Below are 271979 nucleotides of genomic sequence, written 5' to 3' on the forward strand. Positions count from 1 at the left end.
AACTTCATGGCTGTGCTTGTGCTATATATACTGTATTACCAAACACAACATCCGGTTTTACCTCATTGGTACACAGACAGCTGTTTCCCATCATTGGTACACAGACAGCTGTTTCCCTTCATTGGTACACAGACAGCTGTTTACCCTCATTGGCGCACAGACCGCTGTTTCCCCTCATTGGCACACAGGCAGCTGTTTCCCCTCATTGGCACACAGGCAGCTGTTTCCCCTCATTGGCACACAGGCAGCTGTTTCCCCTCATTGGAACACAGGCAGCTGTTTCCCCTCATTGGCACACAGGCAGCTGTTTCCCCTCATTGGCAAACAGGCAGCTGTTTCCCCTCATTGGAACACAGGCAACTCTTTGCCCTCATTGGAACACAGGCAGCTGTTCTCCCTTATTGCAACACAGGCAGCCGTTCTCCCTCATTGGAACACAGGCAGCCGTTCTCCCTCATTGGAACACAGGCAGCCGTTCTCCCTCATTGGAACACAGGCAGCCGTTCTCCCTCATTGGAACACAGGCAGCCGTTCTCCCTCATTGGAACACAGGCAGCCGTTCTCCCTCATTGGAACACAGGCAGCCGTTCTCCCTCATTGGAACACAGGCAGCCGTTCTCCCTCATTGGAACACAGGCAGCCGTTCTCCCTCATTGGAACACAGGCAGCCGTTCTCCCTCATTGGAACACAGGCAGCCGTTCTCCCTCATTGGAACACAGGCAGCCGTTCTCCCTCATTGGAACACAGGCAGCTGTTCTCCCTCATTGGAACACAGGCAGCTGTTTGTTTTCCCTCACTGGAACACAGGCAACCGTTTTTCCTCATTGGAATACAGGCAGCTGAGGCTACTTTGGGAAAACTGTTTTCAAGTCCATACAAGTAGTTATGAATATTTGAATGCCAAAGCTTCTGTATTTGATATTTGATTCTGTTACACATGTTCTGTTATTAGCTATTTGTCAATCAGGGATCCTATGATTATAGTAAATGGATAATGAATATAATTGTATTTGTATTTTTTGGGAAAATATAGAAATAGTAAAAGATTTTATAGCTGAAAACAGGGGAATTTACATTTTTCTGCCGTCCATGGAGGTATTTGTGCTTATGGGATTTTATATCTTTCCATGTTTAGTGAACAGAACCTCTTGGATGGGCCATGTGGACAAAGTGCAATACAGCCATTCAGTTTCTATTGATCATTCTAATGGATAATGTTGTTGGGTGGGGTTTAGGCTGCTTACACACTAAGACATTACAGGCGCACGTTAATGCGCCTGTAACGCTCCCCCAACGCACAGCAATGTAACACAAGTGGGCTGTTCACACAGCCCACGTTGCGTTACATGTAACGCTGCACGTTCTCAGGAAGGTGCAGCATGCTACGGCGTTACAGCGGCTATAGCCGCGTTAGACTGTTTGCACATGCGCAGTGGGGGGCGGAGAGGAGGCGGGGAGAGCCAGCTACAGTAGCCGCACACATGGCTACTTAATATTCACTGCACTGGCGGCCGCTGATTGGCCGGCGGGACCACGTGATGCGGAGTGTCTCGCTCCGCATCACGTGGTCCCGCTGGCCAATCAGCGCCACTCTGGGAGACGACATAGGAATCGAGCCGCCTAACGCGGCTCACTCTACCGTCCTCACTTGCAGCACCATACGTTGTGTTAGGTGCACGTTATGCGACCTTAACGTAGCACCCAACGCAACGTCTTGGTGTGCAAGTAGCCTAAGAGAAGACACGTGAATTCAGAAGCAGCCTATTGATCTCAATAGGCTGCAATTCCCCTCCCAAATCCATGTGTGGGGAAATGCTGCAAATAAATTCTAGGGGAAACTAGCCCTTAGTGATGCAGGTTTTACCTCATAGGTGTCTACATTCTGTGGCAATAAGCTTGTACAATGCAACAGTAGCTGCATAATGTCAGTGGCCTAATTTCCGATATCCCGGGCATTGCAATCTACATGTATCATACGTCCAAATCACACATACCCATCCATTGTACCATTTCTTAACTAGTTGACATCGCATTCCTATTGCAAATTTCATACCTTAAATGTACTTTTTAGTGGATCCCTGTATATGGATACAATTTTGTATGTTAAAACAGACTGTCACCTATATCCTCCCTATGCCTATAATCCCACAACCACCCTTTCCCATGATAACACTAATGTTACTAACACTAACTAATTTGCCAATGCTAAATGCATTTGGTTCTGCCAATAATGCTTTTTTTGGATTTAGATGTGTTCAGTCAAAACGTTGTTTCATACCCTGAGCACTATTTTTCTGTCATATACAGCCGTATGAAAAAATCCTGCAGGTCACTTAAGGCTCTTACTGACTTCCCTGCGATCACTCATCACCCCCTCCCTGCTCATGATTGGTGCTGTCTTCTCTCCACCGAGACAGCATGAGTCATCAGAAGGGAGGGATGAGGAGTGATCACATGGGAGTCAGCAAGTTCAGCTGTTATCTTTAGGGTTTTTCATATGGCTGGATAAGATAGAAGAGGTGTTTAGTGTTAGAAACAACCTCTATGCACTTTAGGACACAATAGTGGATTCATATGCAGGGATACACTATAATGGCTCGTTCACATCTAGGGCGTTTTCTGGCTTTTTTTTTTTTGAAACACAGGCAATTTTCAAAATTGCCCACAAAACGCTTTTGCAACGATTCTCTATGGGAAGGTTCATATCCGTGTGTTTCGTCGGCTTTGTACTCCGCAAAGCGGTGCCTGTACCATTTTGGGGCGATTTTGCTCTAATGGAAGGTATAGGAAAAGCGCTAAATGCTCACAAAATCGAATAATGCGGCGATTGAGTTTGCGGTTTTAAGAATAAATGTATTATTTTCCAGGGTGAAAGAGTTCACTTCCTGACTTATGCCAGGAAGTAAAAAAAAAATGGAATCGCTCTGCAAAATCGCTTACAAAAGCGCTTTGGACAAAATTGTACTGCGCAGTGGAGCATCGGGAGGGGAAAAAATAAGAACGTGCAGAAAATCGAAAATCGCTGCCGTCAGATATGAACAAAACCTACGTTCACATTCAATAACCTTGTTTTATCCGTGTTTAATTTTTTCTTAAAACGGACAGAGGGATTGAAAGCAGTCCGTCTTATATCATTTACAAGTATTCTGAGTAACAAAACCTTATTTTAATGTGTCTGTCCAATAGCAGAAACAGGACTGTACTGCTTTTCATGTGGCCAGGCTGAAATTGATTTTTCTATTGCTGCTAGGAATTCTTTTCATTACAGCCTTATAGTTTGATGTGAAATTGTTGTATGAGTGTCCCCATTCCTCCTGTCTGGGCCTGATTTGTGTTCCTGAACCCTCTGAGTCTGAGCAATGCATTTCTAGGATAATCTCTGATTATATCATTTTCTGAACAATTCTATTTATTCATTATCACCTGTGCCTAATACATCCTCAAAGTTGGTTTACATGTACACAAAAACAGAATGGGCAGGAGGGAAAGTGGAGCTTAGAACACTCGATAACGGTCACATCACTTCCACTGTTAGAGCATGCTGGATCTTTAAAAGTGTCCCCCAAGCTCACTTACACTCACTCGATTCTCAGCCAAGATGGACCTGAATGACTGCATCATCTGAGGTCCATCTAGCTGGTGTAGCTTAGCACAGGGCTCCATTCCCTGTATCCCATCTACAGACCTGGCTGCAGTCTCTGAAATGCAGGACCATAGTAAGTAAACACAGGGTGGGTGCCCCTATGGGCTGGCTGATTGTAAAATCACTGGGTATGTAATAAAGAGAATGCATTAGAATGACTTGGGGGAGGGGGGGGTGTACATGTGCATAGTGGTTGACATCCAAAGGAATTGGTACTCTACCCTTTTGGCAACAGTTAGGGGGCGTATGCTGTATATACGCCTCACTCAGCTTTAAGTTTCTGGGGACGATGGCGTGGCACATGATGGAGTAGCTTCAGGCTGGAGGGGTAAGAATGGGAGCAGTGCACACAGGGGCCGCTGTCATTTAAAGATCTAGCATTCCATATCAATAAACAAGCTCTTGGTACATCTGTGTTAAGAAACGTTAAGTTTCTCAACATACTTCATGGTTTCAACAAATCATCCTTTTCATTTGAAGCCTGCCAAAATGTTGGGTGTACTACTTGTGAGTAGGGATGGTCAATAAGATGCAAATAATTCCAAGTTAAAGCAGGATTATGCACATTTGTGCATCTTGAACATGGACTATGATTCGATTGGTCCATTTTTTTTAAGATGCATATATTTGCATAATCCTGCACTCTGAATTATTTGCATCACATTGATCCTCCCCACTGGTGAGTTACCTGTGGGAGGGACTGTACTTAGTTTTGTTCATGGGCTCTCTGAAGTGCAGATTACTTGAACAGCTCTGCTAATAGGCCACATGCTGTGAAAATACTTTTTTTGTGTGTGTCTCTACCAATGAAACCTTTTGTATAACCTCAAATCAAATGTTTCTTAAATAATTTGATTGCTTTGTTTTATTTGGGTTGTATAATATGTGAGTACTACATGAACATCGCCTATACCTCTAAAATGTAAAAATGTGATTTTTTTTTTCTTTTTTATATATGGTATCCATGGAGAAGCCTTTTTAATGACTGTATTGTAATGTATTGATAAGGTTTACCATTAATAAAGCACAACTTCAATGTACAGCCTTGTTTCATTCCTACTAATGTGAAAATAATATTTTGTGTTTGCATCATATTCACTGTAAGAAATGATGTGGTTTTATTATTATTGATTTTAAATCTCCAACATATTCCGTGGTGCTGTACAAAGTAAGAAAAACAAACGTGGTAGATAATAATAATATAGACGTTTTGTACACGTGAATGTGAGGAGGTGATTCTAGAGGAAGACTAAAGCAGCTCCTGTGTAGATCTGAGATTGCGGTTGGGTTGGGTTGGTATCTGGAAACAAGTGAGGAAATGTATAGTGGAGAGAGATTATGGAGAGCTTTGTAGGTTAGGGTGAAGAGTTTAAAAGGGATCCTCTTGCTAATTGGCAGCCCGTGAAGAGCTTGGAAGAGAGGAGCAGCAGGAGAAGACCGAGAAGAGGGATGGATGAGACAAGGTCAGTACAGATTGGAGCAGTATTAGTTGATAGGCCACAAAGTAGTATGTTACAATAGTCCAGATATGTTGGAGTTGGAAATGACAGGAGCTGGTTAGGGAGTGAATGTGAGGAATAAGAGAGAGGAGAATATTACTCCGAAACACTGTGCTTTGGGAACCATAGAGGGTTGTTATTAACATTTATTGTTAGGCAGAGAGGTGGAGAGAGGCGGTGGAAAGATGATTAGTTCTGTTTTACTCACATGAAGTCTTAAGAAACGAGAGGTCATGATAGAGGATAAAGCAGATGGTTTTATTATACATAGTGGTCATTCACTGCAGTCACTAAAAGCTACAATGAAAACCCAACATGAACTGTAACCATAAGAAATGATCAGCTATCATAGCTGGTGACTTCTTTTTGATAAACTGCTGCCCTGAAGTAAAGCTATACCCCCCACTTCCAGGCTGTTACTAATCTTATGCACTGCTGTACAATAAACAGAGTATACAAATGTTAAACCTGCATAAGTAGTAAGTACAAACTAGGACAGGAGTGGAAGAGGAGCTGGGCCAGTCGAGCTTAAAAAATAAGAGTAAATCACTACATGATAAGTTTAATATAGAAGATGTAATTGTGAAATATTAGTAATTAAGACTAGGACAGAGGGTAAGATGTAGGAATGGTCAATGGCAGCATTATGCAAATTTACAGAGAATGGAAATGAACCACTTACATTTTGCAAAGGTTGAAATTCAATTGCTGAATTTTCAATCTGCATAAATGTGCATATATAGGTTTGCATAATCCTACATCAACTCTGAATTCTTTGCACCCCATTGACCTCCCTTAACCACTTGAGGACTGCAGTGTTAACACCCCCCCCCCCCCCCTAAAGACCAGGCCATTTTTTGCTCAATTGGCCAGTGCAGCTTTAAGGTCTAGCTGCAGGGCCGCGCAACATAGCACACTAGTGATTCCCCCCCCCCCTTTCTCCCCACCAACTGAGCTTCCTGTTGGTGGGGTCTGTTTCTCCCCGTGTTTATTTTATTTATATTTTTGTAATTTTTTTTGGGGGGGGGGTAGTAAATTTCCCTATTTATTTCTTTAATTTCTTCACACGGCTGTCCCCAGTACAGCGCTGCTGTAGATCGCAGCACTGTACTATGCTAATAGTTGGCGGTTTAGCCGTCTAACGGTCTCCGAGTGGCGATCACCGCTGGGAAACTGAAGGCTGAGCGGAGCCTACCAAGTGGAGATGCGCACGCGGATGCACGCGCGATCTCCTGTGCGAACGCCAATTGGCGTTTGGCGGTCCTGGGGCTGCCGCCACAGTCATTCCCATTGGCGTGGTCTTTAGGTAGTTAAACAATACCAGTTGCCTAGCAGCCCTGCTGATCTGTTTGGCTGTTTATAGTGTCTGAATCACATCAGAAACAAGCATACAGCTATTCTTGTCAGATTTAACAGAAATGTCAGAAACACCTGATCAGCTGCATGCCTCTTCCAGAAGCGGGAGTGCCCGCGAGATGCATTAGGCGGTTTTCGCTGGGTGTACCTTGATTCTCCTCTCCCTGACAAGCACGTAAGCACTTTCTCTCGTCACTTGACACTTTCTTCTTTGCACCAGCCCTGGGCTTTTGAGTCCAAACACCTTGAATTCAGAATTCTAATGAAGTTTGACTTTATAGGATGGGTCGGTTAACTTACCCAGAAGTCTCCAGGATGTCAGCGTTTCATTAAGCCCCATATATTGCATTACTCATTACCGCACTTCCTCTTTCAAGCGGGAAGGAGGAAGCGTGGTAGTGGGTGGTGGAACGCGGCTTTCATTACGCCTATGAGGTGTAATGGAACGCAGATGTCCTGAATACTTCTGGGTAAGTAAACCCCCCCCCCCATCCCGCGGTCACACCTGAAGTCATTAGACTTCATTAGAATTCCGAATTCGAGTCCGTCTGGACTTGCACAATTGCACTTTTTCAGGCCTTATTGCTACCTTATTTGGCTTGTCATGTATTTACTCATCATACACAATTAATATCTTGGTTTATTACTCTGCATTTTTCGGTCTCCTTTGTGCATACTAATTCTGGTATTCTATATATGGTATACTGTCTTGTTTGTAATTTATCAGTCTTGCCACATTTATTTAAATTATTGAAGTTGGAGGTCCTGTTTATTTATTACCTTACAATTCATTCATTATTACTGTCACACCCTTCACATCACCTTTTGGTGATTTTTTTTTATTATTGTTTTTATTATTAATATATGAATTCTCAATCAAATTATTTGCTTTTTGCTAACATTGATTCAGGTTGGTGCTGTGTTTTGGGTAATTTCTTTAGTTTTTCATATGGGTACTTTGTCTTTGGTTTTTCATATAGTATTATTTACCTATTAGTACATCCTGTCTCACATCAGGCATATACTGTACCTCTCACTTTGAATCTTATGCCTAGATTGATGACTTAATTGACATTTCCTCATCAAATATGGTGCTTGTCTATTATATAGAGTATTTAATACTGCTGCATGCTAGTTCAGGGTCTATGGCTAAAAGTATTATAGGCAGAGGATCAGCAGGATAGCCTGGCAACTAGTATTGCTGAGAAGGAAATAAATATGGAAGACTCCATATACCTCTCGCTTCAGGTTCCCTTTAAAGCAAACGCATTGTTCTGGATACCCACCTTGGGAGGGGGAAGCGTCTGGATCCTAAAGAGGCTTCCCCCATCCTCTTTCCTGCCTGAAAGAGCTAACCAGTAAGGTCCCTGACACACCAAATAGCGTTTTGTGGGTCATTTTCTAAAAATGCCTACATTGACTTACATTAAAATCGCATCAGAATCTTGTTGAAAAATCGCGATTGCTGCATCTTTACCACAATTTTAATGTGACATTTTCTCCCTTGTTTACTATAATAATACTCACTGATAAGGAAGGACAGCTGTAAAACTAATTCCTGAAGAGAAAAGCTTCAGAGTGCAGGGGAAAGATAAAAAATGGCAGTAGTTTGTAGAATGTGGCTTTATTAATAATAATAATAATAATACATATCCAGAGCAGGATGCAGGGAGATATCTTACAAATACAGTTTTTAAGCATAGAAAGAAAACAAATGGCAATTATGTACAAGGAGTCAGCTACCGGCTTGGGTCTGGGTGGCAATATAACTTAAAGAGAATCTGTATAAAAACAAAAATGCCCCTGGGGAGTACTAACTTCGGGAGGGGGAAGCCTCTGGATCCTATCGAGGCTTCCCCCGTCGTCCTCCGTTTTACAGTGGTCTCACTAGAGGTCCACGAACACCGGCCATGTAAATATTTACCATCCCAGCGCAGGCGCAGTTGCAGCTCTCGGCTCGGAAATAGATGGAAATATCCGGTACCAGTCAGGTCTGCTCTACTGCGCAGACGCAAGAAGCGAACCTGACTGGGATCGGCTATTTCTGCCTATTTCCGAGCCGACAGCGCCACCCGCTGGAGCCAGGGAAGGTAAATATTGCACAGCCTGACAAATTGTGAGTACCCCCAGGGGCTCTTTTTTTTTTTTTCATTAAAGGTTTACTTTAACAAGAAAGGAATATGGTTTTATCACATAATTCTAAAGTTAAGTACTCACCTTGCGATGCAGGGAGATGGATCCAGTGAAGTCTCCCTGATGACAAGGGCTCCACCGATCCATCTTCCGGCCGGCAGGTATGCACGATGTTACACGACAGTCATGACAAGACTTCAAGCGAGCGATCCCAGTACTTTGCGTGGGAGTCGTTGGGGATGATCCGATCCGCTGTGGCGGTCGTTATCGCTGCGCAATGCTAAGTGATGTTCGCATAATTGTGCACCTGTACCCACATTGCGAGATTGCGTAAACGACCTCTTGTCGTTCAAATAAATCGCCGGTCATCAGGAACATCCGCGGGAGAATCATGAGGTGAGTACAGGTCTTTAGGCTTTAAAGTGAACCTCCAGACTAAAAATCTACTCAGCAGCACTAAAAGGCTTGGTGTTTTTTTTAACAGTTTCACATCATCAGAACTTTATTTTTTATCCAAGCCTCATTTTTGGCTGCACAGAAGCTAAGCTCCTCCCCATCAAAGAAAACTGCCAGGGCATTTTTCCCATGATACTGTGCAAAGCATGATGGGATTTCTGATGATGTTGTTCTCATTGCCTAGCAACTGGGAGGGGTGATCAGGACACAGAACAGTTGGAACTGTGTTTCATGCTCCCTGTCACCGCCTTTGCCTTTCAACCAAAAACGATGGCTGCCCTCCTGAAATCCCAAACATTTGCATGTACCCACAGGGTGGGTAAGAGATTATATTACCTATCTATTTTAATTAACATAACTAATGTAACTTGATGAGAGTATGTTTGTTTAGGCGGAAGTTCCTCTTTTGGTTCCATACATATGTACATGATTTTGCTGTGTTTTTTTTGTTTTGTTTTGTTTTTTTTTGGCATAGTAGTGATTATGTTGTTAAATGCCCTATAAGGAGGGGTACATGCGCCATGAGTAAAAATGGGCATGAAATAATGGTAAGGGCCCTTTTACACTTAATGCATTTTAATGTGTTTTTTTTTTTTTTTTTGTCCATAGCAGTGCAATGTGAATAAGGAAACATGGACACTGGACTGCACCTCAGTTGCCCTTTCAGTTACAACTGACAGCAACTAATATGGTGTAAAAGGACACTTAGAGAATATTGTTAATTTTACTGATATTCTATTAACGACTATAGTGGAATATCTTTTTTTATATTTACCAATATTCTACTATTGCCCACTGAACCCTGACTCTCACATGAACACTCCACTGTATATGCCTAACCCAAAACACCCCCCAACTACTACTAACCCTAACCACCTCTCACCTACTTCTTATCCGATTCCTAACCCTCCCCTATCTATGCCTAACTGCTAAGCCTAACACTAACCCTCCCATATCTATGCCTAACCCTAACACCCCCACCTACTCCTAACACTAACCTTACCCTATTTACACCTAGCTCTAATGGGCCTGCCATGGTTGCCCATGTAAAATGCTGCTAACAGTGGCCATAGCAATAAATGTGGGTGCCGGAGCCTCCCGAAAATAAAGCGGGTGTCGGGACCATCTACTATTTTTATAGCCACAATTTCTATAGTGGTCCTGTTACCTGTTATTTTATGAATTTACTGTTATAGCTGCTATTAGTAGCTGTGCTGTCACAACAGCCTCCTTTAATGTTATTTAACATTATTTATATTCTTTGTATTAGTATATTCCAGTCCCCCTGCAAGATTTAGTTATTTAGCATTTCCCAACTGTAACTCCCTGCTCAACAGCCTTGTCTAGATGTTTCTGCAACAGTTGAGTTCAGTTAGTGAGGAGATCCTGCTGTGCTTGTAGTCGCATCGTATTTTTACCTATGAATATGCTCTAAAAAACATCTTGGTATGCTTTCAACGCAAGTAAAGATACTACAGATTATACTTGGAGTCATTATTTCATCGAGTAAACTGCCTGTGGAGGTTTCTAAATCAGTGTGGAGTTATACTGCTATACAGACTGGGTCTTCTGGAGTATGCCTCACACATAAAGCGGGAATTCGAAACAGAACAGTAAAAATATGATATCTGCAAGAAGGTAATGGGATTTCCTGTCATCTCATCAGTAAAGGACTGATCTGCAATACGATAAAGGATTACTTAGCTACACCTCAAACACAAATCTACAAAGAGTAAATAGACGTTCAGCAAAAAAGTACAAGAATTGCCTGTCTGCCTTCCTACAGTGAATACAGTGAGTACAGACTGCTTCAGAAATTGTACATTTCTTCTGTTTGGGACTATCGCTATTAAGTTTAAAAAAAAAAAAAAAAAAAATCACCCATAAAAAATCATAAGCATCATATCTGCAACCATAGAGCATGTCTATTTCTATGCATTCTATTAACATGGAAGATGAATTAATGCTCGGTCAAGATGATTCAGATAAACATGTTGTACTACCTGAGAGACCAAGGCGGTCAATACATCTTTCTCTAAAGGCAAGAGAGAGGTATGAAGCAGAAAGTGAAGGAATGTTCCATAGTCTGTCTGAATTGTGGATAAAAACGCTGCAACACATATCTGATATTGAGAAGACTGGCAGTAATGGAGAGCAATTAAACAATGCACTTACAAGACTTAAGAAGACATATGATAATTACAGGAAACTCTCTGAAAAATATTCTTCCTTTCTATCGCAAGTTAGTACAGAACAAGCGTCAAAAGAGTTGGATGACTTTACCACCGCTGATCAACAGAGACATGTTGCGTTTATGGAAGCGAAGTTACAGTTAGAGAATAGGATAGCAAATTTGATCGAAACTACATCCTGTACCTCTATTTCTTCTAGACACTCAAAAAAACTGTCAGTGCAAGCAACCTCTCACAGATTTACTAGATCAAGCAAATCGCTGCAGTCACTCTCCCAGAGGTCAGCATTAAGCATTCAGTTAGTCAAAGCCCGTGCAGAAGCAGAGGCTGCGAAAGCACAATCTTATTGCTTTGAACAAGAATCGACTCTTAAAGCGGACGCAGCACGCAAACAGGCGGAAGCAGCACGCAAACAGGCAGAAGCAACACGTGTGCAGGCAGAAGCACAGGCAGAAGCAACACGTGTGCAGGCAGAAGCACAGGCAGAAGCAACACGTGTGCAGGCAGAAGCACAGGCAGAAGCAACACGTGTGCAGGCAGAAGCAACACGTGTGCAGGCAGAGACAGAGGCCCAGTTAGAACTTCTGCAAAAGAAAAGAGAAGAAGCAGCAGCTCTAGCAAGGTTAAAGGTCTTCGAACAAGCTGTGGAAGAGGAAGAAGGAATTAATTACCCTAGCCTAAAGTCTGCTGACGATCCTGCTAAACGAACTTTGCAATTTGTTCTGAACCAGAACAATGGATATATTCCCCTACTTACAGCTGAAGTCTCTGCACCTACCTGTTCAGCAAGTAAACAGCCAGAATGCATATCGTTAAAACATGAATCTCAGTTTAACACTGTACCTTTGAAGGATTCTGCTATGCTGTCCAACACTACAAGTCCAAGAGAACAAATCTATACACCTTGTCAGACCTCAGCAAGATATAATCACAAAGAAATATCACAACCAATTGGAACAAATCCTATGAATCTCATAACACAGTCTTTTTCAAGCTCCCATGCTCCAAACATCACACAGATCAAACCCTCGCCTGGAGTAAACGCATCTGCATCTCCATTCTCTCCATCACCACTGGAACAGCACAAGCCACATACTGTCTGCAGTGGTGACGCATTTCCACGTACAGAAATAAAATCAGAAAAGTCTGAAATTGAAGAAGTTGGCAAGTATATGATTCGCCGAGAGCTTCTTAACTCTGGACTAACGAAATTTGATGATCAACCAGAAAACTACAGAGGTTGGCGAGCTACATTCAAGACTATAATCCAGAACCTGGAGATTGAACCTATAGGAGAACTTGACCTACTTATCAAATGGTTGGGACCGCAGTCATCAGAACAAGTTAAAAGACTGAAATCTGTTCATTGCGATGATCCAGCAACGGGTCTTAACATAGTTTGGGAGAGATTAGAGAGAGTTTATGGATGTTCTGAAGCTATTGAGCTTGCCTTATTCAAGAGACTTCGAAACTTCCCAAAACTGTCTAACAAGGACAACCACAAGTTTCAAGAATTAAGCGACCTTCTTCTTGAAGTAGAAAGAGCCAAGGCAGACCCACACCTTCCAGGTCTTGTCTACTTGGATACAGCTCATGGTGTAAACCCAATTGTACAGAAGTTGCCACCGAATATTCAGAGTGAATGGGCAAAGAAAGGATCTAAATATAAACAGGACTATAAAGTATCCTTTCCACCTTTTTCTTTTTTCTCCAAATTCATTAGAGACATAGCTACTGTAAAGAATGACCCAAGCTTTTTATTTTTTGATACTACAGTTCTTCCTTCAACACCTTTAAATTGCGATACTCAAGGCAAGTTTAAGGACTCACGGAACTCTATCTGTGTCAAGAATACTGGAATCTTCTCAAGTTCTCAAGACTCTGATTTTAAACCACAGCAAGTCAAGGAAAATGATCCTAGGTATCAATGTTCTATTCATAACAAGCCACACCCTCTTAGAAATTGTCGTGTGTTTAAACAAATGCCCTTTGAAGAGCGCAAATCTTTCCTCAGAGAACACGATATTTGTTATAGATGTTGTGCATCTACAGACCACTTTGCTAAAGACTGTAAAGTTCCTGTCAAATGTTTTGACTGCAACAGTGATAAACACATAACGGCTTATCATCCTAGTTCTCCCAAAGAAGTGCTTCAAACTGCTCAAGCCTCAAAGACCACACCAAGTTATGGCGGGGAGAGTACTGAGGAAATGACAGCATCTGTATCCACAAAATGTATTGAGGTATGTGAAGAAGGATTCCACAGAAAGTCATGCAGTAAAATATGTCTGGTCAAGGTATATCCAGAAGGACGACCACAGAGCGCAGTGAAGATGTATGCTATCCTTGACGACCAGAGCAACCGTTCATTAGCAAGTCCAGAATTCTTCAACGTGTTCAATATTCAAGGAGAAACCTGGCCCTATACTTTACAAACTTGCTCAGGCCTGGTTAAGGTATCTGGAAGAAGAGCACATGGTTTTGTGGTAGCATCTGAGTATGGAAACACAGAATTTCCACTTCCAACACTTATCGAATGTGATCAGTTGCCAAACAATCGAGAAGAGATCCCTACACCAGAAGCGGCTCTTTATCATCCTCATATGAAACACATAGCCAGTTACATTCCACCGCTTGATGATGATGCAAAGATTCTCCTTCTTTTAGGCAGAGATATCCCAAGAGTCCATAAGGTGCGACAACAATGCAATGGACCAAATGATGCCCCTTATGCACAGAAATTAGATTTTGGATGGGTCATAATAGGAGATGTTTGCTTAAATACATTTCAAGAGTCTTATGATGTGTTCTCATGCAAGACCAGCATCAGAGAATCTGAATGCACCTTTCATTCACTTAAACATCCTTTTAACTTTCAAGTTCAGGAGAGTTTCAGTTTAAAGACTTCATGCGATGTACAAAAGAAAATCAGTTGTAAGAACCGTTCTCATCAAGACTTTGGTGACACTATATTCCAAATAACTCGTGATGACAATAAGACAGTTCCTTCCATTTAGGATAAAGAGTTCATAAACATCTTGAATAATGAATTCTTCAAGGATGAAACTAACAGTTGGGTAGCTCCTTTACCGTTTCGTTCGCCAAGAATTAGACTTCCAAATAACAAGAAACAAGTTATTTCTAGGCTAACTTCACTTAAAAAAATTCTGAAGAACAAACCCGATATGAATGATCACTTTATAAAGGCAATCACTAGCGATGATGGAAAGGTTCGCAAGGTGAAAGTGAAGACAGCAAGAAATGGTAGTGTTAAGACTTTGTTTAGACCCATCATGGAGACAGTCTTACTCCTGCCTTCAAATGAAGATGTCTTATCTACTCGATCCAAGGGAACAGCCTGATATGCCTTCGAGTCTACTGAGTTACAGCCTTTCTCCAGTGATGGAAGATTCTTCAAAGATCTGCATTCAAGAATTAATGTTTATGTTTTATGTTTTCTCTCTTATTTTCTAGTCTTAATTATACATATAGTTTTCAATGTTAAATTGTATTATATATAGTGGTATCTACCGATACCAAGCGGGGAGTGTGCTGTCACAACAGCCTCCTTTAATGTTATTTAACATTATTTATATTCTTTGTATTAGTATATTCCAGTCCCCCTGCAAGATTTAGTTATTTAGCATTTCCCAACTGTAACTCCCTGCTCAACAGCCTTGTCTAGATGTTTCTGCAACAGTTGAGTTCAGTTAGTGAGGAGATCCTGCTGTGCTTGTAGTCGCATCGTATTTTTACCTATGAATATGCTCTAAAAAACATCTTGGTATGCTTTCAACGCAAGTAAAGATACTACAGATTATACTTGGAGTCATTATTTCATCGAGTAAACTGCCTGTGGAGGTTTCTAAATCAGTGTGGAGTTATACTGCTATACAGACTGGGTCTTCTGGAGTATGCCTCACACATAAAGCGGGAATTCGAAACAGAACAGTAGCACTTTACATGGGCACCAATGGTGACACTCAAATATGCTCTGCATGCCCCACTTCCAGATTTACGTGACCAATTTCAGAATAAGGACTGGACTGTGCTCAGTTAACTGTATAAGCCCTGAATAAAGCTGAACCTGATGGAAGGGAGCTTTTCTTTTAGTCCAACTTAAATACTGGTTATTTAACTAGCTTCCCTCAAACTGGATCCTGATTATGACAGGATATATAAATATGGCAGAGACATTACATAGTGAGCCCCTCTGAGGGACAGTTAGTGACAAGAAACCACCAGTGTACTATGGAAAGAGCTGTGGAACAATTTATCATTGATGTACATAAATATTAATGCTTTCTGCTAGCTTTAGCTTGTCCATTAGGTGGCAGCCTTTCCTTGAATAACACCTGCAAAGCTTTCATGTAGCCTCCAATAGCTTGGGCGGTTTCTCTTGGTTTTAGAGTTTACAGATATAATACAGGACTAAGCAAGAGTGTATGTGGTGGCAGCTGACTACCAATAGTATTATATTGTTCTGAAGGAGCCCTCCTTTATGCTAGGTACACACCATACAATTTTCTGGCACATTTACCTGCCAGATCGATTATTTCCAACACGTTCAATCTGAATTTCGATCGATTTTCTGATCTTTTTTTTTTTATCGTTTTTCAAACATTTTTCGTTCATTTCAATGAAAATTGATAAAAAACGATCGAAAAATTATTATAGAATGATCAGAAAAATCGATCGAAATTCAGATCGGACATGTTGGAAATAATCGATCTGGCAAGTAAATCTGCCAGAAAATTGTATGGTGTGTACCTAGCATTTTAGAGTATCTTTTTTTCTGTCTGCCTTCTTCTGTTTCTAGGTTGTTAATAGACAACCCTCCCCGACCCCCAACAATTATTGAAAACCTTTTAAAAAACATCCTCGGTTTGCAGCATTTTCACAATTGCCTAAACCATTTGCACAGTACTGCATGGTGACCAGCATCAGTTAAAATTTTTCTTTAATCTTCTGTAAAGTTATGTTCCACTTGAACTGAGAACAGCATCTATTGGTATGACAGTATTGACGACTCCCACTGCACTGCACTGCACTGCTTGTTCCTCATTTCCATGATTGTTGCCATACTCTGTGTAAGGCTCAACACACACCATACAATCTTGGTTGTACAGATTTACCAAATCTATGTAGTATAAGGGCCAACAGATTGAAAATACCTTAAATGATTGATTGGATAAGCTCTTATACTACATGAAAGTGGTAGGATTGAACAACCACGATTGTATGGTGTGTGTTGAGCCTAAGAGGGATATGTCTGTTGCTACTCGCTAGGTAACAGAGTGGCAGTCATGTGGCACATGATGTAAAAGGAAGGGGAGAGCCGCTGAGCAATCACACCTTGACGAATTGTCCATTCAAGACAGGAAACGCATAGGTGGGCGAGGCCAAAGTTCAAATGCATGCACCACGCCACACGCGGACTCTCATGGCCACACTCTTCAGTGACCATATTGGCTACAACCCAGCCACCATATCCCTCACAGTTCAGGTGTTCTTTGAAGAGAGAATATACAATAAATGATTATTCTCAAATTCAGTCACTTAAAACGCTCTAAGAAAGCTGTTTTTCTGTTTCTGTAGTCTAGTATGGGCACTAAAAAGCCAGGAACATTTTTTTACATACTGTATATAGCTTTAAGTCAGGGGTGTCAAACTCAAACACAAAGTGGGCCGCAATTGTACACTGGGACCAAGTCGAGCGCCAACCTCAATGTTTACTGGCCACCTCCCTCCCTTATAAAGATCTCAGGTGTCTAATGGCCTCCCTCCCCTATACAGTTCCCTGGTGTCTAGTGCTTTCCCTTACCTCTCCCATATGGCTGCCCTGGTGTTCTAGGGCTTCATCTCCAATATAGCTTCCCTGGTGGTCTAGAGTGGGCCAAACTTAATGCAAAGTGGGGAGACCACTTGAGGGCCAAATGTAATGGCTCTGAGGGCCAGATTTTGACATATACAGTATGCTTTTAGTGGAGATGCAACATCTCAGGAGTTAAAAAGAAAAATGTAAGAATAATGTAATGTAAGAATAAGAGAGCAGGGAGGTGTCTGACCTATTCGGTGCCCAAAGTAATCAAACTTGTCCCCTATTTTCTGAGAAATATATAAACTGAGTGGTGTAGAGAGGTGAGAGGATGATCAGGAAGCACCTTCAAGAGCATCACATATATTAAATTAGGAGTAGTAGGATAGACACTGATGTGTGTGAATACACTACAGAGAACCCTGGAATACTTCACTTTGACATTAGAAAGCTGGAATACAATGTGACCTGACTGCCTGAAACAAGTTTAATACAGAGGGCACAGTATTGCAACCTGTACACTAGGGGGCACCCTACACCTTTGCCTGGATGGAGTGAACCCATAAACAGCCTTTTAAGAAAATTGCATGGGTCAGCTCTGGTGGCAGGCATAGCTTGTGTATGGAAGTATGTCACTGATTGACCTTGTAAGGGTGAGGGCTCCTCCCTGCCTTATACTAGCAGCTGGATCCAGTACACATCTCCAGTGAGATGGGCCGAACCTCCAATTTTAGGTTCGCGAACCGGGTTCGCGAACTTCCGCGGAAGGTTCGGTTCGCGAAAAAGTTTGCGAACCGCAATAGACTTCAATGGGGAGGCGAACTTTGAAAAATAGAAAAAAATTATGCTGGCCACAAAAGTGATAGAAAAGATGTTTCAAGGGGTCTAACACCTGGAGGGGGGCATGGCGGAGTGGGATACACGCCAAAAGTCCCGGGGAAAAATCTGGAATGAGTGGCTGGATAGTGTAATGGTTAAGGGCTCTGCCTCTGACATGGGAGACCAGGGTTCGAATCTTGGCTCTGCCTGTTCAGTAAGCCAGCATCTATTCAGCAGGAGACCTTAGGCAAGTCTCCCTAACATTGCTACTGCCTATAGAGCGCTCCCTAGTGGCTGCAGCTCTGGCGCTTTGAGTCCGCCAGGAGAAAAGCGCTATATAAGTGTTTGTCTTGTCTTTTTGGATGTGACGCAAAACAGCGGTTTAAGGGCAGAAATCACATTGAATGCTAAATTGCAGGCCTAACGTGCTTTAAAACATCTTGCATGTGTATACATCAATCAGGTAGCGTAATTAGAGTACTGCTTCACACTGACGCACCAAACTAACTGTGTAACGCACCGCAAGTTACAAGCTGTTTGTGTAGTGACGGCCATGCTGGACTACTGCGCAACATGGCGAGATTGCTCTTCCTCACTCAGTGATGTCAGGTAATGTGTGACTGCCTTCTCAACTTTCCATGGCATTGGTAAAAAGCTTACGTTTTGTTTTTAAATTACATTTTCTACTTGCTGTGTACTTGTTCAGTACCGCTACAATGAGAATCCTATGGAGGCGGGCAAGTCTGGCATTGTGACCCCGGGTAATGGCCGGGGAATGAGGGTTTGAATCCGGTGTGGAGCCTGAGCAACGGCTACCACTACACATCCAAGGAGGGCAGCAGGCAGGCATGCACGCCCGCCCCGAGGTAGTGACCAAAAATAACAATACAGGAGGACTATCGAGGGCTTGCTGTATTTGAAATGAATGTGCTTTAAATCCTTTAACGAGAACCAGTTATGGTGGGCAAAGATGACACCACATTCCTTTCACGAGAATCATATGGAGGCGGGCAAGTCTGCCATTTGTGACCCTGGGTAATGGCCGGGGAATGAGGGATGGAATCCAGTGTGGAGCCTGAGCAACGGCTACCACTACACATCCAAGGAGGGCAACAGGCAGGCATGCACGCCCGCCCCGAGGTAGTGACCAAAAATAACAATACAGGACTCAGGAGGACTTTTGAGGCCCTAATTGTAATGAATCAACTTTAAATCCTTTAACGGGAATCCGTTATGGAGGGCAAGTCTGCCATTGTCACCACGGGTAATGGGCGGGGAATGAAGGTTGAATTCCGGCCCGTATTGGGAGCCTGCTGAGACCCATGCTGTAGCAGCCCTGACCGTGCTTTGCAGACCAGGCATCTGTGGTCAGATGGACCCTTGACCCAGCGGAAGACAAACCAAGTCGAAGGCATTTGCCAAGAATGTTTTACGGAGGGCAAGTTTTTTGCCATTTTTTTAAATTGTTTGAAAATGTAGATGGTTGTATTTTTTAATTGTTTGAAAATGTAGATGGTTGTATTTTTTAATTGTTTGAAACTGTAGATGGTTGTAATTTTAAATTGTTTGAAACTGTAGATGGTTGTATTGCGTTCCGGAGTTGGAACCTGAGCAACGGCTACCACCACACATCCAGGCAAGGAGGGCAGCAGGCAGGCATGCACGCCCGCCCCGAGGTAGTGGCCAAAAATAACAATACAGGACTCAGGAGGACCTTTTGAGGCCCTAATTGTAATGAATCAACTTTAAATCCTTTAACGGGAATCCGTTATGGAGGGCAAGTCGACCATCCATTTAAGTGCAAGTTATGCACTGACTGCCAGGTAGAATGTGCAGTCACAGATGCAGTGAAAGGTATGCAGTGACTGCAAACAGCCGTTTGTGTAGTGACGGTCGTGCTGGACTGGTGCGCACCATGACGAGAGTGCAGGTGATGGTGGCTTTTCAGCCCATATGGTCGCCCGGCTGATGTAGCTGAATGACAGAACAGTGACTGTCCAGCTGATCAAATTTGGTCTGACCACAATGAAACAATGACCTTATTATCTTTGGTGTGCCACCCCCACCCGAGACACTCATATAGCCGGCGGTCATTGCTTCATTGTGATACGCAAGCCCCTTCACCGCGGCAAGGTAATGATCATGAAGGGGGATGGGCACATGTACATGCCTTTTGTTTTTTTGTTGCAGCCGCCTGCAGTTCAGCCAGAAAATTAGTATAGCGGCCGCTGCTAGCAGCAGCCTTAAAAATTGTGGAATCCGCCTAGAGTCCTGGATCCTGGTGGTGGTGGCGGAGAAGGCAGTCAAGCGGCCTGCAGGCAGAGATGCTGTGTGTGGGGACTGACTTAGTCTTCGGTCGTGCAATAGCCCTCAGGGATCCATGCCTCATTCATTTTGATAAAGGTCAGGTACTGAACACTGTCATGACTTAGGCGACTTCTCTTCTCAGTGACAATGCCTCCAGCTGCACTGAAGGTCCTTCCTGACAGGACGCTTGCGGCAGGGCAAGAGAGAAGTTGTATGGCAAATTGGGACAGCTCTGGCCACAGGTCAAGCATGCGCAACCAGTAGAGCAAGGGTTCATCCTCGCTGCTCGCAGTCGCAGTGTGTACATCCACACTTAAGGCCAGGTAGTCGGCTACCTGCCAGTCCAGGCGTTGGTGGAGGGTGGATCCCGAAGGGCTACTGCGAGGCGTTGGACTAAAGAATGTCCACATGTCCGACATCACCCCGAGATCGCTGGAGCGTCCTGTCCTTGCCTGCATGGACTGGGGAGGAGGATTACTGCCAGTGGTACCTTTATTGCGTTGTACTATCACATCACCCTTAAATGCATTGTAAAGCATCATTGACAGCTTGTTCTGCAAGTGCTGCATCCTTTCCGCCTTGTGTTGAGTTGGTAACAGGTCTGCCACTTTGTGCCTGTACTGAGGGTCTAGTAGCGTGGCCACCCAGTACAGGTCATTCCCCTTGAGTTTTTTCATACGGGGGTCCCTCAACAGGCTAGACAACATGAAAGGGGACATCTGCACAAAGTCGGATCCAGACGTACTCTCCATCTTCTCTTGCTCTTCCACAGTGACGTCACGCAACTCCTCTTCCTCCCCCCACGTGGAGCAGCAGAAGCCCCCTGTGATGGCTGCTGCGGTTGTTCTTCTGCCACCGCCGCCGCCTCTTCCTCCTCCACAGAAACACCTTCCTCCTAATCGTCATCCGAGTCTGACTCCTCTCCTTCCACACACGACTCCTCTTCTTCCTCCTCCTCCCCCCTCTGTGGTGGCACAGGTGTTGAGGGAACACGTGGTTCGGATGTAAATTGCTCCCATGAATCCTCCTGCCGTAGCTGTTCCTGTTCCCGCTTCTCCACAGCTTCATCCACCACTCTACGCACGGCACGCTCCAGGAAGTAAGCGTAGGGGATCAAGTCGCTGATGGTGCCTTCAGCGCGACTCACCAGGTTGGTCTCCTCCTCAAACGGCCGCATTGGTCCTACATGCATTTCGCATCAGTGTCCAGCTGTTGGGCCACAGCATCCCCATCTTCCCAGATAGTGTCCTTCTACTGTAGTTGTACAGGTACTGGGTGACGGCTTTCTCCTGGTCTAGCAGGTGAGAGAACATGAGCAGGGTGGAATTCCAGCGAGTCGGGCTATCGCATAACAAGCGTCTCACCGGCAAGTTGTTTTTCCGCTGAATGTCTGCAAAGCGTGCCATGGCCGTATAAGACCGCCTGAAATGCCTACACAACTTCCTGGTCTGCTTCAGGACGTCCTCTAAGCCTGGGTACTTTGAGACAAATCTTTGCACGACCAGATTCAGCACATGTGCCATGCAGGGTACATGTGCCAGCTTTCCTAAATTCAAAGCGGAAAGGAGATTGCTGCCGTTGTCACACACCACGTTGCCGATCTCCAGCTGGTGCGGGGTCAGCCATTGCTCCACCTGTTTGTTAAGAGCAGCCAGGAGAGCTGCTCCAGAGTGACTCTCCGCTTTGAGGCAAGACATGTCTAAAATTGCGTGACACCGTCGTACTTGGCATGCAGCGTAGGCTCTGGGGAGATGGGGTTGTGTAGCTGGAGAGGAAGAGGAGATGGCAGCACCGCTACAGTTCAACTGACACTCAGCCAAGGAGGAGGAGGAGGTTGACAGCGAAGAGGATGTAGCTGGAGGAGAAGGAGAGGAGGTGGCAGGAGGCCTGCCTGCAAGCCGTGGAGGTGTGACAAGTCGGTCCGCTGCGCAGCCACGTACTCCCTGCTTGCTGCCATCGGTCACCAGGTTGACCCAATGGGCTGTGTACGTAATGTAGCGGCCCTGCCCGTGCTTGGCAGACCAGGCATCCGTGGTCAGGTGGACCCTTGACCCAACGCTCTTCGCAATAGATGACACCACTTGCCTCTGCACGGTACAGTTTGGGTATGGCCTTTCGTGAAAAATAAGTGCGGCCTGGTATCTTCCACTGCGGTGTCCCAATGGCCACAGCCTCTGACTCCACCAGCTTGTATGATAATAGCTGGCGAGCTAATAGTTCCGCCACACCAGCTGTCAGACGCCGGGCAAGAGGGTGACTGGCCGAAATTGGCTTCTTCCGCTCAAAGACTTCCTTCATGGACACCTGTCTACTGCTGTGGGCAGAGGAGCAGGAACCGCTCAAGGGCAGAGGCGGTGTGAAGGAGGTGGCTGTGAAGGTTCAAGGGAGAAAGCGGATGAAGACGATGCACCTGAAAGAGGAACAGGAGAAGGAGGGTGGCTTGTCTTTTGAGGGGTGCTGCTTTTCCTCAGGTGTTCTTCCCATAGCTGTTTGTGCCTTTTCTCCAGGTGCCTCCGTAAGGCACTTGTCCCTACGTGAGTGTTGGCCTTTCCACGGCTCAATTTTTGGAGGCAGAGAGAACAGATGGCTTTGCTCCTATCTGAGGCACACACCGTAAAATATTTCCAAACCGCTGAGCCCCCCTGGGGTGATGGCACTACGGTGGCATCAACAGCTGACCTTGAAGGGCATGTTGGCTGGCTGGCCATAGCTGGCGATACATGGTGCCAGACACTGCCCCCAGCTGTTTCTGAGGACGAGCTCCCTCTGCTTCTATCATGGAGTCGTCTCCTCCTACTCCTCTCTGGCTCGCCCTCTGACCTGTCCCCCTGGTCATCTCCTCTATTGGGAACATACGTGACATCCGTATAATCGTCATCATAATCATCCTGCCCAGCTTCGCTTTCCTCAGACAACTCCACAACTGCTCCAACTTCAGGTGGTTCATCATGCCCCTCCTCACACATTACGTCCATACTATCGCCACCTAACTCAGACGTATGAGGTGGTGTATCTGCGCCTTCTTCTTGTTGTTGCAGTAGTGGCTGTGAATCAGTGATTTCACCACCAACACCACCAAATAACCCCTGGAAAGTGTCAAATGCAGCGGATGTGGTGCTTGTCATAGCGCTGGTGGCTGTGGGAGATGAGGTGTTCTGTGTTAAATACTCAGGCACGTCCTCACAATTTTGGGAAGTGATGGCATGTGCCTTCTTCTGAGCACTGTACTTTGGTCCAGGTCCGCACAAAATCACAGCAAAACCACCTCGCACAGACCTGCCGGTGCCAGGTGGCCTTCCTCTGGGTCTGCCTCTACCTCTTCCTCTACCTGGTTTGTCCATTTTGTCCATCTCGGGGGGAAGCTAGGTATATGCAGTGAGGTGAGTTCACTCAACCGAAAAGGTAGATATGCAGTGAGGTGAGTTCTCTCAACCCAAAGGTAGTTATATATGCAGTGAGGTGAGTTCACTGAACACAACAGGTAGTTAGATGCAGTCAGCTGAGTTCACTCAACACAAACGTAGTTATATGCAGTGAGGTGAGTTCACTCAACAGAAAAGGTAGATATGCAGTGAGGTGAGTTCACTCAACCCAAAGGTAGTTATATATGCAGTGAGGTGAGTTCAGTGAACACAACAGGTAGTTAGATGCAGTCAGCTGAGTTCACTCAACACAAACGTAGTTATATGCAGTAAGGTGAGTTCACTAAACAGAAAAGGTAGATATGCAGTGAGGTGAGTTCACTCAACCCAAAGGTAGTTATATATGCAGTGAGGTGAGTTCACTCAACAGAAAAGGTAGATATGCAGTGAGGTGAGTTCACTCAACTTAAAAGGTCGTTATATGCAGTGAGGCAAGTTCACTCAACACAAAAGGTAGTTATGTGCAGCGAGGTGGGTTCACTCAACACAAACGTAGGTGTATGCAGTGATGAGGTGGGTTAATTAAACACAACAGGTACTAGTAGTAGGTATATGCAGTACTGGGTAGTACAATGTGCAGCTCCCTGTCACACACACAGGTAGTCACTGAATGTGCTGCTGAATGCTGGTGGGCTGCTGGCAGTGGGACACACACATTATGAATTAGAAATGCTGTCTAAGCAACACAAGTGTCAGTTTCAAACACAGAAAAAAAAATTATCACACGAGCAGGATGAGCTCTGAAAAGAGCTGTTCTGGGGCGCTATTATAGCAATACAATTCAACTAGGAGCAAGCTAAAAAGGCAAGAGCCTGACTAATCTGTCCCTAAGAGAACAAGTCTGCAGCAGCTGTCCCTAGTCTGTCTCTAGCAGGCACACGAGTGAGGCTAATAGCCGCCGGAGCCTGCCTTATATAAGGGGGGGTTGGGGCTCCAGGGCTTAGTACAGCCGGATTGGCTACAATGCACCTGCTGACTGTGATGCAGAGGGTCACAGTTGACCCTCATAGAGCATTATGGGGCAAATCTAACTTCCGGGAAAGTTCGCCTTCGCCGCCGAAGGCGAACCACCCGAAGTTCGCCTGGAACCGTTCAGCCCATCTCTAATCATAATCAGTGGGGAGTTTTTTTCAGTCACTGATGGAAACGTTTTCCAGTAGTGCAATTTTCCTGGCAATTCCAGTTCAAGTAATAGAATGGAAATTAGTCTTCACCTGCATTGCTAAGGATCTGAAAGGATTTCTGAATAATCCTGATAGACATTTTTATGAATTCAATTTTTCATGAATAACTATTAATTCAGAGTGTCAAACTTGGAACACAGACTGCATGGACTGTTCTGAGTGCTTGCTTATTGTGGAGCTTCCTTGCTACATGCCCCCCCCCCCCCCCCCCTTACATGTTCTGAAACTGGCTGATTAGGGGAGAGTGAATGTAAATTGTGTGTGGTGTGGAGTAGGGCTAGGTAGATATGGTGCAATTTTCTGATAGATTTACTGTCAGATCGATTATTTCCAACATGTGTGATCTGATTTTCAATCAATTTTTTAACCTTTTTTTATAGAAGTGAACAGAGGATCGATCAAACATATTGGAAATAATCGATCTGACAGTAAATCTGTCAGAAAATTGCATTGTTGGTACCTAGCATAAGTCTGGCTAGCAAGGGGCATTAGGTGCAATTGTGTGGAAAGGTTGCTTTAGTAAGTAAAGTGTTTCCTTTAACTAAGGCTGATCGTCTTCTGTTCTTTTGATTGATTTTCTGGAGCCTGTTGGTCACAAACACAATTTCATGGTCTTTGGCCCTCCTTTTCTAAGAGCTTCTGAATGAGTCGGTAAGCAGAATACATTAAAGCCTTGTGCCTGTATTATTTGCTTGCATTCGCTCCCCCTGATCCATCCTTTACTTAAGCACCAATGGTAAGGTCGCCAGCTCAAAGAGGAAATCATAGGAAATTTTAGGGGGTCGGGGGGTTACAGCTGCCCAGAATCCTCCCTCAGACCAGGGCACTGCAGAGTCTGGGGACAGACACAAGTTGAGACAGCAAAATGTCTACAGGCATCCTGCCTTTCACGTTCCTTCTCTACCTTTCTCCCACTTTCTTTTATCTTGCTCTCCCATTCTCTTGTCTCTGTCTCATCATCTCTCTCCCACCCTCCTCCCCCTTAAAAAAAAATCAACATTGTCTGATCATAACTACTATTATGTATTTATATAGCACTGGGTACTTTAGGCCGTTTAATAACAGGCTCTCGGTCTGTCACCACCGTCACCCGTCAGCGTGCATATGCCGCCGCGCATGCGCAAAAACCCGCCCAGCCGGCCCCCTTCCTGTCCTGCTCCCGTCCGAACAACAGCAGTTCCTGTGGCACATGCGCAGTAGCGCAAAGAAGGGACACACACACACACACACACACACACACGGACATGGGATGCAGAGACACAGGGGTTTTATTAGGTAGGATAGACGTCATCTGCAGCACTCTATAGAGTACATAGTCATGTCACTGACTGTCCTCAGAGGAGCTCACAATCTAATCCTACCCCAGTCATAGTCTAATGTCCTACTATATTATTATATTGTGTGTGGCTGAGAGAGTTGTTTCAGAAACTCCCCCTTGAAAATCTTGGGTTTGCCCCTGGAAAGGATACTACTTGAAGTTTGAAGGGGAGACGGTGTGCATCTTATAATCTGCTACCAACTCCTTAGCAATTGTATACAATGGTTTAGAAAACATAGCTACAGGTCACATGACCACTACTTTGGGTTAAAGGACAACTGAAGTAAGAAGAATATGGAGGCTGCTATATGTATTTCTTTTTAAATAATGCAGACCGCCTGGCTGTGCTGATCTGTTTGGCTGCAGTAGTGTCTGAATAACAGCAGAAACAAGCATGCAGCTAATCTTGTCAGATCTGACAATAATGTCAGAAACACCTGATCTGCGGCATGCTTGTTCAGGGTCTATGGTTAAAGTATTAGAGGCAGAGGATCAGCAGGATATCCAGGCAATTGGTATTGTTTAAAAGAAAATAAATATGGCAGCCTCCACATACCCCTTCCTACAGCTGTCCTTTAATATACAGTATTTTGTCTTTATTAAAGCTGGCAATTAAGCACTTTCATCTGCAGGTGGCAGGGAAGTAAATGTGCAAATAGCTTTGTAAACTGTCCAAACTTCTAATTAATCACCGCCATTGTATTAAAAAGTGCTGATCTGAAGAATGATTTAAAACTCACAAAGAAAATATTGTTGTAGGAGAGACACTGAAGTGATGATGAATGAAGTAATGATGAATCATGTAATTCTATCCCCACTCCTCACTCCTCTGCAAATATTTCATGGTCGCTGCCCAGTAGTCATCTCCGGACATCGAGCAGCACTAACTACAAGCTCTCACTATTGTAGGGGTAACTCGGGCTTTTATCAAACATTAACATAGCAAATTATGTATAAATGTTCAGTAAAGCTGCAGCTAGAAATGGAAAAGTATTTTCTTAGCTACCCTTGATAACAGTGCATTACAACACTACTCCGTACAGCATCTATTATGTACGATTTATCAGAATTCTCATTCTTTTGCTTCTGTAACTGGCCAACATATTTTATAAATACTCTACAACAATACACTGAATCATACTGAACAGTGGCAAAAGATATCTAACCACCGGTGGCCTAGCTAAGGAGCTCTGGGCCCCAGTTCAAGTTTTACATTGCATCCCCCCCCCCTACCCCCAGCACTCTATACATAACAATTAATAGGGCGCATCAAAACCTGCCAAAGAAAACCACAGTGTTAGAGGTAAAAGAAAGGGATGGGGAACAGTTTGCTAATGATTACTACGAAAAGTATTAAGATGAATTGGGGCCCTAGGCAAGATAGCAGTTTTTGCCCCATCGCTGATGGTCACCTGGCTTTTTTTTAAATAAGATTTGGTGAAGAATAGCATTTGCCGGGCCCCTAAACTCTCTCCAGGCCTTGGGCAACTGCATAGGTTAGCCTTGTGATTGATCTGGCTTGGTTACTACTGTTCAAACCATCTATAGTAGTGAATATTACCAGCACAGGACCAATAAAGAGCTAATACTGTGGTTGAGAGAGGGCTCCTCTGCCCCCTCTGGCCCAAGGGCCCTGGTGCAGTCTCAACCTCTCTCACCTACTGCTATGCCACTGCTAACTACAGAAAAGGCAAAAGCTTGCCCTAATAAACAGTACCACTCTAAATATACCAATTATAATAATATAATATGCGGCATGCCTAGTGCTTTCTGGTTTTCCTTTTAATTATCTTATATTGCTTCTATATGTACCATATGTATGCACTGATGTGTCATTTTTTAGGGCCCTTTTCCACCAGCGCGTTTGCGCTGGCTGAATCGCAAAAACGCAAACCGCTAGCGATTTTACAATCGCTACGGTTTGCTTTTTAACATAGGAATCGCGGTAGGTAATTTCCACTACCGCGATTCGTTTTTTACTTGATCGCGATCGCGCCGCGGAGCGACTTTTGCCGCGATTTTGCTATGCAGTGCATAGCATAGCAAAATCGCGGCCGCGAACGTCGGGGAATCTCCGCTAATTGCGATTCAGCAATCGCTAGCGTTCAGCGTGAACGCTAGCGATTGCTAGTGGAAAAGGGCCCTTTAGGGATATTCATCTATATGTTATCATCTGGGTTTTGTAATTATTTTATGCATAACTCTCATAGGAGCATATAATAACTTTTTAATACTGCAGAGATTTGACTAGCGGAATATATAATGTTTCATTCACTATTCATTTTTAAAATAGATTATTGCACTGTATACTTTATAGTTTAACATTAACAAATAATAGACATGCAGAGCTTTGAACAAATGTCATATTAGTATTTTTAGACATGAATACTCGGCCTAAAAAAGTGTGTTGAGCTCACGAAACGCGTCGCCATTGTCTAATAAACGTGTTCTTACACTACTAGTGTCATCCTTTGACATAAGCCATCTCTTTACTATTGATTTCATTGGTTTTTAACCTATTTTAAAGAGACTCTGTAACAATTGTCAGCCTTATTTCTTCTATCCTATAAGTTCCTATACCTGTTCTAATGTGGTCTGTCTTACTGCAGCCTTTCCTAGTTGCACAGTGGCTGTAATATCTCTGTTATATGATCTAATCTAAGCTTTGTCGGCTCAGGCTGCTCAGTCTGCTCTGCTGTGATAGGATAGAAGTTATACACACCCTCTCCATGCCTCCTGCAGGCTCTGTATGAGTCACAGACTGAGCTTCTCTCAGCCTATCACATGCTGGTTAGCCATGTTTTTAAACACTGCATAAAAATGGCAAGTACAAGCCAGGATTGCAGCAGGGAGTGGCAGAAACAGCACAGAGAAGCCCAGGAGAACATAATGAATAGAATGGTATGCTTTTTATTGTAAGAATTTTAGAGTACAGATTCTCTTTAACTTATACCTAGGCACTTCTGTCTGCATTTCTATTTTATTATTATTATTGATTTATAAAACGGCGACATATTAAGTGGCGCTATCCAAAGTAAGACAACAAACTTTGTATTTATATTTTAAATGTGTAACAGAGTGAAAGCTACAAAATGAATAACAGATTCCAAGACACAAAAGGGTGACATATACAGTATAGGCAAAGTAGCCAATGGCATGTATCATCTCCATCAAACATACAAAAACATTTAAAATACATGAACCTCGTCACCTTAAACAATTCAAATAATAATAGATGCTCCATTGATATTGTAAATAATATATATCAAGTAAGGCTCATTGTAAAGAGGATAAAGTGCAGTGCAAAGAGAATTTATATGTTTGAACAATAAATACAACCACCGTTAATGTAAAAATGAACATTGGAATTAACTAAATAAAGTGCATAGAGTGAATTGTAAACTGCAACAATAAAAGCGACTATTGTGCCAATAGAGATAGATCTAAGTGAAGCAGCATGGGGTTGATTCACTAAGAAAAATAGCACAAGTAAACTACTGTTGCTCGCGCTATTTAACCTTGTGCACCTCAATACACACTATGTGCACTATTGGCAGCATAGCGTGCTTTATTACCTTTAGTCACAGGAGCGCTCGCTATACACAGCACAGCATAGCGAGCACTTAGCCAATAGCGGGCGCTCCATTCATCTTGCCCTGGACCCCTTCGGGTCCAGTAACTTTAAAGGAAGTGATCCCTGCACTTTGAATGGACCTATAGGCTGCCTGTCATTTGCACTAGTAGTTGTGAGTCATCAATCCTATCTTACTCACTAAGTGTGAATTTACACTATGTACATTGCATTCTGCATGTGATCTCCCTGCCCATACAATTATAAGTTATTAAATCTGAGTTGTAGTGGATTGCATTACTCATTGTATGCAGTGATTCCTTGTTAACATGTGAATACTGTATGTGCAAATTGACATATTGACTTTGACCAAGCTTTTAAATAACGTGTCTTATAACGAGCACAGTGTGCATTTCAGTGCACATGCATTATAACAGGTATGTTAGGCAACCCACACATATGTGTGAATCACAATGTATTGGTGGCCATACCAGGTAGCTTTCAGAAATAGGTCGCTGCTACTTGCTGCCTGGATACACATCATCCTGCACGAGTGTCTTTAGGAGCCTGACTCCCTTCATCTCCTGAAATAGGAGCTTTATACGGCTGCAGACAGATTTTCCCTGTGAGAAAATCTTGCCTTGATAAAGGGGCACTATGCGACTCCGAAACGTTGGCCCTATGCTTTTAAATGGAACCAATAAAGATATTACTTTGGATGTGCCTGCTCTCTACCTGTTTTGAAGATTGTAAGAGGGCATCATCCCTCTTTTCTAGCTACAGCACTCCATCCACCGGTTTGATCCTTTCGTTTGTGCGAGACAACATTACAATTCTGTTAGCTTTCAGAATGAAACATGCAGAGAGCTACTGTGCAGTGTAATGAGACAACACTAAAGTAACCACATGTATGTCTATGTTATATAACCTATTAAAGGCCTTTGACTATATAGAGGTCATCTTTGGAAAAGCGGAGACACACTTTAGGGTGTAAGACAATGTGAGACAAGCCTTCCAGGCAAGGCACAAATTGCTCACTTTTCATGCAGCCCTGTAGAAGATGTTGACACGATTTGCATACATCAAATTTGCACAGAGCTGGAATTAATCGGATGAGAAGCAGCAAATGAGATCTTAAAATCCACAAACAATGGAAAGTGTTTTATGTAAATGAATTGCTGTAATGCCATTATAGTAACAGGCTTATTCTGCTATTCCAAACCTACAAAGATTCAGCTGGAGCCCAAACAGAAAGCCTTCCCAATAGCCTCTGTAAATACTAATTATTCTAAAAATGTCACCTACAAGGACAAAGTGCTGAAGTGTATTTCTCATCAAAAACCCACAATGCTCCACTTTAAATCAGCATAGTAAATATTTAAAAGCTATATTACACTGGGAAGTCCAACAAAAGGATATACAGATTCAACTTTGTTTTTGTTTTGATATATTTACGAATATTCTTCATTTAGAAACATTAATAATATGAACCAATTCTGTGCATTGTATTATCAAGTATACAGCTAAAATTGCACTAATACATGGGAAGTACATTCGCATTAGCGTTCCTTATAGATTTCAAATGTACATAAAAAAACCTCATAGGTTCCATAAATTGCCACTTAATTTCATATTAGTATTTCTGATGATCTACAGCTGGAGATGATGTTATGATATAAAAAAGATGTATGATTATACCACTGCCTAAAATCTAAAGCATTTTGATTATACCTGAACATTCCTCCAAGACAAGGCATTTAATTTATACATTTATATATATACATTTTTAATATATATTATTTGTTTGATAAAAAATAATAAAATACTACTGAAAATTATGGCTCTTCTATCAATGTTGAATCATTTTACAGATCAATCATTGACCAGAAAAGATCATAGATGACCATGAGCAGGTACAGGGGGAGAGCTGTAGGCTGATGTATTACACACTGTTTAGACTCACATTACATCAAATGTCTGCTAAAATCTTATGTAATATGGAGTGTGTACACTGCAATGGCATACAGATAATAGTTGACATTCAGACATCAATAATTTAACTGGTCTAAAGGTTCATACACACCTAACAACTACCTGTCCAACTATCTGCCAAGTCTGTTAAGCAGTGGCGTAGCTAAGGAGCTGTGGGCCCCGATGCAAGTTTTACAATGCCCCCCCCCCCCAAGCACTCTATACATAACAATTGATATACACACCAAAACCTGCCAATGGCAACTACAGTGTCAGAGGTGCAAGAAGGGGATGGGGAACAGTTTGTTAATGATTACTACTATTCAAAGTATCTATAGAGTGATTATTAAGAGCACAGGACCAATAGAGAGCTAATACTGTAGTTGAGGGAGGGCCCCTTTGGCCCAAGGGCCACGATGCGGTCGCAACCTCTGCAACCCCTATTATTACGCCCCTGCTGTTAAGCCCCTTTCACACGTTCAACAGCAGTCTTTTATGCAGCACAATTGTCAAACAGCTTTTATTGTGAAACTCAGCTGTTTGAACAATAGAAAAATACTTTTTTTTAGTTGTTACAACTTGTTTTACAACAAACGTTATATGGGGCTTAACAAACAAGTCTGGTAGATAGTTGGACAGATAGCTGGTAGGTGTGTATGAACAGTAAAGAGGAACTGCAGCCTAAACAAACATACTGTCATTAAGTTATATTAGCTATGTTAATTAAAATAGATAGGTAATATAATCTCTTACCCACACTGTTTTAAAAGAACAGGCAAATGTTTGATTTCATGAGGTCAGCCATCTTTTTGGTTGAAAGGAGGTGACAGGCAGCATGAGACACAGTTCCAACTGTCCTGTGTGCTGAACGACACTACCAGTTGCTAGGCAATGTGAATAACAACATAGGAAATCCCATCATGCTTTGCACAGCATCAGGGGAAAAAAAGCCCGGGCAGTTTTCTTTGATGGGTGGAGCTTAGCGAAAAATGCAGCTAAAAATGATGCTTTGGTAAGAAAAACAAAGTTCTGATGCTGTGAAACTGTTAAAGAAACACCAAGCCTTTTCAGTTCTGCTGAGTAGATTTTTAGTCCGGAGGTTCACTTTAAGGTCGCATTAGGCCTGGAATACAGTTAAGAATATGGGAGAACATTAGTAATCCGACATTTGAAGTATCTTCTATTTTATGGCAAAAGTTTGCAGTCCCCAGCTCAATCCTAAAATATTATATTGATTGCTAAAATTAGTAGTAAGAGTGTGTAAAACAAAATGTTTGAGAAGTGAAGAGATTGACTAGGACTAGACATGACTAAGGAAGAGCTTGAATTTTCACCAGTCATTTTCTCACCAAAGTCTGTATTTCCACCCAAAACTTTTTCTTGGAAACTCAAAGAGTCATGGCCAGTATATTGGATAGGCAAACTGCACCGTATTTGACTACTGAGGCCTCAATTCACTAAGCTTTATCAAACACTTTATCAAACGTTTGATCATTTTCCTCATGGGTAAAATCTAATTTTGAATTCACTAAGGCAGTGTTCCTCAAGGCGCACCAACAGTACATGTTTTGCAGCAAACCACAAACATGAGGTAATTAGTGTCTCAGCAGAGCTGATTGACTAGCTCTGTGGATTTCCACAAAATATGCATTGTTGGTGGGCCTTGAGGACAGGGTTGGGGAACACTGCACTAAGGTGTTATATGTTTATTGAATGTTTTATCGATAAAACGTTCAATAAATCTATAACACCTTAGTGAATTCAAAATTAAATTTTACCCATGAGGTAAATTATCAAACGCTTGATAAAGTGTTTGATAAAGCTTAGTGAATTGAGGCCTGAGTGTGCGCAGGTGCCTATTCTTAATTTGTAGCCCAAAATTCATAAACCTCTATTTGATCTCCCTAGTTGACCTGTCAATTCAGGGACTGGGTGAGTACTTTGATGTGGACCGTTGTTACTGAAAAAGCTGTATGCGGTGTAGTGTGAAGAAGTTCCTTAGTGATACTAACAATTTTTTGTGAACTTTTATTTGAAAACATTTTTTATTTTCAGGAAAAAAATAGTAAAAACAAAGCTTATAATTAAGACTGTAAAATTGTAGCACATATTATACATTTTGTATAATATGTACCTGCTCTGACTACTGGACATACATAGTCTCTTCACTTCTATCCCCATGAGGAGGGTACACACTACAGCGTATCAAATCCAAATGTTCACAGAATGCTTTGCCCAACTGGAAATGTAATTTATGATTTAGATTTCCCAATCATTTTCAGCTGCATGGCATGAGTATGGGTTCCCGCTGAACCTCCCTTTGCTAATTTACTTTTGACAGATCTGGAGAGTAGCAAGTTTTTTATTAACCCTTCATATAGGTACAATTTGAATAGCATGCGATTGGGCCATATTTTTGATCAGTTAAAGTAGTTTGTGGTCTATTTCACCCCCTTTCCTTGCTAGGGGAGGTGATAGAGACAACCTGTTAAGACTTGTACGCACTTAGACAAAAGTCATTTGAAACGCCTGATGAACTACAGATTTCACTGTATCCGACGTCCTCGATCCAACTGGCACATCAATTCACATGACCGTTGATCAGATATCGTGGAGTCGGACAAGTGTGTGCAATGTCATTCAAACGGCATTGTTCCAGAGCATGCCCAAAAGTATTGAGAAATGTCACTATTTACGTGTGCAATATTTAGTCAACATTGTCATTGCCCCAGAGCCTGTGGAGGCCCCCCAAGGTGCCCCTCCTCCCCTTCAGCTATGGTGACCCATGACAGTGGGGATGCTGTGTGTTTACTCTGTATAGAAAAAGAAGGACGTGAATTATGGGAACCCCAAAAATGTGATGGACACTTAATGCTATTGTGTGACTGGTGAGGGGGGATTGGATCGGGCCTGGCAGCTGGCTCTGGGGCCCTGGGGGTGATTTGGTTAGAAGGGGGCATCAGGGGGCCCCCAAAGTTGTCTTTGACCCAGGGCTCCCTTATAGCTAGAACCGGCCCTGCCCATAGAAGCATGTGCGAGCCTGTGGTGTGTTGCCTCCATTATGCTGTCATGTGGAATTGTTTTGTAGGAGTGATGTATGTGCGGGATCCAGCTGACTGTCTTTATAACCAGTATGGTGATATATGGGTAAGGACTGAACACAGTCGTCTGCTAGCTATACTCTAATTTGGTAACATGTACAGAAGAGGGGGTAGCAAGGAACTGATAAGCTATCTCAGAGCGTACACTCGAAAAAGGTGCCACAAATGTGGTCACCATATAAAGCGGCTAGTAAAATATTGTAGTTTTAACCATATCCTATTATTGGGCACCGGATAATGCCAATAGTAGAATATTGGTAATTTTATTAATTTCTGATATAACTTTACCTAACCTACCTCTCACTCTAATGCCTTCCCTACCTACTCCTAACACTAACCTACCCTCTACATCCGCCTAACACTAACCCCCTCCCCACCTACACCTATCACCATAATTTGTGGATGTGGATTTTGGTTGACTGGACGCCCAATAACTTAGCCCTGCCGATCTTTGTAGTTCGGCTAGATAGTGAGTGCACCACTTTCTCGCACCCATCAGTCCCCTTTTCTCCTATTGGGAGTTTATTGGCACCACTGCTGCTGTCTACACTGCTATATTGAGTTCAGCCACATAGTAAACGAACTCCATGCACTGCTACAAACTCCGGCACCCAAATGATACACTGGGTGTCACTATAGCCACAATTAATATTGCAGTTAATGCGATGGCCACATTATCAGCTGGTCTCTGGGCACACATTCCTTGTTTGCTCTCAGACACTTAGTAAAGTCACAATTCTACTGCTTCACACTATACTGTGAACTAGGCATAGCCTAATGAGAACAGAAACCAGCAGAAATGTTCTAGTTTCCACCTAGTTAGGCAACATATTAGCCATGCTGTTATGTATGCCACAGCTTTTACAATTTTAATAAAGACCCACTTTAGATTCACTCTTCACAGCTTTTCACAATCAGTTGTTTGCGTAACAAATTTAGACTGGAATGAATCAGCAGCGATCACGAACATATTTATATTATGGTAAATATTTAATTTTCCCTTTTTTATTATATTGTTGAATAATACAATGCAAATATCAGCTGTTTTTGGAATACCCTGTAGAGATGTCAGGAAACCAGAAATCACATTTTACCAGATGAGGTTTCCATCGCAGCCTTCCATGTAGTCAGTCATGTCTGATTTCATCTGGACCAAAAACATATTTTGACTTGCCTCTCCCTTTTTCCAAATGTTAAATGGCTATTTTAAACACAAACACAGCAATTTTCTGAGAATGGTTATAACTAAAGGCTGAGGACCACGCCTAGAGAAGGCATTTTAAGATAATAGCTATACACATAAGAGGAAAACTCCAGAATGTCCACAGCAAGGGCACAATAGTCTCTGGGAATAATGGTAATAAAAAAAAAAAAACAGTGGCATTCGATACATAGCAGTATTGGCAATGAATCACACCAAAGGCCATTATTTTAAAACCTCAGTATAACCAATGTACTTTAAAAGATACAGTATCTTTGCTATTTTGCATAAAAGAGTTCCAAATTTGGATGGGTGTGTACACACCTTTAGTGAGCACTCGGAAAGTCACCCTGGCAGGCATTTAGAGTATCAGGAAGTGTTGGCCAATGAGTCCTTTCAGGTTAAAGAGGAACTCCAGTGAAAATAATGTAGTAAAAAAAGTGCTTCATTTTTTTTACCATAATTATGTATAAATGATTTAGTCAGTGTTTGCTCATTGTAAAATCTTTCCTCTTCCCGATTTACATTCTGACATTTATTACATGGTGACATTGTTACTGTGGGCAGGTTATGTAGCTGCTCCTAGCTGTTTTGGCTGTTAGAGACAGCTGTAAACAGCTAATTCCTGTCTGTGAACATTGTTACATTGTGGCAGTTTGCTCAGAGTACCGCGGTACTCAGAGCTTCTTGTGGGAGGGGTTTCACCACAAAATCAGTCATACAGCGCCCCCTGATAGTCTGTTTGTGAAAAGCATTATATTTCTCATGTAAAAGGGGGTATCAGCTACTGATTGGGATAAAGTTCAATTCTAGGTTGGAGTTTCTCTTTAAGTACTGGTACTGTCTAGCACTTTTTCAAAGCATAATACAAGCAAAGAAAAATCATTACCGTAGTTAAAAGATAAAATGTAAGAACTGATAACTGAAGTAAATGGGTACTATTACTAAGGCCCAGTTCACATCTGCAATCTGAGCCAAAAAGGATCCGGTGAGCGGATCCGGTCTCCGCTTCACCAGATCCGGATGGCTCAGTCCGTGGCCTGGTTCACATAGTGAAAACGGATCTGATCAATGATTGATCGGATCCGTTTTCACTCGGCAATACATACCTTATCTTCCGTAGCAGCCGGCGGTAAAGGCTTCCTTTTCTTCCGCTGTGACTACACAGCGCGTCATGTGACTAGTCACATGACGCGGAAGAAGACGGAATCCTCTACTGCCGGCTGCTACGGAAGATTTGGTATGTATAAACCCTTCCCTCACCCACCTGCACGGCTGCTGCACCCTCCCCTCACCCTCTTGTCGCTAGATTCGCGGTGGCCCATGCCCCCATCCCCCGTGGAAGGGTCCGTTTCTTTACTAGTGTGAAGAAATGTTCCGTTTTCCATTGCCTCAATGCTGCAGCATTTTTGTCCGAATCCGTTCCGCTAAGCAGAACGGTCCACTAAATGAGTGCCTGCAGCAATTTTTAGGTCCGGGGACCGAAACGTACGGAACGTATCCGTACCCACGGACGCCTGTGAATGGATCCATAGGTTAACATTGAATCCTTTCACATCTGTTCCGTTTGTACAGTATACGTTCTGGTTATGTTCTGGGAAAAAACGCTAATGTGAACTGGGCCTTCCGGCTGGTTCACACGGGCTTCTGACAAGCTTTCGCTCTGCGCCACGTTCAAATGCCAGCGTTTAGACGCTAGCTTTTGAAGGCTTTTGGGAAGCCTTCAAGGCTAGCAGTTCGGGTCTCTGCAGTTGTTTCCCGGTGTTTATCGCCTCTAAAAGCAACATGTTGCTTTTCGAAATGAGACACAACTCCGGGATCTACCGCCAGGCTTTCATGAAAGCCTGCAAAAGTCAGCTCTAAATGCTCCCATTCACTTGAATGGGACGATGGTAAATCACAAAAAATGCCGCATTTGAAACACCATGTTAAAACGCCACAAAAACGCCTGTGTGAACCATCCCTTAAAGTGTACCTGAAGAGAAAAAAAGTGTCCCAAACTGATACTTACCCCATCCACCTTGCTGTTCCAGCACTGGGACACCCTGAAACACGTTGACAAGGGCTTGTCGATGGAGCTCACCTGCACTGCACAGGCACAGACTGCATGCGCCTGTACACTATCACGGAGCCAATTGGGCTCGGCTCTTTCTGCTGAGCCTGAGTTGTGGCCCCTTGTTGCTGCGCAGCTGTAAGGCATCCTGCGTCTGCACAGCCACAGCCATGCTCATACATGCAACTGAGCACAGTTGCAAACTTCTGAGCGTCCCAGCACTGTATCAGTGGTCAGGAGAAGGACGTATGACGTTTAGATACTAGGTAAGTATCTAAAGTATACCCCTGTGCATCTCACAGGTTTGCTTTAACTTATTCACTACTTGGGAAAAAAAATAATTATTTCTTTCAGCATATTCTAACTATGACCTACTGTCTCCTTTATTCTGTTTTTCATAATTCACAGCAGCAGTGATACTGAATGGGGTGTGCCTGCACATATGCCTATCACAGTTCAGCATAACAGCTGTAGGCTGACTTACCTACATGGACAAAGCACTCACTGCAGAGGGAAATATGGCTGCAAACAGGAAAGTCTGCTGTAGATATACAAAAACAACAAGCATTTTTATTGCAAGAAGAGTTACACTTTAATTATTGTTACTACTGTAACTTTGCTATATTGATGAGTTAATGTCTTTATTTGACTTAAAGTGGACCCAAATTAAAAATACAAGATTTCAGAAATAAAATCTATTTTCTAAATTATAATAATAAACAGCAGCCGCTTTTCAGCTGCATGATGACAAATATAAAATATTTTACATTTTCTGGAGGAACCCCTCCCTTCCTTTAAAATTGCCGGGATCTTTCCGGCAAACTGGTGAAGTAGATGGTGTCCGGCAATGGAGGAATTGCTAATGGCTGCCCCCTGTATAACCCTAGCTATGAAAAGAGAAGGGTGAAAAGCATGCACTGAAATGATCATAGGTTTGAAGGAGTATTTCTTTATCTTTGTATGTGTCAGAGTGGTGCAACTAAATATTTTTAATTAAAAAAATGTTTGGTTTGGGTCCGCTTTAAGTTTTGAAGGGCTTTTGTACAGTTCTGACAAGAGGATGTTTCCTCCTGGCACTAATCAAGTTTGCACCTTGATGCCACATCAATTAAACTCTAACTATGGTCAAGACATTCAACACAGCCGACCCAGTGTGCCAATGTAATGATGAGAATATCACATGTCACTGCTCTGCTCCTCTGTCCCTGTGCTGGCGACCTGCTGTATGGGAGCAGCTGTGCTGACATTTCAAGTGCCAGCCTTACCCACTGACATCAGTCTTGCTATTTGCAATTGCAGGCGGTGGAAACAATTATAGTCTCTCTAGTGGAATAATATATTTTGCGTCTAGGTCAGCCATGTCAGACTGAAACATTAGTATGGCTCAAATTATCTTGTTAATCCTGAGATGTTCAGACATTATCAGAAATCATCTCTAAGGACAGTCAGGCAGCTACTGGGATAAGTGCTGTAATACTTATAGTGGGGTCAGGACATTGGTTTTTCATTTATTGAATCTGTAACACTAAAACTACAACTGCAAATATTAACTCTTTCGCTAAAAGGGCAGATCCGAGGTAAAACATTTTTTAAAAGAAAATCTACATACCTGGGGCTTCCTCCAGCCCCTGCAACCAATATAGCCCTCACCGTAGCTCTGCTCCCAGCCGATTGGAGATGCTGACCTTGCCAGGTCGGCCCCTTCTGCCCCTGCACAAGCACACGGCCGAGCTGCTCGTGTTCACTTGGCTTGGAGCGTTCTGCACAGGCGCAGAAGTACTCCGCCTCCGCAGAATGCTCCAGACCAAGTGATCATGAGCAGCATGGCCATGCGCTTGTGCAGGCGCAGAAGATGCCGTCCTCACGAGGTCAGGAAGGAACCCTGGGCCACTGGCTGGGAACAGAGCTGCGTTTTTTTTTCTACCCTTTAAGGTAGCACACAAACACACACACACACAGTATCTCACAAAAGTAACTGCACCAAATTTTGGAAATATTTAATATAATTTCACGACACAACACTGGAAATATAACACTTTGTTGCATTGTACAGCTTGTACAACAGTGAAAAATGCCAACATTGTGCACAAAGTGTCAATGTTTTGTGTGCCCACCATTATTTTACAGCACTGTCTTAACTCTTTTGGGCATGGAATTCACAGGAATCCTCTTCCACTCCTCCATGATGACATCATGAAGATGGTGCATATTAAAGTCCTTGCGTCCTTCCACCTTCTATTTGAGGATGCCCCACAGATGCTCAATAGGGTTTAGGTTTGGAGATATGCTGGCCAGTCCGGCACATTTACCCTCAGGCAGTGGTGTCTAACACAATGCAATTATATTGTAATGGTACATTAACATTGGCGTAATCCGTTGGTGTAATGCGATGCATAGTGTCAAGAGACCTCAATGAAATGGCTAGCTACGGGTACCATTTTCAGCAATAGCTAGCCATTTCATTGAGGTCTCTTGTAGTCCACGTGCTTAGTGGTCATTCGGGAGTCCATAGCACCTGGCGTTCCTCTTCTCTTCATGGGGCAAAGGCAGTTCCATCACAAGCCCTATTAATAATGGCGTGTGTGCGGACGAAAGTGGAAAGAGATTTTGCTCTGCTAGGAATCTTGAAACTCATTATTTCACCTGTTGATCACATCTTGTATTTTGCAGTATGAGTTAGCCAGAGGTGGTCCCCAGTATTAGGTGGCCAGAAGTAGCCCCTCCCCATTATAGGTAGCTAGATGTCCCCTTAGTATAAGTTCCCCCAAAGTTTTTTGGCTAGATATTCCCCCACTATAGGTAGCCAGGTACAGTGCAGGAGGGGGAAGCAGTGATAGAGCCACTGAGAGGTGAGTCCCCCTTCTGTGCTCCCCCTATTGCTGAGCTGTAGTGCAGTGGTGGACCCAGGTTACACTGAAAACTTGCCTCTTCCGGTTTCCATGCAATAGAGAAAGTAGATTGAGTGGAGCTGGAGGCAGAGAAGACCAGCAACACATAGAGCTCTGCAGTAGAGGGGGGAGCATAGGAGGGGGGCTGAGGTGAGGGAGGGAGGAGCCGGGCCACACTCCCTGCGGCTCTGTCACAGTGTGTCCGCTGCTCCTCCCTCATGCACTGCACCCCCCTCCTGCACTGCGCCCTGGGCGGACACCCATCTCACCCTCCAATAGAAATGGGACAGTCACGGAGATCTAAGGACCTTCTAAGAAAGACAGAAAAATAACATAGACAATGGGAGTCCCTTATGGTGTAGTATGTAGGGATGAAATCTTGCATCAAAATAAATATATGAGTGGTACTTACAAACAAAGGTTGCAAGACCATAAATCACAGTGTAATCACCAGTGAGGAAAGCCCATCCTCAGTCGGGTTCTTTTATCTTTAGGTAAATCGCCCTCTAATAAAAATTATTAAAGTTCCAAGTTAAAAACATCTTCTTCCCTTGTATATAGTTATATTTTGAAAAGAAAGGGTATGTATAATATTTCATAACTCATGTCTTTGGTATATGTTTCAAAAGTGGCCACCACCACTTTTGAAACATATACCAAAGACATGAGTTATGAAATATTAGGGCTGACAGGGCAACTAGTATTGCTTAAAAGGAAATAAACATGGCAGCCTCCATATACCTCTCTCTTCAGTTCCTCTTTAAAGGCACCTCTCATGGGCATGCCTTTAAGACAGACAACTTCCAACAAAGTCGTGCTATGACCCCTCTGGAGGAGCCTCTTGCAATGGCCATGCGTGTCACTTCCTCTTCCTACTTCATTCAGTAATGCACTTCTCTAACTGAGAAGACAGGGGTGACCCGGAAGTTATAACATAGCCAAGATGGCCACAAATTGAAATTGAACGACAACTATTTGGTGTAGAATGGTGATTCAGGCATCAAATGAAAAAGGAGAACACAAGCTACAGAAAGGTATGCATCTTTAAGTACTTTGCAGTACTGGTCGGAGTCTTAAAAGCATGCCCCATGAGAGGTTCTCGGAGTCCCTTTAATTATGACACTTTCACCCTATATAATAAACCCTCTTGATGTGTGCACCTCAACTCTCTGTATAGAAAGGCAAAGGTCTCTGAAAATTCACCATGAACAGCGCACCCAGAAGCACACAGAGCGTGGCATACAAGCCTTGCAGCCACATCTCCCAGTGCTACCACATCAGCATATGGAAGGGGAACGTGTACAACTGGACCCAAAACCACATTCTGAGGATGGGTAAGACCACATATAGTGGCAATGAATTGTGCACTATTTTGTTGCTGCTCGCCTGTCTGGGGACATACCCAAGAAGTGGGCTATTTCGAGAACTGGGGTACAGTGAAGCTGATTAATGACATTGTTAACACTGTGGGTGGTGTATTTCCAGTGACCCTTGCCTGTCCATACAAAGTTGAAGAGCAGACATCAGGAGGGTTTATTATATAGGGTGGCAATGCCAGGAGTAAGTTTTGGATTGATTGCTGGACCTTTCAATATGTACATTTCCTATAAGAACATGTTCCGTTTAGTAGGTACCAGTTTGAATGTAAATGGCTTTGTATTTTAACAATAAGCCGACAATCAGAGGGTGGAGTGTCTCCCTGCCCCCTCCCATATTGGGTGGGTCAGGGTGGACCCCCTTTTCCTGCCTTTTTAAAGCTCTTATGTGTGTGCTGTAAAATGTGCTATGATTAAGGACTGAGCAAGGTCAGAATCATGTCAGTAGTGTTTTCTGTTTGCTGTTTTTGGATAAGTCCCTAATAAACCTTTGGAGACACTGAAGCGGACCTTCCTTCGTTTTCTTAATGCCAGGAGTAGGTTTTGGATTGATTGATGGATCCCTAGGATTAACTTACTTCTGTCCTATGCATATATCTTACAGAATCTTTTTTTTTTTAATAAGTATATGGCCAAATATGATGATTTTATTTGTTTGCGTAGGTGTCCAACTAGTTTTAGGACTTATAAAAACCAGATAATATTTTAGTTCACATTCATATAAAAAATAGAAAATTCACAAAATATAGGTCTTCTATGGGTGATTGAAAGTTGCCTATACTTTAATAAATCTTACCAAAGACTCTGCTACAAGAGCTGCCTGTTTATAGTATTATAGTACTGTGAAAAAACTTTGTTTTTATTTAAAGGCCATACAGCCATCAACCAATAATATGGTGGTCACACAGTAGCCACTGAAGGGTGGAACCTGCTCACCTCCCAGCTACAGGTTGAGTACTAGGTGTTTAAGTTGTGTCTTTTATGTAATTGAATGCCCTTTTATAATGTTTTTCTTGAAAGATATACACCCCGGGTGAGAGCAGGTAAAAAGGGCACATACGGCAAATGGACCAATTGGGTGCCGCCATAGGCGCTAATGCAAAATAGCAAAGTGGAAATTTGGGTGCCCGATATATAGCGGGCATTGCGGGCGCCCAAATTGCGCTATTCTGTATTGGCTGTATTAGTGGCACCCATAAGTCCACTTGCTGCATATTAACTTTTTTCCTGCTCCGCTACCTCGTGCCTCTCTTCCTTGCCTGGAGCTCCCCTTCCTCCTGCAGAGTTCGGTCTCCGCAGCAGACCTCAGGCAGCCGCCTCCATCCCTCCGTCTCACTGGAGCTGATGTAGATAGACAGGAAGAGGAGGAGAGAGGATGAGACCACTTGTCTGCTGCTGCTGAGCCTGCCCGACAGAGGGACGGATGGAGGCAGCTGCCTGAGCTGTGCTGCGGGTGGAGCTCACTGCATGGGGGATAGGAGGCACCCACACAGGGGGAGAGGCAGGGAGCTGAGAAAGGTTAGGATTGCCTATAGTAAAACATTGTTATTTAATATCGATATTTAACATTTTATAGTAAAATATTGTTATTTCATAACAATATTTTACTAACTACGTTACTGTGCGTCTTTTTTTCTGCAGGCCTTTATTTATCGTACACCTCTGGGTTGGCGCTGATTTATTAACACAGTGCAAACATATCTGCAGCAAAACTGCAGCAACTAAAAAGAACAACCAATCGCAATTTAGCTGATGAGTAACTCTGGACATCTTACCTCCAGTTTTTTTTTTGCTTTGCTCTTGGTGAATCATATATTCTATCTAAAACTGATTTCCAAACAATTGCATTAATTTGCAGCATTGAAATACTGCGTCGGTCTGTTTTTTCTTATTTATGTAGGTTTCAAATACAACCGTAGTGAGAGGGATATGGAGGCCGACATAGTTATTTATTTTTAAACAATACCAGTTGCCTGACAGCCCTGCTGATCTATGTGGCTGCAGTAGTGGCTGCTGCATGCTTGTTCAGGGTCTATGGCTAAAAGTATTAGTGGAAGGGAATCAGCAGGATAGTCAGGCAACTGGTATTTCTTAAAAGTAAATACATATGGCAGCCTCCATATCCCTCTCATTACAGTATGCCTCTTGGGGCTCACTCACAAGATCAAAGTATCACTTTCCCACACCTAGTATTCACAGCAGTGGATTACTTCAGTATAAGAATTGCATCAAAGCTCTGAAGAAGAATTTCCCATGACGTCATCCTGTGGTAACACGTAAGATGTTTCTCATCTACTCTTACTACAAAGAACACATTTCTATACAGAAGGTACAATCTTTTTGCTTCAGTGCTTAGTTGCCAAGAGTTTTTAATTTACCAAGCTTTTATATTAGATGGATGTATGTTAATTATGCTATTTCCTATGTTATATTATGTTATTTTATGTTTTGTGCATCTTAGAATTTCACTTCTGCTGGTATTGAATATAATTGCTTAACTTATAGTATCCACTTCTCCCAATTCTTATGTTCCCAGCTCTATCCTGTTTAGTGTATTTAGCATTATGTCATTGGTAAGACCAAGATGATGACTTTACATTTATTTACATTAATTATGGATATTAGCTAAAAACTGGACCAGTAGTAACCCTTGCAGGACCCCACTGCTAACAGGTTCTGATTTTGACCATGCTCCATTTACTACTCTCTGCCTTCTATCCCCTTATGCTAGGAATACACGGTACATTTTTGAGGCTCGATTATCCCGTCCGATCGATTCCCCACTCGATTCTGACCCGATTCTCTTATCTTCCATTCGTTTTTCTTATTTTATCCCATCGTTCCCCATGCAAAATCGAGCACGGAAACGATTGGGCGCGATATCGGACATGTCGGAAATTATCTATTGAGCCATCTAAATGGCTCAAAATCTAACCGTGTATTCCCAGCATTAGCCAGTTCAACCAGTAGAGTATTGTACCATGTTAGCCATCAATATAAGCAAGAATCAGGTTGATACATGTATTGGCTAAATTCAAAGAAAAGGAGTAAGTTTTCATCTTGTAAGAAGGTATATAAGCCAAAAGCTTACTCTTATTCTTTTAAATTGGACAAAAAATTGTATCATCCTGATTCACAACTTCTTGTTTTTAGCCAGTTGTCTTTCCACATATTCAGGTTTTGTATTATCATCTACAACAGGGTGTTGTGGGGAACATCAGGTGGGTGTTTGATGCTAATGTGCAGGGTAAGACAGAGCATGAATTTATATATATATATATATATATATATATATATATATATATATATATATATATATATATATATATATATATTTTTTTTTTTTTTTGGGATTTTAAAGATTGCAGATGATAGCTCAGGATTCAGAATTTGCTTACATACAGGTACAGAGACATGCTTAAAGGACAGGTCTGGGGTTAAAAAACAAAACAAAAAAACAAACTACTTACCTGGGGCTTCCTCCAGGCCCTGCCAGCCTATGTGTCCCTCGCCGCAGCTCTGGTGTCCCGGGACCCCCTCCACTGCAGATGCTGATCTTGCCAGGTCGACATCTAATGCGCCTGTGTAAACACACGGCCACACCACTCTCGATCACGTGGTCTGTAGCATTCTGCGCAGGCACAGTACTTCTGCACCTGCGCACAACGCTCCAGGCCATGTGAACACAAACTTGCATGGCACAGCCGCGCACAGACACAGAAGATGCCAACCTGGTGAGGTCGGCATCTGCAATGAGGGGATCCCGGGACACCAGCTGGGAGGGACTGATAGGCTGCCAGGGGCTGGAGGAAGCCCTGGGTAAGTAGATTTTGTGATGTTTCTTAACCCCAGACCTATCCTTTATGAATGTGGATCGTAGGATCTCAGCATCTTAGCCGGTTGGGCTTGTGCAGCATTGGGAAACTTCAGCGAGAAATCCAATCCAGTTTCTATAATCCAAGGTTAACCAAGCACTTTGAGATGAAATTATTGCCATAGAAGTATAGATTAAGTATCTCTCTAAATTTGTTTTTTTTTCTCTCTTTTTTCTCACGTGTTTAAAGCTGCACAAATCTGTAAATGAGTGACAGCGTTTTTGGGGTGCAGTCAGGAACCTTAAAACAAACTATTGCATTATGTAAATGTTATTTTTTCCTATTAGTGTGAAAGTGGTATGAGTTAACCACACTCTACTGAATTAGGTAAGAATGGAAGTCTTGACCACAGGAGGATAAAGCAGAATGATGATTTACCAATATATTGCTGCCCTTCAATACCCAGGCTATGTTGTTAAACTAAAGAGGAGAAAAGTGTGTGCAAGTTCAGGACAAACTGGGCGGTTTTTGATGGGCAAGACTATGCTTTTCATTGTCTACTCTTTAGCTTTAATCTATTTTTGGGTATAATTTAGCAGGCTGAGTATCTCTCCTGCAGAAACTAACAAGACAAGAATCAGATGTCTGTAAATGTTAAATATTTTATTGTCATAGCACAGTCTGGTACATATCTCTGAACACTATCCATTTACATTTCATTACATCTTAGCTATTCCATGAAACTTCACAGAGATTCATATGTGCCCAGCTGGCCGACAGTATTTTAAAAATTCATTTCCTGTGTCATCAGTGCAAGAGAAAGAAAAACTAACAATAAAATTACAGTACAGAAATTCACAACAATGTTACAGTAAAACTCTGATTCATTCGTATGAAGGGTGGTTGGCTACAGTACAGGAAAGATATTATGTACATGCACTAAAGTGCCCGTATCATCACCCAAGTGATACCGCTTTGCATACAGTCATCTTGATAAGACATATTTTGCCAGTATTTTCATAGAATACATTATCAGTTCAGTGAACCGAGAGGCTTTGCATTTTTCAATATAGCTTCAGATAATATGAAGCACTTTCACAATCTAACGCATGTAGTAAAAATGTAAAAATAATACCAAAAGACTGAAACAACATACAAGTAATACAAAATAAAAAAAATGATAAAAGCTAAAATGAAGAGGAAGCAGTGCAAAGGAATAAAAAGGCAGTCAGCACTGAGAGAGCATTCCTTTTCGTACTTGGTGGTTTTGCTTTTACATGTATATTTACTTTCTAGAGAAAGTTAGAAATGTGGGAATAGACATAATCATCTCACATAGACAATTAGATGTTCCATTGTAGAAAAACAACAAAATATTTCACAGACTGAACATTTAGCAATTGCACATATCATTCCTTAGGTGGTAGAGGTCTCCTGTCTCCACTGGCAGAGACCGGACTGTGAAATGGAATTACACAGACTGGATTGTATGACTGGTAATTCATGCATGTTGTCATCAGTCTTCCCTTCCTCCTGCTTGTGTTTCCATTATCCCTGGTTCCTCGTGCAGATCACCACTAGAGGGAGCCCGGGAGGCAGTCGGGGAATGTGAAGCCCATCTGGAAGGCAGGCGTCGGTTAGCTGGTCTCTCTGGTCTCGAGAAACTGGATTCTAAGGGTGGAGCTAGTGCTGAACAAGGCAGTTCCTTCACAACAGAAGAGAGCAAAGATTGAATTAATACGACTGAATAAATCAGAAGACACATCTGGTATATTGTTGCCCCATAGCCTTGTATATAAATCAGCCAGAAAAAAGTAACCCAATACAGTGGTTGAGGCTGCATGTAAAATCCACACTGGGGCCCTAAGCTCCTAAGTTATGCCACTGCCAATGGGAACTAACAATTTTAAGACAACATGAACCAGCTTATGAAAGGAAGATGGTGACCATTACTGGTGACTTATTCTTGAAAATATTAGCTTCTTGGCTGTAATGCTATCTGACTGTAAGACTCTCTGGCCCATAGGCCAGGCCAATATTAACTTTTTCGCCCGAGTTTTCTGCTAGGTGATATTTTCAACCTTGTCAATAAAATGCCTTTTAAGCCAACTACAAGCAAACAAATACTCAGAATAATTTTGATAGTACTTTTTCACCTACTTTTTGATACTTTTTCAATTGCAAAGTGCTGAAAAATAATTTTAAAGTGAAGATGAAAAAGTATCACCTAGAAGAAAAGTCAGGAGAAAAAGTGGGTTACATATGGGCCTTTATTGCTATAGGAGAGGGGAACTTTTATTGTTATTATTGACTATTTATCTAACTATTGGATGATTATTTAAGGGCACCAGCATTATCACTTTTTAGTGATTTTTAATTTATTTTAACTTATTGATTACAGTTTGATTGCAATAAAGATTATGCGATTTGCAATTATAAAATTGGTCTGTGTGGTGCTGCCTTAACCTAGGTACACACAATACAATTTTCTGGCAGATGTACCTGCCAGATCAATTATTTCCAACATGTCCGATCTGAATTTTGATTGATTTTTTGATTTTCTGATTTTTTATTTTTTTTTATCAATGTTCATAAAACTGAAAGAAAATCGATTAAACATGATCGGAAAAAAAAACAATCGGAAAATAAAAAAAATTATCTAAATTCAGATCGGACATGTTGGAAATAATCGATCTGGCAGGTAAATCTGCAGGAAAATTGTATGGTGTGTACCTAGCATTAGGGGACTCTTTCTTTTGTTCTGGATACATTGTCATTTAGGCCCTTAGCACACTCTGTACCTGTGATATTTATTATCTTTAAAGGATACCCGAAGTGACATGTGACAGGATGAGATAGACATGGGTATGTACAGTGCCTAGCACACAAATAACTATGCTTTGTTCCTTTTTTTCTTTCTCTGCCTGAAATAGTTAAATATCAGGTATGTAAGTGGCCGAATTAGTCCTGACTCAGACAGGAAGTGACTACAGTGTGACCCTCACTGATAATAAATTCCCTTTTTTACTTCTTTCTTGCTCTCAGAGGCTATTTTTCAGCTAGGAAAGTGTTTTTTTGTGTTGAAATTTCTTATCAGTGAGAGTCACACAGTAGCCACTTCCTGCCTGAGTCAGGACTGAGTCAGCCACTTACATACCTGAAATTTAACTCTTTCAGGCAGAGAAAGAAAAAAAGGTATACAGCATAGTTATTTGTCCTAGGCACTGTACATACCCATGTCTATCTCATCCTGTCACATGTCACTTTGGGTATCTTTTAATTTCCCTTCATATGGTGCTGGTCCAACTTTGAATGATTCACATGCTGCTTGAAAGGGACAGCTAACTGAGCTCCAGATAACTGAGATTCAACTGTACAAAGATGTTCCTTCCTCATCTCCAAGCCTATTTCACGCTCATTGAAGGCTGTATAATTCATCACAGAACACCCCCAGGAAGACTCGTGTAACACTGAGCTATTAAATGTTACTACATCTGCAGAGTCACTGCCCTCTAGATATAAGTAGCAAATTACATACGTGCCAGTCTATTTCAAGTTAACCTATTGTAGAAAGAAAATGTATAATTCTCAGATTAATGCTCTGCAGGCAGCTAGTGACATCTACATACACTTTCAAATCAAAGTCCAACTCCAGCCTTACGCTTTTCAGTTTCAGCTAGACTATGTAAGTGCTATCTACATGTAATCAATGTGGGCTAGTTCACGTATATACTGAATGTTGCACTAAGGCTTGCTATTAGCCACACACAAAAATGACTATGTTGCATGCTGGAAAGGCTTGCCCTTTATTTGATGAATGACAACAAATCTGCTCACCAGAAAGCCGTGTGCTGCACTATTAAGCACAGTGCATGGAACCACAATGGCCATGCATGAAAGGAGCAAAGGCATGGATTGGTTGTGCATATCCACTGCATATCCGCTGCCCCATGTTAAGCCACAGTGCACTGGATGCAGTAAAAAAAAAGATCTTTACAGAAACAGAGGACAATCACAGAGTAGCCTTCAGAGCTACAGAATGCTGAACTATTTAAATCAAGATGTTACTATTACTGTATATAAAGCTTTATTATAAGGACAGATTAGTAGTAATTCTGGCTCGTTAAAGGCCATGCGGTAACAAATACCAGAACATTTCACTGATGAACCAGAAACAAACCTGGAGGCAACTAAGCCAAGGTGAAGACACAGATCACAAGACAATGATATGCAATTAGCAATACCTACTTAGGATCCCGCAGAGAATTATGTATCAAGCTTATAATGGTAAATCCTTATAGCATTAGATCCTATTGGAATTATACATCAAGGTTTTAGTTTACTCAGAACTGATATTTAGGTTTATGGTAGGTTTGGACAAATATATAAAGTCATCATGATAGAAATATGGGTGTTGAAGTGCTTCTTCCTTGGCTGTCATCCTGTGGCTCCCATGCCAGTGACTCACAACAAGCATGAAGAACTTCTCACATCACTGACTCCATGCTTGTTCCAGGCCTGCGACTCAGTTAGAGGAAAAGCTGTGGGATGAATGTTAAAAACCAGGAAGCTGGAAATATCTTGAAGCCCACCAGTGGAAGCTTTCATATTTGTGTGAAGACAAGATCATTTCAATTCATCTGTTTCTTATATCTCTTATGAACTATTGAGAAGAGAGATCTGTGTGTGGATCTCCAAGTCTATACACTTGCTTTGGAAAACCTGAAAGGTAGATTATGCTGTGGGCCTGATTTACTTATGTCAAAAGTAGTGATGGTCATGTCTTGGGAGAACGCATGGAGAAGCATGTGATCAGTTTAGTCAGGTGATAGATATGTAGTATAAGTTTCTGTCTGAGCTGCTAATCTTGCTCCTGTGCTAAAGCAGGATGTGATCACAGCAAATCAGAGCTTTACAAATCTATCAGCTGATCAGACAAATCACATGCTTCTCCATGAGTTATCAGCTAAATGACCGTTTGTACACACGCCCGATTTGATGTCCAAATGACTGGTTGTTTGGAAAAATCCGCTTTGTGTACGCACCTTAGACATGATCATCACTAATCACTAGAGACCATGCAAGCTGTGGCTGGTTTCAGGAAAAAAAAAGTTTATGCTATGTCACACCAGACCATAAAAAGTTGTTGAGAGGTTTTAGTGGTTGTATAACTTCAGTTTTGTGCACACACCCATAGCCAGATCTTCCTTAAGGTGCGTACACATGTCGGATTTTTCTAAACGGTCATTCAGTTGATAACGATGGTTTTGGCGGATCGGTCAAATCCAGACTTATCAGCTGAATGACCGTTGGTACACATGCCCGATTTGACGTCCAAATGACCAGTCGTTCAGATGTCCAAACGACTGGTCGTTTAGAAAAATCTGACGTGTGTATGTACCTCTATAATCAATCTATTACAGCTTTGGATCTTTTGAATGGCACTGCCAAATTCCAGGAACATGTTTCATTGTTGTCTTAAATAGTATGATGAGAGGTTAGAAACTTTTAGGGTTTTCTTTTATTGCTATTTATGTCCCCATTGGGGTAACTTTCTACCACTTCTGGTCTCTGGGTTCCCCACTGAAACATTTAGGCTTTAGTAAGAAAACTAGTGTTGTCCCAGAGACAGGAAAGAACAGAAAACAATAAAAATACTAGTTGGTGATTATAACTCTTCCCCCCTTTACTGAAAAAAGGGGGGAAGAGTTTTATTGCTATTTATGTCCCCATTGGGGTAACTTTCTACCACTTCTGGTCTCTGGGTTCCCCACTGAAACATTTAGGCTTTAGTAAGAAAACTAGTGTTGTCCCAGAGACAGGAAAGAACAGAAAACAATAAAAATACTAGTTGGTGATTATAACTCTTCCCCCCTTTACTGAAAATGTTTTATATGTTACTGTCCCTTTCACTCTTGGCAAGATTTTCACACTTTCTGTCTACATAGAAAGTGATGGAATATGTCAAAGATAGGAACACAGGAAATAAAAAAAATGTATACCTAACCACACTATCCAAAACTAAAAAGGAAACTTCCTGGAATTTGGCTTTAAACTTTCCTCAATCCTTTCTATGGTCTGTTAATGATACCAGAAGGTTGATAACATCTGACACCTAATAACAAACAATCTGAATAAATCCAGACTAGATTTACAGATTTACCTGCATTGGTTCTTTTATTTAATGGAGGAAGTAAGGCTCCAATAAGGGTGGAAAGAAAACGTGGATCTACGATGGAAAGGTTATCACTGTTAGAGTCAAGAGGAGATATAAGACAAAACTGCACTTAGCAGAACCACTTAATTCTATCAAGAAGTGAGAAATCCTATTTAAGTGGTTGATTTGTAAGGTTATGGATACACAAGGGGCGGACACAATAGAGAAACACAGCTGGCCAGTAGATCAAGTTGTTGAGCTCTCAAAACAGAATTTGCCTTCATAAAATGGAAGGTATTTGTGATTATTCCAGTAGAGTGAGCATATGAAGTCTCCCACAGTGCATCATTGCTGAATATGCAAATTATTCCTTTGTTGCCCCTGGAAGCTAAACATACCTCCAGAACCGATGAAATGCAATTATGTTTTATTAAGCTTGTTACCTTGAGGCTAGGAAAGCTACCAAGCAGCACTCTATATCTAGCAGGAGGACTACTCCAATCGGAGAGTTCCATGAATATTGGTAGCAGAACATGGTATGTAGTTGGCTGCACCCATTTTAGGTGCTCTGAATATAGTCCAAAGCAGTAGGAATATGTGAGCTTCCTCAGTGCAGGTCTACTGTGGGTGTTAATAAAATTGTAGTAGAAAAGAACAAATTTGAACAAACCAATTTTAATGTTGAGGGTAAAAACCATGGAATAGCTTGATATATAACTCAGTGGGTGACACAAGTCCAACACATCACTGTTACAAGTGGTGACATCAAGGAGCACACAGTGAACACACAAGAATGCACTTTGTGACTAAAGGAAGGAGAGAAACATTATTATGATGTTAGTTTTGGAGAATGCAGGAGAGTTAGACGGCAGGGCCTGAAACAGCTTGAAGAGTAGTTTAGCTGGAAGATGTGATTTCAAACCAGTTACTGAAAATGATATGTTACCAGTGATGGCTAGGCACAGACAAGAGGGACTGGACATAAGACAATGCTGAATGAAAGATAGTGGGTGAAATGGTTATACATCAGTTAACTGCATGCTTTTAAAATATACACGTGACAGGTCTGATCCTATGTGTGTCCTCAGGGCTCAGTATAACAATACAACAAGACCATTGAGAGGAAACACGTGTGCTGCATATACAGTATGCTATAAGTCATCTACACCAGTGTGCCCCAATCCTCTCCTCCCGGACCCCCTGTCAGGGGGCAGAATTATAGTACTGTGAATCTTCCAAAGTTTCATTATATTAATACCATATAACTGATTTACATAGCAGACTTCATAACATTCACAGAAGAATAGGTGGAAAGCTCCAGCTTATCAGAGGAAAGGAGGATTAACTTCAGGTAACATATAGAGAGCCATATTTTCCAGCACACACCTTTCTTCCTGTCCAGGATTCCAATATAAGAAACCTACTAACTCACTTTCTTGCTTACTTGTGTTTCTAAGTATAGCTTAAACAGGGCAATAGACATTGCTCACAACATGACTCTGATGTAAACCTTTTTATCCTCTGTGAAGATGTGAAGCAGACTTGAGTCCAGCTGTTCTTAGATCATTTTTAAACCACTGGAGTAAAAACTAAGAAATCTTTATGGTGTTGTGGCTGGTGAGCTAATGTTTGTATACAGTACGTGATCTAGGATTGGTGGTAGGTGGCTAGTGAAAAGTTACTTCCAATTGGTTTGCGGTTGCTCCCTGTCCCCATACCTTCACAAACCACAGTGTTTTATTGAGATGGCAGTACATCATGTTTGAGTTTTCTTTGTTATTATCATAAATTATTTCAACAGGATGGGTTCCAGTTAAAAATAAAATCCTGAAGATCCTGAAGGGAATTGCACCAACACATACTGATGGTAAAGTTACATACTGCTTAGCTTTATCACCTAACCTACATTGTGAGGTTCCCCAAATAGCCACATGGAATCCCTGGTCTCTAAAGTCCAGCCTCAATCCAATTCACCCCAACTTCATCCTATACTAGTGTCTACACCAATACAGAGGCCGGGTCATGTTCACATGGGGTGGAAGTGGGCCTACTATCAGGTTTAAGGTCATATTTTCAACCAATTTCAGGAACACAGCCTCTCATTTTTAAAGCGGATCTGAGATGAAAAACTAACTACAACAAGTAACTTGTCTATATATCTTATCTAAAGTTTAGACAGCAAATCTAGCTGAAAACAGCTTTAACAGTTTACGATTATTTATTCCTGTGATACAATGACGGCAGCCATGTTTTGTTTGCCACATTACACAAAAGGCAAGCTGAAAGCATCTCCAGCCCTCAGCCTGTGACAAATTCAGTCCCCTCTCCTCCTCCCCTCTTCCTCGTAACCTCCTCCTCCTGCCCAGACTGAGCTCCCGTAAGCCCTTGCTACAGTGCCAAGGCTCTCTGGAAAAGCTGTGGGTGAGGCTGGTTTAGTTTATAAGGAATAAGAGTATTAAAACAAAACAAAAAAAGTATTTGGCTTGAGGAATGCCTTATAAATTATATGTAAGGAACACAATTATGCAATGAGTAAAAGTTTATCTCGGATTCACTTTAAATATGCAAGTGTGGTAAGGGTGGAAGTGATGTGCAATATGCAGTTTTACCACCAGGTGCACCAAAATTGCCTTAAGTAGGGACTAATTAGGAATGTTGTTGGTATCTTGTTTCACAGAATGTCGTATGTTCACTTAAATTCTTAAAAAAAAAAAAAAAAAGGTGTGTCTGCTTAGGTGTGTAGAAAACATGATCAGCTATGTATTCAGGCAAATTGTTACTGTTTACTGTTAGCTACTGAAAAGCCAAATGTAAGCTTACATCAATTGACTAGCACATGCTATGAATTCTCTACATTCTAGCATTGTTTGTCTACATCTTGGAAATACTGTAAAAGAAACCTGTCTCCATAATGAGAAAGAACCCATAGGTAAATAATATTGCGCATCTGGGAACACATAAATTGCTGCATATAGGGCAGTTTCTGACCCATTTGGTACCCTAAACAATGCAACCAGGGTATCCACCCTCTCACTACACACACACATTGTTTAACTATAAGAATTGAATTTCTAAATTGAATTTCTAAACAATAAAATAAGTGTTAATTGGACCCCAGAATATTTAGAGCACTGCCGCAGTGAAAAGTGGGTGTGACCACAAAATATTGAGGGGTTGGCCACATACTGGCCATACTCAACACATTACTGGGCCACATGAAAGCATCATCGATCCCCTTTCCACAGTGTCATACAACAAGATGTACACTTGTAAAATGTAAATTAAAAAAACAATGAAATACATAGCAAATTACTAAGCAAGCATGATGAGCAAATTTCAATGACAAAGATATTAACAGTAACAGGCAGATACAAATGACATGCAAATATTGCCAATTATGGGCAGTTATTTTTACGCATATATTACCAACAATAGGCACATATCCATAACATGCAGATATTTTAGCAATAGGCACATATCAATGACATGCAGATATTACCAAAGATAGGCAAACATCAATGGCATGCACAAAATACTAACATAAGGCACATATAGATGACAAATAGATATTACCTATGAAAAATAAATTATAAATTACAGGCAAGGAATGTCAGTGACAAGCAGATAGCAGTAGGTAGTTTCTAGTAGCAGGCAGGTAATGATCAGAAGATTCCAGTAGCAGCTGGGTAGTGATCGGTACATAATAGTGGCAAGCTGGTAGTAATGGGTAGATACTAGTGGCAAGTACGGTGGGTAGTGATAATTAGTTTTTTGTGGCAGGCAGGTAGTGATTAGTAGATCCTAGCGGCAGGCTAGTAGTGATCAGTAAGCAGGCAGTAGGTGACAGGTAGACGGTGCCAAGCAATATAACATGACAAGTAGAAGTTGGCAAGCATCAGATGTATATAAGGACCATTAAGATCCAAGTAGCAGTGGATATCAAGTTGCAACAGAGGTCAAGTTGCACTGCATGCTTAGCAGCACAGGGTGCAAAGTAGCATAAGGTGCCAAGTTGTAGTGGGTGTTAAGCAGCATAGGGTGCCAAGTTGCAGTTAAGTATTATAGGGTTTAAAGATGTAGTGGGTGCTAAGCAGCACTGGGTGCCTAGTAGTACAAGAACTGTAAAGGCAAGGACAGCAGACCACAACAGAAGTTGGCCTGATGGTAGCAGTGCCTTCCTTGCTGCTGTTCAAAGCTTTTTACTTAGTTATCCCCAGCCACACTGTTGAAGAGTAGCAACAATACCTCAATGGCTGCTCTTCCCAACTAGCACTGCTGACCTACACACTGCCAATAACCTGAGTAGACTGGCTGGCCTTGTACAGGTGGGCCTGTGTCTGTGGGGGAACCCAGCATACACTTGGTGCTGCACACTGTGAATGCATGGCACTGATCTGATGGATTGGTGGGGGTGTCTTTTTGAAGCCTGAAAGAATACAGGGAGCTGCTACTATCCATGAGAGAGTGAACCATGCCCCTGAGACCAAATGGCACTCTAGACCTTGGCCTGTAATGTCTGTGCTGAAAAAAAAACAACCATGGTTGCAAAGATTCCCATTCAACGGCACAAAGCAACAACCTTCACTGTATGATTAAAGTGAAATTTCAATTTTGTTAAACACATTTCTATCATATGTATCAGTAGTGTATTGACCTTTCAGTAACACCCAAGGAACTCCTGTTTTCCTACATATGTAATTAGCTACACAGAGCAGGAAACACTGCCACTTTAGAGTATTATCACCAGCACTAATTGGAAAACTGACACACCCAATACTCACTATGCTGGCAAGAAGACTGATCTACACAGGTAGCTGCCACTGAAATAATAAATGTTGAGTGGAGGCACCCATACATAGATTAAAACAATTAACAGGAGTGCGACCAGCCAGTTCCTGATTCTAGCTACCTGGGCTTGCCTTTATGGTAGTTGTAGGTCCAGCAACCAACCATTGTGAGTACACTTCACTTATTTGCATCTGGGTATACTAGCAAACTACACTTATTTGGCTTATGGTCTTGCCGTGCATTTATCTGGTTCCTGTAGACATTCTGTGAACATTCAAAAATCACCCTTTTTCAAGCCTCTGATATACTATAATGTTTACAAAATCCCTTGTGATATACAGTGGTGTGAAAAACTATTTGCCCCCTTCCTGATTTCTTATTCTTTTGCATGTTTGTCACACTTAAATGTTTCTGCTCATCAAAAAACGTTAACTATTAGTCAAAGATAACATAATTGAACACAAAATGCAGTTTTAAATGATGGTTTTTATTATTTAGTGAGGAAAAAAACTCAAAACCTACATGGCCCTGTGTGAAAAAGTGATTGCCCTCCTTGTTAAAAAATAACTTAACTGTGGTTTATCACACCTGAGTTCAATTTCTGTAGTCACCCCCAGGCCTGATTACTGCCACACCTGTTTCAATCAAGAAATCACTTAAATAGGAGCTATCTGACACAGAGAAGTAGACCAAAAGCACCTCAAAAGCTAGACATCAAGCCAAGATCCAAAGAAATTCAGGAACAAATGAGAACAAAAGTACTGTAAATGAGATCTATCAGTCTGGTGAAGGTTATAAAGCCATTTCTAAAGCTTTGGGACTCCAGCGAACCACAGTGAGAGCCATTATCCACAAATGGCAAAAACATGGAACAGTGATGAACCTTCCCAGGAGTGGCTGGCCGACCAAAATTACCCCAAGAGCGCAGAGAAAACTCATCCAAGAGGTCACAAAAGACCCCAGGACAACATCTAAAGAACTGCAGGCCTCACATGTCTCAATTAAGGTCAGTGTTCACAACTCTACCATAAGATAGAGACTGGGCAAAAACGGCCTGCATGGCAGATATCCAAGGCGCAAACCACTTTTAAGCAAAAAGAACATTAAGGCTCGTCTCAATTTTGCTAAAAAAAAATCTCAATGATTGCCAAGACTTGTGGGAAAATACCTTGTGGACCGCCGAGACAAAAGTTGAACTTTTTGGAAGGTGCGTGTCCTGTTAAATCTGTTGTAGAAGTAACACAGCATTTAAGCAAAAGAACATCATACCAACAGTAAAATATGGTGGTGGTAGTGTGATGGTCTGGGGTTGTTTTGCTGCTTCAGGACCTGGAAGGCTTGCTGTGATAGATGGAACCATGAATTCTACTGTCTACCAAAAAATCCTGAAGGAGAATGTCCGGCCATCTGTTCGTCAACTCAAGCTTAAGCGATCTTGGGTGCTGCAGCAGGACAATGACCCAAAAGACACCAGCAAATCCACATCTGAATGGCTGAAGAAAAACAAAATGAAGACTTTGGAGTGGCCTAGTCAAAGCCCTGACCTGAATCCTATTGAGATGTTGTGGCATGACCTTAAAAAGCCAGTTCATGCTAGAAAACCCTCAAATAAAGCTGAATTACAACAATTCTGCAAAGATGAGTGGGCCAAAATTCCTCCAGAGCGCTGTAAAAGACTTGTTGCAAGTTATCGCAAATGCTTGATTGCAGTTATTGCTGCTAAGGGTGGCCCAACCAGTTATTAGGTTCAGGGGCAATTTCTTTTTCACACAGGGCCATGTAGGTTTTGAGGTTTTTTTCTCACTAAATAATAAAAACCATCATTTAAAACTGCATTTTGTGTTCAATTATGTTATCTTTAACTAATGGTTAACGGTTTTTGATGAGCAGAAACATTTAAGTGTGACAAACATGCAAAAGAATAAGAAATCAGGAAGGGGGCAAATAGTTTTTCACACCACTGTATAGCTCTGTAGTTAGGGGATTGCTGCTAAGGGTGGCCCAACCAGTTATTAGGTTCAGGGGCAATTTCTTTTTCACACAGGGCCATGTAGGTTTTGAGGTTTTTTTCTCACTAAATAATAAAAACCATCATTTAAAACTGCATTTTGTGTTCAATTATGTTATCTTTAACTAATGGTTAACGGTTTTTGATGAGCAGAAACATTTAAGTGTGACAAACATGCAAAAGAATAAAAAAATCAGGAAGGGGGCAAATAGTTTTTCACACCACTGTATAGCTCTGTAGTTAGGGGATTGCTTTTAATCAACACATGTGGACTATCACTTTTTTTTATGTATTTATTAGGTTTTGTTGCTTTTTTGAAAAAAAAAAATACATAATGATAATATAACAGTGACAATAGCTTCGATTTACAATCATTGAGTGATCTATCACTTTAAATAAGATTTGTCTGGATGAGAGCTGCATAAACTTTAAAACAATGTTGTCATGTGCTTGAGACAATTCATATTTTCAACTTTTAAAATCAAAATACAACTGTGGCATTCCAGGAAAGCCCAATTTAGAATTAGAACTATACTATTAAAAAAAAAAAAATCTGCTTTAACTAAAAGGGAACCCGAGGCGGCATTTTTAAATGTTAATAGGACACAGAGGCATGTTCTGTGCACAATCATATGCCGCTGTGTCCTTGTGCTTCCACCGTCAGCCCCCTCCAGGCTCTATTGTCCCCCCAACAAAATACCGCCAGGCTAGCAACAATCTGCTTGTTGCTAGCCTATTTACCTGGGCTTGTCACTCCATTACAGGCTCCCCCGCCGCTCACCGCCTCCGCTAGCTTCCTTCAATTGGAAGCTAGTCCACGACCCAGCAAGTATTTACAAGCAGTATTTTGCTGGAGGGACAGCAGAGCCTGGGAAGGGGGGGCTAACAGTGGCAGCACAAGGACACAGAGACATGTGGTTGTGCACAGAACATGCTTCTGTGTCCTATTAACATTTAAAAATGCCACCTCGGGCTCTCTTTAACTAAACTGTTAACTAATTGCATAATTAAATTCTCCAGATAGCGAGTTATTGTCATCTCATTTTTTTTTGCAGCAAAATAACCCTCCTATGAAGGTTAAGTTAAAGAGGAACTGTAACCAAGGGTTGAACTTCATCTCAATCTGTAGCTAATACCCCCATTTTCCACTAGAAATCTTGACCTTTTCTCAAACAGATCATCAGGGGGCTCTGTATGGCTGATATTGTGGTGACATCCCTCCCACAGTGTGATGTCAGCACCTAGGTACTGACCTCACCCTGTGGGAGCCTTGGTGCATTGTGGGAAATAACAGCTGTTTCCAACTGCCAAAAAAGCACCTTCCACAGATATCACCTGCCAGCAGTAAAGATGTAAATCCTGGGTTCCCAATAGGTCAATGATGAGTAGATTGCGGTCGCTGCTCTATACATCAGGGAGAAGAGGGAAGAGGCGTGGCTAAAGGGGAGGCATGGCTAGAGGGTAGAGGAGCAAATGAGGAGACAGGTCTCCTCCCCTGCAAGCTACTTGTGAGCCGTGCGTCTCTTCCCCTCCAGGCTGCCTGCGTGTGCAGCGTCTTCTCCCCCCAGGCTGCATGTGAGTTAAAGTAATGTGGGCAAATAGCTTCAGGAGGATTCTGAAGCTATTTGCTATGTTTGTATATCTGAAGAGGGGAGAAGGATTGTAGACTGCCTAACTGCTGGGATAGAGAGGGGGGATTCATTATACTGTGAAGGGGAGAAGGCTAGTGTATGTATTCAGTAGGCTTGGAGTGAGGATGTGGGGAAGAATACCGTGACTGCCTATGTATAAGGGGGTGGGGGGGAAATGTCGTGGACGCAGCGGTTTTAAAAGTAGCTCGCGAGCCGAAAAGTGTGGGCCCCCCTCATGTAAATCAGGGAGAAGAAAGATTTTACAATGGGAAAACACTAACTAAGTCATTTATAAATAATTATTGTAAAAAGTAAGCAGTTTTTTTAGTTACATTATTTTCACTGCAGTTTCCTCTTTAAAACTGTGTCCTGTGGTGCTTGTTGGAAAGCAATATAATTCTTCCCTATACTTATTTTTATTAACTATACCTCAGCAATGATGTCATTCTATTAAGTAATATTGAATACAGCACAAAGGAATCACATTGGTGTGGACAAACATGAATCTTAGGTAGGTAGGTAGGCTGTTTCATAGACATTTAATTTAATAAATATCGTGATCGTATTGATACACAGTGCATCTCTACTTACAGTGGCATGGCCTGTAAATCCCCCCAAGGCTATTGTGACCTCTGCTGGTGAGGGGGAGCAGGCTGGACACAGGGCTGCTCCGGCCACTGGATGTAGTCACTGAAACTTGGACATGTCTGGATAACAGGGACCTGATCCGATGAGCAATTTTAAAGCTGCTGCATTGCAGACATGAAATAGCTGAGCCATAATGCTTGTGCAGTTATCATTTAAATTGTAAAGTGCATTATTTATTTATTAGTGCCAGGAATGAAGGCCTAAGTGCATTAAAAACTGCAAGGGAATCAGGATTTGGTTTTGGTTGGCAGAGTTCTGACAAGGCACATGAATCCTACTTGGCTGAAGGGTTCACAGAGAACCAGGTCTGGCATTTTCCTAAAAATAACATGAGCTAAAATTGTCCTGTACTTTGGTATCTAAAATGTAAAGTATAGTTCTACTTCTGTTAAAATTACAATACTGCCTATACTGCTTATTATAAGTTCAAATGCCCCGGCTTGCTACCTTGGTGAATGTCTGCTGTACACTTTGATGTACAGAACACCTCCAAATCACCATATTCCTGTATGAGTAGTGAAAATCCACCATGCAGAGTGATCACTTCTTAAAGGAAACAATATAAAATGTTGAGTTATTTAAAAAAAAAAAAAAAAGAAACAATCGATAATGTGATCATTCATGATCAATTGGACCCTTCTCTGTTTATATTAAATACATTATGAATAATATCATTAATGGGCACCTTTATGGGCTTAACCTTCTGTAGAGAAAGCTGCATTTTTGTTATGAAAAAATGTATGTTTTTTTTTTAGATTTTGTTGTTGTTGTTTACAGTAATTATAAAATGTTTTGGGGATACCTGCCAGAAATATACTACCTCTGACACATGCAGACATCGGGCTATTAATAAGCAGAAACCCATGCAGTGTGTAGGACTACCTAAGCTGAGAAAGTGCCTTATTGTGGGTGGGGAGGGCAGCAAAGCCTCCATTGTCACAAAGCATTGTGCCCAGTGATGATGGGTTGGTTGATGTGGAATGTTGATGGCCTGGTGTGGTACATTATGGTACTATTGCCCTGATACTGGAGAGCTCAGATAAGCTTCCTTACCCAGGTTAATGAGTACCGGATACTCTGAAAGCACACAATAATGGGAGATAGAAATGAAGGGGTCAAAATAAAGGCTCTATTAGTTTATAGTCCACACAAACGCTTGAACCTGTTTTTTTAGGTTAAAATGGAAACCTTCGGTTTGTACTCAATGCTCAGATGTTAAAGTATAGACAAAGGTAGAATGAAATAAAAAAAAAAATATAGATTTACCTACAAAGAGGGAAGTCTCTGTCTCTTCCTGAGGCTTCCAGTGTCCTCCTCACCCCCACAGTTGTCACATGTGGACCTCCGGAAAATATCCAACAAGAGCTTGTCAGATAGGTTATTGTGGATGTGGCCATAATGCACCTGCATGAGTATGGCCGCACCTGTGCAGTAAGGCGGAGCCACTCTATGTACTGCGCAGGCCTGGCTGTACACAAGTGGGTGCAGCATGGTACTGCTCACTCACAAAGAGAAGCGCTGCTGTGTACTTCCAGATGGTTCCAGGCAGCGGCGCCGGTCTCGAGGAGTTCACCATAAGCCTCTGAAAAACACACTCTTCATAAGTAGCTATCTTTTTTGGTTAGCATCCGCTTCAGATTGGGTGCAGCATCTGTTCAGCTACAGCTCTGGTCTGTGCTTGAGACAGCTCATTTCTATGCCACCATAGGCCATAATGTGAATTACGGCTATAGCGGTGCTCAGTGACTAATTTGGACGTTGGAGTTCAAAGTAGAAAAAAAACAAGGCGATTAGGCTGCCAGCAATATCCGGTGCCCAAATTACAAGTCCCTCTGAGTTGTTAAAACTCGGATGGGGAATAGCAATAACCTCACACCGGACTTTCAGCAGGTGCAGGGTGAGCCGCCTACGGCTTCACTCTGCGCCTAAATTTTGCCACCAAGATTTTGAATGTATGCGCTGTGCTGAGCAGAGTCTACATGGGAGCTGGCAGAAGAAACCCAGCAATTCCTATAGATCAGCACTCCATGCTTCACTGCCTGTGCACTGTTCAGACAGGATAATGGAAGACTAAAAAACCTTGAATGAGCATACCCTTGAAGTATCCCACATATCCAGACAAAATTTAATAGGAGACTAAAAAAACAGTGGGAGAATGATGGGAAAATAAATGGGAATTAAAATGCTTAAAACAAGTGTACCATAGCTTTAGATCAAGGATAATGAGGAACCTGAAAAATAAGTATGCTGGCTGCTAAAATCTCTAGGTTACAGCAATTTAGGCCACAAGAGACTTGCTTTAATATTACGTACCATCAATCCAGTACATTATCTATTGAAAAAAATAGGTATAGTTACGCTAGCTGGCCTATATAATGCACACTCACGCTGACCTACATTTATCTCCACACTAACCATGGAAGTCAGTATTTAACCTAAAGTCCTCCCTCGTAAGCTATGTCTATAAATAACAGCTGTTCAGTTTGTAACTATATTTAAAGTAGTGACTTATAAAGTAATGTCTGTATGCAGCACGGAGGCCGATCCATGGCAGAGATCATTTTGTTAGATAGCTGTACATCTGTGTCCACATCCATTTACGCTGGCAATGATCCAAAACAGTATTCAAAAGTTCTCCAGTGAGACAAAAAGTGCAAACAAGTGATAAACTAGGACTTACAGCTGTGTAGCAGGCATAGTTAGAGTCCCCATGGGGCAGTTAGTAAGACAGTTTGGTTCTAGACAGGATAGACAGAAAGAAAGCAAATAGATTGAAAAAGGAATTAAAGCAAATAGTCAGTATTTGTAGATTTCAGCAGAGGGACATTTCCTACTTTGTACAATGTCTGTCTGCAAGAGTTATCAGGATAGAAGTATTGATTAATGTTAGTACACGGCAAACAAAGTTACACATACAGCAAACATGAAGTCGGAGTTCTGTTGACAGGTGGCCATGTATTTTCGAGGTTGATTATACAGTACATTATAAAAGACTGATGTTGACACAGCTCATGTTACCAGAGTGTTGCTTTCAAAGGATGATAAAAAAAATGATTTAACTGCTAACTTAATTTACTAAGGCAAAGACAATTGTGCCAAGCACAGCATTCCACAGCAACCAATGAGAATATTTTTCATTGCATAATAATTACATCAAACTAGTGGAGACAGGGATCTTTTTCCTATGATTACTGTACATCAACGATTTTCTCAAGATAAGGCATATACAGTATATAAAGAATAACTCCACTACTACCATTCAGTAGCGTATGTGATTTCTCACCTCAGTGCCATATATAACCTATTTATATCATCATCTATTGTTTGGCCATTGGTCAAGATTTTTTACATCTGCTGGACTCTGCGTTTTGAGCTGTACAGACAGAAGTCCAAAACATTTTCTTTAGATGTGTGCTTTACATGCATGCATGTGTTTATGCAAATATATCTACTTTTAATATATATAGAAAGACTGCTGTGCATTTGTATACTGTATGCACTTTTCCATTTTGCTATAGTTTGTGTTACTGTACCAGTGTGACCACACTGATTGTTCTCCCCATGCTGTATAATGGCATTGTGTCCAGACAGGTAATTATATTACATCATTCATATTTTTCAAATAAAGATTGTTGCTATTTTAATAAAACCCATCCTTCTTGGTATATATCACTCACACGGTCTATCCAGTTATAGATGTGGTATTTTTTTGTGTCTGACTTCTCACAAAATATTATTTTTTGTTTTCAAATCAAGTGCACAACTTCGTGTGCATACATTGGTATGTGGTCACACAGCCCATCAGGTTATAAAGAGCTTCTTTATTTTCTTTTGTGCCTGATGTGTCACAAGCTAGTGTTGCAGTTGATAAAATTAAAGGACCACTGCCGCGAAAATCTTAAAATTTAAAATATATGTAAAAACATATAAATAAGAAGTACATTTCTTCCAAAGTAAAATGAGCAATCAATTATTTTTCTCCTATGTTGCTGTCACTTACAGTAAGTAGCAGAAATCTGACATTGCTGACAGGTTTTGGGCTAGTCCATCTCCTCATGGGGGATTCTCAGAGTTTTCATTATTTTCAAAAGCACTTAGTGAAAAGCACTTAGTAAATGGCAGTTGCTCAGTCTAACTGCCAAAAAAATGTGCAGCGATCAGGGTGGCTGTCCAGCATGTTTCTATAAATCCTTTTCAGGGATTGTCTAGGGCTCTAGGTCTCTCTCACCGCCGCATGTCAGCGCACGCGCACTCGCCCGTCACCCTCCCCCCGCACCCTGCCCTCCTCCTGTCAGCTACACATGCACAGTAGCCAAAACACACAGGACAGGAGGATGACGCAGGGACAGTTAGGGTTTCATTACATAGGATAAAGGCAATGCTGGGAATCCCCTATGAAGAGATTGACTAGCCCAAAACCTGTCAGTTCTGTCAGTTTTCTAATACCTACTGTAAGTGGTAGCAACATAGGAAAAAAGTAATGTATGGCTCATTTTACTTTGTATGTGTTTATATGTATTTTAAATGTTACATTTTTTCGCGATAGTGGTCCTTTAAATACGCAAACCTGACATTTTAATTCTCCTTTATGGCATTCAAAACTTATAAATAAAGATATGCTTTTTAAGCATACCTAAAGAAGTGGGCAGCTAGGATAGTAGTGGGTGTGTGGTAGGGGATGAGAGTATGCTCAATCAGTCCCATGACAACAAGTTGTAACATGCTTCACATAGGCCATGCATACCTGCCAGTACTTTGGCAAGGTGGTAAAGTAGTAGAGCGGTTGACCTTTCATGGGTCACTTCAAACCATCTCCTTGTCCTTCCAGCCACAGGCAGTTTATAGTTAGTGATGAACAGCCTCCCTCTACCTCATCCCTTTCCAAAACCTAAACACCCTCTGAAGCTGGTGAAAAAAGTGTAGTCTCCAGTATCGTTTTTAGAATTCTGAGGGTTCTCAACAAACAGGAGAGGACAAAGTCACTGAATGCAGTGATGTCAAATCTGTACCTTCCTCTCAATAAGACAAGGACCAGGCAAAGGAGGAGTAAGATGGGTCAGAATCTGCAGTCAGCTCTCCACAGGTCACAAAAATGGGAAGCAAAGACATGCAGAAACTACGGTTACAGATATGCGCTTAATATGAACTTGATTACAGTCCGAAAAAGGAAGAGGAGGGAGGAGATGAAAAGGTGCTTAGAGGCATGGGCCAGAGGTATGTTGAAGAGGAAGTTGCAAAGCAGTAAAGATACAAGGAGAGAGCAGGTTGCCTAAAAGCTGCAGTATCAGGCAGCAGCACGTCATGCCATTGTACTATAACACCAGGGTTGGACCACTAGTTAGCTTGTATAAAGGGTTTTTGCTGTGTGGGTGTGTTTTAATACTTTAGCCTCTCACATAACTGTTGTCATCTGTAACACCTGTGCTTGGTATGCGCCACCAATTCCAATCCACCACCCAGCTTGGCAGAAGACCTATTTCACCAAGAGAATGGTCCAATAGCTAAAGTCTGAAGAACATACATTTGTGATGCAGGCCCTCTATGCTGCAAGTTGGAAAAGGTGTTCAATGCACTTGGATGGGTGGTGACTGGCACACACACACACCTATTAACTTGTAATATGACAAGCCTTGTATCTCAGATGACTTCCACACCCTCCAGGCAGAAGAGGTGCAGCCTACTGCACATTATTTGTCTATAACAGAGAATATATTTACAAAAATAAGACCACATACTCTTCCCTCAAGGAATACTGGTCCTCTTGTTGTCTACAGCTTATCTGTGATAAATCTGAACTACAAATTAATGCTAGAAGCCACTAATACAATGCTAACATATTCTTGAACAGGGACATCTGAAAATACCAAGTTAGGCCAGAAACCCACTAGGAGCGATTTCTAAGCACTAGTTATTTGAAAATGCTCTTGTTAATGCAATGCTATGGAGGATTTTTATAAAATCACATCGCTCAAGTGGATCACACCCATAGCATAACATTAGCAAGAGTTTTCAAACCGCAAAGCACTCAGAAAATCGCTCCTAGTGGATTTCTGGCCTTAGGCTTGCTGTCAAACAACTAAGATTGGTTGTGCAATTTCTTAATAGCTGCATTGTTTGCTGTGGTATTGCTGTACTTTTTTTTAATGCATATTATGACATCCACTAAAAAATGAAAGCATGCCAAAAACTACTTATCAAGTCACATTCATCTATTTTTTTTTCTATTTGTACAGTGCATACTATTTTTTCATAATAACATGCTACATATCTGACAATCTTTATTTGGTAAAACAACTGCACACAATGTAAATATCTTAAATTTTCAACTCATGTAAGTTAAGCTCACATTAACAGAAATGTTGCCAAATCCAGCAAAATGAAGCAAAAAACTGCTCTCTCTGACCTTATTTGCAAACGTTTTTGCTACAGATGTTACAAATGTTAACACAGAATAAGAGCATTGCATGTTGCTCACAAAGAAAAGTCTTCCTGATCAGTAACATATAGGAAGTTAGTATGCTATTATATTGGAAGTTACTATGCAAAGTTAGCATACAAAATGTCCGTACTACTAAACATGAACAATGTGGATTCTTCAGTTGGAGGAACCTGCTTCTGTGTCCCAGCAAATGAGTCACAGAGAAATTTAGGGTGTCGAGTAATGGTGGCCCAGCAATAAACAACAGACTGAAAAAAGTTTGGCATGCCCACCAAACAATGGATTAGTTCAACATATTGGGTTAGAGGAATAGCATGTGGAATTAAGAATCTCAAAAAATACTTGGTCCTGTTCGTTATGTGTATATAAATATATATATATATATATATATATATATATATATATATATATATATATATATATATATATCGCTCTCAAAAAATACTTGGTCCTGTTTGTTAAGTAGATTATATATATATATATATATATATATATATATATATATATATATATATATATATATATATATATGAAATGTGTTAATAGCATAGTTACCCTTTAATGTGTGGTCTGCTCTCAAAATCAGACATACCTTTTTGAGAGCAGGGGCCATATGCAATTCACTTTTCCTCCTTAGTTTTCTCCAAGTTGACATTTTTAAACTTGTCAATAAAATGCCTTTTAAGCCACCATAAAGCAAGAAAATGCTCAAAATAATTTTGATAGTACTTTTTCAACTTCTTTTGGGTACATTTTTAGTTGAAAAGTGCTAGAAAGTGATTTTAAATTGAAAATGAAAAATTATCTCCTAGGAGAAAACTCAGGTGAAAAAGTGAATTGCATATGGCCCCAGATATCATAAGTGCTGTACTGTATTTTATCCCATGTTTGATGCATGAGTATAACCCTTATTTGAGTTCTGCGAGAGAGTATGAGGGCCTACTTAAAGAAATGTAATAAACTATTATTTCAAAATATACAAATTGGATAATAATTACATAAAATTCACAATTCACAACAGCACATTTGAAGGTTTTCTACTTGCTTTAAACATGTTTGACAAATATAAAAAAAAAAACTGAAGAAGGACCTTACCTCAATATTTCCTTGTTCAATTTTTAATATTTCTGCAGCTGTGTGGTCTCTGTAAGCTCTAGTTGGACTGCTTGGTATTAGTTTTTGATCTTCTAAGATTTTCTTGTTTAATATTCTGGCAGCATTCTCTGGTAGTGAGTAACCAGGTGGAGTAGAAAGGTCTTGTTTAGAGGTGGCATCACCATATTGATCCCTTTGAAGATCTACAATAATATGGACAGGACTTGGAGATCTCCCCCTGACATCTATGTACAATTCAGGCATGGTTACAAAGTCTTGTTTGGCTTCTGCTGATCTAGATCTGCTAATAGGCCTTGGTATTTTTTGCAAATGGTCACAATTTACAGGGGTGTGGTCAATTATATTGAACAAACTTGAAAGACCATCATTAATAGTGGTATGAACAGGGCTTTCTCTGGTTGTAGTTGACCTGGCCCATGCAGATTCATTAAACCCTTTTTGGGGAGTCCCTGATGCGGAACGACTAGCTTGCTGATCTACTTTCAGAAGTGCTTTCTTCTGCAGTTTGGGAGAGCCATATTTTGGAGAGCAACAACTTCGCTCAAACTTTGCCTGAACCTTTTCAATAGCTGGAGATACTTGCCTATTCCTCAGACTGCGTGAAGGTGATGATATAGGAGTTAAACCTCCTCTTGGTGTCAGACACTTATGTGGACTGCTGGTAATGCTTCGTAATGCATCAGTTTGAAGACCAACACTAATGGTTTGAGTTGTTTGTGTTCCTTTGCTATTTAAACCATTGGTCTGACATGCAATGTCTCTAAACTGAGATTCTACTGAATTTGATCGAATTGCATTTCTGACAGAATTAGCTACTTCTTTCATGTCATCACTCATGTTTCTTGACAACTCTATATTGTGCAAAGAAGATGCGAAACTGACTGTAGTGCAAACAGGACGGTCCATAGGGTGTAGGCCACTGTCATTAAAGTCTTTGTGGTGTTTATCAAGATCACAAGGCCATCTCCCAAACACCTCTGAACCACAATTGTCGGTTTCAGACATATTAACCTTGGACTTGGTTGCAGACAAAAGTAAATCTGGGTCTAGCTGTTTGTTTTCTTCGCTGTTTGCAGATTTGTCAAACCTGCGAACCACTGGTGGGCTGTGCAAGACTCTAACCCCTATTCTTTCAGCACCGTGACTTTGAGGAAGCTGCTTCTGGCAGTGGTTTGGGCTTGTCAAAGTGTTTGTTGTCATAGTAACAGTAGTAGTAAGGAACCATGAAGATGATTGGAATGTTTCAGAAACTGTTTCAGATTCAATTTTCCCATTTCCCTGTCTCTCCCCACTTAGTAATTTATCACCCTGGCCTACATTGCTGTATTCCCAATTCTTGTTAAACTCTTCAATATACTTCAAATCATCAGGCGACAAGGGCGGCGTTAACTCATCCTTGTCACCAGAAAGCTCTTCATTCTTGTCCGGAAGAAAAGGGGAGCTCTCCATCAATCGATGAAATTCAGACATGGAAGAAACAGACATGACCCTATAAAACATAAAGGTTATGTAATAATTCAGTAGGGTGGCTCTACCCCGGATCTTCTATGCTATATAGGACAGCTAACATGCATGACTACAAGGTATGCATGCAGGACTTAAGAAATAGATAAACCGGTTAAAGTGAACCTGAGGTGAAAAAAAAACAAAAACAATTGCATCTATCAGCCTACTCAAAAAAAAAATGATTTTTTTAAAATGTCCCATGGTTTTATTTTATGTTTAAACATTTACAAAGTAGATTTAATGTTTTATCATCTCTGCTCAATGACTGTCTAAGTGTCCCAGAGATACAATTCATGAACTATTGACCTATTTTTTATCTATCCCCCTTTCTAAGAAGTTGTTCTCTGCAGGAAAAAAAGTTTAATTGCTGTAATTCCTTATATGTGAGGATTACGCTATAATCAAACAAGGGTCAGTCAAGACATAAATTGTCACTTGCATGCCTTAAGGCTAACTCTTTCAGACAGGAAAAGAAAAGAAGAAACACAGCATAGTTATTTATAGCTTTTGCACTATACATACACATCTTTATATCATTATGTCACATGTCACCTCAGGTACACTCTAGGGGCCTTTCACACGGTGCGATGAGGCATTTTACCGCAGCCTAACCCTAGGGCAATAAAAGTCTATGGGGCATATCATGGTACACACGAAGCAGTGCGGAGGAAGTCTCTAATGTAACGAGAGCGCATACTTATGTTACCATGCAGCTTCTGTGGCAACGTGCGGCAGGCCAGAAGTCATGTAAGTCCATGGCAACGCATGTTTTTTAAAATGACCAGTGCAAGTTTCACGCGTCGTGCATATGCGTAAGCATATTTTAGCAATACACTTCCACGCACGTCATTGATTCAGTCACAGGAGTGAGCGCTAGAGAGCGTCACTTCCTGTATGGCCTGTGGCCGGACAGGGATTACCCCATATTACCGCGGTAAGGTTCCCGGACCGCACCGCTACTGCCAAAACACAGTGTGAAACCGGCCACAGGCTTAGAATTGGATGAGCGCAAGTTGTATAATATCAAGCACTCTAACTTAAAAGGATCACTGGTACATTTCATTTTGGGGGGGAAATAATTACCTTTGCAAACCTCCTTTCTGGATATCATCCTGTAATAACAAGCAAGATGGTTATAGGCTTATGGATCAAAACTGTTTCTGCTATATGTATATTTACATTATTAAACATTTTTTATCATGACAGCACATCACATACTGTAGTTGTAGTTGCACATAACCTGAGCGACTCAAAAGCAAGTAAAATTTAAATATGACAATAACATACTATAGAAGTAATTAATTCCTAAACTAAATTCAAATGTAATGACTATTAAGGTGTCCATTTAACTGGTAATATCAAAGCCATGGCTGTGTGTCAAAATATGATTTTAGACAGAGTGGCCTGAAGAAATGCTCTGCTGAGATATGTGGATTAGCATACAAACTGTATGAAATAGAGTGGCAGAGATACGTTTTGTTATGAAGTCTAAAATGCTAATATTCCAAGTTTCCCATTTATTAAGCATACCTTGAGGATAATGTAACTATGGAACCAATTATTATTTTGTGCCAGTTACATTATACAGGCGATTCATATTTTAAGCTTAGACCATCTTGAAGCATTTAATTTACAAGCCAAAGAAAAACTAAGTGAGATATCAAATTCCAAATCAAAGGTGGCTGCTGGCGTAAGGTGAAATTCCCATATCTCTCACTTTCACATACAGATTCTTGTTTTAATCAGCAGGCTGCACCTTAGTATCACATATACACAGCTGCAGGGTTTCTTCAGCAGGAAGCATATTTGCCATAAACTATAAAATCTGATTCTACAATATTTATTTAGGCTTAAAAGATACATGTGGCAGTTTAAAGTAAATCAGACTTACTTACCTGGGGCTTCCTCCAGCCTCCTCCAGCCCCTAGAATGCTATTTGTCCAGCTAGGTCGGCAACTTCTGGGCATGCACGAGCGCTCCCTGCTATGGGAGCTTGGCAGCACACTCACGCATGTGCAGAATAGGCTAACCTGGCCGGTGGCCACTACGGATAGATGGGCGTACTTGTGTTTTAGCATCAGGAACATGTCCTCTGGTAGACTGGACATGGGATAACAGCTTTGACATAGAAACCCCAATAGCCATAGAGTCTTCCTCCTTTTTGGCTTCTGTTGACTTTGATCTAATTTTTTATTTTTTTACATATTGACCACATTGTGCAGTATCATAAAAAAGTGAACAGTGAAGTTGGGTTTTCTCACACATAATAATGTACTGCAGTGTGTAAGTGGAATGTGCATATGGAATATTGATGTCACTCAAGCATGAAAGACAACTTTGAAGCAAACCTGACAACAGACTCTGCTGTAAGAAGAAATGTATTGACAGATGAAGTTCAGAGGAGAGTCACATGATCAGCTGTACAGCCAAACATGCAAGGATGTAGCTCCTCGCCTTGATAGCAGCCACCTGCATTATGTCCTTTCTACCAGGAACTATCGCTAGTCGATAAGGATGCTCATTCCTCAGTGACTGTGAGCAGAAAAAGTGAGGTAGGCCATATAACACAGTAACCATGGACGATAGAGTAGCTGTAACAATAGCTTGAGACAGTAGTACCGCACAGGCCAAGAACAACTGCTTTGTGGGTTGTGGTTGGACCAGAATTATTTATCCATTGACAGACCCGACAGCTTATATACTCTATATTTCATCTGTATATGGAGATGATTACGCTAAGGCTTATTAAAGTGTGAAGAAGACAAAATTCTGGCACTCCAGCAATGTACACAAATATTTTTTAACATGAACGGGTAATGGAAGATGTTGGTTTACTAAAAGACAGGTACAGTGTGTTTCACTGTATATCATTAAAATACTATTTAAACTATCAAAATAGTTCCTTTGCATCTATTGAATGATTGACTAGAACACAGTGGAAAAAAATATATCACTGCATTCTTCTTACAGTAAATGAGCACGTATTTTGTGAGCCCAAAGCAATATGCAGCCTGTTGTGTTCAGGAATCACGGATGCAGAGTAGCTGGAACTAGGCTCATTTACAGGATTCTGCAGCTCTCTACATTAAATGACAGCTAAAGTGAGAGGTATATGGAGGCTGCCATATTTATTTTGTGTAAGTAATACCCGCTGCCTAGCAGCCCTGCTGGTCTATCTGGCTGCAGTAGTGTCTGAAACAAGCATGCAGCTAATCTTGCCAGGTCTGACAATACTGTCAGAAACACCTGATTTGCGGCATGCTTGTTCATGGCCTATGGCTAAAAGTATTAGAGGCAGAGGCTCAGCAGGACAGCCTGGAAAATAGTATTGCTTAAAAGGAAATAAATATGTCAGCTTTCATATCCCTCTCATTTCAGTTGTCCTGTCCTTTAAGCTTTTCTTTCCTCTGTGTCTCCAGCATGCAGAAACAGGAACCAACAACACACAGTCTGTACAGATCATCTATCAGCAATGGAAATAGAACAGTGCCATCTACTGGTCTATGAACACCACAAAAACCTTACATGGAATCTGGATCTGCAGGCATCATCAGATAAGTAAAAGACCTCACCATATATTGATATGCTTGGAACCCCCAATCTCTGAAATCGATATGACTAGAGCTGGGAGGTGGCAGGAGGAAAATAACCCTAGTGAGGATATTATCAGTCAATGAACAATTATTAGCTTAGGAAATACAACAAGGCCAATCTCAATTTTCTTCTATATTAGGCAAAGATGGGTTCCTTTGTGAAATGGGAGGCTGATTCTGCATTTAATTCAATAACACAATGTAGAATGATGGCTTATTTACTTGTACGCAATACATCTGTAACATAAAACAACTGTAGACTCTTATGGTACTTTATAATTTATATATTCACAATAGAAACAGAATCTTCAAGTTCATTATTCTCTGTAAAGTGCTGTAAAATATTTTAGTGCTATACAGATGTATAATAATAATAATAATAATAATAATAAAGAACATAAAAATATATAGCTTCATGGAATCTCAGCTCATTATCACAGAGGACAGTGCTTTGGTCAGTCACTGAAGGCAGTACGACAGTCTTGTGGTCATGACACAAAGGATGCATTAGATTCAAGCATTAATGCTGTCTTTGATATTTGTCATTCTCCAAGTAACTGCTTATATTTGTTACAATCCCTTTGCTGTAGCATAGGATTCAGAATTATAGAGACCTTGATCAGGGAAGAAGCAGCAAGATAAAAGACGTTTTACCTCATTCGAGAACTTCTCACGCTCCAGTTTGCGGGGCTGAGGTAAATCAGCCTCATCAGCAGAATCCAGAGAAAGTGCATCTAGAAAGAGGTTCTCAGAGCCCGAGCAGCGATCGGATCCTTTCAGCTTAGGCAGTAGCTGCTCCTCAAATTGCATGTCATCGGAGTCAGAAAATGACCTGGCTCCCTGCGGCTGCAGTGCAGCAATACTTGGATATTGGGTGATCTCCCCATCACTTTGGTCAGCAAGGAAGCTATCCGTTCTTCGAGGGCTGGAATCCTTTTGAAGCTGCAACAGTAACATTAAAATTCAAAAACTGAAAACAGATATATGAAACTAACAATCTTGCTTAAAGTAAACCTGACGTGAAAACAAACTTATGAGATGATTTATTGAATCTGTTTTACTAAACTTATATAGAACTGTGCCTCATATTTTTATTTTTAGCTTAAAGAGGAACTTCAGCCTAAACAAACATACTATCATTAAGTTACATTAGTTATGTTAATTAAAATAGATAGCTAATATAATCTCTTACTCACCCTGTTTTAAAAGAACAGGCAAATGTTTGATTTCATGAGGGCAGCCATCTTTTTGGTTGAAAGGAGGTGACAGGGAGCATGAGACACAGTTCCAACTGTCCTGTGTGCTGATCACCCCTCCAAGTTGCTAGGCAACATGAATAACAACATAGGAAATCCCATCATGCTTTGCACAGCATCAGGGAAAAAAAGCCTGGGTAATTTTCTTTGATGGGTGCAGCTTAGCTAAAAATGCAGCTAAAAATTATGCTTTGGTAAGAAAAACAAAGTTCTGATGTTGTGAAATTGTTAAAGAAACACCAAGCCTTTTCAATTCTGCAGAGTAGATTTTTAGTCTGGAGGCTCACTTTAAAGTGTACCTATAGTGAAAAAAATTGCAGCTACAGAGTACTCACCTCGGGGGGGAGAAGGCTTTTGGATGATGGAGAGGCTTAACCAGTCCTTCTCAACTGGCCCGTTCCAGTGCTACGACCACGGAAAAATCACTTGTTGACAGCTTACGCGTGTGCAGTAACATGGACCCGATTGGGCTCTGGCAGAAAATTCTGCGCTCGAGCAGGCCTGTGGTACTGTGCATGAGCCAGCCGTCTGTGTCTGTGCAGTAGCACAGACCTGACTGGGCTCAGCTTTTTCCACAAAACCCAAACTGTTTCATGCTACTGTGCAGGCACAGTTCAGCCATGCTTCGAGGGTCTTGTTGCTTGGTCGGCTTGGCTGAAGAGCAGGGGTGCAGCTAAGGTTTTTGTGGCCCCAAGCGGACTGTAGGAAGTGGCCCTATCCGCGAACAATGGGCGTGGCTATCCCGCATAAGTGGGCGTGGCCATGACATGTGGGTGGAGCTGGAGGGCGGATTGGGGCGGGGCTGTTTGCGGGGAAAATTGATGTGGGGCGATTGAGGATGGATTTGGCCATGACTTAGGCTATCATTCATAAAGCATTTCCGCATGCGGAAATGCTTAAAACAGCTGATTTTACCGACCACTCGGCAAAGTCAGCATTCATAAAACCTCTTTCCGCATGGAAAAATGACACTACCGAGCAGAGTGATAAATCACCGCCTTGTGCGGTGATTATCGGTACAAATGTAGCAAAATGTTCATTCATAAAGATCACCGCAAGCGGTGTGAGGTCGGGAAGTTCCGCTCCCTCTGATCTGGCGATACCAATGTAAGTGAATGGAGACACACAGACCTCCCAGGCAGCTGCAGCAAAGCGGAACACGGAGAAAAGTATCAACTCGGCAGCTTCCGTGTCTCCGCAAGCCTACCGCCTGCCTACCGCCAGCTTAGCTCGGGGAATCTCCGCACTGCTTCCGCACACGGATACATCTTTATGAATGCCCACCCAGAAGTCTAAAAATCCGCCAGCTGTGTTTTCCCGCACTGATTCTCTTTACCGACAGCCTGTTCATGAATGATAGCCATTGTATGGGCGGAGCTTAACCGTAGCACAGCAAATATAGCCAACTATGACCATTAAATAATAAATGCAGCAACAGTTACCCCAGACACCAGAAAATAAAAACGCAATTTGTACAACATTTCAGCAGAAAACAAACGCAATTTGTGCAACATTTCAACAGAAAACAAACAGAATTTGGGCCACATTTCAGCAGAAATCAAACGCAATTTGGGCCACATTTCAGCAGAAATGAAACGCAATTTGGGCCACATTTCAGCAGAAATCAAACGCAATTATGGCACATTTTCAGCAGAAATCAAACGCAATTAGGGCCACATTTCAGCAGAAATCAAACGCAATTTGGGCACATTTTCAGCAGAAATCAAACGCAATTATGGCACATTTTCAGCAGAAATCAAACGCAATTAGGGCCACATTTCAGCAGAAATCAAACGCAATTAGGGCACATTTTCAGCAGAAATCAAACGCAATTATGGCACATTTTCAGCAGAAATCAATCGCAATTAGGGCCACATTTCAGCAGAAATCAAACGCAATTTGGGCACATTTTCAGCAGAAATCAAACGCAATTAGGGCACATTTTCAGCAGAAATCAAACACAATTAGGGCACAGTTCAGCAGAAATCAAACACAATTAGGGCACAGTTCAGCAGAAATCAAACACAATTAGGGCACAGTTCAGCAGAAATCAAACACAATTAGGGCACAGTTCAGCAGAAATCAAACACAATTAGGGCACAGTTCAGCAGAAATCAAACACAATTAGGGCACAGTTCATCAGAAATCAAACACAATTAGGGCACAGTTCAGCAGATATCAAACGCAATTAGGGCACATTTTCAGAGCTGCAAAAAGAAAATAATTTACTCACCTGGCACTGGCAGAAGTCTCCTCTCCTGGCCGGCTCCTCAGGCGCGCAGTTCCCACGGAGCTCCCTCCCTCCTCCAATCTCCCGCGCTGATTGAATCAGGGCTACGGGAAGATGGCCACCCGAAGCCCTGTACTGGAGGCATAGTCTCCAGAGCAGGGCTTCGGCGGCGGCCATCTTTCCGTAGCCCTGCCCTACTCTGCTCTGCCAGCCCCACGGGGCTGCGGGAAAACAGTGACGTCACGCCGACGTCACTGAGCCGCCGAGGCCCCTACGATCTTGAGGCCTCAAGCGACCGCTTGGTTCGATTTATGCCTCGCGGCGCCCCTGCTGAAGAGGATGGGGAAAGGATTCAGGATCCACAGGCTTCCCCCTCCTGTGGTAAATATTTCAAATTGGCAGTGGCAAACCCTACAGGACTCAATCCTAAGAATACATAGTAAACAGCAGCCATGACGAGCCTGCATTACTGAGATGAAAAACATAAATAATGACCCACTGAACTTTCCAGCAATAAAACATCACAAGGCCCTCCTCACATGCAGAAATGGGACATGCAAGGATATAGGCTTTTCGGCGGCTACAGTAAGGAGAGGAGTAAGGACCTGTCGCTCTGCTCACTGGAAGGTTAGATATCCACCTGCACCTCAACACAGGATTGGGCACTCTTACAATCCAAGCCGCCCCGCCCGCAACAGTGGGAATTGTAGGGGCTATTGCGACATCCCTGTTTATAAGATCAAATCTGCTGTGTTGTGTCTAGTTGACCATTAGAATGTAAAATTAATTTGCTATAATGGTTAATATTGTGCACATTTGACATATTTGTATATACTGTTACCATAAAGTTTACCTACAGATTGGTGAGGCTTCACAAAGATTTTTTTTACGCATCTCTTATTGGCTTATTTACTCATCCCTTGTCAAGACTTGAAGTGTGAACACACTCATATAGGAACATTAGGGTATGTTCACACACAGACATTATAAAAATGCCAGGCAGTTTGAGGCTGGTTTCACAGTGGGACGTTAAAGTCCCACGTTACAGCAGCCAGTAACGCAGCCTAACTCACAGCACTGTAAAATCATTTGAGCTGTTCACAGTGCACACGTTGCGTTAGATAGTAACGCAGCACGTTTAAACAAAGTGCTGCATGCTGTACGTTATACTGGGCTAAGCAGCGTTAGACTGCTTGCACATGCTCAGTAATGTTGGAGGAGGAGATCTCCCCTCCTCCTCCGCAGCCAGCCACATGGCTAATTAATATTCACTGCACTGCAGAGACTCATGGTAGGACTGTAGTGTTGTCCGGATCATGAACGAATCGTTCATTTGATCCGGATCTTTTTTGTGAGTCGAATCATCACAATGAAAGATTCGGTTTACAGTGGATGTCTGTCTGGAAGAAACAGGAACATACAGAATGTACAGTGCAGGGAAAGTCCTGTCCTGCTAGTCATTTCACCCAGTCTGCTTCCCTAGTAAAATGATTCAAATGATTCGGTTTAAAGATCCGGATCTTTTCAATGATCCGATTCAAATGATCCGAATCCTTAAAAAGATCCGGACTTCCTATCACTAACCTGGAGCGGCTGCTTTGAGAGCTGCAAAACGCAGCACAATCTGACGTCCAACTTCAACACCACCATACGTTGCGTTAGGGGCACCTTAACCTCCCCTAAAACGCAACGTCTTGGTGTGTAAGTAGCCTAAACGTCAGTTTACAGATAGGCATTTCAAAATGCCTTACACCAATTTGACAAGCATTCCAGGCATTAATTTACATTAACTCCTTTTGGAAATCCCACTGCTCTGGATTATTTAAGATCCCTTCTTAAAGAGAACCCGAGGTGGGTTTGAAGAATATTATTTGCATACAGAGGCTGGATCTGCCTATACAGCCCAGCCTCTGTTGCTATCCCAAACCCCCCTAAGGTCCCCCTGCACTCTGCAATCCCTCATAAATCACAGCCACGCTGCTGACAAACAGCTTGTCAGGGCTGGCTGTGTTTATCTCTATAGTGTCAGTCTGCTGCTCTCCCCGCCTCCTGCAGAACTCCAGTCCCCGCCTGCATCCCTTCCCTCCCTGCTGATTGGAGGGAAGGGACGGGGGCAGGGACCAGAGCTATACAGGAGGAAGGGGAGCAGCGGAGACTGACACTACAGATGTAAACACAGCCTCACAGCGTGGCTGTGATTTATGAGGGGATTGCAGAGTGCAGGGGGACCTTAGTGGGGTTTGGGATAGCAACAGAGGCTGGGCTGTATAGGCAGATCCAGCCTCTGTATGCAGATAACATTCTTTAAACACACCTCGGGTTCTCTTTAAGATCCCTTCTAAGGTGTACTTTAAGCTCTGTAATCGTCAACAGGTGATACCGTAATCCCCAATGGATGTTAAAGGATAACTACACTTGTAAAAAGCAGTTATCAGTAATGCCATACTCAGCCTCCCCTTTCTAGTGTACAGTACATGGTCCTCCACCGGCACCAAGGGCTGAGTGATCCAAACAGCCAGCTGTAGAAAGTAGACCACCTCTCCACTAAATTGAATTGAGAAGCTGTCTACTCTCTATTCAACAGCTAGTGACCAGAGGAAGAAATGGCACTGAATGTAAACAAATGAAGTATCGCTTTTCAGATCATATTACTGCCGGTACCTGCGGATGAGAAGGGAATCTGTGTGTTGGCAGAAGTAAGAGGGAGGGCATAAAGGTCTACTCAGTTTATAATGGAAGTCAACCATTTTTATCTGTTCTCTCAGATAAAGGTGAGGGACTTGGTTTATACAGAACACGATCTATACCAGTGTTTTACAGCTCGTGATAAAAATAGCTATGTATTAACATATGCAAATATGTTATTTTAACCCACTGTTTCTAGCAGTTTGTTTGCTACTTTTTACTTACAAAATTAACTAAGAACGCACACAAATACACTAAATTTGGACAGATTCCTGATTATACCTGTTCTATTTTCCACAGTAATTTATGCCTCTGCGTTTCCCATTCATGTCTTTCTCTATCAAGTCGATCCAGCAGCTCCACCTTCTCTCGACTCCAGTTCTTGTCGCTGTGCTGTAGCTGGCTGCGCAGGTCCATCACCAGCCTGTGGCTCTCAGCCAGCATCTTCTTATGCTCCTCTCGCTCCTGACTGACAGACTCCTTCACCTCATTGGGGCTCAAGTCTCCAGGCATTTTAGGCCTCCTCACTTCATACTGCAAAAGATCGACTGACTTATAATATAGAAAAAGTAAACAGTATAGACCTCACCTCACTACCACGTTGCAGAAGAGTATTGCTATTATTTTGTATTTACAGTAAAAGTGAGTCCACCATGAGACCATATTTTTGTAAATGTGTTAGGGGAGCAGCACCCAGAGAAATCCTATACAAACTTCATGCAGTAGTGTCTTATATTATTATTGAGGCTTTGTAAATCACTGCAGAAGATCTCAGTGCTACATAGACTACAGAGTCATGTCACTGTCTGTCCATCAGAGGAGCTCACATTCTAATTCCTACTATAGTCACTGCCAAGTCTTGTTATCTTTGTCTAATGCCAATTTTGAGGTGATGGGAGTAAAGCAAAGGGAGAAAATCTAACTCTTCATGTTTATGGGATTTATGAGGAAATCAGAGAGCCCATTGGAAATCCATGAAAACATGTTGGGAACATACAAACTTAATGCAGATAGTCTCCTGGCCCTGATGTGAATTTGGGGCAATAGGCAAAATAAGAGTGCTATCCACTACACCACAATGTTGCGTATATTTTGTAAGAAGAACCAACAAAGTTTACAACTACATCAGCAGATACATGAGCTCAGGACTCCAGTGCTGCAAGACAAGAGTTCTACTTAGCCACTGTGCTGAATACCTTAAGTACTGATACAATAAAGGATTCCACATTCCCTCAAGTCAACTGAATGTGACTTAGCAATGGAAGAGATCTGTGTCAGCTGTCACTCAGCATTTCTATGGGTCATGCAGATAATGGCAAAGAACAAACTGCTGCTAATACATGTGTGACCAGGAAGGTACCTTTGCTACATGTAGCATATTGCTCAAATAGCATCATATAGTCACCCTGTATTTCGGCATCCCTCTATACATTCTTCTCAGCTAACACAGTTTCTGCATTATCTGTGAGTGATGCTGCAACTGCCTGAGGCTAGACATCTCTGCTGCAATTCAATATTGCCTGGGTTGGTTCACCATGAGCCTTCTGTATGCTCTGTGTTCATTCTTGTGCTCATTTCTATGGGCAATGTGAACAAAAATATCATGCTAGTCTGACTATGCATTCCATCAAGGAACAGGTTTTTGCCTTATGTGGTCAATGTGCTTACATTACACACTGTATCTTAAGTCCCCTTTCCACTGAAAATTGCTATCAACACCGCAAATTCATAACAAATATGCTGCGCTCGCTATTCTCTCTTTTTACACTGCATGTGTTTCAACATGATTATCATGCGTTTCTGATAATTACACTGCACAATCGTGTTTTTGATTTCTGATGGAAAAAAATAAGATTGACCAAATTGCAAATGCGCAAAAAAATGCTGCTTGTAGTGTGCTTGAGCAAAAATCAAATCACACCAGTGGCAAAAGAGCGGTGATCACCATATTCATTGCAATACCCTCGTGATCTGTAATTTGCACGTTATCCAAAAATCATACTGAAACAGGGTCAGTGGAAAAGGGGTCTTGGTGTTTCTGGGCAAGGCTGTTAAATCCTCACTTTTCTCTACACATTTTAGCTGCACTTACCTTGTCTATCCATGTAAACTGTTTGTATTTACTGCTTGCATCCTCGCTACTGTATAGCACGCTAAAAATAATGGAGTTATATTAAATAATACTAACAAAAAATGCTCCCAATACCAGGATGTCATTAGCTGCTACATCTAACAGGTTTACGGCTACTTGGATTGGCACTAGATTATGTTGGCCTATTTCTCCATATTGACATCCTGAATAATTATGGTATGGTATATTTAGGTAATAAATAATGCTGACAAAGGTATGACATTGGAGAAAATAGTATTTTACAGTGACCATATTTTGTTTTTTGATTTTTTTTGTGTGTGTAAAACAGTAAGGAGTCTTTGGACAAAACTCTCTGGCAGCAGCTCTGGCTCTTTGAGTCTGCCAGGAGAAAGGCTCGATATAAATATTCTGTGTCTTATTCCTGACTACACTGTTTACTATGATCCTATATTGTTGGGTAATCCCCTCAAATCCCATAAAATATACTTCATTAGGAAGTAATATTCCTATCAACTATTAGTGGGGAAGGTATGAGTCTGCTTTTCCTTATCATAGGTTACACACTCCCATACTAACAAAAACGTTATTTGGATATTAAAAAAAAGTCTAGCTCTCACCGCTGCATAGGAAAAGTAAATTAAAAAGGCCATTCTAGGGGTGGAATGCTTTAAGTCTGCAACATTTCAAATGAGTCAGATGCAATCAGGGTTACACCTAATATACCAACCAGATGCAGTGCTTTTTTTTTTCTTGCTTTTTCAGTGTTCAACCCGTTTAAATGGAATAAAGAATAATGACTATAAAGCCACAAGAAAACTAACAAAGCTGAGGTCAAAAATTCACAGGTATGGGATCTGACGGCTAAAAACCACAGCAACAAGAGCTGCAGTTCAAAGCCTGAGGAACAAGATCAGAAGGCAAGTCCCAAAATACAGGATCAGAAGAAAGGAAAAAAGAACACAAAACCACATCTATAATAGCAGAGAGCTAAAAGTATCAAATCAGAATGAAGAAGATCAGCAGAAGATATTCCTGGGTTGCCATACAATTATGACGTGAAACCAATGATTATAATCACCTAAGCAGATGCCTCTACTCTGCTGGGCTAGTGTTTGGGAAGTTATGTAAAAATAATTTTGGAAAGTGGTTGTTATGATTGTTATTACTATGGATTTACTGTGTTTGGCATAAGAAAAAATGTGACTACCTGTAGTACCTGTGTGTGGTCCCACAAATGTAACATCACAGATTTACTGTATGATTGCCGTACTGTGAACATGTAATGCATTACGGTGCCGGGCAGTTCGGTGCAGAGCGAGCCAAACGACCTCTCTCCCTGCTGCCGGCTGCACTCCCCGGCGGCATTAAATACTATTCCCCCTCCGACTTGCATCAATTAGGGGGAGATGTAATTCTGGGTCTGGCAAACGCTGGAGCCCTTAATTACCGTTACGCGCCGCATAGCATTGCTGCTATGACAGCGCCAAAATGAACTTCTCCGCTGTGAGCTACATACCTCAGGTGATGGCTGCAGCGAACGCCAGCAGAAAGCCGATGTTGCTGCGTTATAACCACGTGTTTTGTAAAGTAAAACATAACTCTGTCTCACAAATTATTATTTCAGATTTACGATTTATAGTATTATAATCGTAGCTAAATATTTTTTAGCCCAAATTTTATTTTGTGTGAAAAACAAATGTCTCAAAGCTTCCAGCAGAGATGCAAACCACATGCCAACAGTGTTGTGCAATATGTTAGCATATTATAAGTAAATATAAATACAGTTTAATAATAATTATAATAAAACCAGCATAATGTACAACCATACAAGCTGGTCTTCTGTATGAGAAATAGCCAGCGATCACATGGGGCTCCCCTCCACCCACCAAGCCAACCATTTTCCATGGCTTTTGACATGGGGATTTGGATTTGTAAGTTTTTTTCCACCTTCTGAGAGAGGATGTGCTAGTAACAGAATGGCATGTTGATATGTGCTGCCTTGTCCCCCTTCCACTGATACAATTTATATCCACTATGTGGGCACAAATGTTACCATTGTTTAAGAAATAGACCCCAATGTCATGCCGAGTCCTAAAGGGTAAGCACACATGCAGAGTTGGAGGGACTCACTCATTGCTCCCATGCACTTGTGCATGCTGGCAGGATGACATCCCAGTGCGAAGAGTCTGCATTTCCTCTACCTGGATGTATAGGGAAATCTGTGGCTGTGGCTCAGATTGACATGAGTTTTAAAACCTGACACCAGAAAAAACTGTTTGCTTTTTGCATTCTAAAGTTATTTTTGTTTGAAGTTTGAATTGTGTAAGTTTCTATTTCATTCTAAAGAGTCAAACCTTATATGACCTTTTCACTCTCTCTTACTGCCATTACACAATTATTTCCATAATACAGGAAACCGATTTAACTGGTAATCTCTATAACTGGTTCCAGAAATGTGACACTGATGGCTATGACACATGCCCCTCACTTGAAAAGGAAAAGTGACTTCATGGTGACCACTGCAGATGGTAAAATGTAGGAAATATGAGCTCATCCAAGGCAGACGCAATCTCTCTCTCTGAGAATGCCCAGTGTTAGTTGAATTTATAATCCAAACATCTCATTATAGGTCGGTATCAAGCGTCTATATGAAATGATCATGTTTCCGATAGTACAGTCAGAATGCTAATCTCTTTTCCACAGACACACATGCATAGCTGTCAGAGCCAGTAGAACAATACTTGTGTGGATTGCTGATTAACAAGCCACCTGCTAGAGAGGAAACAAGTCTGATTTACTTCTGCAAAATCTGGAAAGTTCTTTCATATATCATACAATATTTTCATCATTTTACAAACTAATATGCAACCTGCTGTAACAACACCATGCAGGGTCTACCAATTAGCCTACCTAAAACTGCTACAGTATTTCAGTTCCACATGGATACTACGAACATGGTATATGATTGGCCCATTTTGAAGCTGCAAAAATATACACAGTTTCTATAACTCTCCAGCAACTTGGAATTATGCAAATGATGCATATATTTGCATGAACCGTTTGCATAATCCTGCATCATCTTGGAATTATTTGCTTCTCCTTGACCACCCCTAACTCTAAGATACCCTTGAACAAAACATTTTGTTAGTGTTCCTTCTCCTTCCACATTTTCTGTAAAGTAAAATTCATTAAAAATAGGGACTCTGGAGTTTCTCTGTTAAAGTAGTGGCATCACATTACTGCAATACAAGGAATGCATAATGATCTAGAAAATAGGCTCTGCAGATTACATGTAAGAACTGTAGTAGGTCATTCAGTGTACAGAGAATGCATCCACCCTCAACACTCAAGTGTTGACGCAAGTTGTCACTATTGAAAAGCTTCTCCACTTAGCACCTCACATTTTTTAATCATGATGTTGAACTATCGAAACTGAGATGCAATATTAAAAGCAGCCAAGGAAGAGGGGCCCATATGTGTCTTTAAAGATGACAGATTACAACTAATAACATTTATTTATCTCTTTTGTATTTTTTTAACCTTAAAATAGAAACAGTTTACATGTTACCCTGTCAAAAAAACTTTAGTGCTTTGTCCATGCAGAAACTAGTCTAGGACAAGTTGTCGTTGTTAAAGGGTTTTGCTTTAAGGTCTTACTTGATAGGAGGATAACACAGGGTATGTAGTGTAGATATGTTTTCATTCTATACTATTGCAGCCTTATGTGCACCAGTTAACAATCTTGTATACCTAGTGACAACCCAGCAAAACATTTTACATGAATGCTCCATAATTTTGAAATCACACCTTTATAACCCAATAACACCTGTATGGTAAGTGTAAATTGCAAGTTAACCAATCTTTATGTGGGAAGTCTATTAGCTAAACTGGCTTAAAATACACCCCCAATTCCTCCTCACATCCCCTGCCTGCAATTAGCTCAATTTGGATATTCATCTTTCAGGCCTGCTCAGACTCTTCTGACTCCATAGCATTACCATCAGATTCTAAAATCTGCTTATCTGATATCGGCTTATCCAGGCTAATCACAGAACATGCTCCTAGATTTCACTATTGGCATTGATGAAATTACATTTGCTATAGACAGATTCCATAGTAAGAAGACTACTGGGCCTGTAAGAGAAATTTCTTTGACATTTGTAGACAGCATGCCTATTTGTGTTTTGGGCGGCTCTGGAAGAAGGAAAACTATCAGACTCAATAACAACAGTGGTCCTAATAGTAGTTATTATTAAGCCTGGCACGGACATACAAGCCTGCAATTCCTGGAGGCCTAACTCGCTGCAGACAGTAGACGCTCCAATTCTTGCCAACATCCTACCCATCAAATTAAGTCAAGTCATATTAATGTTTATCCATCCAGATCAAACTGGCTTTATGACGCAGCTCTTAGCTTGGGAGATCATTTGAAAATACCCAATGTTGGCATGAAAACAATGATCAATGAGTAATAGTTTCCCTAGATGTGGATAAGGCCTTTGATGCAGGTTTCCATTCAATTTCACAGCCTAAGTTAAAATAGTCAGCTTATATCCCACAAATCGGGTCTCTACAAAAGACAAGTAACTTGGGGAGAATGCTGGCCATTAGCTACTGTACCATTTAATGACTTTGCCGACAACCATGTTCTTGTAGGGTCAACTTTTCAATTGAGAATTACCTCACCTACGTATGTAGCTTTGGTGCACACGTCCTCAGATGGGATATTAAGTCCCAAAGCCCCAGGAACTGGTGCTTATCACCTCCCAATTCATGTAATTACAGCTAGAGATTGAATGTTACAGCATACAAGCATTTACAGGGGATTTATGTAGTCACATAGTACACTTTGGTTTGAAGCAGAGAAATTAGGTTAATCTCTATTGTAATCTCTATTTAATCTTGCTCAGTCTAACTAATCTCTTAGCCTTGGGCACATTTGTACAGTCAGCTACAGCTTCCTTTTAACCAGTGCCATTTTACATTTTAGACTGCAATGCGTTCCTGCCTTGTTTCTTTTATAGCAAACCTTTCACAAACCCAGGCGATATACCAGGGCTTATGCATTTGACTATAGGCTCTTAAAGTCTGTAAACAAGAGCCTGCCCATCACTGAGGCACAAGAAGGTGCAGCAGCAGTCATGTGACAGACACTGTTTTCATCAAAATAAAGATATTCGGGGGCTTTGTCATTTACACTTAGTTTACCAGATTAAATGGAGGGGTAGAGACATTCATAAGAAACTTAGACAAGACGGGGGTTTTAAGAAGTTGCTTATCTCATTTATCCACTTATTTTTTTTAAATCTTGTTTAATGGTTATTTTTCTGTCCAATGGAGATTGCTAAATCCCTGCATTAAAAAGGGGCTTCCTTATTCCCATTACGTTAATGGATGGCTGGAGATTGCTAAACCCCTGCATTAAAAGGGGGCTTCCTTATTCCCATTATGGTGATGGATGGCTAGAAAGGACACTAGTGTTCTCCACTGTGGTTTTTTAAAGCACTGGAATGTCTGGTCAGTTATATATTAGGAAACCTACGAAACAGAAAAGGGGATATGATGAAAACACATACACATGAGAAAACTGCATGCAAAACAACGACCAATGGAAGAAATCTAGAATCCTTAAAGTGACACTGAAGCGAAAAAAAACCCTTATGATATAATGAATTGTATGTGTAGTACGGATAAGGAATAGAACATTAGTAGCAAATAAATGAGTCTCATATTTTTATTTTCAGTTATATATTGCTTTTTTTTATAGCAATGCATCATATTGTCATATTTGCAGTTTTGCAGTGTTATACTTTAAAATACAGAATGTTTTGCAGAGCTAATGAGCCTTTAAACCTCTCTTCTCAATGAACCTTATCTGTCACTGATTCTTTGATGTATAGTGCTCCAAAATTAGCGACCAATTTGGTCGTGGAGCTCAGAGAAGCTCTTTTGCATAGATAATAACTGAAGTTTTTTATAACTCTTCCTGACTGAAAACTATATATGTGACTTGTTTCCTTACTATTAATGTTCTATTTATTAGCTTTACTACACATACAATTTGTTATTTCATACGTTTATTTTCACTTCAGATTTCCTTTAAGTAATATGAAAACTACAACTTTTCTTTTAGTGTTGGGCATATCCTTCCTCACCTTTTCCACTTCTCAAGCCTCTACTGATTTTTTTATGTTTTCACTGATGCATTGGAGCTCAACTCTCTTGGCTTCTACTTGCATCACTAGTTTTTCTACCCCCCCCCCCCCCCCTTTCTCCCCAAATGCAGTAATGCATTTTTTTATGATATGATTAGTTAGTCTTGACTTGGGGTTATAGAAAATAATCTATAAGTAAATCTGCATAGTAACTGACAGCACACTCTTGCATGTACCAGTTATTCTGCAAAAAAAAAAAAAAAACGATTCCCAGCTGGTCGTCAAAGGTCAGAATCAACTGCCTGGTACATCTTACCTTGTGTGACCAAATTCTCCATAGATGCAGAGGCTTGACTATCATGTGAATCCAAGCCAATCATATTAGGGTATTTATTCATTGTCTTAATGAAATGTATTTCATTTGTGACTTCAGGAAACCCTAACTAAATGCAGAATTAAATAGAAGAAACTATTGCTAACTACAGTAAGTTAGATTATTTTGTATGGCACGGACCTGTTCCAGGCGGCATTTCAGTTCAGTCCCTTCCATCTCCCAGGCAGCTTTGTCTTCTGCATAGCGCTGTTGGAACTCATGTCTGCCGGTGGCTTCATCCCGCAGCTCAGACCGGAAATCATCCAACAAGCCCTTAAATGCCGCAAGGAGACGATGATTTTCACTTGCCTATGGGAATAATAAAGGAACCCATATTACTTCTTGTCCCCAGGTTACGGCTTATTGTGTTTACTAGCTGATCTTGCAAGGGTATTTTTTTTTTAAGAAAAGTGTAATAAAAGTAACATCTTTAGTTAAAATCAAAAGCAAGTTGAAAGCATGTGACAATGGTATTCAGAAAGCAAGACGTTAAAAGGCCAATATATGTACCTTATCCATGCACAAATATGTTCATAGGTTTGTGTATGCAGAGCTTGTTTTATATATGTAGAAGGTTCTTAGTTAGGGGATGTTATTTAGGTGTTGAGGTATCTGCTCTGAAGCCCCTGAATCAACCATTTACTACAACACAGGTTTTCTGTGTCATAGGCTGTGATCTATAGCCTTCCCACTGTGGTCCAAAAGCAGTAACAACCCCTCCTGTTGTGTCTTCCAATTCACCTAGTTTTTAAAAAGAAGCTGTCAGCCATACTGTTTCAGAAAAAAACAATATAAGTAGATAAATACTTGCTCTACATAACATATGTATTGCACTGTCCACGTTTTGATTTTAGTGATTGTTCTACAGTAAAACAAAAGAGAAAAACCTTCTTAGCATTTCTCATTTTAACTGTGGCTATTTTTAAGCAATCCTGATGTAATTTCCTCCCTTACTCTCCTCTGCCTGATTGTATATGCATAGCCCGCTCTTCACTATAGAAAGTGTATTTTCTCAGCATGAGAAATATTGGCCAATCAAAGAGGAACAGATGTGTGGGAGGAGAAAATAGGAGGGAAAGAGGCTCCAGCCAATCAAGCTGCATTAGTTAAGTCTGTGGGGAAGTAGAAAAGCAAAAAAAGGACAACCCAGCATGCCCTTTAACTTGCTTTTTGTGTACCAAATGTTGTGTGTACCAAATAAGAGTCCGGTAAACTGGGGAATGATTATTTATCAACAAGAAAAGTAATAGTGATTTTAACTTTTGGATTGCCTGGTTAGCATCCTTATTACCGGTACTTGTTTACGAGATAGAAATAAAGAATTGATTTTTTATTTTATGCCTGACAGTTGCACTTTAAAGAGACTCTTTTGGATAAAAGAGCCAGTTTTAGTAATGCCCTCTACCGCCCACTGCTATAGGAGTAAAACTAAAGTATAAGTAAAATGGAACAAAGCTTCGGAAGGCTTTGTTAGCCCGAGTGCTACTGAAAACTGATGGGTCTATACAGTGCTTGTGAGAGAGTGTGCTCACGGATGTGCAGTACAAGGAGGCCTGTCTTAGGAAGCACATGGGCTCCTGAGGCCTTTCGAAGCATCACAGAGCACTATTCGATCAATGCATTGAATATCTCTAATGGGGGTGACAGCGCTGGAACGAGGTTACCATAAGATGAATGGGAAAGCTTTTTAGGACACTTCCCTCTCCATAGGTGAGTGTCTGTTTGTGGTGAAAAAACAGCATGCTGCAGATTTTCACATATAAAAACACTAAATAGGTAAGAGATCACTTCCAAGCATCTTGCATGTGAATACCTCTAGCCATGGATAGCATGGCTAGAGGGATTCGGGTGCATCTTGCATACTGCTGTGCTGGCATCTTGCAAGACGCATGCCGCCACTGTGTGCGAATGGGCCCTTAGTTTATGATGGACATAGGACTGTGGTAGGGATTAGATTGTGAGCCCATCTTAGGGACAGTTAATGGCAAGACTATACTGTATATACACTCTGTAAAACACTGTGGGAAATGCCAGTGCTGTATATAAACAAAATAAAAATGTTACTGCCAAAACAGGGGGTCAGGACAGTTTAGATACTGCAGGGTCGGTGTGGGTCTGTTCATCTTTTGCTGGGACTGGGATACAATGCGGGTGTACAGGAAACCTGAGACATACTTTGAAGAGTACTTGATAGCTGTAACAATATATCAGAACAACAGGAAAGAATCACCTCACAAATGGGGGTACTGGAGCCTATTTGCTACGTCTACTTTGCAACCACCCAGCTATGACTTCACTCCACACAGCTACAATACCTTTCTGGGGAGAAAGCCTGCATAATTTGGTTGGACATATTTGAATTAAATGGAAGGTCTGGAAGTCTCAGCTTGCTTTGGCCTTTGCAGTGGACTCTGCATTCTTTTAATGATAGCCCAGTAATGACACTAGTGTCACCTATGCCACTTCCTTGGGAGATTTACTGACATTCTTTATACGTCTTTTTATATCTAGTCCCCAGTGAACAGTGGCATCTGCTAGACTATCTGGCACCACTGTCTGACCATTAACAGAGTTAAACTTTCATCTGGGATTAATCTGTATTCATTTTTTATTTATGGTGCTTGAGCTATACTACGCAAGTGCAATACTTTGAAAATCAAGATGATTTCATGCACATCCCCATGGGCTCATACTTGTGGATTTCACAGCCATAAGAGACACAGGCTAATGACTAGCATATTACTGAGATGCTGTGCAGGAACCCTCATTTCCCTCCAGGCCGTCATGCAGTGAACACAGCTTACTTCTGAGTACTACAACTACACAGATGTGCGCCTACCAAAAGTGTTTCCAGGGCTGACTCATGCTATGAGAACTTGTCAGGCATCCTTCACTGTAGAAGGGTATTAGAGCAAACTCTCATCCAGAGTAGCATTGTGCAGAAGTCTAACTAATAATTCACTCTATTATATCTATTTCTTAGAATTTTATTGGTAGCGAAGGCAACTGGCCCAACTCCATATAGTTTATTCATAAATGAAGTAACTGACTCAAACATTTATCATGAATATTGGGCAGGAAGCGTGCTGTAAATCTAAATACACACACCAGATTGAAGTCGCTAAAACCAACAATGAATGCCGTCTCTGTGCTCTTCAAATGACTCATGTACTCAGAGCCCAGAAGACTGCAATCAACGGCTCAAGACAGGATCATGGAATGATAGCAGATGAGCTACAGACTTTCTTTTTTCTGCGCAGCTGCACTTTGGGACACACTAATGTTTATCTCCTGAAGTGATCTGCTGGGTACAATACATAAATTGCCCAAACGGCTAGTAAGTGTTTAATTTGGCATCATTTGTGATTCTTATTTTGAACAATAACTAGGTGACCTGTCATTTAGCTTTCATAAAGACTTCAATCTTGCATGTTTTCACAGCTTACGGATCACTGTTCCCTCTTCTCTGGCACTTTGTGACACTTTGAGGCCACAAATTGGTCTACAAATTGGTCTACACTAAATTATTTCAGAAATTCCAGTGTTATTATTTCTCCAGGGCACCCAATACAATAATTCTATCATAACTGAGTCCATCAAAATACTATGCTCAGTGTACCTGGCTGTCTCTCAGTGATGCAGTGTTATCAATGAACTGGAAGGGATACTCTAGTCTTTTTCACATCCATCAGCATTTCCATGTGCTGAGTAAACCCCAAAGCAGTAAATTGTCGGTCCCGCCAATACTCTGGCTAATGCAATTCCTATTTAATCAGGTAATCAGACACCAGCAAGAAGCATGTCACATTTTAACTGATCTGTCTACTAAAACCTCTCAATTAGCTTTACAGTTTAGATTTTGGTGAGAGAATACATTCAAAATGTATAAAACTCCCTGCAGTCAGATGTAGCTGTAAGCACAAGTGTAAGCATAAAATAGTTTTCTCAGTGTTGTACAATTAGACCTAAAACCGAATATAAAGTAACATTTATATGGAGAGGGATGAGTTAACAGGAAGCATTCTGCTGGCAGAGGCTGTGGGAAAACAGTAATTATGTGGTTTGTGAGTTTTTTGCAGAGAAGATAATTCCCTTGTAACTTCTTTGCTTTAAACAGAAGTTCTAATAGCAGGATAATTCCACTTTCCAGATAGACTTAGGGCCTAAATTACTAAAGCATCTCAACCATCTTCAGAGGGGATATCATAAGTGAGTCTTTCTCCTCCATAACCAGGTACCACCCCAACCACATCCTACATTCTTGCTAACCACCTAATTCTATCCTCCACTAGAAAAAAAAAATCCTTACACTCACCTTTACAGGATTTCTCATTGGCCTCTCCCCTACTCTGGAACTCCCCCCACTGCACATTTATACTCTCCAACACATGTTGTTTAAATGCAACCATAAAACTAACCTTTTCATGCAAGGACATAAATTTACTGAAAGCATACTGTAATGGATTGCGGAGATGCCGCCGAGCGGTCTGGCAGCGGGGTGCTGTCTCCGCGTTCAGACCGGCAGTTTCCGCACAGCAGCATGCGTCTGGTTTGTCTGAGCCTTCTAGTGCACACAGATGGAGAGCTACGCGCGCGTGCTGGGAGGCAGGACCTTTATGCCAGTAGGAAAGGGATCAGCTGATCAGGTTGATCAGCTGATCCCAGCGCAGGCTTTGATTGGCTGAGTAGAGCTGGGTGGCGCTGAGGAGTGCTTCACTATATATAGATCTCGCCGGTCAGTCTCAAGTTGTATGCCGTTGTGAATACATACGTGTGACCACTCAGACCATAGTCAGATCCCACAGTGTGTTAGAACCAGGTGGACCTGGGAATTCACACTCAGCCAGATTACGCTTGTGTTATACTTTAGACCAGTTCCGGGGTGTTGTGACCAAGGACCTCACACCCAAGCTTAGGATTACTGTGTCATTGCTGTGTTATACTTTAGACCAGTTCCGGGGTGCTGTGACCAAGGACCTCACACCCAAGCGTAGGATTACTGTGTGATTGCTGTGTTATACTTTAGACCAGTTCCGGGGTGTTGTGACCAAGGACCTCACACCCAAGCTTAGGATTACTGTGTCATTGCTGTCTTATATGTTAGACTAGTTCCTGGGTGTCGAGACCACGGACCTCACACCCCAGACTAGGACTCTGCTCTATTTCTGTTATGACTATTTGCTCTGTCGACCTCTCTATTGCCTTCTGATTCGGTACCCCTGCATATCTGCCTTCTTGTTGCCAGACCCTGCCTGTACCCGGTTACCGAATCAGCCTTCTGTCCCTGTACCTTATCTGCTCGTGTGTTGCCGACCCGGCCTGCCCGACCTTCCAGGCTGTCACTCACCCCTGGAGTGCTCAGTCTATCTGTACTAGCAGTGACACAATTCCTCCAAGTGTCAGTTGCACTAGGACTCCGGCCTGTTAGCAGCCAGTGGCCTCTTCTCCTGGAGTCCCCTGGATGCAGTACAGTCTATATCTAATCTCCAGATATCCCTGGTTGCCAGGTCCTCTCTATTCCCTCTCTCTAGGGGATAGTTCCTGCACTTCCCAGGGCCACCTGCCCCTCAGGTCAGGGGTGTTTCTATCCATTTTGTCACTCCAGGCAAGAATAGATAGAGGTGGCAATTTTAGGTTTGGCGGGGGTGTATCTGTCTGGAAACTTCTAAACATATTCAGCGAGAGCTTGTCAAATAACTTCTTGCGGCTGCACTCCTGTCTGTGCAAGTGCAGCCCACGCCATTCATGCTCAGCTTTTTGTTTCTGTGCACGATCAGCTCCATGCTACTGTGCAGATGTGGGCTGTACCTGCGCAGTGTGTCCGTGCTCATACACAGATGGGTGTGCAGCAACAAGAACATATATGACAATGTCTAGTCAGAGGTGGACATAGGCCCGTGCTGGCTGTGCAGCCACACAGGGGCCCCATGCTCTCTAGGGCCCATGCAGCTGCACCACAGATAGGGCATCATTATTTTGTAGGTTCCTCTCTGTGTAGTTCTCTCTGAAACACACGTGTTAAATGTGTGCTACATTAACACAGTGCCTACAGTGTTACGTTTATGGCCACTCACATAGGGCCCCTTCATGTATTTTGCACAGAGGCCCACTGCTGGCTTTGTCCGCCACTGGGTCTAGTTGAATATGCTCGGAGGGTCCCATGCTGGATCACTGCAGCCGAGGAGGAGGATGGGGAAATGTGTATATATACATAACATCAGTATATTATTAAGAAGCAGTGTGAGGGTAGTACATGAAAGCCAACATCCAGTCCAGCTATTGCTAGTGTATTTTGCTAGTACAGCTGTGACACACTTGTACTCACTCAGAATGTGCAGTGACATACAATAAATGCATGAAAATGCAAATAATGCACTAGTGAGTCACAGTTGCATTAGCAAAATTCACTAGTAGCAATACCTGGACTGGATGTGAACCATAAGCAGAGACAGAAAAGTGCTGCAGAGGAACCCTGAAAGACCATATGCCAAAGCAGATGAACACAGCTGGACACTTTACAGGGGCACAGACCAGCTATTACCCAGCAACCACCAGTAAAGACAAAGGATCAAGTTAAGCTGGGTACACACGGGGTACACCCAGGGACGTGTGCGCGACAGCTCGGCGACAGCTTGTTGCCAGGTCCCTCTGTGCAGCAGCCATACACACGGCGCACAGAGGGACAGAGATGCGGTGGAAGCTGTCGCCGAAGATTCCTCCCCCCCCCCACCGAAAGCTCCGTCCGTGGTCTATGGGTTGCTGTCGCTAGTCCACGTACACACGCAGTACGCGCGGCGGACTAGCGACAGTTGCGGCGACAGCTGTTGCCGGCAATTGGCCACGCCAATCGCCTGGCGACAGCTCAGACTAGCGACAGTTCGTGGCGCACGCGTCATACACACGGGGGGCCTGTTGCCGCAACATGCGCGTGCCACGTGGTTGCTGCTACAGTTGTAACCCGTGTGTATGAGCCTTACAGAAGAGACAGAGCCTCTTCAAACCTTCTGTAGATCAGCCTAGAGATAGCACACAGCGCACAGCACATCAGAGACAAGGATAGGGAAAGGAGAATGCCAGCACAAGCCTATTTAGTACTGGGAGAGGGAGATGCATGAAGTAGCTGTAGATCTGTATGATGTAGCTCAGGATCCTGACAGCCATCAAAGCACAGGAGCGAGAGGTAGAGGGAGAAGTCATGCTACTTGACCGACAGGAAGTTGGCAAGGAGGGCGGAGTTACTATAGCAGAGACGCACAGAATATTGTTTGGCAGCTTCGGAAACAAAAGCCCCTGCACCTGAGTGCCCACTGCCTGCCATTTGGCTTGTTAGCAAAGCTGCTCCTGCTCTACCCCAGAGCACAGTCTCCTGTCTTGCAGCCAGTGCCCAAATGCCTTGCGTGTCACAATGACAGTGACAGGCGGGGGGCTGAGTTATATGCGGCACCGCACGAGGTAAAAAAAGTACCCGTGCGGCTGCTCGCTGTTATAGACAGGAGAGGGGCGGCCCAGGAGCAAAGGAGGAAGGAAGAACAGTGTGTACTTAGAACGCACACTACTTGCGGCTATTGGCGGGCAGGGGGCGTGCAAAGAGGCGGGGCAACAGCGGTAGATGACACAGCAATGTGAAAATCAGTTGAACTTATGCTACAGACTGTAGCAGCCACTGCGAGCACCCCCTGCATTGCGCCTTCCCCCTCCTTTGGCGCTCCAGGCGACCAACTATACCTGCCTGGTGACAGAGACGCCTCTGCCTCAGGTGGTTCTTGGCTAAGCTGCCTGTATCTCCCGCCTCACAGGAGATAGCCTACAGTTACACCAAACACTTACACATTATTAGGTGTCCAGAGGTTAGTCATACCTGTATTATTGGTGATTCTGCAGATCATCCATAATCAGGTATACATCTGTATTGTTGATGATTCTGCAGATCATCAATAATCAGATTCTCTCTGTGTGCTGACACCGATCGTTACACATACCCTGACCAATATCTATCTCCTCAACAATCTATAAACAGCTAGGTCACTACCCCATCTTGTGTCTCCTTCCCTTCCCCTTTGTTTGTAAGCTTGCAAGGCCAGCACTCCCTGTATTATGGTTTCTTGTGAGTTCTGTTTTTGCACTGTAAAACATTTTGTATCATCATACTTATAAAGTATTTCCTTTGCCTTAGGTACCCTGTCTTGTAATGATAACACATTTCATGAAACCAGTTCAGAAATGATTCTGTGATCTCTAGAAATCCCTCAGTGTGTTAGCCCAAAACATTATACACAACATTTTATGAAGTTGGTGAGCAAGTGCTGGCAAGATTGAAGTGCTGGTATATCAGAAACAAAAATCCCTTTTTATATACATTGGTGTATCGGTCCGGTGATAGTTTACTCACGGACCTATACACCAAACCCACTGATCGGAACTCTGTTTTGGAGTTCCATAGTTTCCTTCCAAAACATGTTAGTAACAATATCCCTTGTGGTCAGTGTGTTGAGTGTGTGGTTTGTAATTGCAAATATGAAAGAATGATGCAATGTTATAAAAAAAAAAAAAAGCTATAGAACTGAAAATAAAAGTATGAGGCTGCTTTAAAGAATTTCTAAGGCAAGAGATTGAATATTACACACGGCAGTGAAAGAGAATGTGTGTATCGTACTGAAAGAAATATTGAATTAATTATTTAGTCATTTCCCTTAGAAGCATTTGAACTCATTGACTTTTATTACATACAGAAATCTCAATCATATGTTTTCCTAGATAATGTCTATTATAGGGATTATTTCGTTAGATCATAGAGTAGCAAAGTCAGTCAACACAAGATAAAGAGCACAAAGAGCTGCCAAGACTTAAATTAAACCTAATCCTTTAGTGACAAAAAAATGACAGAGGGAAATAATCAGGATGTCTTTATGTTAAATCTCTTGTTGCTGTAAATAAAAAATAAGCAAAGTGTCTAATTTACTGTAATAGGGCAAATCTATTTTCTAGGTATAGGATGCAATCCGACCATACCTACCAGAATTCCTTCTGACTGCACCCTGCAATCTGGCACTCCATGTTGAATTGGTGCCATTTTCTGATCCCCCTATTCTAACACTAAATCTCAATCCTAATGCCTAACAGAACCACCCCCTGCTCCCAATGTCTTATATTAACCCCTCTCTTAATGCCTAACACTAACCCACTGGTACCCACATTTTCCGATATAGTAGCTGAAGTATTAACCATTAGGCTAGTGATAGTCATTTGGCTAATATAACATCAAATTGCTAGCATACTACTAGCCGATCGGCTACTAATAGCTGATCAGCTAAGTACTGGGCCCCCGATTTACCATTCGATGGTGTATAACCATCAATATCAACATTAACATTATGGTCTAGTTTATCTAATCCATATGTGATGCATCTGTAGAATGTGTTGCTGCCTAAAAAAATTAGTCTAATAATAATAATCTAACAGACACATGAACCCAATCAGTACCGCAACAGCAAACTGTTTCATGCATCTACAACCTGTACTTCCTTGAATAGAACACTTGGGTTGTAATAAAAGAGACACAATTCTGAGTAAAGGTTATGAAAGTGCAGACAATGCTCTACCCTGAGCCTAGATGACTATGCTAAGCCACCACTGTAACTGTAAAGTGTTCAGGGATGAAAATGCGTACAAAGGATTGTGACCTACAGTGGAACTAAAGCAACCAATTAAACATTCCTAAAAAGGGAACTGCCATATGAGAAAGTGCAAATACAGTACATTTTACTTTCAGCATAGGATCTTTTTTGCAATGTAATAGTTGTGGCTATAGATGGGGCTAGTACCTTGCTGGTTGTGTTTTCACTGCAGTGTGACACAGAGACAGGAACCGCACTGCCAGATACTGTGACTGCGAAGTGACATTGACATTGAATAGAATTTGACAGACCAACAGAGACTGTAAGTAAACTGTGAAACTTACAAAAACTTGGGCTGGATTGTGACTGCACTGTGACACTGATAAAGACTTGGACTGCACTGCCAGAGATTGTAACTGCACTGTGGCAGTGACAGAGATTTGGATGTAACTCTGAAAACTGATAGAAACTGTAATACTACAGTGGCTGGAACCACACTAATATACTTGAGACCTGTCCAGATAGTATACTTCTGCTGACTGAATCTATCATTTGTGATTGCTTTAGTTGTCAGTTTTCTAGCAGCCTGTGGAAGTCCTGCATGTTCAGCTTGGCCAAGCCCTATAAAGAAGAGAGGGCAGAAGAAGCTGGAAGGTCCTTGTACTACCCAAAGGTGCGGTGTAAAGATAGTTAGGGGGTGGAGCTAGCAAAGACAAGATGATTCTTGGAATTGGGCTTTATGGTGACACATCAGCCAAAGTACTGCTTTTCAGATCTGGACTGAATGGGGAAAGTAACATTTTCAGTGAGACTTTCACTGCTGTATGGAAAAGTTCTTCCCAACAACAGAAATAAAGAGACATATTTCAGAAAGAGAGCAACAGAAAGACTGTGAGCATCTGTGGGGTTTTTCTGCTATTTGTGTCCGCTTTGAGACTATTCCCCTGACTTTCTGTCTTAGCAAAAGCAATTAGGAGGAAATCTCTCCGGGGAGGCACAAACAGCAATAAACACCTCACAAACGTTCTCTCGGTTCCACACTCTCATCTGAAATGAAAAAAAGGAACGTTCTGACTAGAGTTCCTTTTCCAGTCTAATCGTGACTAGGGCTTGAGCACATTTACACATCTCTGTGCATTTTTCAGCAACACAAATCAGCCTGTCACATTGATGAGCTGCTGCAAAATGCACAGAAGCACAAAAGTGTGCTCAGGCCTTGCCAAATGCTGGAAGCATGAACTCTTATTACTGATATAAGCAGTGCAGTTTTGATATTTGTTGCCTCTCTATTAAAGAGGTGTGGTTTGCTTGTGCTTGGAAATAACAGGAATCCCCGAATCCCACATACCTGCTTCTGATGCTGGAGCAGCTCAGCTGTCTGTAGCTGGGGGCTAAGTTCTCTGCTATGCTCACTGGCGGAATGTTGGGAATAATCTGTTAAGGCAAATACTCCATCATCCTCATCTTCTTCCCCTTCCTCCAAGTCAAGATCGTTTTCTCTGAAGTCACGGTGGCCAGCAATCTCCGGGAGGGCATTTAACTGATCAATCTGCAAAGAGTTTGGAAATACTTCAGAATAGTTATATGTCAGCAACATTACCAAGTTTTACCTGCTGGTGGCAGTATATGTGTGAGCTGCAGTGGAATTCTGCAGCCCACTAGAAGGTGGCAAGCTCCGTGGACCAATCTCGCAACTCCCTGTGTCTCCTTTAAGTATAATTTGGAGCACTACACACTTGTATCTGTCCACCAGCAGATCCTTCTCATTAGACTGGGATTAATTATGCAGCAGTTGTGGACTCCGCTCTTCCTGCACTAGGCTACTAGCACATTTTCCTGCTCAGTATCACCTAAACTTAACTGCCACGGTCATAAACATAATATGAAGTTGAAAGAAACCTGCAGCTGTAAAATCATCCATTAAGTATTTTAAAATGTAATCAATTTACAAACCTTTCAGTAATGATAATAAGCAATACATTGCTCACACTATCAAACGTCCATCAACTTTCTACAAATTAAAAAAAAACAAAAACAACAGTTTACCTGTAACAATTCATCTCCAACTTCTTCTTCCTCCACCCGTTTGCATTGCCGCCAGTGTGCCAGGAGCCATTTTAGTTTAACATAAAGAACAAAAACACTTTGTTTGAAGTTCCTCAGTTCGTGCTGTAAGAGGTTCTTTTCTTGGCCCCATGTTTTCTCCTCTAGTTTATTCTGCAGAGTAAGACTCTGAACCTCTAAATCTTTCCTCCGAATGTTCTTCAAATGTTCCTCCTCCAGCTGTGGGATGTTAAGCACAAGCTTGTGTTACTACTGTATGACCATTATCTACCATGTGACTCCACAATGTCACATAAAAGCAGCTGATGACTTATCCAATTTCCAACAGGAGAAAATAGGCTAAAAATCTATAGCTGAGGTTGTTGCCTTTAACCATTTGAATGTTACAACCTGACATTAAAGAGACTCCGTAACAAAAATTACATCCTGTTTTTTATCATCCTACAAGTTCCAAAAGCTATTCTAATGTGTTCTGGCTAACTGCAGCACTTTATACTATCATTGTCTTTGTAATAAATCAATGTATCTTTCCCCTGTCAGACTTGTCGGCCTGTGTCTGGAAGGCTGCCAAGTTCTTCAGTGTTGTGGTTCTGCTATGAACTCACCTTTCCAGGCCCCTCTCTGCACACTGCCTGTGTGTTATTTAGGATTAGAGCAGCTTTTCTCTTCTCTCTTATCTTTTACAAGCTGGATAAATCGTCCTCTGAGCTGGCTGGGCTTTCACATACTGAGGAATTACAAACAAGGGCAAAGCTGTTTGCAGGAAGAAAAGAGCAGCCTGAAACTTCAGTGCATGGGGGAAAGAAACACACAAATGATCTCTTGAGATTCAAAAGGAATGCTGTATACAGCCTGCTTGTGTATGGATGTATTTTCTATGTGTGGACATACTGTACATCAACCTACTTCCTGTTTTGGTGGCCATTTTGTTTGTTTACAAACAAACTTTTTAAAACTGTTTTTAACCACTTTTAATGTGGCGAGGAGCGGCGAAATTGTGACAGAGGGTAATAGGAGATGTCCCCTAACGCACTGGTATGTTTACTTTTGAGCGATTTTAACAATACAGATTCTCTTTAAAGTTCAAGGGACGGAAAACAATGCGATAAGATAGCTAACCCTTAAAGAGACACTGAAGCGAGAATAAATCTCGCTTCTTGTCTCATAGTCAGCAGGGGCATGTGTGCCCCTGCTAAAATGCCGCTATCCCGCGGCTAAACGAGGGTCCCTGACCCCCCAACCCCCCTCCCTGCAAAATCAACGACCAACTTGGTCATAGATTTTGCTGCTCTTCAGGCAGGGCTAACAGCTGCAGCCCTGCCTCTCAGCGCCGTCTACCAGCGGCACATCGCCGCCTCTCCCACGCCCCTCTCAGTGAAGGAAGACTGAGAGGGGCAGGGGAGAGGCGGAGATACGCGCTGACAGACGCGCGTGAGGAAGGGCTGCGGCGGTTAGCCCTGCCTTAATCCGGAAGAGGGGATGCACTGCTCGGAGGGGATTTCGGGGGGTAAGGGACCCCTGTTTAGCCGTGGGATATCGGCATTTTAGCAGGGGCACACATGCTCCTGCTGACTATGAGGTCTGAGGCGAGATTTTTATTCTCGGATCCGAGTGGATCCGAGGTGAACTTTTACTCATTGCATAATTGTGTTCATTTCCTATGGTTTGTAGGGCATTCCTCAAGCCAAATACTTTTTTGTTTTTGTTTTAATACTCTAATTCCCTATAAACTAAATAAACCACGCCCACGGGTTTTCAGAGAGCCTTGGCAGTAGCAAAGGCTCATGGGAGCTCAGTCTGGGCAGGAGGAGGTGGTGTTACTAGCCATTGATTTCAGAAGCAGAGGGGAGGAGGGGGATTAGGTTTTTTTTCACAGGCTGAGTGCTCAAGATACAGATAAGCCTGCCTCTGTGTAATGTTTACAAACAACATGGCTGCTGTCATTGTATCACTGGAAGAAATAATTATTTTCTATTAAAGCTGTTTGCAGCTAGATTTGCTGTGTAAACTTTAGATAAGATATATAGACAAGTTACTTGTTATAGTTAGTTTTTCATCTCGGATCTGCTTTAACCCTCCCACTATTGGTACGTAACCCTTAATCCTCCTTCTACCAATACCTAACCCTTAACCCTTCCTCTATCCTCCCCAAATTTCCTTACATTGCTGAAAATCACAGATTTTATAATGAGGAGTATATGGCGGTGCCTTTCTTTGGTGCCCCATATGGTCCTAATGGTAAGCTGGGATGTAGAGGAGTCAGAGAAAGTCACTGGTGGGCTCCTTGACACCCACTAGGCCCCATTCACCTGTCTAGTGCAAGTCACTCTAGTAAGTCACATAATTACTAGTTTCTGGAGGTAATTAGGTAAGTTAACACCTTTTTTAACTAACATTTACAATTCCAGGCAGCCCGGGTAGTGAGGAATTGAACCCCAATGCCATACTTTGAATATGAAACAAGTAAAATTGTCTTCATAGCTGTCACCATTATGTTATGTTAATAACATATTACTAGCTTTAATTCATTGCCTGACATTGACTTGTAGCTAAAGACATGTATTAGTATTACATGTTAGTCGCAGCACCAAATCTGTAGCCTGCTAGGAAAATGAATTGTAATTGCCACCAGAATGTTGTCTGTCTAAATTTGCTTGTAACCTTAATTTCCCTTTCCATGTGTCTATATTGCTGTCATCTCTTGGTTATGATCAGCTTGGATAATTACACCTTCTAACTTTCATCTCTTGATAATCATACAATGCTACTGGTATCCTGTTATGATTCTATCATCAGCTTCCCTTGTCTCAGGACTAGGAGTGCCCAGATTCTCCCACGTAAGCCAGCAGCTTGAGAATATTCCTAGAAAATAGTGGCTGTTGGCCAGGGTGAAATTACTTGTTTTAGTCTACTATTTTAAATAATAAATTAAATAAAGAAAAGCAATAGCAGAATCTAAGTAAATCTAACTACAAACATCATATAATCATTATCCAACCCTCAGGTTTATGGCTGGACTGAATCATAATCAGATGTTTATAAGGAATCCAGACCTTGTTTGGGCTATGTCTGCTAGGGGAAAATCAGTCTGCCTCAGATCAAGATGTGGATCCTGGAGAACAATCCTGAAGTTTTCCAGCAAGATACAACAATATACCCAATTTCAATCATTTATGATAACTACATTAAGGGGCCTCCTGAAAAAACATGTACCGGGGGCTATTTGGTCACCTCCTTATTAAGGTGGTTCCTCACTGCATCATTGTACCTATTTGGGCACCTCATGTTGGAAAAAGGACATTGGCATATGGGTGCTGTGCTAAGGGAATAGGGGCGGAATCTGGTGATTATTTTGCCAAAGTTGAGTTTAATTTGCCTTCTTAAAAGAAAAGGTATTTGCAATAAGTACCAACTTAACCACTTGATGACCCAGCCTTTACCCCCCCTTAAGGACCAGCGCTGATTTCGCTAATCAGTGCTGGGTGGGCTCTACAGCCCCCAGCACAGATCAAACACCAGGCAGAGCGACCAGATCGCCCCTCTTTTTTCCCCACTAGGGGGATGATGTGCTGGGGGGGTCTGATCGCTCCTGCCTGCGTGTGGCTGGCGGGGGGGGGGGGGGGCACCTCAAAGCCCCCTCCATGGCAGGATTCCCCCTCTCCCTCTTCTCCCTCCCTGCCCCGGAGATCGGAGGCTGCACAGGAACGGATCTGTCCTGTGCAGCCTCTAACAGGCTCCTGCCTGTCATGTGACAGCGATCCCTGGCCGCTGATTGGCCGGGGATCGCTGATCTAGTACAAAGCTGCTACTGTTAGCAGCGTTGTACGAATGTTAACAAAGCGGATTATTTCCGCTTGTGTTTACATTTAGCCTGCGAGCCGCGATCGGCGACCCGCAGGCTATTCACGGAGCCCCCCCCCCGCTGTGAATTGACAGGAAGCAGCCGCTCGCGTGGCTCTTTCCTGATCAATTAGCCTGCAGATCTGCATCGCTGGTCCTGCAGCTGCCACTTTGCCGACGCGCGTTATGAGTGCGCGGTCGGCAAGTGGTTAAAGAGACTTTGAAAGAAAAAAACAACCCTCTGGGGGATGCTTACCTCTGGAGGGGGAGGCCTCAGAGTCCCAATGAGACTTCTCCATCCTCTGAAGCTTGGGGGAATGCAGCGCTAGCTCCCCGAAAGTCCCTCGACATAGCCTGACAGGTGTGCACAGGTGCGGGCAATATTAACCTACTGCGATCCTGCACAGGCGCACTAGCGGCTCTTCATTCAGGCTAAGGCGGAAATAGCTGAGCCCGATCAATTCTCTCTAATGGGCAGGAGAAAAGGACCCGCGTCAGCAACAGCGGATACGATCGGGCTCGGCTATTTTAGCCTTAGCCCGAACAAAGAGCCGCTAGTGCACCTGCACAGGATCGCATTAGGTAAATATTTACCTCACCGCTGTTCAGGGGTCCCAGCGCTGGATTGCCCGAACACCAGAGGACGGAGGAAGCCTCGTTAGGATCCAGAGGTTTCCCCCTCCCAAGGAAAGTATCCTCCAGAGGTTTTTTTTTTTGTATCTTACAGATTCTCTTTAAAGTAGAATTAAACTCAGAACTTCTTTTCTGTTAAAGATAAGCCACTACGTGATACGGGGAGAAAAAAATCTTCATTACAATATATAGAACTCCTAACAAAAAACCTGACATGTTAACTGCACATACCTGGGAGCACAGAAAGGGATAAGTGTTTACTTATTATCACAGAGCCATGGCACAGCTCAGAGCCCTGATTCTTACTTGCTGATAACAGCTTACTAGATAGGCTGATATCTCTAAACACACAAAGAACTCACAGCAGCGTATTTCTTAGTAATTACGAAGTTTGGGACTGCTTTCATCTTAAAATCTATGCGGCTTGGAATTGGCCAGGATGCCAAGACCCATGCTCGTGGGCTCAGTCTTCCTAGCCAATTGCTATCTGAAAGGATCAAGGGGTTAATAAGGCATAGGGAAGGGGGTGGGTGTTTGTTTTTATTTAATTAGAATTAATAATTTAAAAAATAACTCCACATTTTTACAAAGTGCACGTGTGCACAGGCATCATAATAAAAAAACAAAATAAAAATGTTGCCCTGTACAGGGGCCGGGGCGGGGCCATCAGTTTGTATGATCACACATGCACAGTTTCCTAATACTTTCAACTCTGCCACTGTGCTCAGCAGTACTGTGTTCATCAACATGCGGAAGCACTGAGCTCAGTTTTGTTGCACATGGTGGGCTGAGTTGAAGCATCTCTGAAACTGATTTGTTCACGCAGGTTGAGATCATACTCTGTATGTGAGACAGCAGATTACATATGAACCAGGCTTTAGTGACTGCCTCCTTCTACAAGGCCATGCATTAATGAAGTAGCCTTGGTTAAGTAGCCTCATTAATACTGATAGAATCCTACATCTGACATCAAGTACAAATTAACATATATTAGAGATATTTGGCATACTAATATGTATTATGTTTTAATGCGAACACCAATTAAAAATTAGAACAGGAAAAAAAAATGAAATTAAAACACAAAGAAAAAAAATCACAAAAATGGGGCAACAGTTACCCTGCAGCAGCTGATGCATATTTAATGACTTATACAGACTTGCCACATAGCTTAGTACTGCAGGGCACAATGATGATAACTTATCATTTGTGTGGGAATTACCTACTCTCTGCATCTATAACTACAGTACTTAAATACAACACTTACTAAAAGTCTTTTCATGTATAGATCCCTCTGCAAGTCATCTCCTATCCTACAGTCTACACTGAAAGGCTAACATGGCCACAGATACACTATTTTAGTCTGCAGTCGGGAGGCCAGTAAAGATGGCCATACACTTATCGATTTTTCTACGATGATTCTTGGCACATGAAATCTACAAGAAATCGATGCCCCAACATGCTGGATTGATAGATTTTGGGCAAAAATCAAATTGGTCAACTGCTCTGGACAGAAGTTTTCGATCAATCAGCAGCTGTTGGGAGTGTTGCCAGATTGACGGCCTATAGCACTGCACTGCATTGATTTCATGCTGAAATGTATTAAAATGCCTAGTGTGTAGAAGAGTTTGTTCCCTCTCTGATCAGATTGGATCTGAAAGGAATCATTTTTTTTAGCCACATCTGGTGCCATGTGTAAGGGTATCGACACCTGTAGAACGTACTTCTGGCTTGCCATTTGTAGGCTAACATACTATACACACTGAAGGGCAATGTCTGTAGACACTGTGCAATGCCTGCTTAAACTGTGGATAGATATTCCCCATTATCAATAAGCAATGCTGCCATAGGAACAAGATGCTCAGAGGAAGAAATATGTTACCTTGAAATAGATACGTTCAAATCTTATCAATAATATCCCTTTAAAGCTCCCGCCAAGCTAGAAATTACTCAAAAAAAGTTTGATATTACATTTTTACCTACTTTTTAGCACTTATCCAAAATGCTAAGTGCTGAAAAGTTTGTTTTTTTCAGATGAGATGAAAATTAACTCCTGGGAGAAAAGATAATTGATTAGGGCCACTGTGTATAGACATGAAATAGGATTAGAGGTGGTGTTGCCTAATCCTGCTAACTGTGTATACCTAATCTGGGCCTAGGAACATACTATACGGTACTTTGCATCCTTTTAGTACACACTTTATGGCCTACGTCATTTTGATGGACCTGTATGCCTACATTAAATTTCAACATGTCTAAATCTGGGCGCTGGGTGAAGCTGAAAGACGGCCTATGCTACTATTTTCAAAACTATTCCCCTACTGACTACCTACTTATATACCTGGCCACGTATTTTACTCTCCAGTTACTGCCAGTGGCCAAATTACCCCGTTTGTTTTCCCAATTTGGGCTACAGCTTTTAACCAAATAAGTCAGTGAGTTCGGCTATAGCCGTAACTCACTTAACAGCCTAATCCTGCCCACCGGGCTGCGCCCAAATCAGCTGTCTTGACCTGTATATCTTCTTTTTACATGAGTTTAAATATAAACATACGCACAGTGGTGTGAAAAACTATTTGCCCCCTTCCTGATTTCTTATTCTTTTGCATGTTTGTCACACTTAAATGTTTCTGCTCATCAAAAACCGTTAACTATTAGTCAAAGATAACCTAATTCAACACAAAATGCAGTTTTAAATGATGGTTTTTATTATTTAGTGAGAAAAACCCCTCCAAATCTACATGGCCCTGTGTGAAAAAGTGATTGCCCCCCCCCCCTTGTTAAAAAATAACTTAAAACTGGTTTATTACACCTGAGTTCAATTTCTGTAGTCACCCCCAGGCCTGATTACTGCCACACCTGTTTCAATCAAGAAATCACTTAAATAGGAGCTATCTGACACAGAGAAGTAGACCAAAAGCACCTCAAAAGCTAGACATCATGCCAAGATCCAAAGAAATTCAGGAACAAATGAGAACAAAAGTACTGTAATTGAAATCTATCAGTCTGGTAAAGGTTATAAAGCCATTTCTAAAGCTTTGGGACTCCAGCAAACCACAGTGAGAGCCATTATCCACAAATGGCAAACACATGGAACAGTGATGAACTTTCCCAGGAGTGGCCGGCCGACCAAAATTACCCCAAGAGCGCAGAGAAAACTCATCCGAGAGGCCACAAAAGACCCCAGGACAACATCTAAAGAACTGCAGGCCTCACTTGCCTCAATTAAGGTCAGTGTTCACGACTCCACCATAAGAAAGAGACTGGGCAAAAACGGCCTGCATGGAAAATATCCAAGGCGCAAACCACTTTTAAGCAAAAAGAACATTAAGGCTCGTCTCAATTTTGCTAAAAAAACATCTCAATGATTGCCAAGACTTTTGGGAAAATACCTTGTGGACCGACGAGACAAAAGTTGAACTTTTTGGAAGGTGCGTGTCCCGTTACATCTGGCGTAGAAGTAACACAGCATTTCAGCAGAAGAACATCATACCAACAGTAAAATATGGTGGTGGTAGTGTGATGGTCTGGGGTTGTTTTGCTGCTTCAGGACCTGGAAGGCATGCTGTGATAGATGGAACCATGAATTCTACTGTCTGCCAAAAAATCCTGAAGGACAATGTCCGGTCATCTGTTCGTCAACTCAAGCTGAAGCGATCTTGGGTGCTGCAGCAGGACAATGACCCAAAACACACCAGCAAATTCACCTCTGAATGGCTGAAGAAAAACAAAATGAAGACTTTGGAGAGGCTTAGTCAAAGTCCTGACCTGAATCCTATTGAGATGTTGTGGCATGACCTTAAAAAGGCGATTCATGCTAGAAAACCCTCAAATAAAGCTGAATTACAACAATTCTGAAAAGATGAGTGGGCCAAAATTCCTCCAGAGTGCTGTAAAAGACTCGTTGCAAGTTATCGCAAATGCTTGATTGCAGTTATTGCTGCTAAGGGTGGCCCAACCAGTTATTAGGTTCAGGGGGCAATTTCTTTTTCACACAGGGCCATGTAGGTTTTGAGGTTTTTTCTCACTAAATAATAAAAACCATCATTTAAAACTGCATTTTGTGTTGAATTAGGTTATCTTTGACTAATAGTTAACGGTTTTTGATGAGCAGAAACATTTAAGTGTGACAAACATGCAAAAGAATAACAAATCAGGAAGGGGGCAAATAGTTTTTCACACCACTGTATACAGCAGACATACATTTACATATTTATGACATTTATTTTTCACTAGCTGGTTGCCCAGCGTTGCCCGGGTATGTAATTGGCTAGTGTTACCTCTGCCCACTTTTTCTAATCCTAACACACAATTACTCAATGATGACCTAGTTTGTGAGCTTTGCGGTCTTTGGCATCAATAATTTGCATTGAAATGAAATAAATCTAATTGGCTGTGGCTCCACTCCATTGAAAATCAATAGGTGAATTTTGATTAGCTTCTGTAGGCTCCACCCACTTTTCTGAATATTAATCCCAGTCACCCAGTGACCAACTGTGCAAAGTTTAAGAAATCTGCCATTGACAGAGTAAGAAAAACAAAAGTTTGCTTTCTTAAAACAGAAAGAATTTGCGATAATTCAGGTTGGAGTGAGCTTAAAATGTCTCCCAGTGCATCACTGTTGAATATAGGCAAATTAACCATTGTTACCCTTAAAAGCTAAACACACCTCCAGAACTGCTGGAATGCAATGATGTATCAATTTGTTAATTTGTACAGAGCCATAATAATCCAACATGCATACAGACTGTTTAGGATTGTTTGATCCTCATCAGTGCATGGCATAGATTAATTTGGCTCTATGCAGTAGGGCTTGTAACACCTAGAGGTACAGACTAACCAGCAAGCTCATGGTGACCCAGAACTCATTGGAGTATGTAAGGGACTACAATGGTCCTAAAAGCCCCCTTACTAAGATGTTAAGAAAAACAAATTAACCATTGTGCAAATCAACCATTGTGCACTTAGAAGCTAAACACACCTTCAGTGTAACAGTGTAAGAATGGCTGCAGTTTACATTTTCCAGTGAAATTTGTATTTGTCTCCGCCCCCTTTTTGATCATGGGAATAAAAAGTATCCTATACTTTATTTCAGGTAATGTACTATGTGTGTGCCAAATTTTAGTTTACATTCTAGCAGTGAAATTTGTATTTTTCTCCACCCACTGATGTCCTAATGTTTTCCTGGTATGTATTTGGCTGCTGTTGGCTGTGGCCACTTTTTCTAACCCGAACACACAATTGTCAATAGTCAATGACCAAGTTTGTGAGATTTGTGGTCTTTGGCATGAATCATTTTCATTGAAATGAAACACATCTGATTCGCTGCTTGTGGCCCCACCCCTTTTCTAAATATTTAACCCCAGTCACCCAATGATCAACTGTACCAGGTTTGAGGCTTGTGCCATTAACAGTGCAAAAATGGCGGCAATTAAATATTTGCCTTGAAAATCAATAGGTGAATTGTGATTGTTTTTTGTAGGCTCCACCCACTTTTCTGAATATTAATCCCAGTCACCCAGTGACCAACTGTGCAAAGTTTTAGAACCCTACAATTTATAGTGTAAGAATGGCTGCAGTTTACATTTTCCCAGTGAAATTTGTGTTTGTCTCCGCCCAATGATGACTTGGCATTGCCCAGGTATGTATTTGGCTGGTGTTGGCTCCGCCCACTTTTTCTAACCCTAACACAAAATTACTTAATGACCAAGTTTGTGAGCTTTGCGGTCTTTGGCATCAATAATTTGCATTGAAATAAAATAAATCTGATTGGCTGTGGCTCCACCCCTTTTTTGAATTTGAACCCCAATCACCCAATGGCCAACTGTACCAGGTACAGGTGATTAACAGTGCAAGAGGCTTGTGCCATTAGCAGTGTAAGAATGGCATCAATTAAATATTCCCCTTAAAGATTAATAGGTGGATTTTGATTGGCTTTTGTAGGCTCCACCCACTTTTCTGAATATTAATCTCAGTCACCCAGTGACCAACTGTGCAAAGTTTGAGAACCCTACCATTAATAGTGTAAGATTTACTTTAGTTTACATTTTCTCAGTGAAATTTGTATTTGTCTCCACCTACTGATGTCCCGGCATTGCCCGATTATGTATTTGGCTGGTGTTGGCTGCGCCCACTTTTCCTAACCCTAACACACAATTACTCAATGACCAAGTTTGTGAGCTTTGCGGTCTTTGGTATCAATAACATGCATTAAAATGAAACAAATCAGGTTGGTTGTTTGGGGCTCCACCCCCTTATATAAATTTAAACCCCAGTCATCCAATGATCAACTGTACCAGGTTTCAGGCTTGTGCCATTAACAGTGCAAGAATGGCAGCAATGAAATATTCCCCTGAAAAATCAATAGGTAATTTTTGATTGTTTTTGTAGGCTCCACCCACTTTTCTGAATATTAATCCCAGTCACCCAGTAACCAACTGTGCAAAGTTTGAGAACCCTACCATTAACAGTGTAAGAATGGCTGCTGTTTACATTTTCCCAGTAAAATTTGTATTTGTCTCCGCCCACTTATGACCCTGCGTTGCCCGCTTATGTAATTGGCTGGTGTTGGCTGTGCCCACTTTCCTAACCCTAACACACAATTAATCAATTACTCAATTACCAAGTTTGTGAGCTTTGCGGTGTTTGGCAACAATAATTTGCATTGGAATGAAACAAATCTGATTGGCTATTTGTGGCCCCACCCCTTTCTGAAATTGAACCCCAGTCACCCAATGATCAACTATACCAGGCTTGTGCCATTAACAGTGCAAGAATGGCAGATTTGAAGCTTGTGCCATTAATAGCGCAAGAATGGCAGAAATAATCCCCTTGAAAATTGACCAACTGTGCAAAGTTTGAGAACCCTACCATTAACAGTGTAAGAAATACAAAAGTTTGCTTTCATTAAACAGAAAGAATTTGCGATAATTCAGGTTGGAGTGAGCTTAAAATGTCTCCCAGCGCTTCACTGTTGAATATATGCAAATTAACCATTGTTACCCTTAAAAGCTAAACACACCTCCAGAACTGCTGGAATGCAATGATGTGTCAGCTTGTTAATTTGTACAGAGCCATAATAATCCAACATGCATACAGACTGTTTTGGATTGTTTGATCCTCATCAGTGCATGGCATGGATTAATTTGGCTCTATGCAGTAGGGCTTGTAACACCGAGAGGTACAGACTAACCAGCAAGCTCATGGTGACCCAGAACTAGAGTTGGGCCGAACCTCCGATTTTAGGTTCGCGAACCCTGTTCGCGAACCTCCGCGAAAGGTTCGGTTCGCGAAAAAGTTCGCGAACCGCCATAGACTTCAATGGGGAGGCGAACTTTCAAAGTTTTAAAAAATTCTATCAACTAGAAAAATGATGGAAAACATGTTTCAAAAGCTCTAATACCTGGAGCCACACCTAATTGAGTGAAATACACATCACTGCTGGAGGACCCGTCCACCCTCCCTCCTCCAAGCAAGGTCCTTTATACCATTTGCCTACCTACACTAATTAGTTATGGGACAGCTGCTACACACTCTGCTAGGGAGATTTTAATTCCTCCCACCTCCCTCCTCCCACCACCCTTCTACCCTTCTACCTATTCCCTCCTCCCTCCTCCCTCCTACCGGATTTATGCTCAATGCAATAGAACCATTAGGTTGCTTAAAGGAGAACTGTAGTGAGAGGTATATGGAGGCTGCCATATTGATTTCCTTTTAAGCTATACCAGTTGCCTGGCAGCCCTGCTGATCTATTTGGCTGCAGTAGTGTGAATCACACCAGAAACAAGCATGCAGCTAATCTTGTCAGATCTTACAAAAATGTCAAACACCAGATCATACCATAGCTGGGAATCAAACCCAGATCTCACTGTGTGGTGGGCACGTCACCCTAAGCACTGTACCACTACAGAAGTAAGTGAAGCTAGCCTAAAATTTAACATTTATGCTCAATGCAATAGAACCATTAGGTTGCTTAAAGGAGAACTGTAGTGAGAGGTATATGGAGGCTGCCATATTGATTTCCTTTTAAGCTATACCAGTTGCCTGGCAGCCCTGCTGATCTATTTGGCTGCAGTAGTGTGAATCACACCAGAAACAAGCATGCAGCTAATCTTGTCAGATCTTACAAAAATGTCAAACACCAGATCATACCATAGCTGGGAATCGAACCCAGATCTCACTGTGTGGTGGGCACGTCACCCTAAGCACTGTACCACTACAGAAGTAAGTGAAGCTAGCCTAAAATTTAACATTTATGCTCAATGCAATAGAACCATTAGGTTGCTTAAAGGAGAACTGTAGTGAGAGGTATATGGAGGCTGCCATATTGATTTCCTTTTAAGCTATACCAGTTGCCTGGCAGCCCTGCTGATCTATTTGGCTGCAGTAGTGTGAATCACACCAGAAACAAGCATGCAGCTAATTTTTCCTTTTAAAATAATACCAGTTGCCTGAATTGCCTGCTGATCCTGTGTCTCTAATACTTTTAGCCACAGCCCCTGAACAAGCATGCAGATCAGGTGCTCTGACTGAAGTCAGACTGGATTAGCTGCATGCTTGTTTCAGGGTGTGATTCAGCCACTATTGCAGTCACAAAGATCAGCTGGACTGCCAGGCAACTGGTATTGTTTACAGGAAACAGCCATATCACTCTCAGTTAAGGTTCCCTTTAAAGGAGAACTGTAGTGAAAGGTATATGGAGGCTACCATATTGATTTCCTTTTAAGCAATACCAGTTACCTGGCTATCCTGCAGATCCTCTGCCTCCAATACTTTTAGCCCTAGACCCTGAACAAGCATGCAGCAGATCTGGTGTTTGACATTTTTGTAAGATCTGACAAGATTAGCTGCATGCTTGTTTCTGGTGTGATTCACACTACTGCAGCCAAATAGATCAGCAGGGCTGCCAGGCAACTGGTATAGCTTAAAAGGAAATCAATATGGCAGCCTCCATATACCTCTCACTACAGTTCTCCTTTAAGCAACCTAATGGTTCTATTGCATTGAGCATAAATGTTAAATTTTAGGCTAGCTTCACTTACTTCTGTAGTGGTACAGTGCTTAGGGTGACGTGTCCACCAACAGTGAGATCTGGGTTCGATTCCCAGCTATGGTATGATGTATACTCATGTATGTATTCCCAGCTATGGTATGATGTACCAGCTATGGTATGATGTATACTGGTTTTTAAAATAGTATAATTCCCTGGCAGAAGAGACCCTCCTCCCTCCGGTAGGAGGGAGGAGGGAAAGGGTAGAAGGGTAGAAGGGTAGAAGGAGGAGGGAGGTGGGAGGAATTAAAATCTCCCTAGCAGAGTGTGTACCAGCTGTCCCATAATAATTAGTGTAGGCAGACAACTGAGTCAAATGGTATAAAGGACCTAGCTTGAAGGGAGGGTGGGCGGGTTCTCTAACACTGAAAGCAGTGTGTTTGACAACAACATGTCTGCTGACAGTGAAATGGAGGCTAAAAATTTTGCTCAATACAGCATTATGGGGCGAATCGAACTTCCGCAAAAGTTCGCCTGATGCAGGCGAACGCGAACCCCCAAAGTTCGCCTGGAACCGTTCGGCCCAACTCTACCCAGAACTCATTGGAGTGTTTAACTAAAAGCCACCTTACTAAGATGTTAAGAAAAACAAAAGTTTGCTTTCTTAAAACAGAAAGAATTTGCGATAATTCAGGTTGGAGTGAGCTTGAGATGTCTCCCAGGCATCACTGCTGAATATATGCAAAGTAACCATTCTACCCTTAGAAGCTAAACACACCTCCAGTGTAACAGTGTAAGAATGGCTGCAGTTTACATTTTCCAGTGAAATTTTTATTTGTCTCTTTTTGGTTATAAGAATAAAAAGTATCCTATACTTTATTCCAGGTAATGTACTATGTGTGTGCCAAATTTCATTCAAATCCGTTCACCCGTTTTTGCGTGATCGAGTAACAAACATCCAAACATCCAAACTTTCCCATTTATTATATTAGTAGGATACCAGTGAACTTCCCATTTCTAATGATTTAGGTAAAACAGTGACAGAGCAAACTCCAGTACACTTATTAACATAAGTGCATTGGAAATTGAAGAAGTTGCCCAGAGGAACCAATTAGGTTTCATATATTGAATACAACAAAGAATTTCATTGGTAGCTCTGAGTTACTGCATTCATTTGTTATGATAACATTGTGAATAGGTAATTAATTTCTAGCAGGAGATACATCTTGCTCTTTAACTAAAAATGTCTCAGTAAATAAACACAACTGAGCTTATTATAAAGGCTACATTATTAGCAATGATGCACAGCGGGCACATGTTATAAGAAGTTAAATCAGTTCTCAGACGGCAGTCCCGTTATGGATGATTTTACTTCTTTAGGGAGACAAGTGTGTGTGGCCATATAAATGCTGGTGGATTAGGGGCTTATAATACCTGGATAAGCCTGTCTGTCACCTTTTCACGCTCCTCTTGATGAAGTCTCCTTTCCTGTTCAAGAATAGCCTGCAGTTCACGTAATGTTGAATTCTTTTCAGGTGATACATAGTTGCTGAGCTGTACACAGGAAACAACAACAGAAGAGTCATACAGGCAAAACTACCGTATACACAAGCAACATAAAAGTCAAAACCAAACTCAAATGTTTTTCTTTCAAAGCAAACTCCTTTTTTCTTCCATGTTTCGCTTCTAACCCCACCCACAAACCGCTTAGGTATTGAGCTTCACTGATCATAACTGGTTCAGTGCTCTAAAAATAACATATATTCCTAATCAGGAATAGTTAAAAGCAGAAAATTGTATCTTTCTCACATCTCATAACAAAAAAAAATATTCTAAACTGACTGATAATCGTTTATGATCACTTCATCTGACATTTTATGTCTGGTCAGCATTCATGTGGGCAGCTTGGCTGTTTCCTGAGCAGCTCATGAGCCCATATGCAACTCACTTTTTCACCTGAGTTTTCAGCTAGGTGATATTTTTACAGCTTGTCATAAAATGCCATTGAAGCCATCAGCAAGAAAATACTCAAAATAAATTTGATAGTACTTTTTCACCAACTTTTGGGTGCTTTTTCAATTGTAAAATGCTGAAAATTTAGTTTAAAAAGAAGATGAAAATTATCGCCTAGATAACTCAGGTGGAAAAGTTAATTGCATATGGGCCATGGTGTCCTACATAGAGTCAATATTTGGGGAGCATAACCCACAGCAGCAATCCTCCATGCTAGTGGGTCACTGGATAGTGGGTCACTGCAAGAGCGGCCACTAACGAAATCTGGATCAGCAATTGCTGCACTTTAGTCAATTACCAAACTGCATACATGTGCATAATATAAGCACAACATTTGCACCAACTCAGAATTAGTAATATCTCACTGACTTGCCTAATGGGGAGATTAAAGCCCTAGTTCAGGAAGTTGACCATATGCATTTAATGAAACAATACTTTGAATAAACTAAGCATAGAAATGTCTTTTAAAATCTATTTTACATTTTGCAATATAAAAAGGAAAATACGTGATACACCAATTCATAAAGCATAATTTCTACTCAAAAGCACACTGCTGTCTGCTCACTGCCCATCAATTTGAAACATGCCCCCTTTAGTCACATGGGCCTGCAGTGTGATTGAGCTGAAGCCTTGTCTTGCTGCTGTGTCATGGCTGCCAGTCTCTAGTAGAAGGCTTCAGACTGGAAGGGGAGGAGTATGCAGGCAGTAAGAGGTTGCTGAAGAGATGAGAAACTATGTGTTGGTGTAGCACGTATTTTCCTTTTCTTTTACAATTAATGAACTGCAACATCTTTAAAAAACAAAACAAAATTGATTCAAGATAAAATTCTATGAAATGCATACAAAAAACTGCAAACCTCATTATCTGACCATAAGCTAGAGAAATACAATAGTTAGAAATCCCCCAAAAGAAGGGGAAATCCCACTTTTACCAGTTGTCACTGGAACAGACGTTCCTGTTAAGAGGTTTACTCTCAAGTTCTGTTATGAAAAAACAGCTGAAATATGTGGGTTTTCCTTCCACCTCCTCCCTCCCATACTGAATGCCACAGGAACAAGAAATAAAGGCAAGTCCCACACTTGAAAAAGGTTTGTCAGAGGTTATAATCCACTTCTTGTTTTGTCCACAGCTAAAATTAAAGCTGTGGCTGGAGTCACTCTTTAACCCTTTTTGGGACCGGCTGCTTAACCCCCCTTAGGGACCAGGCTATTTTACATGCAGGGGGGGTCAGGCAGCCGAATCCCTAGTGTGGCCTACTGGGCATGGAGTCCTCCCTGTAGCCAGCAGCCTTTACTCACCTCCCATGCTTCAGCGATGAGCAGCTGTGGACACCTCCGCTCTGGCTGGCATCTCCGCTCGTACTGCCGCTAAGTTCTGGGTAGCTGCTTGATGACATCAACAAGCCGGGACCTCACGTCAGAGCGAGCGGGGATGGCGGCTGGAGCGGAGCACCGATCGCCGGGGGAACGTCAGGAAGGTGAGTAGATCCTCTTCTTCCCCCCCTACCGCCGCAGCTGTAACAGTGATCACTACGATCCGCCGGCGATCGTAGTGATCATGTGATCAGGAGCCATACGTGATGGCCCCTGATCACTGAGGGAAGATGTCAGCTGTCATATGACAGCTTAATCTGCCCTCTCGGGTGTGCATGATCGCGTCGGGAACGGAAACGGCGGGTGGTGTAAATCCTACGCCACATCAGGCTAGAATAGCTACAAGTGCAGCGTAAGTTTTACTGCATGCAGTGCCCAATAGGATAATATTACCTCATGGGTGACCTGCATTTCCCGATCAATGGAACTCTCATCTAGCAGGTCTCTGGTACGAATCCCAGCCAGGGCACTATTTGCACTGAGTTTGTATGTTCTCCCCGTGTCTGTGCGGGTTTTCTCCGGGCACCTACGTTTCCTCCCACATCCCCAAAGCATACAGATAAGTTAATTGGTTTCCCCCTAAAATTGGTCCTAGACTGTGATGAACATATGACTATGGTTAAGGATTAGATTGTGAGCCCCTCTAAGTGACAGCTAAGGGGCAAGACTATACACTCTGTACAGCGCTGCAGAGGATGTTGGCATTATATAAATCTATATATACCATATAATCTCGTTATAACAAGCTTGGGTATAGTAAACATTCGGGTATAGTAAACTATCTCTCCAGGTCCCAGACAATTTATGGTATACAGATCCCTTACTACCTGGGAAGATATGATCTTGGGGCCTTACACCCACCCTCTGCATACCTGGGCAGAGCTACAAACAGCCAATCACATTTCACCCATTGACGTCAATGGAAAAAGTCCCCAAACTCGGCAAAATTGGTGACTTGATGACCGAGGTTAAAAATTCAGTGAACGTGGGTGGACCATAAAACAGCCAATCAAAATTTCAGCCATTATTTTACATAGGAAAATGTAAATACTTAGATGGCACTGTTGATGGTTGGGTCCTCAAACCTGGCACAGTAAGTCACTGGGTGACTGGGATTAATATTCAGGAAAGTGGGTGGAGCCTTCAACAGCCGATCAAAATGTGCCTATTGATTTTCAAGGGGGATTTAAATTGCTGCTATTCTTACACTGTTAATGGCATTCTGAAAGTGGGGGGCGGGGAGGACACGGACGGGTGACCTCCAACCATAACAGAACACTAACTGATGTTCTGCTAATCAAGGCTTGTGCCAGAGGTTAGGGTTGGAAAGGGCAAATATACGATTGCTGATTTGATTGGAAAGGTTTGAATTGAGCAAGTATTATTTAGAGTCTGTACTTCACTTTCCTGAACTGACTATATAACAGTGCTGAGCAGGGAGGTATATTTAATTATGCAAATGTTCATGACTACATCTGCTATTTGGCAACTATCACAAGGGCTGACAGAGGAGAATACAGATACAGTCAAATTACAGCTGCTTTGTGCCTCTAAAATCATTGTTATAACAGACAGCAATGTCCTTTATTTTAGATATGCCAGGTACAATATATTGCAAAAGCCATCAACATGAAGGGTAAATGCATCATGTATCTTGGACAAACACACCTTAGCAGCACAAACTGCTAAAGTACTGACAGCAAGTACTGGCATACTGTGTACTTATTTACATATAAGTATTATTTAACAGAGAGTAATAGAAAAAAAGTGCACACTATTGTACCTGACTGCCACTTCTTGATCTACTATTTCAGCACTCTGCAATTGAAAAAGTAACAAAAGTAGGGAAAAAGAACTGTCAAAATTATTCAGAGTACTTTCTTGCTTGCTGGGGGCTTAAAATGCATTTTATTGATATGGTGTGAAAATGTCATCTAAGAGAAAACTTAGCAGAAATGTGAATTGAATAAGGGCCTCCCCTTCGAAGCAGGAAAAAAGGGTGTAGGAGCCCTTACCTAACAAATTGCGCCGCCATAGGTACCTATGATAAAAGCCGCTTTGAGCGGCATTGAATGGAAATTTGGACGCATGTCGGTAGGGTAAGGGTTAGCCATAGTAAAATATCAGTAAATAATAAATCTAAATTCACTAGTACAATATCATTACCCTTAGTGATATTTAACTAGCGGCACTACCAGCGCCCTTTTTTATTTCATGTATGCCCCCATTTCTATATTCTGCAGTAGAAAGTTACAGACTCAGTCTAAATAGAGTTGATTGTGAAATAAATGACTGTGTGGAAACTGCCTCGCCCAATAAACAAGTCTAATCAGACGATGGGGAGATAGTGAAATCTGAACAGGAACTGAAATGTATGTAAACTAGAATAGAAAAATGTATTTCTGTCCATGGGCTGATTCAGGCAACACCTGACACTACAAGCATAACATACACAGTGACATTTAAATCTTTGTTGTGATACAATCCCGACATAACAACTGCAGCAAACTTGGACTCAGGATCGATAGATTAAAAGTGTCCTATTTTCTATATACTTTATATTTTTAAAATAACTAGCACAACAAAGACATTTTAGAACAAATGCAATATTTTATCCCAAAAATTTACTGACAATCAATTTTTCTCTCAAAAGCGGCCTTAGACTATGGTAAGAACATTACAACAATAAGAACATTTGGTAAGTGCGTTACTCTCACAGGACTGAAAGCCATATCTCAGATCAGCAGTTAGTGACAGAGTACCGTATTTTTCGGAATATAAGAAGCACTTTTTCTTCCCCAAAAGAGTTATATTCCAAAGGATAAAAAAATGCACAAAAATGTCACCTGAAATGTCGGAAGCCTGTCAGCTTACAGAGCTCCATGATGTGATCGGCACCCGGCTCCAGCGTGACTGCTGCGTGTGTGTTCCCCCCTCTCCCTGCAAAGTAGGCGGTGGTGGCGGTAGCAGTCACGCAGCTGATCTCGTGGGCTCCAAGGATGAGGTGAGTGATGCCCACAGCTGCTGCCGCCACTTACTTTACGGGGGGAGCGAAAGAATGGAGGACGCCAAGGACACGAAGTATACCAGGAGAAGCTGCTGATATCGCGGGTTCCAAGGTTGAGGTGATGTATGCCCGCGGTGCCCGGGGAAAGTCACAAAGGGGGACTTGAGGAAGCCACAAGGGAAGACTGGAAGTGAACACCAAAGGGGACGGGTAGGCCACAAAGGGACACGAGCAGGACACAAGGGTGCACAGATGGAGGACACAATGGCAAAAGGAGGAAGCCACAAAGGGATCAGTAGGAGGCCACACGGGGGACAGGAGGAGTACACAAGGGGGACACTACTGGGGCAGGGGTAGGCCACAAAGGGAAACAGGGGGGAGGGGCAGAAGGGGGCACAGAAGGAGGATACCATGGGGACAGGAAGAGGCCACAAAGAGGGGAAGGAAGAGGCCACTAGGGGGACAGGAGGAGGCCACAAGGGGGGACAGGAGAGGACACAAGTGGGGACAAGAGGTGGACAAAATAATTGGGGAGAGAACATCTACAAGATGCCCCGGGACCATAGATGCACCAAGTTTAGTATTTTTTCCCCCCTGGTTTTTGCCCTCTAAACCTAGGTGTGTCTTATAGTCCAGAGCATCTTATATTTCGAAAAATATGGTATATAATGTAACAAAGAAATTAGCTACATGTATATAAATGCCAGCCCAAACAGGTGATATTTCAATATGGATTTAAAAATTTTGGAGCTTCTCTGGCTGAATGTAGCAAAGAGTTCCAAAGTGTAGAGGCAGCATGGCAGAAGGCTCTGATTCAAAACATTTTAGGTGATATTCTCAGTGATTCCCATCTCTGATTATTCACACTGGTCCTCAGTCCCAGTAGGAATACAATAATTTGAGGTAGAAGTCACACACACACCCATGTATATGCCGGCAACCACGTGGGCCATGTGTATGTGGACAGAGCACGGAGCCAGCTGTGGACACCGACGGGTAAAGTATACTGCACAGGGAACATTTTACACTAGGATGGGGGTTTTGTCACATTCGTTGCTCATCCCAATATCGCACAGCGTTGCCACAACGCACCCGATTGAGCATGTCAGCCCTACTTCTTGCAGTATGTCTGATTGATACATGCGACCAACTATAACCCTAAAGTGCAAAAACATCAATACTCCACTGTCTGCTATACAAATTCACTTTATTCAAAATCGCTAGTACAAATCCCCCCCAAAAACCCATTTAAAAGAGCAGATCTGCAGTTTCTGTTCTAAGCTGACTAACAGCCGGCTGTGTCACTCATTCAGGACTCACATCACCACCGCATGCACACAATAGGGTAGACCTATCACTCCCGGGAGTAGCACCCACAGTCTGCTATTATTGGACAGTTCACATTAGTGCTCCAGAGCTACAGAATCCCTTATGTGGCAGCAGTATGCTGTGTTGTCAATACTTGGGAGCCATATTCACCCTGCTGGCAGGTTTAATTAGGGCTTGTTAGTAAGCGCTTGTGGTTGTTATCAGCGTTAGTTCATGCAAAGCAACGTATTAGAGTTTGCCAACGAGGGCTCTCACCACCTCCTCTTATGCAAGGCTCCCGCAATTGGTCTGGTTCACAGTCCTTGTGTTATACATGCCGCTCATGCTCCATCCACTCCGCGCTACCCTGGCCACGCAAGCCTGCTGCTCGGGGTCTCCGCTCCCAGCGTGTAACAATCACGGCTGTCGGGGAACTGGAAGTGACGTCACCGCTCTGCTCCGCTCATCACTAGTATCGGCCGCCCACCGGCCTTCGTCAGATGATAGTGGGCGGCTGTTCCAACCTTCATTAAAAAGTCTTAGCATTCCTTTTCATTTGCATACTCCTCCCCTCTGCTGCCTTAAAGCAGTATATTCCAATAGTAACAATATCATTGTCCAGGCCGTTCTATTGTACATTGCAAAGTGGAGAGATTCCTTTATATTATTATCTTACATTCAGTATCATTCGACAGTGTCCATGATCAGTATGGAATCATATTTAAAAAACTTCAAATATAATCACCTAGCTGCACATACTTGCGTTTACCAGGCAACCAATTCACATGCATCCGCTAGCTAGATAGAACTACAGCTAACCGTCTGCTAGGCGCATTCAAAACGCTTATGATGTGAAGTTCCAATCTATCACTTATTCATTGAGGCAAAAAAGGAGCTAAAGGGAGGTCAGAGTTTAAACCATGGGGAATTACAGTGCCTAACCTAAAAATCCAGCCTGATTCAATCTGGCAGAGTTTTCTATCCAAGTCCCCTCCTCTCCCAGGGATCTGCATCTTTACAATACCCTTGAACCTTAAACCTTCTGGGTTCTTCTCATGATTCAACATAAAGTGTAAGCCTAAGGGGCTAGTTTCATCACCTCCAGTGATGTTGCATACATGTTGCTGAATGCGTTTTTTAAGCATCTGTGTCGTTTTGTCAACATATTTCAACCCGCATGGGCATGTAATCATATAGACAACATATTTGCTTTCACAGTTTATAAATGATTGTATCTCATAAGTTTTCCGTCCTCCTGAGTCCTGGAAATCACCTACTCGGTCACATAGATGGCACACACTGCACCGTCCACATCGATGCATACCACTCGGTCGCATAGATGGTCCAAGCCACATTCGCGTTGATTGTGGCGTAACCGTTCGAAAATCAGATTTAACCAATATATCGCGAAGGTTTGGTGCTCTTTTTGCTGCTAATTTAGGGTAATCCCCTACTGCCTCAATAATTCGAGGATCCAATTGTAGGAGATGCCAGTGTTTGGCCATGGCTTTACGTAGTTGGTTCCAGTGTGTGCCATACTGTGTCACCAATCTCACATGATTGTCTCTAGGTTGCTGTTTACTCATAGTTCCCGTCAACAGGTTCTCTCTAGGGGCTGCATCAGCTCTTTGTCTAGCTCTAGATAGAGTTTCGTCATTGTAGCCCCTTCTCCTGAACCGTTCACACATGTCAGATGCTTCTCTCTCATAGTCCTCCCCGTTCGTACAATTTCTGCGTACTCTCATCAATTGTCCTACTGGAATACCCTTTACCAAGGACGGAGGATGAAAGCTTGTTGCGTGGAGTAGTGTGTTACCTGCAGTTGGTTTTCTAAAGGTTGTAGTTGTCAGTCTATGGCCATCTTTCCGTATAACGAGATCTAGGAAACTGATCTCCTTCTCGTCGACAGTATGTGTCAGAGCGATGTTTCTGTCATTCATATTCAAATGGTCCAGAAACACTGCTAGATCCTCTCCCGTGCCCCTCCAGACCAGGAAGACGTCATCCACATAACGGATCCAGGACGCAACGTGTGCCCCGAACGCCATATTAGCGTATACCTCCTGGCGCTCCCAGAGGCCCAGGTGAAGGCACGCATAGGCTGGGGCACACGCCGCGCCCATCGAGGTCCCCCTGATCTGTCGATAAAAGGACGCATCAAATCTGAAACAATTGCAAGTGAGAACCATCTCCAAAAGGTCCATGACTAGCTGGCACCTACCTCTCTGCATTTTGGCCACGTTCCTTAAAAAGAACTCAGCCGCTTTCAACCCCACATGATGTGGGGATTGAGGTATAGAGACCTTCAACGTCTATACCTACAAGGAGGTCACTAGGACCAACCTGTATACCCTCCAATAGGTACAATACATGTCGTGTGTCCCGTGCATATGAAGGTAATTCCTCCACTAAATGTTTCAGGTTTTCATCCAGGAACTCGGTGACTTTTTCAAAAGGGCCACCTATTGCCGATACAATCGGTCTACCCGGTGGACATTCCGTGTTCTTGTGTACCTTTGGGATTAAGTATAGCACGGGGATTCTGTAGGTGTCAACTTTCATGAACCTCCACTCATCATGGCTAATATCACCTTGCCTCAATGCCTCATCTAACCTCCCATTTAATCTCTTGACAATCTCAGGAAAAGGATCCGCTGTCCGTTTCTTATATACATCTTGCTGTCCTAGCTGTTTTGACACCTCATTTAAATATAGTTCCTTTCCCCACAACACTACATTTCCTCCCTTGTCACTGGACCTCACCACAACTGAATCAGCCCGTCGCAGTTCCTGAAGCGCTCGATCTTCATCTGGAGATAAATTTTTGGGGACGGACGGTCGCCAGTTTAGGGACCTCAACTCCCTTTCAACTGCCTCACCGAACGTCTTCAAATGTGAGTTCAGCGACAAAGGAGGAAAGTACTTTGACCTTGGTTTCAAATTTGTATAAGCTATCGGTCGTGCGTCTGTGTTCTGTGTCTCAACTATATTGGTATCTAGTAGGGCTTCCAAGTCAATCAGGGCCTGTCTGTCTGAGACTGTCAAGTCGGTCTCCTGCGTTTCAGTTAGTTCCCCTGTCTGCTGTGACTTTTTAGCCCACATAATTCTAAACAGCACTCTCCGCAAAAAAAGTCGCAAATCTTTATACACTTCAAAATGGTCACCATGATGTGTGGGACAGAAAGACAATCCTCTGTTTAACACTTTCCTGTGCGAATCCTCCACCTTAAAATCTGACAGATTGATTATGTTGAGCATCTCATGGACGGTGGCTACTTCATGAGATTCCCCATCTATGTGTTGTTCTTGGATTTGACTGCCCTCGGCAGATGTTCCCTTTTCAAAATGGATTTCGGGTCTTTTTTCTGTCTCCTCTTTTTCTTTGGTCTTTTCTTTTTGATTCCCTCTTGTACCTCTTCCCCTCCCTCCTCTTTTCCTTCGTCCTCTCCACTGTCGTCTAAAAAACCCACCGATTTATCTGTGGAATCTCTCCTCCCTGAACCCACCGATTCACCTGACCCGGATCCTGATCTAGTTCTAGGCTGTCCAGGAAGATGTTCAAAACATGCACCTTCCTTCCACTCCTCTACGTCAATCAGGAATTTCTCCCTCTTGACGTTTTTAATTTTCTTTTGGGTAATCTCTATCTCTTTTTTCAGCTGAGTGTTAAATTTTTCGAACTCGGGGTGAGCCCCAAAACTATTCATTCGTTCGAGGCTCTCCTCGATTTCAACTTGCAGCTCCTCTACCTGAATTTCTTCCTCCTCTTTCATCATAAGCATTGTTCTCAAACCCCTCTTAATACATTCCTGTTTCCATTTGGGCAAGAATCTTGGGTTCATCAAATGCCCTGATGGTTTGATTTTTTCTCTTAATCCCCATGGGATAACTTTTTTGGATATATAAGACTCAAGTGTAGCCACAGTCCACTTACGCCTCGACATTTTAAGAGTTAACCTCCTATGTGTGCGAAAGGTGCGTCTCCATTCCTTGTTATCATCTCCCTTTTGCCCAGACGATGTTATATTTACTTGTTCAAAAGCTGAAACCATATCAGTTTCCAATTCAGCAGTTAATGAGTATGCCATGTTCCTGAATGGTATTGACTATTCAAATTAATTAAAAACACCCCAGGGGGGGGTTCTGCTGTGCTCCTGCACGCTAAGCTTTAATCAATGTTTAGGCAGCGAAGGACCCTCAAAGCTTCAAATTCTGTTCCAACAATGTCCTGCGCCAAAACTATGTACCTTGTATACCCTTTACGGGGAGCCAGTGGAGAATATATAATCCTAAAGTGCAAAAACATCAATACTCCACTGTCTGCTATACAAATTCACTTTATTCAAAATCGCTAGTACAAATCCCCCCAAAAACCCATTTAAAAGAGCAGATCTGCAGTTTCTGTTCTAAGCTGACTAACAGCCGGCTGTGTCACTCATTCAGGACTCACATCACCACCGCATGCACACAATAGGGTAGACCTATCACTCCCGGGAGTAGCACCCACAGTCTGCTATTATTGGACAGTTCACATTAGTGCTCCAGAGCTACAGAATCCCTTATGTGGCAGCAGTATGCTGTGTTGTCAATACTTGGGAGCCATATTCACCCTGCTGGCAGGTTTAATTAGGGCTTGTTAGTAAGCGCTTGTGGTTGTTATCAGCGTTAGTTCATGCAAAGCAACGTATTAGAGTTTGCCAACGAGGGCTCTCACCACCTCCTCTTATGCAAGGCTCCCGCAATTGGTCTGGTTCACAGTCCTTGTGTTATACATGCCGCTCATGCTCCATCCACTCCGCGCTACCCTGGCCACGCAAGCCTGCTGCTCGGGGTCTCCGCTCCCAGCGTGTAACAATCACGGCTGTCGGGGAACTGGAAGTGACGTCACCGCTCTGCTCCGCTCATCACTAGTATCGGCCGCCCACCGGCCTTCGTCAGATGATAGTGGGCGGCTGTTCCAACCTTCATTAAAAAGTCTTAGCATTCCTTTTCATTTGCATGTGAATTGGTTGCCTGGTAAACGCAAGTATGTGCAGCTAGGTGATTATATTTGAAGTTTTTTAAATATGATTCCATACTGATCATGGACACTGTCGAATGATACTGAATGTAAGATAATAATATAAAGGAATCTCTCCACTTTGCAATGTACAATAGAACGGCCTGGACAATGATATTGTTACTATTGGAATATACTGCTTTAAGGCAGCAGAGGGGAGGAGTATGCAAATGAAAAGGAATGCTAAGACTTTTTAATGAAGGTTGGAACAGCCGCCCACTATCATCTGACGAAGGCCGGTGGGCGGCCGATACTAGTGATGAGCGGAGCAGAGCGGTGACGTCACTTCCAGTTCCCCGACAGCCGTGATTGTTACACGCTGGGAGCGGAGACCCCGAGCAGCAGGCTTGCGTGGCCAGGGTAGCGCGGAGTGGATGGAGCATGAGCGGCATGTATAACACAAGGACTGTGAACCAGACCAATTGCAGGAGCCTTGCATAAGAGGAGGTGGTGAGAGCCCTCGTTGGCAAACTCTAATACGTTGCTTTGCATGAACTAACGCTGATAACAACCACAAGCGCTTACTAACAAGCCCTAATTAAACCTGCCAGCAGGGTGAATATAGCTCCCAAGTATTGACAACACAGCATACTGCTGCCACATAAGGGATTCTGTAGCTCTGGAGCACTAATGTGAACTGTCCAATAATAGCAGACTGTGGGTGCTACTCCCGGGAGTGATAGGTCTACCCTATTGTGTGCATGCGGTGGTGATGTGAGTCCTGAATGAGTGACACAGCCGGCTGTTAGTCAGCTTAGAACAGAAACTGCAGATCTGCTCTTTTAAATGGGTTTTTGGGGGGGATTTGTACTAGCGATTTTGAATAAAGTGAATTTGTATAGCAGACAGTGGAGTATTGATGTTTTTGCACTTTAGGATTATATATTCTCCACTGGCTCCCCGTAAAGGGTATACAAGGTACATAGTTTTGGCGCAGGACATTGTTGGAATAGAATTACCAACTATAACCCGCAATTGGTTGCATCGTCGATTGGGCATGCTCTTGGCGGCACCGATTTTCACCCCATTATAATAATTAAATTGGATGGCGATCGGCCGACAAGCTGCGTGATGTATGGCCACCTTTAGATTTTGCCTCTAAATATAATAAAATCCTACAGTTTGGAAGGGATTCCAAGTATATGTATGCACTGTGAAACAGAAGTGTTTAGTAAAAAAAAAATACTAGTGTTGTTTTTTACGGCTTCTTTACGGCAAGCTGAAAACCGTGTTGAAATTTGACCATAGTATCGACAGATCTTTTCATCTGTCCAATCTCTCTGCTCTGTCCTTCCTCATGCCCTTTCTCCTGATGATGGTGCTCATTTCGGTCTAGAGCTAACATGAAAAAAAAATCAGAGGACAGTACACATCACATTAGAAGGAAGGGGGTGAAAAGGGAAATAGAAGAGAGGCTGGGCAGAGCTGCAAATATGGCTATCATGTGGCTGGATTAGAAAGAAGAACACTTTTACAGGATAAGAAATGGTATCATCCTAAATAAAAAAAAATCCAGATTTTTTTTCCAGGATATAGTAGTTGATTAGTAAACTTGAACCCACCACAGGGTCCCTTTATAAACGACATGTAGAACTACTTGTAATAATTTATTCAACATTGCTGACCTCTAGACTGAAACCGCCCTTGTCTCCAGTCCTGTGGTTTCTACTGTCCCCATCTGCTCTGCGATGTGACTCATGATTTACAAGATGATGGGAATCTTCTTCATGCTCATGGAGAGGTGGCCATTCCATTTGTTCCCTCAGCTTGGACTGCAAGGTGCATGGGTAGTATATAAACACAAATAAAAAAAGACAAAGGGTGGGAAGATAAAAAAAAAAACCTAACACAAACCAACAAAAAGCAAAACAAAAAATGGGTAGACAGACAACTGAAAAACTACAAGACAAAGAAAAGCGTGAAGAGGAAGACCAACTTAAATATGGTGGCGTAAGACAGTGAAGAAAACATAACCAAAAAGAGAATGAGCAAAATGATGGGTTGAAACATCTGGAAAGTAAAAGAGAAAAAACAAGGGGGAAAAAAGAATGCAAACACTGGTTATGAGGCGCGCATGCAATGAGAGATGCATATGTCATACCAACTGCAAACGTGCAGGCCATGAAAGCAGCAGCGTAAAACAAGTTTTTTCCCCATTTAATGGTAAGAGCTTCCATTGGAAGTATGCGGTATAAATGCGGACTATTAAAAGATCTTAATAACTTAAATGCTCCACCTTAAAGGTACATTTGTTTTAGATTTATGAAATTATGAAATAAAAAATAATAATTACAGTTTGATTGTTGCAGGGTATTTTTTTTTTGCTTTTTGAAATGTATTTTATATATTATGGTAATCCTAAACATATAAAATTGACTGATTTAATTGAATTGGGGGGGAAAAATGTGTATTTGTTAATGGCCAAAAAGCAGAACATAAAGCTAATAAACCAGGCACATTTTCTTTTACCTGAAAGTCAGTCATCATTTCTTTTCCAAGATTTCCAATTGGAGAATCGCGAGATGCAGACGTCAGGTTGGACAAGAAACTAGAGGATTCGGTGAGCTGTGGCATAGGAGACAAGTCTTCTGCATGCTCCTTCAGACCTTCTCCTGTGTGCTCAACCATTTCCAGAAAGTTATGCAGCTCATTCTTGAATACCTTCATTTTTTTATTGATGCTGCTTAAAAGCTCTGACCCGGTGGCATCTCCTCTGTCTGGACAACCCTTTAATACTACCTCCTCAGAACTGCTTGTCATCTGCAACTTGGCGTCATAGATCAAGCTGTCTGTGTCTGTAATTAGGCGTTCAACTGTCTTCCCCAGCCGCTCAGCCTCATGTTTCATGTTCATAAATGAGTGTGCATCTTCCCTCAGTTTAACCAGGTCTGTACCGAACCTGTCACCTACTTCAGAAGGTTTTACACTCTCAAAGCCTGATGTTTTCTCATAGGCATCTTCTGAGTCACTCTCCCCACCAATTGGACCTTCTCTCTTTGGTTGAGTTAGGCGTCCATCTTCGCTGTCACTTTCTTTTTTGCCTGCGTCACTTTCAGCATCGCTATCACGTGGACTCGCTGTACGCATTCCAAGGTGTGATACAAGGTCATAACGTTGAACATTTGATAGTAAAACTCGGTTTTCATATTGAAGTTTCATTACTTTAGCACTTAGTTCACTTATCTGGATATGAGCCGACTTCAGCTCTTCCTGTACGGACCCATTGCACTTGGAAGAATTGTCGTCTATCCAGACAAGGTCCTTAACAGGACCAAATTTGAATCTATTCAGCTCTGTTGTGAGCTCTTTATTGTGATCCTCTATCTCAGAAATGGATCTCCGCAGCAGCTCTGCTTCCTCTTCCACAAACTGGAGATGGCGACGTAGCTCTGTGGCAGATTCCATGGAATCACCAAATGGTGAGGTAGGAATGCTTGAAACATACTCCCTGCTTAGAAATTCTTTTTCATACTGACACCTGAGGTCTTCCATTTCTGCTTTAATGCCCCTATTTTCCACCTCCAACTCCACTATTTTCCTGCCCAGGATGTTAGCTTCCTCTTCGACCAACTTAAGACGCAGTTTTAATTCAGCTTCCCGAGTGCTGGGCGGGCCGCCGGTCTCTCTTGCTGGGAGGGGACTTTCTACATCTCCATATATTGATTTATATTTTTCCAGTTCCTGATCTAAGTCATCCTTCTCTTTTCCAAGTTTGGCCATTTTCTTCCGCATTAGTGCTGCCTCCTCCTTTGCAAATTGAAGTTGGCATTTTAAATCAGCGCTGTCCTCCTGCACATCAAAAAATATACAATGAAACTGTTTTACTATCATTCTAAACATTCCTTTTACAAAAACTTACATGCTATAGCAATGCTTTCTTAACTGTGTGACACCTGCTACTGGACCAGTGGACATTATGCCTAAGCTGTATGTTAGAAATGTAGGTGGGTGGTTATTTTGGACAATACCATAATTACTCAGATGATGCAAAGGTTGTGATAGTGGTACACTATAGAGAAATAATTAGGAACCACTGAAACAGAGACTCTCTTAACAGTTTTTTGTATTTAAAAGAAAAAATAGGATATTGAAAATATTTTCTTAGATAGGATGTTGAAAATATTTTCTCATCTAATTTCAACCGTTAGTTAATCCCCCCAGATTTTTCATGGTTATTAAGGGTGAACAGGGGCTTATGCCATTACTAACACAATTTTCACATGTGTTGCATCCATCCCAGTGAAATTTTCATTTGGTAGCACAAAAGTGTGCAGTTGCAAGCTATCTGGGAGTTTCCTAGCTAAGCAGCAGCTCTCACTGCTGAGCAGCTACTTTGAGATTAACACTTGGTGGCCAGTACTGCAGCTTTAACAGATTCTTATCATTATACAGTAATTTCTTACCACCAGAGAACATTAAACAATTCAGAGTTTAACTGGGCTGTAAAACTTTTGTAAGCTGTCACTTTACCTAAGATTGAACTATGCCATACATTTTTACTGCTGGCAGATGATGTCAGTGAGAAGGAGATGTTGCTTGCTTTCTTGGCAGTTGGAAACAGCTGTTATTTCCCACAATGCAACAAGGCTCCCACAGTGTGATGTCAGCACCCTGGTGCTGAAATCACACACAAAAATTCCTTATGAGAAAGTGGGTATCAGCTACTGATTGGGATGGAGTTCAATTCTTGGGTGATCTCCTTTTATGACCTTCAATGTCACCTGTATGCACAAGAGATGCAGATTTACCTTTCTACTTCTTATCTGTTTTCCTTTGTCCTACCTTATCTCCAAGTGCTTATCAGCCATCTGTTCATGGATGTCTGATAGGTACAACTGAGTTAATTATTGTCTCCACTTTACATTCTCAAACATTTCCCAGATATGTATTTGTGTTTTTTTTTTTTTTTAGTTATTCTCATAATGTCAAACTTGTCAAAACGAACCCCAACTTTCAAAACACCAGAATGCATACATTAATTGCATAGCCAATAAAGGTATCACTCTCATTTTCCTCTATTGCCCCTTACTGTAATGAAACAGTCATTCAGCTATCTCAAAAGCACACTGCATTACCTGTAGTTACCTTAGTCAGTCTTCCTCTTTCCTCAAATTCAAAACATCTCAAGGCTTGTATACATGCTCTAAAAAAACTAAGCTGAGATAATCGTTCTGCAAGATCTTTGCCAAGAATCTAGCATGTGTACATTTGTCTCACAAAGTTGTTTACAATACAGCACGCTGGCTCCCTAAACATTGTACAACCAACAATCCATGAATGAGTCCCATTGTTTCCTTTTTTACGTACACTGCAGGATACCGCTCAGTCATGCAATATCCGTTGTCCATCCTCCCCTCTCCATTCAACAGTACACACTGTTCAGCTATGGCCGATATAGCGTGTGTGTACAGTACTCATATCCCAAAATATAGCCCTAAGGATTAGACAGCCATCATTAAAGGACAACCAAGGTGACATGTGACATGATGAGATAGACATGTGTATGTACAGTCCCAAGCACACAAAGAACTATGCTGTGTTTCTTATTTTCTTTCTCTGCTTGAAAATGTTAAACATCAGGCATGCAAGTGACAGTTTCTGGGGACGGGACCTGGTCGGACTGGGTCAGACTATAGCATAACCCTCACTAATAAGTAATTACAGCCATAAAACACTTTCCAGTCAGTAAATGGCTTCTGAGAACAGGAAAGAGATTAAAAGGGTCAATAATTCATAGATTTGAGCTCTGGCATACTTCAATGAAGGTGTCATTGAGCAGAGGCAACGAAACAGTAAAAACTTACAATCTAGATAAATACAAAATAAAACCGTGGGATATCTAAAAAAGTCATTTTTAAGAGAAGGAGGATTGATACAATTGTTTTTTTTTCATCAGTTTATTTTCACTTTGGATGTCCTTTATAAGGGTGATGTTAACTGAAAGTGTGATGAGGCTAAAAGCCCTTATACTCCTGTATAAACATCTGCAAAATGTGTCACTCCCTTGCTTAAAAGAATGGCAATGTCCAATTCCACATCCTCATGATTTTATGTAAATTTAGGCAGCTTGAATATGGCCAGTCAAATTGCTACCGTGGCTGCATTGGATTGGTTTATTTTCAACCTGCATATATTTGCAGTAAAATGACCATAGTATTAGCATCAACTTGAAATTATTTGTAACTCACTGACCATCCCTGATATTTTGTATACTCCTAACCCATACACACATTTCTTGGCAGTTGTATTTGTTCTTTGTGCACAGAATGTGTTGTTATAACATTATTTTAGTTAATCAATTGAAAAAACATTTTTCATAAAACATGCACTGTTACATAGTTACAACAGCGGAGAATCCAAAATACCTGGATCGGACTTTTCTTATCTTTGTGCATTTCTCGACTTCCTCTTCGTTTTGAAGAACTCTGAAAAAGTCAGATAAGGAATTTGGTTAATCTAAAAATGTAAACAAATAATAAGTTTAATAAGTATACAATAAGAAATTGTAATACTGTATCAGTAAATATATAGCAAAAGAAAAGGACCCATAGGAAAACAAATTGTAGTTATAGTACCTATTGCTGGATACACACCATGCGTTTCCGCGTTCGATGCGTCCATCGATACGCATCGATTCGATTATTTCCGACATGTCCGATTCAAGCTTCGATGGATCGTTTGGTCGATTTGACATACTTTACATGGCAATCGACCTAAAAATCATCGAAATGCGTTCTGAAATGCTCGGAAATAATCGAGTCGATGCGTATCGACGGACGCATTCGACGCGGAAACGGTTGGTGTGTATTCAGCATATAGACTTGAAACTTTTGTCTGCTGATTGTGAACTGACACCCTTAGTTAGGTATGCCCCCACACACTGCAGAGCAAGGTTTGATAGCTAGGCCCTTTCAGCAGACACATTTGGACAAGCCAAGTGCCAGCACAGTTGTAAATATAGTTTCTTCATTTACCACAGGGAAGGTTGCCATGCTTATGTGATGATCATGTGATGTTTGAACAAAGAGAACCTGCAATGGCTAGAGATGGGAAAGCAAAATGGACGATTTGGTCACAAGAGACATCAGGGAAATTTGGGCACTGGCATAGGCACCCAGATTAATTTAGGGAAATACCGGCTATAGTTGGAAATTTGGGTGCAAGGGGATCCCCGATAAAAATAGCAGGCATCAGAAGCAACCACGTAAAATGGCGTTGCTAGAGCTCCACTGCTATTTAGCGGAACTCTGCAGTAGCAGGCATGCTGGGAACAGTAGTAAAATAGATGCAGCACAGTTCTGTTACTATGTAGGAATGGCGGTGCACATGCTGGGAACAGTAGTTCACTGGAGTTTGGCTACACTATTGCCGAACTCTGATGTAAGATAGCAGCAAAATAATAGTAGGTGGGAAGGGTAGTGTTAGGTATAGAGAGGGGAAGGTTAGTGTTAATAGTAGGTGGGGAACGTCAGTATTAAGAATAGGTGGGGAAGGTTATATCCCACCTGTAAAATTACCAATATTCTACTATTGCAGATAGTAGACTTTGTAGAATTACTGATATTCCAAGCAGCGGATAGTAAAATATCTGTAAAATTACCAATATTCTACCACTATTTAGCGCCAATTTTTCCTCGCCTTTTTTGCATAGACACCAGGAAAGACCTTTCATTCTTATGTTTTCATGGAAATTCACCTAAACTTTGTGCTCATTCCTAATAGGTACTATAAAAACCAACATGGAACTTCAACACATCAACCAGATTTCAGCTTCTGAATGCTCTAGTCTAGTGATGGCTAACCTTGGCACTCCAGCTGTGACAAAATTACAAATCCCATCATGCCTCTGCCTCCCCGACTTATGCTTAGAGCTGTCAGAGTATTGCAATGCCTCATGGGACTTGTAGTTCCACCACAGCTGGAGTGCCAAGGTTAGTCATCACTGCTCTAGTCAATAATTATTTTTTTTTGGGGGGGTTGTGTGTGTAAGATAGGCTTTTACAAATTAATTTGCTGTACTTTAGGAATCATCACAGACTAAACAGAAGCCATATCTGTATCACAAAGAAACTAAGAATATAGATTCATGCAGTGGCCCCTTCCTAGCACAATGTGTGCGCCATTCACTGAGCAGCCAGGCACAGCAAGGCTAGCAGATGATACACTATAATCATGGATTATGACACTGCATGCTGCCGTCTAGCAGTGAGGTCATGCTGGGTAAAACACAGATCATATGAAGAGGGATACTTTACTCTGTAGTGGAAGCAGCGCCAGCCATAATTGACTGTGTGAACTCTATATACTGTAACTACTATCACCAAGGATGTAGACATGTCAAGTCAATGCTGGAATATCTTGGCAAGCTTTAAGCAACTTAATAACCAACTGAGCACAAACAATAAATCTGCTTCATTTATACAGATTACAGCTGTCTTTCCATAAACGATACGTACAGAAAGAGAGTAAGAGCTCCACAAAGAAAGCTTTCCTACTGATGGTGTATTTTGACTTCTCCTCTGCCATTGCAGCCACCCACCACTAATCTTCTCTGCCAGCTAAGCCAGTACATAACCGCTTCTGTGAACACAGAGCAGCTCAGGTTAAAGGGAATCTAAAGCCCAATCTACACGATACGATTCTTTGTGCGATTCGATTACGATTCTATTTACGATCCGATTAAATTCAACATGTCCAATAGGGATTCGATTCAATTCGATTTGCCATTGCAAAACAATGGAAAATCAAATTGAATCAAATCCCAATCGGACATGTCGGATTTAATCGGATTGTAAATAGAATCGTAATCGAATCACACAAAGAATCGTATCATGTAGATGGGGCTTAAAGAACAACCGACAGATGTATTGTGCTATCCACGTACTGATTCCTGTTTATTTTATAAAGGAAAAGCAGAAAATCCTATTCTAGGCAGTGGCCATCTTGCCAAGCTAATGCTGACATCATATCCTCCCTGACTCTTGTCCCCCCCCCCTCCCTTCTCTTGCTCATTGTGTATTCATTAGCTGCGCTCCTCCCAGAGTCTTCAGACACTCCCCACTGAGGTGTATACTAGGAACTACACTGTCTTATCCGCCAATCACTGAGTCACCTCAGCCTTGCTTGTTAACACACATGAGCAGAGGTGTTTCAGATAAGAAAGCTAGCCAGGGAAATAAATGGAAGAGGAGGAATATATTATAGATAAAAAGAACTCCCAGCATTCAACTCTTTGGCACTGTTTGGCACTAGGGCCAGTGCTCATAAAGTATCTGATAACTCCAAACCATAACAGCAGAAAAAGTTTTGAATGCAGGATTAGCATCCTTATTACTTAATAACTCAGACCAGTTGCTGTTGAAATTAGATTTTTATGGTGACAATACCGCTTTAAAGCCTAAATAAAAAAAAACCCAAAACAGATACTCACCTAAGGAGAGGGAAGGCTCTGGGTCCTATACAGGGTCGGACTGGGACACTAAGGGCCCACCAGGAAAGCTTTAGCCTGGGGCCCGCTGCCCCCCCCCTCCCCCCCTCCCATTTTGGGCTCACATATGCATGTACTCTAGAAATTTTGCAATATACACAAAATAACAAAAAAATACACAAAATAAGTAGCGGTGTTATTCACAGAGAGTGGGTCTGACCAGATACATTTTAGATAAAATAATCAAGTAGTTACATGACTCATGATAATTCATCAAGTAGTCAAATGCTGTAAAATAAAAATATTAAGTAGTCCAGTGCTGTCCAACTTCGTGGGCATGGAGGGCCATTTTTTTTTCAGACCACATGGTGGAGGGCCGACCCCCCCAAAGAAAAAAAAAATCTAGCAGCAGTTTCTCCTCACAATGCAACCAGATTGTCGGCAGATTTCCCCTCACAATGCAACCAGTTTGTCTGCAGATTTCCCCTCAAAATTCAACCAGATTGTCGGCAGATTTCCCTTCAAAATGCAACCAGATCGTCTGCAGATTTCCCCTCAAAATGCAACCAGATTGTCTGCAGATTTACCCACAAAATGCAACCAGATTGTCGGCAGATTTCCCCCCAAAATGCCACCAGATTGTTGGCAGATTTCCCCTCAAAATGCAACCAGATTGTCAGCAGATTTCCCCCCAAAATGCCACCAGATTGTCGGCAGATTTCCCCTCCAAATGCAACCAGATTGTCGGCAGATTTCCCCTCAAAATGCAACCAGATTGTCGGCAAACTTCCTCTCAAAATGCAACCAGATTGTCGGCAGATTTCCCCACAAAATGCCAGATTGAAGAGCAGCACGGGGGGGAGGGGGCAGTCTCCCTCCCTCCTTCACCTGGGCCCCCCCTCTTCGCCGCTCCCCCTCCAGGCTACAATGTGCAGTGAGAGGGCAAAACCTGTCTACTTACTATTTCTGGCATCCCGCTCTGCCTGACGCTGCTTTGGTCTGGTCTTCTCTGTTGTCCAATCATGCTCTCACAGGAAGCACAGTGAGAGCGTGATTGGACAGTACAGCAGAGAAGACCAGACCAGAGTAGTGGCACGCAGAGCCGGGAAACAGGAAGTAGTAAGTTGATCAGTTCCCTGCTCGCTGCCGCTCTGGTCTACACCACCGCACATTACGCACATTGTAGCTTGGAGGGGTAAGCGCGGAAGGGAGAGCCCTCAGGTGAGGGGGGGGGAGACTGCCCCCCCCTCTGTTGCTCTGTGCCCGCCGCTGCTCCTCCTTCCTGCGCTGTGCCCCCTCCTGCAGTGCTCAGGGCCCCAGGGGCCACAAAAAGGGAGGCCTGGCGGGCGAAATCCCGAGCTCCCGCCGGCAGTGTCCGAGCCTGGTCCTATAGAGTCCTTGCAACAAACCAAAAGTATGCACAGGGAATTTAAACTTGCAACACGTTAGTCGATAGACTCAATAGACCCTACCTGTACAAATGAAATGTGGATGTATTAGCCACATTTGTTACAAACACTGTCAGTCTTTATTAATAATATTAAAAACAACAAAGTGGCAGTGTCGGACTGGGAGGTGGAAAAACTGAGGAAATCCACCTGCTGGCCAAGCAGCAGAAACCCTGTGTTATCACTCAATAGAAACAAGTAGCAAGTCTTCACTGTGAGCAGCAACACATGATTACTGCTGCTTGGCCAGCAAGTGGATTTCCTCAACTTTCCCACCTCCCAGTCCAACACTGCAAAGTGGGACCTCAATAGGTCAGCAAACTGATATGGCAGGTGTCTTTGCTGATCCCCCCATTTACTGTGTATTAACAGCCAATGGGGTGTAGCTAGATATCCCTGTTCAACCTGTATCAGTATTGTACAATCATTCATTTAAGATAGTGGCTGGTGTCAAATACGCCAGTCACATAGTGCCCAGAGTTTATGTTCATTCAAAGCAATGCACTGCAGACAGTGTCATATCCCTGCAAGCATATGCAAACGTACTCTAAGACACCCGTGTTTCAAGATTCTGGTCCTATTCAAAGTCCATATACAGCCTTATCATAAAAGGGGGATTGATTAAGGAATGGGGAAGTGCAATACATATATACAGTGTCACAATGTGCTCGACATGTTTCATCTATAAAAAGATTTCATCAGGAGCAGAATAAAGTGTACCAGACATAAATAACCCCCCGCACCCACCCCCACCACCACCACATCAAACAGTAAAAAAAATGAATCATTCTATAGGCGATGCAAAATTTAGGAATGGTCTGTGTCCCACACTGAGGCTGTATACCGTATTGTATTCCTTGCTTTGCTGGATGCATTAGATGTCTTACATACGGTATATTGTGTAGTTTGCATATGCTGACATCAGAGCATCATTTTATGGGCAAAGTAAAATGTAAGACTGGTCTGTGTTTCACACTGAGGCTGTTTACAGAATTAACGAGGGATTGCCATACAGGGACTGGGCTGGTCAGCTCATATATTAAACCCTAATGTCAGTGGTTGCCTCGGCTCTGACTTGAGCACTTTCTAGGGTTTTATTTTACGGTTTGATGTGTTTTTTTTTTTAATTTTATTTATGTCTGGTACACTTTATTCTGCTCCTGACGAAATATTTTAATAGATGAAACATGTTGAGCACATTGTAACACTATTTATGTATTGCACTTCCCCATTTCTTAATCAAACCTCCTTTTATGATAAGGCTGTATATGGACTTTGAATAGGACCAGAATCTTGAAACACGGGTGTCTCAGAGTACGTTTGCATATGCTTGCAGGGATATGACACTGTCTGCAGTGCATTGCATCAAGTGACCACAAACTCTGGGCACTATGTGACTGGCCTATTTGACACCAGCCACTATCTTAAATGAATGATTGTACAATACTGATACAGGTTGAACAGGGCTATCTAGCTACACCCCATTGGCTGTTAATACACCGTTATTGGGGGAAGGGGGGGGGGGATCAGCAAGGCACCTGCCTTATCAGTTTGCTGACCTATTGAGGTCCCACTTAGTTGTATTTAATATTATTAATAAAGACTGACTGTATTTGTCACAAATGTGGCTAATACGTCCTATAGAGCTTTCCTGGTCCTCTCCTCATCCCACCATTCCTGCACTGGCTCCCATTAGCAGTCTCCGACCGATCATTACCACAGGCTTGCACCTCCCTAGTGACCAGGCTATTTTCTTTTTACAAATAAGTGCTCTGCAGCTTTAATGGCTTGCTGTAGAGCCACACAAATGAGCACACAAATTAATCCCCCCCCCCCCCCCATTTTCTACCCACCAACAGAGATTTCTGTTGGTGGTAAGCTCTGATCGCTGCTGCTACGTTTATTTTTTATTTTTTTTATTTGTTTTCTTTTTAATAAATTTTTCTAATTTTGTATTTAAAAATACTCCCCTCCCTCCCCCCACCAGCCAATCACGGCAATTAGCTCTCTGAGCCTCTCCGGGGACAACCGAGTGACACGTCTGTCCCCAGTACAGATCGCAGCGCTGTACAATGTAAATAGACGGCCGCTGTTAGACTGATGATGGAACAGAGCTCCGTCATTCAAGCGGGGATGCGCGTGTGATCCCCTGCAAAACCCTGCCCCAGGACTTGACGCCTTTCGGCATTCGGCGGTCCTGGGGCTGTCACCCTCTCGACGTTAAGCAGTCAGGAAGGATTCAATACTGCAACTGTAACAGACTGATGCAATGTTAGAAAACAAGCTATATAACTGAAAATAAAAATGTGAGACTCTTTTCTTTGCTACTAATGTTCTATTCAATATCTGTACTTCACATACAATTCATTATTTCATACGTTTTTTTAAAATGTGTTCAAGGGTAAAAGCAAGCCAGATGGGATGAGAGAAGAAATACCATAAACTGGGGGCAGCCCTAGAGAAATTGTCCAGGTTATAGGATTTTCAATCGATTTTTGTTAGAAATAAAGAGACTCAGAGATGAGTCTTATTGCAGTTTTTTACTTACCCGGGGCTTCCTCCAGCCCCATAAGCATAAATGTGTCCCTCGCCGTCCTCAGCACCGCCGTTTTCCCACAGTTAACCCCCGGTAAGCGGCTCAGTCGGACTCAGTCTGACTGAGTGACGTCACCCGGGGCCTTCTCCGCTTGCACAGAAGGTCCGCGCAAGGTGAGAGTGATAATGAGGCTGCCATATTTATTTGTTTTAAAGATACCAGTTGCCTGGCAGTCCTTTTGATCTTCTTGCATGAATAGTGCCTGAGTCCCAACCACGAAACAAGCATGCAGCTAATCCAGTGTTGAGTCAGAGCATCTGATCTGCGTGCTTGTTCAGGGTCTATGGCTAAAAGTATTAGAGGCAGAGAATCAGCAGCACTGCCAGGCAATATGCACTGTTTTAAAGGAAATACATATGGCAGCCTCCATATCACACTCACCTCATGTCCCCTTTAATGTTTTTATTGAATCTAATGTTTAATCTACTGAAAATATTTGACCGCATATGGAGGCCTTTTCCTGAACTAGATAAACAGCAGAAAATGGTCACTAATCAATAATCATCCCTCATGAAGATGATTCCTCCTGATCGGTCCATATACTAAACCTGTACCGTATAAAGAAATAATTATGTCTGGTGCAGGGCTAATGTAATGACTGATTGGAGGAGACACCTTAGACCAGAGGTCCCCAACCTGGGGGCCGCGGCCCCCTGGGGGTCCGTGGGCAGATTTCTGGGGGGCCGCGGCGGATCTGGCCTTTCTCCCTCTCCCCCCAGCGGCTGCCGTTCCTGATACCTTATGAGCGGGCGGCCGCTTTCTTCCTTATATTCCCCATAGCCCCTCTCCTCTTTGAAGCATCTCGTATTACAGCAGCGCTTGCTGTGCGCATGCTGTAAGGAGGCGGGGCAGCGTTCCCATGGTAACGGCGATCGTGCTACAGGAAGCCGCTGCCCTATTTCCTACCCTTCCTTACAGCAGCCGCGCGGAAAGCGCTTCTGTAATACGAGGTGCTGCAAGAGGAGAGGAGCTATGGGGAATATAAGGAAGCGACTGCCCGCTCATCAGGTAACAGGAGCGGCCGGGGGGGGGGGGGGGGGAGAGGAGAGGCTACATTGGGCTAACTGTACTGGCGACACTGGGGCAGCGATACTGGGCTAACTATACTTGCTATTCTGGGCTAGCAATACTTGCTATACTGGGCTATCTATACTTGCTATTCTGGGCTAACTATACTTGCTATTCTGGGCTAACTATACTTGCTATACTGGGGTAACTACTGGCTATACTGGGCTAACTATACTTGCTATACTGGGCTAACTATACTTGCTATACTGGGCTAACTGTACTTGCTATACTGGGCTGACTGTACTTGCTATACTGTGGTAACTGTACTAGCTATACTGGAGTAACTACTGGCTATACTGGGCTAACTATACTTGCTATACTGGGCTAACTGTACTTGCTATAGTGTGGTAACTGTACTTGCTATACTGGGCTAACTGTACTTGCTATACTGGGCTAACTGTACTTGCTACACTGGGCTAACTGTACTTGCTATACTGTGGTAACTGTACTAGCTATACTGGGGTAACTATACTTGCTATACTAGGCTAACTGTACTTGCTATACTGGGCTGACTGTACTTGCTATACTGTGGTAACTGTACTAGCTATACTGGAGTAACTACTGGCTATACTGGGCTAACTATACTTGCTATACTGGGGTAACTACTAGCTATAATGGCTAACTGTACTGGCTATACTGGCCTAACTGTACTTGCTATACTGGCCTAACTGTACTTGCTATACTGGGCTAACTGTACTTGCTATACTGGGGTAACTATACTTGCTATACTAGGCTAACTGTACTTGCTATACTGGGCTGACTGTACTTGCTATACTGTGGTAACTGTACTAGCTATACTGGAGTAACTACTGGCTATACTGGGCTAACTATACTTGCTATACTGGGGTAACTACTAGCTATAATGGCTAACTGTACTGGCTATACTGGCCTAACTGTACTTGCTATACTGGCCTAACTGTACTTGCTATACTGGGCTAACTGTACTTGCTATACTGGGCTAACTGTACTTGCTATACTGTGGTAACTGTACTTGCTATACTGTGGTAACTGTACTTGCTATACTGGGGTAACTATACTTGCTATACTAGGCTAACTGTACTTGCTATACTGTGGTAACTGTACTTGCTATACTGGGGTAACTATACTTGCTATACTAGGCTAACTGTACTTGCTATACTGTGGTAACTGTACTTGCTATACTGGGGTAACTATACTTGCTATACTAGGCTAACTGTACTTGCTATAGTGTGGTAACTGTACTTGCTATACTGGGCTAACTGTACTTGCTATACTGTGGTAACTGAGAAAATGTTGGTCGGGATAGTGGGCCCCGGGCTCAGAAAGGTTGGGGACCCCTGCCTTAGACAACCTAATTCTGTTTTGAACAAGCAACTGCACTCTTCTGTCAAATAATGCTTAACAATGCAAGTTTTAATTTTAACCCCTCCTTTAACCTCTTTCTTGTTACATTTAGTAAACTGCTGTACTCTGTGTGCTCCTTTCAGTTTGCTATAAGCCTGGTTGAACTGACTAACACTTCAATGTTCCTTGTCCGTGGAAACAATGCTAGCAAATAAAAGCCACTAATTGCAAATCATTCAGCCAACATCTGTGTTTTCTGTTCAGCTGCCAGCTGAATACAGCATTTCTTTGCTAGTATGGTTTCTACTTATTGAGTTAGCAGCGATTTGCATGTTAACAGATTTTTCTGTTCTTCCTTAATAGTTAATTTTACATAAATGAAAGCGACTACAGTATCAACTATCCTTATATGGGATGATTTTGCACGCAATACCCAGAAGCACCCCGCAGGGCACTGTTACAAGCAGCTCACCTGTAGAAGCATAACCTTTATATAAATGTAATGCTAAGCCCATAATGTGAAATAATAGCAGTGTTGATGACATCCTGTATCCAGTATCACAGGTTACATGTTGTCACACTGCATGCTTTTTCATGTCCTGAAAACATAATGCAGAAACCTGTCATACTGAGAGGCACATAATGATTTTTATTACAGCTCTTAAAATGCCTCGCCCTGTAGACATGACACAAGTATGTGGTAATCCGCTTTCACCTCTATTTCAAGTGAAAGTTGAATAATGAAAAATTACAGTGAAAATGCAGACTTTGTGCAAGAGACTATAAGGGCCTGACTTCAAAAGGCTCTACGGAGTTTTCAACTGCAAAATTTAATAACACCGAAACAAGCATGCAGCTAATCTTGTCAGTTCTGACAATAATGTCAGAAACACCTGATATATATGCATACGCTTGTTCAGGGTCTATGGCTAAAAATATTAGAGGCAAAGATCAACAGGATTGCCAGGCAGCTGGTATTGCTTGAAAGGAAATAAATATGGCAGTCTCCATAGTCCTCTTGGTACAGTTGTCCTTTAAAGAGGAATCTGAGACTGAACTTCATTCCAATCAGTAGTTGATACCCCCTTTTCCACTAGAAATCTTTACCTTTTCTCAAAAAGATCACCAGGGGGCTCTGTATGGCTGATATTGTCATGAAACCCCTTCCCCAGTGTGATGTCATGACCATGGTCCTGACAGTTTGCATTGCAGTTTGTGGGAAATACCAGCTTTTTCCAAATGCCATGCAAGGATCTCCCTCTGTGCATAGAACTCTCAGTAACAAACATTCTGTTGTAGTCACCTGAAAGAACTAAAGATCTTGCCACCTGTGATAAATTTCAGAATGTAAAACAGAGCGAGGAAACATTTTACAAATGGCAAACACTGACTAAATCATGTATAAATGAATATTGTAAAAAAAAAAAAAAAAAAAAAAGAGCAATTGTATTAATTGTGTTATTTTCACCACAGTTCCCCTTTAAGGTTCCCCAGTAGCGCTTCAGCATCTCCTCACAGGATCTTTGACATCAGAGGACTGTACATTTATGGTGACCATGTAGTCCTGAAGCCATTTTCCCACAAGTTATTTATCATTTACTTAGCAAAAGGAGTGCAGTAAATGCCAAACTCTGCAAAATATTTCCAGTGCCATCTGCTGAGCTGGCAGGTTTCTCAGACACTTGTTTTGGCAGCCATGTCTATGCCTGTCATTTTAAGAATGACACTTCCAACTTAACAGATTATTACTATAATTGCCTTCATTTTTTTCTCTGCAAACACAATGCTGAGAGGTGTATAATGCTTCCCTTTCTATTGCAAGATGGATCATCAAAGATGGTTTTCCTTTTGTTAATCTGATTAGCTCTGCTTTGAGATGAGTGCTTGGGGACAGGGAGGTGAACGAGCTAATTGGCGTTTTGTTAGAAAAATCCACTAACAACTCCGACAGAATAAAGATGTTCATTTTGATGAGTGTGCTATTAAATAACTAGGGTGACCTGAATGACAGATGCGGGGGATATGCCAGTAAATATGTCCTGTAATTGTACTGCTTGAGCAGAGGGATAACAGCAACACACAGCTGTCAGGATCCAGTGTCATCAGAATGTCAGGTTCCCTGTTCACTGCACCCATCAAACCGTAACAGCACACAACTGTCAGATCCAGTGTCATCAGAATGTCAGGTTCCCTGTTCACTGCAACCGTCAAACAGTAACAGCGCACAACTGTCAGATCCAGTGCCATCAGCATGTCAGGTTCCCTGTTCACTGCAACAGTCAAACAGTAACAGCACACAGCTGTCAGATTCAGTGCCTTAAGCATGCCAGGTTCCTTGTTTACTGCAACAGTCAAACAGTAACAGCACACAGCTGTCAGATCCAGTGTCATCAGCATGTCAGGTTCCCTCTTTACTGCAACAGTGAAACAGTAACAGCACACAGCTGTCAGATCCAGTGCCATCAGCATGTCAGGTTCCCCCTTTACAACAATTGTCAAACAATAACAGCACATAGCTCTCAGATCCAGTACCATCAGCATGTCAGGCTCCCTCTTTACTGCAACAGTCAAACAGTAACACCACACATATCGTATACACAAAACGCACAGTGCTTAGGATAATCAACCACTACCAATATGGTTTAAAAATAAATGAATGCACATATATTAAATCAATATGATTGAATGAACTGGCCAATGTGGTCTATATATTTCCAAAAACAAGAGTCCTGGGAGTTGTGACCAAATATCATCCAAGAGACCTAATATCAAAGTCCCAGAAAAAGGTGCGCTGCTGCTCCTAGGAATGAGTCCCCTTTCAGATATACACTCAAAATCATCTGAGCGCTTCCTTCATTTGCTGTATGACCTCCTTCTTCAGCAAAATATCATGGTCAGCTACACCTCCACCAGAAACACCCTGTGTGATCCAAACTCACCAGATATGGTGGGCCATATATTACAGTGGCCTTTCACACTTCTGGGGCATTAACAGGCTCCCCACGCCCTCGAATTCTCCTCTTCTTAAAACACCATCAACTCACTTCTTTTCAATACTCAGCAGCATATATTTCCATAGACATATACCTCAATGACAATAAAACACTCTCATTGCGCAGTATAGTTAAAAAAACAGTGTACTTTATTCTGATGTTACACTCACATTTAGCAGGGTTTGGTCAAGCATGTGGAGTTACTAGTTACTCCTCCATGCGGAGCCACATGCAGAAGGAGTCTCGCGTCTAGCGGAGGGAGGCTGGCAGTGGAAGCGCACGTGCACCCTGATATACAACTTTACGGCGGTCAGCCCGGGAGACTGCACGGGGGGTGAGCCCGTTAGTAACTCCACATGCTTGACCAAACCCTGCTAAATGTGAGTGTAACATAAGAATAAAGTACACTGTTTTTTAACTATACTGCGCAACGAAAGCGTTTCATTGTCATTGAGGTATATGTCTATGGAAATATATGCTGCTGAGTATTGAAAAGAAGTGAGTTGATGGTGTTTTAAGAAGAGGAGAATTCGAGGGCGTGGGGAGCCTGTTAATGCCCCAGAAGTGTGAAAGGCCACTGTAATATATGGCCCACCATATCTGGTGAGTTTGGATCACACAGGGTGTTTCTGGTGGAGGTGGAGCTGACCATGATATTTTGCTGAAGAAGGAGGTCATACAGCAAATGAAGGAAGCGCTTAGCTGATTTTGAGTGTATAGTAACACCACACAGCTGTCATATCCAGAGCCATCAGCATGTCAGGATCCCTCTTTACAGCAACAGTCAAACAATAACACCACACAGCTGTTAGGACTCAAAATCCTGCTGGTAACTGCAACTGCACTGCACAACAACATTGTGGAGCCACAGAGCAGTCTACTACTGTCAAGATCTCATGCTGTCACTATGTCTCTTTTCCTTTACATTGCAGCCAACAATTCCAAAAAAATGTGACAATTTATTAGACACTGAAGTAAACTTGCTGCATTGCGTCCAAAATGGTTTACAGGACACTCTTGCTTTGCCACTACTAGAGGGACCATCAGATGTTGGCAACCCCCAGTAAAAAGGTAAACTGGACTTTTTTGATCCCCCTACCTATTTTTAAAAAAGTTCTAATAATAAAATGTATTTCACCACTTCACCTTCAAGGCCTTGTTCACACTGCATTCCGATCGCGTTAGTGTTGGGAGTTTTTGACGCCGTTTTCTTTTTTTTGCAATTCCCGACACTTGGGTGGGCGGTGAGTTTTTGTTAAAAGCACTTTTCTGAGCGCTTTTCCAGAGCAGTTTTTTAATTCACTCCCTGGTGCAAGTCAGGAAGTGAACTCTTTGAAGAATAAAATAATAAACACAATGTATTTATTCTTAAAAACGAGAACACAATTGCTGCACAAAGCGATTTTGTGAGCGTTTTGTGTTTTTCCTATACCTTCCACCGAGGCGGAATCGCCTCAAAAAAGGTACAGGCAACGCTTTGCTGAGCGCATCGGAAACGAACCACTCAGATGTGAACTCTCTCGTAGGGAATCATTGCACAAGCATTTTTAGGGCGATTTTGAAAATCACCTGCGCTTAAAAAAAAGGGCAAAAAAGCCCTTAGTGTGAACGAGCCCTAAGGGTTTTTCCCCTTAAACACCAGAGCAATTTTCAGCGCTGTATCCACTTATTTGCCAATAACTTTTTCAATGCTTACCACACTGAAATCTATACATTTTTCGCTACAGATTAGGTTTTCTTTGGGTGGTACTTTTTGCTAAGAATTATTTTATTTTATATGCATTTTAATGGGAATAATAAGCAAAAACAAAACATAAAAAAATTATTTCTCAGTTTTCAACTAATATAGTTTTAAAATAAAACATGCTACTTTACTAAAACATGCTACTGTAATTAAAACCCATACTTTTTATTTGCCCATTTGTCCCGGTTATTACACCGTTTAAATTATGTCCCCAGTACAATGTATGGTGACAATATTCTATTTGGAAATAAAGGTGTATTTTTTTCAGTATGTGATTTTGGTTACTCTAACAATACTGTAAGCCCTTATTTTTCAAAAATAATAGTAATACACCCTCATAGCATACATATTTTAAAAGCTAAGTCCCAAACATAACACTTTATGTATTGTCTTTTAAATTCTGTCACTTTTAATTATTTTTTTGTTGTTTTACAATTGCGTCATATGGGGGCAGGGAGGGAGCATAATGATTGAATGGGCTTGTTATAGTTATAGGAAATGTATATTTAATTATTTTTATTGTAATATTCTTTTTGGCCACTAGATGTCCCCACACATTTTCCTGCCTGGTTGGTTCAGCCATCAGAAAATGACAGAGACTGTCATTTACATGATGAAATGAATATTGTTGCTCATTGCAACAGCAATCATTTCAATGTAAACACTTAGATTAACACTTACATATGTTTCTAATCCCCAATCTGTGCACTACCGGGAGGGGCCGTGTACACGTGCGACGGGAAGACACAAAAAGGGACCAGTATCTATGCCCCTTGGAGCTCAAGGGAGATGTTCAGGGACGTAGATACTCATCTCACAGGAGGGTAAGTGGTTAAAGGACATGTCCAAGAAGACTAAAAATTAAAAATTCAGTTACCTGGGGCTCCCTCCAGCCCCTTGCAGCTGTCCTGTGCCCTTGCTGCACCTCTGCTCCCCACCGGTGGCCCAAGGTCTTCTCCGATACAGGAGGCCTACTTGCGCTCCAATGTGCGGCTCACGTAGTCGCGCTGACGTCAGCAGGAAGATACTGCGCAGGCGCAGTACAATTCGGATGATGTCAGTGCGACTCCGTGAGCTGCATACTGGAGCGGAAGTAGATGCTGACCTGGCGAGGTTGGCATCTGCACCGGAGGGGACCGGGAGCCACCGGAGCAGTGGCGAGGGCACAGGACAGCTGCCAGGGGCTAGAGTAAGCCCCAGGTAAGTGATTTTTTTTTTATTTTTAGTCTTCCTGGAACTTCCCTTTACGAACGAAACAAAATATTTAAATCAAATTATCATTCATCTGTATTTGTCATTGCTCTGATTTTTATATATATTGTATTCATCTGCTTCCTTCTTCTGTTATATACATTACTTTCTTGTTTTTGTATACTCTTATGTAGTAACATCATCTTCTGTATACTGTCTTTTTTACATTAGTAAACTTCTTTCTTTTCCCTTGACCTTTTCTATTCTTCTGTCTTTACTCTTTCCTTGTTCACGAAGACCAACAAGAATGTTTAGTGGCCAATTCAAACACTAAGTGGCTTAGTGGAATTTTGCCTGCTGATTTCCCATAGGTCCACACCACTGGTGGGAAATTAAAAGGTGTGCCAGTGGAGCTCTTGATTACTTTAACAGCAGGCTGAGGTGGGCTGTAATCAAGATTATTGAAAAGTAGAAGTAAAGACCAATAGAAAAACAGAAGAATAGAAGAACCTGAAGATCATAAAAGAAAAAAAAGGAAAATGATGGAATAAAATAAAAGTTTGCAGAGGAAGCTGAGAGAAGAACATCTGCACTGCTCCACTGTCTGGACTTGTGACTTGCTAGAATTTGTGGAAAGCCATTCGCTGCCCTTCTGTCTAGACTTGTTTTATGTTGGAAGTATTATTTTATATGTGAGGTCCTGTTTCTGCCAATAAACAACCTGCTAATTGAACTGTGCACCCGTAAAGTATCTTTGCATTTCGTTTTATTACAGAGGCACATTTAAATAAGCCTTGGTGAGAAATTCAAATTTGAAACATAACTATAAGTTTCTTGAAGAACCTCCGTGGAAAGAACAAGCTGTCTCTATGCCGGAAAAGATCATTTTTTGCTTAGATAGTATCAGCACACACCGCTGGCTGGTTTCCATGTAACAAGATGCCAGCGCTGCTACTGGCATTGTGATAGTGACAACAGAGTTTCTTTACATATCTGCCGGTCCTGAAAAAGAACTGTACGATTCTGAAAGATGATATTTCAAGTAGTTAGTAGGGTAGCTGGTAAACATATCGATGTGGAGGTAATGCACACAGTGTTTGGCATCCTGACAGCTGATAGTCATACTACAGAACTCTTTTTACCAGTTGGGAAAGCCAACTGTGAAAGCTCTTATGGTACCCATACACGATACAATAAAAACATTTGATTTTCCCGTTTATTCAATCTAAATGTTCGAATTGAATGAAAGTTGAAAATATTTTTTTTTTCGATCAAGAAATTCGAACGATTATCCCGTTTTTTCGGGAAAAATGATCGGACATGCTGGAAAAATCTTTATATTCGATCTAACAGAATAATCGAACTAAATTATCTAATTGAAAAATTGTACCATGTATGGCCATAAAGATACTAGTAGACGCATTTTTTCTTCCCCAAAAGTGGGAGGAAAGTCAGTGCGTCTTATAGTCCGAATACTACATTTTTGATTAAGCCGCATCTGGCCAGTAATAAAAAAAAATACTTTCCCCGCAGCAGCCCCTCCCCCGCTACATCTCTTATAACACCAGAGTTCAGAGAATAACAAAAACAAACTTTCTCAGCTGCGTCCCTCCCCTCCCCTCCCCCCTGCTGAACCTCTTGTTGCCCCCGGCAACAACACATTAGCCAATTCTTACTACCGGAGCGGCACCAATGCTGCTATATGCCTCTTTAATGTGACCGGCAATTGCAGAGTCTGAAGTGCTACAGCGGAAGCCTAATTACTTGTTCCAGCCGCCGCGATCCTCCATCTCGTGTCCTCCCATGCTTGCAGCCTCGTGCTGGCGTCCTGTCACTGCGTGACCCGACGGTGCACAGTCAACTCACGTGATGATCCGCACCGTCGGGTCACGCAGTGACAGGACGCCAGCGCGAGGCTGCAAGCATGGGAGGACACGAGATGGAGGATCGCGGCGGCTGGAACAGGTAATTAGGCTTCCGCTGTAGCGCTTCAGACTCTGCAATTGCTGGTTAGGTCTAAACAATTTTAGGAAAAAATTGAATTGAGCGATTTCTGTCTGAAATTGCGTTTTCGATTCGATTCACGATTTCCTTCAAATCAAACTTTTTTCCCCCCTCTTTGCCTGTTTGTTTCCCCTCTGTCCCAGTCTCTCGTTGTGTCCCCTTGGCCTCTTTATGCCTCCTCTGGGTCTCTCTCTTTCCCCCTTTGTGTCTCTGTGCCCGCTCTGTTTCTCTCTGTGTCTCCTGTGTCTCTCTCTGTGCCCCCTCTGTCACCCACGCTGCATCAGTTGTGGACATAGCTTTAAGCATGAGTCCTGGCTCTAATGTACAGAATACTTCCTGTATGTCATGTGACATACAGGAACCCGGAGTTTTGCCAAGCACAAGAGCCGGCAGACGGCGATAGAGGATGGACAACGTTGAACTCGCGCGGACGATATGTCCAACGCTGTGGGCCACACTCGTCGGGATTTCGGGGAAGTTTGAAGCCACTTCTTCAAACTTCCCCATGTGGAAATGATGTGATGGCAATAATTGCCGCTTTGACGATTCCAAAATTGTGATCTTGGTGATCGCGATATCGGTTTAAATTCGATTTATCTTTCAGGCCTATTGCCGGTGACATCAAAGAGGCATATAGCGGCATTGGAGCCGCTCCAGTAGTAAGAATTGGCTATTGTGTTGTTGCCGGGGGCAAAAAGAGGCTCAGCGGAGGGAGGGGAGGGACGCTGCTGAGAAAGTCTGTTTTTGTTATTCTCTGGACTCTGGCGTTATAAGAGATGTAGCGGGGGGAGGGGCTGCTGTGGGGAAAGTGTTTTTTTTATTTTTTATTACTGAGCAGTTGCTAGGGGCTACAGGTTGGGGGGGACGCCATGGAACAGGTATTTTTTTTATTCTGGACTTCCAGGAGGAGCCACAGGAGGAGGGACAGGCACCACAGTAAAGCTTTTTCCCCTGCTGTTGCCAGGGGATACAGAAGCTTGAGGGGGGGGAGGAGTTCCAGTGTAACTGGGAGTCAATTGGGGTTAATGTAGCTGGGGAAGGCAGTAGGGGTTACTTTAGATGGACAGTGTAGCTTAGGAGACAGAGCTAGCTTGCGGAGGGAAAGCTCCATAAGACACACCTGCACTATAGATGCACCTAGGTTTAGTTATATTTTTTTCCTGATTTTTGTCCTTAAAACCTGGGTGTGTCTTATGGTCCAGTGCGTCTTATGGTCCAAAAAATACTGTCACTTACATTAGGCAGTAGAAATCTGACAGATTTTGGACTAACCAATCTCCTCATGTGGGATTCTCAAGGATTTCTTCATTTCAAAAGCACTTGTGTGTGAATGAGTAGGGAGACCAGCTTTGTACAGATTAAACATCTTTGTACAGATTCTTTCCAGGGAGTGCTTTTGTAAAGGATTGAGGAAATGCTGAGAATTTCCCAAAAAGGAGATGAACTAGTGCAAAACTTGACAGATCTGTCAGATTTTTACTGCATACTGTAAGTGACAGCAACATAGGGACAAGTCATTTATAGTGCATCTTAATCTGGGGAAAAATGTACTTCTTATAGGAATGCGTTTACATATATTTCAAATTTTACAGTTGTTACGACAGTGGTCCTTCTAACGTGCCCACTAATAGTACAATATGGATTGTACAATCTTGCCACTTCTATGTAATATGAGGTACTACCTTACGTATCCATTCAAATTATCTTCACTCAGTATATCCTTTTGCTACATATATTTAGATAGTTTGTACAATCAGGATTGTATGATTAGTGGACACCTTTAGAAAGCTTAAAACCGTTTTGAAATATAAACTGACTACTGTATAACATTTGTAACAGTAAGTAGTCACTAAAGATATGGAACAAAAAACCTGATTATTTTCTATTGTCAAATTTATGTTTAAAAAAAAAACATTCCAAACAGAGACGGTAAGTCTACATTTTATAGAAACTGCTATTTTTATTTGTGGCAAAAGGTGATATATACAAAAATCCAGGTACAACTGACTGTTGACCAATTCAGCTATTTTTAGAAATGATCCTTGATTCAGTTAGAGTGTAGATAAAAGACAATGGCATCTAGTATGTACAACACCAAGAATCTGTTCAATAATGCATTAAATGGTTCACTGGATCAGCCCTAGAGAGGTGGTAAATTGCATGCAGTAGTATCATGAGATGTTATTCAATATCAGAATCAGATTTGCTGGGAATACTGAGTGCATGAAAAAGGAGCATGAAGCCAAGGGCATGACATTAGCAAGGTAACACAAAGAATCACAGATGAAAGGGCTGTATAGCGAACAAAGACAAAATTCACATTCACATAGCTGGAAATTCAAATTCTGGCATGATGAAGGAATATTTCTTAAAAAAGAAGAATTAATTAAAATACCTGTGCTTATAGCAAGATCAATAGTATGATTATTAAGGAACCTAGTTGTGGCCCCTATCAATACTCTCCCAACTGATCTATGGTCAAAACAAACAGTAATTACATACTATATAAAATAATAATATAACCAGCCTTCTATGAAGAGTCTACAAGGAAATATCCCATTCCCAACCTGATATATTGCATGTGAGCTCTGTTCAAGCTGTGGCCATTGCACGGCATAGGGAAAAAAGTCTTCATACATTATTGAGGAATCAGTTTTGCTACTGATTAATATTTATCTTAATTGTGAGCTCACGTTTTGAGTGTCAACCTAAATGATCTGCCAAGTAAAGAAGGCTGGTGGCTCCAAGTGCGAACATGTATACACCTCTAAGTAAAACATATGTTTATCCAATTATGGTCAACTTACAGTAAAATGGGCATTTTTAACTTTGATCATGTTGACATACTTCACAGATAGGGGTGTCAGCACTTACTGTTCACAAGTTAACAGGAGCATTAAAACTTGGAGCACTCTCAAAAAAGCAGACTCATTGACCAATAGTGAGGTGTGGGGGAAGGGGCAAAGCCAACAATCAACGTTAACTCGTGGTAAAGTAATATGTGGTTGCATGAGTTAACATTGATTGTTGGCTTTGCCCCTTCCCCCACACCTTACTATTGGTCAATGAGTCTGCTTTTTATTGTAGATAGCCAAGTGTGGCAGATAAGGCATGCCAGGCAGAACCATACTTGAATTTACTTATCTTGTTCAAGTTGAGATCTGGATGACAGAGTGCTCGCTATTCTGGGGCTCAAAGGGTACCACGGGAAGGCTCTCTCTGAGGTCTGTATGTCTTTCTCTTTGACATCCATATTGCATTGTGTTTACTATATAGCAGGGGCATTGCTAGAGCTAAAGAACAGTGGCACGTGCCCGGGTCTATACTGGGGTGCCCCGGATGTCCCCCAGGCAGAGTAAGGCAGCGGGTAGCAGTACTTGCCTCCAGCCGTTTGGTCTCCAGATTCTGTAGACATCTTCTCTTCCAGGCTTCTCCCCCTAGTGTCTGATTCTTGGATGCTAGGGGGAGAATTGCCAGCTACAGAGATCCTAAGACTTGGAGAGCGGATTATTAGTTCCTCCCGCTGTGCTACTCTGCTGGGCGTGGGATTGTTGGGGGGATGAGGACAGACACAATGTGTATGCTCCCTATGGAGGCTTCAGGCACCACAGCTTCTAGCATGCCCCATAGAGGCACCAGAGCATCCAGCATGGCAAAACATCCAGCATGCCCCATAGAGGCACCAGAGCACCCAGCTTGGCACAACAGCACCTAGCATGCCCCATAGAAGCACCACAGCACCCAGCATGGAAACACAGCACCCAGAATGCCCCACAGCACTCAGCATGGCACTACAGCACCCAGCATGCCCCATAGAGACAACATAGCACCCAGCATGCCACCCTAGAACTCAGCATGGCACCACAGCACCCAGCATGCCCCATGGAGGCACCCAGCATGCCCCATAGAGACACCCAGCAGGCCCCATAGAGGCACCCAGCATGCCCCATAGAGGCACCCAGCATGCCCCATGGAGGCACCCAACAGCCCCCATAGAGGCACCCAACAGCCCCCATAGAGGCACCCAGCAGGCCCCATAGAGGCACCCAGCAGGCCCCATAGAGGCACCACAGAACCCAACATGGCCCCATACAGAAACCAAGACATCACAGCACCCAGCATTTTCCCCATATATGCACCACAGCTCCCAGTATACCCAATTCAGGCACCACAGTACCCAGCATGCCACCCTAGCACCCGGCATGGCACCACAGCACCGAGCATGCCCAATAGAGGCACCCACCATGGCACCACAGCACCCAGCAGGCCCCATAGCATGCAGCATACCACCCTAGCACCCAGCATGGTCCACTAGAAGGTAAAAGAATGCTATGGAGGGACTGCCAGACAACCTGGCAGACCATCCCATCCAGCATAAAACCAGAACAGCCAGCACAAAAGCCTGCCAATGCTGCCTAGAAGTGACACTGCCTATTTATGTGATATGCTGCATTTTTTATATTAATAGAGAGGGGGCAGGCCTACTTGTACCACTGTTAAGTTCATTTAAATTTGGCTACACCCATGACCACACCCACATTCTGGTGTGTGGTCACACCCATTTCCCATATGGACACCCCTGCTATATAGTTACATTTTGCATTCAGGAGACGCAAGAAGCAAGAAAAGTGTTGGAAAGTAAATCCTGTGGGGTTTTAGGAATTATTTTGTAATTTACACATAAAAATGACCCATTAGAGGATCTTCCAGATCCCCTTCACATAACCTTTTATTTGCCATACCGATTTGACAAGCTAGTTTTAATGTCATATACAGTAGAAAAGTTAAACAGTACTCATCAGAATGTCCATGTAGGCAATTAACCCCCCCCACCCCCACCCCCTTCAAAAAACTTTCATTATATGTATTTTAACTATTTATTGCAGTTTATTGTGTTGCCCTCCATAAATTACTTTAACTATTTATACAGATTGACCATTTCAGGAAAAAGTGACTGTCATCAATCTAAAAACAGAGGCAACCAGACATTGTCCTTGAAATCCTCCTTAAAGGCTGCTTCATTGATCAATATTACGCAAATGCTCACAGAGTCATTATACCTAGTCAGCCCACCCTGCCCTACGCTCTCCTGAATTACCCTGAAAGAGTTTATTTTTGTCTAATACTATTAAAGTACTTTCAAGCTTTCACGTAAAATAGATCTGATGATGCCTTTTCCCAGCATGGATTACAGACATGGGGAGGAACATGGAAATGGATACATGGACCATGCATTAAAGATTTGCCTAGTGAGTGTGTGTGTGTGTGTGTGGGGGGGGGGGGGGGGGGGGAGCTGTATCTGCAGAGATCCTGAGCTCAGACAGCCTTGCTGTGCTAAAAATGGAAGAGACATCTAATGGCTGCCAATGTCATTTACAAGCATCTCGGGATTCAGCTAGCCCTGGCAAGCTCATAAAATATCTGCAGACAAAATGCAAAAATGGGAAACTGATACACTGTCAACTACATCCATTCTGGAAAACTCAAGGTACACAGCAGGGAGATAAAAAAATCAATATTTTTTTTTTACACACATGCTTAAAAAACAATAAAAAATAAACAAACAAAACTGAACAAGTGCTATTTAGGTGTATAACTAAAGCAAGCACATTTGGTTTAATGCAAAGCAATTTTGAAACAAATGTAGAGGACATATAAAATGCAAATGTCAATGTATTCTGAACCAAAAGTGGCAACAGTACTGAAGTCTACAGAGCTGTAGAATCAGAGGCAATGCCTGTCTCAAAGCAGGAGATTTAAAAATGCTTTAACAGGACTATCTGAATTTTCAGCATTGCAGTATATTGCAGCATACAATAGACTCTGCAAGGTATATGCCGCCACAAGCCACAGAGGGGCCCGTCTTGAGAGACTGACAACTAATGGCAAGGAGAGAAAAAAACTTTCTGCCCTCTGAACAATTGTTCTAATGACTGCATCTGCTCAGCCACTGATAAGGAATCATACAACGTTTTGAAGACAAAGATTTGTAGACAGTCCCTATTCAGTGTTCCACAGGGTCTTGTGTACAACGCTGTTCTACCCCCAGCCTTTCTACCACTCTCCAAGTGCTCTGTACTGTAGTGATGCTGGAGAAGTCTGCAGAGCCAGTTCTGCTCCATCAGAGGTGGACAGAGTGAGTGTAATAAGCTGAGGCTGGGAGCAAACTCGTCTGTTGGTTTTTTGTGTAGGTTTTCTGCACACCATGTGTGTCTGTATGTGTGAAAACATGCATGTTTTATCACAGAAGCTAATGCAATTGATAGAGAAAATGCATGCAGTGCTTCACTGTTGTCTGTTTATATCTGCATGGGGAAAATACATTGAAATGTGCACTAGCCAATTGAATAACATTGGTTCTCGGGGTGGGTGGGCGGAAGGGGGCCCCATCCAAAGATTTGCCCCCCTGCCTAGTGATTTCTAGTTACGCCACTGGTATATTGCATAAGGAAGAGCTCCCTGGCATAAAGCTTTTTGTATTTTTTGCTGGGGCATCTCATTGGTCCACTGATCAAAACACTAATAATCTCCTCCTGGTGGGAGATTTCAAGATTCTTATGCACTCATAGCGGACCTCTATATCCCTGCAGGATTAGTGACACCCAACTTCTCCTGGGAACTAGAAAAAGCTCCTTGACATCAGCAAGGGGCTTTGCAAAATTATTGACCTCCTGAGCCCGTCCATGTGGATTGGTAGTGTTAAGACATCAAAGCACCGTGTTGGCCAAATTTATGATTCGCATGGATTACAATCGCTAGCTTTTAACAATTGTGATTGTTAACTGTACTGAATGACATTGATCGTTTGGATTTCAGTTATCACACGTAGTGGTTAGCTCTCTCGCCTTGCAGCACTGGGTCCCTGGTTCGAATCCCAGCCAGGGCACTATCTGCAAAGAGTTTGTATGTTCTCTCCGTGTCTGCGCGGGTTTCCTCCGGGCACTCCGGTTTCCTCCCACATTCCAAAAACATACGGATAAGTTAATTGGCTCCCCCTAAAAAAAATTGGCCCTAGACTACAGTACTTACACTACATAATATGGCAATGGCAGGGATTAGATTGTGAGCTCCTTTGAGGGACAGTTAGTGACAAGATATATATATATACACTGTACAGCGCTGCGTAATATGTCGGCGCTATATAAATACTAAATAATAATAATAATAATAATAATCACAGTATAACTGCTATCCGTAAAGCCTTGTACACACCAGGGGATTTCTACTACCAGGCAGGGATCAATACTTGATCCTTTGGGCGACAGAGTAGTGCAGACATTGTACAGATGTGTCATCAGCCTCCAGGCTAGCGGCACATCTGTTGCTATGGAGAGGGGTGGAGGGAGAATAAGCATTGCAGGATGTAGCAGATTCCCGCTGGTGGGTGGATAGGGTAGAACAATGCAATTGGACAGCAGGTGGTCTTAAACAAACGTGTGTACGTAGCATTAGGAACGTGTCTATAGGCTTATCAGGCCTTGTCTGATCACTTTAGTTTCCACCATGATAAGCAGGGCCTGGTTCTCTCTTCCCTCCCTCTATAGCAACAATATTAATGCTTAGCTTTAGTATTTCTGTGACTTTTCTATTTCATTTATTTAGTATTTGCATAGTGCTGACATCATTGAAAAGCCCTTTCCAGAGTATAAAGTCTCACTAGCTGTCCTTCAGAGGAGCACTCAAACTACAACCTACCATAGTATACAAATTCATCATAGTCTAAAGCCAAGTTTAGGGAAAATCAATGAACTTCTCTGATATTTGTGGGCACAGCCTTCTGGCTATACTCAGTTTCATCACAGACAGCACTTTAAGTTTGCGGCTATGGTGCACCAAGTACTTTAGTTGGGTGCCAGCGATAGTGTATGGAGCTCAGTTATGATTAGTCGAGCTGCAGATACTGTTTACAGAGTAAAGCTATCATTAGCCGAGCTCTGGACATCAGCTAGGTTGGGGGTTAATATTAGGGGTTATTATTAAGCGTGAGTAGAGGTAGTTAATGTTAGGTGTAGGTAGGTGATTTATTATTAGGCGTAGGAAAGTAAGGGTGTTTAATGTTAGGCGTAGGTGGGTGGGTGGGGGTGGATGGGGTTGGGGTTAGTGTGAGGTGTGGGTAGAGGAACATAATGATACGAATGAATAAAGCCAACAACAGAATACTGGTTATAGATAGTACATCGGCACTGCCAGGTACGCAAACCAAAAATGGTCTGGTATAAGTGCACTCATTGTTGGACACTGATAATAATGTGAAATGAAATGCACATAAAAACTGTGTTTTTGAACTGGGACTTTAACTGAAGTCCCTCCAACTGAGCAATCACAAACACATACTTTCTGTAAAGCTATAACATCTTCAATTAAACCAAGTCAAACATTGCATTGTCTCATAATAAATGTACCGTATGAGGTCACAAACAGCAACAAACAAGACAAACATCTGCGGGGTTCCTGCTGGACCGCACTGCCATTTACGGTAACGTTATGAGCGATGTACTGGCGCTACTCAGCTAAGAGAGGGGATATTTCTATGGCGCAGAATGTATTGTGGGTCTTTGATTATTTATAATTATGTTGCACTTCAGCAGCACAATTACAGCGCTGGCTGATATAAACACAGTGCTCTGACGGCAGGCAGAATTCTAGCCAGCCCACTTCACATTTCTGTCCGCACAAGACTTTTTTTTTCGTATTAAGAAAGAACTACTTTAAACTGTTTCCATTTAAGGAGAGCGGCAAGCATCAGCACACTCCAGGGTTGTTCTTTTTCTGTTGTCAGACAGCCTGAGTCTGCTTTGATGGTCTGTTGGATGACTTCTCACTCTACGCTAAAAGTACTTGCAGGAGCTTTAGAGTAATACATAATGGTCTTCAATAATACAGGGCAATATAGAGGAAGATATTTGCTTCAGAAAGACTAGAGATACACAGGATAAATTATTTGTGCAAAAATCTTATTAAGACAGCAAATACAGTGTCTTGTGCAAGTATTCATGCTTCTCAGTGTTTGTCCTGCTTACTTACAACCTGGAGTGAGATGGATTTTTATGGGGTTAGCTCCATTTGATTTATACAACACACTTTTAAAAAGGTACAAAATATTTTTTAGGCCTCTTGCACACTACATGCGATGACGATTTGTTATTGTTTTTCACATGCAATTCAGATTTTAATCGGTACTGCATGCTGCGCTTTTCTTTTGATAGCATCCAGGGAAAATGGGAATCACAAATCAGATTTGCAGTGTGCAGGGAGCCTCATTGTAACAAACAACAATTAAGCTATTAAAACAGAAATCATGAGTGCTTGAAGGTATTCACCTACCAAAGTAAATACCTTATAGACAGTGGAATAGCAATAAGGGATGCAGAGGCTGCTTTGACAAGATGCAATAGTACAGCACAATTATTTAAGTATTGCACAAAAGGGATACTTACAACAGGAAATAGAGTACTGTATTTTGTGGACTATAAGACTCACTTTTTCTCCCCCAAAAGTGGGGGAAAAGAGTCACAGCTTCTTATAGTCCATATGCAAGGAGTTCCTGACTTGTGAACACCTGCCAATACAAACCTCCAACCCGCTGCAATTTAAGGCCTCCCAGCAGTGCTGAACTGGGAGGTGGAAAAGCTGAGGAAATCCACCTGCTGGCCAAGCAGCAGTAACCCTGTGTCATCACTCCCAATAGAAACCAGACTTGAACAATGTAAAGAAAAAGACCGAGAGCCAAATATGGTGTAGTATGTTTTGTCGAATGGAAAGAATTTAAAGTAACAGTAAGAGATATACTCACAAGTCAGGGTTACCACTAAGGCAACCACTGATGGTGCAGGTGGGGAGAATTATAACCTGACCCCACTCAGGTTTAAGAAGTCGCTCTCTGTAGACAGGAAAATATGGGGATACACCCCTCCACCAAGGGTGGACTAGATCAATGAAGGATAAGGAGTAACAGAGGCGCCAGATTAGTGTAAAAGTGTTTAAAAACTGCTTAAAAGGAGGGGGGTTGGTGGTTACCGCCCTCAGGTAAAGAGTGACCAGCCAATGGATCATATGTAAATAAACAATGAAATTTATTTTAAAATCTCCAGGCAAGCAACGCGTTTCGCGGGTCCAAAGCCCGCTTCATCAGGCAATCAATTTGGAGACATACACGACTGTGTCAGTGGAAGGAAAAGCGCCTACTGTGAGTAGGCGCTTTTCCTTCCACTGACACAGTCGTGTATGTCTCCAAATTGATTGCCTGATGAAGCGGGCTTTGGACCCGCGAAACGCGTTGCTTGCCTGGAGATTTTAAAATAAATTTCATTGTTTATTTACATATGATCCATTGGCTGGTCACTCTTTACCTGAGGGCGGTAACCACCAACCCCCCTCCTTTTAAGCAGTTTTTAAACACTTTTACACTAATCTGGCGCCTCTGTTACTCCTTATCCCCCAATAGAAACCAGTAGCAAATGTTCACTGTAAGCAGCTTCCAGCTCCCAGTCCGACACTGCCTCCCTGTACTGTGCCAATGCAGAGAAGGACACGGGGACAAACAGTGGACACATGGGGACACAAAGGGGCATAGAGGAGGACACAAGGGGGACCCAAAGGGGCATAAAGGAGGACACAAGAGGAACAGAGGAGGACACAGGGAGACACAAGAGCTACAAGGGGGCATGAGATACAAAGATGACACTTCACCATGGATGCACCAGGTTTAGTATATATTTAGTACTAGCTGATGGCCTGGCATTGCCCGGTTATGTATGTGGCTGGTGTTGGCTTCGCCCAATTTTCTAACCCTAACACAAAATTACTCAATTACATAATCACCTAGTTTGTAATCTCTGTGATGTTTGGCATCAATAATTTGCATTGAAATTAAACAAGTCTGATTGGCTTTAGCTCTACCCCTTTTTCTGGATTTTAACCACAGTCACCCAATGATCAACTGTCACAGGTTTGAGGCTTGTGCCATAAACAGTGCAAGAATGGCAGCAATTAAATATTCCCCTTGAAAATCAATATGTGAATTTTGATTGTCTTTTGTAGGCTCCACCCACTTTTCTGAATATTTATCCCAGTCACCCAGTGACCAACTGAGCAAAGTTTGAGAACCTTACCATTAACAATGTAGGAATGGCTGCATTTTACAATTTCCCAGTGAAATTTGTATTTGTCTCCGCCCACTTTTTGGTTATGGCAATAAAAAATATCCTATATGTTATTCCAGGTAGTGTACTATGTGTGTGCCAAATTTCATTCAAATCCGATCAGCCATTTTTGCATGATCGAGTAACAAACATCCAAATGTCCAAACATCCAAACTTTCCCATTTATAGTATTAGTAGGATATATTTTTCCCCTGGTTTTTGTCCTCTAAACTTAGGTGCGTCTTATGGTCAGGAGCATCTTCTAGTCCGAAAAATATGGTATTTTATTCATTTATTTCCTACTGTGGACATAACAGCAGGCAGTGCTTTACAGAGTGTAGAGTGTTACTGACATCAGTTCCTCCCCTTGAAGCAGCTAGGGTGCCCTTTACATAAATGATACTGGTGGCTGTCTACATCCTCCTTCCTCCCCATCCCACTGATAGAGATATAAGGATGTACACAAAATGACATCTGACATACAAACTTGATGGTACAGATACTAGCTTGAGGCCAGTCAGATTTGCATATAAGAGGAACTTTAACCCAGGTTAGGACTCATCTCAGTCAGTAACCCTGCTCCCTCAACAAATCTTTACTTTTTCTTGAATAAATTATCAGGGACATCTGTGTAGCTGATATTGTGGTGAAACCCCTCCCACTGTGTGATGTCATTACCCGTCTGTGAACCTTGTTGAAATGTGGCAAACAACAGCTGTTTCCAACTACCAAACAAGCAGTATCTCCCTCTGTGCATAGATCAAACATTCTGCAGAGATCAACTGACAGGACTAAAGCTGTGGCCACCTTTGATACATTTCAGAATGTAAATCAAGTTGAAGACATTTTTTACAATGGGCAAACACCAAGTATATAATTTATAAATGAATATTGTAAAATATAAGCAATTGTATTAATGACATCATTTTCTCTACAGTTCCTCTTTTACTTCCTCTTATCTGTATGTGAACCTTTACCTCAAAAGTTTTATTACTCTACACAGCAGATAAGAAAAGAACTGCTTCACATCTCAATCACTAGCCACAGCTTTATACTAACTGAAGCAGGTGTATAGAGAAGAACTAAAAAACAATACCTCCAGCTCCAGGCAGAATAGAAACAGATAATGGACGTATAGCAGCTGCTTTCTCTAACCGCTTGTCTCATGAACCTGGCTGCTTTGCCACCACAATCCTGGGCTGTAGGCCTACACTCCAGCTAACTGAAATAGGGAGTAACCCTCCTGTTCAGTGCTAATGCCAGGCAACTGAATTTGTTCATATTTTGTAGTTATAACATGGGTCTTCTGTGATTAAATGGCCTTAACAAACAAGTCAAGAAGTGTGAGGAAAGAACTCGGAATTCAGTCTCTAGATGGCAGCTTTACCCAGAACCCAAGCCCCTGAGTAAATATATTTTTCATTAAGAATAAAATTCAATAATTCAGTTTATGTGGAGCCAATTAACCTTGTGTGACCACCACACAGAACATCAAAGTGCTGGATTATTTATAATCTAACACATAATCAAGCAGCCAGTTTCTCATGCTATCACGGTTGCAATTAACTGCCCATGAGAAGAAACTGGCATTAAAATTTCATGTGTGCTCATTCATTATATAGCATAGCAATAACAAAAATGTTATGCTGCACTCACTTGTCAGTTTTGCTTACCAGTAGATTATATCTTTATTTTGACATTGTGGTTGTAGCTCGTTTTTTTATACTGCTGGTAATTTGACAAACCCAAAATCCAATGGGCTTTTTATTAGTAGACGTAGACCTGAACTTTTAGACCTTGATTCCTGAATAAATACTCTTTGAAGGTAACTAGTGAGACTCAGAGGAGAACCTCTGTATTCAATTCTGAGGGTCAGATTTACTAAGACACCTCCAGAGGTCTCCAAGCATATTAAAGAACACCTGTAATCACGTAGAAGAAAAATACTTTCCTCAGTAGTGGTAAATGTCAGTATTTTTCTTCTACGTGATTACAGGGGTTCTTTAATATGCTTGGAGACCTCTGGAGGTGTCTTAGTAAATCTGACCCTCAGAATTGAATACAGAGGTTCTCCTCTGAGTCTCACTAGTTTCCTTCAAAGAGAATTTATTCAGGAATCAAGGTCTAAAAGTTCAGGTCTACGCAGGGCCGGATTTGTACTCTTTACCGCCCAAGGCCGCTGTCACCAGCCGCCCCCCTTCAGTATAGGTAGCCAGATGACCCCTCCCCCTTTTCCTCTAGTATAGGTAACCTGATGACCCCCACCCCCCCAGTATAGGTAGCCAGATGACCCCTCCCCCTTTTCCTCTAGTATAGGTAACCTGATGACCCCCACCCCCCCAGTATAGGTAGCCAGATGAATCCTACTCCCTTTCCCTCTAGTATAGATAGTCAGCTAGTCAGCTGGCTATCTATACTAATCTTTAATGCCTCCTTTTTCCACTTTTATCCTTTCAGTAAAGGTAGCCAGCTCGCCTTCACACCGCAGCAGCCATCAATGTCACTCATTTCTCAGCTCATCTCCAGTGCCGAAGCATCCTATTTACCTTGGTCTCCAATGCTGCCCAAGTCCATAGTCGCAGGCCACAATGCAAACGTGCACAGAGAGCAAGATGGCCCCTGCACAAGCTGCTGGCAGCAGAGTACCATGGCCAGGTGCTCGCCTGATCTCCGTGGATTGCAGTATTTGCAAGTTTGCAAATGCTGCAAAAGTTCAGCCTGCTGCTTTGGCGCCCTTGCTCCTTTGGTGCCCTAGGCCATGGCCTAGGTGACCTAGGCATAAATCCGGCCCTAGGTCTACGTCTGCTAATAAATAGCCCATTGAATTTTGGGTTTGTCAAACTACCAGCAGTATAAAAAACGAGCTACAACCACAATGTCAAAATAAAGATATAATCTACTGGTAAGCAAAACTGACAAGTGAGTGCAGCATAACATTTTTGTTATTGCTATGCTATATAATGAATGAGCACACATGATCTTCTAAAAAGTCTTTAACTCTAATGTTGAAGATTGCTTGTGGCCATGCTCCCCTGTGTACGAGCACATCCGCATTGCGCAGGCGCAAAGTACGGCCCATGCCTGTGCAGTATCATGGAGCCGCTCGTATATGGTTTTTGTTCCCCGTGCACAAGTGGCTCTGTGCTTCTGTGCAAACCTACCGGAGCCTGCGCAGTGCACAAGGATTAATGGCAAATGTATTCAGCTTGATTACTTTGATTTTTACGAGCTTATAAAACAAAACCAATCCATAGTGCTTCTAAAACAAAAAAAAAGCAGATAGTGTCCAGGTGACCCAGATATTAAAAGTGAGTAACAAAACCTCTTGTCCTGTGCAGCTAATTACTCCTTCTACAAGGTGAGAGAGGTTCCAGAGAGTCTCGTAGCAACTGTATTCCTAGAAGAGCAAACATAGGATACGTTCACACTTGTCAGTCTGCAACAGATCCATTGTGGTAAGCAGAATGCATTCTTGTAGTGTCCGCAATTTTTCCTGGAGAGTGGATGTATTTCCCATATAGCCTATGGTGGAAACACATCTGCTCAGGACACCAACCGGACTACAACGAGCCATCAGTGTGGACACTACTACACTGTGCGCTACCTGTTGGACAGGGTCGGACTGGGCCACAGTAGTACAGTTTTTTCCCTCGGAGGGCCCCCCCTCCAGGTCTCTGGTGGGCCCCCCCTCCTTGTCTGACACAGCTCCAATTGCTGCCTGCAGCCCAAAAATTCTCTTCTCAGTGCTGTAATCACTCATGCTGAGAGCAGTGGCGTAGCTAAGGAGCTGTAGGCCTCGATGCAAATTTTACAATGGGGCCCCCCAAGCACTCTATACATAACAATTGATACGACGCACCAAAACCTGCCAATGGCAACTACAGTGTCAGAGGTGCAAGAAGGGGATGGGAAATAGCTTGTTAATGATTACTACTGTTCAAAGTATCTATAGAAGTGATTATTATGAGCAAAGGACCAATAGAGAGGTAATACTGTAATTGAGGGAGGGCCCTTCGGGGCCCCTTTGGCCCAAGGGCCCCGATGCGGTTGCAATCTCTGCAACCTCTGTGGTCGCAACCTCTGCAAAGTAGGACATTACTTTATATTGAAGGAGGGGACTCTATGCAAAGTTTTGCTGGGCAGCAGTGTCTCTGAATTACAATGCTGCTCAGATCATGTACATTTGGCCCTGTCCATAATACATCATGACCACGCCCACCTTCCGATGCATGGTCACTCCCTTTTTTCACCGCAATCATGGGATGTGTGGCCCCAGGTTAAAATTTCTTTGGTGGGCCCCCAGTGTCCCAGTCCGACCCTGCTGTTGGAGGTCTAGCCTAGCCTAACTCCACAACTGCCTCCTTCACAAATAGCTGTTTGGTATGCTTAATTCATCCCCTGGCTGGACATAAGATAACAGATCCTCCTATAAGTGTTGTATTTGGAAAATATTGTGTGCTGGGAGAAGAGTTATATAATTTGTATACGTCTTGCTACCTTTTGATTCTTCCCAAGACATCAAAGCCTGCAATCTCTGCATGGTGGAAAGTTTGGTCAACAAGCAATTTCTAAAACCACTTTTCTCACGATAACTAGGTCATGATGTCAGAAATAGTGATGTAAACTATTTGTGGGGACGGGTATTAGAAGTGGAATTAATAAATAATGGATTTACTTTGAATATGGAATGTGTGCTGGAATACATATTAAAATGATTGTCTTAACCTTACATTTTCATCCACATTAAACAGGAAATATACTTTGGCAAACAAGGTTATGCTAGTCTAATTATTGTACCGCAATGACTTATTTGGCTGAACTGTAATTCTCCGGTGGAAACCTACAATCCAGATAAGAAGGGGTTCTCAGGCTTGCAGGATCAATATGGCAATTTTGTTAATGCAATAACGGATTTTTAAAAAGAAATCACCCTGCTGTGTCAGCAGCCTCATTAGGATCATTGCCTATGAGTGAGTGAACAATAACAGTGTCCAGACAGTTCCAGTGTTAATGCAAGATGCACTTACCACACTCAGCTGCTTATTAGTTTTTTGAAGATGACCTCAGATTCCTTTTAAGGATTATCTGTAACAACCAAGGATATGGCTAAACACTGCAAAGCAACATTAATATTACCCTCAACAAGTGTTCAAGAGATAATAAAAATGTAATTACTAATCAATATGACAATGCTAATTACCAATACACCATTGCATGACTCCCCTAAAGGAAGGTTCTACATGTAGCTTTCCAGCGTTATTAACCATAGACTATGCATTGTGTGCTACCTGTATGTATATGTGTGTGTATAACGACTTTTGACCATAATACACAGTGCTATGTTTGGCAAAAACAAAAAGTAGCATAGTGGCTGAGGCATAATGATTTAGGCTTGGGCACCCAATAAGTCATTAAGCTGAAAATAAAAGCTTGGCTGGAAGACGCAACAGCACAATTATCTGAAGCACACCAGCAAATCTATAAAGTAATGGAAAAGAGTATGTGATAAAGAAAAGAATCAAGGCATTTCAATTAGTGTTGGGCGAACAGTGTTCGCCACTGTTCGGGTTCTGCAGAACATCACCCTGTTCGGGTGATGTTCGAGTTCGGCCATATGGCCGAACTAAGAGCGCATGGCCGAACGTTACCCAAACGTTCGGCTAGCGCTGTGATTGGCCCAACGGGTCACGTGGTTCGGACCCGAACGCGCTCTGATTGGCCGAACGGGTCACGTGGTTCGGGTAAATAAATACCCGATCCACGTCATTTCTCCGCCATTTGTCTGTGGGTTTAGCTTTGGGTAGGCAGGCAGGGTAGTTCTCTCTCCAGCCAGGCTAGCCAGGGTCCCCCGGTCATTGTGTCGCTGCTGGGAATAGTAGTACACCGCTCACCCACACTATATAGCATTGTGTTTACTGCCACTCTGTGTCTCTCTGCTGGGAACAGTAGTACACCGCTCACCCTGTATAGCATTGTGCTCTGTGTCGCTGCTGGGAATAGTAGTACACCGCTCACCCACACTATATAGCATTGTGTTTACTGCCACTCTGTGTCTCTCTGCTGGGAACAGTAGTACACCGCTCACCCTGTATAGCATTGTGCTCTGTGTCGCTGCTGGGAATAGTAGTACACCTCTCACCCACACTATATAGCATTGTGTTTACTGCCACTCTGTGTGTCTGCTGGGAACAGTAGTACACCGCTCACCCTGTATAGCATTGTGCTCTGTGTCACTGCTGGGAATAGTAGTACACCGCTCACCCACACTATATAGCATTGTGTTTACTGCCACTCTGTGTGTCTGCTGGGAACAGTAGTACACCGCTCACCCTGTATAGCATTGTGCTCTGTGTCGCTGCTGGGAATAGTAGTACACCGCTCACCCACACTATATAGCATTGTGTTTACTGCCACTCTGTGTGTCTGCTGGGAACAGTAGTACACCGCTCACCCTGTATAGCATTGTGCTCTGTGTCGCTGCTGGGAATAGTAGTACACCGCTCACCCACACTATATAGCATTGTGTTTACTGCCACTCTGTGTGTCTGCTGGGAACAGTAGTACACCGCTCACCCTGTATAGCATTGTGCTCTGTGTCGCTGCTGGGAATAGTAGTACACCGCTCACCCACACTATATAGCATTGTGTTTACTGCCACTCTGTGTGTCTGCTGGGAACAGTAGTACACCGCTCACCCTGTATAGCATTGTGCTCTGTGTCGCTGCTGGGAATAGTAGTACACCGCTCACCCACACTGTATAGCATTGTGCTCTGTGTCGCTGCTGGGAATAGTAGTACACCGCTCACCCACCACTGTATAGCATTGTGCTCTGTGTCGCTGCTGGGAACAGTAGTACACCGCTCACCCACCACTGTATAGCATTGTGCTCTGTGTCGCTGCTGGGAATAGTAGTACACCGCTCACCCACCACTGTATAGCATTGTGCTCTGTGTCGCTGCTGGGAACAGTAGTACACCGCTCAGCCACACTATATAGCATTGTGTTTACTGCCACTCTGTGTCTCTGCTGGGAACAGTAGTACACCGCTCACCCACCACTGTATAGCATTGTGCTCTGTGTCGCTGCTGGGAACAGTAGTACACCGCTCAGCCACACTATATAGCATTGTGTTTACTGCCACTCTGTGTCTCTGCTGGGAACAGTAGTACACCGCTCACCCACCACTGTATAGCATTGTGCTCTGTGTCGCTGCTGGGAATAGTAGTACACCGCTCACCCACCACTGTATAGCATTGTGCTCTGTGTCGCTGCTGGGAATAGTAGTACACCGCTCACCCACCACTGTATAGCATTGTGCTCTGTGTCGCTGCTGGGAACAGTAGTACACCGCTCAGCCACACTATATAGCATTGTGTTTACTGCCACTCTGTGTCTCTGCTGGGAACAGTAGTACACCGCTCACCCACCACTGTATAGCATTGTGCTCTGTGTCGCTGCTGGGAACAGTAGTACACCGCTCAGCCACACTATATAGCATTGTGTTTACTGCCACTCTGTGTCTCTGCTGGCAACAGTAGTACACCGCTCACCCACCACTGTATAGCATTGTGCTCTGTGTCGCTGCTGGGAATAGTAGTACACCGGTCACCCGCCACTGTATAGCATTTCTGTACTGCCACTGTACTGCTGCCAGTCAGCGTGTACTTTTACGGATAAGTGAAATGAAGAAGAAATCCTGTGAAAGAGGGAGGGGCAAGGGAAGAGGTGTTCCCCCTGACGGTTCACGTACAGGCCACAGTGGAGCACCGAAGAAAACCCACTCAATACCGCCCATGTTGTCCAGGAAATCAACCCTCACAAATCCAAAAGAACAGGACCAGATAATTAATTGGATGACCTCTCAAGCGTCCAGCAGTGGGTTAAGCAGCACCAGCACATCACGCATGAGGTCCGAGTCCTCAGCCAGTTACAAGGAGCCAGCGGGCACAAAGCTGACAACTGTCAGCGACACCACGCACACAACTGCCAAATAACCAGTCCGAAGAATTTCCTCAGGACACAATGGGGTATTCGCAGGAGCTATTCCCAGCCCAACAAACTTCCACCTTTCAAAGGTCAATGGAACAGCCAGAAATTTTGTGCCCGGAATCACAAGCATTGACTGTGAGAAATGCACCGCGCACTGAAATGCAAGGCGAGTCCGAGGAGGACTTTGAAACCCAAATCCCAGAGCAAGTTGGGCAGGAGGGGTTTCAATTGCAGGAGGTCGGCCGAGAAGATCTTGAAGACGACGTTGGAGTGTGGTGCGCAGAGGTTGTTGTGGGGAGCTCTACTCCACGGTGGCGGCCCACAATCACATATGACGAGTTTGAGGAGATGGAAGAGGAGGAGGGTATGGACAATGTTGACAGAGACCCAGATTTTGTATGTGAAGGAGAACATCGCCGTCATAGCAGCACAGATGAGTGTGTTGAAGAACCCACTGCTGCACGAGTTCGCCTTGTGCCACAAGGTAGGCGGCACGAAATTTCAGGCACCACAAGCGTGGAAGTTCAAGTGAGACGCAAAAGAGGCGCAAACAGAAATCGCCAGCAAGGCAGGTGCTCCAAAGTCTGGCCTTTCTTTGAAGACTGCAGTGAGGATGGTACCATGGTGATTTGCAAGGTGTGCAAGACCCGCCTGAGCAGGGGGAAACATATTAACAACCTCTCCAGCACCAGCATGACCCGCCACATGGTATCCAAACATCCCACTCTGTGGCCGCCAGGACAGGGTACCACCAGCAACACTGCCTCCCTTGGGGTCACCAGACTCACCACCAGACCCTCCTCAGCAGCAGCAGTAGCCCAGCCATTGCGTGGTTCACAACAACATTCACAAACATCAGACGACGCTGACACTGTCACTTTCCGGAATAGTGCTCTTGAGGTCTCCCAGTCATCAAACACAACAACCAACAGCCGTTCAGTGTGCAGCCCTACGGTTCAGTTGTCTGTCTCAGAGATGCTTGAGCGCAAGAGGAAATTGCCAGCAAATGACCCCCGGGCCGTGGCACTAACAGCCAGCATAGCCAAGCTTCTGGCCTGCGAAATGCTGTCATATCGAGTGGTGGAGACAAACAGCTTCAAGGGCATGATGTCAATGGCCATCCCACGTTACGTGGTTCCCAGCCACTACCACTTTGCGCGCTCTGCAGTGCCTGAGTTGCATGAGCACGTGGTCAGCAAAATAACCCGAAGCTTGAAGAATGCCGTTGCCTGCAAGGTTCACCTCACCACTGACACCTGGACGAGTGCATTCGGCCAGGGTCGATACATCTCCCTTACCGCGCACTGGGTGAACCTTGTGGAGCCTGGCAGCGATTCCTCACCTGCTACGGCGCGGGTGTTGCCCACGCCGCAAACAGCTGCACCGCCGTCCCTCCCACTGGATAACAACAGCACCTACCTCTCTGACTCCTTCTCCTCCAACGCATCTCAAAGCTGTACCTCATCCGGAAACGCTAACCCAGCAGCAGTAGGATCATGGAAGCAGTGCAGCACAGCTGTTGGCATGCGTCAGCAAGCGTTGCTGAAGCTGATCTGCCTTGGGGATCAGCAGCACACAGGGGAGGAAATTTGGAGGGGAATAAAGGAACAGACGGATTTGTGGCTGGCACCGCTGGACCTGAAACTGGGCATGGTTGTGTGTGATAATGGGAGTAATCTCATTCGCGCTTTAAGGTTGGCTAAGCTGACACACATCCCTTGCCTGGCGCACGTGATGAACCTAGTAGTTCAGCGGTTCCTGAGGACATACCCAGGCGTGGCCGATCTTCTGTTGAAGGTGCGACGAGTGGCCAAACATTGCAGAAATTCCAGTACTGCTTCGGGGGCACTCGCCAAGATGCAGGAGCGCTTCAATCTCCCCCACCATCGCTTGCTGTGTGATGTCCCTACGCGCTGGAATTCTACGCTGCACATGCTAGCCCGCTTTTGCGAGCAGAAGAGTGCAGTGGTCCAGTACATGACGGCGCAGTACCGAGGCGCATCCGGACAGCTGCCAAGCTTCTGTGGATCCGATTGGGCCAACATGTTGGACCTCTGCCAAGTCCTCCAAAATTTTGAGCAATCCACGTTGCTTGTGAGCAGTGACAACTCTTCAGTCAGCATTACCATACCACTGCTGTGTTTACTGAAGAGGTCAATGTTGAAAATCAAGGAAACAGCTGTCATGATGCAACTGGGGGAATCTGAAGGAGAAAACGATCAGCGTGATGGTACCAACATCAGGCCATCCGCCTCAGGAAACGCTGGCCCCAGCAGCTATGACGAAGAAGAGGAGGAGGAACAGCTGGAGTTGGAGCAGGAATTTCATGCCACCACTGACGAGGGCCAGAGCGGTGCACGTTGGACTTCCACAATTCAGCGCGAATGGTCAGCAGAAGCAGACCAGGAAGAAGGTGACGACTATGATGCATCACAACAACTATCACAACGCTCACAAGAGGATGATGAGGATTTTGGCAGGACTCTGGCACACATGGCTCAATTCATGCTAGACTGCATTGAACGCGACCCACGCATTGTGCGCATTCTGGACAACACCAATTACTGGGTTTATACCCTTCTGGATCCACGGTACAAACACAATGTTCCAAAACTGCTTGAAGAAAGAGTCAGACAGGTCAAAATGGAAGAATACCAGCAGGCCCTTGTGGAGACTTTAGAGAGGAGATTGACATCCTCCCCCTCCTCTAGCCAGTTGTACGCCGACAGACTGACTTCCGCAAACCCAGGACGACCAGGAGGGCAGCAAACAACACAAGCCGCAGCTAGTGCCCAAAAGGGAATGGTATCGGCAGTGTGCTTGGAGTGGGAAAATTTTCTGACACCCATGCAGCAGCCCACAGAACAGCAAGCGTGCAGATCCACCTACAACACCGATCGCCTGGAGAAGATGGTCAAGGACTACATGTCAGATTGCGTAGCTGTGTTGAACAATCCATCTGCACCCTTCAACTATTGGGTATCGAAGCTAGACACCTGGCACGAACTGGCAATGTACGCAATAGAGGTGCTGGCTTGCCTGGCAGCCAGCGTTATGTCGGAACGCTGTTTCAGTGCTGCCGGAGGCATCGTCACAGATCGGCGTATCCGCCTCTCCACAGAAAATGCAGACCGTCTGACTCAAATTAAAATGAATCAATCCTGGATTGGAAATGACTATGCAACACTCCTGGACCCCAACCAAGTAACATGAACAATGACCATCTGTGATGGGTTAGCGTTTCCGGTCCCTGTTTATTGAACCTCTTATCTGCAATCCTGCTATCCGCACGCTGGGTTGTTGTGTCTCAAAGCGTGGCCTTCTCCTCCTGCGCCTCCTCCTGTTCCATCACGTGTGCTGCTGCTGGGTTAGCGTTGCCAGTCTCTGTTTATGGAACCTCTTATCTTTATTACATTTATGACTGCATGGCAGCAAAAAGCATGCTATCCGCACGCTTCTTGTCCTCATGCAAGGCCTGGGTTGTTGTGTCTCAATGCGTGGCCTTCTCCTCCTGCGCCTCCTCCTGCTCCATCACGTGTGCTGCTGCTGGGTTAGCGTTGCCGGTCCCTGTTTATGGAACCTCTTATCTTTATTACATTTATGACTGCATGGCGGCAAAAAGCATGCTATCCGCACGCTTCTTGTCCTCATGCAAGGCCTGGGTTGTTGTGTCTCAAAGCGTGGCCTTCTCCTCCTGCGCCTCCTCCTGTTCCATCACGTGTGCTGCTGCTGGGTTAGCGTTGCCGGTCCCTGTTTATGGAACCTCTTATCTTTATTACATTTATGACTGCATGGCGGCAAAATGCATGCTACCTGTGCAAAGAAAACAGACATTTCCCGCATTTAAAAGACAGTTTTCCCTTTGAAACTTTAAAATCGATTTTCTCAAAAACTATAAGCTCTTTTTGCAAATTTTTTTTCCTCTTGTACCCACTCCTAAGGTGCACATACCCTGTAATTTTGGGGTATGTAGCATGTAAGGAGGCTTTACAAAGCACGAAAGTTCAGGTCCCCATTGACTTCCATTATGTTCGGAGTTCGGCGCGAACACCCGAACATCGCGGCTATGTTCGGCGAACGTTCACGAACCCGAACATCCAGGTGTTCGCCCAACACTAATTTCAATGGCCCAGCAAAGGCCCAGACCTCAACCCAACTGAAGTGCTGTGACCTTAAAAGAGCTGTTAAAAAATAAATGTGAACACACCTCGATTCGAGGTGTTTCAATGGCCCAGCCTAAGCCCAGACCTCAACGCAACTGAAGTGCTGTGATCTTAAAAGAGCTGTTTATAAATAGATGCTCACACATCTCGATGAACCGAAGCAATTTTGTAAGGAAGAGGGGCTAAAATCCCTCCACAGTGATGTGAAAGACTTCCGCAGTGCTGTACAGAGTGCATAGTCTTGTAACTTAAAGGGGATCCGAGATAAACTTTTACTCATTGCATAATTGTATTCCTTACATATAGTTTATAGGGCATTCCTCAAGCCAAATACTTTTTTTTTGTTTTAATGCTCTAATTCCCTATAAACTAAACAAGCCTTGCCCACAGCTTATAGTGCCTTGGCACTCCATGTAGCAAGGGCTTATGGAAGCTCAGTCTGGGCAGGAGGAGGAGGAGGTTACTAGCCAGAGGCAGAGGGGAGGAGGAAGCAGGAGAGGGGAGTGAGCTGAGGGCTGGAGATGCAGTTGCAGCTTGTCTGTGTGGAATGTGACAAACAATACATGGCCGCTGTCATTGTATCACAGGAATAAATAAACATGAAACTGTTGAAGCTGTTTGCAGCTAGATTTGCTGTGTAAACTGTCTAAACTTTAGATAAGATATATACAAGTTACTTGTGATAGTTTGTTTTTGATTTTGGATCCACTTTAACTCATAAGGGGCTCACAATCTAATCCCTATCATAGTCATATGTACATCACAGTTAAGGGAACATTTTTAGGGGGATGCCAAATTAACTTGTTTTTTGGATGTAGGAGGAAACTGGAGTGCCTGGAGTAAACCCACAAAAATATGAGGATAACATACAAACCACATGTAGATAGTTCCCTAGCTGGAATTCGAACTAGAGACCAGTGCTGCAAGGTGGGAATGCTGCCCATGGTGCCAAGATAGGAACCACGACCCCCATACAAATAAAACTGACTTCAAGAGGTCAAATAAATAATGCTTATTAACAAGGTCATTGTTTAAATATAATAAACAGAAATATATGCATCTATTACTTTTGTTACGCGTCATAGCTATCTGTTCTCTGCAGTCTGATAAGCAGAGGGTGTACAGCAATTGACACAGATTTCATCAGTTAGCCCTGATCTGTGGGATTAAATAAAGCATCTCCAGCTACTTTTCTCATAATCTGAACACATCCACAAGAGGATGTTCTCTAGCAAGACCTGGCTGACCCAGCTTGACAGCTAGTTCCAATGATCTGACTTGTGGCTAGTCTGATTCATTACCAGGCTCCACGTCATCCTCAGCACAATGTAAAGGCCACACTCACAAGGAAGACAGAGCTCAATGCGAGTCTTCTAGTCTACTGCCATAAATAAGGCAGGGGACACTGGCAGCTTTCCTGTACCACAGCAACTGGAAGCAATCTACAAGAATGCTGTAGATAATAACTCTCCACTAGTCTTGTCTAATGTACTGAATATTCTCTGAGTTTTTATATACCGGTAAATTCCCGCTTGCTATACGCTGTGTAGAACACTAACAGTAGAATCATTCAAGAAAAACATACACAAATGCAGAAGTGGTTTGTGCATAAAACATAAATGAGATGACTGTACCTGTGATAACGCACTTGTGATTCCAAAATTCTTTGCTTAAATTACCAAAACAGTGACTAGTGCTGAAAACATTACAATTCACCTAAAGCTGCGCTCCTGGGATTGTACCACAGTTAACTCTATTACCGTGGTGCGCTCTTAAATATCTGATGTAAGATATAACAAACTATGAAAAACAAGAAAAGTAGCGCTCCAGATCTCACAAGAGTTTACGATCAAACTAGTTCAATGTCCAATCCGTGTCAGTCAAAATCCCTTCAAACGTAACACTCTGGATCATCCAGGTCTCCGTGCTTCCACTCCATAAAATCCAAATATCTTTTATGGAGTGGAAGCACGGAGACCTGGATGATCCAGAGTGTTACGTTTGAAGGGATTTTGACTGACACGGATTGGACATTGAACTAGTTTGATCGTAAACTCTTGTGAGATCTGGAGTGCTGAAAACATACCATGTAGTGACAACAGGATTCCCATTAATGTATCCACCTCCTGTTAACTGTATCCAGGCAGAGGTAGGGTCTCTGGCCCAAGGGACAACCTCAGGTAGGTTCACCCACCGGTTCCATACAGACATGTTTTTCCATTGTGTTTGGGCTCCTTATTTGTGAAGGATGTACAGTATATGTATCCTCCATTTGCCTATGGCACCCAAAATGAGTTCCATGTGCTGGAAGGGTTCTTGTGCATGAAAACCCAAGATACACAAAAGGAACTATTTTCAAAGTACAGGCAGTCTTCTACTTACAAACAAGTTCCATTCTGAGAGATTGTTTGTAAAATTTGTATCGAGTCCCGTGTTACACATAGTGAAATGTGAATAAACGATTGGCTTTCAGACAACTCAGGATTTGGACATGTAGTATAAACTATGTTTTTTGTTGTTTTCAATTTGCTTTTAAATTGTTTTAAACTACTTATAACAGTTTATACAATACTGTAACGTAGCAACCAAAATATGTAATAAAAAAACAACAACAGTATTGCATGTTTTGTACATGAAGACTACTTTGTTTGTATCTCATGTCTTTTTGTAATTTGAGGTTTTTTTACTCATTTGAAAAATAAAGTAGTTTACAAAACTTTAGTGAATAGTAGCAGTTTTTATGCTTACAGAAACATAGTCAGTTCCTTGTCCCTGAAACTGCTGAGTTGAAATAAACTGAGCCTTGTGCAGGTTTAACGCTCCCGTTCTTCAGCATTCTGCAGCATGGATGGCACAATCTGCTCTGGTCAAGAAACTACAGTGGAATTCTACTGTACAGCCTACTCAGTCCATTCCCTGGCACATTACATTACACCCCGCTAACGTGAAGTGACAAGACCTTCCAGTTCTGCACATGTGAAATCTACAAAGTGATACAAGAAACAGACTTTCATAAGCTGCGATAACAAACACTTTTCCTTGTCGTCCTACAAATCTGTTCTTATAATCCATTTTTTTTTTACTTGATATAACAGAACACATTTTTTTTTTCAAAAGGGAAATTCTGCATTAATTAAAGCAGCCTTATACTCTTCCATTTGACACTGTGCTAAACGAAGCAGATTAAAAAGTACAAACATTAATTCTTGCTTTGCAATATACCTCCGGGATTTCAGTGGTGGAATCCCTCTAAAGCAGGGGTGTCGAACTAAAATACAAAGTGAGCCGAAAACTGAACACTGGTACCAAGTCAGAGGCCAACCTCAATGTTGTGTGGCCAACTCCCTCCCTTACAAAGCTTCTGGTGGCTAGTGGCCCTCCTCCCATCCCTACACAGTTGCAGGGTGTTAAGTGGTCCTCCCTCCCTAATACAGTTCCCTGTTGTCTAGTGCCCCCCTCCCTCCCCTATACTATTCCCTGGTGTCAGTGACCACTCGTCCTTCCCTATACAGCTGCACCCTGGTGTCTAGTGCTTTCCCCCTCCCTCCCCCCATATGGCTTCCCTGGTGATCTAGGGCTTTACCTTCATCAGCATCCCTGGTGGTCTAGAGTGGGCCAAACATAATGCGAAGTGTGGAAACCCCCTGGAGTTCAAATTTAATGGCTCTGAGGGCCAGATTTGGCCCGCGGGCTGGAGTTTGACGTGTATGCTCTAAAGACACAGTGCAAGGACCTGACAGAGGGTGTTATCCTTTCCCATTACAGTACAGCCAGTAGAATGAGGGCACCTAATGTATACTACTGGATTAAAGCAGGCATAGAACTAGCATTCTACATGAGTGCAAGAATGGCGGTTAGCACATTCCACCTCCTTTGCAACGGGTTTGAGAACTGATAAAACGTAATACTAAACAAATTATTTTGCAGTGTAATGACATTAGAAACTACCGGTAACTATTTTAGCCTGTAGCAACAATACCTTTCAATACAGATAATAATTCAAACTACTCTTGCTGGAAAGCATAGTACTCGTCACTCACAACAGATGATTCAGGAGTGCGGCTTTATTTTACTGGGCATGTGCAGACCATTCTAGATGAGCTCATCCACAGCCAGGACTACAGCCAGAAGATGAAGAGGGACCCTGCACTGGAACAGTGGGCTCCATGAGGATCCTGGAAATATCTGTACCATAAGGGTAAGTATCTAACCCCACCCCCCTTCCCAGCTTACCCCAAATAGGTTCCTTCTTCAGTACAATGCAGATCACACGATCACACTCATTCTCTATCTGTTGCAAAATTTTAAATATTTGTGGCCAGCACTGGAGCTAAAGTGCTCAGTGTGCAATAAAGCATTTAACCATTTTCGCAATCCCCCTCAGGGTGTTCCCAAAAGTAAGGTGTACCACTCATCATCCTTAATTACACGTAATAAAAAATATTTTTCACTGCTCTTCCATTTAGCCCGAAAAAACACTGGGGAGGACACAGGAGGGCTTAAAGTGTACGGCACACTACAAAGTTTTTTTTTACTTACTCGGGGCTTACTCCAGGCACATAAGCTCTGTTTAGTGGCAATCAGCCCGGGTATCTGGCTTAGTGACATCAGCCGGGGTCATCTACGCATGCGCAGAAGATCCCGGCTGACCCAGACTGGATCCAACTTACCCAATTCCCGGGTCGGATGGCGGACGAATGGAGGACAACGGGAGGACGGCGAGGGACTGATCCCTGCTTATGGGGCTGGAGGAAGCCCCAGGTAAGTAAAAACAAGCTGCATAGTGAGGTCTCTGGTTTTCTTTAAAGCAGATCGGAAGTGAGGAAACTCAGGTTTGATACTTACTTCCGTTCCTCCATGCTGCCCATCATTCCTGTGCCTGACTAATTCCTCCCAATCTGCTAACGCTTTGGTAGTCTTCAGGAAACGAGTACTTCCGAATAACAAATACATTCATACTGTACACGTCCGAGCTCGTGCATGCACAGTTCAGATACACTTGTCTTTGAAAGTACTCAAGGACGCAAGTAATTCCAAAGGTTTCCCAAAGACTACTGCAGTGTTATCAGATGAAGGAAGTTTAACTGGGCATGCTGCAGGAACAATTGGCAGCATGAAGGAACAGAAAAGCTCTACAGGTAATTGTGCTGCATTGTCATCTCAACAGAGAATGAAGCTAAGTATTTTAAATATATTTACTACAACATGTACAGATGTGCAATCCACAGAGCTTGGTGTATTGCTAATTAATGTGAGCTTACTATTATATGCATTAATAAGAGACTAAATTAGGGCTTTAAAAGATGTATTATGCTTAGCTACAGAACCTCCCACTACAGATGACAGATATGCGTGTCTATGTGCCCTCTCAGCAGACACTATCACAGCTGAACGTGGCTGAAAAGATGACAGAAGAGGGGGACATCTGACCTAAAGACACACTGACTGCTCGCTAATTTACATGTCATATGACACAAATAAGGTCAGGGCCAGGTGACATTTTCAAACTGTGGCACACAATGAGATTTCATTTACAAACTGGAAGAACATGGAATGGAGGGAGTACTGCGGTGTTAGCACCACCGTGCTGTAACCTAATACTGAATACACACAGGTGGGAATTTCATATTGAATTGTTGACTGGATTAAAAGCAAAGAAACCTCTTCAGAGCCCATGACAGTGGCCCTGTCCATTTTCATTAGTAATAATAAGAAGCTGTCAGCTGTGGAGTGAGAATAGCAGACTCCCCACCCCCTTCCTTCTCTCTTGCTGGCAGTCAAGCTTCATTCACTCTTTTAACAAAACCATTTATGCTATTCATAACAAATCTCTGAGCAGCTGCTGCCCTGCGTTTAATCCCCCCGTGCTTTGTGCTATTCACCAGGGTCGCCCCCAACACTATCTGAAGCCCAGCCAGGCAACTGTCTGGAGGTTTTCTTGGCAGCATCAACAGCACGAGTCCAACACAAAGAGACAGAAGAACTTACAGCAGCTGCATATCAGGAGGACTCTATTTTCAGGTCATTGTTAGGGATGGGTTTGGACTCCAACTGCTGTTTTCTTGATTTCTTAGTTACAGCCTGATAAATGAAGACCATCTAATGTATCGTGTCCTGAAGTCTTCTCACGCTTCCTCTGAGTTATGGATATATCCAACTATTAGCTAGGTCATTATATTGGCATAAATATCACGTTTTCTAACGTTCCTGTATGTAGTAGCAATGCTCTGCTGGATTTTACAGAACACACAGAGCCAGTCACATCAGTTAGCACTACAGAGGAGCTTTTAGTATAATGCCCCTTCCAGTTATTAGCATCCAGACACAATCTAGGGCCTGTCTGGTTAGAAAGAGATTACTTTCTAAGCACGGTTTTGTGTGTAGAAATTGAAACTGATGTACTCTCAAAGGGAATCAATACAAATTCTCAGCAATATTCCTAGTTTGGACCCTGAACCCCAACGCTGGAGTAACCTTCATAACTTTACGGTACTTTACAACAATCATCTCATAAGCATGTCATATGGTTTACAGGAAAGTTTAAGTTCACACACTTGTAGAATTAATAGCCCGCATTTGTACAAGATATCTCAAGATATTTCCTGTGTACAGTGGCCTAGCCATAGGGGTTGCAGAGGTTGCGACCGCACCAGGGCCCTTGGAGCAGAGGAGCCCCAAGGGGCCCTCCCTCAACTGCTGTATTAGCACTTTATTGGACCTGTACTAGGGATAATCACTCCTATAGATGCTTTGAATAGCAGTAATAATTAACAAACTGTTCCCCATATCTCCTGCTTGCACCTCTGACACTGTGGTCATCCTTGGCAAGTTTTGGTGCGCTTTATCAACTGTTATGTATGGAGTGCTTGGGAGGGCCCAATGTAAAAATCACACTGGGGCCCATAGGTATGCCACTGCCTGCGTACTACATATACAGTATGTTGTATTCTTTTTTTTAAAGCCAGAATTATAATAAATATCTATAAATAATTAGGTCATCACCAGATGTCTGTGGCATCACATTTAGAGTGTATGAGATATGACTAACTTTTTTGCTTACTCATAATTTGATCACATTTATTAACCTTTTAGAGGAGACTTACTTACAGAAAATTATAATGTGTCTTTTCACTGACTTACATGAGATGGTCAACTACATTGTCCCAAGACTAACCTTATGCAACAGAAGCAAAACCAGAGGTAAATGAATGAGAAGAAATACCAACTGTCACAGGGACAAAGCAGAAACATCTCTTCAATAGTGCTATATACAGCAACAAAACCGGCAGAGATTCTACCCCTTCCCTACTAACTAGACTAACAAAGTATTGTCCACTGCCTAGGACCACATTTGAATCATGAAAATGTATATTTTACTTAAATTAGTTATGTTCTTCAAAATATTATATATTTGTATTGTTAAACAGCATACAACACATTGTGTAATTTGACGAATGAAGCCTATTAATATTTCCAATTTAGTTTCACGCCTTTAAAAGGTCTGCATAATATTTATTGTGGACTAAAGAGCAATTTCATGGTCTGGTTCTATTATTTCACAGGAGGAGCCGACAGTGTGGCAGCTGTGAGATACATCCATAGATAACCTTATGTCACATGCTTTGTGTGGCTGCAAGCTGCCTTCTTTCTATAGGACCCCTACTTTCTGGATGACCCTTCATCCTCACAAAAGAAGCCTGCATAGCGCTGAAATCTACTTAGAAAAGGGCAGTTGTAATGCACGGTGTAGACCCAGCTACATGTGCAGCAGCTGAGTCCATGCCGTGCAAAGCATAAGCCACAGCAAGAGTAAGTGGGGGTAAAGGAGAGGGGGCATGGCGATTACACAAGCAGGCTCTTCGGCAGGCACGCGCAGTTCGTATTCAGGCATGCAATGTGCATGTGGCGGGGGGGGGGGGGGGGGGGCTCTTAAAAAGAATCAGGGGATCACTGTTTTAGTGAGGTGAGGACTCCCAAATGTTACCAAGACTGTTCTGGGAAAAGTTCTGCACTGTTCCTAAAGTCAAACAAGATATAAAAGATAAGTCTTATCAAAACAGAAATTGTCTAGGTTAATTTATAAAAAAAAAAATGTGAAAAGACAACATTGTACATGGTCCCCCTACATACTCACAGGTTCCATTCCGGGAGGGTGTTTGTGAGCTGAAATTTTCTATCAGTCCAGTAAGCAGGTTAAGGCTCGGTTCACATTAGCGTTCGCTATCAGGATTTTCCGGATCGGATCCGGAACGCATACTGTACAAACGGAACGTACGTTCCGCATAGCAATGTAATGTCTATGCGGATGTTCACACGCGTCCGTTCCGTACGTACCGGAGCCGGATCGGATCCGGACTCTTTTCCAACATGCGCTATTTTTTGGGTCCGGATCTCCGGCCCACGCATCCTGACCGGAGCCTGACAGCACTATCAGGCACACAGAAACCAATGGGGAACGGAAGGCACAGAACACACTGCTTACAAAAACTTGACATTCTACCCCACTTCCTATGCGTATCCAAGCGGCCATTTCAGATGGGGACACATGGGCCAAGCATGTCTGGAGTGGAGCAGCAGTGACAGACGTGCTGGAGCTGTTTTGGCAGAATGTTGGAGGTGGAGGTGAGGCCTACAGCGGAGGAATCTGATTCTATAGGTGCACCAGGTGCACCTTCTGCTGACCCCAACATTTTTTTATTTAATTTCGCTATTTTTTGCTGACGGATCCTGATGGCAGCCTGATGCAAACGGACCAGATCCTGATCGGATCCTGATCGGAACCGTACGGTTCCGATCAGGATCAGGTCCTGATCCGATCAGGATCCGATCAGGATCCGGTCCGTTTGCAAGGCAAAACGCAAGTGTGAATGGGGCCTAAGAATTTTTTAAATTTCTATTTCAATATATGTTTTGTTTAAAGTGATGAAAAAAATGACAGATCTCATTTTCATGGGTAAACTTGACTCGCACTACAGCAAATGTGCAGTCTGGGCCAGGAGACTTATGTGCATGTGCAGTTCGTTAAGAGCATAACTGCGCCTGTGCAGAACAGTCCCGGCCACAGGGCATAATGGAGGACACACAGGAGCAAGAACAGCGCATGTGCAGTGGCCTGCAACCCTGCAGGATCACAGCAGCGCAACAGAGGGGAATGGATGGACACTGAGGGAGCAGACAAACTATAGTGGGCTGAAGGAAGCCCCAGGTAAGTAAAAATCCTTTACTCCAAATAATCTCAAGTTTACTTTAAAGAGGAACTGTAACAAATAAAAAACCCTGGGGAATACTTACCTTGGGAGGGGAAAGCCTTTTGGATCCGAATGAGGCTTCCCCCGTTCCACTTCACCCTCCCACATCCAGTGCTGGCACCCTCTGAACACCGGCGATGTAAATATTTACCTAACACAATCCAGTGACTCGCGCCTGTGCAGTAGAGTGGACCCGATCAGGCTAGGCTATTTCCACCTGACCCAATCAGAAAGTCGGTACTGTGCCTACGCTGGATTGCGGCAGATAAACATTGCAGATGCTACTGTGCCTGCATCACAGCATCCTTGTCTGATGTGGTTCTGGGGAAGCCAGCGCTGGATCTCTGAGGCTTAAGAGGATGGGGGAAGCCTCATTAGGGTCCAGAGGCTTCCCCCTCCCAAGGTAAGTATCCCGCTGGGGAGGGGGGGAGGGTCTGTTTAGATCCTCTTTAAACACTGTGCTTCGCCGATCATTTATGGTGCACTCAAACAAATGTTTATCCTTTGGACTGTGGCATCAAGCCTGCATGTCTGACTGCTATTCAAATACTAATATGTCCATGACTGCCCATACACGCATTGATTTTTACAGGCAGATTCTATCACTCTAATCAAGTCTGCCAGAAATCTATAGCGCAGCAAAAATTTATCAAAATTACGATCTGACAAAAATTTCAATAGAGCGGACACTGCAAGGGAGCTATGGTGGATTGACTGTGCATAGCATTGAACAGTGCAACTCTGCGGTTTGATTATTTTCAATAGGTTTTATGATGAAATATTCTGAAAATCTATATGCATTGTATGGGGGATTTTATCCCTCTTTAATCAGATTCAGAACATAGAGGGACTAATGCCACACTGTATACCTAAAAATAGCGCCGAAGACTGCCGCTAGTAGCCCCACCACCCCTGATATCTAAACTTAATCACTCCCCCCTGCTGCCTATCCTTAACCAATCCCCCTAGTGCATAACCTTAACCACATCCCCCAGTACGTAAATTTAACCACCCCTGTGCCTAACCTTAACCCACCCCCTCGGTGCCGAAACCTTAATCCGTCGACTAACCTGCCCCCATAGGCGGCAATAGTAAAAGCCATGTTTAGCCGCAATGAACGATAATAATGGTGCCTTATAAGTAGTGATAATTATCACTCACTGACGGCAATCATGGCTTTTACTATTGCCATCTATGGTAGAGCCGTTTTTAGCTGCGCTCCTCCTGTGCCATTTTTACCTGATCCAATCTGGCATGCTCCTCCTGCACTATTTTTACTTGATCGCTGATCTGTTTGCCACACTGAGTGGCAATCTGTGTATGACCATCTTACTCTATCCAGTCAGTTATTTACACAGCATGCATATAGAGGGTGATGCACCTTGGAAATAACAAAATATTTGCACAGCCAAAATGTGTAATGTCTGAGTTTCCCAGCTAAACACACAGGAAATGGGCAGCTGTCTTGGCACTCTTACCTCTTTTGTCCTATCCAGCTCATTGTGTAATGCTTGCTTGGTCACCTCCATTTCAATGATCTGCTGACGTAACATTTCATTCTCATCCTCTGCTTTGATTCGCTTCTCTTCCACACTTTCCAGTTCATGGTGCAATCTCACAGAAACATCTTTGGCTACCTGTTGTTAATACATATACCAATAACAGGTTCATTTATTAATATATAATGATATATGTTTGCTAATAGCATCCACAAATGTAATGTCAACTTTGTGCACAGAAACTAGGTCAATGGAAAAATGTTGGTTATAGGTCACTTTACTTTTTTCCTAGTTAAAGGTCAAGCAAGAATTTATGAGCCTACAAGAGCTGAGATATGCAGATTGTTTTGCAAAGTGTCACTAGGTACCTTGCATGGTCGCATGCCTGTTAATGGAATTGTCCCAGTAAAATAGGAAGCTGCAGCATCTTTGTGGCCTCAAAGCTTATTTTAGCTTGGGCTATTGTTGAAGCGGTGTGAACTATTAAAGTGGACCTGACTTCAGAACTCTTCTCTGCTCTAAAAGATACACAGCAGCATAATAACATTTAAACAAAAAAAAACAAAAAAAAAACATTTCTATGTTACAGCTGAAACAAATCCTAAAATAAATCTGCACGGTTTCTACTTCCTGATTCATGGAAGCAGACATATTGTTTACATCTTGTGCTTTCAAATGGGCTTATCTGCCATATGCAGTCATGTGACACAGGTGGGAGATCAAATTACAACTAGTGATTAGACACAAATGAGAGGGAATTACACAGGTTAAACTCAGTAAATACATACAAGGTGCATTTCTGTCCTGTTTTTCTTGTGTCCTGTGCAAGAGTTCAGGTTCAATTTAAGCCCCATACTTCCCACTCACAGCTCCCCTCCTCCCCCATTCATCCCTTCACACACACAACGCCCTTCACTTGTCCAAACAGGTTCAACTTTTAATTGTTTATTGTTACTTTCAATTTACAGCTCTACAGGTTACTGCTAGGAGGATTGAAGGTTACTAGATCTGGACAGAACACGAAATAATAAATTACTGTTATACATTGACCTAGTGCTGACATCTTCCTTAGCATTTACAGCGTACATAGTGATGTTACTAGTGTTCCTTTCAGAGAAGTTTGCAATCAAATTCTCACCATAGTCACAATCTAATGTGCATATCACAGTCTAATGCCTTGAACACACGTTGCAATTTTCCATCAGACTGACAGTCAAATCGATTTTGTATAGAAGTAATAGGAAAATTGATCAGAAAAACAATCGGAAATCTGATCGCACCTGTTGGAAATAATTGATTCGACCGTCATTATAATGGAAAATTACTTCCAGTAAGAAGAAGCCGGGCACTAAGTTCCAAAAAAGCTCTTCACAGCTTTATTACCCTCATTGGCATACATATGTAATCGGCGCCGGGAGACTTGGGCACAGGATACAGCCGGTATGGCTTATCCTGCTGCTGCACAAGTTCCCAGTGACGTTAATTACTATTCCCCCTCTAAGGGGCACTGTATGTCTGCTATGTGTTAAACGTTTTTTTTGGGAACCTAGCACCCGGCTTCTTCTTACTGGACCGATTGGACACTTATCCTCTCCGAGAGCACAGGTCTGTTGATCTTAACTTGTCTTACACACTGCCTGCCATTGAATGCCAGCTTTGCTTTGTTCCCTTGCATCTAAATGAAAAATTGCATCGTGTGTATCAGGCATTCGGCCAATACAGGTAGTCCCTGGTTAACAAACGAGATAGGGACTGTAGGTTCGTTCTTAACCTGAATCTGTTCTTAAGTCAGAACAATGTGCTATCTCTTTCCCCTGTACCTCCTCTGTGCCCCCTGTGCCTCCAATGTCCCCCTCTGTGTCACCTCTGCCCTCTATGCCTGCTTATACAAGTTTAAAGAGACTCTGAAGCGAATATAAATTCTCTTTTTTAAACCTGTATTCATATTAAGCCCCATAAGCCCTGCTAAACCGCCGGTATCCCGCGGCAAAACCCCCCAAATCCCCCCTGCAAAATCCACCACTTTCTTGGTTGTGGATTTTGCTGCTCATGGAGGCAGAGCTATGAGCTGCAGCTCTGCCTCCATGCACGTCAATCGCCGCGTGGATCTTCGCCTCTCCCCTGCCCCTCTCTGTGAAGGCAGATTGAGAGGGGCCAGGGAGAGGCGGCGATCAGCGGGGATTGAAGCGCCTGAGGCAGATCTTATGGCTGTAGCTCTGCCTCAATCAGGAAGCGTTCCCCGGGCACCACGGAGGGAATTTGGGGGGTATTAAACCCTTGTTTTGCCATGGGATAGTGGCGGTTTAGCTGGGCTTATGGGGCTTAACATGAATACAGGTTAAAAAAGAGAATTTAGACTCGCTTCAGAGTCTCTTTACAAGCCATTTTTTCTTTGAATTTTTTAAAAATCGATTTTCTCAAAAACTACAAGTCCAATTTGGCTTGTTCCCATGGAAACACAGATTTCATTCTGTTCGTATCGGCGGGGCGTTCGTAAGTCGGGCGTTCGTAAGTCGGGGACTACCTGTATTGGGAAAATTCAATGAATTACTGTAACAGTATGTTTTTAGAAGGAAACACAAATTGGTGACAGTATATAAAAACTCTATGCAACAACTGCCCTGGCTGAGATTCAGACCTGGGACTGGCATGGCAGGGTGAAGAGTGCTAGCCACTAAGCTACTGTGCACCTCTAATAAGTCAGCTTTGATAAAGGTTGATATTACTTTCCTGGTGATATTTTTAGCATTTTTTCACTCGCTAGGTGCTGAAGAGGTGTTATATAGTGTAAAGTCTGGAAAACATAAGGTGAGAAATGTCCTAATAACATCGGAGTGACTGATATTAGGAATCCACTGATTATAAAAGCAAGTAATATGTCTTTTCTGTATACTACTGATTTAAAGAACTATTTGAAGTTATTCCTTATACAATAAGCATTGGGGGGAAAACAAGGATCACTGCTCAGTGCCAGGATGAGTCATTTGTCTGTGGCAACTGTATTCACAGAGTCTGTAACGCTGGCATATTTATTCTAAAACGCAATGCGTAAATACAATATGAGCTGTTTCCATGTGGCTGTATGAATTTGTGTATTTATATTTAAACATCTGGCATATTACAGATACAGTATCCAAATGTGTTAAAGGAACTTTGTTAAAATGAAAAAATTGCCAAATTTGACTTCTGCTTTGTAATAAAAGCAACCACTAGCCCAAGCCCAGTGGTCCTCAAACTAAGGCCCGTGGGCCGAATGCGACCCCCCGAGACTTTTTCACTGGCCCCCAAAACACAAAATGTATTACTTCTAGATACGGCCCACTGCACCTTTAAATATCGGAGGCCCGCATATAGAATAGCAGTGTTTGCACCACCCATCCACATACTGTAGAAGCCAGTGAGCAGTAATTCGCTGGCATCCAATTCTGCATCAGGTGACACTGCTGTCCAACTGGAAGACAGGTTGTCACCTGGGTATGCTTCACTGTCTGGTGCACAAAGATGTTCTTCGGGTGCCACATGACTGAATGACTGCTGCTGGGAGTTCTCCTCTGGGAATGATTGAAGGGAATCAATACCTAGATTCAATGTAATGTTTTTCAACATCATTTTATATATGTTCTGGCCCCCCAGCAGTCTGAAGTATGTTGACCCGGCCCTTGACCGAGAAAGTTTGGGGACCCCTGCATTAGCCACTGCTGCATAGATACACTATGTTCATAAAAGTGTTTACACATTTCACAGTGATGCATTGCGGTGCTGTGTAAAGCCTGCATTGTAACGTGTCTGCACTGCACTGCAATTCACCACTTCTGCAACATTCACAGTGCGGTTGGTGTGTTGCGGCATAACAGGTTGTGGTATGGTTAATGCACTGCATGCAGTATGTTACCACTAATGGCACGCGTAAACAGTAAAAACGAAGCATACTTTTGTTGACTGTATACTTCACTGTATGCGGTGCAACACAGCCTAAACGTATGGGATGAGTTGTCCGTTTAGTTATGGGAACACAACGCAATGCCCCACTGTGAACGTGGCCTTAAGGTATTTTCACACTACTTACATTCTGAAAAACATAATCACATTGCAACAGTGTTGAAAAGTTACATTGCACGTTACAAGTGCAATGTGACGCACACAGTAAGGCACGTGGTGCACAAAAGTATACTTCACTGCAACTGTAATCACGCACGTTCTACAGTGAACGCACAAGCATGCATTCTTCCAACAGAATACGCCCCACCGTGCCACTAATGCACCAATATGAATGTACCACTCAGATATAATTGCATCTTGTTGAGATTATATTGTGATTTGCAATACCCCAAAACCGATGCAATATGAAAGTACACTATATCCTTATTAATATTAAGACGGAGTCCAAGCCACTCCTTTTGCACCCCTTACTCTTTATAGATAAGAAAGACTTTTTTCATGGAAGGCCTCAGGAAAAATGTTTGATAACTTGTCTGCTATGGGCCAAATCCATACTGACAGTTGATAAACAGTTGCTGTAAACCACATATTGCAGTTACTAGGTGTTTACAAGTCAGTGTGACAATGGTTACAGGCAGTCAAACCAGGCCAGATCTCGGCCATGCTGCATGCCTCAACAGACAAGCTGCCCAGCCTATACTCTTCCCCAGATGCCACATTGGGGTTTTCTGATGGCCTTTAAGCATGCAGCCCTCCAACTGCATTTGTATGGACAAGTCAGCCCCCCTCATCTCATGGAAATCAGATTTGAGGGCGGTACTGTCCATAGTTTATTGATATTAAAACAAAGTGAACTCAACCCTTAGAGAATTACTCCGGATAATATAGTAATATATACTGCTTAACTAAAGGTTCTAGAGCAGCAGTAGCCACATCATAACACAAGTGTTTTTTTTTATTTCCGTCTTATGGCTTCCTCATGTCACAGTATACAATTACTTAGCAATCAAATTCAGCTTTATTGAAGCTCGCAACAAAATAGTCAGAGACAAATGTGATGTCTTGTTCTGGATGTGTTTTCCACAGCTCAGTTTCCTGAAATGATAAACTTTACACTCAGCCTAGACTAGAGACAAAAGGAAGATACAGCAGTTGTGTAGCAATAGGGGATGCAGAGCCTGCAACCGCCCCAACCGCTGGGGAATTGAGCAGCAGCAGGGTGAGCCAATATTTTGCTTTTACCCTTGCGCCCAGCTCATAAAGTAACGCCTTTATTGGTGCTGTAGTGGTAATGATCCCTTCTTTATGTGCTTTGAACTCCCCCCCTCCGCAATAGCAGTCCCCAATGTGTAATGTGTGTTCACCCTGATGTGTAAGGTGTGCCCATATCATTAAAGAGACTCTGTAACAAAAAAAAAAGAGGACGGGGGAAGCCTCGATAGGATCCGGAAGCTTCCTCCACCCGAGGTGAGTACCCCCCAGGGGAACTTTTTTTTAGTTACAGGCTTTCTTCATGTACCAATGTATACTCATCTCTGAGCAGTCTGAAACAATTTGTGATGAGAGGCCACACATACTATAAACTGAGCAGACTGCCATCTGTTTTCTATCTACTCGGACACAGCAGTTATACTAGAGGAAGGGCAGTTGGGTAATTAATAAAGAGCACGTACACCAAATATTTATCCCACCATTACTGGGTGTTGGCATTTCTGGACCTCAATTTCTGCATGTTACATAATGACCCAATGTTGCTGCTCAACTATGGAAATAAGGACTTGGCGCTTGATGTGTGAGCGCAGTGCTAAAAGCAAGGCCTAATAAGATACAGTTTGCCAAATCATAATATTACAGCTTGTGAGAGGAAAACCTCCTACCAACAATTCCGAGGAAGCCGTTTATAACTGACAAAAAGCACTCCAGTGTCACAGAGTTCTAAACAAAATCATTCTGTATTATATGTGTTCCAAAGGCTGGAGAAATACTGTTAGCTTTGTCTGTCTGTGGGAATTAATCATGCTTAATTAATGGGAGCCAAAGTAGTGCCAATAAAAAGAAAGCCATGAAAAGCATTTCCTGACGGCCCCCTAATGGCTGGTCATGTTAGAAGTACAGTACAAACATTGCAGATCAGCTTTCTGTTCACGTTTCCAATATCTAAAACTATGTAAGTAAATAAATCAGCTTCAAGTGAAACTGCATATTCTTAGCAAAAGTTTAAACTAAAGCACCTATTTAAATTTTTGTTCATGCAGCTTTTACAGCTGTGGTGCTCACTGCTGTATTTTCTTAGCAGGACTCAGAGACCAATAATATCTACTTCTATTCTTACAGTACAACAAGGAGAAGGATGACTGGTGTCTATGGGCTCTCGTGCAGAAGGTCTTCCTTTAAAGTGTACCTGAGACCAAACAAGGTTTTATACTTACCTGGGGCTTCCTCCAGCCCCTTGAGACCGCATGGTTCCTCACCATCTACTGCACAGGAGCAGATTGCTCCCAGCCTCAGGAGTGCTATGGGGGAGCGCACATGGCCGGGCATGTACATCGAACTGCGACGTAACCAAAGTACCAGGCCATATAACGGTAGACAGGAGTGGCCCGGGGAGGCGGCAAGAGACCGAGTAGCCTCAATGGGGCTGGAGGAAGCCCCAGGTAAGTATAAAACCTCAGACTTATTTGGTCTCAGGTTTCCTTTTACAAAAACCTGAAGAGAGAGAGATATAGAGGCTGGCACATTTTTAAATTTTAGACATTACTAATTGTCTGGGTGTACTGTTGATCCTCCCCCTCTAATACTTTTAGCCATAGACCCTGAACAAGCATGCAGATCAGGCGTTTCTGACAAACATCTGACAAGATTAGCTGCATGTTTGTGTGTGATACAGGCACAACTAATGCCAGAATAATCAGTAGGGCTGTCAGAGAACTTTCATTGTTTAAAAGGAAAAAAATATGGCAGCCTCAATATACCGCTCACTTCAGGTTCCCTTTGAACACAAATGGAATACATAAGGGTTCATGTTTCTGACAGGTTTCTGGGAGATTATACAAGCATACTGCATGTTTACAGCATGTAATGCACAAGCCACTTCTAACATATTGCAGAAAATAAATCATCAAGCTAAAATAAAATAATTCATAATATAACATGTACCTTTAAGTCTTGCTCAAGACTCCTGATGAGCTCCCCATCCACTTGGCCGGTCTGTGCAACTTTTAAGCTTTTTTGCTCTGCTTTCCTGAGGCGATACTGCAATATGCGGCAGTTCTTATTGGCTCGGTCAAGCTCCCTTCGGAGCTCCTGCAACTGATAAACATCTTCCTCCAGATAGCTGTCACGCATCTCCTCCATTTCTGCTCGCAGCTCATCAAGTTCATCCTGTTGGGAAATATGTCAAAGTTAATATAAAGAAACCTCCGGAAGCATTCCTGACTTCAGTAACACAATTAACAGATGCCATAAGTGGGAAACTGCTAGAGATTCAGCAAATGGAGTGAAGGAAAGGTCTGTCATACAAAGGATATTGTAGTAAGGTGTCCTGGAAGGCTATCAGGACAGGTTAGTAGTGCCTGGAAGATGTACTGGAATCCAGATTGTGCCTTCATATCAGTGTCTGAAAGACATGATGCCAGGAACTAACTGCTACCATGCTGGTACATTATTCCATAGGCAAGAAAGTAACCCTAGTACTGTGGCCTACCAGTGTATGTACTTGGCCATCCACTATAGAGTGTATGGTGGACCACCATTTGTTAATCAATATTGCAGATGGTAAGAGTAGCTCACATTGAGAGAGAAAGAGTGCCATAAGGGCTCTGAGCCAGGGTACTAACTAAAAGCGAAACTTCATATCCATAGGTCAAAACAGTATACTGATTATAAACTACTGCTTAGACCTCAAAGGCCTAATTTATTGACGTTCTCCTTAGTGCTCTAACAAACGTTGCCTTAATTTATAAGAACTGTCTTTGATATGCCGAGTGTTTGTAGCTTTCACCATAACAGAATAAGGACTGCTATAATGTCAGTGAAATGGTCGCTGTATTTCATTTCCATGCACGCACCTGGAAGGAACACTTCTTTATTAGATTGTCTAGAATTTTTTTTTCAGTTTTGAATGTGGGCACATACATATGATGACAAATAGCATTTCACTAACTTCCCAGTAATTCTTGCCCTGCTATGATCCAGCTATTGCCCCCTAATAGATAATTCAGGTCAACTTGCAGGATTTTGTATGTTCTCCACTTTCTGTTCCTCATCAGTGCATGGCATGGATTGATATGGCTCGATGGGATGGGGCTTTGGATCAGTACTACAGAATACCCAGACAGCGCATGGTGACCCAGAACCACTAGGAAAATACAAAGGGCTAAAAGAGACTGAAAAGCCTCACTGAGTGTAATTTGTCTTCTTAAAACCGAAGATATTATAATTCAGCTTCAAATGAGCAAGTACAGTTTCCTATGATGAATCACTCCACTGAATTATTGCAAATACCTTCTGTTTTAAGAAGGAAAATTATAAGTATAGGCTTAGCATGGCCAACATAAAGAAAATGCCAGCTACACTGTATAATCTATAATGACCAAACGGATTTAACCTTTCATCGGCCGCCACACTGAAAAACTGTCTGCTGTGCTTTGCTTTTGGCCTGTTATACACTTTCATTTGTTCTGTAGTGTGAAATAACAGGTTTCTGCAGACACAGAATTAAGCTCAGTGTACAGTGGCTGCAAGCAATCCTTGTCACTTTGTTGTGATGCAAGGACACAGTTATAACAGGAGACAAGACAAGTGCGTAATAATGTCATTTACTGTTATTTAGATGGCAACTTAGTGAAGATATAAAGTTTCAAATGTTTCTCCTAAGATAGAATCCTTTGACTCCTTCCATTTCCAGCCGGCTGCCAATGGGATATGAGCACACTATTATTAGGTTTGCACTCAATTTCAGGCAGGAAGAAGGTACAGTATGCCAAGACAAATGCATGGAGGAGGAAACATTTCCAATACAACAATTCCCAGTTTTAACATAGACACAGTATCCCATTAACCACACAGAAAACAGACCATTAATAAACACTGGACACTGACGCAGAACCATTCATTGCAACAAAAAATATGGTACATAATTACTTTGCTTTTACGGCTTTGACAAAATAAAAATCAAACACGACGTTGCTACAAAACAGTGAGTAAAAACGACATCTTTATGCATGTTTAGTTTATTGCCTAGCTGCAACAATATCTCTATATTATATAATATCTCTATAATATATATATATATATATAATATTAATATCTCTATACTACATTATCTAGATTGTAAGCCTTTGGGCAGGGTCCTCCTCCTTTTGTGTCCTACCTGATCATGCACCTCCATTACTGTAAACCCATGCTATGCATCTGAGTGAACATAACTTGCCTAATCTCCATGCTCCCCTCCAGTGACTGACTAAGCATTACCTGGTACTCATACTGTGCTGTGTGATCTGGTTTTCTTGTATTCCTGTATTGTCATATTGCTGTATGTCACCCCTAAATATTGTCTGTAACCTAAACTAATGTTCAGCACTGTGTAATATGTTGGCACTTTATAAATACAATAAATAATAATAGTAATAATATATCTCCAAAAAACAAAATAAAAAAGAAAACATTGAAGCCCTTCTGAGGGACAGCTAGTGGCAAGACTATATACTATATAAAACACTGCAGAAGATTTCACCTCTTTATAAATATGAAAATAAATAAATAAACATTTTATATTGTCAACTCCCACTTAGGAAAATTTTCCTCAATTTCTGTCTTGGAGACGCTGGTACAGAAAGCGGAAATATACAGTATATCAGCAACTAGTTGCTCTCATCATTCAATGCCCTCAAAAACAAAGTCATAGCTCCCAACTGTCCCTCTTTCAGAGGGACAGTCCCTTTTTGGGAGCCCTGTCCCTCTGTCCCTCTTTCCTCCTCAATTGTCCCTTTTTCAGGACTTTGTCCCTCTTTCTATGTAAATATATATATTTCTCTACTAAAAAAATGTTTGATTGACTCTAACCCTTATTCCCATCCTTTAAATTGATATATTACTAATTTAAAAATGTTTAAAATGTTAACATGAAGGAAAATGAACCAGGATAGAAAGGACCAGTGTGGTTTGATTATAAAACAAAATATTTTTCTATTAAAATATTGGTATATATGGTATGGCGTGACTAGGGGTGTGACGGGGCGTGATCAGGGGTGTGGCAGGGGTGTGGCTTAAATGTCCCTCTTTCTCATCTCAAAACGTTGTGAGGTATGCAAAGTGACCATGACAACAGCAAAATCCACAAGGGCAGCTCTCTTTATGCAGCATGGTTACATTTTCCTTTACTTGATTTGCTAGGTTAAGACTCTAGCATTAAAATGCTCCATATCCATTCCAGGGAGCACACTTTTTAGAATTGTGGGTGTAGCATAGCAAGAAACAAAGCATTGGAGATGATACAATGGTCGATGAGCCTCTTGCAAATCATTTTTGCATTTTTTCTCCATGGTAAAAAAATCTGATAGCTTTCTGCCTTTTTCTGCATACTGCACACACTTCTGCACACTGCATACTGCAACCAATTCTATTGCAATCGACCGCAAATCCAAAAATCACAAGTAAAAAAAGACACAAACAAAAATGTGATCGTAGACCTGCAATATCATTGACAAAAGTGCGCCCTGCCCAACTCACAGAGGGTTACATTCTTGTTCTTGCTTGTGGTAGTCAGAGGGGCAAAGAGAGCATCCAAATTATTACATTGAATAAGAAAGAGATAAATAAAATCTTCAATATCACAAAACATTATGAATCCAAATATAAACTAACGGTAATAATCTGATTATTTTAGAATTTCAAAGGCACATTTACAATGTTTGTTATTTTAACAGGAAAACAAACAAACAATCAATTGTGTGGTCCCTTTCAGTTCCAATAGAGCTGCTTAATTTGTTTCTAACTACAAGTGAAAGACCACAGTGTGAGGGATAATCCATCAAATGCAGTCTGACCCTTTTATAAATGGCCTAAATGAAAGCAGCAGTCATTATTAAAAGCTCAACTTGTTTCATGCCACTTGTTCATTTAAAGTTTTTTTCTTTCTCTCTCTTTTTTTTATAATAACCATTTGTGGGAATGGGTCAAGGATACTGGCATACGCTGGACTCATTTCACCTGGGCGAGGAAGAGCTGATATCTGGGAACCTTTATTAAAAGGGGCTTCCATATTCCCCCGAAGGTCACCCTCTTATCCTTTTCAAAAGCACAAGCAGGTGGAAACGTGCCATGACCTAATACCAGACAATGTTGTTCTATAGTGGGAAATGGTAGAAGTTATCACAGCCAGTAAGGTACATCCAATGTAAGTTGCTACTGCTCAGAAGGCAACGTTCTACACTTTCAGACTCCTACTGCCCTGGGGAATATCTGTCTGCATGGAGGGAGTAGTAACTTCGGGGTAGTTTGTGTGCGTGGTATCTTGTAAGCAAGTCCTTGCCATTTACATGGTAATTATTTTTTTTTACAACGGAATCATGAAATTACACATGTTTGTGTGTGTAAAGTCTATTGCTATTTCTTAATGCTAATGATAACTGCAGCTGCATCATGCCATATATGTCTTTGGTGCTATGAAAATATAAGAAATAAATAACTGAATGCTTAGCTTATTACTAGTTAAACTAAGGCAGAGCTATGATGCTAAACTTGCTCTGGTCCTCATGGGGTTAAGAATAATACCCCCATCTCGTTCTAAGCTATTCAGCGAAAGGTCTAGTAAATGTATGTGCCTAATTGCAATTAAAAGCAGAGGTCTCAGCTGTAATGATTTGCAACCATACATAAAGCTGTGAAGTCCCATCGCAGCACCTCTGCAAACTGCTAAGCCTAATCTGTAAGACTACTAAAAATGTATGCAAATGAGATATCAGTTTTTAATTACACGTAGACAAGCATTACAGGTCTTTCTGCTCACTAGTAGAGATTACCAGAGAAACCCTGATTAAGATATCCTTCTCAGTTTCTATCCTGCACTAGCAAAATTATAGCTGTAGTCTAGCTGGTGGCTGTTCACTGCATCAACAATTTTTCTTTCCTCAATTTCTCCTAAGGTAAATCATGCCTTAGATGTGCTGAAATTGTCAAGTTAGGAATCAGGAAAAGGTGGGAGACAAATGATGCAATATAAATGGCCTCTAGAAGCGTACCTTCAAGTTAAAATTTACAGGGAAAAAAAAAACCAAACAAACAAAAAAAAAAAACATCACCATACCATTCAGAAAAAAACAGTACCCTCAAAAGTACAAGATGCTCGAAGAATTCAATCAAGAATAAAAATGGAAGGAAAACAAAATAGGTTGGGGGGAGGACTCCGCCTCAAGACTCCACCTCCCCCAATCCAAGATTGTGCCTGTGAATGCAAACTGCAATGTCATCAGCAACAGTGTTTATGGCTTGAATGCTAGGGAGTCCTGTCAAAAGCAGGTGTTGGAAACCCATATTCACATATATATATATATTTTGTATTACTATTTACTTATGCACCTACAAAATGTTTTATGTTATTATTGCAGGCAAGTACACAAACTGGAGAATAATTTCTTCAGTTGTCTTCTGCAGAGCTTGAAGACAAGCAATAACATCCAGTCATTTGGGCTGTCACTGTTTCCAGAATAAAGCGTTTGCAAGGTACTTCTGGTTGACATTGATGAGCAGTCTGCAAAATTTTTATTAGCAATAGGATCATTTATCAGCTGAGGTACTACAATACACCCCTTAAAGCAACAGTGAAGCAAAAAATGTAGTCTTCACCTATAGCTTAGTCACTTTGCAGCAGCAGTTCTAGAAAGTGCAATGATTTTTTTAAACAAACCTCTCTGTAATCTTTCTTTAAAAATCATTTAAAAATCATTTTTGCATAGACCCTTCCAAGTTCCTGTCAGCCAAGCCAATGGACCAGTAAGGTTGTTCAGAGGGCCCAACTTGAACTTTTTGAATTCTCAGAAACATTTACTATGGTCTAGGCAGTTTTAGACTCCATCACATTGTTGCAAGGTGAAGCAAAGCAGGGAACAGGTCATGAAAAAGAAGGGAAGAGGGTGGAAGACGGTCCCCTCTTGACAAGCGGCCGGCTCTGAGACGCAGGCACAAACACTGCACCCCCCCAGGCCACAACTACTTGGCTGCTTTAAGAGACATCACCCATCAACATACTACACACTCCTTAGCAGTTTTTGCAAGGGCAAAACAAGGGATCACAGTTTTGCAGGAGGGAGTGTGGCCAATTAGCAAGACCTGCTTTTTAAAGTGAACCTCCAGACTAAAAATCTACTCAGCAGCACTGTAAAGGCTTGGTGTTTCTTTAACAGTTTCACAGCATCAGAACTTTGTTTTTCTTACACAAGCCTCATTTTTAGCTGCACAGAAGAAAACTGCCCAGGCATTTTTCCCCTGATGCAGTGCAAAACATGATGGGATTTTTGAAGTTGTTGTTCTCCTTCTGCTGTTTTTGCGCAATTTTTTTTTTTTTAATTGTGAATTTGAGATTTACAGCCTAGTGCGCGCAGCTGGGATGGGTGATCAGGATACAGGACAGTTAGAACTGTGTCTCATGTTCCCTGTCACCTCCTTTCAACCAAAAATATGGCTGCCCCCATTAAAAAGAATGGCTGCCCCCATGAAATCACAAACATTTGCCGGTTCTTTTAAAACAGGGTGGGTAAGAGCAGCATGGTGTGGGCAGCACGGTGGCGTAGTGGTTAGCTCTCTCGCCTTGCAGCGCTGGGTCCCTGGTTCGAATCCCAGCCAGGGCACTATCTGCAAAGAGTTTGTATGTTCTCTCCGTGTCTGCGTGTGTTTCCTCCGGGCACTCCGGTTTCCTCCCACATTCCAAAAACATACAGATAAGTTAATTGGCTCCCAGTAAAATTGGTCCTAGACTTCAGTACTTACACTACATAATATAGACATATGGCAATGGTAGGAATTAGATTGTGAGCTCCTTTGAGGGACCGTTAGTGACAAGATATATATATACACACTGTACTGCGCTGCGTAATATGTCGGCGCTATATAAATACTAAATAATAATAATAATAATAAGAGATTATATTACCTATCTGTTTTAATTAACATAACTAATGTAACTTAATGACAGTATGTTTGCTTAGGCTGAAGTTCCCCTTTAATAACCTCTGTTGCTTATTCTGACAGAGGTTCGCTTTAAGACTTTGCAAAGACCATTGTGGTTATAATCAAATAAATAGTATTGCATTAATGAGAGGAAAACAACCATTGCTTTTGAAACAAAGAAAATCCACCATCAGGAAGGAGGTACAGGGAGTCCTATTACTACTCCCCACTATATGTGACAGTAACACAAGAAACAAGTCACTTACACTGCATTTTATGTGAGGATAAATGTACCTCTTATACAGTATAAATGTGCAAACATTTATTTTAAATGTTACTGGTAATAATGTTAGTGGTTCTTTTAGAAGCAATATAAAAAAGAAATCATCATACAGTATATGGAAATCAAATGTTGGCAATGGTAGTAACTGTCCAGCATTTAAAACATTTCAAGTTCTAAAATTATTTTTAAATGTGTGGTAATACGATCATAAAGAATGCATGACACACTGCTAATAAATATAATTGACACTCAGATTCTTGGGCAGCGTATGAGTAACACCATGGGATATTCCTGAAAAGTTTAGTAGAGCCAATATTTGTATGCACCAGGCAACAGAGATTTATTAGTAGGCAACTTCTATAACATTCTGTGTAAGGGTTGCACCTTGAGAGTGAATAATTGATAAACTAAACTACCACATTAAAATCATGAACTTACAGCAGCAGTAGGGCTTGATTCACTAACCGGCGCTAAGCCGGTTAGTGTGCCTTATCACTTAGTGGGCACAAACTACAGCGCTAACCTTATCTGAGGTTATCTGAGGTTAGTGTGCCTTATCTGAGTTAGTGTGCCTTATCTGCAGTGTGCAATGTAGCTTTGTGCATCTTTTAGTGTGCACAAAGCTATTTAGTGTGCACAAAGCTACTTAAGGGGCACTATGTTTAGATAAGGCACACTAACCTCAGATAAGGCACACTAACCGGCTTAGCACCGGAAAACTCTTTTTTACTCCGGCGCTAACACTTAGCGCCGGTTAGTGAATCAAGCCCGTAGGCTATAAGATATCTATGCCCGCTCCACCATCTACCACCTACCACCACACTGGAGCCCAGTACTGTACATTTTGCTGCACAATGAATTACCAGAGAATCATAAGTTTATGAAATTATAACAATCAAATTAATCTCTGAGTCACACAGCTAATATGCTGCTATGCACGCAAAAGGAATATTATAGCTATTAGCTTGTAGAGTAACTCCAATTACAGAAAAGGAGTATTCCATTATTATTAGGAACAGTTTTCATTAGACATTGCAGCCAGGGGAGGACTGGCCAGGGGGGAAGGGGGGAGATTTCCCCCCAGGCTGCCTCTCATTTAATGATTTAGGGCTGGCACTGTGCCTGGTGAATTCAGGTTTTTGTGTAAGGCAATGTGAAATACTAGGCTGAATGAGGGAAATAAACGCCCAATTGAAGAGAAATTGCAGGGTGGGCAAGCTAGTAAATATACACAGCATGATACAGAGCAGAGGCTTGCCTGCAGGGTCCGTGGGAAAAAAATCTGTCTGGTCTCCAACCATGTTAACTGCATGTGCACAGCTACATAAGATGTTGTCTAGGTTGAAAAGTTTTCGACAGTCTCTAGACTCCAGAAGGGCTGCTTGCAGGACTTGTGTAAGAGATAGAAACTGTTGTAACTCAAAATGTATTATGTGCCCCCCGGTGCCAGTGCATTTATACTTTGCCTGTCATGCTCTCCCTTGAGTGTCCTTGCTGTATTTCCAGTGGCGTAGCTAAGGAGCTGTAGGCCCCGATGCAAGTTTTACATGGGGCCCCCCAAGCACTCTATACATAACAATTGATACGGCATGCCAAAACCTGCCAATGGCAACTACAGTGTCAGAGGTGCAAGAAGAGGCTGGGAAACAGTTTGTTAGTGATTACTACTATTCACAGCATCTATAGAAATGATTATTATGAGCACAGGACCAATAGAGAGGTAATAATGTAGATGAGGGAGAGCCCTTCGGGGCCCCTCTGGCCCAAGGGCCCCGATGCAGGCGCTACCTCTGCACCCCCTATTGCTACGCCCCTGTGTATTTCCCACGTGACTACCGGCATATAGCACATGGGGCACGTGTGTGATGTCATTTGGGCTCAGGCTGCCGTGAAAACGGGCCTCTAGTTTGTATTTTCCCCCCAGGCCAAAAGGTCCCAGTCCTCCCCTGATTGCAGCTGTACTTCAAGACCACTTTATTCATATAGGGTGTTGTGATGCCTGACGTTGTCCATGCATGTATGCTAATAAACAAGTGAGAAGGCACACAACAGGCTTTTTAACTTGCTTTTATCTAAACTTTAGCAAATACACAACATGTTTCGGGGTAACCCCCTTCATCAGGTGTACAGCAGCAGCGACTCAGGAGAACCTAACCTGAGCAGGTTACCATTGGTTACATTTGTTCATGCATGGATGCTCTCTGAGTGGAACAAGTCAGGAGAACAGCCTGGATTAACCTCTGACTGTGTGTGCCTGTTCTTTTGTGAGTTTATTTACATAATTATCTTATGAACATGGTTGATTGCTCTCCCTACCTTTCTGGAGATTCTGTAATAAGGGTTAACTGAAAAAGTAACCAATGAATAGGAAGGGTAGGAGGAGGTCTGAAGTACTGAAGAAGACAGGGGCTTCTCCTAAGTCTTATACATGTATGTGTACTGTCACTCGCAGGGATCAGGACTCAATCCTTAGGGTGGTTCAGGGCTGAGTGCTGTACAGATGCATCACTAGAATAGAGAAGCTAGCAATGTACCTGTTGTTGTGGAGGGGAGAGGATGGATGATTCGTGGCTCATGACAGAGTCGGTATTGCTAAAGTTCTGAGCCAGATGCAAGATTCTCAACTTAGTCAAATTTAATCCAGCATCTATACCTAGCTCTAGCAATGGCTGGAGTATGGAAATAAATTGTTTTTGTTAAATACTATCAGCACCATCTGGTGTTTACTTTGAGGAGGTAAGTCCACCACTGCCTCCTCTATTTTTAGTGACATTTATCGTTCTGACGCCTCTATCCACATGTACGCTACTTGAGTCCACCCTTGGTGGTGGGGTGTTGGCCCCCTTTTTCCAATCCACAGAGAGTGACTTCTTAATCCTGAGTGGAGACAGGTCTAATCTCCCCACCTGCCTATATAGTGGTTATCTGGATGGTAACCCTGGTTTGTGAGTATTTACTATATACTTTGTCATACACATATTTCTAGTACATACTACACTATATCAGTGTCTCCCTTTTTTAGTGGCTCGACAGTGTACTGGTTAAGCACTCTGCCTCTAAAACAGGAGTGCTGGATTTGAATCTTAGCTCTTCTTGTTCAGTAAGCCAGCATCTATTCAGTAAGGAGACCTTGGGCAAGACTCCCTAACACAACTACTGCCTTTAAAGCGAGTCCTAGTAACTGCAGCTCTGGCATTTCAAGTCTGCCAGGAGAAAAGTGGGGGTGCTTTTTTTCTCAAAACTGCTTTATTTCATTTCAATGGCTAAGGGTGGGGGTGATTGTAACATTTTAGGGAACTTGCTTTTATCTTTTCCAAATTTTGGCTAGAGTGGGGAAGGTAAAAAAAAATATGCAGGAATTTACTGATGTCAGTTTCTATGTTAACCTCTTCAGTAGACTCGTCCAGATAGGCACCACTGAAGTCTAACTGGATGCGTATCTGCTTCCAGTGTTTAAGTGGTGGGTGCGCGTGCATGCGCTTGTGACCACCGCTCGGACTCGGTGGCATTTCCGTATCAGTGATTGGGGAAGGGAAGCAAGGCTTTCCTGAACCAATCGCAATGCCTGTAATGAATGGACATGACCCCAATCAGGGGCCATGTTCATTCATAATAAATAACGTACATGAAAGTAAAAAAAAAATTTGAAATACTTCCTGGTAAACCAGGGAGTGTTTCTATTGCCATCTAGTGGGCCGCTAGAAAATGGCGCATTGCTAGCGGCGTTCGATTCGTCGGCGACCAATGCAGCATAGCGGCCAGCGGAGCAGGAATGACCTGGGGCCGCGAGGCAGGTGGGAGTAGCGGGTCCACAGGTTTAAAGAGGAGCTGTCAGCCATACTATCTCAGGAAAAAAAAACAAATATATAAGTAGATAAGTACTTGCTCTACTTACATTACATATGTATTGCACTGTCCACGTTATGATTCCTGTGAATTTTATAAAGGAAAAGTAGAGAATCCTATTCAAAACAGTTTCCATATTTACTCTGGCTATTTTGAAGCCAGTCGTGATGTAATATCCGCCCTTAGTCTCCTTTGCCTGATTTGCCCGCCCTTCCCTATAGAAAGTGCATTGTTTTAGCCTGAGAAATTTTGGCCAATCAGAGAGGAACAGAGGTGTGGGAGGGGAAAACAGGAGGGAAAGAGGCTTCAGCCAATCAGGCTGCATTTGTTAAGCCTGAGAATAAGTAGAGAAGCAAAAAAAGACAACCCAGCATGCCGTGCAACTGCTCTTCTGTGTACCAAATTTTCTGTGTACCAAATAAGAGTCATGTAAACTGGGGGATGATAATTTATAAGCAAGGAAAGTAATAGTGATTTTAACTTTTGGATTGCCTGATTAGCATCCTGTACTTGTTTACCAGATAAAAATAAAGAATTGATTTTTGATTTTATGCCCGACAGGTACTCTTTAAAAATGATTGCGGGTTGAAAAGCCATTGGCTTGTAATGGGATGATGCACACCAGAGCGGTTTGTCTTTTTCCCAAAAAGCAAACTCAGGTACTGCAGCATTTTTGCGGATCTCTACAGCATTTCTACCTAAATGTAAAGTATAGGATAGTGGAAAATCGCTCTGAAAAGTGCTAGATCAGAGCGATTTTCCAAGCGTTTTTGTTACAAAAGCTGTTCAGCTACAGCTCTACTGTAACAAAAAATAAAAAATGCTACACCAAAATGCTCCAAAAAACGCTTGGCATGTGTAGAAAATCGCTCTGCACATGCCTAGAATCGCTCCAAAAAATTTAAAAAGATCATTCCAAATAGCGTTGAGCGTTTGTGATTGCGCTAGCGCTTTTTGGTGTGGACTGGGCCTATCATTCACACTACAACAGTAAGTTGCAGTGCAGTGCATTTCAACTCATCAGGAGTTAAAACTCATGCACAGAAATGCACAGCAACTCACAAACCCATTTTTTTTATTCATGCATTTTCATGCATTTCAAGTAGTAAGATTCACAGCTTGGATCCAGGCAGACACAGACCTGATAGTACAAAAGAAGCACCATTTGGAAGCTATGTAATTATAAAACAATGACATGTAGCATCTTTTGTGACACCATCTGGATGGACAGATGACAACTGAGCATTATTATGTCTCTCTGCAGGAACTGCCATTCAGTGCAAAGAAACCTCCTGGAATAGAATTAAGAGTTGATTACTACCCTTATTAGAAATGCATCTATTTTATGTAAACTAAAGAGAGTACATTTGCAATTTTACTCACCTAGATTTCATATATTTTTTATTCGTTGAAAAAGAGCCTAAGATTTATAAACAGCGATTGGCGTTAGGGATGACCTATAAAGGTTGGGGAATACTGAAGAACATAACTGATCTAGCAAAACTACGGTAGATTGGATTCAAAAAGAAAAAAACCTGTCTGCTATTCTGTGGCGTATATCAAAATTATTTATGAAAAAAGTGCAGCCACAGAACTAATTAACTTATCTCACAGAAGCTCCATGTTCAGTTATGACCCTGGCAAGGGTAAGGGCTATGGCCCTTCTAGAGTACTTTTAGCCGCACTTTGGAGCCGCTGGCGATCGCTGGCAATTCCAAAAACAATAGACTAATGAAAGTTGATAGCCGCAAACCCACAGGAGCGATTGCAATTAGGGAAATTGTAATCGCGGGTCCCTCCAGCATTTTTGGAACAAGTGCACTCCAATACAAAAGATATAAACGCGGCAAAATCCCATTGCAATTGCTGGACAAAAGCGATTTAGCAAAAGCATTTTTGGATTCATTTCACTACCCCGACCAAAAAAAGTCTACAAATCGCAATCACTCTGCAAACACAAGTACAAAAAAATGCTTAGAAAAGAACTGGAAATCACTGCAGAAATTGAGGTAGTGGGCTGCTGACCTTACACAATTTTATTCAGCTAATAGTAGATAAAGAAGAAGTAGATAGAACCCCCCCCCCCCCATAAAAAAAAAAAAAAAAAACAGATAAGGTCTGCAGGAGTTCTTGTGTTCTCTGGCATTCTCTACCCTTCTCTTACACCGCCTGTCCAGCAAAACTTTTTAGAAACCCTCTGTCCCCCACCCAGTGCCAGAACTGAGATGCTTGGGCCCGGTTCACATTGGCATTTAAAACAGTCTGTAGCTGATCGTACCGGATCCTAAATGATGCTAACTTATCCAATATGAACCAATGGATTTATTTACATTACTCTGTTCAAACTGACCATTTCATACAGTTCACTGAACGGGCTGCAAATTTGGTAAGGGAGCGATTTTTCCAAATCAACGGACCCCTTGCAATTATGGTGCACAGATTGGAGGGTCGCGGATCAAAGACTAATCCCTTTCACGGATCCATTTTTATGCAGATCAGTTTTTGATCCAATGTAAACCGTACCTTAAACTATGGCCCGCAGGTTGAACCTGGACAGCAAAGCCTTGTTTTACAACCCCTGAAGCCTGATTTCATAAAATGTATGAGGTAAACAGGTCTCAACAATGCCAGCACTTGCGGCTCCACACTGCTTTGAGCCAGGCAGTAGTAATGCAGTAGGCAGACTAAATGCAGAATCACCTGCAGGTATCCTTCTTGTCCTGGAGAGGGATACACATGGGAGGATCAGTGCTGATTTTGCAGAGAGACCAAGATGCTTTAACTACTTGGTAAGCATGGTGTCTAAAGGTGTGTACACACATGCGACTATAGTCGTTTGTAACGATCATTCCCCGATCTTTACCAACGACGATCGTGAAAAAAAACGAACCACCGACTATTAAGGCAAACGACGAACGAGCCAAATCGCTACAAAAGAAAGTTCTGTCTCGGCGGATTTTAACCAACGACGATCGTTCGCAAAAGTAGTACATCGTTGGAAACGGTCGTTCGTACTAGGCTTGACATGCGCATTTCACTATTTCTCTGTGAAACTTTTCATTTTTAAGCGCAGGCGCAATAGTTGCTTTACGTGATGTAACGTTCGTTCTAACGATCAGATCGTTACACACCTTTTAAAACTATCTTTACTTAGGTCGTTCTTTCATCAATTAAAAGTTCGTTCGTCGTTCTCAACGAACGATCGTTGTCGCATTTGTGTACGTAGCATTAGTAGGTATCATCAAACTTCAATGCTTGGGGGACACTATGCTTAACTCTGCTCTCTGCAGAAACTCTCTGCTTAAAATGTTACTTGGAAAGTTACTCTAATAATATTATTTTGGAGAGCAATGTTTAATTATTTTATGGTGAACATTATGATATTTAGGTGGATTCTCTTCCTCATTATGTTATGTGTGGGGATACATCAGAGCATTTGGAAGCAGATGTAAATTATTGCTAACACAATTTTCTGAAACTGAAAATGAAAAATGTAATTCTGTAATAAAACATTTACCTAATGATCTAAAATTTGACGTTTGTTTATAGGTAAGATTATGGCCGCCATTTATCGTGCAGTAAGTATACAGGCATTCTGACAGGCAAAGACATGTACTATTTATACATAAAACTATCCATTACAATCAATTCCAGCACAAAACTGGAACTGTCAAATGAACAAACTTCCTTCCTTGCTAGCAGTACAAGTGGCTGAAAGAAAATCCTAGCTCCCAGCACAGTGATAGGAATCTAAGTAACTGACAGTGTGGAAATTAATCTTGTTAAAAAGCATGCAGAACAATTCTTTGTCAGTTTCATTTAGTTCTGCTGTTTCATGAGAAACTGCTATGCAGTCAATGCCTGAAGATGACCAGTGCTATGCGGCCCAGTACCATCTACACAAACACATTTGTTGTGTAGCTGTTCATCTGGGCACCAGCACTTAGCTGTAACATAGCCAATGCCAGCACTCAAGAGGTTATGGGCCAGTAGTGAGCATTTTGCCTAGACGGGGTTCATTTGGACATCAGTTAGGCCCAGTGCACACCGAGCGGTTTTTGGAGCGATCCGCCGGCCGCATCCGCCTGTAAAAACGCTTGGCTAATGTACTGCGATGGGATGGTGCACACCGGCGGTTTGAGGTTTTTGCCCAGCCACAAACGTGCCTCCTGCTGCACGTTTGCAGAAGCGTTTCGTCCTCAATGTAAAGTATAGGAAAAACGCAAACCGCTCTGAAAAACGCTACTTCAGAGCGGTTTGCCAGGCGTTTTTGTTACAGAAGCTGTTCAGTAACAGCTTTTACTGTAACAATATGTGTAATCTGCTACACAAAAACGCACCCAAAACCGCTAGGAATGTTTAGAAAACCTCTCTAAACATACCTAGAATCGCTCTGAAATCAGCTCCCAAAACCGCTAGCATATTGCGGATCTGCTAGCGTTTTTGGTGTGCACTGGGCCTTACTTATATTTCTGGGATCGTAGCTCAGAAGACATCAGCCTCCGGTACTTCAATTTGGTGTCAGGGGTGAAGACAATGGATCATTAAGGAGTTAGAGTTGGGAGGGGGTAGAGTTAGTTGTCAGTAAAGGCTCATACCCACCTCGCGATTTTGCCCACAATTCTTCTGACAACCGATGATTTTTTTTAGTGATGAGCAAAGGCTTCTGTGATCTGGTGATGTGGGTACGAGTGTGTGATTAGGCGGATGGTGCTTTGCAACACGCGACAATAACAGTCATCATAGCAGATTGGATCTATAACCACTTGAGGATCGTAAGCTTACCCCTCCCCCCCCCCCCTCCCCAGTTGCCAGGCTATTTCTTTCAAATTGGTGCTCTGCAGCATTGAACGCCCACTGCAGAGCCATACAACTGAGCACACCAATGAATCCCCCCCTTTTCTGATCAGTCCTGCAGCGTGTTTCTTTTTTATTTTTTATTAATTTGTCATTTTATTTTTAACTGATTTGTCATTTTTTATAACCCCCCCTTCTTTCCTCCCCCCGGCAACCAATCACAGCAATCAGCTCTCATAGGCATCAGCCTACGAGAACCGATTGCTCTCTGAGCCTCCCCAGGGGACAGCCGAGTGACATGGCTGTCCCCAGTACAGCGCTGCTGTAGATCACAGTGCTGTACAATGTAAAGTCTAAGAGTCTCCTAGTGGCGGTCACCGCTGGTGGACTGATGTCGGAGAAAGGCTCCGTCATTCAAGTGGGGATGCGTGCATCGGCGTGCCTGATACCCTGCAAAACCCCACCCCAGGACTTGACGCCTTTCGCCGTCAGGCGGTCCTGGGGCTGCCAGCTTCCCGATGCCTATCGGCGTTAGGGAAGCAGTTAAGATTCCCAACGACTCATGCACAAAGTGCTGTGATTGAATGAACTCTCGTTCCTGCTTATCGTGTGCCGTCATGTGTTCCCGCAGGCAGGAAGATGTATCGGAGACATCTCGTCATCGAGGGACCCTGCTGTGATCCATCTTCCTGCGTCTTCAAGTGAGCATTCAGCTTAAAGGTACATTTTTACAAATGACCAGTCGTTTGGACGTCAAATCGGGCATGTGTACGGTCGGTCGTTCAGCTGATAAGACTGGACTTGAATGATCTGCTTGACGGATCGTTCAAATCTTGTCTTATCTAAACGACCGACCGTACACAGGCCCGATTTGATGTTCAAACGGCCGGACGTTCAAACATCCAAACGACCGGTCATTGGCAAAAATCCGACGTGTGTATGAGCCTTAACGGTTAATGTTAGGCTTTGAGATAGGGGATTTTGGTTTAGTCTGGAGATCTTACAGATAGCAGAACAATGGTAAAAGGAATCCAACATCCTGTTGCATAGTTGAACCACCATACTTAGCCCTAAATAAAGGATGCTAAGATCAAAAGTAGCCCTATAAGCCAACCAGTCACACATTTGAGAAACAAAGGGGCTTTGGGAAGAAGGTGATGTGGGAGAAATCTTGACATGTGCAAGAAGAAAAGGTTATTAAGTCAGCCTCTCCTACCTCTGGAGCAACAGATCACATTCAATCTGAAAGCAATCTATATTTCTTCAATTTAGTACAATTTTAGTGTGCTGGCTTGTGACAGGTTTGCTATAACAAATAAGTATAGTGCAAAATTAAATGTGAAGTCCTTCAGAAATCCCCTTTTTTTTAGGTATTTGTTAGGTATTGCAAAGCAAAATGAGTAGGATTTAGACAAGGTATCACTCAATTTTAGGGCTTTAGAAGTGTTCTGTCATGGAAGTTATAAACATAACAACCTGCTGGCTTACTTCCAAACGTACCTGTCCTTACAGGAGAATACCTAGAAAATGTACTTCCAATGCACCTTCTACAGTGAAAATACTGTATATACATCATCAATCTTCAGTAAACAAGACAAAAGCCACAGACAGCGAATTTCTGACTTCTGAAGTCTTCTACCCATTATTGTACATACACCACAGCCTTGTTTTCAGCCTAAAACCTCATACATACCTTAGATCCTATGTATACTGAAACAAGCCCACATTGGGTAACAGTTTGTACAGCAATGCATGTTCATCTGCCCAGGAGCATGACAGTGCATTATTGACAGGTAGAGAATGAGCAGGAAGCCCCCCACTGTGGGCAACCTAATAACGTCAGGTGAACAGTACAGCATGACTGCTTGAACAAGAGTCAGTAACCGAGGTTGAGGCGTCAATGACTATGAATGACTATCTCAGGTACTTACTCATTCCCCTTTGTCCCCTCAACTAACAAGAAACAGTTGAAACAAAAAACCCTTTTACTCCCAGGAATGCACAATGGAAATCTAGCAGGCAGAACACTGACTGTGACCTGGGCCTTTCAGGATACTAGACACAGTATTATTACAGTGCTTGTCACCTCCTGCAATGATTGACTTCTGGGAAGTTGTGTGGTTCATACTGCCAATACCATCCCTCGCTCTTTTCAGAATGGGAGGAGAGGTTTGGCTAAGGCTGCTCATCCGCCAACATCTTAGGGAATCCTGAGATAGGAGCACTGCACTGTGGAGGGGCTAAAGCCAACAGCATGTCAATTATCCTAGTACTGCACTGGCCAATGAAGCGACAGTATGACCATGGTAAGAGGGTGGCTTCAAGACAGCATGCCTCCTGGTGAATGCAAGGGGTGCATGGCAGTCTCCTCAATGGAGAAGTTATGTGATCTTTTGGTTTAAGCTGGATTAAGGTGAGGGGGCAGGATGATTTGTTTTTCTGGAATTGGGATTCAATTATAACATCTTCATCTTTAAAAATCCAAAATGGTACATGCAGGTTTTATGACATACTTGATTCTAGAGAATCTGAACCTGACAAAGGCAAACTATATCATACGGACCTATCTGAATACTCTAATTACCATTTCTAATATGCCTTTATATGCTGTGAGCAATAAAGGAAGCATCAGATAAATTGCATGTCACATAAGTACAGATTAAGCAATATTTGTTAGTGAATGACATTTAGCATTCCTCATAAGGGAGTGTTAGAGTGTTGATTGAAGTGGAACTCATTTTATCTACCAGCCACAAGGGTGTACATAATCACTCTAGAGCTAAAAGATTATCGTGGCATAACAGCTTCCCATGTTAATAACCAGCACAGTGACTGTACTACATCTTATAGTGCTGTATGTGCAGCTTGTCTCAATACGGATCCAGTAAATTTGTCTTTACAATGTGTGTGAGATCATAAGTTCTTGCGATTACACATTTGTTATCTCAGGCGTCTACTTGTCTACTAATGTCTAGTTAATAACAGGCATTATCCCTCTGCTCACATCTGCATGGGCTTCAGGTAACAGATATTTGTTCTACAATCAAAAAAACAATGAGATCATATGAAATGTTGGTATGACCCGATTGAGCACAAATCACACTAAACAGTGAATCTTCCAATCCAAAATAGGTACTTTATTCATCAAACGTATCAAACATTTATATCAAACATTTAAAAATAACCCCATAAAATGTGCCCACCCCGTATCCCCCACCACACCACCCCGGAGGGTCACAGAACCCCTCCCTAAATCCTGCCGGTAGTGTGCCGAAGCCTAAGGAATAACGTTGGTATTGATCTGTAATGCAGTGTCTTGTAAAAAATAGTGTGGATATTCACCAGCTAAGCTGGGGGGGCCATTAACAAGCCGACCCAGATACGATAGTATTGATTCCAACCAAACACGTCACACATGGTGATGAATCAAGGTCTTTGCGAACAGTTCCTAGGCCGGGCATATTTAGCTCATGGCCAGACAGTAACATCTCACAGTTGGGTACATTGCACACAGTGATGAGCCAGTATATTCCATGCAGTTCCAAACAAAGCAGTGTTAGCTCACAGCAAAGCGCATCATCAAAAGCATCAGAAGCATGCAGCCCAGCCACCAGTAAGTTCAGCTCAGCTCCTGCATAAATACAGTTCAAGCAATAGAAAACTTTGCAGCGACACACAGTTCCATGTTAGTGTGCTTCTAGCATAAAGCAGGTGTAAGCTGGTTAGAGTAGCAGACAGGCAGAAGCGCTCAATTGCTGGCTTGGAATGAATATTGCAGGCATCCAATAAGGCTTACGTGTGCTGGTTGTCTTGTCCCAACGTGATTAGCTGGTCTCCGCTATGTGAGGCAAGTATGCTTAAGTCCGTGCTTAAATCCGTGCAGGATAAAGGAGGCAAGGTGAATCCACAGCGGAGGGCGGGTGGAGGTCGGGACGCAGCACATGCGTCCTCGACCGGTTTCGCCGGACTTCCGGCTTCAACTGGAGGTTTGCATAGCTTCCCATCATGCCCCCCGGGAAGGTCTTATCCCTCCAACTGAGTGACATCACCACGAGGCCGACCCCGCACGCCCCCACCAGAGGCCAATGCCGGGCGAGTGGGCGGAGCGGGCAGACACAGCGCCAGGCCGCCATGGCAACCCGGCGGTGCGTCCACCAAGCCACGCCCAGTCGCCCGGCAGCCGCGCACGGGGCGGGGGGAGCGGGCGGACACCAGGAAGTGGACCAACGAGATAGAGGGCTGAAGGCCCCCCACCCGGCCTCCCCGGCATCCGCCAGCCCCACCCACACCGCACGGCGCCACCGGAGGGGGCGAGCGGGACAGGACACCGGCCAGGCCACAGCAGTGAGGGAGAAGAGAAGCCCCAACCCCGAGGTAAATCAAATAGAATTCCCCTAAGCAAAATACTACAAACTAAACATCCTCATCATCATAAAACAACATTAGAGCGTATTGATTTTAGCATATGAAGATTGATGATCAGCAAATTCCAACAAACTCTTTTATAATAAGCTATAGGGACTACATAAATCCAGTAACAAAGTCACTGGTGCTACAGAAAAGACAGTAGATACTTATGTCCCCCTAAACATAAGAAGCCCACCCACTGTAGGCTTCAAACAAATCTAGTATGCTGTTCATCCGGCAATGTAAGCGGGAGAAACCACCCACTCAGGCTAACAGGACAGGAGCGTGCTGAACCAGAACAGCAGAACTACAATAGAGGGAAAGAGGGGGAGGGCCTTCAAATTGGTAAGAAAGAAGTGTAACTCGTGTTTTCATTCAGACCTGGGGGTGTAGTTGCCTCCAGGTCAAAAATCCATCTAGATTCTCTTTGCAGTAAGAGCCTGTCCATATCCCCGCCTCTAGGAGAGGCATGGATACGGTCCAGGCCAATAACCCGCATCATGGTAGGATTGCCGGCATGCATGGTCTTGAAGTGCCTGGCCACCGGGGTGAGACTGGACATATTTTTACTCCTAATGTTTGTCACATGATCAGAGATTCTGGAGCGTAACTCCCGTTTGGTTTTCCCGATATAAAATGCGCCACATGGGCACAATAACATGTATACAACCAAAGTGGTATTACAATTAACGTAGTGTGCTAATGTCCAGTCTCTACCATCCGGTAGCCTGACCCTTCCGACAGACCTGCATGTACCTGCACATGGTGCAGCCACCGCATGTGTACGTTCCCAAGACTTTGCAATGTTTGGAGGTGGTTGTAGAGTTCACAAAATGACTACTAATCAATCTATCCCTGAGGGACGGCGCCCGTCGAAAGGAAAACTGAGGTCTTTCGGGGACAAATTTGCTTAATTTCAAATCATTAGTGAGAATGTGCCAATGCTTATTGATGATCTGTGTAATTTGTTGATGTTGGGCTGAGTATTTGGTGCAGAAACGTAGGGTGTCCCTTTCATTACGTGTCTCCTGATATCTGTTCAGAAGGAGAGATGAGCGGTCACTTGCGTCCGCTCTTTTAAATGCCCTTCTGAGGGTGCCCTCGGGGTATCCCCTATCCCTGAATCTCTCCCTTAGTTTAAAGGCCTCCGTTCTGAAGGTATTGTCCTCCGAGCAATTGCGTCTTGCGCGGAGGTACTGACCTACCGGTATGCCCCTTATAGTGTGAGTTGGATGAAAGCTGTCTGCTCTTAAGAGGGAGTTTGTAGCTGTGCCTTTCCTATATAAACTTGTGGACACATTCCCATCCTTGTCCAAAAATATGGAAATGTCCAGGAAGGGAATCTCCGAGGGACTAAATTGCAGAGTAAATCTAATATTCCTCGAGTTGACATTTAAAGCACCAACAAACTGTGTCAGGAGGTCTTGTCCCCCCGTCCAAAACATGATGATGTCATCGATGTACCTGTGCCACGACAAAACGTGGCACAGGTACATCGAGAGTCCATCACTGGAAAAAAGCTCAAGCTCCCACTCCCCCAAGTACAGGTTGGCGTATGAGGGGGCACAGGTAGTCCCCATCGCCGCCCCCTGCACCTGGAGGTAGTGGGACCCCTCAAAAACAAAAACATTGTTAGTCAACAGAAACTCAAGCAAAGTAAGCAACAAGCCATTGTGTGCCGCAAACTGCACCCCTCGTTCACCAAGGAATGTCCCCACCGCCCTAACTCCCAACATATGAGGGATACTCGAATAAAGGGCCTCCACGTCCAAAGCCACTAAGAGCGTGCCACGGGGTAATTGAAGCCCCTCCAAAATTCGTAAAAGGTGCGATGTATCGCGAACATACGACGGGAGTGCCTGAACATGTGGTTGAAGGTACCGATCTATATAGATACTGACTTTTTCGGTCAAAGAACCTCGACCCGATACGATCGGGCGTCCAGGAGGTTTATCCAGCCTTTTATGCACCTTTGGTAGGGCATAGAAAGTTGGGAGGATAGGTTTGTCAACCTTCAAAAATCTCACCGTGTTTTCGTCGATTACCGATCTCGTAGCTGCATCATCAATTATTGAGAACAGATTACGTTGGCACGCGGTGACCCTGGACATGGGGACCCTCCTATAGCAGTCACGTTTATCCAAAATCTCCAAACACATCTTTCTGTACAACTCAACCGACATGACAACGACATTGCCCCCCTTGTCTGAGGGTTTAATGACCCATTTGTTGTTTTTATCAATTATTTCCTGCAACGTTTGTCGTTCCTCAACACTTAAATTATCAATGGTAGTTTTTTGGTTTTTCAATTTCAGCAAATCTTTCTCTACAACATTAATAAAAGTTTTAAGATTCGGGACTAGAGTGAAAGGAGGAAACTTTTTAGATTTGTTATGTAAACCAACCTCATCCAGTCTAGGCAGGTGAAAACGTGGCCCGAAGCCGAAGGGAGCGGCGCCCATCTCATCATCGTCCACAGACGCACTTTCTAGTGCTAGATCCTGTAGGGACTGTAAGGCGAGCAAATCATCATCTGTCCATGGTCTGTCATCAAGGGACATAGTACATTGTTTGGGTATATCACCAAACAGGGACTGTAGGAGGACTCTTCGACCAAAAAGGTGAAGATCCACCACAGTCTCAAAAATATCCACATTATGAGTGGGGCAAAAGCCCAAACCCCTCGATAACAGAGTGAGACACGTCTGGGGAATTACCTCGCCTGTTAGATTGATAACTTGTAGACCACTTTGATCTGGGCGTCGCTCCCCCGGCCGGGGGCCCCCAGCTACCTCGCTGGATGAGCATCGGCTAAAAAAGCCGAGCAAGAGGATGAGGTTGAGGCAGGACCTGTTGGAACAGTCACAGCAGAGGCCTGATCCTCCAGGCCCCCTGCCATGTTGGCTGCTCCCACGTCCTCCAAACCCACTTGACATGATGGCCCGTTTTTCTTAGGTTTTTTATCAGATTTTTTATCTCTTTCTTTCTCTTTTTGCTTTGCAGATTTAGAGGGATCGCGTCCCGACCTCGTGTCGTGTTTTCGCGCACCCTCACCTGCTGACACCGAACTCTCTGATACTGTACTAACAGGTTCTAATGATGAATCTGATTCCTCTGTCTCAGATGGATGCGGTTGTGGTTTACCTCCTATTGGTACACGGGGTTTAGGTCTATCTTTCGGGAATTTCCTAGGGGGGCCGTTCCAGTGGTACGCTGTACCCACTTTATAGGCTGTCTTGTCTCTAAGTACCTTTTGATCTCTCTGTATGACCAATTTTTTGTTGAACTGTGTTATATATCTTTCAAGTTCATCATTTTTAATTTTATATAACGGGTCCCCTTTAAAGGGTTCCAGAGAATCAGATACCTTGCCTATCTCGGCCTCTAGGGTCGCTAAATCGTCTGTATCAAGCTCATTCATGAGAGTGAGGCATATTTTAGCACAACACTCAAAGTTCCTCTCCCATCTCTTTTTAAAATCCTCACTTTACGGCGGTGTGGAAACACCTGAAAGCGCAACCAAAGGGGGGCAATCTGATCGTCAAGATAGGTTTTGTTGTACTTAAGATTCCACCAAAGTCTCGATTTCCTTTCGTACAATTTAGTTAATTTTCTAAACCCTCCGTTAATAAGTTGTTGTGCATCCCTGCTGCCCTGTGTCTGCGAACATTCACGCTCCACCTGTGCCAGGAGAGTGTCCCACCGCAACATTGCAGGATGATGATCATCAATAAAATCCACTCATAATAAAAAACCCCTGACTCTGAGAGTCAAATTTAACCTAAGCAAATCAGGTATTAATCTCTCGGGGGATATGAGTGGTTAGTTTAATTTGTAGACACTCGGGTCATCCAACAAATAAGTGCAACAATCAAAAAAACAATGAGATCATATGAAATGTTGGTATGACCCGATTGAGCACAAATCACACTAAACAGTGAATCTTCCAATCCAAAATAGGTACTTTATTCATCAAACGTATCAAACATTTATATCAAACATTTAAAAATAACCCCATAAAATGTGCCCACCCCGTATCCCCCCACCACACCACCCCGGAGGGTCACAGAACCCCTCCCTAAATCCTGCCGGTAGTGTGCCGAAGCCTAAGGAATAACGTTGGTATTGATCTGTAATGCAGTGTCTTGTAAAAAATAGTGTGGATATTCACCAGCTAAGCTGGGGGGGCCATTAACAAGCCGACCCAGATACGATAGTATTGATTCCAACCAAACACGTCACACATGGTGATGAATCAAGGTCTTTGCGAACAGTTCCTAGGCCGGGCATATTTAGCTCATGGCCAGACAGTAACATCTCACAGTTGGGTACATTGCACACAGTGATGAGCCAGTATATTCCATGCAGTTCCAAACAAAGCAGTGTTAGCTCACAGCAAAGCGCGTCATCAAAAGCATCAGAAGCATGCAGCCCAGCCACCAGTAAGTTCAGCTCAGCTCCTGCATAAATACAGTTCAAGCAATAGAAAACTTTGCAGCGACACACAGTTCCATGTTAGTGTGCTTCTAGCATAAAGCAGGTGTAAGCTGGTTAGAGTAGCAGACAGGCAGAAGCGCTCAATTGCTGGCTTGGAATGAATATTGCAGGCATCCAATAAGGCTTACGTGTGCTGGTTGTCTTGTCCCAACGTGATTAGCTGGTCTCCGCTATGTGAGGCAAGTATGCTTAAGTCCGTGCTTAAATCCGTGCAGGATAAAGGAGGCAAGGTGAATCCACAGCGGAGGGCGGGTGGAGGTCGGGACGCAGCACATGCGTCCTCGACCGGTTTCGCCGGACTTCCGGCTTCAACTGGAGGTTTGCATAGCTTCCCATCATGCCCCCCGGGAAGGTCTTATCCCTCCAACTGAGTGACATCACCACGAGGCCGACCCCGCACGCCCCCACCAGAGGCCAATGCCGGGCGAGTGGGCGGAGCGGGCAGACAGCGCCAGGCCGCCATGGCAACCCGGCGGTGCGTCCACCAAGCCACGCCCAGTCGCCCGGCAGCCGCGCACGGGGCGGGGGGAGCGGGCGGACACCAGGAAGCGGACCAACGAGATAGAGGGCTGAAGGCCCCCCACCCGGCCTCCCCGGCATCCGCCAGCCCCACCCACACCGCACGGCGCCACCGGAGGGGGCGAGCGGGACAGGACACCGGCCAGGCCACAGCAGTGAGGGAGAATAGACTAATGTCTAGTTAATAACAGGCATTATCCCTCTGCTCACATCTGCATGGGCTTCAGGTAACAGATATTTGTTCTACCCAGCTATTCTTCCATCCTTCCACTTTACTAAAAGCCCAATCTGACAATGATGTTCAGTTTCATGGTTACTACTGCAGGGCCATTACGTGATATCACTGGCACACTCCAGACCACATGTGTCGAACTCCAGGCCTGGAGGGCCAGATCCATGACAGTGTTTAGGATGGACTGAGAAAGAAAGGAATGTGTTCTACCTGGTGGACCACACCTTTCCTGATTCAGACCCATCAATTCTTTTGAGCTGTATCAATAATGTGTGAGGATCTCGGCCCTCGTAGGACCGGTTTGACATACCGGCTCCAGGCCAACCCTAAAACATAACAGCCTGACCATGTAAATTTTTCAAACCCATATTACTGACATCAGTCAGACCTGTTCACAGTTAACGGCATTGCACACATGCATTTTGGCCTGACCTTGCGGATTTTAAACACTGAGACTCTATCCACACTAGGCCTACTGTCATGCAGAACACTAGGCCCTAACAGTCATGCAGAACAGACCCATGTTTTCATATGGGCCCATCCATGAACATCCATCTCCACGTGTTCAGCTTTGTCTCCTGCGTTTCCACAACACACACACCTAACCTGCACAATGTATTCGGTAGGTGGATGTATTTCCATTCATACCATAAAATGGCAAGCATCCACTTCTCAGTACAATGGACTCTGCCCCAGACTTTACCCACCTGCACTCTTCACCTCGTAACTTCTACACCGTATAGACTCCTCCCTCCAGCCATCAATCACACTCTTTTCCACCAGTCCCCTGCACAGAAGCTCTCACACTGGAGGAGGGAGGAACAGCACTGTACACTATGATTGCTCAGCAGTGAATTGTTGTTACGGTAGTTACTGTACAGTCACAATTCTCTAACCAGCCTGCACTTGCTGGCACGCCAGAGAAAAGTGAGTTCTGTTTTCTTGCCTGGAGTTCAGTACGAATGTTGAACTGAAGTTTGCAGAAAAAAATTGAAACACAAGGGTGAATTAGCTGCATTCCCCATGTCTTTTTCCAGCTCCTGCATTTCCCAACCTTGGCTTATTTTCAAGTCAATCATTTCCCCTCCCCCCCCCTTTTTTTAGGTAAGTTGGGGAGTCTGCTTTACACAGGTTGGCTTATACTCCAGTATATATGGTATTTCCTAGTTACCCCACAATTTATTAATATCAATTTTTCAAAAAATTATATTCATAATCACAATATTTCATAACGTAAAGCTCAAGTCAAAAGAAATGTTGTAGTACTGAATAGTGTGGTGGTAAGATATTAAGAGAGAAAACTTTCCTCATTTCTTGTTCAGACAAGTAATTTGCATATTCAGTAGTAGTGCATTGTGGGTAATCACAAATGTTCACTTATAGCTGAATTATTGCAAATTTCCTTCTGTTTTAAGAAGGCAAATTACACCAAGCTTTGCTTTTTTTAGTAGGAGGGCTTTTTGGTCCCTTTTATTCCCCTATACATTCCTAGTAGTTTGGGTCACCCTGAGCTGCTTGGTTACTCTGTTGTTTAGACAGGAAGTGGTGAAATATCTCCAAGAGTGAAAGAGGGAACCAAGGATTATGTTACTGAAATACTAACTACAAGCTTTGAAAGGACAACTTCAACCAGCACCATTTGATGAAGTGTTAAGTGGTATGAATGTTACACCCACAAATGCAGCTCATAATGAGATCTTTGTTTTTGAAACTGCGGCATTCTGTACTCGCTTAGTGCATGCGATGCACCCCACTCTGTTGTCTGCTTTGCCCCTGTTTAAAGCAGTTAAGGGGCCCATACACTCAGCCGATTTTCTGGCCGATCGATCGATCCCGATCGATTGAAAATCGGTTGGCCAATCGACCGATCGATGGCCGATTTCGATGGATTTCCATCGACCAGGCAGGATGGAAAATTTAGGTCGATCTGATGAGATTGCTTATCAGTTTGCATTGGCCTTAATGGAAATCTGATGGCAAAAAAATGCCATCAGATCGAATTTCAATAGATTTCAAACTGAAATCTATTGGAATTCTTTCCTGGTAAAAAATGTTCTAAAAACGCATCAGATAGATCATCAGATGCATTTCTTATCTATCTGCTGCCAATCTGACGAGTGTATGGGCACCTTATCATTAAAACCCATAGTACAGTGAATGAACAATGGTATTCTAACTCTGACAGGAGGTGTTGGGACTTGGGAGATTGTGCCAAGTAGATACAGGAGACTGAAGATCAGCAGTTTTATTAGCCAAGATCTCCCTAGGGCCTCTAGAAATATCAGTACCCTGGAGACCTGCACACACCAGCACATAAAGTTGCTTGAACTTCTCCCTTATGAGCTAAGCAATGTAAGAGCATTTTTTTCATTTCATCTTTATATACATTTGATTTGCAGCTTAGAACTCAGCTGCAATGAAGATGACTATGCAATATTAGAAACTCATCCTTAGCATTTACAACCATAGCTCATTTTCAGGCATGAGCCATAGAAAACCCGCAGCTCTGTGTACACATTAACTGCTAAAGTGGACATAAACTGTAGAATTTTACTCAGTCTCCAGATGTAGCAGCTAAAATGAATTTGTGAGAAGCATCTTATTGCCAAGATACTTTTGATAACTCTATGACAACCTGAGTTTTATATAAAAGCTTTATGCTGTGGGCTTGCACACACGGCCAAAATGATACAGCCACAAATCTGCCAGTTTTCAGCAGCCACTGTTATGGCCTGATATGACTTTGCTGATGGACCCAAGTCCACCTAAGTGTGAAATATTATTTATATTCCTTGACTATTCCTTGACTATCTGTAAGGATCATTCTTGAGAAACCTTAAGCCTGGTATACACACTAGATTAAACTCAGCTGCGGCAGTGGGAAACAAGAATCCAGTGTGTGTACAGCAGTCCCCGCCCCCCTTCGGACGCCCAGTCATCGCTGAGTGATGTCACTCATGTCACTCCTGCGCTGCTACGTTGGTTGGATGCAAAATATTGGCGATAGTAGAAAATTGGTAATTTTACTGATTTTCTGCTTTCACCTGTTCTTGATAGTGAAATATTGGTGATGGCAATATAACTGATATTCTACTACTGGTCTATCCTTTCCTATTCTTACACTAAACTACCTCCAACCTTTGCCTTGCACCAATCTCCTCCCATCTATGCCCAACACCAAACCCCCTGACAATAAAACCCAGAAATCTCCCATATTCCCCTGCAAGATGGTAATTTACACCCTAACCCCCCCCCCCATGTTCTGTTAATACTCCAGTGCAAGTTTAAAAAAGTCATCAAAACAAGCCCCTCCCCCGTTCTACTTACCCGGGGCTTCCTCCACAGCTGACATGTCCCATGCTTACAGCTCCGCTGGCAGCTGCCGGCCTGGGCCGACTTCCTCTAGTGCGCCTGAGCGAGCGCTGCTGTCAATCAAGTCCATGTTGTCCTGTGCAGAGGCAGTAGTTCCGCGCCTTCGCAGTACACTGTGGACAATGTGGGCTTGATTGACAGCGGCACTCGCACAAGCGCAGTAGCACTGGCGAGGATACTGGGCCAACGGCTGAGCGTGGAGCTGTCAGCAAGGGACATGTCAGCTGCAAGGTGCTGGAGGAAGCCCTGGGTAAGTAGAACAGGGGGGGGCTTGTTTTGATTGTTGACACCTTTAAGATGGGCACCTACGGCTAGTGATGCTCAAATACCCCTTTTTAAAATTCGAGTTTGGTCGAATTCGAATAGTAAATTATTCGAGGTCAGTCGAATATTCGAGTCGAATAATTTTTACTATTCGATTCGACCTCGGACTTCGAGCTCACTATTCGAGTCGGTATTCGAGCTCACTATTCGAGCTGACTATTCGAATTGGCCTTAAATAGCTTCCAACACTTGTTTTGAGGGTGAATGATGCAAGAAACATCTTTTTTTCCAAGTAACAACAGCAAGTGATTATGTGGGGATGTTCCTTTAAAAAAAAATGTGGAAAGAGAAGTTGTGTCCTTAATTTTGTTCAGTAGTGTTACTGTATATACTTGTTCTTCTTCTTCTTCTTTATCTTTCTTCTTCTTCTTCTCGATCTTCTTCTTCTATATCTTCTTCTTCTTCTTCTATATTGTCTTCTTCATCATCTTCTTCTTCTTCATCTTCTTCTTCTTCTTCTTCTTCTTCATCTTCATCTTCTTCTTCTTCATCTTCATCTTCATCTTCATCTTCTTCTTCTTCTTCTTCATCTTCTTCATCATCTTCTTCATCTTCTTCATCATCTTCTTCTTCTTCTTCTTCTTCATCTTCTTCTTCATCTTCTTCTTCTTCATCTTCTTCATCTTCTTCATCTTCTTCTTTTTCATCTTCTTCTTCATCATCTTCATCTTCTTCTTCATCTTCTTCTTCATCTTCTTCTTCATCTTCTCCTTCTCCTTCTTTTTCAATATCGTCTTCTTCTTCTTCACGTATTTCTCTTTTCAATTTTTTTTTTAAAGAAATGCAGCTATTTTTGAGCGTAACAAATAGCTGGTGGGCGCACGCATGTTGGAAGCGCCATTGTATGTGCTCCCTGGCAGTGGAAACACAAAGACAGCAGGAGGTAAATTCAGCAGCAGGAGGAGGAGGATGAGTGTGTGGCAGCAGGCAGTCAATGAGGCAGGCAGCTCGCCGTGACATAATAGCCCTGGTACCTAGCGGTGATACCAGGGCTGTAAATAAACACAACAGGAGGTCCCAGACAGCGGTCGTGCAGCCCACATTGTGTCCAATACACAACTGGGACAACACAGTTTTCAACCCGGGCACCTCAGAAAAATTAAACCTTTTTTTTTTTTTTTAATGGTTTGTTTGGTTTTGGTTTTGCAACCAATATAGCTATTGTTTGACGTAATAGCTGGTGGCAGAGTGGCAGCAGAAGGTAATTCTGTGTACCCTGGCAGTGGGAAACACAGACAGACAGCAGCAGCAGGAGGAGGAATGGAGGAGTAGGCGAGCAGCTATTGTTTGACGTAATAGCTGGTGGCAGAGTGGCAGCAGAAGGTAAATCATCTGTGTACCCTGGCAGTGGGAAACACAGACAGACAGCAGCAGCAGCAGCAGGAGGAGGTATGGAGGAGCAGTGTGAGTGTGGCAGCAGGTAGGCAGCGTGACATAATAGCCCTGGTACCTAGCGGTGATACCAGGGCTGTAAATAAACACAACAGGAGGTCCCAGACAGCGGTCGTGCAGCCCACATTGTGTCCAATACACAACTGGGACAACACAGTTTTCAACCCGGGCACCTCAGAAAAATTAAACCTTTTTTTTTTTTTTAATGGTTTGTTTGGTTTTGGTTTTGCAACCAATATAGCTATTGTTTGACGTAATAGCTGGTGGCAGAGTGGCAGCAGAAGAAGGTAATTCTGTGTACCCTGGCAGTGGGAAACACAGACAGACAGCAGCAGCAGGAGGAGGAATGGAGGAGTAGGCGAGCAGCTATTGTTTGACGTAATAGCTGGTGGCAGAGTGGCAGCAGAAGGTAAATCATCTGTGTACCCTGGCAGTGGGAAACACAGACAGACAGCAGCAGCAGCAGCAGGAGGAGGAGGTATGGAGGAGTAGTGTGAGTGTGGCAGCAGGTAGGCAGCGTGACATAATAGCCCTGGTACCTAGCGGTGATACCAGGGCTGTAAATAAACACAACAGGAGGTCCCAGACAGCGGTCGTGCAGCCCACATTGTGTCCAATACACAACTGGGACAACACAGTTTTCAACCCGGGCACCTCAGAAAAATTAAACCTTTTTTTTTTTATGGTTTTTTGGTTTTTGGTTTTGCAACCAATATAGCTATTGTTTGACGTAATAGCTGGTGGCAGAGTGGCAGCAGAAGAAGGTAATTCTGTGTACCCTGGCAGTGGGAAACACAGACAGACAGCAGAAGGGCAGTACACAGCAGCCCACTGTAGGTGTAAAATGTGTGGCTGCAGGCGACGTAATAGTCAAAGTGAACCAGGCTGGCTTAGTGAGCAGGAGCCAGGAGGTGGTAAAGGGTGGTAAGGCACATTAACGATGGTTCCGGCAGCCAGTTCATGTCCCCCTCTCGCCGACAACAGGGGCCAGGAACTCGCCTTCCACCCACGCCTGGTTCATCTTGAGAAACGTCAGTCTGTCCACAGACTTGTGAGACAGACGTGAGCGTTTCTCGGTGACCACGCCACCAGCTGCACTGAAGCAGCGCTCGGACAGCACGCTGGAAGGGGGGCAGGACAGCACTTCCAGGGCGTACTGCGCCAGCTCGCTCCAGATCTCCATGCGCTTGACCCAATACTCCATGGGATCAACAGGGGCATCGCTGTCAAGCCCGCTGTACGACCCCATGTAGTCAGCCACCATGCGGGTCAGGCGCTGGCTGTGACCGGAGGAGGATGCTGCTGCATGCATCTCCTCTCTAGTCACTGCTGCCGGAGCCTCTACAGTCCTGTAGAGCTCGTGGCTGTAGAGACAGCAGGTCTGTGGGGCGCTTGCTGCTGCTGGATGCAGGCACCTGCTGCTGCCTCTGTGCTCGCTGCTGGACAGTGGGGGTGGAAGGCTGGGGGAAGGCTTCCTCCAAGCGCTCAACAAGGGCCTGCTGCAAGCTCCTTATTTGTTGCGCTGGGTCTCCTCCTGCAGGCGGCAGGAACTGGCTCAACTTCCCCTTGAGGCGTGGGTCCAACATCATGCTGATCCAGATGTCCTCCCTCTGCTTCATCTGGATCACCCTGGGGTCCCTGCGCAGGCACGTCAGCATGTGCGCTGCCATTGGGAAGAGGCGGGCCACGTCTGCTGGCACATCGACGTCAGTGCTGTCCTCATCCTCCTCCTCTGCCGCCTCATCCTCTCTCCACCCCCGCACCAACTCAGCTGCGCTGTGCTGATCCCCCTCATCAGCAGCCAGGTCAGGGACCTCCACCAAGTCCTCCTCCTCCTCCCCCTCAGAGGTGGACTGCGCAGCTGGTTGCCGCTCCTGCTGGTCCAAGGCTGCCGCTCCCTGTTCCAGCAAAGCATCGAGGGCCCTGTTCAGCAGAGAAACCAGGGGCAGACCATAGCATGGTCCCTGCTCACCATGTTTGTGGCCTGCAGGAAGGGAGCCAGCACAAAGCACACCTGCTGCATGTGCCTCCAGTCATCATCGGGGACGATGGACGGGATGTTGCTGGTCTTGTCCCTTCTCTGAGCTGCGGAAACAGTGGCCAGGGCAAGGTACTGTTTGACAGCGTGCCTCTGTTCAACCAGACGCTCCAACATCGCCAGGGTGGAGTTCCAGCGAGTCGGAACGTCAAGGATCAGCCGATGGCGTGGCAGATCCAGCTCCTTTTGCACGTCTTCCAGGCTCGCACAGGCTGCAGCCGAGCGCCGGAAGTGACGCACAACATTCCTTGCCGTTTCCAGCAGTTCGCCCATCCCCTGGTAGGTGCGCAGGAACTTCTGCACCACCAGGTTCAGCACGTGGGCAAGACAGGGGATGTGGTTTCAGGTTTCCCCTGTCTATTGCGGCAACCAGATTGGCCCCATTGTCGGCCACCACCTCTCCGACTCTGAGGCCTCTGGGGGTCAGCCAAATCCTCTCCTGCTCCTGGAGTTTGGCCAACACATGGGTTGCCGTCAGCTTGGTCTTCCCAAGGCTGACCAAGTGCAGCAGCGCTTGGCAGTGGCGGGCCTTCACGCTGCTGCTGAGGCGGGGGGTTTGGCCAGGTGTGCCGGAGGATGGCAGAGGATCGGAGGAACCTGCTGCAGTTCCCCTGACCCTGCGGGGTGGCACCACCCACTGTGTTGCTGCTGCTGCTGTGCCCGCTGCTGCTCTCCCATCCTCACCCCCTTCCACCAAGCTGACCCAGTGGACAGTGAAGGACAGGTAGCGGCCTGTCCCGAAGCGGCTGCTCCAGGAGTCCATGGTGACGTGGACCCTTTCACCAACCGCGTGCTCCAGCCCTCGCTCCACATTGGCCATCACAAAGCGGTGCAGTGCAGGAATGGCCTTGCGGGCAAAGAAGTGTCTGCTGGGGAGCTGCCAGTCTGGGGCTGCGCAAGCAAGCAGCGCACGAATGTCGCTCCCCTCCTGCACGAGCGTGTACGGCAGGAGTTGGGAGCACATGGCCCGTGCCAGCAAGCCGTTCAGCTGCCGCACGCGACGGCTGCTGGGAGGCAGAGCCCTAACCACCCCCTGGAAGGACTCGCTCAAAAGGCTCTGGCGTGGCCTTTTGCTGACACGGGAATCAGCAGACACAGCAGAGGAGGCGACTGAGGACTGGCTGCCAGAACAGGCCTCAGTGTCGGCGGCAGGAGTTGCAGAGGGGGGAGGAGCAGTGCGTTTCCGCACTCCTGCTGGTGCTGCTGGAGGAGCAGGAGGGCGGGTGGCTGCTGTTGCTGCTGCTGCTGCTGAAGGCTGTGCAGTGATGGGTGTGGTGCCACTGCCAGCACCAGATGCCTTCAGCCTCTGGAACTCCTCATGCTGGTGGAAATGTTTAGCCGCAAGGTGGTTGATGAGCGAGCTGGTGCAGAACTTTAAGGGGTCTGCACCTCTGCTCAACTTCCGCTGACAGTGGTTGCAAGTGGCGTACTTGCTGTACACAGTGGGCATGGTGAAATATCGCCAGATTGGTGACTTAAACATCCCCCTACGGCATGGAAGCGCTGCTGCCTGTCTCCCTGTGGTGGTTGGGGGGGGGGCTTGGGGGGCTTGGGTGCGGCTGGTGGTGGTACTGGCAGATGCTGCTGCTGCTGCTGCTGAGCCTGAGACACCAGCAGGCTGTGGGACCTGCCTACTGCTGCTGCCAATGCTTGCAATGATGCGCCTCCTTGCAAGGCCCACAAGAGCATCCTCCTCCTCCTCCTCAGAGCTGCTGAGGACGACATCCCCTGGAGGTGGTGGCACCCAGTCTCTGTCTGTCACCGGGTCATCATCATCCTCCCCCTCCTGAAACATGTCCTGCTGGGATGAGGACCCCCCAAACTCCTCTCCTGATGCATGGATGGGCTGCTTGACTGTCGCCACAGTCTTGCTGTCCAATCCCTCATCCCCCAAAGTGCCCATCAGCATCTCCTCCTCAAAATCGCCAACAACAGCAGACAATTGACTCATGATGCCTGGGGTCAAAAGACTGCTGAATGACAGGTCGCCAACTGACGGTGAACTGGCCTCCTCCCCAGGCCCTGCTGGGCGGCTGCTGCGAACAGGGGTGGTGGTGGTGGTGGTGGTGAGGGTGGAGGCCTCGGATGCAGAGCTGATGGCGGGCTGCTCATCCTCCGTCATGAGTTGCACCACAGTGTCTGCATCCTTTTCCTCAATGGGACGTTTCCGACCCGGCTGGAGGAAAATGGGAGCAGGTGCTACACGCTGCTGCTGCTGTGTCTCTGCAGCGTGAGTTGCAGATGCTCCTGCTGGGCGGCGCCCAAGGCGTCCACGGCCAGTGGCTATGGGAGGAATGTTAGCCACTGACGCTGCTGCTGCTGCTGCGGAACTGTGCATGGTGGCGCGCCCGCGGCCGCGGCTTGCCACAATGCTGCTCCCTCTCCTCCTGATTCCCTTGCTGCCCTTCCCCTTGCCCAAACCGCGCTGGCTGCCACTTCCAGACATCTTAAATGTTTTGGGCGTATAGACAAAAGTTTTGTAAAAGGGCGGGTGAAAAGTGGGGTACTTTAATGGAGTGGGTTGGTTGGTGAGGTGACTGAGTGAGTGTCCCCTAGTACAGTAAGTAAGTAGTAACAGTCAGGAAGTACAACTAGCAGTTACAATAATCAGTAGTAATCACAAGTAAATTTAGTGTGTGTACACTCAGACAGTGAGTGCACGCACGCAGGAGCTAGTAGCCTATGGACAGTGACTGAGTGTCCTAGACTCCTAGTACAGTAAGAGTAAGTAGTAACAGTAAGTAGAACTAACTAATTACGATAATCAATCAGCGATCAGAAGGAAATAGAGTGTGTGTTGTGTGTGTACACTCAGACAGTGAGTGCACGCACGCAGGAGCTAGTAGCCTATGAACACAGTGACTGAGTGTCCTAGACTCCTAGTACAGTAAGAGTAAGTAGTAACAGTAAGTAGAACTAACTAATTACAATAATCAATCAGCGATCAGAAGGAAATGGAGTGTGGGTGTGTGTACACTCAGACAGTGAGTGCACGCACGCAGGAGCTAGTAGCCTATGAACACAGTGACTGAGTGTCCTAGACTCCTAGTACAGTAAGAGTAAGTAGTAACAGTAAGTAGAACTAACTAATTACAATAATCAATCAGCGATCAGAAGGAAATGGAGTGTGGGTGTGTGTACACTCAGACAGTGAGTGCACGCACGCAGGAGCTAGTAGCCTATGAACACAGTGACTGAGTGTCCTAGACTCCTAGTACAGTAAGAGTAAGTAGTAACAGTAAGTAGAACTAACTAATTACAATAATCAATCAGCGATCAGAAGGAAATGGAGTGTGGGTGTGTGTACACTCAGACAGTGAGTGCACGCACGCAGGAGCTAGTAGCCTATGAACACAGTGACTGAGTGTCCTAGACTCCTAGTACAGTAAGAGTAAGTAGTAACAGTAAGTAGAACTAACTAATTACAATAATCAATCAGCGATCAGAAGGAAATGGAGTGTGGGTGTGTGTACACTCAGACAGTGAGTGCACGCACGCAGGAGCTAGTAGCCTATGAACACAGTGACTGAGTGTCCTAGACTCCTAGTACAGTAAGAGTAAGTAGTAACAGTAAGTAGAACTAACTAATTACAATAATCAATCAGCGATCAGAAGGAAATGGAGTGTGGGTGTGTGTACACTCAGACAGTGAGTGCACGCACGCAGGAGCTAGTAGCCTATGAACACAGTGACTGAGTGTCCTAGACTCCTAGTACAGTAAGAGTAAGTAGTAACAGTAAGTAGAACTAACTAATTACAATAATCAATCAGCGATCAGAAGGAAATGGAGTGTGGGTGTGTGTACACTCAGACAGTGAGTGCACGCACGCAGGAGCTAGTAGCCTATGAACACAGTGACTGAGTGTCCTAGACTCCTAGTACAGTAAGAGTAAGTAGTAACAGTAAGTAGAACTAACTAATTACAATAATCAATCAGCGATCAGAAGGAAATGGAGTGTGGGTGTGTGTACACTCAGACAGTGAGTGACCGCACGCAGGAGCTAGTAGCCTATGGACAGTGACTGAGTGTCCTAGACTCCTAGTACAGTAAGAGTAAGTAGTAACAGTAAGTACAACTAACTAATTACGATAATCAATCAGCGATCAGAAGGAAATGGAGTGTGGGTGTGTGTACACTCAGACAGTGAGTGCACGCACGCAGGAGCTAGTAGCCTATGGACAGTGACTGAGTGTCCTAGACTCCTAGTACAGTAAGAGTAAGTAGTAACAGTAAGTAGAACTAACTAATTACGATAATCAATCAGCGATCAGAAGGAAATAGAGTGTGTGTTGTGTGTGTACACTCAGACAGTGAGTGCAGTGCGCACACGCAGGAGCTAGTAGCCTATATGAACAGTGACAGTGAGTGTCCCTACGGGTACAGTAAGAGTAAGTAGTAAGTAAGTACAACTAACTAACAATAATCTATCAGTAATCAGAAGGAAATAGAGTGTGTGTACACACAGACAGTGAGTGAGTGCACACACGCAGGAGCTAGCTAGTAGCCTATAAACAGTGACAGTCAGTGAGTGTCCTACTCCTAGTACAGTATAACTACAATACTATTAGTAAAGGACAGCAGAAATACTGGTATAGATGAGAGAAATAAACAGAGGACAGCTGCCCACAGAGGCAAGGCCCCCCTGAGGCCTAAACCTGTAAGCTTGCAGCAGCTGCCTGTCTCTAATGTAACACACAAGCTACTAACTAAAATACAATGTCTATCTAACTAACAACAATATAGGTGTATATGGCAGGTGTAGGTGAGCAAAAACGCTAGGTAAATGATCACAATAGAGCACTTGCTAAGCCAAAGCACAAAGGAGCAACTCTCTCTCTGTACAAGTCTCAGGCAAGCATGGAGAAACGGAACATGGCGGCCGCTATTTATGGGGGAGGGGCTGGCCAGGGTCCCCCTCTGTGATTGGCTGCCGTCAGAGGGCCTGGGAGCCCTCTGATTGGCTCTAAGGACATCAATCTGGGCTATGACGCTATTCGAGCTCGGTACCGAGCTCGAATAGCGCCGGGTTGCTCGAATAGCTCGAATAGTGAATGGGCTATTCGAGTGTACTCGGATAGCCCATTCGAATAGCTCCAGCTATTCGGAGCTCGAATACCGAGCTCGAATAGCTGAAAAAGAGCTCGAATATTCGAGCTACTCGAATATTCGAGCTCTGCTGAGCACCACTGCCTACGGCCATGCTCACATTTTTGAGCTGCTAATCGTGCTCAAATTCATTGCTTCTGCATGTTTATCTTATCAAGTTACGTCAATTCTAATTTTAAGTGACAAGGGTTACACTCACCTAAAGGATTATTAGGGACACCGGTTCAACTTCTTATTAATGCAGTTATCTAATCAACCAATCACATGGCAGTTGCTTCAATGCATTTAGGGGTGTGGTTCTGGTCAAAACAATCTCCTGAACTCCAAACTGAATGTCAGAATGGGAAGGAAAGGGGATTTAAGCAATTTTGAGTGTGGCATGGTTGTTGGTGCCAGATCGGTCGGTCTGAGTATTTCAAAATCTGCTCAGTTACTGGGATTTTCACAACCATTTCTAGGGTTTATAAAGAATGGTGTGAAAAACCATTTCTAGGGTTTATAAAGAATGGTGTGAAAAGGGAAAAACATCCAGTATGCTGCAGTCCTGTGGGCGAAAATGCCTTGTTGATGCTAGAGGTCAGAGGAGAATGGGCCGCCTGATTCAAGCTGATAGAAGAGCAACGTTGACTGAAATAACCACTCGTTACAACCGAGGTATGCAGCAAATAATTTGTGATGCCACAACACGCACAACCTTGAGGTGGATGGGCTACAACAGCAGAAGACCCCACTGGGTACCACTCATCTCCACTACAAATAGGAAAAAGAGGCTAGAATTGGCACAAGCTCACCAAAATTGGACAGTTGAAGACTTGAAAAAATGTTGCCTGGTTTGATGAGTCTCGATAGAGTAAGAATTTGGTGTAAACAGAATGAAAACATGGATCCATCATGTCTTCTTACCACTGTGCAGGCTGGTGGTGGTGGTGGTGTAATGGTGTGGGGGATGTTTTCTTGGCAAACTTTAGGCCTCTTTGTGCCATAGGGCCAGGGCCGAGCCTGGGCGGGTGCTGCGGGTGCAAGGCACCCAGGCGCCTGCCTCTGAGAGGCGCCGCACGGCTGCCGCTTTCCCCCTGTGGCCGCCGCTCTCAGCCTGTGGCCGATGCTCGCTCGCTCGCTCCCTCTAGCCGCCGGCGCCGCCGCGTCAGACCTCGATCAGGCGGGCGGGCGCTAGGACCTAGCACGCCGCACTGATATGCGGAAGTGACATCACTTCCGCATATAGAGCGGGTGCGTCCAGCGCCCTCTTACTGGTCGGGTCGCCCGCTGATTGAGGTCTGAAGCTGCGGCAAGGTAAGGGGGGAGCGGCGGCAGCGGCTAGAGGGGAGGGGAGCGCTCCTGTCACTAACTACCTAAACGAGGACCCTATACCTCCTGGCTACCTAGACTGGGCACATATACCCCCTGGCTACCTATGCTGGGCACATATACCCCCTGGCTATCTATGCTGGGCACATATACCCCCTGGCTACCTATGCTGGGCACATATACCCCCTGGCTACCTATGCTGGGCACATATACCCCCTGGCTACCTATGCTGGGCACATATACCCCCTGGCTACCTATGCTGGGCACATACACCCCCTGGCTACCTGTGCTGGGCACATACACCCCCTGGCTACCTGTGCTGGGCACATATACCCCCTGGCTACCTGTGCTGGGCACATATACCCCCTGGCTACCTGTGCTGGGCACATATACCCCCTGGCTACCTGTGCTGGGCACATATACCCCCTGGCTACCTGTGCTGGGCACATATACCCCCTGGCTACCTATGCTGGGCACATATACCCCCTGGCTACCTATGCAGGGCACATATACCCCCTGGCTACCTATGCTGGGCACATATACCCCCTGGCTACCTATGCTGGGCACATATACCCCCTGGCTACCTGTGCTGGGCACATATACCCCTGCCTACATATACTGGGACATATACACCTGCCTACATATACTGAGACATATACACCTGCCTACATATACTGGGACATATACACCTGCCTACATATACTGGGACATATACACCTGTCTACATATACTGGGACATATACACCTGCCTACATATACTGGGACATATACACCTGCCTACATATACTGGGGACATATACCCCTGCCTACATATACTGGGGACATATACCCCTGCCTACATATACTGGGGACATATACCCCTGCCTACATATACTGGGCACATATATCCCTGGCTATATATTCTGGGGACACTGGCTGTTTGTCATTATGTGCATTTGCTGGTGAAAAGCTGTCTTATTATGTGCATTTGCTGGTGAAAAGCTGTCTCTTGTTATGTGCATTTGCTGGTGAAAAGCTGTCTCTTGTTATGTGCATTTGCTGGTGAAAAGCTGTCTCTTGTTATGTGCATTTACTGGTGAAAAGCAGTGTCTTGTTATGTGCATTTACTGGTGAAAAGCAGTGTCTTGTTATGTGCATTTACTGGTGAAAAGCAGTCTCTTGTTATGTGCATTTACTGGTGAAAAGCGGTCTCTTGTTATGTGCATTTGCTGGTGAAAAGCGGTCTCTTGTTATGTGCATTTACATGGGGAAAAGCTGTCTCTTGTGTGCATTTAGTGGGGAAATTTTGTCAGTAAAAATAATCTTTTGTCAGTACATTTTTAGGTATTAGTCAGTAAAAAATAACGTGAAAGGGTGGCAACACTGGCAGGCTGCGTGGCGCAACGGGAAAGATACAGGCAGCCCACCTTGGGCTTGGCAGGGGGGAGGAGCCGACGTCAGCGAGCGAGAGTAGGGTGGCCGCAGGCAGCCATAAATACGCAGTGTGCGACTGCATCGCACTCGCAGAGCCTCTCAGCCTGAGTCAGTCCAGAAACTAGCAGACTCGCAGGAAGCCAAAGCCAGCCAGGAGCAAGCCCATGGAAGAGGGGTAGGAATGGGGTATCACATGCATGCGAAAAGAGGTGGAAGGTGTGGGTGTGATTAGGCAGGACATGGGTGTGGTTATGTGGTTGGGTGCGGTTAATTTAACCACTCCCATAGGCGCCAGAGAAAATCTTGCACCCAGGTGCCAGGCACCCCAGGCTCACCCCTGCATAGGGCATCGGTTAAATGCCACGGGCTACCTGAGCATTGTTTCAACCATGTCCATCCCTTCATGACCACCATATACCCATCCTCTGATGGCCCCCACAGTCACCAGATCTCAACCCAATAGAGCATCTATGAGATGTGATGGAACGGGAGCTTTGTGCCCTGGATGTGCATCCCACAAATCTCCATCAACTGCAAGATGCTATCCTATCAATATGGGCCAACATGCTAAAGAATGCTTTTAAGCACCTTGTTGAATCAATGCCACATAGAATTAAGGCAGTTCTGAAGGCGAAAGGGGGTCAAACAACGTATTAGTATGGTGTTCCTAATAATCCTTTAGGTGAGTGTATATCAGACCCCAGCAAAGATTGATAATATTTGAGTGAAAATTTCCATTGTGCAGTTGCAGTGGTATAAGTGTATTAGCAGCAACATTTTTTTCTTTTCATAAATCCACGTGTTCTGCTCTTCTAACATTTACCCTAATGATAAATGTGTGAGCATAACAACAATTAAGCAAAACAGAAATTGGAACAGTTTCAAAAAAATATAAAAAAGGCTGAAACTGGCAAATTGGTTCTAACAACGTACAAGCTTATTAATGTTGTTTAGTTTTTCCTCCAATTAGCGACATCAAAAAGAGGTGAGCACTGAATTACCTTTTACCCCAATTAGTAAGGAATTAATGCTACAGTTATAAGCCAGAACATCTGAACGCTGAGCACTGGAAGCACTAGTTAGTACTTTATATCACAAATTGTCACCTGCAACCCTCCATCCTCAACCCCATCTAATGCAACCTTGTAATAAGCAAATAACACACTCTGTAAAGTTCAAGAAAATAATTTGAGCATGGAACAGAACCAGGGAGGGCTTTGTGTATAATGTCATTTGTTGTCTTGTATGAACCAGGAGTACTTGGGAACTAGGGCACAAGATTAGAAATACAACAACCTTTCTTCCTATTGTGACCTTGTATTGTGCAGAACCTTATGTAACAAGATGGTCATTGTTATTCTAAACAAGGAGTGAAGCAGAACATCTGGTATTATAAAGCAAATGCAGCACAAAATTCAGAAAATGAAGATATCTGAACGCAAGATAAAAGAACTGAACTATAGAAAGCCTAATTAAGCTGGTATGTGTCTGCCAGACTACCTGCTGCACCACACGCCACAATCTTCTCTTTGTGTTTTCCCCTTACGTGATTTTCCCACGATTGCACCGCCGTCCATCGGCCGGATTGCAGTGCTTTTACATTCGCATTTTCTGATGGAAGGGAAAAAAAATAAAGAGGCAGGCAGGGGCGGCGTAACTAGACACCACTGGGCCCCCCTGCAAAACTTTGGATGCCCCCCCGTGAAACTTTGGATGGAGCACCCCAACCCCCTCGCTTTCTGCACAGGAAAACTGAGGACCAATGTGTTTTCCCCATGCAGATAAAAACACTTAGACTTAAAGGAAATGTCAGGCAATCTATGCTACACCCAGATCTACTTATACGGGGCTTCCTCCAGCCCCTTGCAGCTGACAAGTCCCTCGTTGCAGCTCTGCTCCCAGTACATGCATACACACACAGCCGTATTATTTTACTACATGAGAGCACATGCTATATGGAGGAAAAACAATGACACACTGCACATAACATATAGTATTCACTGAAACTTTGGCAAAACATTCAGAATGTCACTGATTGATATTCTTATTACGGGATCTTGGACTCAGTATGAGACAACAAGCTCTCAATGAAGCAGCAACAGTAAGACATCAATCTCCACTCTGCTGTGTTGTAAAAGTAATTAGAGGCCATAAGGTCATTAGCCTGTGTGATAAGAATCTAGGAATCCTTTCAGAGTGAAAAACGGAAAGTCTACAACTTTTTTTCAAAATGTGACTCCGTTCTTTGTTAGGTTGTACATGCAGTCATCAGATCTTTGCAGCAGTGAGAGACAGATGTTTTTTACGAACCCTAGGGAGCAGGGACAGTGTACAAATTCCAGAGTGTGTATGAGTCCTTATCTGTGTGGTGGACACATGCAGTCAATATAACAATGGTGCGAGAGCAGAATAAGTTTTTTTCTCTCAGTGCCCTTAGCTGTCAGTCTCTCAAACTTTTCCTGCCATGAGCCCCCTGTGGCTTCTGGGCCCCCCTGCGGAGGCATCCCTTGCAGGGTCTATTGTTACGCCCCTGGAGGCAGGAAAATATTTTGAATTGCTGAAAAATTGCATAGCAGTGCGATTGCTACATGATTTGTCTGTACTGGCTAATCGCACGAAAAATGCAGCAGGCACAATGATTGCAAACAGGAAAAATAGTGGCACAAAAACAGCACACTAATGAAAATATTTCCATCAGCAAATGGAATGTCTAGCAGTTATAAAGTGATTGCGATCAGATAGCAAAACCCACTCAGCAGAAATTAGCCCATTTACAAGTAGTCCCCGACTTACGAACGCCCGACTTACGAACGACCCTACGACATGAACGGCATGGATTCTGTGTTTCCACGGGAACAAGTCAAAAAATATTTTCAAATTGAACTCGTAGTTTTAGAGAAAATCCCTTTTAAAAAATTTAACGAAAAAATGGCTTTTAAACTTGTTTAAGCAGGTACAGAGGGCAAAGGTGACAGAGATGAACACTGGAGGCACAGGGGGGCACGGAAGAGGTACAGGGGACAGAGATGGCACAATGTTCCGACTTAAGAACAGATTTGTAACGATCGGTGTAACACAGAGAGGGTCTGATTATTGGTGATCTGCAGTATCACCAAAAATACAGATATACTGCATACCTGATCATTGATGATCTGCAGTATCACCGATAATCAGATATATTACTAACCTCTGGACACCTGAGTAATATAAGTGTTTGGTGCAACAATAATACTTTGAGAACAATATCTGGAGGACAGGTACAAAGGCAGTAAGGACTACTGCACTAGGGAATGAGTACCTTTCAGCAGCCTGAGAATCTCCCGGAGGGAGGAGTCAGACTGGGAGAGGAAAGGACCACAGCGTGAGTGACACAAATAGGAGGATGTCACTGACTGATCTGTGAACTATCTCTAAACTGAGGAAATAGTTCTCAAGGTCGGGCAAGCCAGGTCAGCAACATACGGACATACAAAAGTACAAAGACAGGAGGCTGATTCGGTAATGCTAAGGCACGCAGGGTATGGCAACAGAGTATCAGATATAGCGAAGTACCGAATCAGTGAATAGAAGAGTGGTCAGGAAAGCAGTAAGTCATAACAGATAATAAACAATGCCTAGTCCTGGGTGTGAGCTCCGTGATCATCAACACCCTGGAACTAGTCTGACATATAACAGAATGGTAACACAAGTCCCTAATCTTGGGTGTGAGGTCCTTGATCATCAACACCCTGGAACTAGTCTGAAGTATAACAGAATGGAAACACAAGTCCCTAATCTTGGGTGTGAGGTCCTTGATCATCAACACCCTGGAACTAGTCTGAAGTATAACAGAATGATAACACAAGTCCCTAATCTTGGGTGTGAGGTCCTTGATCGTCAACACCCTGGAACTAGTCTGAAGTATAACAGAATGGTAACACAGATTCTGACAATAAGGTCTGAGTGCTTCCACGCAACGGCAGACAACCAGCGAATGACCAGCACCCGGTATATATAGCACAGCGCTCTCCAGCGCCTCCCCTAAGTGCTGGACCAATGGGAACTGGCTGAATCGTCAGCTGACCGGCTTGGTCAGCTGACTCCCTTCTGGCTGTCATAAAAGTTCTGCCTCTCAGCGCGCGCGCATCCTTCTGAACCTGTGTGGACTATCAGTCCCAGCCACACCACGCTTGTGTTGCGTACCACCCGCCACGCTGGACGCGGAACCAGCCGCACCGCTATCAGGGCATGCGGCGGTTTCTCCGCGTTCAGCCATACTGACAGAAGTAGGCCTACGCGTGCAAACCGCCGTGTTGGATGCGGAATCAGCCGCCTTGTTCTGAGCACACGCGGCGGCTTTTCCGCGTTTTCTCACAAGATTCAGGTTAAGATCGAACCTACAGTCCCTATCTCGTTTGTTAACCAGGGACTACCTGTACTTTATTGCCAATAGGTAAGGGGGGAAGATGAGTGGGAGTGGGCTGCCACCACCTGCAGCACAGTAGTGATTAGGCATAGCTTTCCAATGATAAGGATCGCTAGACTCACTTGGAATGGGAATCAAATTGATGATGCTGTCATTTTACGTCTGACCTAAGCTGCAAATGTGAACTGGCCCTTAAAGTCACACATGTGTGCAAGATTCCTGTTACCCAAACCAGTATTTTTGTAATAGTTTAATGGTACGGCTTACAAATACAGTAAGGTCCATAAATATTTGAACACAGACAACTTTTTTCCTAATACTGGTTTTGTACAGTAACACAATGAATTTTAAATAAAACAACTCAGATGCAGTTGAAGTTTAGACTTTAATTCAATGTGGGTGAACAAAACGATTGTTCACCCCACTGCATTAAAGCTGAAAGCCTGCACTTCAAGTGCATCTGAGTTGTTTCATTTAAAATTCATTGTGGTAATGTACAAAACCAATATTAAAAAAAAGTTGTCTCTTCAAATATTTATGAACCTAACTGTAAGTACCGGTACATATTGCCAGGCTGACGTAGAGATTATGAACTGAAAACAGTAATTTTGAATATCATTTACAAACTATTTAAGGACCTAAAATTTGCAGCACATGGCACAGATCAAACAGAGCATTTATAATGTCCTATGAAGCGTTAGGAGAGTGCCTGCACTACATATTTTGTAAAGCGTAGCTCTGATTAGCCTCGGCTGACCCCTGAAGATGAATGGACCTCCAGATATGCCACATCCTACACTGGGTACTTTGCATGAGCCTACAGGAATTATGTGAGATATATTCTGGGATCTTCTGATGTTCAAAGGGGCTGAATTTAATTAAACTAATAGCACAGGTGAGGTTGTAAGGCTTCAGAGTACGCAGTCTTAATTTGGACACCCACTGGCAGTGTTACAACTACTTAACAAAAAGCTTGGCCATGCTGCCAGGCATTATTATAAGTGGTTACAAAGTGGTTATAGAGGAGAAACAGTTAGGAAGGATGCAAGCAGATAACCCTTTAATTCCCTGTCAGGAGCAATTAGGAGCAGTTTTTGTGTGTTTGGAATTTTTTTTCTCTAATTCCATACAAGCTCAATAGTTGAAAGAATACAGCAGAGGCACCGTTTGCATTTTGATTACAATTGATACGCAATGGTGAAATAGTTGCTGCAATTCCTATTGACCTACAGCATACCTTACATTTGGCAAAACGTATGGGATTCTGATATTGTGTCAAAACATATGTGTTGTGAAAAGGCCCTTACTGATTTCAATAGAAACAGTCTATATATATAGTAGCTAAGCCATTACCGCTCAGAGAATATTGCACATGGCAGCAGTTCCAAAATTTTGCCATTTCTAAACCCTTGTACACATTAGACAAAAGTTGATTGAAATGGACAACAGATTTTGCTGTTTCAGGTGACAATCCTAAAAAATGGAGCTAAACAACAACGTCGACATCAAGTGACCAATAACGGGTATTTTACCCAATCCAAGTGGCGGATCAGATGGCTATTGGGTAGATATTGTGAAGTTGGCCGGTGTGTACAACTTGTTCAAATGAGATTGTTTCTGAGCAAGCGCACGTCGTGAGAAATGTCACTTTCCTCTTGCGCATGCAGTTTTCGAACAGTATCATTATTTGAAACATCAGTGTGTGTGAACAATGTTGTTTCTTTTTGCCAGGTAAAGTTGTTTGAGTGACGTTGCTCGCTTGTGTGTGCCAACGTTTATCTTGCATGTGTACGGACCTTAGGGCTATGAAGGCAAGTTAGATTAGTACTGGAAGAAATTACCCTGGTTATGTGAATGATGTGTTTCTGCCAGCTATGTCGTTGAAAACAAAAAAAAATTCCTAACGTAAGATTCCACTGACCCAGGGAAGCAAATCATTTCAGACAATTAGAGCCTCCAGCTGATGGTTAAATAACCAGCTCACAGCCAACTGCACTGCAGCTACTGGGTAGATAAAACATCTTTATCTGTTCCTCTCTTGCTATGCTGTGACTGTAACAAGAAGATGGATCCATACTACCAGTTCAAATTTCCGTGTAATATAACTGCAAACGTAAAGCACTGCACACACAGCAATCAATATCAAAGAAGCCACACTCAGCATACTTTCCTGCATCCTCAAACACCTCACAATCAACTGCATGGAGACAGAGAATAAAGGGAAGGAAGTAATTGTTTCATATAACAACCAGAATCATTTCCTCTCCCTGTTCTCTATTCACTTTCTTCTATACATATGTCACAGTACTTCCAGACTCTTTATTAAAGGAGGTTGCTGTGGTTACTATTACTCTGGCTGTTGACAAGTACCTGTATAACCGTCCCCAAATATAAGTTAACCTCGTGTATAAGTAGACCCCCTAATTTTACCCTCTTAAGTTTGATTTTATTATTGATTCAAGTCTACCCAGAAAAGTTAATGGCTACACAGGAGGACCAGAAAGAATTAACAGCTGCACTTGGGCGAGGGAGGGGTTAATGAATGCACTGCATAATGTATTGTAGCCATTGACCCCTTCTTGCCCTTAAAGTGAATCTGAAGCAAAAATAAACTTATGAGATAATGACTTGTAAGTGTAGTGCAGCAACAATGTAGTAGAGTCATACATTGTTTCTAGTACAGGAAGAGTTAAGAAACTTCACTTGTTATCTATGCAAAAGAGCTTCTCTGAGCTCTTTGACCCAACTTGGGTGGATACAATGTTGTTTTTTGGAGCACTTATAAATAATAAAAAAAAAAACAGTGACAGACAGCTTCATATAAGGTTTTTACTGCATGACGTTCTAAGGATCATTAGTTCTGCAAACCACACTCTGTATTTTAAACTATAAAACAGAGCAAACTGCAAATATGACAATATCATGCAATGCTTTAAAAAAAGCTATATATCTAAAAATAAAAATATGAGACTCTTCTTTGCTACTAATGTTCTATTCCTTAATCATACTACACATATAATTTGTTATATCATAAGTTTGTTTTTTTTCACTTCAGTGTCACTTTAAGTGCAGTCAATAACTCCTCTAGGCCCCCAATTGCAGCAATCCACTTCCCCTCCTTAGTAATCCCTATAGTCCAGTATCTTTAGCCCTGCCCATTTAATTGTTGAGGCCAGAAATTTAAGCCCTGTATTTTCTTGGCATTTCCTTTATCATTCACCACTGAGTAAATAAGTGCAAATTGGAATGTCACTAACAGTACTCGCATTACTCAGTGTGCTCAGTGTTAGAGCCATTGGTTGGTAACGGATGCCTCTAAAACCTTTTCATATCAAAAGTGAGCTATATAAAGTAGTACTTTTCCAAGTAAAAGGTGATGGTTGGAGGGGGTTATAAAGCATGCTGGCTGCTGCGGCTCGCTCTGCAAGGGTTGAGAGAGAGGCACAGCCCCCCACCCCCTCGGCTAGGAGTCAGAGATTTAGGTCTGGCTCGTGTACAAGTCGACCTCTATACTTTTATTTAGTGAGTCAGACCTAAACTTCTAGACTTAAGGTCTGTACACACGCCGGACTGCAGGAAACGAAGGGTCCGTCGTCACCTCCTGCTGGGCGTGTTTTCAGCAGACAGTCCGGAGTGTGTACAGTCTGTCGGCAGACTGATACGGCTGTTTCTGAAGGATCCGCCGGGCGGATCGCTCAGAAACAGCCGTATCAGTCTGCCGACAGTGCATACACACTCCGGACTGTCGCTGGAACGCCGCCCTAGTGGGAGGTGACGACGGACCCGTCGTTTCCTGCAGTCCGGCGTGTATACGGACCTTTATAGTCAAGTATATATGGTAATTGTAATTATCATTGAGGGGTATTTATCCTTTCAATCATTGTTTTTTTTTAACTGGGTGGTATGTACAGGTGAATCCAGGCTTATGGACATGGATCACTACTCATGATTGATGTTTTGAGATGGGGATGGTAATATTTCTCTATCTTTAGAACCTGATCTGTATTGCTTTATGTGAAAAGAGATAGAGCTTTCTCTGTGAACTGTAAGATAATGGAATTATAACAAGATAAGCGAGCACACAGGAAGACAACAGCATGCAGTCCTTAAAGAGGAGCTGTCAACCATACTATCTCAGAAAAAAAACACATTTATAAGTAGATAAATACTTGCTCTACTTACATAACATATGTATTGCTCTGTCCACATTTTGATTTTTGTGACTTTTCTACAGTAAAAAAAAAGAGAAAATTATTCTTAGCATTTCCCATCTTAACTGTGGCTATTTTGAAGCCAATCCTGATGTAATGTCCTCCCTTACTATCCTCTGCCTGATTTGCCTGCCCTTCACTATAGAAAGTGCATTGTCTCTTCATGAGAACAATTGGCCAATCAGAGAGGAACAGAGGTGTGGGAGGGGAAAACAGGAGGGAAAGAGGCTTTAGCCAATCAGGCTGCATTAGTTAAGTTTGAGGGGAAGTATAGAAGCAAAAAAGGACAACCCAGCATGCCCTGCAACTTCCTTTTTGTGTACCAAATTTTGCGTGCACCAAATAAGAGTCAGGTAAACTGGGGAATGAACATTTATCAACAAGAAAAGTAATAGTTATTTTAACTTTTGGATTGCCTGGTTAGCATTCTTATTACTTGTTTGCCAGATAAAAATAAAGAATTGATTTTTGATTTTATGCCTGACGGTTACTCTTTAACCACTTCAGAACCACAGGCTTACACCTCCCTAGTGACCAGGCCATTTTTCACAATGCAAGGTTGTGCAGCTTGGTCAGGTTGCTGCACAGCCCTACAACTTAGCATACAACTGAATCTTGCCTCCTTTTGTTGACCTTAACAGGACACAATGTCGGAGGTCGCTGATCACTGCTGCAATTTTTTTTTCTTATTGAGAAAAGCTAGGCTTTTCCCTCCCTCCTTCCCCCCCCTCCCCCCTGTGCAATCCTAAATCGCCATAGGATGGCGATCAGCACTTTTCCCCGCCTCTCATAGGCAGCCACGCATTACGAGCCACTCTGAGGGACAGCCGAGTGTTCCTCGTACAGCGCTGTACAAATGTAAACAAAGGGGAATTCACGGCTATCAGGCTGATCATGGAGCGGAGCACGCACGCGTTCCCTGCTAAAGTGCAGCTCCAGGACTTAGCTCCAATCGACGTTAGGCTGTCCTGGGGCTGCCGCCGTGGTGACGCCCATCAGCATGACGCGGCCGTTAGGTAGTTAATATGAATGTATCCATATGAGGATCATGTGAATGCACAAACACAGAGCTGTGGTCAGTTGAGAAAAAAAAGGCTGAGTACCTTTGGAAAATGAACCAACCAGAGACTCCTTTCTTCCACTTTTTTATGTGTTCTTTCCAGAATGAAATAAACCGTTATAATGGGCTGCTCTACCATCTCTATATACCCCACTAACAACAACCAAACTGTCGATGGTAGCAGAAGAATGTGCAGAACAAAATGACTGATTCATATGATCTATAACGTTCAATTTTAAGCACATACGTGAGCAACATTTAAAATAAAATGTATACAAAATAACAAGAACGCAGTACAGACAGGCACCACAAGGGGCTTTAACAGTTATTTGCACAGTCACTTTGTGGCTACACAACACCCCTGATTTCCTAGCATGCTTTTATTAAGGCAGCTTCTATCTAATTAAAGGGAACCTTACCGGAGTAAAATTATTTAAAATAAACACATGATGTAGCTGCAAATGAATATTACATACTTGCCTCACAATCAGTTCCTCTCAAAAGCTCACCATTTTTTTCTTGCAGTGATCCTTTCCAGTTCTGGCAATATTTTGTCAGAACTGAAATATACCAGTTGCTGTCAGTTATATATCAGCTGCTGTCAGTTACAACTGAATGTGCAAGGTAATGTCCATGTTTCCCTATGGCTCAAGTGGGCGATATTACAGTTTAACAGTGTGCTGACTAGGAAGCTGTTTTGGGGTAATGGCCATTTTCAAAATGGAGGAGAATTCCATTGATCACAGTGGACAAACTGAACGCAGGAGAGGAGAAAGAGATTGATGAGTAGACTACACAGGAGGTAAGTATGACGTGTTTATTTTTATTTTGACTTTTCATTTTCAGTTCAGATTCTCTTTAAACAAAACTGTGTCCCGGCACTGCTAGCCTAGAGTTTATATTACAATACGAACAATGATGCAATGCGCGGCTGTATTCTTTACTTTCCCGCTGACCCTAGACTGGATCCTTTGAGTTTGAAACATCATGTGACTAGGTTAGCCAATGGGCAACCTAAAATGAGAGATACTAACTAAAATAGCTGGTAATGGAAATACATGCCTTCAGCATACAGTATATGTACGTATAAAATGACTCAAACATCAGTATCTTGAGTTGGGTATAGGTTTGGAGCTGTGGATATACATTTTTATAAACACTATTAATGGCTCTACTATACAATGTAAATTTAATTTGAAATCTAAGTGAGTATTCATCATTAAAAGCTAATATAGAGCTGTCTCAAGTCCCCAGCAGAAAACTTTATGTGTACATTAGAGGCTTATTGGTTGACCTGGTTTTTAATAGAACAAAGCTCACCTGCATGTGGGCAGATACAGCATAATAACAAAGGTACGGTACTTAATCATACACAAGGCAATGTTTGCAGCCTTTTCTGAATTAACTATGAAGTAACTATCGGCTGCACAGGAGTGCTGTACACTGAGGCTACATATTCCTTCATGCCTCAGCAATCTGCTAGTCTAATGTATAGACTCACATTGCTACTGTAAAGGGTTATTTCCATTATTACACTACATGAAGCATGACCCAGTAACCAGCAGAGCCTCCCCCTACTATCTCCTGTGTTTCTGCAGAGTACTTGATGAGAAATGGATAAGGGATGGTCACTGGGGGGATTTATCTTGCCGTTAGTCAATTTATCTCTGACACGGTGGCCATTATACTGCAAGCCTACTCCAGCTAATGGGGAATTCAAAACAGCCCCCTGCAATGGAGTGACCGCAAAAGATTTCACAGCAGGAAAGAATAGATGCTTTCAGTGGGGGGTTCCTCATCCACTGAGGGATACAGCAAGAAACTGGAAACAAAAACGATTCACACTCACAGTCATTCCAACACAACACAACAAGACCCTTAACACTAAACTAAAGAAGGAAGCAATAAATTCCAGGGAAATGTACTATATATTTATTGTCCATTTTAATGTGGGAAATTCAAAAAAATATAGAAAATTTCAGAAAACATAATGTTTATTTATACAAACTATTTTATCCCTGACAAAACACCAACATACCCCACCTAATTATTATTGATTTATAAAGTGTCAACATATTCCGTGATGCTGTACAAAGTAAGAAACAAACATGGGGGACATCAGGGGCATAACTAGAAATCACTGGGCCCCCCTGCAAAACTTTGGATGGGGCCCCCTCCCCTGCTCACTGAATAGGGACAGTCTACAAATCTTTGCATGATTTGTTATCAGTGGCTGAGCAGATGCCATCATTAGAACAATTGTGCAGAGAGCAGAACGTTTTTTTCTCTCCTTGCTCTTAGTTGTCAGTCTCTCAGGGCAGGGCCCCCTGTGGCTTCTAGGCCCCTTGCAGCTGCATCCCTTGCAGGGTCTATGGTTACGCCCCTGGGGAACATGATACAGACAATGGTGTACACCAAATACAGACACTGGTACAAAACACAGAATTGGTAATTACAGTGACAAATGTAACATGATAAATAACATGTATAACAAACTGCAAGACACAAAACGGTAAAAGAAGCCAGGGTTGTCTATTCATTAGTACAACTTGGCCAGAGGTAGAAGGGGGAACAGCCTAAAGGGGCCCATACAATGGTCAATTTCAGCCTTCGATCGATCGATTCTATATAATCGATTGATCGGAAATCGATTCTTGTAAATCAGCAAATCGATTGATTTGCAGCTGATTTTGATCGATTTCGATTGATTTGTTCTATCTGACAGGATGGAAAATCTAGGTTGATCTGCTGCTGGCAGCAGATCGATGGCCCACAGAGTGGCATTGGATCTAAAGGGGCCCATACACTGGTCGATTTCAGCCATCGATTGATCAGAAATTGATTCTTTTAAATCTATCGATCGATCAGTTTGAGTCCGATTTCGATTGATTTGATCTGGCAGGATGGAAGATCTAGGTCCATAGAGTTGCATTGGATCTAATGGTCTAATAATGCATTTAGATATATTTCCAATAGATTTCATTCTGAAATCTATTAGACATCTGTTTCTAGTGTGTGGCACACATCAGATAGATTCCTGTCAGATTTGACTTGACAGGTATTTGACAGAAATCTATCTGGTTGAATCTGCTGCAAATATATAAGTGTATGGCCACCTTTATGGTGCAATAATGCATTTAGATCGATTTTAAATAGATTTCATTTTGAAATCTATTGGAAATTGTTCCATGGGCTTGATTCACTAAACCGTGATAACTCATATCACGGCCGAGCAAGCGTTTACGCGCAAGTTTTTGCATTCACGCATGCAATCGCGAATTTTCACGTGCAATCATTCGCGATTGCACGCGAAAATTCGTCATTGCATGCGGAAACGCACACATCAGATAGATTCCTGTCAGATTCAACTTGACAGGCATCTGACAGAAATCTATCTGATGGTCGCATCTGCTGCAAATCTATAAGTGTATGGCCACCTTAAGTTAGAGTGTATGCTTGTCGGAAAAAGTGTTTTGAGGGAGTGTTTAAGACTTCAAAGGTTGGAGTGTGAAAGATGTGTTGTGGAAGGGGATTTCACATCAGGGGGTGAAGCATGTGAGAACTCTTGCATACATATATCATACACTATATTATTATTATTATTATTTAGTATTTATATAGCGCCGACATATTACGCAGCGCTGTACAGTATAGCCTATATTGCAGACCTACACTTTAAAGAGAATCTGTATTGTTAAAATCGCACAAAAGTAAACATACCAGTGCCTTAGGGGACATCTACTATTACCCTCTGTCACAATTTCGCCGCTCCCCGCCGCATTAAAAGTGGTTAAAAACAGTTTTAAAAAGTTTGTTTATAAACAAACAAAATGGCCACCAAAACAGGAAGTAGGTTGATGTACAGTATGTCCACACATAGAAAATACATCCATACACAAGTAGGCTGTATACAGCCTTCCTTTTGAATCTCAAGAGATCATTTGTGTGTTTCTTTCCCTCTGCAGCTATCATCCACTGAAGTGTCAGGCTGTTTCTTCCTGCAGAGTGCAGACAGCTCTGCCTGTATGCAATTCCTCAGTATGTGAAAGCCCAGCCAGCTTGTAAAAGATAAGAGAGCAGAGAGAAGCTGCCCTAATTTAAATAACACACAGGCAGTGTGCATAAAGGGGCCTGGAGGGGGGAGATGCATCACAGAACCACAACACTGAAGAACTTGGCAGCCTTCCAGACACTGGCCGACAAGTCTGACAGGAGAGAGATAAGTTGATTTATTACAGAGATAGTGATAGTAGAAAGTGCTGCAGTAAGCCAGAGCACATTAGAATAGATTTTGGAACTTGTAGGATGGAAGAAAACCGGATGAAATTTTTGTTACGGAGTCTCTTTAACGATTGGGCCCTCTGTATTAAAAGAAAAATGCATAATAATTTTAAGGTTGAACATCACCTACAATGACAGAACACATGAACTTCATCATACGTGTGCATTATAACGCACGAGGATCTGGAGACTAAGTATCACCACAGAAATGTATTCCACATGAAGGAAAGAAAGGGAGAGGTAAGCAGGTGAACAATGAGTTTAGTGTCTGCTCGGTCAAGGTGATCCGGATCCCTCTGCAATGCATCGCGGAAGATTGTGGCTGCCATACACACAATAGATTTTCAACAGAACAATCACCTGGTCGGTCACCTTGACTGAGAACCACCTAGCGAGTGTATGAGGCTTCAGTTTACTGTGCATTTTAAAAACTTCCATTATCGGTGAATTATCAGTAAATGCACAGTGGGTCAAGGAGACATTTGTTGATTCTTACATTTATTAAACAGACTTAAAGGACAACTGTAGCAAGACAGCTATGGAGGCAGCCATATTTATTTCCTTTAAAGCAATACCAGTTAGTTGCCTTGCTATCGTGCTGATCCTTGGCCTCTAATACTTTTAGCCATAGACCCATAAACAAGCATGCAGCAAATCAGGTTTTACTGACATTATTGTCAAATCTGACAAGATTAGCTGCATGCTTGTTTCTGGTGTTATTCAGACACTACTGCAGCCAAATACATAGCAGGGTTGCTGGGCAACTGGTATTGTTTAGACTGACACTGAAGCAAAAAAAAAAAAAAAAATGATATGATGAATTGTATGTGTAGTACGGATAATTATTAGACCATTAGTAGCAAATAAAAGAGTCTTGTATTTTGATTTTCAGTTATATAGCTTTTTTTTTATAACATTGCATCATTCTCTAATATTTGCAGTTTACAAACTACAATCTGCATTTTAAATTATGAAACAGAGCAGAGCTAATGACCCTTTGAACTTCCCTGCAGTAAAATCTTATCTGAAGTTGTCTTTCACTGTTTCTTTGATTTATAAGTGCTTTAGAAAATAGCACTACTCTCTGACTTAAAGCTGGCCACTAACGGTCCAATTTCTAGCGAAAAATCGTTCGAGCGATCAGAAATTCTGATCGGATTGGTTGTAAATGATCTCCATTGGAGGACACAATCGATTATGAACGAGTGAAAAAAATGTCGCCCGAATGAATTTTCGTCGAACGAAAATTTGGATTTTCTTGGTGGTCGTGATAGATAGGAAGCAATGATTGGTTAGTTGATGGTGTAGTGAACGATTTTTCGTCCGATGAGAATTTCTGATCGCTCGAACGATTTTTCGCTAGAAATTGGACTGTTAGTGGCCACCTTAAATTAGTCAGAGAGCTCAGAGAAGCTCTATTACAAAGATAACAAGTGAAGTTTCTCAACTCTTCCAGTACTGGAAACAATGATATTTTTGCTACCAATGTTCTATTTCTTAGCTGCACTACACATACAATTCATTATATCATAAGTTTTTTTTTCACTTCAGATTCCCTTTAAAAGGAAATAAATGTGGCTGCCTCCATATTCTTCTCATTTCAGTTGTCCTTTAAATAGTACTGACAGTATTGACACATTTCCTGAAGAGCTTAACCTCCTTGCCGGTTATCCCGAGCTCAGCTTGGGGTAACCTGCGCAGGAGGATTTTTCAGGCCCCGCTGGGCCGATTTGCATAATTTTTTTTGTTACATGCAGCTAGCACTTTGCTAGCTGCTTGTAACATCCGATCGCCGCCGCTACCCGCCAATCCGCCGCTACCCGCTGCGCCGCCCCCCCCCCCCCCTCCAGACCCCTTGCGTAGCCCAGCAGGAAATCCCATTCTGAACGGGATTTCCTGCTTACTCTGATCGCCGGAGGCGATCGGAGTGGCTGCAGAGATGCCGCTACATGATTTAAAAAAAAAAAATTAAGAAAAAAGTGCTGCACTGCCCCCTTGCCGCAGGAATTGGACCGGCAAGGGGGTTAACAGAGAACATTTTACAGTTCATAGCCACTCAGAGGGGGACACAACAATCTGTTCCTTCAAAAGTCATTACCAGTATTAATTTATTTATTTGGGAAGGGCTATTAAAGGGACTCCAACCAGCACTGCAATGTACTTGAAGATGCATACTGTTCTGTATTCTCCTCTTTCATTTGATGCCTGAATCGCCGTTCTACACCAAAAAGTTTTTGTTTGATTTCAATTAAAAATGTGCGGCCGTCATCTTGGCTATTTTATAACTTCTGGGTCACCCCTGTCCAGAGGCGTAATCCTCTCTGTTAGAGAAGTGCATCACTCAATGAAGCAGGAAGAGGAAGTGACACGCATGGCCATTGAACAAGTGAAGAAAGCAAGAAAAGGAAGTTACATGCATGGCCATTCAGTGATGCACTTCTCTAACAGAGAGGATGACCCATAGCACAACTTAGTTGGAAGTCGTCTGGCCCCATGCATTTTATAGCGGCAATACCATAGGGAGATTGGATAAAACAAGTGGCTTGGTAAGTATGCTGACACACTTAATTGTTTGTGGGTATGCTTAAAGTTGAGTCCCTTTAATTTTGCAGTTTGATTATGACCCAGAGAAGAAGCAAAACACACAAATATGAGATAATATACACACTCCATGCAGATAGTGTCTTAAAGGAGTTATCAAGCAAATCATCAAAAAAAAAAAGCTTTACTCACCTGGGGCTTTCTCCAGCCCCTAGCAGCCGATTGTCCCACGCCGAACGCTCCGCTCTGCGCCGCCATCCCGGTCTCCGTGCGGAAGCCGACCCCGAGGTTGTCCGCACTGCGCCTGAGCTAACCGCCGCTGTCAATGAAGACCACGTTGTACACGGCGTACTGCGCAGGGGCAGTAGTACTGTAATATGTCTGAGAAAACATTCCAGGAATGTGCAGTTGACTTGTGTTTATTGTTGGCAAATAAGACATTTTTTCTAGCAATTGAAGCACTATATAAATGCAAAATATACAAATAAAGAAAAAACTTGCTGGCATAGAAAATGCCAGGAACATTCCTATTTCTGATGCTTATGTGAACCTGGCATTTACAACAATATCATTAAGGCTTCTTTAATGCAGGAGACTGAAGACGGTGAATCCACTGCCTGTCAGCTACTTCTAAGCAGCGGGTGGTGAACGCCCCCCCCCCCCCCCCCCCTCTTCCAGCAGCTATGCTCGGAAGCGACATGTCCCTTTTTTTGCCACTGGTTAACACTACCACCTGTTATGGGATTACAAATGCTGCACAGTGTGCGCAGTTCAGCCGTGTAGATACTGTATTATAAAGCCACTGTTGAGTTGGGCGCAGGGTGATCTGAATGACGTCTCACCCTGCTGCCGCTCAAATTCCAGGTGGCGTTTAATATTATTACCTCTCCGAGCTGTAGTAAACTCAGAGGGAGAAATAATTTGGGGTCCAGTGATCACCGGAACCCCAAATTACCCTTGCACGGGGCGCACACTATAGCATCAATGATATGAGGGCGCCCAGCTTCAACGCTCGGCACTGATCGCCAAAATAACCTGCTTCAGCTCAGCCTCCGGTGTAAAAGAAGCCTAATGCTATGTACCCACTATGCAATTTGCTATGAGATCGAAGAGGCGAAACAATAATTTTCGACATGTCCATTCTGCTCCCGGTGGATAATGGGCTCAATTTTTTAGATCACTACTGCACAAAAACGATCCGGTTATCAATCAAGAACAGATTATTATTATTATTATTTAGTATTTATATAGCGCCGACATATTATGCAGCGCTGTACAGCGTATATATATAAAACTTGTCACTAACTGTCCCTCAAAGGAGCTCACAATCTAATCCCTACCATTGCCATATGTCTATATTATGTAGTGTAAGTACTGTAATCTAGGGCCAATTTTAGAGGGAGCCAATTAACTTATCTGTATGTTTTTGGAATGTGGGAGGAAACCGGAGTGCCTGGAGGAAACCCACGCAGACACGGAGAGAACATACAAACTTTTTGCAGATAGTGCCCTGGCTGGGATTCGAACCAGGGACCCAGCGCTGCAAGGCGAGAGAGCTAACCACTACGCCACCGTGCTGCCCGATGTTTTGGAAATTTAATAGTGTGGACCTAGCATAAGGGGGTTGATCTCTTTAGCTAGAGAAAATGCTGTTAAATCACTACAGCAAAAAACAGGCGAAACTGCTATATTTAAGCAGATAATGTTTCATAGTAACACAAATTCTAGAATGCAAAATCAGACAATTTTTGTGACAGGTTTAACGTGTTTATCACTGCTCTTTTCTCAACACCTACACAGCCTGACTGTCGTCAACGACGCAGATTAGTTCCATTCTGTGCTTTATTTAGACCACATACAACAAAAGTTTGGATGATGGGGGATGTTTGACGTTTCTACTGTTTTGCTTACGTCAGTCATGTGGAAAACACCAGACCATATCCAAAGGACACACTATGAATTTTAGAAAAGCAAAGTTCAATCAAATTAGGCAGGCACTAAGTTTGGTGAACTGGGATAATGTACTACAAGGGGACGACACTGAAGGGAAATGGCAAGCTTTTAAACGTATTCTCAATCAATATTGTAGTATGTATATCCCATATGGAAACAAAATGTCTAGGAATAAAAAAAGGCCTCTATGGATGAATAGAAAGGTTAGGGATAAAATGAAGAGGAAAAAGAATGCCTATAAGGTCCTAAAACAGGAGGGGACTGAGGCTGCACTAAGCAATTATAAGGAGTGCAATAAAAATTGTAAAAAAGAAATTAGGCTGGCAAAGATCGAAGCTGAAAATCAAATCGCTAGGGATATCAAATCTAACCCAAAAAAGTTTTACAAGTACATCAACTCTAAAAAAAGAAAGGTTGACTGTATAGGAATCCTAAAGGATGAGAGTGGGAACTCAATGGTGGACGACCAAGGTAAGGCAGAGTTATTAAATGCTTTCTTTGCTTCTGTCTTCACAAAGGAAACAGCACTGTTGCAAATTACAGAGGCAGAAGAGTCTCAATCTTCTAACTGTAATATTAAATACTTAACGCAGGAAGAAGTAAAGGCAAGACTAAATAAATTAAAAATAGACAAGGCACCTGGCCCGGATGGCATGCATCCTCGGGTCCTAAGAGAATTAAGTTCAGTTATAGCTAAGCCCCTTTATCTTATCTTTTGTGACTCTCTTGCAACTAGCAGAGTCCCAGTGGATTGGCGTACAGCCCACGTTTTCCCATTATTTAAGAAGGGCAAAAAATCTGATCCAGGAAATTATAGACCTGTAAGCTTAACATCAGTTGTATGCAAACTATTTGAGGGGTTACTAAGAGATACTATACATGACTTCATAGTAGAAAATCTTATTTCTCAGCATCAACATGGGTTTACTAAAGACCGGTCCTGTTTGACTAACATGCTCAGCTTTTATGAGGTAGTGAATGCTAATATGGATATTGGGAATGCTGTAGATGTGATATACTTGGACTTTGCAAAGGCCTTCGACACTGTTCCCCACAGAAGTCTGGTGCAAAAGTTGAGGATGCAAGGACTGGGGAAGAGTTTGTGTGCATGGATAGGGAACTGGCTAATGGACAGAAAACAAAGAGTTGTGGTCAATGGATCGTACTCAAAATGGGAGACTGTTAGCAGTGGGGTCCTACAGGGGTCTGAACTGGGTCCAGTGCTCTTCAATTTATTTATTAATGACCTAGTAGATGCAGTAGTGAGCAATGTTGCTATTTTTGCAGATGATACAAAATTGTGCAGAATCATCAACTCTCAGGAAGATAGTGTCATATTGCAACAGGATCTGGATAGGATGGCTATATGGGCACATACATGGCAGATGAAATTCAATTTTGACAAATGTAAAGTCATGCATTTTGGTCGTACCAATGGTCTAGCACCATACAAAATAAATGGGATACAGTTGGGAACATCAAACTTGGAGAAGGACTTAGGAGTACTCATCGACAACAAGTTAAATAATCGTACTCAATGCCAAGCCGCTGCAGCTAAAGCGAACGAAATTTTGGGATGCATTAAAAGGGAAATAAAAACTCGAGATGTTAGCATAATATTGCCCCTGTTTAACTCTCTAGTAAGGCCACATCTGGAATATGGAATTCAGTTCTGGGCACCACATTACAAAGAAGATATTGCAGTTTTAGAGCAGGTGCAGAGACGAGCTACAAAATTGATACGTGGGATGGAAGGTCTCGCTTACCAAGAAAGGTTAGATAAACTGGGTTTATTTAGTCTAGAGAAAAGACGCCTTAGAGGAGATCTAATTAACATGTATATATACATTAGAGGGCAATATAATAGCTTGGCGGATGAGCTTTTTGTCCCTAGGCCTTCTCAAAGGACTAGAGGACATGAGCTGCGCATGGAGGAAAAACGTTTTAGCCATTTATTTAGGAAAGGGTTCTTTACAGTAAGAGTGGTTAAGATGTGGAATGCATTGCCACAGGAAGTCGTTATGGCAAACTCTATACCTGCATTTAAAGGGGGCTTAGATGCTTTCCTTGCGTTGAAAGACATCCATGGCTACAATTACTAGGTTATGCCTAATGATGTTGATCCAGGGATTTTATCTGATTGCCATCTGGAGTCAGGAAGGAATTTTTCCCATTTGGGGCTAATTGGACCATGCCTGGTGGGGTTTTTTTCGCCTTCCTCTGGATCAACAGGGGTATGTGGGGGACGGGCTGGAGTTGTACTTTGTACTGGTTGAACTTGATGGACGTATGTCTTTTTTCAGCCAAAATAACTATGTAACTATGTTAATGTCAACTGGAGTTTTGCTTTCAGTGCGTTCTCAGACATCTCACCACTAATCCAAAAGATTTCCTCCGTTCGGATCCCCATCACAGAATAAATCTCTGGGATTCTAGGAATGTCTTATTTAGGAGTAGAGATGGCCCGAACGGTTCGCCGGTGAACGGTTCCAGGCGAACTTCCAGTGGTTCGCAATTGCGGAGAACCGCAAACTTTACCGGAAGTTTGATTCGCCCTCATAGTGCACCATTAGGGTCAACTTTGACCCTCTACATCACAGTCAGCAGGCACATTGTAGCCAATCAGGCTACACTCCCTCCTGGAGCCACTCCCCCCCTTTAAAAGGCAGGCATCACCGGCCATTTTATTCACTCGTGTGCCTGCAGTAAATAAAGAAGGGACAGCTGCTGCAGACTCTCTCATAGGGAAAGATTAGTTAGGCTCTTGTAGGCTTCTTAGCTTGCTCCTTGCTGATTCTTATTGCTAAAATAGCACCCCACAAAAGCTCTTGAGAGATAATCTTGATCTTGTGATCTATTTTTTTTTTCTGTGTGTCCCACTGACACTTGTGTTGCATAGACAGCCTTGATAATTCATACTGTGTGTGCCACTGCCAGGCCCAGCACATTCAGTGACTACCTGTGTGTGTGACAGGTGCACATTACCCATCACTGTATATACCTACCTGTTGTTCACTGTGCACCCACCCACCTACGTGAGCGCACGCAGTGTCACTGTGGCTGTCCGCTACCTGTCTGTGTGTGACAGGTGCACATTATAATACCCATTACTGCATATACCTACCTACCTGTTGTTCACAGTGCACCCACCTACCTACGTGAGCTGAGCGCACGCAGTGTCACTGTGCCTGTCCGCTACCTGTCTGTGTGTGACAGGTGCACATTGTAATACCCATTACTGCATATACCTACCTACCTGTTGTTCACAGTGCACCCACCTACCTACGTGAGCTGAGCGCACGCAGTGTCACTGTGCCTGTCCGCTACCTGTCTGTGTGTGACAGGTGCACATTGTAATACCCATTACTGCATATACCTACCTACCTGTTCTTCACAGTGCACCCACCTACCTACGTGAGTTGAGCGCACGCAGTGTCACTGTGCCTGTCCGCTACCTGTCTGTGTGTGACAGGTGCACATTGTAATACCCACTGCATATACCTACCTACGTGTTGTTCACAGTGCACCCACCTACCTACGTGAGTTGAGCGCACGCAGTGTCACTGTGCCTGTCCGCTACCTGTCTGTGTGTGACAGGTGCACATTGTAAAACCCATTACTACATATACCTACCTATTTGTTGTTCACAGTGCACCCACCTACCTACGTGAGTTGAGCGCACGCAGTGTCACTGGGCCATTCTCTTCGCTATAGTCCTCCTCCTCCTCCTTGGCTGAATGGCAGTTCATCTCTACTGGTGCTGCGATCTCCTCTCCAGCTACACAGCCTCATCTCCCCAGGGCCTTTGCTGCATGCCAGGTACGACGGTGTCACGCCATCTTAGACATGTTTTGCCTCAAAGCGGAGATTCACACTGGACTGGCTCTTCTGGCTGCTCTTAAACAGGTGGATCAGTGGCTGACCCCGCAACTGGAGATCGGCAACGTGGTGTGTGACAACGGCAGCAATCTCATTTCCGCATTGAATTTGGGAAAGCTGACACATGTACCCTGCATGGCACATGTGCTGAATCTAGTCATTCAAAAATTTGTGTCAAAGTACCCAGGCTTAGAGGATGTCCTGAAGCAGGCCAGGAAGTTGTGTGTGCATTTCAGGCGGTCTTACACGGCCATGGCACGCTTTGCAGACATTCCGCGGAGAAACAACTTGCCGGTGAGACGCTTGATATGTGATAGCCTGACTTTCTGGAATTCGACCCTGGTCATGTTCTCTCGCCTGCTAGAACAGGAGAAAGCCGTCACCCAGTACCTGTACAATTACAGTAAAAGGACACAATCTGGGGAGATGGGTCCAACAACTGGACACTGATGTGAAATGCATGCAGGCTCATGCGGCCGTTTGAGGAGGTGACCAACCTGGTGAGTCGCAGTGAAGGCACCATCAGCGCATTGATCCCGTACGCTTACTTCCTGGAGCGTGCCATGCGTAGAGTGGTGGATCAAGCTGTGGAGGAGCGTGAACAGGAACAGTTACGGGAGGAACAGTTGTGGGAGCAATTTTCAACAGAAACAGATGTTTCCTCAACACCTGCGGCAGCACAGAGGGGGGAGGTGGAGGAAGAGTCTTGTGGGGAAGAGGATTCAGACTCAGATGATGAGGAAGGTGTTTCTTTGGAGGAGGAGGAGGAAGCGGTGGCAGAAGAACAACTGCAGCAGGCGTCGCAGTGGGCTTGTGCTGCTCAACGTTCCCGTGGTATTGTTCATGGCTGGAGGGAGGAGGAGGACTTACCTGACGTCACTGAGGAAGAGCAAGAGGAGATGGATAGTACGTCTGGATCCAACTTTGTGCAGATGGCGTCTTTCATGCTGTCCAGCCTGTTGAGGGACCCCCGTATAAAAAAAAACTCAAGGGGAATGAGCTGTACTGGGTGGCCACGCTACTAGACCCTTGGTATAGGCACAAAGTGGCGGACATGTTACCAACTCACCAGTAGGCAGAAAGGATGCAGCACATGCAGAACAAGCTGGCAACTATGCTTTACAATGCATTTAAGGGTGATGTCACCGCACAACGCAATAAAGGTACCACTGCCAGTAATCCTTCTACCATGTCCACGCAGGCAAGGACAGGACGCTCCAGTGATCTCATGGTGATGTCGGACATTCTTTAGTCCAACGCCTCGACTTAGCGCTTCCGGATCCTTAACCTTAAGTGTGGATGTAGACACTGTGAGCAGCGATGAACCCTTGGACTACTGGGTGCGCAGGCTTGACCTATGGCCAGAGCTGTCCCAATTTGCCATCCAACTTCTGTCTTGCCCTGTCTCAAGCGTCCTGTCAGAAAGGACGTTCAGTGCTGCTGGAGGCATTGTCACTGAGAAGAGAAGTCACAAAAGTGTTCAGTACCTCTCCTTTATCAAAATGAATGAGGCATGGATCCCGGAGGGCTACTGCCCGCCCGAAGACTAAGTCAGTCACCACATACAGCATCTCTGCCTGCACGCTGTGTGACTGGCTGCCTGCCCCAAGACTAAGACGCTCCCCACACAGCACCTCTGCCCGCAGGCCACTTGACTGCCTTCTCCGCCACCACCAACAGGGTCCAGGACTCCAGGCGGATTCCTGAATTGTTAAGGCGCTGCTAGCAGCGGCCGCTATAATAATTTTTCTAGTGCGTGTACATGCCTGTCCAATTTTTCTGCCTGCAGTGCAGCTGCAACAACAACCCACGATAACAAGGTCATTGCTTCATTGTGGACAGACCAAATTTGATCAGCTGGACAGTCACTGTTCTGTCATTTAGCTACCTCAGCCAGGCGACCATATGGGCTGGAAAGCCGCCATCAGGTCATGGTGCGCACCAGTCCAGCACGGCCGTCACTACACAAACAGCTGTTTGCAGTCACTGCATGCTTTTCACTGCATCTTTGACTGCACATTGTATTATACCTGGCAGTCAGTGCATACCTTTCACTTGAATGGATGGCAGATTTGCCCTCCATAACAGATTCTCGTTACAGGTAGTACAGTCTATCAGTGTCATATATAGCAGGGCCTCGAAAGTCCTCCTGTATTGTTATTTTTGGTCACTACCTCAGGACGTGCATGCCATGCCTGCTGCCTTCCTTGGATGTGTGGTAGCCGTTCCTGCTCCTTTGCCCACAGCGTGCCTGCTGCCTTCCTTGGATGTGTGGTGGTGGTAGCCGTTTCTTAGGCTCCCACTCCGGACCGGAATCAAACCAGGATTCCTCGGCCATTACCAGTGGTCACTCACAATGGCAGACTTGCCCTCCATAAAAGATTCTCGTTGCAGGTACAGCAACGCAGAACAAGTATTTAAAAAAATAGATGTAAGCTTTAACAATGGTATAGAAAGAACGATTGAAAGTTGATAAGGCAGTCAGACATTACCTGACATCACTGAGTGAGGAAGAGCAATCTCGCCATGGTGCGCACCAGTCCAGCACGGCCGTCACTACCCAAACAGCTGTTTGGGGTGCGTTACACAGCGAGTTTGGTGTGTCAGTGTGACGCAGAACTCTAATTACACTCCCTGATTGATGTATACACATGCAAGATGTTTTAAAGCACTTTAGGCCTGCAATTTAGCATTCCATGTGATTTCTGCCCCTAAAACGCTGCTTTGCGTCCAATCCGGATTTTTCCCTGTGACTTTTGGCGTCTATCCCACTCCGCCATGCCCCCCTCCAGGTGTTAGACCCCTTGAAACATCTTTTCCATCACTTTTGTGGCCAGCATAAATGTTTCTAGTTTTCAAAGTTCGCCTCCCCATTGAAGTCTATTGCGGTTCCCAAAAGTTCGCGCGAATCGAACGTTTGGTGGAGGTTCACGAACCGAAAATCAGAGGTTTGGGCCATCTCTATTTAGGAGTAGCACTATAGATACAATGGTTTATCTCATTAGTTTACTTTCAGTTCAGGTTTACTTTTAAGTGGGATTAAACTCCCTAAACAACAATTTAAGTACCTACTCTTATGCTAGGTACACATGAACAATTTTCTGATAGATTTACTTTCAGATCGATTATTTCCAACAGGTCCGATCTGATTTCCAATCAACTTCTATGGAAAATTGATCGGAAATCAGATTGGACCTGTTGGAATAATCGATTTGACAGTAGTAAATCTGTCAGAAAATTGTATTGTGTGTTCCTAGCATTAGCTATATAGAAGAACATTTAAAAGCATTCTCTATGTGCAAAAATGTTTACTTTTAATGCAGATCACAGTCCAAGTTTATACTGCACAGCTAGTTAGAAAAATGTAATAATTGCTGGCCAGAATAAGGCTTCTCAATCAACAAATTAATGTGCATTTTGTGCTAAACCATGAACCAAAGTTCCAAACTAACGTTCGGTGATAAAAGTTCTCCAAATGCCAGTTCTGGACAATTGAAAGAGTGAAGGTGGAAGTTCTTAGGTTAGCTCCACCTATTTTAATCCTAGGGAAAAATTTTACACAGGGATTGGCAAACTTCCCTTAAAATATTTGTGTGAAAAGATTATATCTGCTGCTATGACTTTTGTGTTTCTGTTTATTTGTCACTTTCCTTCCTTTTATTTAAAGAGACACTGAAGCGAAAAAAAAATATGATATAGTGAATTGGTTGTGTACTATGAATAATTACTAGAAGATTAGCAGCAAAGAAAATATTCTCATACTTTTATTTTCAGGTATATAGTGTTTTTTCTAACATTGCATCATTCTATAATATGTGCAGATTACACAACACTCAGCATTCAAAATGAGTCTTTCAGAGCAGTCTGTGAAGTAATGACCACTCCTCTAGCAGAGGAAAAGTAAATAGTCCAGGAACAGTTGAGATAATAAAAGTCAGATAACAGCCCTCTCCACCACTAACTTAGTCGGAGAGCTTAATGGCATGTTTGCATAGAGATAACAACTGGAGTTTCTCATCTCTTCCTGTACTGGAAACAATTACACTGATGTATCTGATCTTAATGTTTTATTTCTTAGCTGTGCTACACATACAAATCATAATATCATAATTTTTTTTTTCGCTTCAGTGTCTCTTTAAAAGAAAAAAGTCAGAGCAAGTCTCCACAGAGAATGACAATAAGAATGATCTGCCAGGCTTGAGAGCTGAATACCAAGCAATGGTAACATTTGCTGCTTCCCACATGGAGAATGTTGCTGAAGCCAGCATTTACTATGGAAGAGAAACAAATCTAGAAGTGGGTGAATCTGTTTGGAAGGGATAAATTAGCTGCTGAATAGTAACAGTGAAACAGGATTAACTACAGTATATAAATAGAAGGAACTTACAGTGAATGTAATATTTACATTGTTATACAGATGCCATAAGGTCATCATGCATTCCTCTATTACATCTTAACAATACATGGGGAGTGAAATGTAAAGCGCTTTGACACTGGCATCTGCCTTATACATGGCCGCAGGGAAGGCTTCTCAGCAAATTTAAAGGCACATACTGTACATTTGCTTTATCAGTACAAATATATTAGGAGCAGAAAACAAACTTATCTATCTCTTTAACTGTAAAAAAAGAGACATTGATTCCATATGGACACCATGCTTAGGCTTTCTCTTGTGTCCCCATCCTAAGGAGCAGTTAAAAAGCCATGTCCTGTTGAAAAGGGCACCCGCCCACTATGTGATCTACAGCTACAAATAGCGGGTTGAGGTTAGGCGTATGTGTGTGTGTGTGTGTGTGTGTGTGTGTGTGTGTGTGTGTGTGTGTGTGTGTGTGTGTGTGTGTGGAGGGGGGGGGGGGGGGTAAGTTAGGTGCAACTTGATAGTCTTAATGTGCAAGCACGGAACATTTACATGCATCACATCATCACAACTAAGACGGTAGTTCTTCTCCCTTTGACGCTGCAGGATTGTTCTTAACCACCCTGGTGTTCCATTAAGATCGCCAGGGTGGCTGCGGGAGGGTTTTTTTTAAATAAAAAAAAAACTATTTCATGCAGCCAACTGAAAGTTGGCTGCATGAAAGCCCACAAGAGGGCGCTCCGGAGGCTGCGATTAGGGCGCCTCTTTACAATTGTCTAGTGCATCTTGTACCCCCATACGTGTCCCGTTTGAGGGGTGGAGACAGACCACGCGTGGTGTACACCACGGTGGACACCTGCCCTTCTTTTTTACCCAAGGAGTGCGACCGCATCCAGGTCCTCGGTGACCTCCCCGAGTGGAGTCGGGTTTATTGTCTCCACCTGCTTCCTGCGGTCGGTTGCCCCTCTGCAACCTACCTTTGTGAGTAGATTTTCACTTACTACAATTACCCGATTGTATTGACGTACTGCACCATTGGGCTCCCCGTTTTTGTTCCCTGTGTCCTTTTTCAGAAGGTGTCCTGACACCCACTACCTACTTCATGCAGCTAATCTAGTCTTGACTCCAGAGCACCTGATATGCATGCTTGTTGAGGGGCTGTGGCTAAAAGTATTAGAGACACAGGATCAACAGGAGTCAGGCAACTGGTATTTTTTAAAAGGAAAAATCCATATCCTTCTCAGTTAAGGTTCCCTTTAAAGCCACACAAAAATAATTCTGAAAGTCTTTTTTTTGCAATTTTGCATTATACAGTACAGTATTTTGTATTAAATATTTTTCTACAAATGTTTTTGGATTGGATTAATCTTTATGGAGAAATGTGTTTTAATATAAGATTGCTGTGGATTACAAGCATGTTTCCGGCAGTGGCGTACCTATGGAATTTGTCACCCAGTGCTGATTATTTGCAAACACACAAAAACACAATTTTCTTGATGGAAAGGTTGACTGGTTGGGGCGCCGAGCGTGTTGCTGCAAATTGTGTGGGATTTCTGGGAAAAAGGAGTCATCAGGATGTGGATGGGGCTAACCGTTATGAAGCTCTGTACTCTATACAATGGTGTAGAAGATGTCAGTGCTATATAAATACACAATAATAATATGGTAGGACATTAGACGACGACTATGGTACGATTAGATTGAGAGCTCCTCTGAGGACAGTCAGAAAAGGGGGGCATATGAAAGTGGGGGATAAAGCGGTAGAGGCACAAGACAGAGAGCCTGGTGGGAGAGGAGAAATGGCAGGAAGGACTCTCACCAGGACTGCAGACATCACCAGTGCTGTTTGGCAGGGACATGCTGTTGAAAGAAGCCACTGAAATCTGAAAAGAGGAAAGGGTTATGGGGGAAGACAACAGAGTGGGAGGGGGAGCTGTGAAAAGAGATAAATGTACTTGCAATCAAGCTAATCTAAATTACCTGGATCTTGCTTTTCTGCTCACTACAGAAGTCGGCTGTCAGCACCTGTATCACTGGCTTCTCCAACAGCAGACTGCCCTGCATTATCAATCAATTACTCTGATCAGGATAAATAATCAATAGTCCAGGGAACGCTGGTATTACAGCAGCCAATGCACATTCTGAAGCACTAAACACATCCTGCCAACTCTCCCTGCTAATGTCCCAGCTGCAGCACAGCAATCATTCTCTCTACTCACCCTGCTGCTCTACACCTTCACTCACTACAGGCTGTGTGTAGACACATCGCCCACGGGACAGGAAGGGGGAGGGGTGCTACATCTAATGCAGGAAGTAGTACAGTCCCATGCACTGCCTGCTGCTTTTTTCCTGAATGTTGCCCGAACTATGAAAAAAGGTCCCAGGTGGAAGAACACAGTGGCTGAGCACCACAGTGGCACCTCTAGCCATGGCTACACCTGGTGCTGTGAGCACCTGCAACCCTATGGTAGGTACGCCACTGGTTTCCGGAACTAATTGTGCTCGCAAACCAAGGTTCCACTGTATTGCAATACATGGAACTAATTTCTCCTTTTTACAATTAAAGATAGATAGCATAGATGGTTTTCAGCTTCTGCTATATTTATCCTGGAGAAGTAATTGCACAGTATGTGCCTCTAAACTTGCTGAGAAGCCTTTTATTGCAGCCATCTAGAAGCCAGGTGTTCCTTGGTTTCAATGCACCTGTCATTTCACTCTCCCTACATTGCTCTATTGCATCTTATAATATACTGTTGTCATAATGTCATCAGACATTCCTCTATTGCTTGTATGTACCACTCTATTAGCTGACAATCTGTTTCGGCCAGCAGAAGGATGTGGATGAATCACATGATCCCTTATCAGCTGACATCATCACATTTGTGCCTCGACTGCATTGCAGAAGGTCTGTGTGTTGGTCAGATTCTTTGGCAGTCCAATGCCTGTAGGTATCTTCAGACTGCCTAACTGCTCAGACTATCTACATTATATAAACTGCACATAAGAATGATGCGCAGGTCTTATTTATGTCAGTGAATGTAGTTCTGATACATTACCACTTACTAGCACTGAAAATAGTAAATCACACACGCAATAGTATCGTCATACACAATGAATAATGAATGGCATACAGAACTATGCAGTAAATGTCAGAATGGCTTCCTGTATCCAGGAAGAAATGACTGTAAAAGTACCATAAGGGAAGAAGTGCTCCTATATTGATTTGAGAACTCGTGTCTAAGTGGAATTTCAGCCAGAGGCCTGAACACAGAGTCCCTGACAGCTATTCTCAGCTCTGTGCAATTCAGAAAAACAGGAATAACAGTTAGCCTTCTGTAAAAAGAAGGAAAAGCTATTTTATAGCATCTTATACCTGTATTTTACAATAGGTAATGACCAGTGGAGTTTCTTCCATATGTCCAATTCTAGATGACATAGGTTATCTGGACAAGTCAGCCCATAGGCTGAATATTATGTGGATCTAAAGGTTTTTTACATACACACAATAACTAGAGATCAGGGCTTCATCCTACAGGCCAGAGCTCATGGCTGAGTGCTGTACAGATGCATTAATAGGCTACAGACCAGTGATGTATTCTGTTGCTATGGAAGGGGAGGAGGGACAACAGTGCAGTGCATGACACAGTGGCTTCTGCCTGGCAGGGAAAGGAGGGGAACAATGTACTTGACGAAGATGATCCCCCAATTTTTCAGCAATGTATCTGGGTAGCTGTAATCACACTAGATTCTCAGGAGAGACAGCACAGACCAGCTGCAGCTGCCGAGTTTAAGGCTATAGAGCAAAACAACAGTATTGTTCTCAGCCATTGGAATGTTATAATGTGAGAAAATATTTTCTGAAAGCCCCAGTTCATTGCAATCTTTAATGCATTTAATGGTAAATTATATTAAATGTATCATGCATGTAACAGTTAAAGTAGGATGAAACTCAAAATCATGTTTTTTCATCTAAACAAATATGGAACACTATAACACCGGTCTGATGTGAATTGGATGCTTATTTACACCTCACTGACTATCTGAATGTTATTTGATCTAGAACTCCATGCATGGAGCTCTTCTTTAAAGAGAATCTGTATTGTTAAAATCGCTCAAAAGTAAACATACCAGTGCGTTAGGGGACATCTCCTATTACCCTCTGTCACAATTTCGCCGCTCCTCGCCGCATTAAAAGTGGTTAAAAACAGTTTTAAAAAGTTTGTTTGTAAACAAACAAAATGGCCACCAAAACAGGAAGTAGGTTGATGTACAGTATGTCCACACATAGAAAATACATCCATACATAAGCAGGCTGTATACAGCATTCCTTTTGAATCTCAAGAGATCATTTGTGTGTTTTTTTCCCCCATGCACTGAAGTTTCAGGCTGCTCTTTTCTTCCTGCAAACAGCTTTGTCCTTGTTTGTAATTCCTCAGTATGTGAAAGCCCAGCCAGCTCAGAGGACGATTTATCCAGCTGATTAGAGCAGCTTCTCTCTTCTCTCTTATCTAAATAACACACAGGCAGTGTGCATAGAGGGGCCAGGAAAGGTGAGTTCATAGCAGAACCACAACAGTGAAGAACTTGGCAGCCTTCCAGACACAGGCCGACAAGTCCGACAGGGGAAAGATACATTGATTTATTACAGAGACTGTCATAGTAGAAAGTGCTGCAGTTAGCCAGAACACATTAGAATAGCTTTTGGAACTTGTAGGATGATAAAAAACAGGATGCAATTTTTGTTACGGAGTCTCTTTAAAGCAGACACGAACTCTAGCACAACACACAATGAAAAGTCTTTATTTCTCATACAGTTGCTGAATGAATTTGCTGGACTGTGGCCTGAGCATCAGATTGACTTATAATTAAGTAATAATGAGTAACTGAGTTAATAAAGGAGAGAGAGAGAGAGAGAGAGAGAGAGAGAGAGAGAGAGAGAGAGAGAGAGAGAGAGAGAGAGAGAGAGAGAGAGAGAGAGAGAGAGAGAGAGAGAGAGAGAGTAATCTGCTTGCCCCTGGATACAGCAGAACATTTTCTGCATGGTTTACATACCTTCCAACACTTCCAACACAATCTGATAATTCCTGCCAGCAATAGGAATCTTAAAGAGAACCCGAGGTGGGTTTGAAGAATATTATCTGCATACAGAGGCTGGATCTGCCTATACAGCCCAGCCTCTGTTGCTATCCCAAACCCCCCTAAGGTCCCCCTGCACTCTGCAATCCCTCATAAATCACAGCCATGCTGCTGACAAACAGCTTGTCAGAGCTGGCTGTGTTTATCTCTATAGTGTCAGTCTGCTGCTCTCCACGCCTCCTGCAGAACTCCAGTCCCCGCCTGCATCCCTTCCCTCCCTGCTGATTGGAGGGAAGGGACCGGAGCTATGCAGGAGGCGGGGGAGCAGCTGAGACTGACACTACAGATGTAAACACAGCCTCACAGCACGGCTGTGATTTATGAGGGATTGCAGAGTGCAGGGGAACCTTAGTGGGGTTTGGGATAGCAACAGAGGCTGGGCTGTATAGGCAGATCCAGCCTCTGTATGCAGACAACATTCTTTAAACACACCTCGGGTTCTCTTTAAATTGCCCAATGGTACATTTTTTTGTGAATGATCATAATTTGATAAGATCACTCAGACTGAAAGAAAAGATCATATTTAATTGGTCCACACCACTAAAGAATCCAATTTGCAATCATATGTAAACGAGTTATGATCATAGCTATTAAAATCCGCCATGTGGAACAATCAATCTTTTTATGGAAATTATTGATAATGCAATCGTTCAGAATCGATTGGGCCCATCAGCTTCTCTGTTTTCATACAATACAATCGTAATAATCTGATGGAAAATACGATTGTTCACTAACAGGGGTACAGTTAAAGTGCACCTTATCAATTACCAGCTAAGACTAGGTTTCCACTGCTGAGATTTCGGTCCACTTCACCAAAACATACAGATAAGACTATGTCTATGGTAGGGTTTAGATGAATAGCCTCTCTGAGGGACAGTTAAGTGACAAGACAATACACTCTGTACAGCACTGCGGAAGATGCGCTGTACATAGTATACAACCCTATATACATACTAAATTATTAAAATAATAAATGAGCCATTGCCTCCAACTTTCCTGAATGACCTAGACTAGGAGAAGAGTGAGCGGACACTAAAATGGAAGTGGCAAGGAGATCAGCATCAGTGATTTGATGTACCAGGTCTTTTCCTTTTTTAACTGCAAATGTAACACTTTTATTAAAAAATAATATGTATGATGGATTGAAAATTATGAATAAGTAAAATACAATAAACAACTGTCTCTGATTTCCACGTGACTTGTACACATATGTGATTATCACTTGTGTAGTTGTCCTGTCTTTATATTATCTGCATCTAAGTAAATATAAAATAATTGATATATAAAATAGTAGTGCAAGTACTCACTTCTTTCCAATATAGGCTATGTCGCTGCAAAAAGAAAATATGACTTAACACTTGACTACATGTTTCATGGCAGGAGCTATTTCCTCAGGTTGGTGCCATAAGAAATCCCACGTAAAGCAAAACACGCCTTTGATTTTACACAGGTTTTTCTGCCACTGACCTGACAAGGTGGATTCTGCCACGAAATGGTAAACAGATGTTTATTAACCAATCCTTTCATGTTGCCTTTTTTGTATAGTTTTAACTATTTTATACATTTGTGGGTACCTCTTGTTGTATATAATGTGTTTCTATACCCTATCAAGGGTGCAAGGGATTATAATTCTACTTCTAGTTTATATTTGTCAATTTTGGTGGTGTGTGGCCAACTTTGCACTGGACAATCCATATATCCCTGTGTGGGGATGGGTTTGTTCTTTCATCTGGCTCTACAACTGGTTAACTAGAGGTAACCCTCTATTGGGAGTATAATACTTATCTGTTCTCTGGTGTAACATGCTACACAAGGTTGGCTCCTGGGTCTCCCTTTGTGGTGTTTGTAAGGTTTTACGCACCATCCTGTCTTTATATTTAGTTTGCTTAGTGCTCCCTGACACTCTCTTGATCGCTATTTTATTTCATCACTCTACCGTAAATGGAAATGTATGTGGTGAACAATGGGACAGGTAAGGCAAATGTATGAATATGAATTACAAGTTAGAAAAGATTCCACATCAATATTAATGGAGAAAAGATTTATAGATGTGTAAACTCAAGTCGACAATACGAGACCTGCAATGTAAGTTGCAGGGATAAAATTAATAAGATGGGCTAGATGAGAAGCCTTTGTCAGCAGGCTTGAATGATAGTGTTTGATCATCTTTTCAATTTTTGGCATATAAAAAGAACACAGTCTTCAGATACGACTGTACCACCACCTGTTTCCCTAGTACTGAACCTGATGAAAGGAAGAACTGTATGAATATTACATACACATGCTCACCTCATTACCCAGGAGCCACTAGTACAAGGACAGAGATGCACCACCACATCACTAGCAAAGGAACACAAATACATCTGTGAAAGCAACACAAATACTTCTTTATTGCCTTAAAGACGAACTCCAGTGAACATTTTACTGTTGGCAGGTGATGTAGCTGCTGCTGTAGAAACAGCTATTTTCCACAATGCAACCAGGTTCACAGACAGGAAACTGCCAAAAGTTCGAACTTTTCTTGTGGGAGGGGTTTCTTGTGGGAGGGGTTTCACCACAATATCAGTCATACAGCGCCCCCTGATGGTCTGTTTGTGAAAAGGAATATATTTCTCATGTAAAAGGGGATATCAGCTACTGATTGGGATAAAGTTACATTTTTGGTCGGAACTGTAGTGGATTTTCAATTAAAACCTGTCTGATCTGACTATAATAGATTTATATATTGATAGTTTGTTTTTGGGATGTGTGAGGTAACAAAGCCCACACAAAGGAAATATACCTCCATATACCTCTCAGAGCAGTTGTCCTTTAATAGAGGCCAACACTGTGCAAATGTTTTTTAATTTACTGTCTTTTAAAGTCCTTTGGGGCATATCAACTGCCACAAGATCCCTCCAAAGAAAAAACATTGCATGTGTTTACGGTTCCAAAAGTGCCAACAAGCTATATGTTAATATTAGAGTGAATCTTCGGGCAAAAAAAAACAAAAAAAACTTTATGAAACAAACCTGATATTTACCTCTCTGTTAAGGCTCTTGACTGTCATCCTCTTTTATAACCTGAATCACTTTTATCCACCAGGTGCCATGTGAATGCAATGTGAGTGACCAAGCCATCCAGTGCCTCTTCCCGTTACCTGTGTCTGCGCCACTGCACCTGGGTCACCAGAACTATGCCAAATATAGGAAGGTAGCAGTCCAGTCAATCAAAGCCAGAATTTTCCCTTAGCTCTTATCACCTGAAGAGGTGAAGCAGAGTCAAGATATTCACTGTTGTTACACCCAGGTCTTTGCTGGAAGAAATTAGTTCAAGAGGAATATTGATACATACCACAATAAGGGCTCATTCACACCTAGCGTGTTTTGCGTTTGGTTTTTTTTTGCGCTGGCTATTTAAAAAAAATCGCTAGTGCAATAAATCCTTATGGGATAGTTCATATCTGAGTGTTTCCTCAGCTTTCCTCTCAGCAAAGCGCTGCATGTACCATTTTTAGCGTGATTTTGATACAATGGAAGGTATAGGAAAAGCGCAAAAAATGCTTACAAAATCCATTTGTGCGACAATTGCGTTCGCACTTTTAGGAATAAATACATTGTATGTATTATTTTCCGGGTTAAATAGTTCATTTCCTGACTTGCTTTAGGAAGTAAAAAAAACAAATTGCTCTGCAAAAGCTCTGTGAAAATCGCTTTACAAAAAATCGTAGCGCGAAGGTAAGCACCGGGAAGGGGGGGGGGGGGGGGAATCACTCACAAAATAGCAGTTGAGATTTTAGATGTGAACAAAACCTTAGAGAAAAATCTAAGCTCCTCAGGAAAAAATGTTTTGTTTTTTTTCCTATCTTTGATCCTGTTACCATGAGGGCCCGTTTCCACTAGAGCAAATCTGCATGCGTTTCCTGCATAGATAATACATGTGGATGGGCCTGTTTCCGCTTGTCAGGATTTCTGAGTGTTTTTCTGTGCAGTAAAAATCTGCGCGGTAGACCCTGCAGAATTCGCTATGCGATTTGCATACAATGTATTTAATAGGAAATTTGCATGCGTTTTCCAAAGCAAATTTTACCGCGAATTTTACCGCAAATTCGCCGGCGTTTTCACATAAAATCAATGTAAAAGCACACAGGCACTGGCATGGTTAAATTCACATACTTACTAACATATGCAAAAACGCCCACGAATTTGAAATAAAATTTGCGGTAAAATTTGCATACGTGTGCAAATTCGTATTGCATTTTCACACCACACAAGTGGAAACGGGCCCTTAGGGCCCTTTTCCACTAGGGCATTTGCGACTGCTTAATCGCAAAACCGCAAACCGCTAGTGATTTTAAAATCGCTACGGTTTGCTTTTTAACATAGGAATCGCGGTAGGTAATTTCCACTACCGCGATTCGTTTTTTACTTGATCGCGATGCGGAGCGACTTTTGCCGCGATTTTGCTATGCAGTGCATAGCATAGCAAAATCGCGGCCGCAAACGTCGGGAAATCGACGGTAAATTTTTAGCTTTTTCGATTCAGCAATCGCTAGCGTTCAGCGTGAACGCTAGCGATTGCTAGTGGAAAAGGGCCCTTACTGTTTGTTTTTTTAAAACAAAAAACAAGGCTTTATTGAACTTTCTGTTTTTTATTTTCCAAATTGGCACCGCTACAGGGGGCAGTAAGTGAGGAAACGTTTGCAAAAAATATAAAGAACTCCAAAATTCAAAGGAGGTCCTATGACATTTACTCCATCCAAAACTAAAGTAAAGTGTTGGCCAGGGCCAACGTTTAGCAAGTAAGTTCATGTAAGAAACACACTTTATAAAGGCTCATGCACACGTCCAACTTAATGCACAACCAACTGCACAACATGATCAACCACGCAACAAGTTGTTTACCTGACAAGTACACACACAGGCCAACCAACTAAACAACCAACTCACTCAAATACTAGGCGTGCAAGTTAAATGGCAAACTGTACAACATGTCTACATTAAAAAACAACAAAGTTGTTCAAAAGACTTGTACACACATTCCAACCTGCATGATAGTTGGGCAGATTGATCCACCTTTGGATCTGGCAAACAACCTGCTATTAGTTGGTCATCTGGTTGTTTGCCAGTCGTACACATGCCCAACTATCTTCCAACAGACAAGTTTTTGAAGATAGTTGGACATGTTGGTATTTGTGTATGAGCCTTATGTATTTGAATATGCTTCTGCCATACTTTACTTTACAATTCCTATTTGCTAGGGCAGTAGGGATAGCTTATAAATTATTGATAAATCCTGAAGGACATCATTAAAGCAATATAAATTCTGTAAGGACCAATAAACCATGCTGTTAAGCCTTCTGTATATTTGATGAACTAAATATGATGCAGCGGGATGCCTTCCATATTGCTGATTGCAGTGATTGTTTTGCCCTCATCAGGGAACCATCACAATTTTATAGTGTTTCTACATAATCGGACTATTGGAGGCAAACCATGAAGCCATCTGCACAATTACTCACAACTATGATCTCATCACCACTATGATATGAAGAGAGTTCAGCAAAGGCAGCAAGCCACAAGACTAATTATCACAATGAGATGATGCTACAGTCATATCTGCACTGGAGACAGCCCTATGGGACACTATGCTCTCCAGTGCTTTATCTGTACAGCTACATAAGAGCAGCTCCAGAGCCTGGCTGTGTTCTACTAGTCAGCAAATTCTCAGCACAGCTCTCACCACCATCACTTTATGTAATCTACCTGCACAAGAGGCCACAGATACTATGTAGCAAAACCATGCATTTATACACTCTGCAATTATATGCTGTGAATGTATCCGTTCATAGTCTACACAAAACAGCTGAAAGGACACCAATGCGCCACAAAATGTATAAACAACAGTGCTAATTATGTAGCCACATGTTCAAGCTTGTGTATCTGGATTGTTGCTAATTATATTCCTACATGCTTTTACCGGCATTTAACAAAAATCTCAGATATATCCGAATGTCTTTGCTATTTTTTCACAATAAATTAACCCTTTAGGGACCGTCACATGTAAATCCTATGCCGCACTTGTGGCTGCCCTAGGCTGATGCCGCGTAGAATTTACGCCGCCTGCCATTTCCGCTCCTGACGCGATCGTGCGCACCCGAGAGGGGAGATTAAGCCGTCATATGACAGCTGACATCTCCCATCAGTGATCAGGAGCCATCGCGTATGGCTCATGATCGTGTGATCACTGCGATCGCCGGCGGATTGTAGTGATCGCTGTAAGTGCTGCGGCGGTGGGGGGAGAACAGGATCCACTCACCTTCCTGACATTCCCCCGGCGATCGGACGCTCCCCTCCGCTCTGGCCGGCATCCCCGCTTGCTCTGACGTAAGTGTTGGGTCCCTACTTGATGACGTCATTAAGCCGCTACCCAAAACTTAACATCAGTGCGAGTGAGGATGCCGGCGAGAGCGGAGGGGTCTACAGCTGCTCATCACTGGAGCCTGGGAGGTGAGTAAAGGCTGCAGGCTATACGAGGGACACCCGACCACACAGGGGACACCATATTTACCTATCCAAACTAGGAATACGGCTGCCTGACCCTCCAAATGCGCCTCCCCCACATGTAAAATGGCCTGGTCCTTAATGGGGATTAGGCAACCGGTCCCCAAAGGGTTAAGCTGTTTAAAAATATGGCTACAGTTAGCACAGCAGACAAGATGACAAAGTGTGTCCTGCGGGCCTTGGCAATCTTCTGTGATGCTGCCACAGAGATGAAACGAGCAAGAGAGTTTTGAGGTTTAGTAAGATTCCTTTATTTTTTTAATGAAACTAGAGTGCGTTTTTAAATATTTCCAGTATATAGTGTAGTCTTCAGCACATTTTCTCTGTATATTCAGCCTTTAAAAAAAAAAAAAAAACTTAAACTGTCCAATGGATGTGAATGTGGACATAAATTCTGGAGATGGTATAAAGAGAAGTCATGACTGGTCCAGGGCAGGGACGGTTATTCATCATGCATTTAGCCACTAGTCATACATTTTACTGCTTTTTTACTGTAGCTGTAATTGTACTGACAGTCTTTGGGGCACCTGTGGTATTCTCAAGACACTGAAATGCTACAGAATATTTTCAAACAAACTAATAAATAACTGACCCTTTTCAATAAATAATTATATTAAATATTAAAAATGTAACTTTGGATACATTCCACAGAACTAAGGATGGTTTCACACTGGGGCATTTCAATGCACATCCTGGAAATACAGGATTCCAATGGAGTGGGAAAGTCACATCGTATGTATGATGCAACACATACAGCAAAGCATACAGTACATAAAAAGTATGCTTCACTGCAAATGTACACAAGCACATTGTCCAGTACTGCACAGCATGCCTTGCATTGCTTAAATGGATTCCATTGCACTGCTAACATGCTGATGTGAACATTACAATATAATGATATTGCATTTGCCATGCAATTGTCTAACACAACATGGTGGTGTGAAAGTAGCCTAAATCAAACCTCTCTTTAAAAAATACATGAGGCAAAACATAATTATAGCAGATTGACTTACCTGGGGGCTTCCTCCAGCCCCTAGAAGCCTGTGTGTCCCTTGTTGCAGCTCCACTCTCAGCTACTCTCCTGAGGTCTCCTCCGTAGTGGCCATTGACCTGGCCAGGAAGGCGTTTTCTTCATAAATGCGAGGATGAGCTGCTTGCGTTTTTGTGGCCGGGAGTGTCCTACTGCGCCTGAGCAGAATGTAAGCAGTGCACACTAGCGCATGTGCAGGAACCATCGACCCGACCATTTCTGCAGCCACCGTGGAGGGTACCCCAGGAGAGTAGCTGAAAGCGGAGCTGAGGCAAGGAACATATAGGCTTCTAGGGGCTGGAGGAAGCCCCAGGTAGGTAAATTTGCTATAATTATTTTCACCTCTTGTATCCTTTAACATGTACGTTAAACATATAACAAACATGCATGAGACAGTGGTGCATATGCAATT

At 43.0% G+C, this 271979-nt stretch overlaps 1 protein-coding gene across 3 annotated transcripts; it reads right to left on the minus strand.

The window, feature by feature from the left end:
* Positions 1-46772: 46772 nt before the first annotated feature.
* Positions 46773-191851, minus strand: LOC137518828 (microtubule cross-linking factor 1-like). Of its 3 annotated transcripts, XM_068237187.1 has the most exons (15): positions 191630-191850; positions 184514-184672; positions 133065-133124; positions 129169-130488; positions 128325-128471; positions 115373-115492; positions 100462-100698; positions 99764-99964; positions 88943-89110; positions 80464-80715; positions 74665-74952; positions 71501-71529; positions 68891-70400; positions 64037-64094; positions 47742-47829 (listed from the first exon to the last, which is right to left on the minus strand). In XM_068237187.1, exons 1-14 carry the CDS (start codon positions 191825-191827, stop codon positions 64056-64058), a joined length of 4728 nt encoding a protein of 1575 aa, XP_068093288.1. In that variant the 5' UTR covers positions 191828-191850; the 3' UTR covers positions 47742-47829; positions 64037-64055. The 3 variants fall into 3 exon arrangements, with proteins under 3 accessions (XP_068093289.1, XP_068093287.1, XP_068093288.1); XM_068237188.1 differs by lacking the exon at positions 64037-64094 and having other exon boundaries at positions 46773-47829; positions 191630-191851; XM_068237186.1 differs by lacking the exons at positions 64037-64094; positions 128325-128471 and having other exon boundaries at positions 46773-47829.
* Positions 191852-271979: the final 80128 nt, after the last annotated feature.

Source organism: Hyperolius riggenbachi, chromosome 5 (assembly GCF_040937935.1).
Source record: "Hyperolius riggenbachi isolate aHypRig1 chromosome 5, aHypRig1.pri, whole genome shotgun sequence".
Lineage (NCBI taxonomy): Eukaryota > Metazoa > Chordata > Amphibia > Anura > Hyperoliidae > Hyperolius > Hyperolius riggenbachi.

Coding starts and splice junctions, on each gene's coding strand:
- LOC137518828 (XM_068237188.1), bottom strand. CDS start 191,827: ATGGAGGAGATGCGTGACAGCTATCTGGAGGAAGATGTTTATCAGTTG. Junction 133,125..184,513: donor AGCTGGATAGGACAAAAGAG/GTAAGAGTGCCA, acceptor TGACTTTTTCAG/AGTTCTTCAAAACGAAGAGG. Junction 89,111..99,763: donor TGCTCCAGCATCAGAAGCAG/GTATGTGGGATT, acceptor TTATTCCCATAG/GCAAGTGAAAATCATCGTCT.